We start from the raw sequence: 288,358 nt of genomic DNA, 5'->3' as shown, positions 1-288,358 counted from the left end.
TTCTGGGGGCATGTCTTCCTCTTCCCATATGCTGGTCAGCACTATATGGAATGCCTGGAGCACCTTTCCATTTAAGGCCTTGTACACCTCGGTTGGAATCCCGTCTTTACCGGGTGCCTTGCCTGCACTCATTTGTTTAATGGCTTTTTGGACTTCCTCTATTGAAGAAGGGACGTTAAGTTGTTCAATGGTGCGGTTTTGGGGGATCTGGTCAAGGGCGCTTTGGTCGACAGAAGAGGGTCGGTTGAGAAGCTGACTGAAGTGTTCTTTCCACCTGTTGCTGATGCCTTTTTTATCTTTTATGAGAGTGTCACCATCAGAGGATAGCAAGGGAGTGGTGGTGGGTTTTAATGGCCCATAGACAGTCTTGAGGGCACTGAAAAATTGTTTGTAGTTTTTCATATCAGCAAAGCACTGGATTTCTTCTGCCTTTTTTTCCCACCATCGGTCTTGCATCTTCCTGATCTCACGCTGCGCCGTGGCTTGGAGAGACTTGAATCTGTCCTTTTTAGGAGCAGAGTTTCGGTTATTTTGCCACTCCATAAAGGCTTTGTTCTTTTTGCTCAATAGATCTTCAATAGCAGTGTTGTTCTCGTCAAACCAGTCCTGGTGGTTGCATTGTTTGGGGCCTAGGACTGCATTTGATGTTTCCTTCACTGCGTCTCTGAACTGGTTCCATTTCTCCGAGCTTCCAGTGAGTGGTCCCTTGGCAGACAGCTTGTCATCCAGGCAGGACTAGAATGTTTGCAAATAAGATGGATCTCTAAGACGACTCACGTTGTAAAATGCTCGAACTGTCTGGCGCATTTTGGATGGCAAGGCGCAATGCGCATTTGAAGAGTCGCTCTAACCAATTGGTGGTCTGTCCAGCATTTAGCTCCTCTCATGGCTCTGGCGATCTGTATGTCCTGGATGTATCGCCAGCATACAATGATGTAGTCAATGAGGTGCCACTGTTTTGATCGTGGGAGCATCCACGTTGTTTTATATTTGTTCGCCATTATGAACACAGTGTTCGTGATGGTGAGTTCAAACTCTGAGCATTTGCTGAGTAGCAGTAGGCTGTTGTTGTTCATTTTGCCCACACCATGTTTGCCGAGCACTCCTTTCCATCTTTCATGGTCCTGGCCAACACGGGCGTTGAAGTCTCCCAGTAGTATCAGCTTGTTATTTGTGGGCACTGAATGCAGGATGGCACTCAGGTCAAAGTAAATCTGCTCGATGGTCTCCTCTGTGCTGGTCAGTGTTGGGGCATATGCGCTGATGATAGTGGCATACCAGTCTTTACTGAGAGGCAAACGGATCTTCATGAGCCTCTCGCTGATGCCCACAGGCAAGTCTGGCAGCTGTTTGAGCAAACTGGTCTTGATGGCCAGGCCAACACCATGGATTCTGTCTTCATTTGAGGCTCTACCTTTCCAGAAGGTGTATCCAGTGGTGGGTTCGCTGAGTGATCCCTCTTCTGGTAAGTGTGTTTCGCTTAGGGCTGCGATGTTGATGTTATAGTGAGCCAGTTCTTTACCGATTAGAGCTGTTCTTCTCTCAGGTCTTGGGGTATTCTCTCTGTCAAGTAATGTCCTGATGTTCCATGCTCCTAGTAGGAGTTTCTTTGTATTTTGTTTCTTTTGATTTCAACCTCTTAAAGGGATTACCCGCCAGCCGCAGTGTGCTGACCGGGTGTTTGTAGGGTAGGCAATGTTTGGGACACCTTTTCTAGTCCCGTCCCTTGATTAGGGTGAGCAGTGCTGTCCTAGAGAGGGCTGCTCAGTCACCCAGGATGCTGCCGAACATTCCTGTTGCCCACAGGGATGAGCGACCACTGGCCTGTGGGCCGCCTATGTGCAGGATCGTGACTACAAGTGCCAGTGGTCACCTCCACCTGTTGCATCTCCACTCCCCCATTGCCGCAGGTCTTGAAGAAGGTGGACGGGGTCAGGATAGATGAGTGTGCACAAAGATACTTGTGTGTGAAGGAGATTTAAGTAGAAAAGTCGATGCACAGAGACAGTCCCACTCTCTTGGCGTTGGAAGCCTGGGTCCAGTGGCACTAAAGGTCATTATACCTGGAGACTTCCTCAGCTGCATTGGATGGCCGTGTTGTCTTTGTGCTCCAACATGCCCTAAGCACTCCACAATGCTTTGCTGCATCGCCATCTCAGCCGTTGAAACTTCTTATTGGTTTCTTCCACCTGTTCCGCTGAAACAGTCTTCACATGCTGGGTGAGCAAAGCCCTGATTCACCAGGGGTCGATGACCCAATGGCTACCCTCACAAGGTTTAGCCAGCCTGTCGAAGCCGTTGCTGGGGGTGTAGCCACTGCCGCATGCTAGCAGCTACTGGGAGCCACAAGTAAGAGCTGGGTGTCAGGTGAGGGTCAGAGGCTGGGGAGCTGCCCTAGGAGGGCATGACAAGCCCCCCATACCAGAGATACTACCCCTCCCTGAACACCCCATACACCCCTCCCTGAAATTTACTCTATCTCTAGCTTACTTCCTACATAGCCTTTACAGTGCCTGGTATATAGTAGGTATTTAATAAATATTTATTGACTCTAATGAGGCATTAGAACAGAACTTTAATCAATGGAATAGCATTAGGACAGAGAATGTGTACTTAGTGCCTGTATATTCTCTGTGTAGTGTGAATTTTAAAACTATCCCACCCTAATCAGACCATTATTTAGAAGATTTGATTTAGCTATTTCCTGATCAATAACAATAGAGATACTTGTAATAACAGAATCAGGTCTTGGAAACTCTACATTTCTCCTCCCTTCTTAGTTTAACAAAATTTTGAAGGTCTGCATCAAACTCAAGATTTAATTATCTAAGGAATGGCCTTCAACAGACATGTGCAGTAAAAAGGACAGACCTCTGGGCTGTCCTAAGTCAAGCTAAGTCCTCATTGGTACAAATGAGATGCAGAAAAGTGATGTAAAAACGTCTATATAAGGCACGCCACTTCCTGTCTCTTCCTCTTTCTCTGGAGAGATGACTCTGACTGGCAGCATGCTAAGAGTTCCCACATCTTGCAGTGTTGGGTGGTAAGTTTTGTCCTGGAGCTGATTTCAGGTTCAGGCATCTTAGCTGAGCCCCTTTGGAGGTCAGGCTGATTCCTTCCTCCTTCATACTCCAAACCCTTACTCCCTTATCTCCTGATCTCTCCCCACCCAATACTAATCAGGTGGGAGGGGTGGGGGGAGAAAAAACCTACTCCTTCTTCCTTCTTCTTAATATTCTTCACTATATCAATTAAATCACCATAAAATTTGGCAGCTGACTTGGGTATTTTATTATTTTGGTTTTTCATTAGGATTTTTATAAATAAAATCCTTGACGACCTAAATTAATTATACATTCAGTCTCAGCCATAATTTTCACCCTTACAGTTGACATAATTTAAGACAGAGACAATGCAGGGAAATGGGTGTCATCATGTATCTCATCTATATGTCTGACTGCATCTCTTCTTTCATTCAGAATCTATACTCCAAGAAATCAAGGGGTATAGCACCAGGCTTTGAACCCAGGGTCAGTGACTCAGGGGAAATCAGCCCTCTCAGGGATTGGGAATCCTTGGTGATGTAACAGCATCAGTGAATGAAGAAGATGAGAGACAGTTAAAGTTTTCACCTGCAGCCAAGCATCACAAAACTGTTCCTCCCTGGCTCGGACTGATTTTTATTTTTATATCCTCAAATGATTACACATCTATTTGGCATACAGTTTCATTTTTCAACATATATGCTTCCTTGGAATAAGTCATACATTAACTTTTAACAAATTGTTTGAATGACATTCTATAATTATCCTATAGATTTTTGTTCCTATAGATTCTAACAACAAATGCAAAACTTAAAAGATATATGTGTTCTCATCACAAGTGTAGCTCAACTAGAGGTCAGTTTCTCATTAACCTGTGAAGTACCAGACATGCAGTTAAGCTAAGAATGATTATTCATTAAACTAACCAAATATATGATCAATCAGACTTCAAAAGTTACAATTAACACAACTTTGTTGCCTCGTCTTTGGGGTCTCAAAGAGTATAATCAACATAACCCAGTTTTGAGTATGATTCCAGTAATAATTTTTCATTCTCAAATGTTTTACTAAGGTATCCAAGACATATTGCCTTGCCTACAGAGTTAATACAATCCAGTGAGGTGTGGTGGAACATAACAGCCTTTCCATGAAAGGCAGGACAGTACAGTTTTGTTGGGGGTTTATTCCTAAAAGGGGTCCCACCTATAATCCCTTATCTAAATGGGCACATAGGAGTCCTTAGGTCTGATTTTATAAGTAGAATCTCTTGGCAATATTCTAAGGGGAATTTGTGTATCATTACATATAAAGGTAGAGTTTTCCTGGGGCTGAATGAGAATAGTATTTGTAATAATTCCAATAATAGGGGGTGTTAGTAAGAGAAGAGTCACTCAGGGGGGTCTAAGTGAGTATTTCCATCCTTCCTGGTGGCTGCCGTGCAGTCCCTGATTTCCACCTGTGACTGTGTCAGACTGCATGGATTTGATGATTCCAAGCAGGTAAGGCCTAGTGACATATACTAGATCACAAGTTCAAGAGTATAATTATTGCTGAGGGTGCATAATCTATCAATTTTCAAGGCTAAGGCTCAAAACTGAGGCCTCTACTAACAATAATTATCTATGCTAAAGCAGTTATTTACTTAATTCAAAACCTTAAAAACTTATACTAAAATAATCACAAAAGGCCTACTAAAATAATCACTTATGCTAACATTATTTAACTATCTTAGAATTACAATTATGATTATCTCAATACTACTGCTAACATTAAAATCTAATCCTCATATAAGAGGGTAGGAGATTTTTCACTCACAGAAGAGTCAGACATGACTAAAATAACTGAACAGCAATATGAACTATTAAACAGATACAGTATTGTACCAGTATTATACTGATAATTATTGTGCCAGTTTACATCAACTCAAATAAAAATATTAACTTTGTCTTGGCCAATTAGGGACATTAGTAAGATCTATGCATGTTATTTTTTTTTTATCTGAAGAAAATCACTATTTACTTAGATTCTTTATTTACTTTCAATTTCAGGCTGAGTGTTTTACAAAGAAAATACAAATCAATGAATTGGTAAGTGACACAGCCACCCAAAAAGTCAAGTTTCTAATTAGATCAGGAGGCTCTTTGTGATTAATTATAATCCTAATACATCAAATCTTACTCCATCTACTGATTGCTTTTTAGTTCATCCCCAAAAGCTATGAAATTCAAGGCCTTGGTTCCAGAAAACATCCATTAAATTTTCAGTCCATCATGTTTTGGTCTCTCTTCAGAAATTGGGTCAAAACATAAATGTCCTCAAATGTCTATTTGACCTGCATTTCATTAAATCAAACTGGGTTTTGTAGTAATTACATTTCTTTTTTAAAGTTCCTAATTTATTAAATTGAAAAAAGTCCTTGAGCCATAGGCATACTTTTTTCCTTGTCCCCCATTCCCCTCCCTGACTTTTCTCAGACACTGACCTCATACGTTACTTCTAAGTTCCTTCTAAGTACATCTTTCCAACAGTCAGTACCAGCAGGGCACCTTCACATGTTACAATTTAATGAGGCACAGGAACAAGTCATGAGTCCCTGAAGAAAAGTATTACCTGATCTGCTTCATTTATTCCTTCCAATAATCATACCAGTACCTACAGCTTCTGTTTTTAATTAGTGATATCTAATGATTAACACTGGCCAATTTGCATCCAATTATATCCCCTGAAAAATTAGAAGGGGATGAAAGACTGAGTGCCATTAATCACTCTGTAATGGGTCCGTGCCTAACTATCAGATAGGAACATGCTGTACCTTCTCAGATGAGTTCAATAGAAACATGTCTGGGTGGGTATTGAGCAAAAGTGTAATTGATATCAAGCAAGACTCCAAGAAAACTCCCTTTGGTAGCTAACCCCTCAAGTTCTTCAACCATGGACAAGGTAGCAGTTACTTTAGGTTCATCCTCTTCCCATCTTGTTCTACCTCTCTCTAACACCTGAGTTCTCTCCTTTAAAAGAAGGAGCTATCCCTTTATCAATTTGATAACAATCTAACACAATGCAAACAAATATAATTTACTTAAAACAGTGGCTATGACCCTCTCAAATTAACACTTAAAAATTGTGTCTCCCGGGGGCCTAACCCTTACCACTCTTCCACCTCAGAACCAATACACGGTATTGATTCTAAAATGGAAGGTAAGGGTTTAAAAAAAATAAACTGCCTCCTCTCAAATTCCTAGAAATGGAAAGTTGAGAATCTATCCCAATCCTGACTCTAAAGTCAATCTAGAGAAACTAGAAACATTGAATTAACAACCTGACCCATGGACCCATTGAAAGTCACTTTAATTTGATAAAATATTGCTTCTGACATGATGGTAATGAAGTCTTCCCTGAGATCTATAGGAATAGGAGTGGCATGCAGAACCCAAGTTAGATATTTCAGGAGTAATGCACCCTCCAAACATTGGCTCAGTATCAAACATCTCACCCTAGAAAAAAAGTATGTAAAACTTCAAAGGACCTCACACTCCCTGAAAGAACGTAGGGCATGCTGTTGGTCTTTTTTCTCTTTCCCAGCATTATTTTCCAAATTTGGGCATTCTCTCTAATCTCCCTGACTTTTTTTTATTGATTTTAAAATTTTATTTATTTAATATAATTTATTACTAGGTATCTCAGCTTCTTCCATCTCTGCACCATAGAAATCACACTGGAGAAGGTATCACCAATCAAAAGATATGTATAAATAGATTTTCTTTCATGTTTCTATTTATCAGTTCATTCTCTGGAGATGGACATTCACAAGTTATTCTTCAAATATTAATTCTAATAGCTGTATATAATATTCTCTTGGCTCTACTCTTCATTACTTCACATAGGTCTTTACAAGTTTTTTTAATTAATTAACCCAATCATCATTTTTTATACCATAGTAATATTCCATCACAAATATATGACACAATTTGTCTAGCCATTCCCCAAATAATGGACATCACCTCAATTTCCAGTTCTTTTCCATGACAGAAAGTTGCTATAAATATTTTGGAACATACACCTATATGTTCTACATTCTTCTCCTTTTTCCCTGATCTCCATGAGAAAGAGACCCAGCAATTATATTCCTGGACCTAACGATATACATATTTTTATAATTCTAAATTGCTTTCCAAAATAGCTGGATCAATTTGCAGTTCTACCACAGTGTATTAGTGTCTCCATTTTCCCACATCCTCTCCAAAATTTGTCATTTTGCCCTCTTATTATTTCAGCCAATCTGATAGGTGTTGAGATGTCTTAGAAATTTTTTGATTTGCATTTCTCTAATCAGTAGTTATTTAGAGCATTTTTTATATGCCACACATGACTTTGATTTCTTGACCACAAAACTGCCTATTTATGCCTTTTAACTATTTATCACTTGGAGGATAGTCTTATATTCTTTAACAAAGTTCTCCACATATTTTATAAATTATACCATTTTCCAAGGAACTATCTATAAAAATTCTCCCCCAATTTTCTGCTTTCCTTCTAATATTAACTTTATTTGTACAGAAATTTTTTAATTCAATGTAATTGAAACAACACAGTTTAATTCTTCATCGTTTACACATAAATTCCTCTCCTATCTATCCACAAATCTGATAGGTAGTGTTCCCTGTTCTAATATACTTATTAAATCTCCTTTTATGTATCCATATCATGTATCCATTTTGATCTTCTCTTAGTGAATCATGTAAGATATTGGTCTATATTGTAAATTTTGAAATCTCTTAGACTTGTGAATGTTAAAAATTTCCCCATCAGGGAATTCTTAATTGGAACAAATTCCCTACTGAGAAACATTCCCCATTTTGATGTGAGATCTTGCCAGGATCAGAAATGGGAGGACCTCTACTCCAACTGTACTTAAGACTGCTTTAGGGGAAAAAAACTCCTTGCTAAACAATGAAAGTACTTGGATCCATGCTTATGGTGGGGCAAGGAGTTCTTTAAGCCAGGCCTGTTTTTAGAATTGATACAATGAGATGCTAGGCACTTAAAAGGGTAGGGTAAGTTTTGTCTTAATGAGATTAGTTGACTCAGCTGTGTTTTCACTGGTTCAGACTTACTGAGGAGATGTGTCGACTTAGCAGGAATTCAGATGGGCAGTCCTTTGGAAAGTGTCTACAGTGATTGGTAGATGGAGGGACTTAGGGGAAGTGACATGGGAGAAAAACCCCTATATAAGAAAAAGCAGAATCTCTTGAGGAGATATCCTTTTGAAGAAATCCTTTTGGAGGATCTCTGATGAGGATAGCTTGGGAAGAATCTCTTGAGAGAGGCTCTGGAGAAGGGAAGCTCTTGGAGGACAATATCTAAGGAGGTCTCGCTGGAGCTCCTCTAAGGGGACTCTGTCCCTCTGGAGGCTCTGGAGAGAGGCCCTTTGGAACAGTCTCTGGCTGGAAGGCTCTCTGGTGAAGTCAGCTGAGATGGAGTTGGCCTGGTGTCACTAGAATCCTTGTTTAGGCAGACCTTGTGGTGAGTGTTAAAAGACTGACTGACTGATTCTCTCTCTTAAGACTCAGGTCTAGGCCATATTGGCTTGAGGCCCTTCATAATTATTCCTCTCCTACTCTTTCTCTCTTTCTCTAATTCCTCATTATATTGTTAATTTAAAATCTCTATAAAACCCAGTTGACTTGGGTATTTGAATAATTGGGAATATTTCCCTGGCAACCACCTTATATTTGATTTAAAAACCAAGATACTGTAGTGAAACATATTTTCTGTGGTCAAATTTACTCATCCTCTCTTATATCTATCACAATTTATATCTTCCACTATTTTAATCACTACAGTTTAAAACATCAGCCATTTTAAATCTCACAATATCTAGGGTCTGCCAAACTATTTTCCAATTGTCCTAGTTCCCAAATAAGGGGTGCTTATCCCCAAAACTTGGATCTATACTTTTGTCAAATGAAAGGTTACTATAATCTTTTATTGCTTTTGTGTGTCTATTCTATTCCACTGATTCTGTTTTTCTATTTCTTAGCCAAAATCAAATAGTTTTGATAATTACTACTTTATAATACAGTTTAAAATTTGGTATACTTAGACCTCCTTCCTTTTCATTTTTTTCCTGAATTGATTTTATATTCTTGAACTTTTAATCTTCTAAGTGAATTTTGATATTTTTCTAGCTCAACAAATTATATATTTTTTAGTAATTTAATTAGGATGGCATTGAATAAGTGGATTAGGTAGAATAGTCATTTTATTTATATTGGATCTACCCACCCATGAACAGATAATATTTCTCCAAATATTTGTATCTGAGTTTATTTATGTAAAAAGTGTTTTATAGTTATGTTCATGTAGTTCCTGGATATATTTTGGCAGATTTACTTACAGGTATTTTATTCCAGTTGTTATTTGAAAATGGGGCATGTCTTTTTATCTCTTCTTGCAGGACTTTGTTAGTGATATATAAAAATGCTAATGATTTATGTGGGTTTATTTTCTGTCCTACTATTTTACTAAAATTATTGATAGTTTTAATTACAAATTTTTCTGAATCTCTTGGATTTTCCACATATGCCATCATATCATCTGCAAAAGAGATAATTTTATAATCTCTTTGCTCATTCTGATTCCTTCAATTTCTTTTTCTTCTCTCATTGCTATTGCTAGCATTTTTAATACTATATTAAATAATATTGTGATAATGGACATTCTCACTTCACTCCTGATCTTACTGGGAAGGTTTCCAGTTAATCTTTATTACAAATAATACTTACTGGTGGTTTAGGTAGATTTTTCATTTCATTTTAAGAAGAAATCCACTTATACCTATATTTTCCAGTGTTTTTTAAATAAGAATGAGCATTGTATTTTGTCAAAGGCTTTTTTGTACCTATCGGTATAATTGTATAATTTTTGTTACTTTTGTTATTAATATAATAAACTATATTGATAGTTTTCCTTATATTTAATTATGTCTGTTTTCCTGATATGAATCCTGTTTCATCCCAATGTATAATCTTTGTAGTATTTTGTTGTAGTTTCTGAGCTAATATTTTATTTAGGATTTCTGCATCTATATTCATTAATTAAATTATCTTTTAATTTTCTTTCTCTGTTTAGGTATCTGCATCACATTTCTTTTATCTATCATTTCAAATAACTTAATAGTGAAAAAAATTGATCTTTAAATGTTTGATAAGATTCACTGGTAAATCCATCTGGTCCTAATGCTTATTTTTAGGAAGTTTCTTTATAGTCTGTTCAATTTCTTTTTTCTAAACTAGGCTTATTTAAATATTCTATTTCCTCCTCTGATAGTCTAGGCAGTTTGTATTTTGAGGTATTCTTCCATTTCATTTACATTGTTAAGTTTGGCATATAATTGAGTAAAATAATTCCTAGCAATTGTTTTAATTTTATCTTCATTGGTGGCATATTCATCCTTTTCATTTTTAATGCTAGATATTTTGTTTTCTTCTCTTTTTTTAATCAGAGTATCCAACGGTTTGCCTATTTTGATTATATTTTCTTAAAACCAACTCCTACTTTTATTTATTAATTCAATAATTCTCTTACATTCAATTATAGTAGTATTGCCCATGATTTTTAGAATTTGAAATTTGGTATTTAGTTGGAATTTTTAAGTTGTTCTTTTTCTAGTTCTTTTTAAAATCACATCCAAATCATTGATCTATTTTTCCTATATTTTATTGATAAAACATATTTAGAAGTACACATTTTCCTCTAATTACTGCTTTTTTTGTATCCCATAGGTTTTGGTATGTTGGAGAATATACTAAAATTCAAAGCACTATTTTGATGCTCCTCTAACTCAAAATGCTTCCTGCAAAGTCATCTTGAGATAATATACTTAATTTGATTAAACAAAAAAAAAATAGTACACCTTTCTTAGTTGATAAGTGCTGGGGGCCATCAGTCCATGACATCTTGACAGAGTCACATGTGGTAGCTGGGGAGACAACACAGTGGTCCTTGGCAAGATGTGACTGCCCACTCTATCCCCCTTTCATGATTTCTTTCATCAATGCCCCTTACCTATGAATTGATATGATTATTATTCCCCCTAGTCTCAAAAGAAATAATGCAATAATGCTACACATGTAGCCTTATTCCCCAAAACATCACCAAAAGATCAGACCCTCAAACCCAATCCCAAAAGACTATCAAGGGTTAACTTTTACTTAGGTGCATAATTCCCAGTGAAACCGCAGCCACAGGCCAAGCCCAAAACTTTCTCATGAAGCCAGCACATAAATCAATCATAGAGGCCCATACAATATGTACAGGTACAGTATAGGTACACTAAGCTTCAATATGCCTCAGTGACTCAATTACAAAAATCAGTAACTCAAACTCCCTAGTAAGCCACCTGTGACAAAATCATTTATCTTGTATTCTGTCTGTAATCACAATACAAAAATATAGAATGTTAATCAAATGATTTGTTAAAAGTTAATCTATCACTTTTCTAATCATCTCTCTTTGATTTGGTGTATCTTCATGTCAAGAAAATGGGTATAAAAATAAAGATCAGACATTGGGATACGGGAGCAGCTGAGATGCAAAGCAATCTCATGGCCATTATGATTAAGCTGTCTTCCATTTGTTATTTATTTTGACTGATCTTTCACCACCTGTCGGGAACCCTGGAGTGGCAAGTGAGACTGGACCCTGACTGCAGCAGATAAGTATTATACTATGGTCTAAAGGAGATTTTTAAAAAATGAATGCACTATCCTAGCCCCTGTCCATATAGGGCTTATAAGGGAGTTATGATGCAAATAATTATAATATGAGATAGAGTTTAGTACATTTTAAATACTCGTAGAGAAAAGTCAGAAATAGTAGAAGCAGTGAGAGACTATATATCATCTGCAATTCAGACAATTGCATTAGATTATTTTGACCCTTGCATTCCTTCAACTTTATCATTTATGTTGTTGTTTTTTTAAAAGGTTGGAGGGCCTTAGTTATCTTTAAATTATCCATGGAAAAGCCCACTGAGTTTATATTGTTTCTTGATGTAGATATTCCATTGAACTAGTCCAGATCATCACAAAACAATAACAATTGAAAGAGAAAGCCCTCTCTTACTTAATTATTCTGTACCAGGAAGTATACTAAGCAATGAGATATAAATGCAAAAGTATGAGTCTGCCAGCTCAAAGAGCAATAATCTCCTAACTTACTTTCTTTCCCTTACTTCCATTCTTACTTCCTTACTCCCTTACTTCTATTCTATCCCAATTCTAATCTATCTTGCAAATTATTATGAATATTCCCCAAACACATCCTTAAACATGTCACTTCCCTGTTCAGAAACTGTCAATGGCTTCTCTATTGCTTGCTGATTAAGGTTACAATTCTTTAATCTTATATTTGAGGACATTAATGATCTAGCTACAACCTATTTTTTGAGTTGCATTTCCTATTCATTCCTTCTTTACCTCTACTTTCTCCTGCAACAAAGCTAAACTCTATTCCTGAAACATTCTCTTCTTTCATATGAAATGGAATGAACATCTCACCACTACTTGCCCATACGTGAAGTCTTTTAGTCAACAAACATCTAGGTATTTACTATGTGCTATCCCAAATGCTCCCTCCATGAAAACTTTCCTGAGAAAACCAGAAAATTACTGTTTTATTTAAAATTTTATTTTACAAAGAGAAAGAAAACTATTAGATAGTTATAGACATGATTGCTTTGTTTTCTTTTTTTAAGTGACATGAAAAATAAATATAATATATAAATATATACATATGCTTACATTTATGTAAAATATGTGTATATACACATATAATTATATATATACATATATGTATTATGCTATAATATGTATATATAACACAATAGCCTTGAATTTATTCTACAAAGATTTCACTCCTTTATAGCATTATTGCTTATCCTTTCCAATAACTGTCTTAGCACCTCAGTCATGTCTTAATTTTGGCATTCACTGATCTATTTTTTACTATAGATATTTCTGTTAATGTCTCATTTTCCATATTACATTGCAAATTCTTTGAGGACTAGGCTCTAGGTCCTATTTAACATTTACTTATAACTTTTAGTTCACTTACTTCCAAAAGAATTGATAGAACCTTTCCAAAATGAGTGGAAGAGAACAGGGGTGGGGAGGACACAATAAAAGGGCAAAAGAAATGGGAAAATTCAAATTCAAAACGTAATAGGTCTAAGGGCCAGAATGTAAGGAGTCAATATAAAAGGTTGGACTAGACTATTTAAGAGTAGGGTCAACAGGAATATAATCAATTCCAAAATGATTTTTTAGCAATTTATTTATAAAATATAGAAAGAATGAAAGTAAGAAAATCAGAGAGAGTATAGGGTAAGATATCTAACCTAAACACACTAAGTATTTTGCTCTGACCCCTGGATCAGTCTAGGCAGAGCTAATTAGTCCTTAACCCGAGGGGCCTCAGACTTGAGCTAAGGACTTGGGAATGCACTCAAGAGGGGAGGCCTCTCCTGAGTCTAATCCTTTCAGAAAATCCAGGAAAAGAGTCAGCCTTTTCCACTCACCCATGTGGTAGTTCTAAAGGAAAAGTCCAAGAACAGTCTGAGGTCTCAAGCTGGAGCTCCTTCAAGAGCAAGTTCATGGTCAGTTTGGAAGAGGAAATGGATCTCATTTTTGGTGAGAAACCTTTGTATTTTACCTTTCCTTAGCTGACAAAGTGTATCAATGATTATAAGCTATATATTTTTATATCAAAAACTCTTTTATTTTTGTTTTTGCTTGCATGTGCAATATGCTATTTCAGTTTTATTTTTTCTCTTCTTTTTGTATTTGAAGCACATGTCACCAGTATTGAGATTTTCTTCAACTTTTTTGATTTTGCAGTAATATAAGTTTAAAATACATTTGCTCTGATGTCAATGCATATGCAAAAAGCTTTAGACTATAAAAATGAAGACATTTATTGTTTAAAAAAATTATGGGACTCTTATTAATGATTCTGTCTCATTCCAGGACAAGAGAATACAAAAAGAGCCATTGCACAGTGCCAAAGAAGTACAAAGCTAAACTGCAGAGTGCCAATTGAGCACAAGGTCGAGAGACCAACCAATCCTGATGATATTGATGAAAATTTTGAACCAAGAGCTCAAGGTCTTAATCATGTGTGAGCCTCAAGGTTGTGGCACTTGACTTAAGTTAAGACGCAGGACTCCTTGAACTACACCCTTTGTGAAAAATGCTTTTATGAAAGTACCTAAAAATTTGCTGTTTTGGCTCCCCTATCCCTGAGAGTGAAGGTAAAATCAGACCAGGGAGTGACACTTCCCTATCTGTCCTTTTTTCTTTCTTATAGCATGGCAGTTTCTTGTCATCTTGGCTGCAAATGGGTAAGTGAAATATTACTGCATTTTGTCCTATAGACTTGTGAGATAGAGATCACTTTAACTGGGTCCTGATTCAAGGACCTGTTATAGGTTTATTTTCTTTTACTTAGAATTTTTACACCTAAGACTTTGATAGTCTTTATTTCATTCACAAATTTTCTCTTTTGTTTGGATTTTTTGATGTTTTTTTTTCTCTTTTGCCAATTGAGTCATACACCTCATAACTCAGCCATGCATTCCTAAGTGATCCCTGTGTTTTTCAACACCCTTTTCAGGAGGGAATGTATAATTATTCTAAATCGCAAAGTTTAAATTCTTTTTGAGAGCAATTTTAGGTTAAGAAATATGATACCTCTCTGAATCCAGAAAGTGAACTGTTTGGAGAAGGCACCAGAGTGAACTTTAGGATGTGGTGATTTGAACTGTGTGGGGTTGAATGCATTTGTTTTATATGTATACTTATGCCCAAGGGGACTGCCCCCTAACTGGCTTTTTGTCAATGCACCTTGCAATGATTGTGTTTGTTCTCTTTCCTCTTATACTCAAATTATTGTAATTTCAAAGTTAGTATGTTTACAATACTCACTGAAGAGACTAGTCTTCCTTGGCTCTCAGAAGGGTATGTTGTAATAAACACTCCCTTTAAGATATTTATGGTAGTAGATATGAGTTGGAGCAAAGGCCAGGATCTGCACTCCTTCCCTCCCACCTCACTTCCTGTTCATCTCACAGTTGATCCTAACAGCTCTCCTCAAATGGTAAGTTATTAGCATTTTCAAAAGACTAATCTCACACTATAGTTCTTTTTTGAAAAAGGGATTTGTTCTTGAATAAGGGAATTTAGGGAGATGGGAGAAGAAAAGAGGAAATATCAGGTCTCCCTAATGTCCTATGAAGTTCAATACAGGGGGAATGAAATTAATTGTTTAAGAGGAGATATCAGTGATGAACTGAAAAGACTCTTCAGAGCTAAGCTGTTCTTCACAGCTAAGTTCCATTTGTTTCAATATTCAGGCAATGGAATCCAGAGCAAGCCTGTCTATCAGCCTTCTTCCCTAGTCTCCCAGGGCAGAAGTAATTTTTCTTCAACTGATGGCTTTCCAAGTGCCTTCTCCTTAGATTCTTTTTTAAAAAATTTCCTTCTCTCTCATTGATTGACAATTCATTTAACATTCCATTTCCTTGCATTTGTTTACCAATCTCACTGGTGTTATCTCAATCTCTATCTCACAATGTATAATTGAAAATCTGTTACCCTAAAGGGGAACTACATTTCCCAAGAGTCCGCTGACTTCCTGTCATTACTTACAGTAGACAGAGAATAAGCATTCAGGGGGAAGTCCTGTTCCTCCTCTTTGGCATGATGCATCAATCAATGGTGATGGTGGTAAGGTAGGGATTTTGAAAAATGGCTAACCAGCCACGGGCATGAGGTTTTTATTTTGTATCCTCTTTATTCCTTGATTTCTAATAATCATTTAATAAACCTCCTGAAACATAATATTCTTATTATTTGAGATTAAATTTTAATTTTTACATTACTGAGTACCTACAATGCATTTAATAATATGCTAAATACAAAGAGGGGACATGCAAAAGAATAAGACTTATTCCCCAGCCAACAAATTTAGCAATGAGAAGTTTCTGGATGGAGGAAATTCATCTTGACAATACAAGTTGGAACCTTCTCAGTAAAATGTTGTCTTCCAGAGTTGTCTTGAGCATTGAGATATATACATACAGACAAATATAATTAAAGTCAGAGTGTGACAGTACATAAATATATCCATGGATTGAGAGCTCATTGTGGAGTAGCAGGGAGAGTTATTCCTTCAAGGCATACAATCAAGGTGGGATAGCTAGTTGGATTAATTTATTAGAAAGCCAGCCTGAAGACAGGACATCTTGGATTCTAATCTGGTCTCAGACACTTCCAGGTTGGGTGACTCTGGACAAATCACTTAACTCCAATTACCAATTACCTAATCCTTTCTACTCTTCTACCTTGGAAACAATATTCAGTAGCAATTCCAATCCAGAAATGCTTAAAATTGAAAATAAATATTTTGAAAGGAATACTTTGACAGGAATTTGGTTAATACTACCTCTAATTTACCTTGTATTTCCCACAGTTAGTGCCTTGTACATATAGTCATCACTTAATAAATATTTGTTGAATGACATTGAACTATGATCATAGTAGAAAGTACAGCTAAGTAAAAAATTAAATGAAGGCACTTGGACATTCCAGCAGAGAAGGTAAGGATATAATTTTACATAAACACTCACCAATCCTGATACATTGAAGAGAAAGTTGTCATTAGAAATGTCTTTCTTTTGTTGCCTCTACAGACATTGTACCACATTAATCAAAATTAAAGTCAAAGAAACCAATCAAATCTCATCTCTAAAATGAATGGCCAAATGTGACAAGGAAAAGAGATTCTACATAGAGTGAGGTGTCATTTGTTTGTTTTTTTTCCTTTAGTACCCTGATCCATCATGCTTAGAATTTACTTCTCTGTGAAAATGCATGGTGGCCTCAGTACTTGCCATCCATTATATTATCTCATTGTCCCCTACTGCAATGTAATCTGTACTGTTTTCCCAAGTAAATAGCTTCCAGGATGATAATCAAGTAAAGCTCTACATTAGCAGTAAAATACCATATGCAAATTTCCCTTTCATGAAATAAATAAAGACAGCTGTGTATCAATAAAATATTGCCACCTGTTAGCAAAACAGATTAGACAAATATAGGGAGTTTAGATGTCTAATTATAAAAATGTACAAGTAACACTAAGCTGTTAATGTAAATTAAACACAGAAAATGCTATCAAGGACATAACCCATTCCTAACTCAACCTTTTGAGGAATAAAATACAAAACAGGACTTTAATGATAGCCACTGGAAAAACAAATGAAGGAAATTAATACTGATAGGATTGTCAGAAATTTTCAGGATTTCACTCAGGTTTCTTTGGCATTATATTTTCAGTTGCCTGTTTTTCCTAGGCTCCTAGTGTTTGAAGGAAATAATAGACCACCTAGTTCAGTGATGGCAAAACTTTTAGAGACCAAGTGCCCAAATTGCAACTCTCACATGGCATGTGAGCTGCCCCTTTACCCCCAGACACAGAAGGGAAGAAATGCTCCCAGTAGGCTGCTGGACTCAGGAGTGGGTGATGTAAAAAATGTCCTCAAGTGTGGTAGAAAGGGGGAGGGGAGCAACCCCCTCTAGTACTCATACCATAGGTCATCAAAACGAACCTAGTCCAATCACTTCTTCAAACATTCTCCATCCCCAACTCACCCCACAAAAAAATAAAAAAAAATAAAAATAAAAACAGTCTTGCTGTTTTAGTAGGCAGAAAGTAGTAAGCAAGTACTAGGGGCTAGGTTACGGAATGTTGTACATACTGCCTAAGCACTCTTTCTACTTTATTTAATGCCAGATGTTTTAATGAGAGATGATAATACTCCCCAGATTCACATTTTACACTCCAAAGAATAGAAATTCACATAAATGCTGTGTGATGAATGAGTGAATGCTTAGTGGTTCAGCTGTTCTGTTCAGCATGTTTCTCTAAGCTCTTTGGGACTAGGAAACAAGTGGGAAATGTTTTATTAATTAATACATTCTTTCTTTCAATAAATATAAGCTGAGCACCAAACAGATGTGTATAGCATTAGCCTGGGAAGTAAGCAATGTGAAATAAGAAAGGGCACAGGGCTTGGAGGGAGAAGACTCAGGCTCTGGAACTAACTGCATGGGCTTAAGTAAGTCTCTTACCTTATCTCTGCCTCATCTTTCTCATATGTAAAATAGTAGGAGTGAGACAGAGATACTTGAAATACCCATCTCTCAGATTTATTCTGAGTAGAGTACTTTGAGAAACCATCATTTATTATCTACTATATACACGTAATAAATATACACATAAAATTATATATGTTATCAGTATTAAATGTGGCTATCATTCACTTATTATGTGACTTTAGGCAAATCATTTCATAACTATTCTGAGCTTCAATTTCCAAATCTGGGTAATAAGACTTATACCACCAATTACATGAATTTGCTATGAGGATATCATTTTGTGAAACTTAAAGTACCACGTAACAGTGAGATATTGCTGTATTCCTAATCGGTAGCTCAATGATGCGGACAATTCATGTGACTCAGGTTTGTAATTCAGATGAGGGAAGGAAATGACTTTGGGGCAGGCTTTCCTTAGATCCTTACTAGCTATGTGATGTGACTGCAAAAGTCACATTTTCTGAGACTCAGTTTGTTCATTCGTAAAATGACATAATAGATAGTCAATATTATTGTTATAAAGGAACTGGCCATAGTAGAAGAGTGGGGGAGGTGAAAAGAATATGTGTGTGTTTTTTAAAAAAACTGTATGCTGGGGAACTACATCCCCCAGCATTCCCTGCTTGCCCCAGGGTTCCCTTCACTTTATCCTGGAGTGGGTTTGGTCTATAAATGGACCAATTACACACTGGGAGGGCCTTTTTTTTTTTTTTGTCCAGGGCTTTGGCAGGAGTGCAGGAGGTTGCCAGAGCTCAGGTTCTGGTCTTTCCTAGCACTTCTTTCTCTTCCCTTACCCTTTTTTCCTTTTTTTTTATACATACTACACAAAGTTGGTGGACCTGAGGGATACTGCATGGGGAAGGTCTGAAAAGGGAAGATGAGAGAGGGAGAGGGATTACCAACAACTTGTCTTCTGTGGTTTTGAGTAAAGAGATCTGTAGATTGCATAGATTGTATCATCAATCACCTCTTCAATATTGCTAGAAAACCACATAAACCTCCTTTGGAGATTCTCCTAGAACCTTCATGAATTTTGTATTAAACATACTTGGTAATTTTTCTACATATTGGGATATAATCAGCAGTATTAATAACTGTGTATGGATTTTATTCCTCTTACTGGCTTTGGTGCAAGGATGCCATATACCTGATACTACAGTGATTCTTAGATCAGAGGATTTTGGAATAAGTTTAAACTGAGAGAAATGTCTGATAGATCTGGAAGTTCAGTCACTATCATCAACAGAGCAAGTCAGAGAGATATCTGGACTATTGTCCTTCTTTTCTTCTGCCTTCAAGGTCACCAGGTCACCACTCCTTTCTGTCTCCAAGGTTAAAAGTGAAAAAACTCCTTCTTCCTTCCCTGATACAAGGCAACCAGGTAACCAGGGTCCAGCCAGCCACTGGCTTTGCCTCCAACTGTTTCTCCCAGTAACATTCAAAATAGAACCTTTATTTGACTGACAGGTTTTTTGACTGACAGACAGCCACTCCTTCTGCCTCTTTGCATGCTTCCCAATTTCTCTCTTCCACATTACCAAGCAAGAGATATAGGACATTGCAAGATGTAAAATAAATAATTTTGACTAGATAAATTTAAAAAGTTTTGTATAAACAAAACCAATGTAACCAAGATTGGAAGGGAAACAACAAATTGAGAGGGGGAGGGAATTTATAACAAAATTATCATAAAGGTCTCATTCCTCAACTATATTAAGATCTAAATGAAATGTATAAGAATATGAGTCATTCCCTATTTGGCAAATGGTCAAAGAACGTGAGCTGTTTTTAGATGAAGAAATCAAAGCTATCAATAATCATATGAAAAAAATTTGAAATTGCTCTTGATTAGAGATTTTTTAAGTTAAAACAACTTGGTGAATGGAAGGCTTAACCCCAACAAGGTTTGTTACCCTAAGGCCCACTATGAGTCATGCTATAACATCTAATTTCTGGGGATATGTTCTATTGCTGTCTGGAATAAAGATGATCTTCACAGTATTTCCTCTGGAAGATCTACTTTCCTGGTCCAGGTTACTGTAATCTATGGACCTTTAAGATAGTTTCACATTACTCCCCTTAGGAGGATGAAATCTGTCCAATATCTAACTCTCTATAAGACTGAAAAGGATAATTCCTTGAATTCAGAAGACCCATTTGGCCACAATTGCTAACAAACTTGTGCCCTGTGGCCATCCGATGTCACGTTGATCTGTTGCAATTTTATTCATAATTCTTTGAAGTTCATGAACATTTTAACAATTTCCCCTGACTTATTTATATAAGAACAATAAGAATGATAAGAGTGCAGGCATCCCCCAAAATAGATGTAAGTTTGTCAAGGGCTATCTGACTTTGTATGACTGTCTTTGCCAAGGAGTCAATCTCCTGAAGGAAGGAGATAGCTTTAGAACCTTGAAAGTTGGCTTGAACTATATCCTGAGCTAATTTCTCAATCTCAGTACAGATGTTCCTAATAGAATCTATAACTGCCATCATCCTGAAAGTGGGCATAGCAGCCCCAAAATATCTCTGTGCTGCAGAGGAAGTGGCTACTGAATTAGACTTATTTCTCTCCCCCATTTATGCTACCAAGTGTGAATCTTAAAACTACTCAGACTCTACTTTAGAAGATTTGGTTAAGCAACTTCCCCTATTGTAGCAATGGAGATACTTGATCAGGAATGTATTGGGAACCTTTAAAATTACTCCACTCTACTCAGACAGTGCCTTAGGGAAGATAAAGTTGTAAACTCCTGATTGAACAATGAAAAGTCCCCAACTCATACCTTATAGTAAAGCAAAAACCTTAAGCTAGGTGGTCTATTTTTAGATTTAATACAAAAAGGTGTTAAGTACCTGTAAAGATTAAATTAGTACCTAAAACGTCAAGAAACTTACAAAAGGCAAGCTTAACAAAGAGGTGTGAAGTACTCAGAGGATTTAATCTAACCAGAGAAGGTGAAAACCAAAGAAGATGAGAACTAAGGATGGGCAGTCCTAGAAAAAGCATCTACTGTGATTGGTAGATATGAAAATTTAGGGGAGGTGAAATAAGAGAAAAATCTCTTTAAAAGGAGGGGAAGGAACAAGGACAATTGAATTGAATTCAGTTACAATTGAATTCAGTTTGGAGGCTAATTCAGTTTGAAGTGGAATTGGATTCTGAACTCAGTTCAGGAGATTCAGTGGAGGACTGGAGCTTGCTTGGAGATGATCTTGTGAGTGATAAAGACTGACTCACTCTCCCTTAGGCTCAGGCCTAGGCCATTTTGACCTAGGCCTTTTCCTACTGCTTGGCTCAGCCTGAGCCAGAGCAATTTAAAATAATTCTCTCTCTCTCTCTTCTTCCCTTAATTCCTTCTTTCTTTATTTTATTTTTTTAAACCCTTACCTTCTGTCTTGGAGTCAATACTGTGTATTGGTTCTAAGTCAGAAGAGTGGTAAGGGCTAGGCAATGGGGGTCAAGTGACTTGCCCAGGGTCACACCACTGGGAAGTGTCTGAGGTCACATTTGAACCTAGGACCTCCCATCTCTAGGCCTGGCTCTCAATCCACTGAGCTACCCAGATTCCCCCACACACACTTTTTTCTTTATTAATTAAAAAATCTCCATAAATCCCAGCTGACCTGGGTATTTTCATATTTGGGAATTTCCCATGGTGACCACTTATTTTAAATTTTAAGTCAAAACACTAAAAACTATCCTTTATAGTTTTGGCTAAAACCCTTTACAGTTTTAGCATTTACAGTTAACATTCACACAAGTGACCAGATTCTTACTCATAGGCTTGCCTTCCCAGCCAATAAAATGATCATGTACCGACACTGATGGGGTTACACAGGTCAAATCACCTTTAGGGAAGGGAAGAGTAACTGTGACGTTGCAAACATGGGGGAAACCAAACCTTATGGGAAATCCGTCTTCCACTGTAATGAGGCAGTAACACTTGTGACCATATAACCTATCGTTTATTCTATTAGGACATGTCTTAGCACAGATAAATGTTGTGATAGAGAATGGAGTAGTGAGATTGCACTTCACATTGCCATTCACATATCTGCTACCCAATAGTCATTGAGTGTGGTCATTATTGAGAGAAGCACCAGCTCTATTGGAGCTTTTATTATTGTTGCAGTTTCTTTTTCTAAACTCCTGATTCTTTCTTCTACAATTCATTGCTACATTATCTGACCTTTCACCAAAATAAAAACAAAATGAAGCAAAACAAAACAAAACCCAATAATGTATTGATCCTTTAAGTTTTGGGAGCATTTTCAGTTATGAACATAGAACAATTGAAATGTGTAGCTATATATGTTTTTGAAGGGCATGAGAGAGATGAAAAAAATTGAAAAGGAGAAATGGGAAAGCATTTAAAAAGAGAGGAAAAAAAACATTTATCTTGGTTCCTTATTTTAACATCTGCATTTGAGGATCTCATAGCTCCCTTATGAGAACCCACTAAGACTCTGACTCAGGTTGGCTATTCTCTTAGATTTGATATTAAAGATCTATATAGGTAACCTTGGAAAAGTGCTAATTAGTCTGAGAATGTACTGTGATAAGTGGAATTTTATGGTAATGATTGTGTCTCAGTTAGAAGTGATATGTTAGCTAAATTCAAGCCAGAGGTCTCTTTATCAACACTAGGACCGATAAGAGAAAGTGATTGAAATAAGTTCAGAACTGGTTGAAGGTAATTAATAGAAAGCTTGATACCAAGAGGATTTTTTTCCTTTTTAAAAAGCAAAAAACCATACTGGTTGCTTAGTAAAACATAACATGTTTCTGTATAAAATTCAGTCAGACAACAGTTATAGTGGAGAACTTTTTCTAAGAATTAAATGTTGGATTTCAAAATGAGTGTCAATCAAAGACAGCAACAAGTGATTGCATGTTAGCATTGAGATTGTAGGAGTTCAGAATTGGTAATTAGCATAAGTGAATTTGCATAGTTGTTAAGTATGTGATTTATGGCTAAGGTTGGAAGTTTTGAACGATGTTATACTTGATTGGGAATATATATGCTATGAATAAGAATAAATATATCTATTCAAATATAATTTGTTATAATGTCATAATAGATGTACACAAAATATGTATAAAATTGTGCTGTGAAGAAATTAATTTTTATTCAGATTGTGTATAGTGCAATTGGCAAAGGAAATTTTACCAGTCCAGAAGTCAAATAAGATTCATTATTAGGCTATTAAATATAAGTAAAAGGTAGTCACCTTTCCCCTATCTATAGTAAGAAAAATAGAAACAAAAACTGAAGGTTTTATTTTGCTTGGAGCAAAAGTTTGAAAGGAAAAGTGGAATCTTAAGAAAATGTTAGGGAACTTTAAACAAAGTGAGTTTGGAAGTTGTAACATTTTTAATTAATATATTGGGAGTGATTTAATATCAAGGTTTTAAAAAACATGCAACTAAAGTATTAAAAAACTATTGGAAAGAAAGGAAAGATCTTCTCAGACTACAAGGGCAGTCAAGCATCTACTGTCTTGGAAAACATTTCAAAAGTAATTTATCCCCTTCTTTAGGTACAGGAAGGAGAACAAAAGTGCTTGTAATTATTTTACATTTATATTAAGGGACCAATATAACAAAATAATTTAAAAACATAAAAGTTTTCAGCTACCTTATCTAAATTTTAGAGATATAATTTGAAAAACCTGAGTGGTTAGCTGATAGCTGGAATAAATCTTGATCTGAGAATGACATTACAACTAAGGCTTAAAGAAGTAACAGGAATTCTAAGAGATTATTTGAGTATGCACAAATATTATAATTTCCATAAACTACTATTAAGTAAAAATATGAGCTTTTTCTAGAAGCAGACAGGAATAAAAGGTTTGTTTTTTTTTTAATTGAAACTGCACAATTTGGCTATGTGATACAACTGCAAAAGTATAAACTATAAATCCAGAATCCTAAAGAAGCTCAGGTTAGAGAACATGCCTTACTTTTAATAACAATGGATATATTACAGTTAGTTAAACAAAAATAAAAATGCAATGATTTATGAATAATTGGATTAACTGTTTAAGATGCTAATGTGAATACATTAAAACTGAAAGACATGGTTCAAGTGGTTAGGATAAATTTTTGAGAAAATATCTATAATATACCTTTTAAACATCAACATGTCAATTTTTTTCTATAAATGCTTCTGTGTGAAACATAATACATCATGATATAAATTTAAGATCACATTTTGAAAAGTTAAGTATATAAACCCCTCAAAGGAATTGTTTAGAATTGCTAGGATACAAATTTGATGACTCATTCTGAGTCCTTGCTACCCCTCCCTTCTTTCTCTCCACATATAGAGTTAAGTAATCATTCACTAGCTGGCAAACAGAAGCAGTTTTTGATTACAAATAATTTCATTGATTATTGGAAAAGAAATTCCATTATCCACCTTTAAGTATGGGAATCCACATATAATTTTGAAAACAATAATCCTATGACTTTAAAATAATACTATTAAAGATTTATTTTAATTATGGAGTAAACCTGTTTCATCACACTCCTCCTCCCCTTTCTCCTACTACAGCAAGTTACCTGTTACCCCTCCCTCTTCCTACTATAGTAAAGAGAATACTTAGAGCGAACACTAAAAAGTTCATACTAATCATACTAATTTTGAATAGACTTTTAAGATGATAGTTTCCCATCACTATAGTGACATGCATATAAATAAAGCTTCTATGTAGCAAAATTAGTGAGAACCTTACATTTATTTGAGGTAAATATTTTAACAATTGCTAGGTTATATAAACATGCAAGCAACCTGTTTCCAAATTATGACAATTGGCATATTATTGATAAAGGGTGGAGTTTTAGTTCCTTAAATAATAATAATAATAAATACATCCATTATATCTTGCTTTTAGTAATTTTACTGTTTAGTCTATGCATGTATATTTTTAAACAAAATCTTTTTCCCTTGCACTATTGAGATCCTAATTGTTCTACAATTAAATGTTACAAATATAATTTAGCTATTTATAAGGGAAAGATAATCAAAATTTTTAAATAAAAGGTTAAGACCTCAGGAATCTTTATATCTCCTGAAGTAAAAGAATTTATTTCACAATATGTTAGTTCCACCAAAATTTTTCTTAATAAAATGACATATCTAAAGCAACATGGACCACATAGATCAGTGAATCCAGACAAATAAGATCCATGAAGATGAAAAGAAAATTCAGCTAAAGTTTCATCAATATTACTAACTGCTATTTGGAATACATGTTAAATCCTGCCCATCTGTGTACCCTTGGATAACTTTTCTAATTAATTTTTACTTCTACCCATACTACTGAAGCAGAATGCTCTCTGCATCTCCCAAACCTTCAAAATAGATAATGGCCCAGGACATACATTCAAAGCTCTTGCTAATTTCAAATTAATAATAAAAAAAAAGACAAAAGGTCAATTGGAAAAGTATTATTATTAATCATTGGTAGTTCCAGCACTCTTGGGGGCAAGGATCTGTTTGCATTTTCCCCCCAGGCACACTCATACACACTTGGATTTCAGAAGGATTCACCCATTCCTACCATGACTCCCATCCCAACAACAAGTCTGGGAGGATCCAGATACAGAGACTGTGCTAAAACAACAAGATGTTCTACCAACTTGGGGACAAATTGGGACACTTGCAGCCCAAGCAAAACAAAGAATGGACAAGCAACAATTTACACCTCCTGATTGTACTAATGTCTTAATTCTTGCCAGGTTAGCCATTTTATCTGTACTGCTCGTATTTCTGCCATTGAAAGCCCCTTATCTCCTGTTACTCATTTTTCTTTGTGGAAATTCATTGCTTCGCTTCCCTTTCTGTATTACTGTGCTCTAATGACAAGGAAAGTTCCAAACCCATTCAAGCCTATGCATTGATTATACAATGTGTTTCCCCCACAACTTATAGAAAATCTTGCTATGTATTTTAACAAATTGCCCCATTCCTGCTATCATTGTATTTGTTGTTAAATAACCACCTTTTGTGATGCTTCCTGTTAATATGACTATTCATTGGTATGATGGTCCAAGCATTTATGCCCTAAAATTAATTTCCAACAATTTAAACCATTCTAAACCCCTTATCATTGCACCCCTTATATTGGATATCACTGCCATCATTGCATCACGAGCAGCCTTCCCTATAAGGAGTCCACACTACACAGACAAATCATGGATATCAGTCACTCTGGTACCTCCCTTTATTCAGCCCCATCCACTGCTAATTCATTTTATGACAGCATCTCTTCCCTTATCTCCAACAGTGATTTGAGCCATACCTTTATTGCTTTTGTCTTATTTGGATTTGCTCTTGTCTTACTTTTTCTTATTCCTTTTGCTTTCCAATTCTCATCCGATAGCTAGGGTCCACCATTCGGCAAGTCTGAATTGAACTTAAGTCTCTTCAGCTCAAAAAAATAAATAAATAAAAAGGATATGCTGGGGGCCATCAGTCCATGATGCCTTGACAGAATCATGCATGGTGGCTGGGGAGACCACAGAGTGGTCCTTGGTGAGATGTGACTGCCCACTCTATCCCCCTTGCATGATTTCTTTCATCAATGTCCCTTACCTATGAATTGACATGATTATTATTCCCCTTAGTTTCAAAAGAAATAATGCAAGAGCAAAACACCTGTATCCTAATTCTCCAAAACATCACCAAATGAGCAGACCCTCAAACTCAATCCCAAAAGACTATTGTGGGTTAACTTTTATTTAGGTGCATAATTCCCAGTGAAACCACAGCCACAGGCCAAGCCCAAAACTTTCTCATGAAGCCAGCACACAAATCAATCATTGAGGTACATACAATAGGTACAGGTACAATATAGGTGCACTAAGCTTCAATATGCCTCAGTGACTCAATTACAAAAATCAGTAACTCAAACTCCCTAGTAAGCCACCTGTGACAAAATCATTTATCTTGTATTCTGTCTGTAATCACAATACAAAAATATAGAATGTTAATCAAGTGATTTGTTAATAGTTAATCTATCACTTTTCTAATTATCTCTCTTTGATTTTGTATACCTGAAAGCCTAGAATATGGATATAAAAATAAATCCCAAGCCTGGGAATGTGGAACAGCTCGGAGATGCAAAGCAGTCCCATGGTTGTAATGATTAAGCTGTCTTCCGTTTGTTATTTATTTTATGTTATTTATTTTGACTGATCGTTCGCCACCTGTTGGGAACCCTGGAGTCGTGAGTGGGGCTGGACTCTGACCACGGCAGGTGTACCTGGAGTTCTCAAGTGTTTGAAGAATCGAGGGAAATGGATTCAAATGAAATGGAATTGAATGTGATGGAGTTAAGGTTAATGAATTTATAAATAATGTGATTGAAACAAAGGTTAATATAATTAGTGTTAATAATTGTGAGGAAAAATAATAGTGCAATGTGAAATTAGTGGAAAATTCTAATGATTGTGAAATAATGGAAAACAGTGAAGAATGTAAATTGGATAAAGATAATGTGATTATAAATGAGAACAATGATGACAAGGTAGAGATTATAAAGACCAATGAGAGTAGTGAAAAAGCAGATGATGGTATTAGAGATGTGAAATCCTGGGAATATCATGAAATTCAAGCAGATGTAAATTTGGATGGACAAGAAATGACTGACCTTCATTCTGATGTTACTATTTTAGCACTGGTGTTGGAAACATTCCAACCACCAAATAGTACAGAACCATATATGTCTGTACCTATTGGAGACCAGATTTATGATCTTCTGGTTGATACTAGAGCCAGTAAATCAGTTTTGCAAAGTCTCCCTAAGAATTGTAGAGCTGTTGGTCCAATGGAAGTAGTAGGTGCTACTGGTAAACCACAGAGGGTAGCAAAATTACAACCAAAAATAATTGCTTTAGGTATATTATCTGTAGAGCATGCATTTCTGTGTATGCCAGACTGACCAATGAAACCAATGAAGAGATTTATTATGTAAACTAAAGGTGACAATCCAATGTACTGATACTGGTGATATCTCATCATATCTTCCAGAAGAATCTCTGAAAGCTTTTCCATTGCTTTTCTTAGATTCAGTCAGTACAGAGGATGACTTAGATTTGATCTATCTAATACCTGAGGATATCCCTGAAGATCTTTGGTCAAAGTCTTCCACAGATGTAGATCTATTGAAATCAGCTACACCAGTCAAGGTGAGGAAAAGGACCAGTTCCTTATGTACCTCAATATCCCTTGACTAAAGAAGCAATTGAGGGTGTAAGACCAAACATTGAATCCCTAATCCAACAAGAGGTCATAATACCTTGCTTCTGTCAAAAATCCAAAGTTAGATCAAAATGGCAAAATTGTATATCATTTTATACAGGATTTAAGAGCAGTCAATGGTTATGTAATCAAGACTCATCCTGTTGTACCAAGTCCAGCTGCTATAATTTCTTCCATTCCAAGTCAGGTATGATATTTCACTGTGGTAGATTTATGCTCAGCTTTTTTCTCAATTCCAATTCATGAGGATTCTCAAAAGATCTTTACTTTTATCTGGGAAAAAACTTAGTGGACCTGGACTCATTTGCCCTAGGGTTTTACCGATTCACCAAGCCAATTTTCACAAATTCTGAATACAGATCTAAAAACTTTAATATTTGTAAACCTTAAAATTTCTTAGACTTATAAATGTTGGAAATTTCACCATTGGGAAATTTCATACTTGAAAAATTTCCTATTGATAGTGGGAACTCTATTGGAATGTGAACCCCATTGGCATGGGAGGTTCCTCCTCCTCCCTTCTTAAGATTACTTTAGGACAGAAACCTTTTGCTGAACAATGGAAAGGGCTTTGACCTATGCTTAAGCATAGAACAGGAATTTCTTTGAGTCATGATTGATTTTAGAATTGATACAATAGAGATACTTGGAATGACAGAACCAGGTCTTGGAAAATACAATTTCCACCCCACTCAGTCCTAACAGGATTTAGGAAGGGCTGCAGCAAGATCAAGATTTAATTATTTGAGAATATGACCTTCAACAGACATGTGCAAAGCCACAGACCTCTGGGCGGACCTGGGTTAAGCTAGAGCCACCATTGGCACAGAGAAGACATGGACAATGATTGGTAGATGTGAGAACTGAGGGTAGGGAACTTGGATGGTTTCCTTAAAGATAGAGGGGTCTGAGGACAGGGGGTGGTGGGTGGGAGAGGTTTTTGGTCTGAGAGGTGGTGCTTTGAAAGTTGGCTCTGAAGGAAGCTGGAGGTGGAGGCCCTTGAGACTGTTTCCCCATTTTGGTCACGTGAGTAATAGGGACTGATCTCCTTTCTTTGCCTCAGCTATCTAAGGGCTTGGGCCTTTTGGCCCAGCCTAAACAGAAGGGGTATTTAAGCCCTATTCCCTTCTCTCCCCTTTCTCCCTCTCTCTCTCTATCTCTAATTCCTTTCTTCCTCCTGTTTGTAATTAAACTCTATAAAAGGTTGACTGCTGACTTGAGTTTTCATTTAGGAATTACATAGCTGAATTCTTTGGTGACCTTAAATTAATATATATCAGTCTTTTAAAGTGATTTCCTTGTCACACATTCAAAGAAAGCAAATTGGTGCATTTTGTGGATGATATTCTTCTTGCACCCCCAAATGCTTAGGTGTGTCTGAGATAGCAAGATTCTTTTGATAGAATTATATAAGCCTGGGCATAAAATCTCCAGGGCAAAGTTACAATGGTTTTTGCCTCAAGTACAATATTTTGGTTTTGTGTTATCAGAGGGTTCAGAAAGTATTAGACAGAAAAGAATAGGAGATATCCAGAAACTGAGTGTTCCTAAGACCTAAAAGCAACTCAGAGCTGTTCTTGGACCAACTGGTTTCTGTATACAATGGATACCTGGATATAGTGAACTAACAAAATGTCTAATAGATTTAACCAGGAATACAGAACTAGAACTTCTAAAACTAAAGCCTGAACATCTGCAAGCCTTAAGGATGCTTAAAGAAGCCAATTTATCTGCTCCAGCTTTGGGTATCCCAGACTATACGAAACCATTCTAACTGTTTGTTAATGAAACTAAATGTATTGCCTCTCAGGTACTGAAACAGACTTTAGGACAACGTTATCGTCCAATTGTATATTATAGTTGTCAGCTTGATCCAATAGCTGCAGGTACAGTTCCTTGTCTAAGGGGTGTACCAGCTATAGCTGTGTTAGTACAGAAGTCAGCAGATTTGGTTTTGGGATGTGCATTGGTATACTGTTCACATCAAATAGAAGCACTAATGAGAAAATTTTGTACACAAGCTTATTCAGATCAATGAATTTCTAAGTATGAAATTATTATCCTGGGCAGTGAGAACATCCAGTTGAGGAGGTGTAGTATATTAAATCCAGCTATGCTTCTTCCTGATTTGCCAAAGAACAGTGAACCATTACATGAGTGTGTAGAAGTAGTAGATCTAGTGAATATGCCTAGGATCCGTTTGAAAGACACTCCTTTTGAAAATCCAAACTTGGCATTATTCCCTGATGGTTCTTCATATTTGTGTGCTAGAATTTGATGTACTGGTGCTGCAGTGGTCATAGAATTTGAGACACTGTGGTATGGCTCATTACCTAGTAAAGTTAGTGCTCAAGGAGCAGAGTTTTGAAGCATTGAAGCAAGAATGTCTTCTAGCTAATGGTAAAAGTCCTAATATTTTTACAGACTCATGTTATGCTTTTTCAGTATGTCATGCAACAGGGAAGATCTGGAAATAACCAGATTTTATTACTGCATCAGGAAAACCAATTTCATATGCAGAAATAATAACTGAGTTATTAGATGCTATTCAAAAACCTAAATAGCTAGTGGTGATCCATTGTAGAAGTCATACTTTATCTCAAAAGAAATTCTGATTGATTATCTATTTGATTAAAAGTAATGAATAATTATTCTTAGCTTATCCACAAGTCTGAGCACCTCACAGGTTAATGAATAACTGACCTCCAGCTATCCTGCCTATAACAAGAAAACATTTATCCTTTGTAAAAGCTTTGTATTTGTTGTCAGAATCTATAGAAACATAGTAGGTAGGATAATCATAAAATGTTAATCAAATGATTTGTCAAAAATTAATGTATGACTTATCCAATTATCTGTAAGGAAACATGTATTTTGAAAAATTAATCTTGGTTCCAAGTACCCGTGTAACCAGAGGGTATAAAAATACAAATCAAGCCAGCAAAGGTGGAGCAATTCCTTGTGATGCCTGGCTTCGGGCTGAAACTTTTAACTGTCTAACTATTAATGCAAACACCACTCCCCCCAGTCACCCGACACTGTGGTAAGGTCAGGACCAATACTCATGGCAGAAAAAGTCAAGCCATAATGAGGTTCAGCCTAGGTACCTACTCTGCATGTATGAACAGAAATTTCTGATGTACAACAAATTAGTCTTGGGTTGTCTAGAAAGAAGGGTCTAATGGGACATGGATACATGAAGTATATACTCAGTTCTATCTCTGGATCAGTATATAGTTAGACCCTGAGTATGATACAAAACTCTAGAAGAACACTACAAACCTCAAAGAAGTTTCATTACATCAAGGAACATAAGGCATTAAAAAAATTGCTTTAGTGAAAAGGTCTTTTAAGATCTATTGTTAGTCTGAGACTTCTGAAGTTAGAATTTCCTCCAGGAGAAACTCTCATATGATATAAAAATGGAGATTTGAACCCCAGACTTCAATTCCCAGAAGTCCTTGGCCACTTCCCAAAATGCCTTGTAACCTCACCTGAATTCCCACCTGGGCCAAGAACAGAAATTGTATTTAGGCTGACTCTCCACCTACTTCAGGCTCTCTCTCTCGGCTTCCGCTTCTAGGGACATGTTTGTCCCAAGATGTAGTGAGTGAAATTGAATGGGCCTTTCAGCCATCCTAGTCATGTGCTTTCTTATTTTGTATTTTCTTTATTTCTTAATCTTTAATAAACCCCTAAAATATAATACTTTTAGCAGAGAAACTAATTTTTAATTTAACAGTTGGTGAGCTACGTTGGTTGTGACAAAATACCTTCAATCTTCTGATTCTTTTCTCTAATGTTACTAAGTTCAGCTTTTAATAGCTTCTAGATTTTTTTTAAGCCACGTTTCACTGGCCAAGGTTTTTTACCCTCACAAAAGCTGTTGCTGATTCAGCTTGTTCCATCAGATAGCTCACCTGGTCCCGGCCCTGCCCACCCCAGCTCTGGTACCTGCTCCTGGCTATTGCTGTCCCGCCCTCCCAGCTGCTGCCTGCCTGTTTCTGTGAACCTGGCCCCAGAGGCTCCTGCTCCTGGTCTCTCTCTACCTCTCCTGGCCCAGCCCCTGCATGGCCTCTGACCCAGACAGCTCATTGCCCCAGGCCCAGCCCCAGGCCCAGGCTGCTGGTAGTAGACCCAATTTAATTTCTTCAGGATCAAACACCAGCTGGTAAAAAAAAAGGGGGGGGGGATGAAATTTTCCTTAGGCTACAATTAACCTCCATGTGGACTGGGGGCAGATGATCACAGGGAGGGAGAAAGAAAGAAAAGAAGGAAGAGGCTTTTCCAAGCAGGAACTTACAAGCATGGGGTATTTAAAAGGATATCTTTTGACTGCATTGATCCTTTAATTTATCTCACCTGAGTGCCAGGGGAAAAATTCAACTCCCTGCAACTCTTTAGCCAAATTTGAAATTCCTAAAATCCACTCTTTTTATGGGGAGGAAACTCAGCAGCTCAGTGAATTGGGAGCCAGGCCTAGAGATGGGAGGTCTTTGGTTGAAATCTGGCCTCAGATACATCCTGGCAGTGTGGCCCTGGACAGGACATTTAAACCCCATTGCCTAAACATTACTAATCTTCTGCCTTCTGACAAAAGGCATCTAAATTGATAATTAAAAAAAGAAACCCAAGGAACTTTAAAGAGACTGGAAGTTATATTTTTAAGGCTTTGCAGACTCCAATGTTTTATAAAAATCTCTGTATTCTATTGAATTTGCTGATTGTTTTGTTTAAGGTTTATCTTTGTGATTTTAAGTTCATATATTGCTGCATTCAATAATATTCTGTTACACTGAATCAGTTTAATGTACTGGGTTTTAACTACTGTTATATTCTGTTGCTTTTCTCCTATAACGATACTGAAAAAATATTATTGAATAAGTCCATATATAAAAACAGCCTTTCTATTTTTTACTTTGTAAATTGTCACATAGAGGATAGATGGACTCCATCAGAAAATTGCTACACCAACCTTTGGAAAATTTAATGAGCTACATATCTCAAATCGATTTTAATGGTTCTTTAGACACGATTTTTAGAATTTTTCTTAACAATCTCTGGTCATTTTTCCTGCCCCTAACACGAAGAAGGCCCATTCTAGTAGCTAAAGTGAAAAACAATTATAACCCCCAACATCCCGCATTTATACAAATGTGAATGGAAGCTGGGAAGTTAATCCCAGGGCATTTGTACCCCTAGAAGCCTCCAAAAAAGGAGCACCTCTCATTTATAACTCTTCAGCTCACTACTTAATTTCCACCAGAATGATATCTAGAATTCTTGATTATGTTCAAAACCCAAAATAAGTTTCACTTTGTTTAAAAATATGTTTACGAAGGTTGAAAGATTTGCTACGTTTGTGAAGATTGTGACAAATATCCATCAGTTCATAGGCTTTAAAAATGCCATACAGCAACTCATGTGAAATATGATAGTGGGTTTGTTTGTTATGGTAATTAATGGGGCTATTGAGAATTTTGGGGATATTGATTCCTACATATTTGTACTACTGTTCAATTAATTTGCTTGTACACACAGTGGATCACAGTGGATCATGGCCAGATATGAAGAGGAAATGGATCTCATTTTTGGTGAGAAAGCCTTTTATTCTATATTTTCTTAGCTGACTCAGTGTGTCCATGATTATAAGCTACATTTTTGAATTTTAAAAACTCTTTTATTATTATATTTTCTTGCATGTGTAATATACTATTTTAGTTTTTTTATTTTTTTCTCTCCTTTTTATATTTGAAGCACATGTCACCAGTATTAAGATTTTCTTTAACTTTTTTATTTTGCAGTAATATGTTTAAAATACATTGGCTATAATGCATCAATGCATGCCCCCAAAAGCTTGAGACTATAAAAATAATGCCATTAATTGTTTAAAAAGTTATAGGATTTTGCTTAATGATTCTGTCTGATTCCAGGACAAGATATACAAAAGAGCAATTTCACAGGGCCAATGAAGCACAAAGCTAAACTTGATTAGTGCCACAAAGAGCACACAGGTTATATTAGTGTGAAGACTCAAGGTTGCGATGTTTAATGTATGTTTAAGACATGGACCTTCCTTGTATCCACACTCACTCTGAAAATACTTACAGACGAGTATCCCAAACTTGGCTCCTATTTGGCTTCTATAATCTAGACCCTTTTCTGTCTTTTCATAGTGTGGCAAACTTTCTGTAGTCCTGGCTGCTAATTGGATAAATGCTTAATTGCTTAGATGATTTTAATTGGGCCCTGATTCAAGGACCCGTTATATATATAGTATAGATTTACTTTTCCTTTACTTGGAATTTTTACACATAAGACTTTGATAGTCTATATTTTCATCCAGAAATTTCTTTTTTTATTTGGATTTGTCTGATGTCTTTTTAATTTCTCTTCCCAATTGATTCATATACCTCATAACTTAGCCATGCATCCCTAAGTGATCCTGTGTTTTTCAATCACCCTCTTCACGAGGAAATGTAAAAATATTATTATTTTAAATTGCAAAGTTTAAATTCCTTTTGAGAAGAATTTTAGGTTTAAAAAGATGCTACCTCTCTGAATCCAGAAACTGAACTATTTGGAGATGTGTGGTTGATTGAACATTTATTTGTATCTATACTTTCATGCCAAAGGGGACTGCCCCCTAACTGGTTTTTTGTCAATGTGTCTAGCAATTATTGGTTTTGTTCTTTTTTCCTCTTATCCTCAAATTATTGTAATCTTTAAGTTGATTATGTTTCCATGATCCTTTTGGGGAAAATCTTTTCCCAAACGATCAAGCAGGGAAATGTAAAAATGGAGATTTGAACCCCAGACTTCAATTCCCAGAAGTTCTTGGCCACTTCCCAAAATGCCTTGTAACCTCACCTGAATTCCCACCTGGGCCAAGAACAGAAATTGTATTTAGGCTGACTCTCCACCTACTTCAGGCTCTCTCTCTCTCGGCTTCCACTTCTAGGGACACATGTGTCCCAAGATGTAGTGAGTGAAATTGAATGGGCCTTTCAGCCATCCTAGTCATGTGCTTTCTTATTTTGTATTTTCTTTATTTCTTAATCTTTAATAAACCTCTAAAATATAATACTTTTAGCAGAGAAACTAATTTTTAATTTAACAGTGACAAGGTCAAACTTGGGCCTTTCACCTTCAAGATAACTAAACTGGGGATCATCCAATATCACTAGGCTACAAGTTTGGGGGCTTCTGGATTCCATGTTGACACAAGGTTGACAACTGATAATAGTTTGGTCCTTCATTGTTGGTTATTGTACAGTATTTCATTTATTTTATACACTATTTTCTTGGTTCTGCTCACTTCCCTTTGCATCAGTTCATTTAAGCCTTTCCATGTTTTTTTCTGAACTCATTCTGTTCATCATTTATGATGGCTCAACAGTTTTCCATTAACACTATATACCACAGCTATTTTGGCCATTCCCCAATTGATGAACAATTTTTTTGCCACTACAAAAAGAAGTGATAAAAATATTTTTGTACAATTAGGTAGTTCCCTTTTCTCTGATATCTTTAGTATACAGATCCAGTAGTGGTATTGCTGGGTTAAAGAGTATGCATAGTTTTATTACCCTTTGAGCCCAGTTCCATATTGCTATGGATTGAGAAAATGACATTTCAACTCTACAATAATCAGGTAGCATATTTCTGCCAAGTATATCAGTGAGAAATTCTTATTGCTTCCCTACTGGGCAGGCAAACTGAGTATTAGTTCAGTTCCATATTCCCTGTCACTCTCTAGCAAGATCTCATCTCCTAACATGGCATAGTAATGGAACTGTTATAATGTTTTTCTAAATGTTGTTTGTGTCTCCATTATGTTCTTTTCCTGGAAGTTGCTGATGAGTCTTTGATCTTATTAAGATTTTCTCAAGTGATTCTGCTGACAAAGTATTCAGGTTTGTAAGTGTTTGACTTTGCTTGATATCCTCAGAGAAGACACAGAATTGGGGGCGGGGGGGGGGAGATTGGTCAAGGGAGAGGAGGAAGAGCTAGATGGAAAAGAATGGGGAAGAAAAAGTAAAAAGTTGAATGGTAAAGGGAAAAGTAGATAAGGAATTATAAAGGAGAACATGAATTCATACAAATAGAGAAGTAAAAAAATTAGATTGGCTGACAACTAGAAACATCAAAGGCATGAAACATTGAAGAAATTCCCTAATGTGATGGGTTTACTCTAACACCAAACTTATAGGATGCTGTATAGATAAGAATCATGGCTTGAATATGTTGTGGTCTCTGCCTTTAAAAGAAATGGCTATTTGAGTGAAACCAGAAATGAACAAATGCAAATTATTTTATGACCAACAATGTCTTCATAGACTCACTAATGAGTGCCCTTCAGGAAATAAAAGAATAATAGTGCTGGGAACTCACAAACTGCTACTATATTCAATTCAGTTTTGAGAAGGAAAGAGCTTATCTATCCCATTAGGAGAAGGGAGTAATTATATGATGCCGTATGCTAGGCTTGGAATTAGGAAGACCTCACTTGGAATTTGACCTGAGACACTGTCTTGTTGTATGGCCCTGAGAAAGTCACTTAAGTTCTGATTGTCTCAGTTGTCTTAACTGCAAAATCAGGATAGTAGCACTTACCTCTAAGAGCTGTTGTGGGAATCATGTAATATTTGAAAAGTGCTTAATTGCTGTGAGATTTAAAATAATTTTGAGTGTTAAATAGTTGTAGATAAGAGAGTGGGAGCCATAAACTGTGATAATTAAAATGTTTTGGGAGCAAGGGAAATATATAACAATTATGACCGCTGAAATATGTTTTCTACTGTGTCTTGGTTTTATATAAATGTAAGATGGTCGCCAGGGAATATATTCCCAATTTATGAATATGCCCAAGCCAACTGGGTTTTATAGAGAAATTTAATTTATAATACACTGATTAATCAATAGAAAAAGAAAGTAAGAAAGGAATAAGAATGAATAAATCAGTCAGTTGGTTTTATCACTCACCCAAGATCTCTCTAAGTAAGGCTTCTCATGCCAACCTCAGGCTCCACCTTCTCCTTCAGAGCCAGCCTTCTCTCCTGGTCCTCCAACAGAGCAACCTCCTCAGTCCTCCTTCAGAGCCACCTCGCTCAGAGCAAAAACCTCCTCAGAGCAAAAAATTCTCCAGAGGAGAAAACTCCCCTCCTCTGTCCTCAGACCCCACTATCTTTCAGGAAACCATCTAAGTTCCCTCCCCTCAGTTCTCACATCTACCAATCACTGTCCATGTCTCCCCTGTGCCAATGGTGGCTCTAGTTTAACCCAGGACCGCCCAGAGGTCTGTGGCTTTGCACATGTATGTTGAAGGTCATATTCTCAAATAATTAAATCTTGATCTTGCTGCAGCCCTTCCTAAATCCTGTTACTCTAAGTAGGGTGGAGATTGTATTTTCCAAGACCTGGTTCTGTCATTCCAAGTATCGCTATTGTATCAATTCTAAAATCAATCATGACTCAAAGAACTTCCTGTTCTATGCTTAAGCATAGGTCAAAGCCCTTTCCATTGTTTAGCAAAAGGTTTCTGTCCTAAAGTAGTCTTAAGTAGGGAGGAGAAGGATCCTCCCATGCCAAGGGGTTTCACATTCCAATAGAGTTCTTACTATCAGTAGGAAATTTTTTCCAAGTATGAAATTTCCCAATGGTGAAATTTCCAACATTCATAAGTCTAAGAAATTTTAAGGTTTACATTGCATAGTATCTGGCATATAGCAGACAATCAAGAAGGCTTATGCCCTTCTCCTTTCCTTCTCTGATAGTGACTTGGAAGATTTCCCCTTGCACAAAGTTGTTTGTGTAACCACATTATCTTCTGTGATAAATTAGGGTGTGTTATTCTATTTTAATTTTATTTGTCAGAATATCTGAATACCATTGAGTAACCCTTAATAAAAGAGATATCTCAAGACTAACACATCTGTTTCCATCATAACTGTTCTATACAGTCTTGAAAAAGGAAAATAAGGCATCAAAAAATTGCTTTAGTGAAAAGAATTTACTAACTGAGAAGTTTGCCAGCAAGGCAATAGAAAGTTCAAAGGAAAGAGAGAGATTTGATTGTAGTAAGATATTTCTCAAAATGAACTTTGGATGGGGTTGACTATGTATTACTTCTCCAATCCCTCTTTCCTGTCCAGAAACAATTTTTTTGCAAAGCCATGGTGAGCCTTAGTTTGTATTGCTCCAGGTCCCACCATGAAAGAGAATGCCTGCAGGTATGACCACAGATTCCAATAGATCAATATTTTTTTCCCTCAAGCTGTCTAGAAGGGTAAGCCTGATTAGGTCTGTTTCAGTACTTTTTCCAAAAAAATAAAAATAAATAAACATACAAACTCAAAAATAAATAAATACCATTGTGAACATTATGGTCCATTACTATGAAAAAGGGAAAGATGAGAACTTGGTCCCTTAGCATAAAATGAAAGTATTATCAGGACAATAATTCTTGCCATTTGTGGGGAGGAATAAAAAGAGGGCTTGTCCAAGGATAGCCATGAAAAAGTCCCTAGCAACTAAACTATATCCTTAGGCTTGGTAGAAATTAAGTATATCCAGAAATTATGAGTATAAAGGATTCACAAATAGTATATCTTGACAGAACCTTTGTGTGCTGCCAGTTTGCATAGGAATACTGTAAATTAAATGGTATTTGTACTTGGAATCATATGCATATACCTTTAGTATTCTGAATCTCCTATAGTGAGCCACAATTTCTCATGGCAAACTATAATATGATGATTTGAGAAAATAGGAGCATCAATAAAAAAAAAATTAATAAATTGAGAGCATTTATTAAGTACTGTGAATGAACAATTCTTACTTTAAAGGAGATTGAAATTTAATGGCAGAGATGACTAAAACATATATGCAAAATAAATTTAAAGGAAATAAAAATGAGTTTCTAGCCAATCTACAGTTCAGAATTTCCAGGGGTATCCATGTTTGCAATGGATTGATGGACTCAATATATGCTTCAGATATATACAAATGATCATTCTCTCAGTCTCTGCCTTGTTAAATATTGTTCATTTCTACTCCCACATGTCTACTGGGGTGCTTCTCTATTTTTCCTTTTCTACTTCAAGAAGCATTCATGTTCTTACTTTTGGCACTTATTAACAATGTTGTTTTCCTGTTTTCATGTGCCTTATGTCCCACTTTACCACCACCCCTGAATTTTTCTTTAACCATCTTTGACGATTTAAGTTTAAGTCTCTGCTTTAGGAGTATCAAATTAATGTCTAGTTATAAGTCATTGATTGTTTTTGTTATTGTTGTTAACTTGTTTTAATGATTCCTTTCTCATTGTGACCCAGTTTTTATAGTATTTTTGGCAAAGATACTAGAATAGTTTGCCATTTCCTTCTCTAAGGTTTCCATTTTATAGTTGAGGAAACTGAGGCAGAGAGAAGGTAAGGGATTTTCCCAAGGTCACACAATTAGTAAGCATCTGAGGATGAAGTTGAACTTAGATACTCCTGACTTTAGGCCCAGCAAACTATCCAATGCACTATCTAATTGCCTCCAAATCAGTTAGTTCTTTGGAATATTCATATTGATCCTAAATATCTCTCTATTCAGAATTATTTACTCATGCCATTTAATGGAGAATAATTCACTGTGAATTGTGGGAATCAGACTTCTGCTAGACTCCTGTTTCATTGCCTTTGAAAACCAGAGGTGTTTTTTTTTATGTTAAGAATTCTTTATTTTATTTTAGTTACTTTATGAGTTTTCCTGTGAGGGAGCATAGGAAGGTTCATCTCAAGACATCTTTTAATTCTTTTGTTTTCTTTGGTATCTTTTTTTCCTTCAAGTTCTTAGTTAGTCCAAGCAAACTCACCTTTGTCCTTATGGCTCACTCCTTTCTTATTCTATAAAGAATGAAGTTAAGAATGATTTTATGTCAAGGAGTCAATACAGAGGGTGAGACTGAATATTCATAAGAAAGATTGTGACAGTCTGACAGTGATAAAATAAACATCATTTGATAGAGAGTATATAGCAGGAAGGTTAACTTCAAGCCAAGAAAGTGGCGTGTTCTTCCTTTGAGAATGAAGGGTTAGAAGATATGATAAGGGGAGAAATGGGAATAGTCCAGTGGATATTGTTGTGGATTTGATACAATTGCTTCTCAACTCTAAATAGTTTATATGATGCTCATTAGTATTTCAGAGAGAAATATCTTATTGTTTCCCTTTTGTGTACACAGACTGAGTGCTGGGGCTAGCACCACTGGCCCTGTCTCCCTCCACCAATATCCTTTTCTCAGTCTTACATAACATAGTGACAGAACTACTAATAATGGCCTATTACATTTTCTCTTTGTCTCTAGTTTATCCCCATATTAGTCTATCCTTCCTAAGACTTGTTGATGTACCTTTGCTCTGATTCAGATTTCATCATATTCATTTACTGTGGAAAAATCTTTCCAAGGTGATCATCTCCTAGTTCATAAAGTACAAAAACTGTGAAAGCATCCAAAGTACCAAATGTGATCCTTTACTATCTCTCTTCCTCTTTCTATCAGCTTCTTTTTTTTTTCCTTTTTATTCCATCAATTAATTTCTTTCTGCCTTTCTTCCCTTCTTCCTTTCTTTACTCATTCCATATTCCTTCTTTATTTCTTTCTTCTCTTTTTTGCCTTCCTCATTTTTCCATTATGCTTTTTTCCTTTCTCTGCCTTTTTTCTTTTTTCTCTTCCTTTTTCTTTTTTTCTTTCTTCCTTAAGTCTCAGATTTTTCTCTCTTCTTGAAATGTACTTCATTTGCTCTTGCTCTCATCTAAATGTGTAATAATTTTTGGTTTTAATATTCAGTAATAGGTATACTACTTTTATTTAGCAGTGTATGTCTTAAGTCCCCTCTCTTATATTTGAAGCTCCATGGAGATATTGATCTGTTGGGGATAGCTGGGTGGCTCAGTGGATTGAGAGCCAGGACTAGAAACAGGAGGTCCTAGGTTCAAATCTGGTCTCAGACACTTCATAGCTGTGTGACCCTGGACAAGTCACTTTAACCCCATTGCCTAGCCCTTACCACTCTTCTGCCTTAGAAACAATACACAGTATTGATTAAAAAATGGAAAGTAAGGGTTAAAAAAATGAGGATTTGTTGAAAAATAGAATGAAGTGAATCCCTTTTGGGAAAATCCCTTGTGAAAAATGACTATCAAAAAAAGCTAGTTCCAACTGTAGTAGTTAAAATTACATTATGAGGCTATTAGTTGCTTTAGTAGCTTTATTACATCAAAGTAGTGATAGTAAAGAGAGGGAAATGAAGGAAAGAGGTAGAGAGTTTCTTAGCTAAATACCTTAATTGTCATTCTGATACATTGAAGCTCACCACTGACAAAGGCTCCTTCAGGTTCAATCTACAGTCAGAAGAGCATGAGAGTCTGTGTGTGCAGTCACTAGGTCTCATCTTATAAGCAATTTTCTCCACCCATGAGTTCTCTCACGTCACATCTCAGAAACCAAAGTTCCTTAATTTGCCTGACCTCCCCCCAGGGCGAAGGGGGGGACATTTCAACTCCCTTTCTCTGAGGGTCTGTCTATCCCTGCACATCTCAATGCTAAACACTGATGTATTCCATAACAGGTCACTGATTGACTACATCAAAACAAAGGGAGAGGAATTCTCCCTTACTCTCCTGGTTCCTCTCTTACCTATCTTCTCTATCTCTTTTGCTCTATGCCACATCCCCTACAATTGTGAGTGTTTTCCAAGTCTCTGCATTATTCCATACTCTCTTTTAATAATCTCATCAGCTACCTTGAGTTTAATTTCTGTTTCTATTCAAAGGACTCACAGATTTAGGTTTTCCTTCCTAATCTCTCTCCTGCGGTTCACTCCTAAAACACTAATTATCTTTTTGGATGTTTCTGACTGGATGTTCCTTAGATATCTCAAACAACATATTCCAAAGTTAACTCATTGATTTCCCCCTACTTTTTTTTTTTAACTTTACTATTTCTATCAGAGGGACCATCCATTATACTTCTAGTCTCCCAGGTATGTAACCTTAGCATTCATTCATCTCACCACACATACCAAATTTGTTAGGCAATTTTGCCATTTTAACATCTTCTCTTCCAAATGATATCTTGGCGGTTAAGATGGCGGCTTAGAGAAAGCTAAAGTTCAGATCTCCGGAAAACCCTTCCCGACCGATCTCAAACTATAAGCTCCTAAGGCGCCGAAATTCAAGACGATCAACAGCACAGACCCTGGGAACCCTCCTCCTGGACCTGGACCCGGATCAAAAGGTACGGCTCCCCTCAAAAGCCAGAACCCGAGATCACTCGGACCTAAGGGGTAGGAGCGCAGAGTCCAAGGCTCCGGGAAGCCGCAGCCCGGCCAGGCTCAGAGAGCAGGGTCCTCGGAACAACAACCCTCAGGGCCTTCTATCCGAGTCCCAGTGAAAGTCAAGAGCAGGGTCAAAACAACAGCAACCCTCAGGGCGGGCAAGATAGCCTCACGGGCTGGATCCTGCTATCCAAGTCTCAGTGAAAGTCCCTGCCCTCGGAGCTTGGGGAAGCTGCAGCCCATCCCCCCGCAGGCCGACGAAACAGCCTCACGGCCAGCGATTCTGAAGGCAACTTCCGGAAAGCGAGCCAGGGGGAGAGTGTGGCCTCATGGTCCGACCCTTCCATTCCAGTTCCAGTGAGGCATATTCAATTTAACCCAGGGAAAGCTCATAGAACCACCGACAATCTACCCAGGACTAAAGCCTCTGAACACCAGACAGAGATAAGAAAAGCTAATCCTCCACATTCAGAGATGGCAAACTCCACAGAAGCACAGAAGCCCCAAAATACCAAGAAAAATAAGAAGAAAGGGGCAACTTTGGACACATTCTATGGAGCCAAAATACAAAATACAGAGCAGATAGAAGAAGATATACAAGAAAATGCTCCAAAATCTTCCAAAGGAAATGGAAACTCTCCACAAACCCATGAAGAATTTGAATCAGAAATGACCAAAAAGATGGAAGCCCTCTGGGAGGAAAAGTGGGAAATAATGCAAAAGAAATTCACGCATCTACAAAACCAGTTTGACCAAACTGTAAAAGAAAACCAGGCTTTAAAGCAAGAACTAATAAAGCAAAGCCAAAACACCAAGAAATTAGAAGAGAACATAAAATATCTCACCGACAAGGTGATAGATCTGGAAAATAGAGGGAGAAGAGAGAATTTAAGAATAATTGGACTCCCAGAAAAGCCAGAAATAAACACCAAACTGGACATGGTGATACAAGATATAATCAAAGAAAATTGCCCAGAGATTCTAGAACAAGGGGGCAATACAGCCACTGACAGAGCTCACAGAACACCTTCTACACTAAACCCCCAAAAGACAACTCCCAGGAATGTAATTGCCAAATTCCAAAGCTATCAAACAAAAGAAAAAATCCTACAGGAAGCCAGAAAAAGACAATTTAGATATAAAGGAATGCCAATCAGGGTCACACAAGACCTTGCAAGTGCTACTCTGAATGATCTTAAGGCATGGAACATGATCTTCAGAAAGGCAAGAGAGCTGGGTCTGCAACCAAGAATCAGCTACCCAGCAAAACTGACTATATACTTCCAAGGGAAAGTATGGGCATTCAACAAAATAGAAGACTTCCAACTCTTTGCAAAGAAAAGACCAGAGCTCTGTGGAAAGTTTGATACGGAAAATCAAAGAGCAAGGAATACCTGAAAAGGTAAATATTAAGGAAAGGGGGAAAAATGTTATCTTCTTATTTTACTCAAACTCTCTTCTATAAGGACTACATTTATATCAATCTATGTATACTAATATGTGGGGAAAATGTAATGTGTAAATAGGGGGTAAAGAAAGACTAAATAGAATAATCGTTCTCACACAAAGATTCACATGGGAAGGGGAGGGGAAGAAAACTCCTATAAGAAGGAGAGGAAGAGAGGGGGGGTGTTTTACTTAAACCTCAATCTCAGGGAAATCAACTCTGAGAGGGAAAAACATCCAGATCCATTGGGATCTTGAATTCTATCTTACCCAACAAGGGTAAGGAGAAGGGAAAACCAAGGGGGCGAGGGGGAGAGGGAGAACAAAAAGGGAGGGAAAGAGAGGGGGGAGGGGGAGGGAAGAAAAAGGGAGGGACTAAAAAGGGAAACATCAAGGGAGGGGACAAAGGGGACTGATTCAAAGTAAATCACTGGACTAAAAGGTAGAGCCGAAGAAGAAAAGGTTAGAATTAGGGAAGGCAATCAAAATGCCAGGGAGTCCACAAATGACAATCATAACTTTGAACGTGAATGGGATGAACTCACCCATAAAACGTAGACGAATAGCAGAATGGATTAGAATCCAAAACCCTACCATATGTTGTCTTCAAGAAACACACATGAGGAGGGTTGACACCCACAAGGTCAGAATTAAAGGATGGAGTAAGACCTTCTGGGCCTCAACTGATAGAAAGAAGGCAGGAGTGGTAATCATGATATCTGATAAAGCCAATGCAAAAATAGACCTGATCAAAAGGGATAGGGAAGGTAATTATATTTTGTTAAAAGGGACTCTAGACAATGAGAAAATATCATTAATCAACATGTATGCACCAAATAATATAGCACCCAAATTTCTAATGGAGAAACTAGGAGAATTGAAGGAAGAAATAGACAATAAAACCATACTAGTGGGAGACTTAAACCAACCATTATCAAATTTAGATAAATCAAATCAAAAAATAAATAAAAAATAAATAAGAAAGAGGTAAAAGAAGTGAATGAAATCTTAGAAAAATTAGAATTAATAGACATATGGAGAAAAATAAATAGGTATAAAAAGGAATACACCTTCTTCTCAGCACCACATGGCACATTCACAAAAATTGACCATACATTAGGTTACAGAAACATAGCACACAAATGCAAAAAAGCAGAAATAATGAATGCAGCCTTCTCAGATCACAAGGCAATAAAAATAATGATTAGTAATGGTACATGGAAAACCAAATCTAAAACCAATTGGAAATTAAACAATATGACAGCACCTCCAATGAGGAGGAAATTAAGGCAATCATTAGAAATTACTTTGCCCAATTATATGGCAATAAATACACCAATTTAGGAGAAATGGATGAATATATACAAAAATACAAACTGCCTAGACTAACAGAAGAGGAAATAGAATTCTTAAATAATCCCATATCAGAAATTGAAATCCATCAAGCCATCAAAGAACTTCCTAAGAAAAAATCCCCAGGGCCTGATGGATTCACCTGTGAATTCTATCAAACATTCAGAGAACAGTTAATCCCAATACTATACAAACTATTTGACATAATAAGCAAAGAGGGAGTTCTACCAAACTCCTTTTACGACACAAACATGGTACTGATTCCAAAACCAGGCAGGTCAAAAACAGAGAAAGAAAACTATAGGCCAATCTCCCTAATGAATATAGATGCAAAAATCTTAAATAGGATACTAGCAAAAAGACTCCAGCAAGTGATCAGAAGGATCATTCACCATGATCAAGTAGGATTCATACCAGGGATGCAGGGCTGGTTCAATATTAGGAAAACCATCCACATAATTGACCACATCAACAAGCAAACTAGCAAGAACCACATGATTATCTCAATAGATGCAGAAAAAGCCTTTGATAAAATACAACACCCATTCCTATTAAAAACACTAGAAAGCATAGGAATAGAAGGGTCATTCCTAAAAATAATAAACAGTATATATCTAAAACCAACAGCTAATATCATCTGCAATGGGGATAAACTAGATGCATTCCCAATAAGATCAGGAGTGAAACAAGGATGCCCATTATCACCTCTACTGTTTGACATTGTACTAGAAACACTAGCAATAGCAATTAGAGAAGATAAAGGAATTGAAGGCATCAAAATAGGCAAGGAGGAGACCAAGTTATCACTCTTTGCGGATGACATGATGGTCTACTTAAAGAATCCTACAGATTCAACCAAAAAGCTAATTGAAATAATCAACAACATTAGCAAAGTTGCAGGATACAAAATAAACCCACATAAATCATCAGCTTTTCTATATATCTCCAACACAGCTCAGCAGCAAGAACTAGAAAGAGAAATCCCATTCAAAATCACCTTAGACAAAATAAAATACCTAGGAATCTACCTCCCAAGACAAACACAGGAACTATATGAACACAACTACAAAACACTCGCCACACAACTAAAACTAGACTTGAACAAATGGAAAAACATTAACTGCTCATGGATAGGATGAGCCAATATAATAAAAATGACCATCCTACCCAAACTTATTTATCTATTTAGTGCCATACCCATTGAACTACCAAAATACTTCTTCACTGATTTAGAAAAAACCATAACAAAGTTCATTTGGAAGAACAAAAGATCAAGGATATCCAGGGAAATAATGAAAAAAAAACACATATGATGGGGGCCTTGCAGTCCCTGACCTAAAACTATATTACAAAGCAGCAGTCATCAAAACAATTTGGTACTGGCTAAGAAACAGAAAGGAGGATCAGTGGAATTGACTGGGGGGCAAGTGACCTCAGCAAGACAGTATACGATAAACCCAAATGAAGTTCTTTCTGCTCTCAAATTGCCTGAAGCCCTAGCTGTAGTTCATTGCTCTGCCCATACAGGTGGCTCTGACCCTGTCTCTAGAGGAAATGACCGAGCAGATGCTGCTGCAAAGCTAGCAGCCAAAGAAGGACCTGGATTAATTTTAACATTAGCAACCACTGATGATTTAAATTTATCACTTGCCTATAATGAAAAGGAAGTGGAAAAATGGAAACAAAAATTTAAAGCAAAACAGATTAATGGAGTGTGGGTATCATCTGAAGGGAAACCCCTGCTCCCTAGAAGTTTCTATAACCAAATTTGCCAATCTGTGCATAAAAATGGTCACTTTGGTACCCAGGGCATCATGGACTCTGTTAAGAGAGTATGGATAGCTCCCGGTATAACTACCATAGCCTCTAAAGTGTGTTCAGCCTGCTCTACCTGCCAAGTATATAACCAACACGCCTTTCGTGGCAAAGCTTTCGGTGGGCGTCCTCTGGCTTACACACCTTTTGAGCACCTACAGATAGATTTCATAACAATGCCAAAGGCCGAACATTATAAATTTTGTCTAGTCATAGTAGATCAACTGACCAGATGGCTGGAAGCATTTCCTGCGACCTGAGCCACGGCGTTTTTTTTTGCTAAGGTGCTTTTAAAAGAAATTATTCCTCGTTTTGGCCTGCCAGTACTTATTGATTCCGATAGAGGAAGTCATTTTACTGATTCTGTCTTTAAATATATTCTTGCTTGGGGAAAACTCAAAAATTCCATGTTCCATATCACCCCCAGAGCTCAGGCCAAGTAGAAAGGATGAATAAAGAACCTAAAACTATGATTGGCAAATTATGCACTGAGACCCATTTAAAATGGCCTGAAATTCTCCCTCTGGCCTTATTTTATCTTATAAGCAGGCCTAGAGGAGACCTACACATCTCACCACTTGAGATGCTTTTTGGACATCCACCTATACAGGCTAAGCCTTTCTCCCCGGCATATACATCAGTATTAGGGGGAGATACTACTATTGCTTCCTATATACAGGAATTACAGCATAAACTGCGTGAACTTCATGAATCTGCAGCTGCAGTACAAGCCAGACCACTAGACTTTTCACTTCACGACCTGAACCCAGGAGACAAGGTGTATATTAAAAATTTCCAGCATACTGGAGCAACTCAGCCTTCGTGGGAAGGACCATTCCAAATATTGTTAACTACTCCAACATCTATAAAGGTTGGAGAAAAGGACTCTTGGATTCATTGCTTACATGTAAAGAGAGCATTTTCTGCTGAGACTGATTGACTGTATCCTATCACATACATTGAAGATAATAATCCATTGACAAGTGGATGCTGTTTTTTCAAAAACACATTGAATTCCTGATTTTTTTCCTTCTCTTTCCCTTATTTTTTTATTATTGCTTTTCTTTTGAATATTTGAATTTTTTTCCCTTTCCTCATTTCTTGTACAAAAGGTACATACAATTAAAATTTCTCTCTCTCTCTCTCTCTCTCTCTCTCTGCAGTAATATAAGTTTAAATATACATACCCAAACAGCCCTAGACTGTGGGAACCTGACATTTATTGATAAAATGTTATGGGACTATGATTAATGTTTGTGTCTGATTCCAGGAAATGGGATAAAAACAAGGAGCACAGACTTTACCTGAATAGTGCCAAAAGAGCACACAGGAAATACTAATGTGGACTCAAGGTTGCGATGCTTGACATACGTTAAGTCGTAGAACTTCCTTGTATCTACACTCTTTATGAAATACTCAAACAAGTACAAAAATTTGACTATCATTCTGGCTCCCTATATCCTTGAGAATGAAAAAAGTCAGACCAGGGAATGACTCTTCCCTATCAAAATAAAATTCTAGTTCCTTTTCTTCTTATAATATGACAACTTCCTGTAGTCTTGGCTGCAAATAGGTGAGTGAAATATTACTGCATTCTGTCCTACAGACTTGTGAGATAGAAATTACTGTAAATTGGACCTTTACAAGGGCCCATTATGAAGTTATTCTTGTTTACTTAACATTTTATACATAGATTTTGGTATTTTGATTCTGATTTTAAATTTTTTTTCTTCCCTTTCTCCCCAAAGTTTAATTTTCTTCCATATTTTTCCCTTTATATATTTTTGTTTTTTGTTTGTTTTGTTTTTGTTTTTGAATTCTTTTAATAACTGACTCATATACCCCCATAACTCAACAATGCATCCTGAGATGAACTGGATTTTTTAAACACCCACTTCATGTGGGATTGTATTTTCATAAAATTCCAAGATTTTGAAAAATTTTTTTTTGTTTGAGAAACATCTTCAAGGAAGAAGCTTGCTAACTCCTAAATCCAGAGAATGAACTGTTGCAGAAAGATGCCAGAAAACCTACATTACATCAAGATCAAGAATGAACCTTGGGGTGTGGTTGCTTGAACTGAAGATTGATTGAATTTATTTTGAATGTACACTCTTCTGCCAAAGGGGACTGCCCCCTAATTGGCTTTTGTCAATGTGCCCAGAAAAACATTGGTTTTTCTGTCTCTCTCTATCTCTCCTATTTTTCCCTTATCTCTAACTATTGTAATTTCATAGCTAGTGTGTTTACAAGACCTATCGGAGAGGTTGGCCTTCCTTGGGCCTCAGGAGGGTTTATGAATTTCAAAACTACTCAACCCTGTTCAAACTATTCTTTAGAGGATGGGATTTGGCTATTTCCTGATCAATAACAATGGAGATACTTGGAATGACAGAATCAGGTCTTGGAAACTACAATCTCCACCCTACTCAGGGTAAAAGGATTTAGGAAGGGCTGCAGCAAAGCTCAAGATTTAATTATTTGAGAATATGACCTTCAACAGACATGTGCAAAGGGGACAGACCTCTGGGCGGTCCTGGGATAAGCTGGAGCCACTTTGGCACAGGGGACACACAGGAAGTGAGGTAGAGGACAGCTGAGGAGTCTGGGGACTTCCTGTGTGGAGGAAAGGAGGTTGTTGGTGCCAGGTGTTGGAGTGAAGGCCCTGAGACTATTTCTCCATTTTGGTCACATGAGTGATAGGGACTGATCTCTTTTCTTTGCCTCGGCTACCCAAAGCCTTGGGCCTTTGACCCAGCCTAAGCAGAGGGGGTATTTAAGCCCTATTTCCTTCTCTCCCCTTTCTCTCTCTCTCTCTCTCTCTCTCTCTCTCTCTCTCTCTCTCTCTCTCTCTCTAATACGTTTCTTCCTCCTGTTAGTAATTAAAAAACTCCATAAAAAGTTGACTGCTGACTTGAGTTTTCATTTAGGAATTACATAGATGAATTCCTTGGCAACCTTAAATTAATATATATCAGTCTTTTAAAGTGATTTCCATATCACAAAAGAGAAATTCCATTTAAAGTCACCCAAGACAATATAAAATACTTAGGAATCTATCTGCCGAGACAAACACAGGAACTATATGAACACAACTACAAAACACTCTCCACACAAGTAAAACTAAATCTAAACAATTGGGAAAACATTGATTGCTCATGGGTGGGACGAGCTAACATAATAAAAATGATCATCCTACCCAAACTTATCTATCTATTTAGTGCCATACCCATTGAACTTCCATAAAACATTTTTACTGAATTAGAGAAAACCATAACAAAGTTCATTTGGAAGAACAAAGGATTAAGGATATCCAGGGAAATAATGAAAAAAAATACAAAGGAAGGTGGCCTTGCAGTCCCAGATCTCAAAATATATTAAAAAGCAGTGGTCATCAAAACAATTTGGTACTGTCTAAGAGACAGAAAGGAGGATCAGTGGAATAGACTTGGCATAAATGACCTCAGCAAGACAGTCCATGACAAACCCAAAGACCCCAGCTTTTGGTACAAAAATCCAGTATTTGATAAAAACTGCTGGGAAAATTAGAAGATAGTGTGGGAGAGATTAGGTTTGGATCAACACCTCACACCCTACACCAAGATAAACTCAGAATGGGTGAATGACCGGAACATAAAGAAGGAAACTATAAGTAAATTAGGTGAACACAGAATAGTATACCTGTCAGACCTTTGGGAAGGGAAAGATTTTAAAACCAAGAAAGATTTAGAAAGAGTCACAAAATGTAAAATAAATAATTTTGACTACATCAAATTAAAAAGTTTCTGTATAAACAAAACCAATGTAACTAAAATTAGAAGGGAGGCAACAAATTGGGAAACAATCTTAATAACAAAAACCTCTGTCAAAGGTCTAATTACTCAAATTTATAAAGAGTTAAACTAGTTGTACAAAAAATCAAGCCATTCTCCAATTGAAAAATGGGCAAGGATCATGAAAAGGCAGTTTTCAGTTAAAGAAATCAAGACTATTAATAAGCATATGAAAAAAATGTTCTAAATCTCTTATAATCAGAGAGATTCAAATCAAAACAACTCTGAGGTATCACCTCACACCTAGCAGATTGGCCAACATGACAGCAAAGGAAAGTAATGAATGCTGGAGGGCATGTGGCAAAGTTGGGACATTAATACATTGCTGGTGGGGTTGTGAATTGATCCAACCATTCTGGAGGGCAATTTGGAACTATGCCCAAAGGGTGCTAAAAGACTGTCTGCCCTTTGATCCAGCCATAGCACTGCTGGGTTTGTACCCCAAAGAGATCATAAGGAAAAAGACTTGTACAAAAATATTCATAGCTGCACTCTTTGTTGTGGCAAAAATTGGGAAATGAGGGGATGCCCCTCATTGGGGAATGGCTGAATAAACTATGGTATATGTTGGTGATGGAATACTATTGCACTAAAAGGAATAATAAAGTGGAGGGGTTCCATGGAGACTGGAACAACCTCCAGGAAGTGATGCAGAGCGAGAGGAGCAGAACCAGGAGAACATTGTACACAGAGACTGAGACACTGTGGTTCAATCGAACATAATGAACTACTCCATTAATTGCTTTACAATGTCCCTGAACAATCTGCAGGGATCTATGAGAAAAAAAACAAAAATAAAAAACTATCCTCAAGCAGAGGACAAACTGTGGGAGTAAAAACACTGAAGAAAAGCAACTATTTGACTACAAGTGTGGACGGGATATGATTGAGGAGAGACACTAAATGAGCACCCTAATGTAAATACCAACAACAAGGAAATGGGTTCAGAGCAAGGACACATGTGATACCCAGTGGAATAGCACCTTGCCTACAGGAAGGGTGATGAAAGGAGGGGGGGGAGGAAAAGAAAATGATCTATGTTTCCAATGAATAATGTATGAAAATGACCAAATAAAATAATGTTTAAAAATGTCAATTTTTTTGTTTACATGTAATTGAGAAAAAATAAAATTAAAAATTATTTTCTTCTAATATAATGTAAGTTCTTTAATGGCTTGGCCTTTTTTGTGTCCCCAGCACCTGGCACAGTGCCTCTCATTTAATACATGTCTACTGTATTCATCAATGAAATGAGACAATGCTTGAGTACAGAAAGTTCAGAGAAAGGCAAACAGTATACTAAACTCCTTCAACAACATGGTATATGTTGAGTTGTGGATGCTTAGCCTAGAGAGGAAGAGACTTAGGAATCTTTATGTATCCCTTTACTTTAAAAACCAGAATGCCTGAAGCCAGATTCCATTGTGTAACTTAAATTTAGGAATAGAACCAGTGGATGAAAGTAACATGGATATTTTAGCTCACATTTTCTGTTAGAATTATCCAGAAATGGAATAAGGTGCTGGTGAGCTTTTGCTGCTGGAGAAATTCCAGCACAAACTAGGGGAAATAAAGGGGAAAGCTCACCTTTATTTCATTCTTTCTACTGAAGGGAATTAATTCATAATTTCTTATGAACTTCATCACAATACTTTGGGGAAAGTCTTTAATTTTTCCATTCAACTCAATTCAACAGTCATAGAGTTGAGTTCATTTCAGGAATCCCTTACTAAATCCGGTGCAATAAATTTTACTGGGTGCTGGGGATACCAGAAGAGAAGTGAAAAGCATTCCCTACTTCTGAGGAGTTTCCATTTCACTAGTCATGTCTACAAATAAGCAAAAATGTAAACACAAAATGTATAGGCAGTTGTGGGCCAGCGGTTAAGAGCACTGGGCCTGGAGTCAGGAAGAGCTGCATTCAACAAGTCAAGCCTCATACATTTACTGTCTATTTCTTTTATGTTTTAAAAATTAAATGTAGAAAAATTTTTCAACAATTGTTTTCTGACATTTTGTGATCCAATTTCTCTCTCTTTCTCTCCTCCCCAAGACAGTAAATAATCTAATTTCGATTATACCAGTGCTCTTCATCAGTACTACATATTTCCATATTCCCTCTGTCTTGGAAAAAAAAAGAGATTTTGTACATTCAAGAAAAAACTCTTAAAGGAAATAAAGTAAAAAATGGGCACGTTTCTATCAGATTCTGACAATTCCTTCTGTGGCTGTGTAATAATGATAATAATAAATGTGTTAATAAGGAGGATGCTATTGTATATACTTTGCTAGATGTTTACTAAGTATTTCAGTTCTCCTCCTTGAAGGAAAGCCCATGAGTGAACCTCCCTTCACTGGGCTCATTACACAAACTGTCTTGGAGACTATTATATGTATATATAAAACATCTATTTATTTGTATTATATAGTTAAATACAAGGATTAATATAACAGGATGCCTTGCCTCTACGGGAATTAAATTCTCCACCCACTTCCTTTCACCTCAAGGTGAAGTCCTTCTTGGTCTTGGGAATTCACCCAAGCTACTCTTCCAAACCCCTCATTACTAACTAAACCCCCAAACGCTATCTAACATGGCCAACTAAATCCTTGTGTATAAGTAAAATTACATATATTAAAGTTGTCTCCAAGTATACAAAGACAGTGAAAATGTCCAAGGCTCACTGAGCAGAGTGTGGCTCTGAGGTAAGACTCAGAGTTCTAGCAAGCAGCTCTTCTGGTCCTTCTTCCTCCAAACAAAAGTTGTCATAAAAAGCAGCTATAAACCAGTCTTCTTCCTGATGTTTCCCACAGTGAGAAAAGGAAAAGCCCTCAAGATCTTTCAAGAGTTTCTCTTCCTTTCACCTCAGAAGTAGGACAAAGATCAGAGAGAGAGAGCAGAGCTGGCTAATCCCCACAGTCGTCAAGGATTAACTGACACAGAACTCATCCTGTCCTTCCAATTCCAAGCCTTGCCCAGAATTTCTTTTGTCTCAGTCACTCTTCAGCTTCTGAGACAACCTTACAAAATTCTTTAACTCATCAAAGCCTTATCAACATATTCCTAATACGTCTCTATAGCTGTGGATAACATTTTTCATTGTGAATCAACCTCTTCAGGCTACCTTGAATCCGTGTATTGCTGATATCAACATGCAATCTAGAAGCCCCCAAATTTATAGCCTAGTAAGAGTCAATGGGCCCCGGTTTACTTAGCTTGAAGGTGAAAGCCCCAGGTTTGACACCCTCACAGGAGAGTTACTCACTGAAGGGATGGACAACTCAGGTTGGATTTACCTGAATCTCAGACAAACAGACTTTAAAGGAATTTAGGTGGGGAGGGCTAATCCCATCAGATGTTAAGTATCTCTTTGTCCCAGTGGTTTCTCCTACTTGGGCCAAAATCCTTTATCAAGTAGCCCAGCCTTAAGCCCTATATTCCCCTTTTGTGTCCATTGCCCCTCACTGTTATTTCTGTCTGGGACTCCTCAGTTTTCTTTGTTACTATTGTAAAGTGAATCAACACTAACCCTAACCCTCTCATCCTAGGTCCCCAAGTTCCCCTAGAAAGGTATTTAAGCTTCCCACTTTAATGGCTCCTTGGAGTTGTCAATCTATCTAGTTTAGCTCTCCCAGGGATCAGTGACCAGAGCAACCAGAATTCCAATCCTTGAAGCTCTGAGTGGGTGTGTAGCATAGCTCTGTGGGGAAGACTAATTTTGCACTGAACCCCTTTCCTTAATTAGTCTTTTTTTCTAACTAATACTTCTGTGTTTTTCCCCAGTCAACAGTGATAATAGTTTAGTTTTTCACAGTTGATCATTGTACAATATTTCTGATTGTAGCATCATTTCTGGTACAATGTTAAATTTTGATTTCCAAATTCTCTCCTTCCTTCTCTTCCTCTCAGAGTAATTTTAATTTCATTTCTCTAATTAATAGTGGTTAGTGGTTAGAGCATTTTATATGACTATAGATAATTTTGATTTCCTTATTTGAGAATTGATTCTTTATATCCTTTAATCACTTATCATTTGGTGAATGACTTAAAGTCTTAATCAGTTTTCTTCAAAGATCTCTCATATGAAACTTTTCTAAAGTTTTATTTACCTCCTTAACTTTCCTTCCTTCCTCCCTTTCTCCCTCTGTCTCCCTCTTTCTCCCTTCCTCTCCCCCTCCTCTTCCCTTCCCTTCCTTCCTTCTTTCCTCTGTATTGATTCTATGGCTGAAGTTAAAAAAAAAGTTCTGTTGTAGAATAGAATAAAGTGATTCCCTTTTGGGAAAATCCCTTGTGAAAAGTGACTATCAAAAAAAAAAGCTAATTCCAATTTCAATAGTTAAAATTAAATTATGAGAGTATTAGCTTTAGTCGCTTTATTACATCAAAGTAGTGATAATAAAGAGAGGGAAATGTAGGAAAGAGGTAGAGAGTTGCCTAGCTAAATACTCTAATTGCTATTCTGATGGATTGAAGGTCATCACTGACAAAGGCTCCTTCAGGTTCATTCTAGTCAGAAGAGCATGAGAGTCTGTGTGTGCAGTCACTGGGTCTCAGCTTTGGGGGTGGGGAGAGGAGGGAGGGAATGCCTGTGTGATCAGTTTTCCATCTTGTTGGTTTCAACTTCATTTCTCTGAGGGTCTGTCTATCCCTACACATCTCAATGGTAAACACTGATTGATTATATCAAAGGTCACTGATTGATTACATCAGCACCAAGGGAGGGGAATTCCCCTTCTCACACAACAACAGTAGAATCTTTGCACCACCACCTATGTTAGTTTGCAGTGCAAATGCATTATACCAATATTGGCACCTTTCATACATACTACATACATAGCAATGTCAATGTATTTGTCAAGAACTAACATTCTGCTTGTCTGTGGGAGGATCTCCAAACAATAATTGTATATTATCTGATGTATGAATGAATGGATGCAGAGTTCATAGGGAATGCCTTAAAAAAAAGAAACCATGTTACAAATTGGGAGACCCCTCAGACATCATCTTGGCAGACATCATCTCTGTCACTGTACCTACAAGAAATTGTGCCAAAGGAAAGTAGGTCACTTATTCATGAGAATTTTACATCCAGGTTAGTCCCTTAGAGAGTTCTCATGTAATCCCAATTTGGACTGAAAAGAGTACCATGCCATGAGGTTCTCTCTTTTCTCTTTGATGTTAAACTCCAGGTTTTGGACCCTACATTTAATTGCCCCTCTTCCTTTTTCTATAGGTGATTTGCCTGGAATCTGCAATAATAAATCCCTATCTTACTGTGTCTGATGATTTGAAGAGTGCTAAGTCTGTTCCTGCCATGTAGGTCCTGCTTGGACGCCAAGAGAGATTTGCCTTTTCTCTCACAGTAGGTACCCAGAACTTCACCTCAGGAAAATGCTTCTGGGAAATGGAGGTGAAAGATGAGACAAGATGAGAAGGGATTTCTATACAAAACCAGTGAGCTCAAAGGGAAACCTCTCCAATTTACCTGAGGATGTATGTCCCCAATGGAGATTTCAAAGTTGGAAATTAGTTCTAATAGCCAAAGAAATTGATTGTCACATAGAAATTCCTTTCTCTGTTTGAGATGAAGACATGCCTATTTCTACATTTTAAAAGTTATTTTGAATCATGTGTGACTCTTCATGGTCCCTTCTTTGGGACTTTCTTGGCAAAGACATTGGAGTTGTTTGACAGTTCATTCCCCAATTCATTTTACAGATGACAAAAGTGACACAAACAGGGTTAGGTGACTTTCCCAGGATCACATGGCTAGCAAGTGCCTGAGTGTTGATTTTTAACTCAGATATTCTTAACTCCAAGCCAGGCACCCTATCTACTCTACCACCTAGGTGCTCTTGTATATACATATGTCCATGTAAATATTTAAGTGTATATACATGTGTTCATATTCATAAATATATACTACAAATGTAATGTAGAATAACACATTGATTCAAGACCTTTCTGATACAGAAAATCTTCACTGTCACTAAAGAGTAGAAGTCTTAGTCAGCTTGACACTGACCTGAAAACTATGACATTCCATTCCTTAGAGCCTGAGTCAAGACTTCTCTTTCTTTTCCTGAAAGGAACTCACTAGTCAGAGCTGAAAGAAGTATGATTAAGGCTTTCTTACAGCCCAATTCTTCACATTTCTTTATTTTTTGTTTCCCTGCTGTGGGCATTCCCTCCAAAGTTGCAGATGACAATCCATGACCTTTGTATGTGGTTCTTGTCTATATCCTCCCCTGAGTTCTAATGGAGTATTTCACCCACTATACTAGAAGGATTCTTCAGATTCTGTTGTACTTTGGAGGGTACTAATTTGACAGCTTATCTTCTTTTTCATACCTATACTTGCCTGAATCCAGGTATTCTTTCATAAATCACATTTTTTTTTAGATATTATGACCTGCTCACACAATGCAGAGGATGCGCCCTTTTATAGTCTCTAGGCCATATTCATTTTCAAGGTTATATGCATATTACCTATACATATCTTTGCCAAAGTGAAGCCTATGATGAAGATTCGGGGTAGAGTACATGGTGATAGACAATTCCTCCAAATGGTGTTGTCTCCTTGATGATTCAGGAGAGCAATGATGACTTATTTTACATCCTGAAATACTTCAGGACTGCTGGGGGCAGCTGGGTAGCTCAGTGGATTAGAGCCAGGCCTAGAGATGGGAGGTCCTAGGTTAAAATCTGGCCTCAGAATCTTCCCAGCTGTGTGATCCTGGGCAAGTCACTTAACCCCTACTGCCCAGCCCTTACCACTCTTCTGCCTTGGAACCAATACACAGTATTGACTCCAAGAAGGAAGGTAATATTTAAAAAAAGAAAAAGACTGATATAACAATATTCTTAACAACTGAAATTATTTTATTATAACAATCAACATGGGGGGTGGAAACATTGTGAATATAAAATTACATATTTGGGATAATATTTGTCCTTACCTATATCTATAGCTATCACTCTATCTACTATCACCTCCTGCCTCCTTTTCTTTACTCTGTCTCTCCCTTATACTCCTGGATCACTGACCTACATTCCCCCTCTTCTCCCTTATTCTCCATTAATCTCTCCTTTCCTTCCTTTTCCCCTTCATGTTCCCTTTTAGAAATTCCTCTTCACTCTACCTCAATGTTTTATTATTTCTCTTCCACACATTCTACATTTCCTCCTTACCCCCTTTTCCCCTTCTTCTCTGTTTCTGCTCTGGGACTCTTCAGGTAGCCTAAATTTCTATAGATTTGAATGTTCAACCTCTTTCATCAATCACATGAGATTAAAAATGAAATGCAAATGAATTTTTTCCAGGGAGTTCAGGTCTGATGGAATGGTCCTGACTGGCAGCAGGAATAAGGCTGGGCATTCGTGCTGCTTCCCTGGCTTCCACCTTCCGAGAGAAAAACATATGTTTCCCCAGGCCATAGTAAGCCCAAGACAGACAGACACATAGACAGACAAATAAAGGAGTGCTAGTTAGTAGAAAAGAGAGCCTAGAGACAATGAAAAGAAATGGTTCAGGCTGCTATTATTTAAAAGATATTTTATTTTCCCTATTACACCATGCATTTTTCAAAAACAGAAGATTCAAATCATCTCTCTCCCTCACTTTCTTCTTCCCTCTCACAGATGATGAGCAATTTGATCTGGGTTATACATGCATTATCATGCAGAGCATGCTCACATATTGGTCATTTTTGTTGAGGAGAATATCCATATAAAACAAAATGTGTGTGAAAAAGTGTGAAAAAATCGTGTTCTCTGATCTGTATTGTCAATCCCAGAGTTCTATCCCTGGAGGAGAATAGCTTTCTTTGTCATAAATCCTGCAGAATTCTCCTGGATCAGCATTTTGCTGAGAGTAGTCAGCTTTCACACTGGAGCTCCATGCAATATTGCTGTTCTAAGTTACTATGTTCCCATGTTTCTCCTTACTTCACTCTGCATCAGCTCATGTAAGTCTGTCCACTGGCTGCTGTTCTCACCCCCAGCTCCAGAGCAGCTGAGCTGGGGCCAGGACAGGACTGTGATGAACCAGAGAGCTGGCATTTCTCCCTCTAAATCACTGCAGCCCAAGCTGGGATTAATACTTTCCCTTTTCTTTCCCCAGAGTTGACTGGTCCCAGGACCAAGCCAGGAGCTGCCCATCACTAGACTAGTTCCTTCAGTTTAGAAAATGTTACCATTAGAAAAGCTGATCTGAGATCATCAGGCACTTAGACCACAGAATTCAGTTGACACTCTAATGGCTTCCACTCCAAAGGATGTCCTAAGATCCCTTTTAGATCAAAGTACTGCTGGGCCTGAAGTGAGATATTCACCTACAAGAGGACCACACTGGACACAAGGATGTTCCACTAAACCAGTTAAACATTTACCCAAAGTCACTGTGTTAATAAATAGGCTATATTAAATATGGGATGTGCAAGCAAGGAACCAGGAAAATGCCGAGGAAGGAGAGGTAGGAGACTGAGGCAAGACAGCTCCCAAGAGGAATTTTATTGACAACTTCTCTTTTTAGACTCCTGTTCTCCTTGTGTAGATCTTTTCTCTCCTTTCCAGGAAGACATTCAAACAAAGAAGGCAATTTAAAACAAGATTAATTTTCTCAATAATATTCAAAACAAAATTGAAGCATTTCTGCCAAGTTCCCAATGACCTGATGAACTTGGAGCCAAGACAGCTTTGGCCTTGGGTGCCTAAGTGTGAACACCATTGTGAATAATAGCTCATTACTCTAAAAATCAGGACAAAGGGGAGAACTCAGGCCCATGGCAGAAACTGGAAGCACTGTGAACACAGAGCACTTCTCACCTTTTTGGGGGGAGAGAAAAGGAAAACCCTTTCCCAGCAGATTTCCCAAAGATTCCCAGCAGCTCAGTCAAAAAAGTTTGTCTGATAGAGTTCCAGTGGAAAAGCAAATATTATCTCTCCCAAGAGGAATATCTGAGAAGGAAGAAATCAGAGGAAAGTTTCCATTTGAATTTAGAGTCCTGAGTTTGGAAGAGTCTAGATGTGAACACCACAGTTCTATGTCAAATACAAAGGTGAGAACTCACTCCTAGGGTAGAGAGGTGAAGTACTTACCAAAACACAGGAGTTGTCACCTTTTGAGGGTGGAGTCCAGGGAGGGGCTCATCAAAGGAACTCCTATAAAAAGACTCAGTTCTTCCAAAAGCTTAGTTCTAAAATCTTTTGGTGTTGGAGCTCAAGGGAAAGAACAAGCATAATTTATCCTGAGAGGCATTCTAGAGGACAGAAGCAGAGGTACGTTATTTTGGAAAAAATATCTTTGTTTCACTCTTTAAAAAAGGCTTTCTTACTCTAGTAAAAAATCAGAAATTGGAGAGACTGAAGGAAAAAAAATAGCTGAGTTTAAGTTCTGAGTTAGGGACAAAATACAGGGGTACAGAAATAATGATTTCAGATTTTCCTTGTTAGACAACCAAATACTGAATCTCTGAAATAAAATCAATTATTCTTGCATTATGGAATAAAATAAAAAGGTATTCCAAGGCAGGGACTTTTAGTAGTATTTAAGAGGAAGTAAAGATATTTTCTTCAAAAGATGATAACCTTAATTGTGGGAGAAGAGAAGAATAAGGTGAGAGTGAGAAGAGATGAAACAGAGCCCCCATCATCTGCTTCCCTGGAGGAGAGTGCTCAAGTTCAGTCCTGGGGACAAGTTCAGTCCTGGCCCTAGTCAAGAACACGTTTCTCTAGTCATTTCAAGAGCACTAGGGGGGACACCCTCTGGTAAGATAGGACACTCCCTTAGCTCACAAAGGATGAGTTCCTTTGTTTTATTTCCTGTCTCCATTTGAAGGCAGGCCTGACACTTGGGCTCCCCATTTCTTTATCAAGGACATGTGGTAGACATGGGACCATCTCTGTTGAAGTCTCTCCATTCCCTTTGAATCTATGGAATACACAAAAGTTCTGAGATGTCTCGGATGGCACAGGGATCCTCTGGTCTAACTTTTCACTGACTTTCTTACCAGGCTTAGGAACATGGAGGCTAGAAAATTGATTGAAAGTCTCAAGGCAGAACTCACTTGCTCCATCTGTTTGGGCTACTTCACAGACCCAGTAACTGCCCTCAAATGTGGGCATAATTTTTGCAAAGACTGTCTCCTCCAGTGCAATGAGCAAGCTGATGCTACACTAACTTGTCCTGAGTGCAGAGCTGTCATTAGGTACAGTGACATTGTGCCCAACGAGAATCTGCAGAATTTGTCCATCACTGGCAAAACTCTGAGACAGCATTTACTGCAGAGCCCAGCACTTCTGACCACCTGTGATCAACATGGAAAAAAAGAAAAACTCTTTTGTGAGCAAGACCAAAAACTAATTTGTGATTCCTGCTTATTAACCGAAGAGCACAAGGATCACCAAGTCCTTCCCTTGCAAATGGCTGTTGACAAGTGCAAGGTAAGATTGTACCAATCCTGGAGTCAAATGACTTCTGTTCATGACTTCTTTGTGACCACTTGGGGCCACTGGCATATGGACCCACAGCTTAACCTACAGGGCACAAGGATTATGTAGGGGCCTCACATCTAGGACTTCACTGACACTTACACAACCGATTTATTTTCACTGGTGTTTGCAGATCCTTCTTGGTCTCAGTGTTCTCATTTTTAAAAATGATATTAATAATAAGAGCCCCTGATTTTTACAGTTCCAATGGAAAACAGACAAATAACACTTTAATAGCTTCACAGGGTTATAGGAAGGCTACCTCTTATTGCCAATAATCATATAACATGTGGGCCTCTTGAGTCCAAAACAGGTTTGACCAACCTTTTTTTTTCTCTTGCAGAAGAAACTTCAGGAGACACGGAATATGTTACAGGAAAAGGAAGAGGAATATAAAAAGGCAATGGATGAATTGATAGAACTAGATGAAACCCTTAAGGTCAGTTTCTTCTTATCTTGTTAAATTAAAAGGTAAATTGTCACTTGAAGGTTCCTCTCAAAAGTAAAATTGGTGATGAAAAAACCAGGAAAAGTGTTTTTTTGCAAACGATCAGACTCAGATTATTGATCAAAGAACTAAATATATTTACACTCTTTAAGGAAAATAATTATAGGTCTGATAATGCTAGTAAAAAGAACTTATTTTGCATGTAAGTTGTTTAAAATATATGTATGAAGAAATACTTTCTACAAAGGAATTGGTTATTTTGGGGGGAGAAAATGATCTCTGTTGTATTTTTGAGGACATTTCCTTTATATATTATCTCTCTCTCTCTATTATTTCCACCATTAAGTACTTGTTTCAGAAAAAAAGACCTTCAAGATACCATATCTCATAAAGCCTTGAAAGAGAAGATTTGGGCCCAGTATTCATAAAAGCTATGTATGGCTTCAGAGTCCATGAATCTCCTTAGATGGCAAAAATAGTTTTAATAAGGAGCACAAATATTTGACATGTACTGTATTCTATTATAAACTTTTCTCTTCTTTCTTTTATTCTAATTTTTCCTGGGACAGAGGGACTCAGATTATTTCCAACAGTTAATTAGATCTGAATACAAAAAAATGCATGAGTTCTTATGTAATGAAGAAGAAATAAATATGGAAGAACTGACCCAAGAAATCACAGATAACCAGGAGAGATTTGCAAAGATGGAATACTCAAAACATGTCCAACATTTCCAAAGGATATTAGAAATAGAGGAGAGTTTGGATGAGGCACCCTTGGAAATCCTCCAGGTGAGTGTGTGAAACTGATGTGTACTATTGCTGTAGAAATGAGGAGCAGAAGGTTCTGGTCCTTTCCAAAGAACATGAAGAAAAGGGTTTCAGAAATATTTGCAAAAATGGACCAGTTCAGATTTTTCATCTGATTCCTGAAGTGCACTTGTTTGTTGAGGAGCAGGGCTGGGGAGTAGACATATGTAGCACAGCGATTCTCAAATGCTCTGTATTTCCATACTCAGGTTGGGTTGAATTTTTACTTCTGTAATCATATGAACATGCTTGAATCTACCAATTCTTCCAGAGTGATGACATACCTCATTCCTTGGTGAAAAGTGGGTGGGATACTTCATCCCTTGGAGGCTCTTTTCAGAAGTAATAGTTAATGGTTCTATAAAATGAGGATGTGCCTCTTCAGTCTCAGACCCACATGTCCCAGCACTAACCATCAAAAAGCTTGGCAACCAGTCTCCCAGACCACCTAATGTTTTCCAACTTCCTCATTTGCTTCCCTCCTTCAGAGAAAGCAAAATTTCACTCTGATAGATGAGTTTTCTGTGTAAAGGAAGGAGAGAAGGGCACAATGTCACTCCTCTCACAATTGAGTCATTTCTCCAGCTACAGGAGGGAACCAGAGGTATGAAGCCAATCAAAGAGCAACCAGAGATCACTTTCACCAATTCTGCACAAACTTGAATTGTGCCCATATGTTAATGTACCTGGAAAAAGGCTCAAAGGGAGTGATAGAACTGTGAGGAGGTGTGTTGGGGTTCTCTGAGAAAGATAATATTAAATAATCAGACCAAAGAGCAAAACACTAACTCTTTTTTCTCTTTATTTTCTTTTCCCAGGATATGAAAGCCATCCTGGAATGGTAAGGCTCCCTTCTTCGGTCTACTAAGAAAAATCTATGAAGGAGATTGGCTTTTTGAAGGGGGTAATTAGGGTATCTTCTGGAATATAATGTAGTATTTGATGCAGGAAGTATTTTTGAGATCTTCATAGAACTATATAACTGAAAGTATCATGTTTTTTTAGGAATGAAAAGGTGCTACATCAAGAAACACAGCAGTTTGACTTCATTTGGGAATCTCACCAGATGACTGGTTTAATAGAAATTCTCAGGAGCTATCAAAGTAAGTCAAAGTATACCTTTCTCAGTTGACATTCAGGGAACTCCCAGGAGCCCCCATATTGTTTCCAATGTATTTCCTAAGTGTCTGCTATGAGCCAGCCCAAATGACCCCTTCTGCTACACCATAAAGATAATTTCTACCTCCTTCCTATAAATGTTCTTTCCTTCCTCTCTCCTACGATCCAAATTTGTAACTTTTTAATGTGTTTAGTGCCCTATCTTGATTAGGTATCCATGTAAGTCTCAAGTAGCTTCCAATCATATCTTTGAGGACAGGGATCTCTGGAAGAACAGAAAAGAGTGAATCCCTCCTTTAGGTGGTCTTTGTAAAAATTGATTTGTACAAAAATATCCTTTTCACCAAGGACCCAATGCTTATATTTCCCTGACTTAGTACATCTGAGTTAGTGCATACTGTCAATGATCATCCCAATACAATAACTCCTTCATAGATATTACATGTATTCCAAGGCATGAATTTCTACTCAAACCTAGTAACTGCTTAATTAAAGTCATTTTCTGATATTCAACAGATATCTTAAGACATTGATAACTGTTTTTTTAAATGAATGTAATATTTATTTCTTTGTATTCCACCTTTATTTTAAATATTAGGAAACCAAATATTCGAAAACTAAGATACTTTCCCTGGTATATTTCAGAGGCAAAGGCAGGACTGTTCCCTCAAGAGTTCTTATATAATTTGACATGGATTTTAGTGTCCCAAAGTTTGAGATTGTTTAGGATGAGGGAAATTTGTTGTGGGGGAAGAAGGGGATATTTTAAACTCCAACATCTGACCCCCAAGACTAATTATTCTTTTTCTCCTTCCATAGTGAATATATCACTGGACCCTGAAATAGACAGTCTTCATCTTATTGTGCCTGAATATTTAAAGCATTTAAAGTATAAACGTGACCCACAAGACCAGTCTGACAAGGAAGAAAAACTTGACTATTTTGTTACTGTGTTGGGGACTGAGACCTTTACCAGTGGCAAACACTACTGGGAAGTAGATGTGGAAGGTCAGACAGAATGGGTACTTGGAATCTGTGAGGATTCAGTCAGCAAAAATGGGAATGTCTCCATATTATCCAAGGATGTAAGAGTCATGATAGGCTCAAAAGTTAACGATGGAATACTTTTTTGGAGTCCACAGCGTTGCTTTGTTTCGATACCTACACCTAAAGTAGGTGTTTTCCTTAACTATGAGGAGGGTGAGGTTTTATTTTATGATATCGAAGACAAGTCTAATCTCTTTAGTTTCCCAAAGTCAGCTTTTCAAGGGCCAGTTCGCCCTTTCTTCTCTACTTCGCTTGCAATAAAAGAAGTACCTCTTAATCACCCATTACCTACCCCAGCAACAGTCAGAAGACACATGCTACTTACTATTAGAAACTGAATGAGAAATAAATAAGATGACAATGAGCATGTCTTTCTATTAATTTGAACTTGTTGAAATGATGATTTTCAAACCCAATGAAAATAAAGTCTATTTTGTTCATATTTGGTATGCCTCCCTTCATATCAGTGCTCAGTGTGCTTCACCTCACTGTCATTTCACAGAGTATCAGCAATTCTCGACCAGACCAGTCAACACACACAAAGTTAGTATTTTCTTAAAACCAATGGAATTGCATATGCTATACAAACACTGTATATTTCTAAGATGGAAACATTTTATACATGTGAGTGGGTGTTTTACCCAGGTTATCTTCCATGCGGATTGCATGTTAAATTCTTTGAGTCATTATTGATCTCATCAAAGAAGTCCTGTTTTATACCAGTGCTTAAAACCTCTAGAACAATGCCATTAATTGCCTAATTTTCTGGGGTACAAATCATTGGGGAAAAATTTCATCTACATCTTGGACTCACAGCGGATCTCCATGTCAAGCCAATCTTTAGGAAGAATATGCCTCGAGTATAGGCCTATTGCCTTGAACATGACTATTTCCCAGAGGGCTACAGGAAAATGAATTGTGGGTATAAGTTGCAACACCTACATACAAGGATAGAAAGGAGAATATGTCTTCATGTAGTATAGGTGTGAAAAAAGTAGACTGGCTACCAGCAACATCAAAAATATGAAATGTTGAATTTTCCTATCATGATGAGTGGATCACCTCAGATTAAAATTATAGGAGAATATAGACAAGAATCACAGAAAATCATCATGCTTAAATCTGTAGTGATCTCCATTTTCAGAAAAAGTGCTCATGTGACTGAAAGCACAAATGAACAAATTATTTTATAGCCAATTATGCCTTCTTAGGTTCTCACCCCTGTCAGTACCCTTCAGAAAATAAAAAAATTGTGATGGAGTCTCATGAATCACTACTATCTTTAATCTGGTTCTAAAAAGGAAAGAGACCATATCCCATTAGGATAAGGGATCAGTTGTGTGGAGTGCTATTACTGGAATCAGGAAGACCTCACTTGGAATCTGGCCTGAAATATTAATTGTATGACTCTGAAAAACTCACTTCAACTCTCGTTGCCTTAGTTGACCCAACTGTAAAATTGGGATAGTAACACCTATTTCTAAGTGTTGGTTGAGATAATATGATAATATGAGATAATATCCCTATGAGATAATATATGTAAATTTCTTAGTAGCATAGTACCTGGCACAAAGTAAGCAATATATAATGCTTATGCCTTTCTCCTTCCCTTTTCCTTTAGTAACATAGATTTCCCCTCTTAGAAAGTTGTTAGTGTGAGCACAATGTCTTCTGTAATAAATCAAGACATGTTATTCTATTTCATTTTTATTTGTTAGAATATCTGAATACTATTAACTGCTATATTAACAAAAAGGTCATGGCAAAACTAATAGGTCTCTCTGTCTTCATCACTACTTTTCTACAAAATTGTTCCATGCTCTCTTCCTTATCACCCTCCTGCCTTCTTTCTTTACCCTTGCTACTCTTCTCTGCATTTCTTCTTGCTGCCCAACTTTCTACTTCCTCTTTCCCCTCCCTTTTCATCTTTCCACTCCTCTTCCCAACTTCTGCCCCTACTACTCCTGCTTCTACCCTGAAGTTACTAAGCAAAGTCAAACACACCAAAATCTGAATCCAGAATCCCCCTTTTCCTTCAAGATAAAAACATTATACAATTAGCTTTTTCTCAGACAATTACGGGTTTTGCTGGGGAAATACATGGGCTAAGCAGCTGGGGAGGAAATCCAACTTCCCTTTTTCAGGGCCAGAAATGTGTTCAATAAAGAATTAGTGAGCCTCTGGTTATGTTCCATCTCTGTGAACCAGTCATAAGAAAGTGGAGCAGAGTGCCTATGATGTTGGAACTCAAGTGCTTGGTAGTTTCAGAGCCAGACCTAGAGACAGAAGATCCTGGGTAAAAACCGGCAGAACACTGATGTTCCACAGAACCCCGCAGGGAGAAGAGCCCCTTACATGGATCCTGAGGGTAAGGGTACTCCCAGGCTGCCAGGGGGTGAGGGTGGGGGTCTGGGGGGGGGTAGAGTTAGGTGCTCCCTGCCCCTGAGACCCAGCACCCATAAATTTGAAAACATGTGGCCACCGGAATTTACCTCTGGGGATTGGAAAAAAGACTAAACCTTTACAAGGAAATTCTCTTTTGAATTTTCTTTCCTCTGTTCCCCCCATCAACCATTCTTTAGGATTGGGCTAAGAGGAAATGGTTTTTCGGAGGCTTCTCTCCTCTCTCTGCCCTCCCTCAAACTTTCCTTGAGTACTGGCTGCTTCCTCTATGACTTATCTGAAGTCACTTCCCCCCCCCCCTTCTCTTTTGTTCTCTCTCCCTATTTTATTTTTAAGTAAGACCTACCCACAAGTGTGTTACACTCTACATACTAATAGTGCCACCTACTGTCAAGAAAGTAAAACTGCAGAAAATTTAAAAGAAAATTACTTTCCTCCTACTGCTTAACAATAATTGAATTACATTTAAATAAAAGGATTATTAATAGATAATATTAATAATATTGAATTAAAATTAAAACCAAGTTTATAAATTTGAACAAAGCCAAAATTAAAGCAAATTAATTAAATGCAATATTGATAAATACATCTCAAACACAGTAATATCAATAATACTATCAATAACGATAATTATTAATTTTAATACCTATTAGTATTAACAATAATTGTTATAGGTACATATTATTAGTAACAATTATAATAAATACATATTCATTATTGATACTATTGTTGTGCAACAATTTAGTTTCTTATTTAGCTTATTTTTTAAACCTTCTCTCATTGCTTTCCACAATAACATTGAAGAATTTTTTGACTCTGTTTTTTAATTTTTTCAGAACTTTTCATTGTTTAATCTGACCATTTAGAAATACTGAGACTACCTTAAATAGGCAGATTAAGACAGACAGACTTGACAATATGGTAAATACTGCAACAAATCAAAGGAAATCAGGAAATATTCCTCCAGATTCACCACTACATGAACCTTTTAGTTTGGGGGGTGATCCTAATCTACCTAAGGAGAATTGGATGATGAAAAAGGAAGCTAAAATTTTTGCAGGCCCTGCATGGACATATCTTATATGTGGCCAAAATATGGCTCTTTTGACTTCAAGATCTTAAAAGACTTGAAGTTAGCCATTAAAAACTAAGATTCCAAAGATTATAAATACTGGCTTTTGTGGGCGTATTATGTTGATAAATCAGTAATTATCTGTAGTGAGTAAGCTATTCTTTCTTTGGAACCTTACCATTCCAGTTGAACTCCTTCAATTCCTCCTCCTGAACCCTTGATTAGATTATCCCACCTGGCCTGTGAGGTTTTTCCTCATACTAACCCAAATCAGGACTTGAACCCTTCAGATCCTCTCATTGTCAGACCTCACTCATACCCTACTCCTTCTATTCCCTTTCCTCCCAATCTATCTCTCACCTCTCACTTTCCATCCCACTACTCATACCCTCCTTCTTCTAACCGCCCAGTACTTGCCCATCTCCCCTATTCCCCACTGTACTGTTCCTACTTATCTTATTTTCTTTGCAATCATTTTTGCTAGCCTCCTTCTCTAAAAGGATCCCACCCACCTTACTATGACCCCTCTTCTGGACCACACCCATCCTACTCCTCTCCTCCCAGCCCCACCCAGGGTCCTATCCACCACACTCACTGCTCCACCTACATTCCATTCCATTCATGTACCTCACTCCCTTTCCCTTACTAGCCTCACTACAATCCACTCCATTTAACTCCAGAACATAGACCAAGCAGCAGTTACCTCAGATGATTCGAATAAAGGTCTTTTCCTTCTAAGAAATGTTCCAACTTATAACAGACATGAATATTTAGTAAACATTAAAACATCATATACCTTTCTCTCCACAGGACATTTAGAGATTCAAAGAAAAAAAATTACCTTCCTTCAAATGTGAGCCTATATTACTCATAAATAAGGTTGAGAGTATTTTTCACACATATAATCCCACATGACTTGATGTGGAAGATTTGTTCCAGGTCTTGTTAATGGAAAAGAAAAGAAATAAGATTTTGTCTCTTGTTAATCAAGCTCAGGGAGAGGAAACAACAAGTTGGCCAACTGAATATACTAAATGGAACCCAAATTCAGAGCAAGATTACTTACAAATATGCCACGCTAGAAATATATTGGTAAAAACTGAGACCTTGTTCTGATAGGCCTGGACTAAATTGGAAAATCTTAAACAAGAAGACAATGAAAACCCCTTGCAATTTGTGGATAGGATTACTGAGTTGTGTGGAAGATATATAGAATTGGATCTTGATAAGAAAATGGATGTTAGACAAATCAGAATACAATTTGTGAAAAACAGTTGTAAGATAGTTAAGAATTTTATGGCTAGCTGTCCAAATTGGCCTACTATGGACCTTGAAGAATTAAAAAGAATGGCAGTTTATGCTTTTGAGGGACAAAAGGAGGATGAGAACACTGATTTAGTGGAAACATTAAGGAAGGAAATAAAGGAATTAACTGCTAAACAGGGAGAGATGGATAAAGAGAACATTACTTTAGTAGAGACATTGAGGAAGGAAATGAAAGAATTGGCCGAAACAGTTGGAAAGGCAAAGCAAGGAGAGGTCATAGCTCCCGTACAAGAATCCACAAAACTAATAACATGTTATTTTTGTGGAAAAGTGGGTCATGTAATTATGAATTGTAATAAGAGAAATAAGGAAAATAGGAATAGAAGTTTCAGGAATAATGATATTGATAGGAGCAATAGTTATTCGAATGAGGCAAATCAAAACTCACACCCAAACATCCGTACTCAGTGAGGCTATCCCCCACAGTATTGGGGAACACAAAGGTGTGGACACAGGAATTTAGATGAATGATGCCACTTGGGAGGGGAAGTAACCTCAAAGAGTCTTGAGGTGAACTTTAAGCCTTTTCAGACCTCATTGCTTTATTGATATTAACTGTTTTAGTTTGTTCCCATCCCCAGAATGAAGAAGTATCTGTAACACAATTCTAAATACAAGATGTATGTAATTTATTGTTAACCACTTCATATGCTATCAAAATTGAAATATTTTCTTACATTTTCTTTATTTGTACCTTATGATAATACTGAAGAATTTCATTGTAAAAGCCCATAAACAGCATTTTGTTCCTTTTTTGCTTTTGTTAATTGTCACACAGAGATGATGGATGGACTCCTTCAAACTGATTTCAACCTGTATGAAAATTTTGGAAAACTTAATTATCTAATAATCAGTATATCAAATATCGGGTATTCAGACGTGGTTTTCAGATATCTGGAAGCATCCTTACCTCTGACTAATTATTTGCCTGCCTCTGAGTTGTTTGTAACAAGAGGTAAGGGTCCATTTGTAGTTAAATAAATAATAAGTAACGTGCAATGAAATAACTTCAAGAAAGAACTAATAGCTTCAAGAAGAAACTAACTCCATCTTCTACATGAAACCTTTCCTAATCCAACTGTTAGTGCCTTTCCTTTAAAATCATCTCATATTTAATTATTTTGCACATATATACATACACCCACATACGAATCTCTATATTTAGATGTGATGGTCAACTTGTCATTCTCCAAACTTTTCCATTCGCTCCCTACCTAGCAACCTTGTGTAAAGACATTTAAAAGATCTCAATAGTTTGTAATGAGAGGTGGAAATGAATTCAATTATACTGACAAAAATGCAGAGATTTACTTAGCAACAAAAACATCAGCTCTGTAATGATTAAAATTTATGGAATATGGGGAGACTGAGGTATGAGGTAGAAATTAGTTCTCTCTGCAAAGAGTATTATATTTTTAGAGGTTTATTAAAGGTTAAAGATTAAAGAAAATACAGGATAATAAACACATGTGTAGGCCATAGGGAGGTCTAGACACACAACCTCACCTACATTATGGAAAGCGCCATGTCTGCCCCAAAACGGAAGTCCAAGCCAGCCAAGAGAGACAAGAGAGAGCTTCAAAAGCCTTTGATTCAGCTTAAATACCTTCTCGATCTCGGCCCAGGTGAGATTACAAGGCATTCTGGGGAAGTGGAGCAAAGGCTCATGGGGATTGTAGTCCTGTATTCGAGTCTATTTTTTACAGCTGCACAATTACAAAGTGGTGGGGTAATCTTCCTTAAGAGCATTTTATATGAAAAAGACTTTGAAGTTTTATAGGACTACTAACTCAAAATGGCTAGAAGTGTGACAAGTTTTGTTTAAAAAGTTAAACTAAAATGATTTTAACCCCAGGTCATATTACTAGAAGTATAAGAGCCAGGAGAAGTATGTGATAGTTCTGTAGTAATTTCTGATTACTAGGATTATATCAGTAATATAAACTTTCATTCTAGGGAACAAATTATTGTCAAAAGTTGTTTCCCTCAGAAGAAATCAAAGTTATTTGTAGTCATTTGAAAAATACTCTAAATCACTACTGATTAGAGAAATGCAAATTAAAATGACTCTTAGGTACCAACTCTCACCTATCAGATTGGCTAATAGGACATAAAAGGAAAATTACAAATGTTACAGGGGATGTGGAAAAATTGGGATGGAATTTCAGTGGCATTATGAACCGATCTGACCATTCCAGAGAACAAATTGGGATAATGCCAAAGAGGTATCAAACTGCATATCCATTGAACCAAAATATGACTATTAAGTCTGTATCCTAAAGAAATTGAAGGAAAAGGAAAAGGAGTTGTATGTGCAAAAAATATTTCTAGTAGCTCTTTTTGTGTGGGCAAATAACTGGAAACTGAGAGGAAACCCATCAACTGGGGAATGACTGAACAAATTGTTTTATATGATTGTGATGAAATACTTTTGTTCTATAAGAAGTGACCAACAGGATACTTTCAGAAAAACATGGAAAGATTTACTTGAACTGATGGAAAGTAAATTTAGAAGAACCAGGAGATTATTGTCCACAGTAACAGCAGTAGTATCTGATCATCTGTGAATGTCATAGCAATTTTCAACAATACAAAGATCTAAGAGATTTCTGTGGAAGTTATGATGAAAAATGCTCTCTACTTCCAGAGAAAGAACTGAGGGATTCTGAATGCAGATTTAAGCATACATTAAAAAAAAATACAAAAATCGTTCTTCTTCTTTTGGTTGTTTTCTTTACATGGCTAATATGTAAATATTGTACATGACTGAACATGAATATCAAATTACTAGCCTTTTCAAGGAAAGGGGATGTAGAGAGCAAGGGAGGGAAGGAAAGAATTTGGAACTCAAAATTTCAAAAAAGTCAAATTTTTTGTTTACATGTAATTGAGATAAAATAAAATTAAAATTGTTTTCTTTTAATATAATATAAGTTCTTAAATGACTTGGGATTTTTTGTGTCTTTGTGTCCCCAGCACCTAGCATAGTGCCTCTCATTTAATACATGTCTATTATATTCGTCAAAGTAACAAGACATTGATTGAGTACAGAAAGTTCAGAGAAAGGCAAACAGTATACTAAACTACTTCAACAACATGGTATATGTTGAGTTGTGGATGCTTAGCCTAGAGAGTAAGAGACTTAGGAATCTTTATGTATCCCTTTACTTTAAAAACCAGAATGCCTGAAGCCAGATTCCATTGTGTAACTTAAATTTAGGAATAGAACCAGTGGATGAAAGTAACATGAAAATTTCAGCTCACATTTTCTGTTAGAAAATTATCCAGAAATGGAATAAGGTGCTGGTCAGCTTCTTGCTGCTGGAGAAATTCCAGCACAAACTAGGGGAAATAAAGGGGAAAGCTCACCTTTATTTCATTCTTTCTACTGAAGGGAATTAATTCATAATTTCTTATGAACTTCATCACAATACTTTTGGGAAAGTCTTTAATTTTTCTATTCAACTCAATTCAACAGTCATAGAGTTGAGTTCATTTCAGGAATCCTTTACTAAATCCGGTGCAATAAATTTTACTGGGTGCTGGGGATACCAAAAGAGAAGTGAAAACTATTCCCTAATTTTGTGGAGTTTCCATTTCACTAGTTATGTCTTCAACTAAGCAAAAATGTAATCATAAAATGTATAGGCAGTTGTGGGCCAGTGGTTAAGAGCACTGGGCCTGGAGTCAGGAAGATCTGCATTCAAGTCAATCCTCATACACTTACTATTTCTTTTATGTTTTAAAAATTAAATGTAGAAAATTTTTTCAACAATTGTTTTCTGACATTTTTATCCAATTTCTCTCTCTTTCTCTCCTCCCCAAGACAGTAAATAATCTAATTTGTATTATACCAGTGCTGTCCATCAGGTACTATATATTTCCATATTCCATGTGTCTTGGGAAAAAAAAGAGATTTTGTAAATTCAAGAAAAAAACTCTTGAAGGAAATAAAGTAAAAAATGGTCATGTTTCTATCATCATTCAGGTTCTGACAATTCCTTCTGTGGCTGTGTAAAAGTGATAATAATAAATGTGTTAATAAGGAGGATACTATTGTATATACTTTGCTAGATGTTTACAAAGTATTCCAGTTCTCCTCCTTGAAGGAAAGCCCATGAGTGAACCTCCCTTCACTGGGCTCAGTGCACAAACTGCCTTGGAGACTATTATATATATATATGTATATATATATATATATAACATCTATTTATTTGTATTATATAGTTAAATATAAGGATTAATATAACAGGATGCCTTACCTCTAAGGGAATTAAATTCTCCACCTACTTTCCTTTCACCTCAAGGTGAAGTCCTTCTTGGTCTTGGGAATTCACCCAAGCTACTCTTCCAAACTCCTTATCAATAACTAAACCCCCAAATGCTATCTAACTAGGACAACTAAATCTTTGTATATAAGTAAAATTACATATATTAGGGTTGTCTCCAAGTATAGGAAGACAGCGAAAATATCTAAGACTCACTGAGCAAAGTGTGGCTCTGAGTTAAGACTCAGAGTTCTGGCAAGCAGATCTTCTTCTTTCTTCTTCCAACCAAAGATTGTCACAGCAGCAGCTATAAACCAGTCTTCTTCCTGATGTTTCCCACAGTGAGAAAAGGAAAAACCCTCAAGATCTTTCAAGAGTTTCTCTTCCTTTCACCTCAGAAGTAGGACAAAGGTCAGAGAGAGAGAGCAGAGCTGGCTAATCCCCACAGTGTTGGTTGTCTCTCCAAGGGAGGATGATGATTGTCTTTGTGCATTTTTGTGCACAAAGACACCTGTGCATGAAGATTTAAGTGGAAAAGTTTTGGAGTAGTAGGGTACAGGTGTTTTGCTCTTGCATTATTTCTTTTGAGACTAGGGGGAATAAAAATCATGTCAATTCCTAGGTAAGAGGCATTGATGAAAGATGTCATGTAAAGGGGGATTGGGTGGGCAATCACATCTTGCCTAGGACAACTTTGTGGTCTCCTCAGCTACCACACGTGACTCTGCCAAGGCATCATGGCCTGATGGCTCCCAGCAGGTGGTTAGTGGATTAAAGCATTTCTATACGACTATAGATAATATTGATTTCCTAATTTGAGAATTGCTTCTTTATATCTTTTAATTGCTTATAATTTGGTGAATGACTTGAAATCTTAATCAGTTTTCTCCAAAGGTCTCTCATATGAAGCTTTTATAAAATTTTATTTACCTCCTTAACTTCCCTTCCTTCCTTCCTTCCTTTATCCCTCTGTCTCTTTCTCCCTTCCTCCCTTCCCTCCACTTTCCCTCTCTCCTATCCTTCCTTCTTTCCTTCCTCTGTTTAGATTCTAAGACAAAAGGTAAGGGTTAAAAAAAAAAGATAAGGATCTGTTGAAGAATAGAATAAAATTATTCCCTTTGGGGAAAATCCTATGTGAAATGTGACTATAAAAAAAAAATGCTAGTTCCAACTGTAATAGTAAAAATTAAATTATGAGACTCTTGGTAGCTTTAGGAGCTTTATTACATCAAAGAAGTGATGGTAAAAAGAGAGGGTAATGTAGGAAAGAGGTAGAGAGTTGCCTAGCTAAATACCCTAATTGCTATTCTGATGAATTGAAACTCATCACTGACAAAGGCTCCTTCAGGTTCAATCTAGTTAGAAGAGCATGAGAGTGTGTGTGCAGACACTGGGTCTTAGCTTGGGGGGGGGGGGTAGTGGGGGGAGTGCTGTGGGAACAATTTCCCATCTTGTAGGTTTCAACTTCCTTTCTCTGAGGGTCTATCTATCCCTGCACATTTCAAAGGATGTAGTACTTGATTGAAACAGAATTTCCAGAGATGGCAGGGTAAAGTTCCAAACAATTAGAGACAGTTTTGCCTCAACTGGATATCTACAGCTGTCAAGGAAGCTGGGAGGTTGCAGATCTGATTTCTCATGGAATTCATTTGTACAACATACAAACAGCCCTTCAAGCAAGAGTGAACAGGAGTTTCCCCAATACCCTTTGGCAGACAAAGGAGATTTGGAGGATTTCAGCCATTCTTGGGACATCTGAGGACTTACCATCTGGACACCTGCATCTACCTGCCAAGGACTCTATTTGTGAGACCTCTGGGTTTACTTTAGGATTTTATGTAGGTAGTTAAGCTCATTTGATAGTGGGTTAACTAGGGTTTAAGAAGTCAGATAACCCTCCCCCTACTTCATCCCCATTCATCCTTTCTATGTTAAATAAAATTCAAAATATTTATATGTGCTGTTTCCTTCAGTATTTCCTTCCCTAAACCCCTTCAAATCTATGTACTGTAATATTTAAAATGGTTGGATGTCTTAATTTGTAAGTGATTAAAATAGTGGAAGACTTAAATTGTAGTAGATATAAGAGAGGGTGAGTAAATTTGACCGCAGAAAATATGTTTTCCCTACAGTGTCTTGGTTTTAAATCAAATATAAGGTGGTTGCCAGGGAAATATTCCCAATTATGAATATACCCAAGTCAACTGGGTTTTATAGAGAATTTAATTAATAATACAATGAGGAATTAAAGAAAAGAGAGAAAGAGAGAAAAAGGAAATAAGTATGAAGGGTTTTAAGCCAACATGGCCTAGACCTGAGTCTTAAGAGAGAGAGATTAGTCAGTCAGTCTTTTATCACTCACCACAAGGTCTGTCTAAGCAAGGATTCTAGTGACACCAGGCCAGCTCCATCTCAGCTGACTTCACCAGAGAGAGTTCCAGCCAGAGTCCTCCTCAGAGATCCAGCCAGAGACTGTTTCAAAGGGCCTCTCTCCAGAGACTCCAGAGGGACAGAGTCCCCTCAGAGGAGCTCCAGCGAGACCTCCTTATAGATTGTCCTCCAAGAGCTTCCCTTCTCCAGAGCCTCTCAAGAGATTCTTCCCAAGTGATCCTCATAAGAGCTCTCTCCAAAAGGATTGACATCAGAGCCTCTTCTCAAGAGAATCTCTTTCTTATATAGGGGTTTTCTCCTATGTCACCTCTCCTAAGTTCTTCCATCTACCAATCACAGTAGACGTTTTCCAAAGGACAACCTGTTCTAAAACACTGCTGGGTCGACTAATCCCTTTAGGAGAAAACCTCTGAGTAAGTCTGAACCAGAGAAAACACAGCTGAGTTGACTAATCCCCTCAAAAGAAAAACCTCTGAGTAAGTTTTCACCTCTTTGCTCCTGGCCAGTTTACAAGTTGCCCGACCTTTATTAGGTACCTAGCATCCCATTGTATCAATTCTAAAAACAGGCATGGCTCAAAGAACTCCCTGCCTCATCATAAGCATGGGTCCAAGTACTTTCATTGTTTAGCAAGGAGTTTTCTCCCCTAAAGCAGTCTTAAGTACAGGTGGAGTAGAGGTCCTCCCATTTCTGATCCTGGCTAATTCTCACAGTCAAAATGGGGAATGTTCCTAGTAGGGAATTGTTCCAATTGAGAATTCCCCGATGAGGAAATTTTTAACATTCACAAGTCTGAGAAATTTCAAGATTTACAGTACTTTTAATAATTGGAAAAGCCAGGCTAAGTTAAAACCTTTAACTTTAGAAAATTAAATGTATTTATAGAAAAAACAATGTCTATATAGAAAAGTTAGTTGTTATGTTGAAACATTCCATCTCCACTCAGAGAGTGGTACAGCCCAAGGGTAGGGGCCAGAGGAATTCTAAGACTCCAGCTGAGCTGGCAGGGTTATTTAACTATTAAATACTTCTTGCCACATGCTATAGGTGGCCATCTTGGCGGCCCATATTGGAAAAAAATTTTTTTTTCTTTTCAAATTTTTCCTGTTTGAAAGTGTTTGTTAAGAAGCTGATCACAGTGGATTATAATAACACCAATTTACTTGCATGCATTGTATTATAAATGAATGCAAATATGTCTGGAGATGTAATAATGGGTGCTTTAATGATATTTCAGGAGTGCATTCTGTATATCCCTTACATTTTGTTTGTACTATTCCCTAATGTATGTTCATTAGGTTTGGAATATCAATGGATGAAACTGTTTATGGAAATTAAGATGAAAACTGTCCTGTCACATGTCCCCAAATGTTGTATCTGTCTGAATGTATTATATAAGTGTAGTCTGGCAATTTTTTTCACCAGCAAAAGGTTAAAAGCAATTGTGACTAGGGTAACAAAGGATTCAGATCCAAAATAATGGTGATATATATGAAATATCAACTTGATCAGATGGAACTATATATAAGTGATAACAAGGTTACAAACATGGAATATGGGTGTTGAAATAATGTAAACATTGGGGAAATGAAAAATCTAAATAGGTTAGAACAGGAAGAGGCTGGAGGAATGGTTACTCTATGTCCATTAAGAGATCTCCCTGTAGTCTCACATAATGAAATATTTCAGGTTAAGACCCATAAAAGAGATTCACCCCACAAGACCTGAAATTCATTAAGAAATATACCCCAGCTTTTGTGGACAAACCAAACCATATGATCAAAGAGATGAAGAGGACAATAGCTCTATTTGACCCAGATTACAGGAACTTTGCAATATTAATGAAGGAATTATTAACAAAGAAGTAACACAACAGATTTATTGAGAAGTCTAAGGAAGGTACCATTTTACCATCATGGCCTGAGGATTTTCTAGAGAATATGAATAGCAAAGCCCAATATGAAAGAATGAAGGAGTGTAGGCAAGCAATAATTGAGGTCATAGGACAGCATGCAAAAAGACCAAACACCTGGTCAAAATTTGACAACAGTAAGCAAAAACCCACTGAAATACCTATCTCCTTTTTAGATTGAATCACTCAGGCAGCCAAAATGTACCTTCATATGAATATATTTGAGAAAGAGATAATTTCCCATATAAAGAGAATTTTTTGTTAAGAATGCCATTCCCAAAATTAAGCTTTAAAAAAAAAATAATTACCCAGACTGGGAAGAAATGGAACTGGAGGACACTAGGTGAAAGGCAATGTACTTGATCACTGACTATGAAGATAAATATGAAGATAGAGATGCAACAATGGAAGATCATAAAAGAAGACTTAGGGAAGCAGAATTAAAAGCTAAAGAGAGTGAGACAAAAGAAGTCAAGGCTGTGGCTGCCTTAAGATCAATAAAGCCTAATGATAATTACTATAAGCCGAGGGATAGGAGATCTGGTCCCAAATGTTGTTTTCTCTGTAATCAGGTCAACCATTTTGTGAGAGAATGCAGGTTTAGAGGCCAGTTTGCCAGACAAATGAATAGATATGGAGGATATAATAGGAACAAGTGGAATAATAACAAAAATAATAATTACAATAACAATGGCTGGAATAATAATAATTATGCAAGGAGGAATAATGTAAATATGTGGCAAAATGCCTGTTGCCAAGGACCCCAAGTCCCAGATCTGCACACCATGCAAGATTGGGTTAAGTGTGGAGCAAGGCCTAAATATAGCCAGGTTATCAAGGGTTATCAGAGCAAGGATGCATGTTCTTTATGAAGGTTCCCCTAGTGTATATTTATAATTAAATCAAGGGATAATAAGTTGAGAGTAAATTAAAATGAGTATAGTGTTAATAAGGTTGATGAAGATATAAATGAATTAATTGACTCAAAATATAAAATAATTGGTGTTAATGATTGTAAGGTAAAAGAAAATTATATTATAAATTTAGTAGAAAATTCTAATGAAAGTAAAATAAGGAAAAACAGAAAAGACTAAAAACTGAATAATGATAATGAGATTGTAAATTAGAACAATGATACCAAGGTGGAGATTATAAGGACCAAGGAGAGTGGTGAAAAAGCTAATGATGCAAAATCCTGGGAATATCATGTAGTTCAAGCAGATATAACTTGGATGGACAAGAAATTACTGAGTTTTATACTGATGTTACTGTGCTAGCACGAGTATTGGAAACATTTCAGCCTCCAAACAGCACAGAACCATATGTATCTGTTAGAAAAGGTGAATAAAATTTATGATCTTTTGGTTGATACTGGAGCAAGTAAATCAGTTTTGCAAAGTCTTCCTAAGGATTGTAGAGCTATTGGTACAATGGAAGTAATAGGAACAACTGGAAAACCAAAGAGAGTAGCAAAATTACAACTTACAATGATCACTTTAGGTCCTTTATCTGTGGAGCATGCATTTATTTGTAAGCCAGACTGTCCCATAAATCTTCTTGGTAGGGATTTATTGTGTAAATTACGAGCAACAATCCAATGTGCTCATTCTGGTGATATATCATTACATCTATCAGAAGAATCTCTGAAAGCTTTTCCATGGCTATTTTTTATATTCAGTCAGTACAGAGGATGACTTGGATTCCATCTATCCTTTACCTGAGGATATCCCTAACAATTTATGGTCAAAGTCTTCCACACATGTAGGTCTATTGAAATCAGCTATTCTAGTAAGGGTAAGGACAAAGGAAGGATCAGTTCTTTGTGTACCTCAATATCCCAATACAATAAGTAAAGAAGCAATAGAGGGTATCAGACCAATCATTGAATGTCTAATCCAACAAAGGATAATAATACCTTGCTTCTCAGAATATAATACACCTATTCTTCCAATAAAAAAGCCAAAGCTAGATCAGAATGGCAAAGTCGTCTACAGATTCATTCAGGATTTAAGAACTGTAAGCGATCACATGATAAAAACACATCCAATTGTACCAATCCCAGCTGCTATAATCTCTTCCATTCCAAGACAGATAAGATATTTCACCTTGGTAGATTTATGCTCTGTTTTTCTCGATACCAATTCACAAGGATTCTCAAAAGAGTTTTGCTTTCACCTGGGAGAAAATCAAGTGGACCTGGACTCATTTGCCACAAGAATTCACCAATTCCCCTAATCAGTTTTTACAAGTTTTAATAGAGATCTGAAAACCATAACATTCAAGAAAAGTAAAATAATACATTTTATTGATGATATCCTCCTAGCATCATCAAGTGCTAAAGTATGTCTCAGAGATAGCAAGATTCTTTTTATTGAATTATATAAATGCGGGCATAAAATCTCCAAGGCAAAATTATAGTAGGTTTGCCTCCTGTGCAAAATCTTTGATATGTGTTGTCAGAGGGTTCCAGAAGTATCACACAGGAAAGAATAGCAGACATCCAGAAGCTGAGTGTACCTAATACCAAAAAGCAACTCAAAGCTGTTCTTGGAATAACTGGTTTCTGTATGTAATAAATTCCTGGGTATAGTGAAATTGCTAAATATTATTATAACACAAAAAAACATAACATATTCACACAAACATTCATAAATATATTTACTACCATGGAGTTGGAAAAGAAGAATTATTCAATCAAGATGAGAAGAGAAGGAAAGATATGAAGTAGTAGTAAGTATATTGCATGCAACAGTAACATAACACCAATATAACTAATATAACAGCAACACTGACATTACACTAGAAAAACAACATGACATAGCAAAAGTAACAACATAACAAAACATAAACACACAAACATAAACAGGGTGAGGTTACAATGAATCACTATTTGAATGAGTGAAACTGTATAGTGTGACAAGGAAATCACTTAAAAGACTGATATATATTAATTTAAGGTCGCCAAGGAATTCAGCTATGTAATTCCTAAATGAAAACTCAAGTCAGCAGTCAACCTTTTATGGAGTTTAATTACAAACAGGAGGAAGAAAGGTATTAGAGATAGAGAGAGAGAGAGGGAGAGAGAAAGGGGAGAGAAGGGAATAGGGCTTAAATACCCCTTCTGTTTAGGCTGGGCCAAAAGGCCCAAGCCCTTAGATAGCTGAGGCAAAGAAAGGAGATCAGTCCGTATTACTCACGTGACCAAAATGGAGAAACAGTCTCAGGGGCCTCCACCTCCAGCTTCCTTCAGAGCCAACCCTCAAAGCACCACCTCTCAGACCAAAAACCTCTCCAACCCACCCCCCTCAGTCCTCAGACCCCTCTATCTTTAAGGAAACCATCCAAGTTCCCTCCCCTCAGTTCTCACATCTACCAATCACTATCCATGTCTTCCCTGTGCCAATGGTGGCTCCAGCTTAACCCAGGACCGCCCAGAGGTCTGTGGCTTTGCACATGTCTGTTGAAGGTCATATTCTCAAATAATTAAATCTTGATCTTGCTGCAGCCCTTCCTAAATCCTGTTACCCTGAGCAGGGTGGAGATTGGAAGTTCCAAGACCTGGTTCTGTCATTCCAAGTATCTCTATTGTATCAATTCTAAAATCAATCATGACTCAAAGAACTTCCTGTTCTATGCTTAAGCATAGGTCAAAACCCTTTCCATTGTTCAGCAAAAGGTTTCTATCCTAAAGTAATCTTAAGTAGGGAGGAGAAAGACCCTCCCATGCCAAGGGGGTTCACATTCCAATAGACTATCAGTAGGAAATTTTTCAAGTATGAAATTTCCCAATGGTGAAATTTCCAACATTTATAAGTCTAAGAAATTTTAAGGTTTACAATAGTTAGGATACTAACATTGTTATAATTAGCTATAGATTAGTTAGTTACTAAGAAAATTTAGATAGCTACTTAGGTACTTGGTTTGGTATAGAAATTTAGTTAGATGAATTTTGAAGATAGGGATTTAGTTAGATAGGATTAAGTAGATAAGATAAGATTAGATTCTGACTTGTATTACAACATATATGACAACATACATTACATAATACAAATAACATATAACATCACATATCAAACAAAACTGTAAATGCATATGTAAATATATGCAAATACTGTGTATGAGATTTAGAATTATAAATTAATTGTCTTATAATGTATAATGTATATATGTAACATTGTATAAATATGAAGTGTATATGTGTATAGCATACATGTATATTTTATAGTATAATGTGTATATATGATGTGTATTTATGTGTGTATATGCTGGGAGCAATCAGGCCATGACGCCTTGACAGGGTCATGCATGGTAGCTGGGGAGAGCACAGAGTGGTCCTTGGCAAGATGTGACTGCCCACCCAATCCCCCTTTACATGACATCTTTCATCAATGCCTCTTACCTAGGAATTGACATGATTACTATTCCCCCTAGTCTCAAAAGAAATAATGCAAGAGTAGAACATCTGTACCCTCATTCTCTAAAACATCACCAAAAGATTAGACCCTTAAACTGTAAAAAATAGACTCGAATACTACCAGAATGATATATAGATTTCTTGATTATGTTCTAAACCCAAGATGAGTTTTACTTTGTTTAAAAAAAAATATGTTTAAATACCAAGGTTGAAAGATTGCTACGTTTGTAAAAATTGTGACAAATGTCCATCAATTCATAGGTTTTAAAAATGTCATACAGCAACTTATGTGAAATATGAAAGTGTGTTTGTTTGCTATTGTAATTAATTGGGCTATTGAGAATTTTGGGGATTTTGATATCTACATATTTGTACTACTATATTTTTAAAGATGAAAAAATTGTTAACCTTGTTCAATTCATTTGCCTTCTACTCACAGTGATCATGGCCAGATACAAAGAGGAAATGGATCTCATTTTTTGGTGAGAAAGCCTTGTATTTTATATTTTCTTAACTGACACAGAGTGTCAATGGTTATAAGCTATACTTTTGAATTTTTTAAAGCTCTTTTATTATTATATTTTTCTTGCATGTGCAATATACTTTTTCAGTTTTTTAAATTGTTTTTTCTTTCCTTTTTATATTTGAAGCACATGTCACCAGTATTAAGATTTTCTTTAACCTTTTGATTTTCAGTGCTACAAGTTTAAGATACATTTTCTAATGCATGCCCTAAAAAGCTTGTGACTATGAAACTGATGCCACTAATTATTTAAATAAATTATGGGACTTTGCTTAATGATTCTGTCTGATTCCAGGACAAGAGATACACACAAGAGCCATTTCATAGGGCCAAAGAAAGGCCAATCTAGGATGGATTGATGCACTTCTAGGCCAACACAAAGGTCTTGAACCTAGTGTGAAGACTCGAGGTTACTATGTTTAACATGTGTTAAGACATAGGCTTTCCTTGTATCTACACTCACTCTGAAAATACTCACAAATGAGTATCCCCGAAACCTTGGCTCCTACTTGGCTTCTATAATCTGGTCCCCTTTTCTGCCTCTCATAGTGTGGTAATTTTCTGTAGTCCTGGCTACTGACTGGATAAATGCATCATTGCTTAGATCATTTTAATTGGGCCCTGATTCAAGGACCTGTTATAGATTTATTTTTCTTTTACTTGGAATTTTTACATATAAGACTTTGATAGTCTATATTTTCATCCAGAAATTTTTCTTTTCTTTTTGATTTTCTGATGCCCTTTTAATATCTCTTGCCAATTGATTCATATACCTCATACCTCAGCCATGCATCCCTAACTGATTCTGAATCTTTCAATCACCCACAACATGGGGGAATGTAAAAAAAATCATTATTTAAATTGCAAGTTTAAATTCCTTTTCAGAAGAATTTTAGGTAAAGAAGATGCTCCCTCTCTGAATCCAGAACTGAACTGTTGGAGAAGCCACCATGAAGAAGCCTCCAGACCACAAGTTGCACAAAATTGAACTTTGGGTGTGGTTGATTGAACATTTATTTGTATGTATACTTTTATGCCAAAGGGGACTGCCCCCTAACGGCTTTTTGTCAATGTGTTCAGAAATTATTGGTTTTATTCTTTTTTCTCTTATCCTCACACTATTGTAATCTTTTAAGTTTATTATGTTTTTATGATCCTTTTGGGGGAAAATTAATTTTTCCACAAATGATCACACGGGGGGGATGTAAAAAATAGACTCGAATACAGGACTACAATCCCCATGAGCCTTTGCTCCACTTCCCCAGAATGCCTTGTAATCTCACCTGGGCCGAGATCGAGAAGATATTTAAGCAAAGGCTTTTGAAGGGCTCGGCCCTTTTGGACTTCCGTTTTTGGAGCAGAGGCGTCTCTTCCATGATGTGAGGTTATTTTGTCTAGGCCTCTGGCCTAGGCACATGTTTCTTACTTGTATATTCTTAATCTTTAACCTTTAATAAACCTCTAAAAATATATATATTCCTTGCAGAGAGAAACTAATTTCTACCTGCCTCAGTCTCCCCCTCTCCCCTAAATTTTAATCTTTACAAAACCCAATCCCAAAAGACTATCATGGGTTAACTTTTATTTAGGTGCATAATTCTCAGTGAAACTGCAGCTACAGGCCAAGCCCTAAATTTTCTCATGAAGCTGTTAGGGTCTGAGTGGGAGACCACCCAAAAGGAGCACACGGAGACAATGCAATTCAAGTAAAGGGAAGTTCTTTATTACTAGTGCTAGCGGAAGCTTTGCAAAAGCATTCCACCCTCGTATGGTTGGGGTAGAGATTATATATGTTCAAGGGCCCGGGTTTGGAACAGGGTGTTGCTCAGGACCTGCTCGGGGGTCTAGATCATTTGTCTGAAACGGAATTTTTGTGGTTAGTGGTTTCAGCCAATTCAATAGCAGGTGGGGTTGTTTAGCTTTGATTACAGTGAGTGTAGGTTGCAGTGCCCCACAAAGCCAGAAAACAAATCAATCATAGAGGAATATAATAATTACAGGTACAGTACAGGTACACTAAGCTTCAATATGCCTCAGTGACTCCATTACACAAATCAGTAACTCAGAAACTCCCTAGTAAGCCACCTGTGATGAAATCATTTATCTCGTGTGCAACCTTTATTCTGTCTTTAATCACAGTACAAAAATATATAATGTTAATCAAGTGATTTGTTAAAAGTTAATGTTTCACTTTTCAAATTATCTCTCTTTGAACATGTGTGTTAGGTAATTTAATCTGCATGCCAAGAAAATGGGTATAAAAATAAAAACCAAGCCCTGGGAATGGCAGAGCAGCTGTCAGATGCAAAGCAGTCCCATGGCCATAATGATTAAGCTGCCTTCCATTTGTTATTTATTTTGACTGATCATTCGCCACCTGTCAGGAACCCTGGAGTCGCCAGTGAAACTGGACCCTAACTGCAGCATCTTTTCCCCCTTCCTGTTTTCTTTTAGAAATTCCTCTTCACTCTACCTCATTCTTTTATTTATATAATCTCTCTTCCCTACAGCCTACATTTCCTCCTTACCCCCATTTCCCCTTCTGCTCTGTTTCTGCTCTGAGGCCCTTAAGGTCAGCTAAATGTCCATAGATTTGAATGCTCAAAATGTAACATCCCCAAATGTGAAAAATTGTGTTCTCTGATTGGTATTGTAACTCTAAGAGTTCTATCCCTGGAGAAGGATAGCTTTCTTTGTCATGAATCCTTCAGAATTCTCCTGGATCAGCATTTTGTTGAGAGTAGTCAGCTTTCACAGATGAGCACCATACAATATTGCTGTTCCTAGGTACAATGTTCCCATGTTTCTCCTTCCTTCACTCTTCATCAGCTCATGTAAGTCTTTCCACTGGCTGCTGTTCTCATCCCCAGCTCCAGATCATCTGAGCCAGGGCCAGGACAGAACTGTGATGAAAGAGAGAGCTGGCATTTCTCCCTCTAAATCACTGCAGCCCAAGCTGGGATTAATACTTTCCCTTTTCATTCCCCAGAGATTACTGATCCCAGGACCAAGCCAGGAGCTGCCCATCACTAGACTAGTTCCTTCAGTTTAGAAAATGTCACCATTAGAAAAGTTGATCTGAGATCATCAAGCACTTAGACCACAGAATTCAGTTAAGACTGTAATGGCTTCCACTCCAAAGGATGTCCTAAGTTCCCTTTTAGATCAAAGTACTGCTGGACCTGAAGTGAGATATTCAGCTACAAGAGGACCACACTGGACACAAGGATGTTCCACTAAACCAGTTAAACATTTACCCAAAGTCACTGTGTTAATAAATAGCCTATATTAAATATGGGATGTGCAAGCAAGGAAACAGGAAAATACTGAGGAAGGAGAGCTAAGAGACTGAGGTGAGATAGATCCCAAACTAAATTTTACTGATAACTTCTGTTTTTATACTCTTTTTATCTTTGTGTATCTCTTTCCTCTCCTTTCCAGGAAGCCATGAAAACTAAGAAGGCATCTAAAAACAAGATTAATTTTCTCAATAATATTCAAAACAAAATTGAACCATTTCTGCCAAGTTCCCAATGACCTGGTGAACTTGGAGCCAAGACAGCTTTGGCCTTGAGTGCCTAAGTGTGAACACCATTGTGAATAATAGCCATTACTCTAAAAATCAGGAGAAAGGGGAGAACTCAGGCCCATGGCAGAAACTGGAAGGACTGTGAACACAGAGTACTTCTCACCTTTTGTGGGGAGACTAAAGGAAAACCCTTTCCCAGCAGATTTCCCAAAGGTTTCCAACAACTCAGTCAAAAAAGTTTGTCTGATAGAGTTCCAGTGGAAAAGCAAATATTGTCTTTCCTAAGAAGAATATCTGAGAAGGAAGAAATCAGAGGAAAGTTTCCATTTGAACTTAGAGGCCTGAGTTTTTAAGGGTCTAGGTGTGAACACCACAGTTCTATGTCAAATACAAAGGTGAGAACTCACTCCTAGGGTAGAGAGGTGAAGTACTTACCAAAACACAGGAGTTGTCACCTTTTGTGGGTGGAGACCAGGGAGGGGCTCATCAAAAGAACTCCTATAAAAAGACTCAGTTTTTCCAACAGCTTAGTTCTAAAATCTTTTGGTATTGGAGCTCAAGGGAAAGAACAAGCATCATTTATCCTGAGAGGCATTCCAGAGGACAGAAGCAGAGGTAAGTTACTTTTGGAAAAAATATCTTTGTTTCACTCTTTAAAAAAGGCTTTCTTACTCTAGTAAAAAATCAGAAATTGGAGAGACTGAAGGAAAAAAAATAGCTGAGTTTAAGTTCTGAGTTAGGGACAAAATACAGGGGTACAGAAATAATGATTTCAGATTTTCCTTGTTAGACAACCAAATACTGAATCTCTGAAATAAAATCAATTATTCTTGCATTATGGAATAAAATAAAAAGGTATTCCAAGGCAGGGACTTTTAGTAGTATTTAAGAGGAAGTAAAGATATTTTCTTCAAAAGATGATAACCTTAATTGTGGGAGAAGAGAAGAATAAGGTGAGAGTGAGAAGAGATGAAACAGAGCCCCCATCATCTGCTTCCCTGGAGGAGAGTGCTCAAGTTCAGTCCTGGGGACAAGTTCAGTCCTGGCCCTAGTCAAGAACACATTTCTCTAGTCATTTCAAGAGCACTAGGGGGGACACCCTCTGGTAAGATAGGACACTCCCTTAGCTCACAAAGGATGAGTTCCTTTGTTTTATTTCCTGTCTCCATTTGAAGGCAGGCCTGACACTTGGGCTCCCCATTTCTTTATCAAGGACATGTGGTAGACATGGGACCATCTCTGTTGAAGTCTCTCCATTCCCTTTGAAACTCTGGAATGCACAAAAGTTCTGAGATGTCTCGGATGGCACAGGGATCCTCTGGTCTAACTTTTCACTGACTTTCTTACCAGGCTTAGGAACATGGAGGCCAAAGAATTGATTGAAAACCTCAAGGCAGAACTCACTTGCTCCATCTGTCTGGGCTACTTCACAGACCCAGTGACTGCCCTCAAATGTGGGCATAATTTTTGCAAAGACTGTCTCCTCCAGTGCAATGAGCAAGCTGATGCTACACTAACTTGTCCTGAGTGCAGAGCTGTCATTAGGTACAGTGACATTGTGCTCAATGAGAACCTGCAGAATTTGTCCATCACTGGCAAAACTCTGAGACAGCATTTACTGCTGAGCCCGGCACTTCTGACCACCTGTGATCAACATGGAGAAAAAGAAAAGGTCTTTTGTGAGCAAGACCAAAAACTAATCTGTGATTCCTGCTTATTAACCGAAGAGCACAAGGATCACCAAGAACTTCCTTTGCAAATGGCTGCTGACAAGTGCAAGGTAAGATTGTACCAATCCCTGGAGTCAAATGACTTCTGTTCATGGACTTCTTTGTGACTACTTGAGGCCACTGGCATATGGACCCACAGCTTAACCTACAGGGCACAAGGATTATGTAGGGGCCTCACATCTAGGACTTCACTGACACTTACACAACCGATTTATTTTCACTGGTGTTTGCAGATCCTTCTTGGTCTCAGTGTTCTCATTTTTAAAAATGATATTAATAATAAGAGCCCCTGATTTTTGTGATTATTGTGAAGTTCCAATGGAAACAGATATAGAACTTTAATAGCTTCACAGGGTTATAGGAAGGCTACCTCTTATTGCCAATAATCATATAACATGTGGGCCTCTTGAGTCCAAAACAGGTTTGACCAAGCCTTTTTTTTTTTTGCCTTGCAGAAGAAACTTCAGGAGACACGGAATATGTTACAGGAAAAGGAGGAGGAATTTAAAAAGGCAATGGATGAATTCATAGAACTAGACAAAGCTCTTAAGGTCAGTATCTTTTTATTTATTTTAAATTATAAGGTAAATTGTCACTTGAAAGTCCCTCTCAGGAGTAAAATTGGTGATGAAAACACCAGGAAGAGTGTTTTTTTGCAAATGATCAGACTCAGATTATTGATCAAAGAATGAAATATATTTACACTATTCCGGGGAATTATTTACAGGCCTGATGTTAGTAAAAAGAACTTTCTTTGCATGTAAGTTGTTTAAAATATATCTATGAAGAAATACTTTCTACAATGGAATTCATTATTTTGGGGGAGAAAATGATCTCTGTTGTATTTTTGAGGATATTTCCTTTATACATTCTCTCTCTCTCTCTCTCTCTCTCTCTCTCTCTCTCTCTCTCTCTCTCTGATTTCCACCATTAAGTACTTGTTTCAGAAAAAAGACCTTCAAGAGACAGTATATCTCATAAAGCCCTGAAAGAGAAGATTTGGGCCCAGCTGCCAGAAAACCTATGTCTGGCTTCAGAGTTCATGAATCTTCTTAGATGGCAAAAATAGTTTTAATAAGGAGCACAAATATTTGACATGTACCATATTCTATTGTAAATTTTTCTCTTCTTTCCTTTATTCTAATTTTTCCTGGGACAGAGGGACTCAGATTATTTCCAACAGTTAATTAGATCTGAATACAAAAAAATGCACAAGTTCTTATGTAATGAAGAAGAAAAACACATAGAACAACTGACCCGGGAAATCACAAATAACCAGGATAGACTTGTGGAGAAGAAGACCAAATTCTCAAAACAAATCCAATGTTTGCAACGAAAGATATTACAAATAGAGGAGGGTTTGTACAAGGCACCATTGAAAATGGTAGAGGTGAGTGTGTGAAACTGATGTATACTATTGCTGTAGAAATGAGGAGCAGGAGGTTCAGGCCCTTTCCAAAGAACATGAAGAACACGGTTTCAGAACTATTTGCAAGGATGGACCAGTTCAGATTTTCATCTGATTCCTGAAGTGCCCTTGTTTGTTGAGGAGCAGGGCTGGGGAGTAGTCATATGTAGCACAGAGATTCTCAAGTGCTCTCTATTTCCCTACCTGCCTCAGGTTGGGTTGAATTTATACTTGCTTGAATCTACCAATTCTCCCAGAGTGATGACATACCTCATTCCTTGGTGAAAAGTGGGTGGGATACTTCATCCCTTGGAGGCTCTTTTCAGAAGCAATAGTTAATGATTCTATAAAATGAGGATGTGCCTCTTCAGTCTCAGACCCACATGTCCCAGCACTAACCATCAAAAAGCTTGGCAACCAGTCTCCCAGACCACCAAATGTTTTCCAACTTCCTCATTTGCTTCTCTCCTTCAAAGAAAGCAAAATTTCACTCTGATAGATGAGTTTTCTGTGTAAATGTCACTCCTCTCATAATGGAGTCATTTCTCCAGCTTCAGGAGGGAACCAGAGGTATGAGACCAATCAAAGAGCAACCAGAGATCACTTTCACCAATTCTGCACAAACTTGAATTGTGCCCATATGTTAATGTACCTGGAAAAAGGCTCAAAGGGAGTGATAGAACTGTGAGGAGGTGTGTTGGGGTTCTCTGAGAAAGATAATATTAAAGAATCAGACCAAAATGCAAAACACTAACTCTTTCTCTTTATTTTCTTTCCCCAGGATATGAAAGGCATCCTGGAAAGGTAAGGTTCCCTTCTTTGGTCTACTAAGTCAGAAAAATCTGTGGAGACTGGCTTTTCAAAGGAGGTAACTAGGGTCTGCTGGAATATAATGAAGTATTTGATGCAGGAAGTATTTTGGAGATCATTATAGAAAAATATAACAGTGCATCCTGTTGTTTTGTTGTTGGTTTGTTTTTTTTTTTTTTAGGAATGAGGAGCTGCTACTTCAAGAAATGGAGAAGCCTGACTTTATTTGGAAATCTCACCGGATGACTGGTTTGATAGAAATTCTCAGGAGTTATGAAAGTGAGTCAAAGTATACCTTCCTCAGTTGACATTCAGGCAACTCCCAGGAGCTCCCATATTGTTTCCAATGAATCTCCTAAGTGTCTGCTATGAGTCAGCCCAAAAATGACCCCTTCTGCTACACCATAGAGATCATTTCTACACTCATGACTACTGAAGAAGTGCTTTCCATTTTCCCCTTTTGTTATTTCAACAGGCATGAGTGATTCTACTTTTTCACTTATTAGCTCAGTTATTTTCCATTTATACTAGATAATGTGCATTTCGGGTGACTTTTTAACTTCTTACTGGTGAAGGGTATTTTGGAAACCTGGAGTGCTTATTCTTTACTATGAGAATTCTTTAGTACAGTCTCTCTTCCATTGTATTAAATTTCCTGTTAGGTAGCTTGTGAACCTTTCTGGAAAAAAAAACAACTTTTGGATCGTGAGCTTTCTCTGATGTTTTATTCCAAGGTCTGAGACCGTTCAGGAAAGCTAGGCTTAGTCAAAATTTCACCTGCCTGAGTTATCTCTGCAGACTTTGGTGAGAAAATAAATGTGTAGGAAAAGGAACCAATATAGAGGACTATTCCTGAGAATAGGCATCTTTGCCTCTGAGAATCATTTAAAAAAATGTTCTTTGATAGAGAGGATTATATTAAAAAAAAAAAAACAGAAATCTCACTCCAGGCAAGGAAGAAATCCCAGCTTCCTCTGAGACTGAATAGATGCAAGAGATGACAGGGGAGAAAAGGGAAATATTTCACTGGGTATTCCTATGGAGTAATTCCATGACATTTCTTCAACACTAAGATGGTCAGGTAACATGCTTCTCACAAATATTTCAGTGAGATACATCCCATTGCTTTCCTATGGGTCAGCTTGTGGCTGAGTCTTGTTTCAGTTCCGGAAGCTCCATCACCTTGCACCAATACCCCATCTCCCAAACTGGCATAGTAATGGAACTTCTATATGTTCCTAAATGTGCTTTGTGTACCTACATTGTTCCTGTTCCAATCCATCCTTCCTGGGAATTGATGATGAACCTTGGATCTTATTCAGATGTCACAGGTCTTTCTAACATTCAAAATATACACAATGAAGTCTAAACACTGGCACCAAGTCTTGCTACCCAGATGCCATCCTTCTTTGTCAGCATTCTCTAATTTCTTGCTTCCAACTCCATTTCTGGGATTTTCAAGTAATCATCCAGTTCTTCATTGACTCCCTGCCTCCTTTTCTCCCTTTCTCTGTCTCATCCTCCCTCTCTCACTTTCTTCATTTGTTTCCTTCCATATCTATCTCCTTCCTATAAATGCTCCTTCCTTCCTCTCTCCTACGATCCAAATTTGTAACTTTTTAATGTGTTTAGTGCCCTATCTTGATTAGGTATCCATGTAAGTCTCAAGTAGCTTCCAATCATATCTTTGAGGACAGGGATCTCTGGAAGAACAGAAAAGAGTGAATCCCTCCTTTAGGTGGTCTTTGTAAAAAGTGATTTGTACAAAAATGTCTTTCCCATCTGAGTTAGTGCATACTGTCAATGATCATCCCAATACAATAACTTCTTCATAGATACTACATATCTTCCAAGGCATGACTTTCTACTCAAACCTAGTAAGTGCTTAATTAAAAAGTCATTTTCTGATATTCAACAGATATCTTAAGACATAGATACCTGTTTTTTTAAATGAATGTAATATTTCTTTGTATTCTACCTTCATTTTAAATATTAGGAAAACATAGTATTAGAAAACTAAGATACTTTCCCTGGTATTTTTCAGAGGCAAAGGAAGTTCCCTCAAGAGTTTTTATTTAATTTCAAATGGATCTTTGTGTCCCAAAGTTTGGAATTGTTCAGGATTAGGGAAAATTTGGGGGGGGGAGAGAAGGGGTGCTTTTAAACACTAACATCTGACATTCAAGAATAATTATTCTATTTTTGTTTCCTTAGTGGATATATTACTGGATCCTGAAAGAGACAGTCTTCATCTTATTGTACCTGAACGTTTTAAGCAATTAAAGTCTGAACTTGACCTACAAGACCAGCCTGACAAGGAAGAAAGACTTGACTATTTTGTTACTGTGTTGGGGGATCAGACCTTTAGCAGTGGCAAACACTACTGGGAAGTAGATGTGGAAGATCAGACAGAGTGGGTACTGGGAATCTGTGAGGATTCAGTCAGCAAAAATGGGAATGTCTCCATATTATCTGAGGATGTAAGATCCATGATAGGTTCAAAAGTTAACGATGAAATACTTTTTTGGAGTCCACAGCGTTGCTTTGTTTCGATACCTACACCTAAAGTGGGTGTTTTCCTTAACAATGAGGAGGGTGAGGTTTCATTTTATGATATTGAAGACAAGTCTATTCTCTTAAGATCCCCAAATTCAGCTTTTCGAGGGCCCATTCGCCCTTTCTTCTCTACTTCTCTTGTTAATAAGTAAGTATCTCTTAATTACCTATTACCTACCCCAACAACAGTCAGAAGACACATGCTACTTACTATTAGAAACTAAATGAGAAATAAATGAAATGACAATGAGCATGTCTTTCTATTAATTTGGACTTATTGAAATGATGATTTTCAAACCCAAAGCAAATAAAGTCTATTTTGTTCATATTTGGTATGCCTCCCTTCACATCAGTGCCCGGTGGGCTTCACCTCACTGTCATTTCCCAGAGTATCAGCAATTCTCGACCAAACCAGTTAACACACACAAAGTTAGTATTTTCTTAAAACCAATGGAATTGCATATGCTATACAAACACTGTATATTTTTAAGATGGAAACATTTTAGATATGTGAGTGTGGGTGTTTTACCCAGGTTATATTCCATGTGGATTTCATGTTAAATTCTTTGAGTCATTATTGATCTCATCAAAGAAGTCCTGTCTGATACCAGTGCTTAAAACCTCTAGAACAATGCCATTAATTGTCTAATTTTCTGGGGTACAAATCATTGGGGAAAAATTTCATCTACATCTTGGACTCACAGTGGACCTCCATGACAAGCCCATGTTTAGGAAGAATATGCCTTAGATATATGCATAGTGATTGCCCTGAACATGACTATTTCCCAGAGGGCTACAGGAAAATGAATTGTGAGTATAAGTTGCAACACCTAACCTATAAGGAATTACAAAGGAGAACATGTCTTTGTGTAGTAGAGGAGTAAAAAAAAGTAGGCTGGCAACTAGCAACATCAAAAACATGACAAGTTGAAGAATTTTCCTATCATGATGAGTGGATCACCTCAGACTATAATTATAGGAGAATATAGACAAGAATCACAGAAAATTATCATGCTTAAATGTGTAGTGATCCCCATCTTCAGAAAAGTGCTCATGTGACTGAAACCACAAATGAACAAATGTAAATTATTTTATATCCAACGATGCCTTCTTAGACTCTCACCCCAGTCACTACCCTTCAGGAAATAAAAGAATTGTGATGGGGTTTCAGGAATTGCTTCTATCTTCAATCCAGTTTTGAAAAGAGAAGAGACCTTCTCCCATTAGGATAAGGGATCAGTTGTGTGGAGTTCTATGACTAGAATCAGGAAGACCTCCCTTGGAATCTGACCTGAAATACTAATTGGGTGACTCTGGAAAAGTTAATTCAATGCTGATTGCCTTACTTGGCCGACTGTAAAATTGGAAAAGTAACACCTCCTTCTAAGAGTTGTTGAGAGTACCCTATGAGAAAATAGGTGTAATGTTCTTAGTAGCACAGTATGTGGCACAAAATAAGCAATATATATAATACTTATACCTTTCTCTTCCCTTCTCCATTAGGGACTTAGAAGATTTCCCCTCTTAGAAAGTTGTTAGTGTGAGCACAATGTCTTCTGTAATAAACCAAGATATGTTATTCTATTTTATTTTTACTTTTTAGAATATCTGAATACCATTAACTGCTCTATTAACAAAAAGGTCATGTCAAAACTGGTGTGTCTCTCTGTCTCCATCACTACTTTTCTATATGTACTTGAAGAAGCATCAAAATGGCTCCTTACTCTCTTCCTTATCACCCTCCTGTCTTCTCTGCATTTCTTCTTCCACCTAACTTTCTACTTCCTCTTTCCCCTCCCTTTTCATCTTTCCACTCCTCTTCCCAATTTCTGCTCCTACTACTCCTGCTTCTACCCTGACATTATTAAGCAAAGTCAAACACCTAAAAATCTGAATCCAGAATCCCCCTTCTCCTTCAAGATAAAAACAGAATACAATTATTTTTTTTTTCTCAGACAAGTACACGTTGTGGTGGAGAGATTCACAGGCTAAGCAGCTGGAGAGAAAATTCAACCTCTATTTTTCAGGGCCAGAAATGTGTTCAACAAAGAATTAGTGAGCCTCTTCTTATGTTCCATCTCTGTCCAACTTTGGAAGACAATACCTGCAGGTATGAACACAAATTCCTGATGGACAACAAGATAGTAGAAAGCTCTTCAGAAGGAAGGGTCTAATGGGGTATGGACACCAAAAGGATGGATTAAGTCCTGAAGACCATATAGGTTTTGAAGAATTTCACTAAATGAAAGCAGATATTTACAATGACAACCATTTTAGTGAATAGATCATACTAAGCCAGAAAATGTCCATGCAAGGTAATTTAGTACTCAGTTTCTCTATTATTCTATATTTTTTTCTGAGTGAGCATTGGGATGTTCATCTCATGACACCCTCTTCTAATTCTTTGATTTTCTATGGTTGCTTTTTTTTTTGTCTTAGCTAATGGAAGGAAGCTGGTGCAAAATAGTTCACTCCTTCCTTTACTCTTCAAAATAGTGGTGTTAAAATTGATTTTATAGGGCAAGGAGTTAATATAGAGGGTGAGATTGAATATTCATAAGAAAGTCTGTTTTTAAAAGAAAAAATTAATTAAAATGCCAATGATGAAACAAACAAATAATCTGATAGCAAGTCTAGCAGGAAAGTCAACTCCAGGCAAAGAAAGAAGCATCATCTTTCTTTGAGAATGAAGGATTAGAAGACATACTAGGGAAAGAATGGAGGATGTTTCAAAGAATATTGGGTTAGAATTGATAGAATTGCTTCTCAACTCTAAACAGACAGGTTACATGATGCTCCTTAGTATTAAAGTGAAAAAGACCTTATTGCTTTCCTATTTCTTAGGCAAACAATGCTTAGGCAAACGCTGGCCCTGTCTCCCTCTAGCAACATCTAATCTCTCACTTTGGCATAATGATAGCACTATTGTAATGTTCTCCTTGTCTCCAACCTATCCCTGTTTCAGTTGATCTTTCTTAAAATTTGCCTGATGTTCCTTTGTTTTAATTGAGATTTTATGATAATTATTTACTATCAGAAGAGCTTTCCCCAAGGATCATTTCTCTTACTAAATTAAGTACAAACACTGTGAAGCATCACAACCATTAATAAACTTGACATCTTCCTTCCTAACCAGTATTTTAAAACTACTTGGTTCTAATTTTGGGTCACTTTTTTGGATGTGTATTTCCCTTCCTCTTACCTCCCATCTATATCTGTCACTATCTAATGTTCTTAGCATGCTGGATTTTAAGGGGTTTTTTTTTTGTTTTTGTTTTTGTTTTTTAATCTGGCTGTGTATTTCTCCAGTCCCCTTTAATAGATTAGAATTTCCATGAAGGCAGGAATCTCTTGAAGGATAGATAGAAGTAAATCCTTTTCAGGGAAGTTCTTGGGAAAAGTAAGCATTTAATAAAACTAATTTAATCCAGGCAACTCTTTCTCTATTCATATAGAACGCAAAACTATTATTCCAATATTAGCACCTCTTGTACAAACTATATATCTGATGTCATCGATAACAATTTCTCTGTCTTTGTCAAGACCTAGTATTCTGCTGGTACATGTTGGGCCCTTAAACAATAGCTGTTAAGTATTCAATATATGAATGAAGGATTGAATGAATGAATGCAGAGTTTAGAAGGAATGCTTTAAAACATAGGAATGATATGCCACAAATTGGAAGATACTTCATAGATCATCTAGGCCAACACTACCTTAATCGTTTTATCTACAATGAAACAGTACCAAAGGAAAAATAGGTCATTTATTCAAGTGAATTCTACAGGCAGATTAATCCCATTGAGAGTTCTCAGGTGATCCCAGTTTGGAGTGAAAATAGTATCCCATGATGTGAAGTTCTCCCTCCTATCTTTGGTATATTATTCCTCAGACTTTGGACCCTACATTAATCACCCCTATTCCTTTTTCTAAAGGTGATATAACTCTGGAATATCCAATAGTCAATCCCTATCTAATTTCAACTAATGGTTTGAAGCTTGCTAAGTTTGTTTCTGTCCTGTGGGACCTGCTTGGCAGCCAAGAGTGATTTGCCTATGCTTTCACTATTAGGTCCCCAGAACTTCACCTCAGGGAAGTACTACTAGGAAATGGAGGTGAGATAAAAGGGGGGAAGTGAACATGTTCTATAAAGAAGCATTGAATAAGGAGAGGATCTAAACCAATGTACATGAGTATTTTCATATTCTAGTAGATTTCTAAGTTGGAAATCCTTTGCATTTGGAGCTCAAACAACATATTTTATTTGTGGCAGTACATACCCAAGATTGTCAAAATGGACAAAAAGTATATTACAATGCCAGGGAAAGGGCTTTTATATAATACCCCAGATATTACCTTCCAATTGTCTCTTTGCCCCCTGCTTCTTTTCTTGACTTCCAAATCAGGAAAATGCCCCTGAATATATCAATATCTCTTCCCGGAATAACCAGTTGATACAATGTCAATGATAATAATTATTGTGGGAGACTCTCCATTTCAGTCAACTAAAACCAATAACAAAATTACTCTGTATTTATTAAAAAAACAAGTGCAAATGTGTCAATAAATATATACATGTAAAATGAGAAACAAATGTTATTTGTTTTGCTTTTTATTATTATGGATTTGTTACCATGTGTTACTATTCTGTGAGCATCGAGTCATTGATACTTCATATAGAATATTGGCAATGCTCCAAGAAATTAATACATGTGAATCAAACTTTTGGTATGGCCAATAAAAATAAATGTCTCATATAAATACTTTTTTTCTGTCTGAGAAAATACATCTTTTTATACATTGTTGAATGGGAAAAACACAGAACAATTAAATAGTCAAAAACCATTCTTTAATCAAGAGAAAAGGGATTCAATACAATAGTAGGCTTTGAAACAGTGCTGCCTGTCACACAACTGCACAGAGTCTGAGTATTGAACTCTGGCAACTCTGGACACTGACCCCTGGGAAAGCCAACCATGATAGATTGGACAATTCCTAGGAGCCATTAAAGTTGGGAAGCTTAAATACCTTTCTATGTGGGCTGAGGATGAAAGAGATAGTTGACTGATTTTACAATAGTAAGAAAGGAAAATGAGGAGTTCCAGACAGGAATAACAGTGAAGGGCTGATGCTTTACAATGCACACGAAAGGGAAAGATCCAGCCCAGGGCTGTGCCAAAGGACAGCCTAGGGGGAGAAACCCTTGGGACAAAAGTGATATTTAACATTTGATGGGATTAGCTATTTCCACCCAAACCACCGGGATGTCTATTGTTAGCCTAAGAGGTAAAGTATGACCTCCCTCAGGGAAAAAACTCTCCTGTGACAAGGTCAAAACTGGAGTTTCTACCTCCCAACTAAATAAACTGGGGACTTCTAAATTTCCACCTTGACAACATCTTAAAGTCTATTGTTAACCTGAGATCAATGAAGTAGGACTTTCCCTAAGGGAGGAACTCTCAAGTGACAAGATCAAAACTGGGGTTTCTACCTCCAAACTAAATGAACTGGGGATCACTAAATCTTTCTAGACCACAAGTTTGGGGACTTCTAGATTACACGTTAACAACATTTTAAAAATAATTTTCAATCATGTCTGACCTTCCATGACCATTGTGGAGGTTTTCTTTTCTTTCTTTTTTTTTTTTGGCAGATAAAAGAGTGGTTTTGTTATTTCCTTATCCAGTTCACTTTATAGATGAGGAAACTGAGGCAAATGGGATTAAGTGACTTGTCCAAGTTCCTAGCATTAGGAAATTTCTTAGGGTAGGTTTGAATTCAGTTCTTCTTGATTCCAAATCAACTACTCTATATACAGGACTACCTAGCTGCCACCACCTATATATAGATACATGGATGTATATATGTCTATGTAAATATCTAGGTTTATTTGTATACTCATATGTGCATATACATAAATATATATTTACACATAATACAACATATCACAGAAGACTGTCCATAAAACACACAACTTTCCAATAGGGGAAATCACACAAGTCACCAAAGACCTGAAAGTTCAGCCAGACTGAGGTGGACCTTGTCAACATGGAATCTAGAAGCCCCCAAACTCATATCCTAATAAGAGTCAATGACCCCCAGTTTACTTAGCTTGAAGGTGAGAGCCCCAGGTTTGACCTTGTCACAGGAGAGTTTCTCACTGAGGGGAAAGTCCAACCTCAGAGTCTCAGACTAACAATAGACCTTAAAGGAGTTTAGGTGGGGAGGGAGGGCTAATTGTATCAGGTGTTAAGTATCTATTTTGTCCCAATGGTTTTTGCCTTTAGGCAAACCCCTGGGCTGGGTCTTTCCCTTTTGTGTCCATTGTGGAGCATCACTGTTATTCCTGTCTGAAACTCCTCATTTTCCTTTGTTACCATTGTAAATTCAATCAACTGTTTCTCTCATCTTCAATCCTCTTGTTCCCCTAGAAAGGTATTTAAGCTTCCCAACTTTAATGCCTCCTTGGAGATGTCAATCTAATGAGTTTGGCTCTCTCAGGGGTCAGGGTCCAGAGCAAACAGAATTTCAATCCTCAAGGAACTTTTGCACTGTACTGGTTTTTCTGACTACTTAATAGTCCTGTGTTTTTTCCAGTCAACAACCTGAAAACTATGACCTTCCAAAGATTAAAGCCTACATCAGAACTCCTTTCTTCTTTTCTAAAGGATACTGATTAGTCACAGTGAAGAAAGATGATTATGTTTTCTTTTAACAGTTCTTCACTTATTCTTCACTTGTTGCTTCACCAGTGTGGGCATTCCCTCCAAAGGTGCCTCTCATAATGCAGGACCATTGTATGTGGTTTTTGTCTCTATCCTTGAAAAGTTCCAATACAAGGTTTCACCAACCATGCTAGAGGAATTCTTCCCTTTCTCATGCATTTTTTGAGAGTGCTAGGTATCTGCTTATCTTTTTCACAACCAGAGTTATGTGATTCCAAGATTTCATTTATGAATCCTATAAAGTGTTACAGCCTGATAGCACACATAATTCACCTTTCTATGACTGTCTGGAACATTGATTTTCAAGACACCATGCAGCTTTCCTAGGAATATCTTTGCCAAGGGGAAGAATGTCATGGAAGTGCAGGACAGAGTCCATGTTGACAGACATTTCTAGCAAATGGTGATACTTCCTTGATGATTTGAATTTTTTTAAAATGATTTTGTGGTCTTTCAAGGACTAGTATCTGTTTGAAGTCTTAACTACATTAGGACTATTTTTGACAATAGACAACATTATATATTCCTCTGTTTCTGTTCTGAGGTTCTTAAAGTAGGTCAAATGTCCATAGAACTTAATGTTTACGCTTCCTCACCCTCGAAATAAAAAAGAAATACTAATGCAATTTTCCAGGAAATGCAGGACTTGTGTAGCAGCTTGACTGAGAACTAGGGTTGGATATATGTGCTACTTCCTTGTCTCTGTCCTTCCCAATAGGAAACACATGTTCGACCAGGCCATGGAGAATGTCAGACTAGATTCCTTCTAGGCCTCATACAGGGAGAGAATGCCTACACGTGAAAACTCAAGTACCTGGAGATCAACAGGTTATTCCTAGGTCCTCCAGAAGGGATGGTTTGAAGAAGATAGTAATCTCCTTCTACTCAATAAGCAATCTAACAGACAGATATAGAGGTGATTGATAGAAAAATAAATGTCGGGTGATAGGACAGAGAACCAAAATGAGAGACAGAGACAGAGAGAGAAGCTACTGTCTTTAACCCCAGATCCAGAGAGAGAGAGAGCTTATAGGACTTCTCCAAGCAATTGCAGCCTAAACTGTTTCTAATACTTTCTCTGCTATGGATGGGGAATAGGAAAGAATGAGAAATGGTGCTTTAAAATATTAGAAATGAAATCCTTTTTCAAATGGTGCTTCTAGACCTTATGCTTTTTACTAGTTATCAGGTATTACCAATTAGAATGTAGAGTTAAACTTAGTGCTTTCCCACATTCTCCAGGCTGGTCAAGGTTTGCCTGACATTCCAAGCCTGACAGAAAGGGGGAACATCTGAACAAACTTGAAGGATATTATGACTTAATTCCCTTTGATAAGAGTTTGAAAGACCAAGAAAGGACATGGAAGCATCCTTCAAAGTCTACCAAACAGGGCACAGGAGGGAACATCACAAAGGTACACTTGGGATCTTTGCACCCCTTTAAGACTCCTTTTGGAAGGAGAATGTTCCCTGGAACATCCATAGGAGTAATAAACTGAGGGAGTGTGAAAAATTCCCAAGGATGGAAGGAGGGTCTCTCACAGCCCCTTAATAAATCCAGAAACCTAAAATCCTGCTTAGCTTTTTTTTTTTTTAACCTTGGCCACACTATCTGTATCATCCTTGAGTAAGCACTTTCATATGCAAAGAAGAAGGGGTTTGAGCTGCAAATATTTGGGGAAGAACTGACATTCACTCTCCCACAACAAAAACTCACTCTCCCACATATTCACTTTCCAGTGAATTGATGACCAATTCCAAAGACCAAAATTCCACTGAATTAATGACCAGCAGCTTCCTGTCAGTCCTAATTCCTTCAAATTATATCATTTTCCTCATAAGAGCTGATCCTAGATCCCCTGGAACCTCTAGCAGAATTCAATTATTTCTGAAGTAGATTCCATTCAAAAGAATGAATCCCATCAGATCAAGTAGTTGCTAGGTTTTGAATGGGAAACAAAAGAACCACCTTGGCCACAGGGAAGTTCCACTAAAGCAGGGAAGATAAGACTTCTACAGAAAAACATTGTATAAATAAACATGACATATGCAAGCAAGGACACAGGAAAGTATAGAGGAAGAAGAGGTAGTAGATGAAGGCAAGAGATTTTTCAAAATCATGTTTTTTTTTTATACTTCTATTTACCTTGTGTAGACCTTCCTCTCCTTTTCTGAGAGCCATTACGTCAGAGTAGACATTTAAAAATAATACTATTTTCCACTGTGTCTATGATTAAATGTGATTTGCATAAAGATGATTTGCACTCAGTCTGAAATGACCTGACAAATTTAAAAGCAAGACAATTCTGACCCCAGGTACCTAAACATGAGCATCCTGGTGAACTGTAGACTTTTTCTCTAAAAAAGGAACAAAGGTGATAATTCAGTCCTAGGTCAGAGACTGTTAGCACTGTGGAGACACAGGTGTTCTCAGAAAAACCCTTTAAAACAACAAGTCATGGTAAAAACTTTTACTAGTTGTGTGCCATGGGCAGGGTCCAGCCTCATTTGTGACTCCAGGGTTCCTGACTGGTTGCAAACAATCAGTCAAAATAAATAACAAACGGAAGACAGCTTAATTATTAGGGTCATGGGACTGCTTTGCATCTTGACAGCTGCTCTGCCATTCCCAGGCTTGCTTTTTATTTTATACCCATTTTATTGGCATGCAGATTGCATTACCTAACACACATGTTCAAAGAGAGATAATTGGAAAAGTGATACATTAACTTTTAACAAATCACTTGATTAACATTCTATATTCTGTATTGTGATTATAGATATACAAGATAAATGATTTTGTCATAGGTGGCTTAATTTTCTCATTACGCTGTGAGAAGTTTTGAGCTTACAAATAATCAAGGAAAAATATCTATTGCTTTTAATAAAATGGAATAATTAATCAGCAGTTCTTAGAAGACAATTCAACAATCATATCATTGAGGCTGAGGGGTACTGTGAGCATAATTCAAATTTAGACTGGTCATTTCTCAGGGTTCTTACTAGGGAGTTCCCACTAGCAAGTTACTGGTTTGTGAAATCAAGCCACTGAGGCATATTGAAGCTTGAGGTTCTTGTACTTATTGTATGAGCCTCTATGATTGATTTGTGTGCTGGCATCATGAGAAAGTTTTGGATTTGGCCTGTAGCTGTGGTTTTACTGAGAATTATGTACCTAATTAAAAGTTAACCCATGATAGTCTTTTTGGGATTGGGTTTAAGGGTCTGATCTTTTGGTGATGTTTTCGAGAATTAGGGTACAGGTGTTTTGTTCTTGCATTATTTCTTTTGAGACCAGAGGAAGTAATGATAATGTCAATTTAGAGGTAAGGGGCATTGATGAAAGAGGTCATATAAAAGGTGGACTGGGTGGGCAATTACATCTCGCCAAGGACCACTCTGTGTTCTCCCCAGCTACCACACATTACTCTGTCAAGGCATCGTGGTCTGATGACCCCCAGCAAATATATACTCCTAGTATTTAAAAATATATAGGATTTTAAATAATAAATCAAAAGAGAGGGAAAAGAAAAAGAATTCTTTCAGTCAAGTGAGCAGAGCAAAGAGAGCCAGAGACTGACACCTGCAGCACTTTCCCAAAAGTAGAAGCTCCAAAAAAAGAGCCCCACCGGGTGGGTCTTAGCCAAGTTTATCTCCCAAGCATCCTTATGTAAAATGAGGACAATAGAAGGATTCTGGAAATGTAGCTCAGGTGTGGCAAATGTTCCACCTGCACAATTGCTATTTCATTTGCATAATATGGAGCTAAACCTATTCATTCTCAGAACTCACATTTTCCACCCACACCAACCATAAAATATGTGACTTAGTCTCTGAGACTGCAAAACCTTTTCTAACTCTTCTCTCATTCAGGGTAAGCAAAAGTTTGACCATGTTAGATGAATTTTATATTTAAGGAAGGAAGGAGAAGGGTAGGGCAGGATGACAAATTGAAAAAAAAAAATTCTCTCTCTTCAGGAAAAGGGCAGATCCTTGACACCAATCAAAGAACAAACAAGGATTATTCTTAATAATTAAGGATCATTCTAAGCAGACTTAAGTTGTACAAAGATAATATCTCTAGATAAGAGTTCTAAAGGAGTGACAGAATTATGATAAAATGTGTCTGGGCTCTCTAAGAAAGACAATAATAAAAGAAATAAACTAGGGAGCAAAAGATTAAATCTCTCCCTTCGTTTTCTCCCCTCAGGATATGAAAAGCCCCTTGGAAAGGTAAGTTTCCATATTTTCATCAATAAAATCAGAAATCCAGAAACTGTGAAGGAGTCTGATTGCTTGAAGGGAGTAATTGTGGTCTAATCTGCTAGAACATAATGCAGTAACTGATCCAGATATAGCTTTGAAAATAGTGCATAAAAATATAACTGTATCCTGTTTTCAAAAACCAGATGTATTTTCCCTAATTTTACTACCTGCTCCATCACTGGATTGAAAGTTACTGATATCAACTTCAGTTGAAATGCATGAAATTCCCAGGATTTTCCATATGGTTTACAATGCATTTCCTTAGTGTATGCTATTAACCTGCACAAGTGATCCTTTTCTTCATTCTCTGCCACCCCATATAGATCATTTTGACCCTTATATGACTACTGACTGAGTCTTGTTCTAGTTCCAGAAGCTCCATCACCCTCTGCCAATACTCCATCTCCCAAACTGGCACAGTAATGGAACTTCTATAATGTGTTCCTAAATGTCTTTTATGTATTTAATTTGTCCATGTTCCATTGGTCCTTCCTGGGAAATGATGATGAACCTTTGATTTTATTCAGATTTCATCAGGCCATTCTACTGTCCAAAGTCTATTCAAGATATCTTCTTTCCTTGTCAGCATTCTCTTACTATTTGCATACAATTCTTTTTCAGGGATTTTCAAAGAGTCATCCAGTTCTGCACTGATTCCCTGCCTCCTTTCCCCCTTTCCTATATTTCATCTTCCCTCTCTCACCTTCTTCTTTTCCTTCCTTCCTTCCTTCATCCTTTCATGTCTACCTCCTTCCTATAAATGTTCTTCCTTCCATCTCCTACCATCTCTGTTCTCTCCTACCATCCAAATGTAATTACTTTTTAATGTGCCTGGTGTACTAACTTTTGCACTATCTTGATTAGGTATCTATGTAAATTCCAAGTCTCTTTTGATAGATTATAATCTTTATAAAGACAGAGATCTCTGGAAGAATTCAAAAAAGTGTGAATCCCTCCTTTGACTGGTCTTTGTAAAAAAGTGATTTGTACAAAAATGCTCTTTTCATCAAGGACCCATTGCTTTCCTTGCCCACCTGAGTTAGTATATATTGTCAATTATTATGCCAATATAAAACCTCTTTCAAAGATACTACCCTTCTTCAAAGGCCTGACTTTCTACTTAAACATAGTAAGTGATTAATAAAAAATAATTGTCAAATATTTAATGAATGTCTTAAAACATAAATAATTGCTTTTTTAAATGGAATGTCCCTACTGTTTATTTCATTGTATTCCTTATTCATTTTATATATAAGGAAACCGAGGCACTGGAAAACTACAGTACTTTCTCAAGTAAAAGCCAGATGCAAAAGCAAGACAATTCCCTCGAGATTTCTTAAATGATTCTGAATCAGTTTTAATTAGTGGTCCCACGGTTTGAAATTGTCCAGAATTAGAGAATGTTTCTTTGACTTTGTTTTTAGCTTCCAAGGCTAGGCATTCAATGCTAATTATCCCATTTCTTTTTCTGTAGGGGTTATTACTATGGATTCTGAAACTACCATTCATCTCATCCTGACTGAAGATTTTAAGAGGGTCAAGGAAGAAGGACTTGACTATGTTGTTAATGTATTGGGGGCACAAACTTTTGCCTCAGGCAAATATTATTGGGAGGTAGATGTGGGAGATCAGATAGAGTGGTCAGTGGGAACCTGCAAAGATTCAGTCAGCAAGTATGGAAAACTCTCTGTATTATCTGAGGATGTAAAAGCCCTAATAGGCTTAAAAGCTGAAAATGATTTCCTTCTCTGGAATTCAGAAGAAGGCTTTCTTATGATTCCCACCTCTACATAAGGTGGGCATTTTTCTTGATTATGATAGGGGACATATTTAATTTTATGATGTCAGAGGCAGAACTCTACTCTTCAGTCCTCAAATTAAAGCATTTCAAGGGCCCGTTTGTCCTTATTTCTCTCCTTGCCTTCTTAATTAAGGAAGCACCCCTTAATCACACACACACACACACACACCTGCCCCAGGAGTAATCAGTAGACAGACATCAGTGATGCTAATTGATATCTAAGAATTAATGAAAATGGACTGAAATGTTAAAGTTACTTTTCTATAATTTGAACTCATTGAAAGGTCACTGAAATTATGTATATATGAAAGCCAATGAAAAGAAAGTATTTTGTTTATACTTGATATAAACATTGTTATTCTGTATATCAATGTCCAAAGTACATAACTTCACTGCCATTTCACTAACAGCTGTAATAATTAAAATTATGAGGCTGCTAGTAGCTTTATAACTTTATTAAATCAAAATAGCATTATTAATAGTAAAGAGAGGGAAAATAGGAGAGAGGTAGAGAGTTACTTAGCTTTCTACTCTATTGGCCACCATGATGGGCCTATGGCTAACTTTGACTAGCATCCATGCTCCAGCAAAAAGACTCCTACTTTCTGCTGAGTCTCCCCTTATAGGTAGTTTTCTCTACCCACTTGCTCTCACACATCACATCTCAAGAACAAATCATAGTTTCTTAATTTGCCTGGGCTACCCAGGAGGGGGAAGTGCCTGAGGAATCAGTTACCTGTCTAGTTGGTTCCTTGGTTCTTCAACTTCCTTTCTCTGAGGGCTTATCTATACCAGAATTTACTCAGTGGTTTTTGACTTCCAGGTCACTGAGGGATGATGTTAAAAAAAAAAAAAAGCTATATAATAAGAGAAAGATTCTCTTCCAACAAAGCTTCAGCAATACTCTAAAAAAAAACAACTTATCAACAATGGAAACAATATTTTCTTAGAGCTAATGGAATTGCCTATCATATATAAATTCAATTTTTTCTTTAATGGAAAATGTATGTACTATATGTACACATACATACATATAATTATATATGTCTATAGATATATGTATATATAGACATTTTTATAGATATTTTCTCTTTATATACCCACATACATATGTGTATACATTCTTATTACTCTTAATTCACTTGGACATATCCCATGCAGTTTGTATGCTAAACTTCTTGGAATCCTTACTGACTTTCCCCAAGAAGTCCTATACTTTACCAGTGCTTCAAAGATCTGGAACAATGCCATTCAGTTATTTCATTTTCTGTGAGACATAATATTTGGGAAAAATCATCTTTCTTGAACTATCTACAGTGACCCTCCATGACATGCTTATCTTTTACAAGAATATGCCTTGAATATAGGTGTGTAGCCTTAAACATAAGTATGTCACAGAGGTCATAGAAAAGCACCCTGTGAGTGTAAGTTAGTTGTAATACGTTATAAACAAAAAATTACAAACAAAAAATAACCTGGCTTATTGCAACCATAAGAGTGAAAAAAGAAGATAGGCTCTCAACTAGCATCATTAAAAACATGAAATATTGAGGAATACCCTTATAAGTTCATGCTAAACTTCTAGGAGGATACAGATAATATTGATAGAAATGGTCATGACTAAATGTGACTTGATGTCCATCTTCAGAAGCAATGCCAAAAATCATGTGATTTACACCATAAATACAGGGGTGGTTTAATAAAAGGAAAACTATAATTGATGATATTAATAGCCAAAGTAACAAAAATAATATGATTATATCAATAGATGCAGGAAAATTCTTTAAGAAAATACAATACTAATTTCTATTAAAAACACTAGAAAGCAGAAGTATAAATTGATTTTTTTCTCAAAATGATAAGCATCTACATAAAATCACCAAGCAATATTTATAATGGAGATAAGCTAGAATCCTCAATAAGATGAGGAGTGAAACAAGTATAACTTTTGTCACCAATATTATTCAATATGTTATTAGAAATGCCAGCAAAGGCAATAAGAAGAGAAAAAGCAACTGAAAGAGTAATAATGGGCAAAGGAATTATAAAAATATCTTTTTTTTTGCAAATGATGTAGTGGTATATGTGGAAAATCCCAGAGATGGCTAAAAAGATAGTTAAAACTATCAACAATTTTAGCAAAGTAGCAACATATAAAACAAAAACATAAATCATTAGCATTTTAAAATATGACTCTAACAAAGTCCTGTAAGATAAAAAAAAGAGACTCCATTTAAAATAACCACCCACTGAATAAAAATCCCTGGGAGTATACTTGTCAAAAGAAACCCAGGAACTACAAGCATAAGTATAAAATATTTACACTGTCAACCTGGAATCCAAAAGACCCCAAACTTGTAGCCTAGAAAGAATTAATGGCCCCACCCCAGTTTAGTTAGTTTAAAGGTGAAAAACTCCAAGTTTGACCTTGTCACAAGAGAGTTTCTCTCTGAGGAAAAGTCCAACTTTACTCATACAGACTAACAATAGGCCTTAAATTAGTTTAGGTGGGAAGGGCTAATCCTTTAAGTATCTCTTTTATCCCAGTGGTTTCTCCTCTTAGGTCAAAGTCCTTTACCTATTTGGACCAGCCCTTGGCTGGGTCTTTCCCTTTTGATTCCATTGTAAAATATCAGCCCCTCACTGTTATTTCTGCATGGGACTCCTCATTTTCATTTGTTACCATTGTAAAGTCAATCAACTATCCATCTCATCCTCAGTTCCCATGTTACCATGAAAAGTATTTAAGTTTCCCCACTTCAATGGCTCTTTGGAGTTGTCAATATATTGTGGTTGGCTCTCCTAGGGGTCAGTGACCAGAGCAACCAGAGTTTCAAATGGACCTCTGCATGGGAGTTAGTGCAGCTCTGCATGAAGGCCTAATTTTGCACTCAACACCTTTCCTTAATGAAAGAGTGATTTTTCTGACTATTTAATAGTTCCATGTTTTTTTTCTATGTCAACAATACAAATAAAGTCAGATTTAACTAATTGGAGAAACATTCATTATTCATTGGTGGGCAGAGCCAATATAATTAAAATTACCAAAAAAAATATTTTACTGAACTAGAAAAAATAATTTTAAAATTAATTTGGAAGAATTGATTAATTTGGAATAAATAAATTTGGAATTTATTTGGAAAATTGGAATAAAATTAATTTGGAAGAACTAAAAATCAAGAAAAGGTATGTCAGTGGAATAGAACAAACATACCACAAAGAATAGTAAAAGATTATAGTAATGTATTTGCCAAAAGTATTTCCATTATTTGGAAAAAATAAGTGGGACAACTGGAAACTGGTTTGGCAAAAACTACCTATAGAAGAGGTAACTATGTGACAGAGCCAAACTTAGAGACAGGAGGTCCTGAATTCAAAACTGCCCTCAGGCAGTATGTGCCTCTGAGCTGTGTGACTCTGGACTAGTCACTCAACTCCCATTGCCTAACCCTTATCACTCTTCTGTCTTATAACCAATACAAAGTATTAATTCTAAGATGTGTTAACTCAGGTAAAAAAACACAAAAGTATTAAATAGTCAGAAAAACTAAGTCTTTAATCAGGAGAGGTCTGAAAGCCCTGACATTTTGGCAAACAGTATCCCTGGGAGTATTACTATGCTAGGCAATACCTTCAGTGAACAATAGAACTTGGGGAACTAATATACTTCTTGGGGAACTGTGGACAGGGGAGTTAGGTTAATTGACTTTACAATGGCTACAAAGAAATGAGAAGTAAAAGACAGGATTAGGGAGAGGCTGATGTTTTACAATGGACACAAAAGGGAAAGATCCAGCCAAGGGCTGGGATACTTAGGAAAGGACTTTGATACAATGGGAAAAACTACCAGGACAAAAGGGTACTTAACATCTGATTGAGTCTGCTAGCCCCACCTAACTGGGACCACCAAGTACTTTAAGGTCTATTGTTAGTCTGAAATTCTTGAGTCTGGGATCTCCCTCCAGGTGAAACTTCTCATGTGACAAGGTCAAACTTGGAGTTTTTAGATTTCAAGTTGACAGATGGAAGATAAAGGTTTTTAAAAACTAGCTATACACCAATATCTTATAACATTCACTAAGATGAGATTAAAATGGATTCATGAGCTAGGCAAAAAGCAAGATAAGCAAATTGGAAGAATGGAGAACATAGTAACTATCAAATTTGCAGACAGGGGAGGAAATTATGAGTAGACAAGAGAAAGCATTGTGAGAGATAAAATGGATGATTTTGATTACATCAATTAAAAAGGTTGTATACAAATAAAACAAAGGTAATGAAGATTAGAAGAAAAGAAGAAAATTGAGAAAAAAATTTTATAAACATTTTCCTGAATAGAGGTCTCATATCTAAAATATACAGAGCTTTATCAAATCTATAAGAATAAGAACCATTCCCCATTTGATGTTATCAAAAGATATGAATTAGTTTTGAATGAAAAAAATCAAAGCCATATATGGACATTGTCAACTAGAAAAAAACACAGAACTATTAAATAGTCAAAAATCACTCTTTAATCAAGGGAAAAGGGGTTAGCGCTACTAATAGGACAACAGAGTTGCTTTCCAAGACTGCACAGAGTCAAGACACCCTGGTCACCAGCCCCTGGGAGTGCCACCGACTCAGGATGGGCTCCGAGGAACAAAAGAAATTGGGGAACCTATATACCACTCTAGGTGACCTGGGGGGTTTAGGATTAGAGGGACAGTTGATTGACTTTACAATGGTAAGAAAGGAAAATGAAGAGTTCCAGAAAGGAATAATAGAGAGGGGCTGGGGCCCTACAATGGATACAAAAGGGAAAGACTTAGCCCAGGGCTGGGTCACCTTGGTCATGGACCTTAGCCGAGGGGGAGAAACTGTTGGGACAAAAGGGATGCTTAATATTGGATGGGATTAGCTGTTCCCACCCAAACTACCAGGAAGTTCACTGTCTGGTGAAGAGGGACCTTCCCTCAGGGGGAAACCTTTCTTGTGACAAGGTCAAAACCTGGGGTTTCTACACTCAAACTAAATAAACTGGGGATCTCTAGATTTCCATGTTGACAACACATAAAAAAAAATCCTCTAAATCATAACTGATTAGAGAAATACAAATCAAAAGAAGTTTTAGATATCATCTCAAAATGATCAGATTGGCTAAAGTGATAAAAAGGCAAAATGACAAATGTTGGAGGGAATGTGTAAAAAGAGGGAAACTAATCTCCTATTGATGGAACTTTAAATTTATCCAACCATTTTGGAGAGCAATTTGGAATTGTGTCCAGAGAGTTATAAAACTGTGAATACTCTTAGACCCAACAATATTACTACTGGGTCTGTTTCCTAAGGAGATTAGGGGAAAAGAAAAAGAATCCATACATTCCAAAATATAGCAACTTTCTTTATGGTGGCAAAGAACTAGAAATTCAGGGGAAGTTTTTTCCATCTTTAATTTAGGTACATAATTCCCAATAAAACCACAGCTATAGGCTGACGCGGTCAGGGTCTAACTCCAGGGTTCCCAACTGGTGGCGATTGATCAGTCAAAAATAAATAACATAAATAACAGTCAGAAGACAGCTTAATCATTAAGGCCATGGGACTGCTTTGCATCTCCAAGCTGCTCCAACATTCCCAGGCTTGGGATTTATTTTTATATCCATATTATTAGCATGCAGATACATAAAATCAAAGAGAGATAATTGGAAAAGTGATACATTAACTTTTAAAAATCACTTGATTAAAATTCTATATTTTTGTATTGTGATTACAGACAGAATACAAGGTAAATGATTTCATCACAGGTGGCTTACTAGGGAGTTTGAGTTAATGATTTGTATAATTGAGTCACTGAGGCATATTGAAGCTCAGTGTACCTGTACGTATTGTATGGGCCTCTATGATTGATTTGTGGGCTGGCTTCATGAGAAAGTTTTGGGCCTGGCCTGTAGCTGCGGTTTCACTGGGAATTATGTGCCTAAATAAAAGTTATCCCATGATAGTCTTTTGGGATTGGGTTTGAGGATCTGATCTTTTGGTGATGTTTGGGGGAATAAGGGTACATGTGTTTTGCTCTTGCATTATTTCTTTTGAGATGAGGGGGAATAATAATCATGCCAATTCATAGGTAAGGGGCATTGATGAAAGAAGTCATGTAAAAGAGGGTTGGGTGGGCAATCGCATCTCGCCAAGGACAACTCTGTGGTCTCTCCAGCTACAATGCATGACTCTGTCAAAGTGTTGTGGTCTGATGGCTCCCAGCAACAGGCTAACCTCAGAACTTTCTCACTCACAGAAACTTATTCTCATGAAGCCAGCACACAAATCAATCATAAAGGCCCATACAAAACATACAGGTACACTGAGCTTCAATATGCCTCAGTGACTCAATTTCAAAAACCAGTAACTCAGAAACTCCCTAGAAAACCCTGAAAAGTGACCAGTCTCATATTAAATCTGAATTGTGTACCCAGTACCCTTCAACCTCAATGATATGACAGAGTTGTCTTTTAAGAACTTTTGATTTATTATGTCTTTTTATTAAAAGCAATAAGTAAATTTCCTTGATTGTTTGTAAGCTCAAAACTTCTCACAGGGTAATGAGAAAATTAAGCCACCTCTGACAATATCATTTTTCTTGTGTGAAACCTTTATACTGTCAAGAATCTGTAATCACAATACAAGAATATAGAATGGATTTTTTAAAAGATAATGTATCACTTTTCCACTTATCTCCATTTAGACATGTGTGTTAAGTAATATATCTGTGTGCCAAGAAAATGGGTATAAAAATAAACATCAAGCCTGGAGATGGCAGAGCAGCTATCAGATGCAAAGCAAGCCCATGGCCATAAAGATACAGCTGTCTTCCATTTGTTATTTTCTTGACTGATTGTTCACCACCTAGCAGGAACCCCTGGAGTTGTGAGTGAGGCTGGACCTTGCCCTTGACAGTCCAGGTTTTTTATACTGTCATGGTCTTCTGGTAGACCAATGATTCTTAAGTTGTCTCTCCTGGAACTATTTTCTAGATCTTCTGTTTTATGAATGTTTCATATTTTCCTTAATTTTTCATTCTTTTGGTTTTGTTTTATAGTTTCCTGCTGCTTTGTGAGGTCACTTGCTTCTAATTGTTGTATTTTGGTTTTTAAAGACTGAATTCCATCCCTGTCTATTTGGTCATCCTTCTCCTTCTTGTCTGGCTTTCTTTGGAGGTCTTCTTTCATCTTCTTTGCCTCATCTTTCATCTCCTTTGCCTCATTTTCAAACTGATTAATTTTGGCTTTCAAGACACTATTTTCTCGTTTTAGATCAAGTGCCTTTGTTTCCAGATGACGTATCTTGCTGTTTAAGTTCTTTTCCCAGTTGTCTGCAGCCTCTCCTTAATTGTGTTTTGAATTGTATTTTGAGTTCTTCTAAAGCCTCTGTCCAATTTGCTGGAGTTTCTGTGTTTTTGCTTGAAGTTCCTTGATCTTCCTCTGTTACATTTTCTCTTTGTTCATAGCCTGTATAGAACCTGTCGATTGTAATTTCTTTTTTTTCTGCCGTTTACTCATATTTGTCCCTTCTTTCCCCCCTGTAGTTGCCTGCACTCTTGCTCCTTTCATTGTGTGTGGATCTGAGGGTTTTGGCTTTTCTGTCAGCCTTCATCCTTGGAGCTTAGCAAGGAACTCAGAGCAGTCTGTGGGGGAGGGCTGTTGGAGCTTGAGCTTTCCAGCCCTCAGAAGGCTTGCTGATATTAAGCCCAGATGAACTGTACTTGCAAAGCTCAATGTGCCCGGAGGCCAAAACCTCGGGAAGGGGGGGGGGGATATGGAGTATTTCCACTGCTGCGACTAGGCTGCTTCCTCTGTGCTTCTCCTCGAGCTGCCTCCCAGCCACCCATATTTGGAGCCCTGAGTCTGCACAGCTTTGCCCGCAAGGTACTCCCTCCAGATTAGCGCCCTTGCCTGCCCAGAGATTCCAGTCACTACAGGAGGCTCAATACTGTGGGTGGGGGAGAGGTCCTGGGACCTTTCTTCTTCCTTCCCCTTAAACCCGAGTGTTCTTGAATTCAGGCTTTTTTTTTGGGGGGGGGGGGTACCGTTTAAGTTTAGTCCGGCAGGAGGGTTCCAAAGCTCTGTCATGTTGTTAGATTTGGTTTTCAGTCCCCTAGGAGCATTTTATTTTTAATTAGTAAGGAAGGGTTTTCAGAGGTCTGAACTTTCACTGCCTCTATGCCACTATCTTGACTCTGCCTCCTCTCATAATATATTTTTAAGGTATATTTGCCCTAATGTCAAAACATACTCAAAAAGCTTTATGCTATAAAAATTGTGCCATTGATTGTTTAAAAAAAATCATGGGACTTTTCTTAATGATTCTGTCTTATTCCAGGACAAGAGAATACAAAAAGAGCCATTGCACAGTGCCTAAGAAGCACAAAGCTAAACTGCATAATGCCAATTGAGCACAAGGTCAAGGAGACCAACCAATCTAAATAGGATTGAAGAAATTTTGAGCCAAGGCAAGAGGACTGGAACTTGTTTGGGGTTTAAGGTTGCGGCTGTTTTAACATATGTCAGAGATAGGTTTTCCTTGTCCCACATTCTACCAATTATCTCAAATTCGGCTTTTACCTGGCTCCTATCATCTAGTCTCTATTCTGTCTTTCACAGTGTGGCAACTTCCTGTAGCCTTGGCTACAAATGGGTAAGTGAAATATTAGTGCATTTTGTCCTACAGATTTGTGTGATAGAAATTACTTTAATTGGACCCTGATTCAAGGACCTGTTATAAATTTATTTTTCTTTTACTTAGAATTTTTACACATAAGACTTTGATAGTCTATATTTCATCCAGAAGTTATCTTTTCTCTTTTATTTGGATTTTTCTTAATGTTTTTTATTTCTCTTGCCAATTGGTTCATAAACCTCATAACTCAGCCATGCATTCCTAAGTGATCTCTGTGTTTTTCAACACCTTCTTTATAGGGGAATGTATTATTATTATTAATCTAAAATGCAAAGTTTAAATTTTTTTAGAGTAATTTTAGGTTAAAAAACATGCTACCTCTCTGAATCCAGAAAGTGAACTGTATGGAGAAGGCACCATGAAGATACCTTCACAGACCACACACTGCACCAGAAGATCCAGAGTGAACTTTGGGATGTGGTGATTTAAACTGTGTGGAGTTGAATGCATTTATTTTGTATGTATACTCTTATGCCAAAGGTGACTGCTCCCTAACTGGCTTTTTGTTAATGCATCTAGCAATCATTGCTTTTGTTATTTTTCCCTTTTATCCCCAAATTACTGTAACTTAAAAGTTGAATTTGTTAAATGATCAAATTGGGGAGACTAGATCCCCCCCAATCAATCATCAGGGGGCAATGTATAAGTGAAAATCTGTTACCCTAAAAAAGAACTTACATTTCCCGGGAGCCCACTGACTTCCTGTCATTACATACTTCTTGTAGACAGGGGATAAATATTGAGTGGTCAGTCCTGCTTTCTCTCTTGGGCATGCAGCAAGCGTGGTGACAGTGGTGACTGAGTGCTAAAATAACTTTTATTTAGGTGCATAATTCCCAGTGAAACAGCAGCTACAGGCTAAGCCCAAAACTTTCTCATGAAGCCAGCACACAAATCAATCACAGAGGCCCATACAATATGTACAGGTACAGTATAGGTACACTAAGCTTCATTATGCCTCAGTGACTCAATTACACAAATCATTAACTCAAACTCCCTAGTAAGCCACCTGTAACAAAATCATTTATCTTGTATTCCGTCTGTAATCACAATACAAAAATATAGAATGTTAATCAAGTGATTTGTTAAAAGTTAATGTATCACTTTTCCAATTATCTCTCTTTGATTTTGTATACCTGCATGCCAAGAATATGGATATAAAAATAAATCCCAATTCTGGGAATGTTGGAGCAACTCGGAGATGCAAAGCAGTCCCATGGTTGTAATGATTAAACTGTCTTCTATCTGTTATTTATTTTATGTTATTTATTTTTGACTGATCGTTCGCCACCAGTTGGGAACTCTGGAGTTGCGAGTGGAGCTAGACCCTGACCTCGGCAGCCTATAGCTGCGGTTTTGTTGGGAATTATGTACCTAAATACAAGTTAACCCATGATAATGTTTTTGGGTTGGGTTTGAGGGTCTGATCTTTTGGTGATGTTTTGGGGAATTAGGGTAGAGGTATTTTGCTCTTGCATTATTCCTTCTGAGACAAGGGGGAATAATAATCATGTCAAATCCATAGGTAAAGGATAATGATGAGAGAAGTCATGTAAGGGGGACTGAGTGGGCAATCGCATCTTGCCAAGGGCCACTCTGTGTCCTCCTTAGCTACCACGTGTGACTCTATCAAGATGTCATGGTCTGATGGCTCCCAGCACTGAACATTATCCTATAGGAAATTATCCAAAAAACTGCCCCAGCATTCTAGAACAAGATGGAAAAGTGGAGATTGAAAGAATCTACAGATCATTTCCTGTACTTAATCCCCAAATGAAAAATGTATTACTGCAAAATCAAAAAAGTTTTTAAAAATATCTTCTTAATACTGGTGACATGTGCTTCAAATACAAAAAAGAGAGAGAAAATGAAACTGAAATAGTATATTATACGTGCAAGCCAAAACAATAATAAAAAGTTTTTAAAAAGAAAAAATACATAGTTTATAATCATTGACACACTGTGTCAACTAAGGAAAGGTAGAATACAAAGGTTTCTCACTCAAAAATGAGATCCATTCCTCTTCAAATTTAGTCATGATCCACTCTGTGTGAATGCAAGTAATTTTCACAAAGTAATAGTTTTTTTAAAAATAAAGAACAGTAATACAAGGTAATGCACATTCAAAAAAATCCCCTAAGTTATAATAAACCAGTTAGTGACAATAGCCAACAAACCTACTATCATATTTTACATGAATCTGCTATATTACATTTAAAAAAAAAAACTTAGAAGCTAATGGATTCTTGTCACAAGTTTTTCAGTATAGCTGTGTTTCAACCTTGGCTGTGATATTTTAAAAAATCTATTACTGCCATCATTACAAAAATGTGCCAGAGGAGTCTAGAAAAAACCAAACCTCTATTATGCTTATGTTGGGTCTAAAAATGTCACCAAGACTCCATATCATTCTGTTGTAAGGTGAGCTGAAGAGTTACAATTGAGAGGTGCTTCCTCTTGGGAGCCATCTAGGTGTACCATGCCCTGGAATCAACTTCCTAGCACCTTTGGTATGAGATTGTTATGTCCCATCCATTCACATTTTTGCAAATGTGAGAGGTGGGGATTATAATTGTACTTTACTTCAGCTACTAAAATAGACCTTTTACCTCTTGTTACAAATAACTCAGAGGTAGGCAAAATGATCAGCCAGAGTTGTTGAAAAAAAATTTTTTTAAATCAACCCTAAAGACCCCTTAAAATCAATTAAAGATATTTAGCTCATTAAATTTACCAAAGGTTGTTAACCAGGTTGATAGGGTCCATCCATCATCTGTGTGACAATTTACAAAGCCAAAATGGAAGAAAAAGTGCATTTTTTATGGGTTTATTCAATTATATTTGTTCAGAATAGTTATAGGGGAAAGGTAACAGAATGTATAAGCAATTAAAACACAGTAGATTAAACTGATTCAGTGTAACAGAATAGTATTGAATCCATTAACATATGAACTTAAAACAACAAAATTAAATCTTAAACAAAACAATCAGCAAAATACAATAAGATACAAAGACTTTAATTTAAAAAAATGGAGTCTGAAAAAGCTTAAAATTTCACCTCCAGACTCTTTAAAGTTCCTTTTTCTTTACTTTCAGATTTATATTGCCAGCTCTCTTGGATCTCCCATAGTGAGGGAGAACTTGGGTTTTAGCAATCTCAAACTGGGCAGGCCCAAATAGCAAGAGTTGCAGGGAAATGAATTTCTTCCCTGAATCTCAGGTAAGAAAAGTAAAAGGATAAGTGCACTCACAAATAGTAGAAACTGTTTGAAATAGGCAAGGTACTGCTCTTTCTTAGAGTATGTCATGCTCGTAATCAACTTCCTAGTTGGAAGAGTAAAAACTTCTCCCCATCCCCCACCAAGTAAAATGCTAGTTTCCTCAGAGAGAGCTGAGGCTAATCTTGCCAAAGTAAAAAGACATCCTAGATTTTTTTTAAACCATTTGCCTTGAGAAGAGGCTACAAGGATTACTAGCTTCTCAGTGGCAGCAATCAGAAGCCCATCAGGTTCAGTAACAGTGGTCAGGGTAGAGGCATTTAAACATTTAGGAGTGGATCTGGAGTTCAGGAGGAGGAATGCTGAGGGCAGAGGACTGGAGAAAGCAGTGTCAGCAATGACAGAGGTAACAGCAAGGAACAAGGGACATGAACACGGGCTAAAGTAGAATGCCAGAGTCCTCAAACTGAAAATTAACAGGACTGTAGGGAGGGTGACTGGGCAAAAAGAAAAATAAAACAAACAAACAAAGAAATTGGCAGGAGCAGGGTAGCAGCTCAGGTAGAGAGTTTGGAGTCCTCTCAGAGCTCATGGGGGTGGTGGTGGGTGGGATAAAAAGCCTTGGCAACAGGAACATGACTTAAAAATTTATCTAGGCTATCTTAAAAAAAATTGAGAGTTTTTCTCATCCCTTTTGGTTACCTTCAACTCTAAAAATTAAAATTAATGTCAAAAATAAAAATGTTATATTTTGGGAGATTTATTAAATGATCATTAGAAATCAAGGAATAAAGAGAATACAAAATAAAGACCACGTGCCTATGGCTGATTAGTCATTTCATAATCCCTACTCACCACCATCACCATGCTTGCTGAATGCCCGAGAGAGAGCAGGACCATCCATTCAATATGTATCCCCTGTCTACAGGAAGTACATAATGATAGGAAGTCAGTGGGCTCCTGGGGAATTTAGTTCTTTTTTAGGGTAACAAATTTTCAATTATAGATGACCTTCAGGAAATATAAAAGTATGTCTGATGAGGTCTCCTGAAATGCTACTATTTTGAATTTAATTCTGAGAAGGCGATAACCTTCTCCCCATTAGGATGAGGGAGTAGCTAGCTGATGCATTAAGTAGAGGGTAATGTTTGAAGTTAGAAAAACCTTACTTGGAATCTAATCTGAGACAGTTACTAGTTTTCAAGCCATGGAGAGCCCTGGTATGTGTTCCTCTAGGTTGTATCATGGAAGTGACTGCCTATAGGTAGAAACACAAATTCTTATAAGTCAATTGGTTGCTATCAGGATTTCTAGTAGAATCAGCCTGATTAGGTATCAATCCTCTTGTCTCCAAAAATAAACATACAAACACACAAATTAATAAGCCCCATTATGAATACTATGACCCATTATTATGGGGAAAAAGTGGTTAGAACTCAGTACCTTGGCAGAAAATTTTTAGGACAGGGGTCCTACCATTTTGTGGAGAAGCAAATGAAGAAGCTAATTAAGAGAAGAAATTATATATATTATATATGTATAATATAGATATAAAGTTCCTAATCACTGTCTTAAATCTTTAAATTTAGTATAAAATAGCTGTACTCAGAAAATGTGAGCATAAGGGATTCATAAATAGTGTATCTTGACTGAGTGTTTGAATAAGTATGTCCCACTTTAAATGGCATTTATATTTGCATTGATATGCATATACTACTGAGTATCCTGAATCTTCTAGAGTTGATCATTATTTTTCATGTGCAATGATAGTACCATGGGAGTGAACATCAATATTAGCAGTGAAAATAATAAATATTTGTTTAGCACAAACTATGAATGGAATGATTCTTACTTTCAAGGATCTTGAAATCTAACAGAACAAATGACAAGAAGCCATATAATTATATGAAAAAAATAAACAGGAAAAATGAATATGAACTTCCATACTTAGTAACCCATCCAGAAATCAAATGACCTTTCAGAATACCTGGAATTTCCCATATTATTGAAATGGATTGATAACCTCATTTAACCTCATTCTGTGCTGTTAACATGGATAAATGACCTTTCCCTCAGTTTCTGTTGCTCATAATTTTCCTTTATGCTCCTGCACGACTGCTGAGGCATTTTCCTATTTTCACATTTAATACCTCTACAAGCATTGATGATCATACTTATGTCACTTGACTATGTTGTTTTCCTAAAAAGCTGGTTCATTTCACAGGAGCTCCGACAGTGAATTCATGTGCCTTTTGTTCCACTTCACTAACACTTTTGAATTCTTTCATCATCTTTAACCATTTACATATGAGGCTCTACTTCAGAGGCATAATAATCTAATTAGAAATTATTATTGCTTCTTTTGAATATTCTTATTGATTCTATATATCTTTGTATTTGGAATTATTCATTCATGCCATCTTAGGAGTATAATATTGTTGTGGGGGTCAAAGGTGAACTCCTGGGGTTCAGGAAGGATATACCTTTTGCAAGAATGCAAGACTCTGAAACTTAGATTAAAAATAAAAAGAGAAATATATTAATTTAGAAAGTAATGTTGAGAATGGCCAGGAGGATAGAACAGGTGGAACAGTAAGATAGAAGTTTGCTCCTTTGGAGGACAACTTGGATAGAAAAGCTGTCCCTTTAGGAGGACAGTATAGATGGAAAAGCTGTCCCCTCAGACAACATCAATTCTGGGGATTTTATTCTCTGTACAACAGATGTTGTGTCATGGTATGGAGGTGACTCTAGAGTGGTAACCACTCAGGCATTTGGTGGGGGGGATTGGTAATCTGACCAGAGTCTGCCTGGAGACATAGGGAATGATCCTCATAAAAGATTCTTTAGTTTAGGGAACAGATGGATGTCTAAGATGCAGTCCGATGGACTCAAGGTGAAGCATGGAAGTGCATCTCTCTGTTCATCTTAAATCTAAAGGATGATCAAAGGGGGTAGTCCTCTCAGGGTTTTATAGGGGTTATTAGATGTTTTCCATTAGGAGTCATGAGGATGTAAAGGAGCAAAGGAACGTTCCTGATAATAGTTTGCCTGAGTTTCTGGGGGTACAATGCCCATGCCAAGACTATGGATGATGGATATATTTCTATCAGACTTGTTAACAGACCATAGGTATTTCCTGTAATATTGTCATTGAAATCTGGAGGCAGTTCTTTTGTATTGGCAATTCTTCAGTACTCCATTTCTCTATTATTCCATTAATTTTCCTGTGAGAAAGCATAGGAAATTTCATCATTATTATTTTCTTTTAATTCTTTGGTTATCTTTGGTGCCTTGAGGAAACCATGATATAATTGGTCTTAGGCAAATGGCTCACCCTTTCCTTATCGAAATAATGGCTGCTAAGATTGATTTTATAGGTCAAAGAGTCAATATAGAGGATGAGATTATATATTTATAAGAAAGGGTTTTTTTTTTTAATATGGCAGTGATGGAGCAAACATCATCTCATAAAGAGTCTAACAGGGAGATCAATTCTAGGCAGAGAAGGAAGCTCCATCTTCCTTTGAGAATGAAGAGTTAGAAGACATAGGGGAAGAATAGTAGATATTGAGTTAGAGTTGAGAGTATTGCTCCTTGGGATTGCAGTGAACAATATCTTCTTGTTTAGGCAAAGAGGGTTTCTCTAGCCCCACTGGCCCTATCTTCCTCTATCAACCTCCAATCTCTCACTTTAGTATAGTGATAGCACTATTGTAATGGCCTGATAAATGTTCTTTTTGTTTCCAAACTATCCTTGTTTCACTTTATCATTATAACAACTTGCCTGATGGACCTTTGTTATTGAGATTTCATGATATTTACTATCAAAAGATCTTTCCCTAGTGATCATTTCTCTTCCTCAGTTAAGTATAAACATTGTGAAGGCATCATAAGCATTGATAAATATGATACCTTCCTTCCTAAATCATATTCTAAAACTACTTGGCTCTAACTTTGTGTCAGGGATTTTCATTCATTGATCTGTACATATGTCTAAGGCTTTATGATACCCTCTCTACTTTTTCTGTTTTTCCCTTTTTCTCTCTTCTTCTTTCCCTATACATATTTTCCCCTTTATTTAATTTTCTTCTTATGTTTTCTTTCCTTTCTTCATTGCTTCCCTTCTTTTTTTTTCTTCTATATGTCTCAGATGATTTCCCTCACTTCTTGGTTGTGTTTCCCTTTCTTGAGCCTCCCAACTATATCTATAACTATTTAATGTTTGTAGTGTGTAGCATTTTACATATTATTTTTATGAAGCTGTGTATTTCTTAGACCCTCTCTAAAGAAGTTTCATGATAACAGGAATTTCTTGAAGACTAGACAAGAGCAAATCCTTTTATGAGCAGTTCATGTGAAAATGAGACATTGAAAAAAAACTGATTCTACCAAAGCTTGTGTCAAAGTGGAATCTAGAAGCCCCCCAAACTTGTTGTCTAGTAAAATCAATGATCTCCAGTTTAGTTAGCTTAAAGGTGAAAAGCCCTAGGTTTGACCTTGTCACAAGAGAATTTCTCTCTGAAAGGAAAGTCCAACCTCAGAGTCTGAGACTAACAATAGACCTTAAAGGAGTGTAGATGGGGAGGGTTAATCCCATCATCTGTTAAGTATCTCTTTTGTCCCAATGGTTTCTTCCCTTAGGCCGAAGTCCTTTACCTAGGTGGACCAGCCTTTGCCTGGATATTCCCCTTTTGGGTCCATTGTAAAGCATCCCTCACTGTTATTTCAGTCTAGGATTCCTCATTTTTCTTTGTTACCATTGTAAAGCCAAGCAACTATCCCTCTCATCCTCAGTCTCCATGTTCTCCTAGATGGGTATTTAAGCTTTCCATTTTAATGGCTCTCAGAGTCTAGGATTCTGTGTGTGTTAATAGCTCATAGCTCTTTGAGGAGACCTAAATTTTAGCATAACTCCTTTCCTTAATTGAAGAGTGACTTTTTCTGACTATTTAATAGTTCTGTATTTTTTCCCAATTAACACCTGAATCTATGTGAATCTTCCTGTATTAGTATACAGTGAAAAAGCATTATGCCAATATTAGCAGTTCTTATTTTAGACTACAAAATATAATCTCTGTTTTTGGCAAGACCTAAGATCTGCTTGTTCATGCTAAGCCCCTATACAACAGCTGTTAAATATTCAATATAAGAATGAATGAATGCAAAGTTCAAAAAGAAAGCCTTAAAACATAGCAATCATATGTCACAAATTGAAAAATACCTCAGCAATCTAGGCCAACATTACCTTTGTCATTTTACCTACAATAAAACTGTATCAAAGGAAAAGGAGATCACTTATCCAAGTGAAGTTTATAGGTAGGTTAATCTCTTACAGAGTTCTTGTGTGATCACAATTTGGAGTGAAACTTGTGTCCCATTGAATGAAGTTCTCCTTATCTTTGATATTAAACCTCAGACTTTAAACTTTACATTTAATTATGGCTCTTCCCTTTTCTAAAAAATGGTATAACTCTGGAATATGAAATAGTCAATCCCCATATTATTTTATCTAATGATTTGAAGAGTGCTAAGTGTGTTGCTGCACAGCAAGACCTGCCTCACAACCAAGAGATACTTGCCTAGGCTCTCACTATTAGGTACCCAGAACTTCACCTCAGGTAAACACTTCTGAGAAATGGAGGTGGGAAGTCAACATATTCTATAAAGAAGCAATGAACCAAAAGAAAAGAGAAATCACATCATATCTCAATAGATTCAGAAAAAGCCTTTGAGAAAATACACCCCCATTCTTATTAACAACAAACAAACAAACAAATAACACAAAGCATAGGAATAAAAGGTCTTTCCTTAAAATAATAAGTAGGATAGGAGTAAAAGGTCTTTCCTTAAAATAATAAGTAGTATTTGTTTAAAACCATCAATACGTATCATTTGCAGTGGAGATGTTAGAAGCAATAAGATCACGAGTGAAGCAAGGTTGCTCATTACCATCACTATTATTTAATATTGTAGTAGAAATGGTAGCTTTAGCAATTAGAGAAGAAAAACAATTAAGTAAGTAAAGTAGGTACTGAGGATACTAAACCATAACTCTTTGCAGATGATATGATGGCATACTTAGAGAATCCTAGATAATTAGCTAAAAAATTAGTTGAAAAAACAACTTTAGCAAAGTCGCAGGATATAAAAAATACACACATAAATCAACAGCATTTCTATATTATTTCTAACAAATCCCAGCAGCAAGTTAGAAAGAGAAACTCCATTTAAAAATTACTCTAATCAATATGAAGTACTTTTGAATCAATTTACCAAGAGAAAAGCATGAATTATATGAACAAAATTACAAAACACTTCACACAAATAAAGTTAGATCTAAACAATTGGAAAACAGTAATTACTCATGGGTAGGCCAGGGTAATATAATTAAAATTAAAATCCTACCTAATTTACATAGAAAGACACAGAAAGTGACTTAAAGAACTGCCTTTATAATTCGTGTCACACTTCCTGTGAGAGAGACTTGATGGTGGAACTTCCCTGTGGAGGAGCTCAAGAGGAAGACCTCAGACTGCTTCCCTTAGACTATCACATGGTGAGTTCTGTGAACTTTAGATTACTCCACCCTACTTAGTCTAACAAAATCAGGAATGTCTACACCCATACTTAAGGATTAAGTATCTTGAAGAATGGCCTATGATAGACATGTGCTAGTAAATGACAAATCAGAAACAGCTGACAGACCCCGGGGCTGTCCTAAGTCATGTTTAAGCTACCATTTGTACACGTGAGATGCAGGAAAGTGATGTAAAACTGTCTATATATTTTGCGTCACTTTCTCTCTTCAGGCTCTTTTGTGGCGGAGAGATGGCTGGTGGCAACTGACTGAACGTCTTGGCATCTTGATGTGGTGGCAGCTATTGTCTGATTTAGCAGTTAGTTTCCCTTGATAACATACTGGAGGAAGCCTAGTAACCTAGTTCAGGTGAGGCATCTCTCTGAGCTCTCTCAGAATTTTGGTTGATTTTTCCTCCTTTGCCTTCCAAACACTATTCACTTAGAAGCCTCTAATCTCCTTCAGAAACCTTGTGGTGGAGGACTTTGAACTCCTCCTTGGCACAGGCCAGGTGGGTAAAATCCTATACCCATTCCCTCTCTCTTCTCCTTGATCTCTTTCCTCTATATTGATTAAACCACCATAGATTTCCAAACTGACTTGGGTATTTGATTTGGGATATCCCCTGGTGACCAAAAATCAAACTTAGATTAGGCCATGACCCTAAATTATCTTTACAGTCTGGCTAATCCAAAAAGGGTGTGACAAGGACCCTCAAATTTCTGTGAAATCTCTTTTCTTTCTCTCTTTATAACTTCCTCAAGTCAGTCAGTATTTTAAACAGCTAACTCTGCTCCAAAACACAGCTGCTAGAGCAGGTGAGTATAAAACATTTTTTTCTATATCTTTTCTCCTTAATTTGAATTGAACACAGATTTTTGTTTTGTTTTGTTTTGTTTTTAAACCTAAAAGCAGCAGGACAGGGGAAGCTGTTTACCTATGAATCCCCTTTCCCTCAGGGAACAAACAATCCAATTAGGCAACCCTCACTGACAATACTGCCTAGATTACTCTTAATTAGCACTGAGAGAAACCTGGAGGAAGTTTTGGCCTTGTCTGACTCCCTATGTGTTTTGTGAGGCCCACTAGGGAAATAATTACTATATATGTGTGTGTGTGTGTGTGTGTGTGTGTGTGTGTGTGTGTGTGTGTGTGTGTAAAATGAATACTATATTCTCTGACATTTATATTGTGGTTGAAGAATTAGGGGCATTAAGGATTTCAGGATACCTCCAATTTCTTATGTTATTAGGTTATTTCCTTTTTGTAGTCCTAAATACTGTGATAAGAAATGCTAACATAAAAAAAAAAATTGAAGCTGAAATGCAGAAAAACACACAAAAATATGAAGCTAAAGTACAGGCAACCATGCAAAAATCTGAAGCTAAAATAAAGGAAATTTTGCAAAAAATCTGAAGTTAAAGTACAGAAAAACATAAAAAATGAAGCTAAAATACAGGAAGATATAAAAAAGTTGAGGATATAAAAGTTGAGGGTTGCCTAGGAGAACATGCAAACCCAATTAGATAATTTAAAATGCTTCTTACAGGATCAATTGGCAAATATTGACCCCACCAAAAACAGGTCTGAACCTGACAAACCTGTTTCTGAACCTCTAAATTAGGAAATTCCTTCCCCCAAAATGGAGATGGGAAACATCTTTCTTATAGCTCAGCTAACAGACTTTTCTCTCATGGTCTGCAAATCTTGTCTGAATTTAATCCCCAAGACCCTTCTCCTGAAACCCAAATTTCTGAAATCCCAGTTTCTCCTGTTCCTTCTCCTACCCAAAAACCAATACCAGCCCCAAGGAAATGTCCTCCTACCCAAAAACAAATTCCAGCCCCAAGAAAATCTCATCCTTCTAAAGAAACTCAGTCTAGTCAAATTGACACACAGGTACAAAATTTAATTATAGGCCTTTTTCCTCTAAGAGAAGTACCTGAAATAGGACATAATGGAGATGTGGTGACTCTAAGGCATAATATACTGTTTACTCCCCAAGAAATAAATGAATTCATATGAAATGTTCCCACATGTGAACAAGATTCCTTTATGGTAACAAAAAAGATGACAGATGTATTTTTTTCAGTATAATCTGTCTTAAAAAGACGTTGAAAACTTGCTACAGGCTTTTTTAACTGAACATGAGAAAAATAAAATAATTTCTCACGTCAAAAAAATCTGGGGACACAATGCAGCACATTGGCCATCTCAGGATCCTGAATGGGACTATAACAACTCTGAGGATTATTTACAACTATCCGTTGTAGGGAGTGTGAATCTTAAAAACTACTCAGACTGTACTTTAGAAGATTTGATTTGGCTATTCCCTTATTGTAATAATGGAGATACTTGGTTTAACAGAATCAGGAATGTATTGGGAACTTTTAAAATTACTCCACCCTAATTAGACATACTTTAGGGGAAGATAAAGTTGTAAACTCCTGATTGAACAATGAAGTTACTTAACTCATACCTTATAGTGAAACTAGAACTTTAAGCTGTCTATTTTTAAATCTAATACAAAAAGATGTTAAGAACCTATAAAAGTTAAATTAATCACAAAAAGGTCAAATAACTTACAAAAGGTAAACTTAACAAATAAATGTGAAGTACCTCAGAAGATATAATCTAACCAGAGAAGGTAAGAACTAAAGAGTGGTGAGAACTAAGAATGGGCAGTCCTGGAAAAAAAGAGTCTACTGTGATTGGTAGACATGAAAATTTAGGGAAGGTGACATAAGAGAAAATTCTCTTTAAAAGGAGGCTAAAAAGTCAGTTGAGGAAATTCAGTTTGGAGTAGAATTGGGTTCAAAACTCAGTTCAGGAGATTTAGTTCAGTAGAGAACTGGAGCTTCCTTGGAGATGGTCTTGTGGTTAGTGATAAGACTGACTCCCTTTCCTTTAGTCTCAGGAAGGCCACTTTGGCCAAGGGCCTGACTCAGCCTGAGCCAGAGCAGTTTAAATTAATTCTCTCTCTCTCTCTCTCTCTCTCTCTCTCTCTCTCTCTCTCTCTCTCATTCACTTTTCCTTAATTCCTTCTCTCTATATTAATTAAGATCTCCATAATTCCCTGCTGACTTGGGTATTTTATTATTTGGGAATCATCCCTGGTGACCAATTATTTAGATTTTAAGTCAAAATACTAAAATTACCTTTACAGGGAGGCCATCTTAATGGCAATGAGAGAGTGTGAAGACATTACAGATAAGTGGACAGAATTTGAAAGAATTAAGCAAAATGAGGAAGAGATACCCTCCAGATTAATGGACAGAATAATTGAGTTTGGGGGTCAATATCTGAATTTTGACCTTTCTAAAGAAAATTGCATAAGACAAATTAGATGGCACTTTGTCAATAACTCTTGCAAAATGATTAGGTATTATTTTAGAATACATTGCCAAAGATGGCTGGAGATGGACCTTGAAGAATTGCAGAAAACAGCTCTATATATTTCAAAGGGAAACAAAGAAAAAGAGGAAGAGAATAATGATCTCATGGAGAAAATGGAGAAACAATTGACATATTTAACAGATATTATCCTTACAGTTCAAGGTTCACTACCCTTTCCTTGGCTTTTCTAGCAGCAACAGCCTTTGGAAGGGCCCATCTCTTGGGACCCCCTTTCTTTGGCCTTTCTGGAGGCTGTTGCCTCCAGAAAGGCCCCTTGGCTGAGGCCTCTGAACTCTTATCAGGTTCAGACCAGGCCCTGGCAGCTATCCTTCCCTTCCCCCCCACCCTCTCATTCTTAATTTCTTCATTCTATTGTAAATAAACCACTATAAAATTCCATTCTGACTTGAGTATTTCATTGGGATTTAGAATTTATATCCCTGGCGACCAACTAAAATATATATTCAGTCCAACCATAAAATTTACCCCTAACAATATCCTTTGATCCAGTAATACTTCTACTAGGTCTGTATCCCAAAGAGATAAAAAAAATAGGAAAGGACCTGTTTGTACAAAAAAAAAATTATAGCTGCCCTTTTTGTGGTAGCAAAGATTTGGAAACTATGGGGATATCCCTCAATTGAAAAATGACTGAAAAAATTGTGGTACATGATGTTGATGGGATATGATTGTGAGATAAAGAATCATGAACAGGATAATTTCAGAAATAACTGTAAAGACCTACAAGAACTGATGCAGAGTAAAATAAGGAAAACCAGGGAAATATTGTACACAATGGCAGCAATTTTAAGGAATGATCAAATATGATAGACTTTGCTACTAACAGCAATAAAATGATCATAACAACAAGGACATAGGATGATGAATGTTATCCATCTGTAGAGAAAGAACTGTTGGAATAGGAAAGCAGATGAAAGCATATTATTTATCACTTTTTTACTTGGGAGGGATCATACATATATAACCCAGATTGAATTGTTTTCCAGCTCTGGGAAGGGTGAGCAAAAAATGAAGGGAGACAATTTGAGTCATACAACTTTGGAAAACTTATGTAGAAATTTATTATTAAATTAAAAATAAATAATAAAATTTAATTTTTTTAGTTATATAACTGGATAATTCATCTAACCTCTGTCAGACACAGACTGTTCATTTGTAAAATGAGGATTATAATAGCATCTAATTCCCAGGGTTTTTGTTAAAATCAACTAATATAAAGCATGTTAAACTTTGAAAAATAAAAAAATAAAAATAAATATGATGTGTAAGCAGGGAAACAGAAAAGTTCAGAGGAAAGAAAGAGAGGTCAGAGATGAAGGCAAGATATTTTTCAAAATAAAATTTATAACTATATTTTGTTTTTATATTCTTGTTTCCTTATATAGATTTTCTCCTTTTCAGAGAACCATTACATTGGAAGCAATATTTTAATTTTAATTTTAATTTTATTATTTTATTTAATTGATTAGTTAAGAGTATTTTCCCAAGATTGCAAAAATCATGTTCTTTCCCTCCCCTACTCAAACCCCCTCCCATGTAAAACATGGGTTTTATATGTGTCATTGGTCAAGACCTATTTCCATATTACTGATATTTGCACTAGGGTGATCATTTAGAGTTTATCACCCCAGTCATATCTCCATTGACCTATGTGATCAAGCAGTTGTTTTTCTTCTGTGTTTCTACTCCCAAAGATCTTTATCTGAATGTGGATAGTGATATTTCTCATAAATCCCTCAAAATTGTTCTGGATCATTGAATTGCTGCTAGTAGAAAAGTTCATTACATTCCAATGTACCACAGTGTATCAGACTCTGTACAATGTTCTCCTGGTTCTGCTCCTTTCACTCTGCATCAATTCATGGAGGTCATTCCAGTTCACATGGAATTTTCCTCCACTTTATTATTCCTTTGAGCACAATAGTATTCCATCACCAATATATACCACAATTTGTTCAGCCATTCCCCAATTGAAAGGCATCCCCTCATTTTCCAATTTTTGGCCACCACAAAGAGTGAAGCTATGAATATTCTTGTACAAGTCTTTTTCCTTATAATCTCTTTGGGGTACAAACCCATCAGTGCTATGACTGGATCAAAGGGCAGACAGTCTTTTATTGCCCTTTGGGCATAGTTCCAAATTGTCCTCCAGAATGGTTGGATCAATTCACAATTCCACCAAATGCATTAATGTCCCTACTTTGCCACAGCCTCTCCAGCATTCATTACTTTCCTTTGCTGTCAGGTTAGCCAATCTGCTAGGTTTGAGGTGATACCTCAGAGTTTTTTTTGATTTGCATTTCTCTGATTATAAGAGATTTAGAACATTTTTCATGTTTTTATTGATAGTTTTAATTTCTTTATCTGAAAATTGAAGGCAATATTTTAAAATAATGCTAATATTTTCAACAAGGCCTATGACAAAACTTGATTCGTTTGCATCCAGTCCCAAATGACCTGATGAATTTAAAGGTAAGACAATCCTGGATCCAAGCTGAATAGTATTTATACTTGAAATCACATACATATACTGTTTAGCATACTGAATCTTCTATAAGTCAGCCCTGATTTCTTATGGCAAACTAATATAATAGTCTGAGAAAAAACCACATCACTACAAACACCAACAATAATAATTTTTGAGACATTTATTAAGCAAAAAGTACAAATGAACAATTCTTCTTTTAAAGGATCTTAAAATGTAGTGGCTGAGATGATGAGGATATGTGTAAATGCATGAAAAATAGATTTAGAGGAAATGAAAATGAGCTTCCAGCATGTCATACATTGTGGTCTCAACAGATATTTCAGAATTTCCAGGAATACCTATATTTCTTGCAGTAGGTTGATGACATTGGTGCTTTAAACACGTTCAAGTTACCCTTCTTTTAGCCTCTGCTGCTCAGTCTCAGGTGTTTTCCTATTTTTATCTTTTATATCTCAATAAGCATTAATGATCCTACTTGTGTCATTTATTGACTTTGTCGTAGGCAGTTAGATCATCCTCAGAAAAATTGACGGATATCATCAGGCAAGTGGATTGTACAATTCAATGAACACTGAAGTGGATTCCATTCCATTTCTTACATTCAGATTCTTGGTCAAGGTACTGTTAGTCCTGGAGTCTGATACTCAGCTAAAAGAGGACCACTCTGGCCACAAAGAAATTCCACAAAATCAGGGAAGATATTATTAATAAGTAGGTTATATTAAATATAAAAATAAAGGAATCAGGTCCAGGAAGAAAGGTAAAAGACTGAGACAAAACATTTCTCAAAATAAACTTTTATTGGTAACTTCTATTTTTATGTGAATGTTCTCCTTGTATAGACCTTCATATCCTACTTTCCAAGGAGCTATTACGGCAAAGAAGATCTTTTCATATAACATTCATATTTGTCAGCAATGTCTGCAACAACATTTGAAGCATTTTCACCCAGTCTCCATTGACTTCACAAAATTATTGCCAAGACAACTCTGATCAGAAGGGCCTGAGTATCAATTTGAATTATAGCACATTATTCTAAAAAAGAACAAAGGTGATAACTCAGTCCATGGTAGAAGCTAGAAGAAGTGTGAGGGCATGAAAGTTCTCACCTTTTGTGGGCAGAGTGAAGGAAAACACTTTTAAAGATTCCCAACAAACCAGTCCTTAAGACTCTTGCTGGTAGAATTTAAAGGAAAGAGGTAACATTATCTCTCCTAAGGAGAATATCTGAGGAGGAAGGAATCAGGGATAAATTTCACTTGGAATTGAGGGGCAAGACAACTGTGGCCTGAAAAGTCAAGATGTTAACACCTCCATGAACTGTGGCCCTTTACTAAACAAAAGGACAAAGGTGACAGCTCAGCACTGTCGGAGAAATGAGAAGCACTACCAAAACACAGGAGTTATTGCTTTTTGTAAGTAGAATAAAGAAAGGGGGATAACCAAAGGAATAAATAAAGACCCCAACACTTCAGTCCTAATATCTTTTTTTCAAAACCATTACTTTCTGTTTTAAAATCAATACTGTGTATTGGTTCCAAGGCAGAAGAGTGGTAAGGTCTAGGCAACAGGGGTTAAGTGACTTGCCCAAGGTCACATAGCTAGGGAATGTCTCAGGCCAGATTTGAGCCTAGAACCTCCCATCTCTAGGCCTGGTTCTCAGGTCCCTGAGCCACCCCACTGCCCCACCCCCAGTTCCTAATATCTTTGCTGATACAGTTCAAGGGGAATAGTTAGCATTATCTATATTGAGTGGAATATTAGAGAAGGAAGGAAACAGATGTAAGCTTATCTTAGGAAAACACTATTTTCTTTATACTGTGAACCTTAAAAAATTCTCAGAACCTACTTCATAAGATTTGGTTAAAACCATTCCCCATTTTAAACAATGAAGGAACTTAGATCAGGAATGTGAGACCTCTACTTAGATCAGGAATGTGTGATCTCTACTCCACCCCTACTTAAGCCTGCTTTAGGGGAATAAACTCCTTGCTGAACAATGAAAAATACTTAAACCCATACTTACAGTAAGGCAAAAGTTCTTAAGCTATGCCTATTTTTAGATCTAATACAAAAGAGTGCTAAGTACCTTTAAAGGTCAGGCAACTTGTGAACTTACAAGGAGCAAAGAGGTTTTCTGGTGTGGACTTAATAAAAAATTTAAGCCTTCTTAGGTGTGAATTAAGAATCATCTGTCCTTTGAAAAACGTCTACTATGATTGGTAGATGTGAGAACTTAGGGGAGGTGACATAGGAAAAAATTCCCTTTAAAAGGAGATGAAAAGCTCTCTTTCAGGAGTGTCAGCTGGGAAAGGCTGAATTGGAGGAGGCAGCTGGCCAAAGCTGCCTTGAAGGGTCTCTCTCAGGGCTCCCTCTCAGAGATCTTGTGGTGAGTTGATAAAAGACTGACTGATCCCTCTCTTAGGGTTTTCAGCCTAGGCAGGCTCATGCTGGCCTAGGCTGGTGTAGCCCTTTTCTCATTATTTCCTTTTTCTCTTTCTCTCTTTCTTTAATTCCTCATTTGTGTTAATTAAAATCTCTATAAAACCCAGCTGACTTGGGTATATTTAATAATTGGGAAGCTTTCCCTGGTGACCACCTTATATTTGATTTAAAAACAAGACACAGTCTTGAAACCATATTTTCTGCAGTCACAATTTAAGCAACCAGTCTTTTATCTACTACAATTTATTTCTTCCACTATTTTAATCATCACAGTTTATGACAAACACTATTTTAATCACTACAATACTCTTTACAAAAGTCTATCTCAGTTCAATAAATGAATCAGAAATTAGAAACAAAAATAAGAGATCAGAAAGAAAAAATATTTTAGTTTAATGTATGTGTTAGGGAGTAAATTTAGGAGGTACAGAGAAAATGAGTGAGGATTTTCTTTGCCTTATTGTCATATTAGGCAATCAGTAATGTGATTTTCCTCAGCCTTTGAAATGTGTTGAGTTATTCTTAAATTACACAGTAAAGTAATAAGGTAGGCTAAATTAGAGATTAAGTAATATTTCAGAAGTACAAATATTTTTTTCAGAAGATAGAGATACTGTATTTTCATAAATATCCAAGATTTGAAATTTTTGTTTGAGAAAAAAATCTTTAAGAAACTTGCTAACTTAAATCCAGAGAATAAACTGTTTGCAGAAAGATGCCTGAAAAACCTACACTACATCAAGAAGATCCAGAATGAAGTTTGGGTGTGGTTGATTGAACTGAAGATTGAACATTTATTTTGAATATATCCTCAAAGGGGGGAGGGGGACTGCCCCCTAATTGGTTTTTGTCAAAGCACCTAGCAAAATATTGGTTTTGCTTTCTCTCTCTTCTATTCCCTTATCTCTAACTATTGTAGTTTCCTCTTAAAAGGTGAAATTTTGTATGCACCTGTAGTTAGAAAATTTAGAGGTACAAGATGATTATGTTAAGTGATCAAATGGAGAGAGTAGTGCCCCAATCATCATCAGGTGGGGTTTGTGAATTTTAGATTTACTCCACCCTGCTTAGTCCTTAGAATTTTAGCAACCAGGAATGTAGACAACCTACTTAAGGATTAAGTGTGGGGAAGGAAGGTCTATGACCCGCATGTGCTAGCAAGTGACAAATCAGAAACATCTGACTCTCTAGGTTGTCTAAAGCCAAGTTTAAGCCACCATTAGTACACGTAAGACACAGGAAGTGACATAAAGAACTTTCTTTATATTTCATGTCACTTCCTGTGAGAGAAACTGGGCTGTGGAACTTCACTATGGAGGAGCTCGAGCATGAGACCTCAGGCTGCTTCCCTTAGACTGTCACATGGTGAGTGTAAGGCTTACTTCCCTTTCCTTGGCTTTTCTGGAGACACCAGCCTCCAAGGAAGCCCCTTATCTTGGAGGAGGCCTCATGACTGGAAGCCATGCTAGATTTAATCATCTTCACCTCCACCCTTGGCTGGGGCCCCTGAACTTCTGCCTGGTATCTATCTCTCTTTTTCCTCTCTTTCTTTCTTCCTTAATATCTTCACTCTATTGTAAATAAACCACCATAAAATTCCATTCTGACTTGAGTATTTCATTGGGATTAAAAATTTAAATACCTAGCAACCAACTAAATATATATTCAGTCCAACCATAAGTTTTAACTCTAACAACACTTGACTATGAGATAAGAGAAAGAGAATGTGAGAATAAGGAGTAATATAACAGAACTCCTATCTTCTAGCTTCCTTGGAGGAAAGAGCTCAGGTTCAGCACTGGGGACATCAGCTGCCATGATCCCTAGGGACAAAGTAGCCCTATAAAAGAAAAGAGTTCTTTATTCTCGTAAAGGAGAATAGGGAGGTGTCCCATATGTAAGATAAAATTCTATTTCATATTAACTCATAATCTTTGAGCCTTAGTCATCTTAGGTGCTCAGGTTCTATTTGAAAGCAGGATTGACATTTGGGATCCACAATGGATCAGGCCAGGATGTGTGATGAATATGGGACCACTTCTGTTGAAGGAACTGCATTGCCTCTGAATATTTTCAAAGCAATGCAATCTATACAAAAATTCTAAGATGTCTTTGATGGCATAGGAAGTTCCTGGTCAAAATTTTCACTATCTCTTTTTTTTTTCTATCTAAATTTTCACTATCTCTTTTTAACCAGGTTTAATTAGGAATATGGACACCAAAGGATTGATTTAAAAGGCAGATCTCACCTGCTCCTTCTGCCTGAGTGACTTCAGCAACCCAGTGAATATCAAATGTGGTCACAGCTTTTGTGTTGTCTTCTCAACTTCAGTGAGACAGTCAATGCAACCTTAACCAGTACAGAGTGCAGAGGGATCATCAAGTACACTGATTTGATACCCAACAGGTGCCCCCCACAAATCTGTCCAATACTGACAAAATGCTCAGACTTCATTTACTGAAAAATAGCTAGTGCACCCAGCTATCTGTGATCAACATGGAGAAAAAGAGAACCTCTTTGGTGAGGAAGACCAGATATCTCTTTGTGAGTCTTGTTTATTAACCTTAAAACACAAGGATCACCAAGAGCTTCCTTTAGAAATGGCCTCTGATTAGTCAGTATTCTTCAATAAGTAAGAAAGTAGTCCTACTGAATTATATAAACAATGAAATACCATGATTTCCCAAATATATTCTCTTTCTCATATTTCTAAATAAACAATATAAATCTTAAGTTATTTTCTTGATGTACCATTTTGTCCTAAAGTTTTATTTTCTATTCAACACTACTCATGATAGCCTGCCAATTAGCCATTCACTTCTTTTTTTTTTTTAACCCTTACCTTCTGTCTTGGAATCAATACGGTGTATTGGTTCTAAGGCAGAAGAGTGGTAATGGCTAGGCAATGGGGGTCAAGTGACTTTCCCAGGGTCACACAGCTGGGAAGTGTCTGAGGCTAGATTTGAACCTAGGACCTCCTGTCTCTAGGCCTGGCTCTCAATCCACTGAGCTACCCAGCTGCGCCACCCCCCCCCCCATTCATTTCTCCCATCCTATACTGATGCCAGCATTTTTTGACCTAACTCACAATCTTTCTGAGAAATATTCTATCAAATATCCTTGCTAAAATCAAGATAAATTATACCTTTTCATCTATTAACTTAGTTACTGTATCAAAACACTCTAGTTAGTCAGAAATAATTTATTTTTAGTGAATCAGAGATGGTACCCGCTCAGTCATTCTGATAATTGACTCCAATATGTAATGAGATGAAACCTTCAGTAACTCAACCATGTAGATAAGTACTAAAAATTTACCAGCCCAGAGAAAATTGACCAGTCTACTTTGTCCTCTTAAGGAATGAACAAAATAGAGCTGATTTTAACTATTGTCTAAGAACTTACCTGTAGGACTTTGGTCATTTTTCCCGAATTTCTTACTTCCTAACTTAGATAAGGCCTCAGTTTCTGAAGTCCAAAGATAATGTACTTATCAAATGTTAAATATTGAATAATAATCCCTTTTCATCTATTGCTTTACTTTAGGACTTACTTGAAAAAAATCTATGATTTCAACCATGGTGAATCATTTCTCCATAGGCACATGTTACTGGCCCATGGGCCTTAATGAAAAATTTTCATCATAAAATCTTTAGAACAGGAAGGGGGCTTGGAGGCCATCTTTGTTTTCTTTTTCATATAAATGTGGCAGCTGAGGTTTGAAAAGGGTAAAAGACTTGCCCAGATTCACATAGCCAAGAAATGTCTGTTGTGATCAGAAATATTCAGCATCAAAAATGTTAAATTTTTGTTTAATTTTTAAATTTTAATGTTTAAATAATAAAATAAATGTTCCAGTGTTCCTTTGTGAGGATTTCTTAGCATCATTAAAACAAAAAGAACAATTAAAATTATGTTAAATCATAATAATAAGAGGAAGGGGCAGAGGGAGGGAGGAAAGAAGGGAAAGGAAGTCATTAATATTTTACAAAGAAAATCAAGACTTAAAAGAGGTAAATAAAATTTTACCAGGCACATACAAAGCAGTCCAATCACTCTTGGACCCTACTCCCAGATAAAACAGGGGGAACGTGTATATAGAAACAACTAGAATAGCTGAAGAGCACACAAGTGCAACTGCTACAAGATAAATAAATTCTGCCAACCTATGTGCATGTCCTTATCTGATCTGCTCATGATTGGTATGTTCAAATGTTCCTTACCTCTACTTGTCCTACATTTGTGCATTTGAAAAAGGCTTCAATTCCTTCTTTCTTCTTTAGTGTAAAGCAGCAGAATCCTTAAATAGGAAGCACTCAGAACCCAGAATTAGTCTGAAATTCTGGAGTTCTAGATGAAATTGGTTCTTCACCTCTTAAACCCATAACCAATTTTATAACATGATATATATCTACTCTTTGTGTGTGTGTGTGTGTGTGTGTGTGTATAAAATTAAATGTCCCTTGTAAGCCTTTTTATTTGGGAAGACAACTGTCTAGCTTATAATTTCATTGATGTAGAGAACTTTTGATGACTGTAAAGATGAATTTAGAGTTGTGACTTTAAATTTAGATTTAAATGGTCACCAAATAAAATTCTCAAGTCAGTCTGGAAATTTATGGTAATTTAATTAATACAGAGGGAAGGAATTTAAGGAGAAGAGAGAGGGAGAGGAAAAAGAGTTAATTTAAACTGCTCAGGCTCAGGCTAAGTCAGGCAAGAGTTAAAGGCCTTGGCCAAAGGGGCCTCCCCGAGCCCAAGGGAAAAAAGAAGTCAGTTTTATCATTCACCACGAGGCCGTCTCAAGGAAGCTGTCTGAGTGAGCTCCTCCAGGCTGAGTTCCAGGATCGAATTGGCACCCAGGCTGCTCACAGGAAGTGATCAGCCAGATCTAACTTTCTGGGGAAAGAGATTTTGAGAGATGAAAAAAACTCCAAATATATAGACCTTTCACCCTTGTGTCTCCACTTCTAAATTAAACATCTACCAATCACATCAAAGGCTTTCTCCAGGACTGCCCATACTTTTAGTTCTCACCTTCTTTGATTAGTTTATATCTTTTGAGCCACTTCATACTTCCTTGTTAAGTTCACCTTTTGTTAGTTACTTGACTTTTTTGTGATTAATTTAACCTTTATAGTTACTTAACACCTTTTTATATTAAGGTCTAAAAATAGATTTAGCTTAAAGTTCTAGCTTCACTATAAGGTGAGAACTAAGTACCTTCATTGTTCAATTAGGAGATTACAACTTTATCTTCCCCTAAAGTATGTCTAATTAGGGTGGAGTAATGTAAAGTACTACAAGACATTCCTGATTCTGTTAAAGAGAGTGTCTTCACTGTTACAATCAGGAGATAGCTAAATCAAATCTTCTAAAGTATGGTCTGAGTAGGGTAGAGTAGTTTTAAAATTCACATGTGAAAACTCTCTCCACTAATGAATATCAACAAACCTTCTTCAATTTATCAGTTATCCCTATAATTAAATCATCTTTGTAGAAGGCTCTGTTTCTATTCTAGAAAATCACTGACTGGAGAGGCAGATAAAGTCAATAATTTCCCAAGGCAGGATTTAAATCTAGGTCCTCTGGCTCCAAATCTAGGACTCTTTTCATCATGCCACACTATTTTTGAAGGCTAAGATATCTGACTCCCCAATATTGATCTCCCCAATTCATAAGCTAATGAGGTAGTATGTACACATATTAGAAGATGGATATGCTACTTGAGTAATGATAACACAAGAACTCTAGTCCCTAAAACAGGGCATGGAAACCCCCATTTTGCAAAGGAGAAAATAGATAGGAGGACTGCATGTTGTTACTAGATAGAAAGCATGCCTCAATGAGGGTGATATAAGTACAAATTCCATTTCTGATACATGTTATCCCTAGGCAACTCTCTGAGTCTGTAAGTCAAAAAGACTTATGGATCAAAGATTTTTGGCTAGTGCTGGCATAGAGCTCTACACCTAGAATCAGTAATATCTGAGTTCAAAGTCAGTTTCAAACATTTATTAACTGCATGATCATGGGAAAGTCCCTTAACCTCTATTTGATTCAGTGTCTCCAATATAAAATGGGAAAAATAATAGCATTTACCTGTCAAGGATGTTGTGAGGATCAAATGAGATCATCTCTGTACACTGATTACTAAAGTTCCTGGCACATACTAGGTGTTCTATAAATGCTTATTCCTTTCCTTTCAAAAAAAAGGTGGCAATCATTTAGTCAATGGAAGTTCCTCAGCAAGGAGTCCTCTTTACTACTGGTCTTTTTTCTCCTTTAAAACATGAAATAAAATCATTTCTTCTTGTCTTCTACCCCTCTCCTCAACAGTTAAGAGTCTAAGTCTAGGATAATTCAAAACAAATTCTGGTAATGTTTAGCATTATTTCTTATACAGAAGTCTGAGAATTTTGAAAGATGCAGAAATTAGTCAGAATTTTTAATTTTGGGCTTTCAAGAAGAAAAAAATGCATATTTTTTTTTTGCTATTTTTATTATTGTTTGTGTTTACCTATCAGCATGTCTTCAAAAGATTTCATCCAACTTAGTAGACAATTATTATCTTCCTTCTTCAAATCAAATAATCTCATTTAAATGGGTAGGTAGATGAGGTCAAAATGGTACTTTATAAAAATGTTACCACAACCCTGAATATGGAAACAGAACAAAAAGTGGTTCACCTTGAATAGTAAAAAGATGGAGAAATTGTACTATAAAAGAGCTCCTACTGAAGCTACCCTATTTCTAGAGACAATGATATAGTGACAGAGAGATAGATCATATAGATATAAAGATAATGTAGAGGTATATAGATAAATGATATAGGTGTAGATATAGGTATATGAATAAGCATAGATATAGCTATAGATAAATAAGATAGATGAGAGATAGGAGAAAGAAAAGATGGCATTGGTATAAATGTTAGGTATAAGCATAAATAGATGAGAGAGATTTGAGAAAGAAAGCAGGAGAGAGGGAGAAAGGGAGAGAGAGAGAGAGAGAGAGAGAGAGAAAGAGAGAGAGAGAGAGAGACAGAGAGAGAGACAGAGAGAGAGAGAGAGAGAGAGAGAGAGAGAGAGAGAGAGAGAGAGAGAGAGAGAGAGAGAGAGAGAGAGAGGAGAGGGGGGAGACAGGAGGAGAGATTATATGAGAGACTTAGGGAGAAAAAGGGAGAGGGAGGGAGAGAGTGTGTGCAAGCACAGATATAGGCATAGGTATAGATAAGGCAGCTAGATGGTGCAGTGGATAGAGTGCTGGACCTGAAATCAGGGAGGCTTACCTTCCTGAGTTCAGATCTAGCACTGGACACTAAACTAGCTGTGTGACCCTCAGCAAGTTGCCAAAATTCCTTATCTGTAAAATGAACTGGAGAAGGAAGTGACAAATCGCTCCAGAATCTTTTCCAAGAAATCTTAAATGGGGTCACAAAGAGTCAGATATGAGTGAAATGACTGAATAAAAAAAACAGGTATAGATATAGATATATTAGATATTGTTGTAATGTAATGCTTAGTGCATAAGCATGATTGACAGGCAGAGAATCTTCAGAGCTAGCGGGGGAAAGATTCCAAATGGTTGAAGAGACTGTTCGACTCCTTTCTTGGGGGCTGGCAACTACCAAAGAAGCTGGGGATGGCTGATCTGTGCTCCTGGGACATTTTTGGATTATCTTACAAGCATCCCTCTGAAGTAGGAGTGGATAAGTTTTTCAATACCTTTAGGTGGACTAAGAGACAATAATGGGAGCTCCAGCCATTCTCTGGACCATTTAGGACTCCTCATCTGGACTCCAGCCTCTCCTTGCCAAAAGACTCTATGTAAGATCTCTGAACTTGCTATTGGACTGGCCCTTAGGAGTTTAGGATAAGAAAAGATAGGATTATTAGTGAGGAGTTTTAAATTAAAAAGTTAAATTGCAAGTTCTCTCCCTCCCTCATTTCCCAAACTTCTAATCTCTGTGGAATAAAAACAAAATGTTTATATGTTAATCCCTATGTGTTTTCCATCCTAAACCCCTCCAAATTAATATAGATATTTCAGTATAGAGATGAATGATAAATAGAAATAGGTATAGATGATGGATAAATAGAGAAAGTTACAGATTACTAAAGATCATTGTCAAGTCTTATACTGGGGTTATAAATAGATTTCATAATTCCAAGAAGAGTTATAAAAAGATAATAATAATAACAAGTGTGGAAGTGATAAATTGAGAATGGTTTGTAGCAGGAGCTAGGAATAGCTGGGACTGATGACCTGTCATTCAAACAAGAGTATTCTGATTTGGAATGTGACTGAAGAAGCAGTTGGAGGCAGACCAACTGAAGTCTGAACTTATTGGCTTTAAAGAGGGAAGAAAGTTGTTCTCTCTTGATTTTGGAGACTGAAGCCTGAAGGTTGTCTTTGGCTTTGAAGACTGTAAGGGGCAAATTTAGGGGTTTTTAACTAATATATTATACTCGTGGTCACTAGGGTTTAATCAAAGTCCCAATAAAAATACTCAAGTCAGTTTGGGGATTTTATGGTGGTTTAATTAATATAGATGGAAGGAATTAAGAAGAAGAAATAGGGAAAAAAGATATAAGATTTATCTGGCCTAGTCTGAGCCAGGGGGAGTTTGGAGCCCTCAGCCATGAGGCCTCCTCTGAGATGCGGGGCCTCCTAGGAGGATAGTGTTTTAGGAAAGGTAAAGGGAAAAAAAAGAATCAGCCTAAACTTGAGAGAGCTCAGGAAAGATGCCTCACCTGACCCACGTCAAGATGCCAAGATGCCAAAACGCTCCATGAGCCATACCACTAGTCAAACCCAACGTCTCTGAGAGAGAGACCCTGAGCTCAATGCCTCCACTGCCAAAGAGAGCCCGTTCAGAGGAAGTGATGTGAATATACATAGCCTTTTTTTTACATCACTTCCTGTGTCTCACATGGACCAATGGTAGTTTAAGCTTGACTTAGGACAGCCCAGGGGGTCTGTCAGTTGTTTCTGATTTGTCATTTGCTAGCACATATCTGTCATAGGCCATCCTTTTCAACATTTAATCCTTAAGTAGGGGTTTATACATTTCTGATTGCTAGACTAAGCAGGGTAGAGTAAGTCTAAAATTCACAAGACAGAAAAAAGAAGGACAAAGTCCAGCTTTCTCTGACTTGCTCTGTTGTGACAGTGACTGAACTTCCAGATCTATCAGCCATTTCTCCCAATATTCTACCATCCTTCAATCTAAGACTCATCCTGGTGATAGGGAAAACCCAAAACCCTCTTCCCCTGCATTTCTTATCCTTCCCTGTCTGCCCCCAATAAACTCTTTGCTTAAGATAAGAAGAGAAAGTATTTTATTTGAGACATCATAGAACTCCCCCTAAGTTGACTTAGAGAAGCCAGAAGAAGAATCAACAAGAAGAGGGCAGAATAAGGGAGGGAGAGAAAAAGGGGAGGCTTACAGGAGGAAAAAGGGGAGGAAGGGAGAAAAAGAAGATAACAGCCTGCCTGATCTGTTAGTTATCAATTATCAATCAAAATAGTTCCTTATTACCTAAATTAGCAACTAAAAATGTGCAATATAAATGTCAGCTAGGGTTATAGTAAACTATAAGTTTTTGAGAGTAACAATTATATTGATATATCTTCATGATCCCTAGGTCTAACTCAGTACCTGGCACATGGCAAGCATTTAATGACTGTGTACTGTGGTGAAACAAATTTACACTATCCAGATTTAGGTTCTACCATGGGAGGTTAGTGCTATCATTAGTCTTACTTTATTGATGAGGTCACCAAAGAAGACAGTAATTAAGTGGTTTGCCCAGAGTCACATGGCTAATAAATATCTGAGGTCAAATTTGAACTCTGGTCTTTCTGACTCCAGGCTCAGTTCTCTATGCTCTGTGCCACTTTCAGACTAAAAGTCAATTATGATTATAGTGAAATACAGGATCTGATTTGTTTTTGTCTTTATGTTTCCTGTGCCTAGTATAGTCTCTAGCATGTGACAAGCATTTAATAAATGTGTATTGAATTAAAACATAGTTGTGGCTATTTAGATTTAAATTCCATAGGAAAGAATTTACACTTAGAATGTTCTATAAATGGGATTGATAAAATCCCTGAAGCCATAGCTAGATGATCACTTCTTGGGGTTGCTGTAAAGAGAATTTTTGTGAAGTCTCAGGATGGACTAAAAGACTTCTAACAACTCTACTTGTGTAATTCTGTGGACCATAAGACATTGGACCAAAGGACTATAGACAATGCTTATAGAATGGATATCACAAAATTGGCATAGAAAGGACAGATGTTAGAGATAGGGGTATGGACTTTCATTACATACACATCTTTTGGAGGTCTATTCCTATTCAAATTCGTGCATCTAGGAGTATTAAGTTTTTCACTTATGAGAAGAGATTGTACTAGATGTCCCTTCCATTTCTAGGTCCTACTATGTATAATATATGACTAGAGAGAGAGAGAGAGGAAGAGAGAGAGAGAGACTTAAGGAAAAGATCTTAAAAGTTCAAGATTTTTTTTTATTTTTTTATTTTATTTTATTTTTTTAAAATATATTTTATTTGATCATTTCCAAGCATTATTCGTTAAAGACATAGATCATTTTCTTTTCCTCCCCCACCCCACCCCCCATAGCCGACGCGTAAGTCCACTGGGCATTAGATGTTTTCTTGATTTGAACCCATTGCTTTGTTGATAGTATTTGCATTAGAGTGTTCATTTAGAGTCTATCCTCTGTCATGTCCCCTCAACCTCTGTATTCAGGCAGTTGCTTTTTCTTGGTGTTTCCACTCCCATAGTTTATCCTTTGCTTATGAATGGTGTTTTTTTCTCCTGGATCCCTGCAAGTTGTTCAGGGACATTACACCGCCACTAATGGAGAAGTCCATTACGTTCGATTATACCACAGTGTATTAGTCTCTGTGTACAATGTTCTCCTGGTTCTGCTCCTCTCGCTCTGCATCACTTCCTGGAGGTTGTTCCAGTCTCCATGGAACTTCTCCACTTTATTATTCCTTTTAGCACAATAGTATTCCATCACCAACATATACCACAGTTTGTTCAGCCATTCCCCAATTGATGGGCATCCCCTCGTTTTCCAGTTTTGGGCCACCACAAAGAGCGCAGCTATGAATATTTTTGTACAAGTCTTTGTGTCCATTATCTCTTTGGGGTACAGACCCAGCAGTGCTATGGCTGGGTCAAAGGGTAGATATTCTTTTAGCACCCTTTGGGCATAGTTCCAAATTGCCCTCCAGAATGGTTGGATCAGTTCACAGCTCCACCAGCAATGAATTAATGTCCCTATTTTGCCACATCCCCTCCAGCATTCATTACTTTCCTTTGCTGTTATGTTAGCCAATCTGCTAGGTGTGAGGTGATACCTCAGAGTTGTTTTGATTTGCATCTCTCTGATTATAAGAGATGTAGAACACTTCTTCATGTGCTTGTTAATAGTTTTGATTTCTTTATCTGAGAACTGCCTATCCATTTCCCTTGCCCATTTATCAATTGGAGAATGGCTTGATTTTTTGTACAATTGATTTAGCTCATTATAAATATGAGTAATTAAACCTTTGTCAGAGGTTTCTATGAAGATTTTTCCCCAATTTGTTGTTTCCCTTCTGATTTTAGTTATATTGGTTTTGTTTGTACAAAAGCTTTTTAGTTTGATGTAGTCAAAATTATTTATTTTACATTTTGTGATTCTTTCTATATCTTGCTTGGTTTTAAAGCCTTTCCCCTCCCAAAGGTCTGACATGTATACTATTCTATGTTTACCCAATTTACTTATGGTTTCCTTCTTTATGTTTAAGTCACTCACCCATTTTGAATTTATCTTGGTGTAGGGTGTGAGGTGTTGATCGATTCCTAGTCTCTCCCACACTGTCTTCCAATTTTCCCAGCAGTTTTTATCGAATAGTGGATTTTTGTCCCAAAAGCTGGGATCTTTGGGTTTATCGTATACTGTCTTGCTGAGGTAAAAGTTCAAGATTTTTAAAAAATTGTGTTAGTTGAGTAACCAGACCCATCAGAGGTGAAGGTAACTCAAGCAAATAGTGTCTAACAAAAGAATTTGTTAATCCACATAGTACACATAAGAAACATTTTTAAATTTATTCCTACACAGAGAATTCTCTGAGAAATTCAGATTTTTAAAAGTGAATTGTGCAAAAAAATAAAAGGAGGTATACATAAAGTCTAATTCTTTGATTCATTCATTTCACAAATTGTTTCTTTAAGTACTATGGGATTTTGAAAAATCAGAGGGTAATTGTAGAGGAGAGGAAATTTGTAGATAAAGCTTATCTAAATTTTAGTGAGCTTTTGAAAAAAACAATTCATACTTTTTATGTGAAATAAAAAGATACAGACAAAAATAAAATTAGACCTACTTGTTGACCTTGTTAATAATAATAATGATCAAAAAATAGCTGACATTTATATAGTGTCTGATTTGCGCTAAGCATTTTATAAATAACTCATCATAGTGGGATAATTGAACTCAGGGTCACTGCAGTTGGTTCAATATCAATATGGTAGAAGGTTTGTAATCAAAAGATCCTAGAGTACTTAACCCAGTGCTGTATAACATTTATAACAATGAATTCTTTAAAGGCATGGATGGAAGACCATTAAATTTGCCAATGACCTTAAACTATTAGGAATAAATAATATACAGAACAATAGAGTCAGGATTTAAAAGAATCTCTATAGACTAGAGAATTGGTTTGAATCAAATAAGATAAAATTCAGTAGGGACAAATGTAGTCTTGCTTTGGGGTGCAAATATTTAGCTTGACAACATTAATTTATTGAAAGCATGGTTCATTCAGCTCTGTTTCTGGGGTGGAATGAATACTGATCCTGGGTTCTTCTTGGTGCTACATGTACTGCACTGATATGGATTCTAGTCCGGAACTGGCAATTCCCTCAGTGTTGCTGCTCCTCCCTCCATCAAGTCTCTAAGTGCTGAATGCACTAGACTGATCCTCATCTTGTGCTAGGCAGCTTCTCATGTTTCCAGCTACCCTGGGCAACAGGAATGCAGTACAGTTCTTCCTGCTTCCAAGGGCATTGTTTGCCTGCCCCACTGCACCACACTGGTCTCAGCCTCACTAAGCTCTGGACAGCTCCTCAGCAGGCAGTTACTACTCCTCATGCTGCCAGTTCCACCACTCTCCCTTCTTAGCCCAGAAAGACAAGTCCTTCCTATTATTCTTCTACATCTTCTTGGATGGAATCACCACTTTACCCTGTCTTTTATTGGTTCTGCTGCTCCAGAATTTGTTTTGAGGTTGGTTTGGGCAAGATCAGAATATTCTGTACTCCACCATCTTGGCTTCCCCAAAAGAATGGTTAGACAGCAACTCTTCCTGATAAAGAGGTGGGGGATTTAGTGAGCTATAAGCTCAATATGAGTCAACAATTTGATGAAGTTGCCAGAAAAGCTAATTCAGACTTCAATCAAATGAAGAACAGCATAGCTTCCAGGAATTCAGAGGTGATAGTCTCATCATATTTGGTCTTCATAAGACTTCATCTAGAAAACTGTTCAGTTCTGGCTGCCTAAATTTAAGAAGATTGATATGCTATAGAGTGCCCAAAGGATGGTAACCAGAATGGTGAAGGGTCTTCAGTAAATGCTATATGAGGAACTAGGTATGTTTAGCCTCGAGAGAAGGCTCAGGAAGTACATAATTAGTGTTCTTAAAAGTTTTAAAGACTGTCATCTGCTAGAAGGATTATACTTGTTCTATTTGGTTCCAAAGATCAGAAGTAGGAATGATGGACAGAATTTGCAAAAGAGGCAAATTTAAACTTACAGGTAAAAGTTCCTGACAATTAGAGGTGTTCAAAATTAGAAAAGGCTGCCATGAGAAATAATGGGCTCCCTTATTTGGTGATTTTCAAGAAGAAGGTGGATGACCATTTCCGGGCATTTTATAATAGGGGTGCCTTTCATGTATGGGTTGGATTAGATGGTCCCTGAGGCAATATTTAACCTACAAATTTTGTGGTTCTGTGATGGGTATTCATTGAACAGGCAGAGTTAGGGTTTGTGCAAGGGAAAGGAAAAGAGGATCTGAACAGGAATATTATGGGATTTAGAATTAAAAGAGTCTTCTGATCATGTGGTTCAACTTCTTTAGACAATAAGTGAGGAAACTTGGGCCTAGAAAGAGGAAATTACTTGTCCAAGGTGACACAAGTAATAAGTGCAGGAGTTAGGGCTTGAATTCAGGTCCTTTGACTCAAAATTCAATGGCATTCCCATGTTGCCATGGTACAGAGGGAATAGCATGTGCAAAAGTCTGGAACCAGAAAATTATAAAGCACTGTCAATGTAGAGCAAGTAGTCTATTTAAACTATAACGTAGGCATAGATTATAGATTGGAGTCTATGAAGAGCCTTGAATGCCAGGGAAAGAAATTTACACTTCCTGGTCAAAATTAAAACATTATAAATATCAGAAAACAATCAGAACTCTTTTAGAAACAGTAGTCTAAAAACAATATGTAGAGTTGGCTGAAAGGGGAAAACACTATGGGCACTGAAATAGAAGAATTAAACAGAAGGAAACTATTACTTGTTGAAAGAGAGAAGGTAAACTGAGGGGAACTATTTCTTCTACAATGACTGTTGTTCTCTGGATTTGACTAGAGAGAGTTGCTACAGGAACCTGAAACTGTTTGTTGTAATGGAGGTAGGAATGAGAAATGCTGAGGGATACCACACAGGAATACTGCCACACAGAGATGCTGCCTATAAGGGAATGCTCTAGGGTCTGCTCTGGGGTTTGCCTATTGATCCCTACTGATGGCTAGTGGATCAATCTATTTCCTAATCTCCTTCTTCCCTAACTCCCTCCCTTAACCAACCCTCTCCTTTTTGCCTTCCTTACCTCCCAATCTTCTTGAAGCTTTTTGCTTCTTCCCTCCCTCCTGAGTGAACTATAAAGATACTCTAGTTGCTTTCTCAGTCAAGGGGTTTATTGGGATAACAGGATGAGAAACTGAGGTAAGAGAGATGAGGATTTCCCTAATCTAAAGGAGGGTTTGAGAAAGTATTCCAGTCACAAACTGTGACTCTAAGACAGTTAGGGAGATGGAGGACATCAGCCTTTTCAAAAATCTTCTTTCTTCTTTACAAAATTCTGCAAGGTCTCTCATCTTCAACCCCAGAGAAAAACAAAGTTCAAAGTCTCTAAGTTTCTCCTGGCCAGCTCAACTCTCAAATAGACCACCAACTCAAAAGCCAAGTTTCTTTTTCTTATCAGCTTCAACTACCCAGAGTCAGAGAGACAGAGACCAAAGTCCAAAAGCCAAGTTTCTCTTCTCAGTGTGGCCAGCAAACCTCCCCCCAATTGCCACTCCTGGGAACATTCCATTGGAACCTTCTTTCAATTGACAGCTAGGTTTCCAGCCTTGGTCCTTGCATCTTGGCCCACAAGTCCTGCAAAACCTCTCTCTCTTCATGTCTCTATCACAGCACAAAGATCTGAAAGGAAAGTCTACTGAAGTCTTTTGAAGCAAGAATGAGAGACTGGGGGGCAGCTGGGTAGATCAGTGGATTGAGAGCTAGCCCTAGAGACGGGAGGTCCTAGGTTCAAATCTGGCCTCAGACACTTCCCATCTGTGTGACCCTGGGCAAGTCACTTGACCCCCATTGCCTAGCCCTTACCACTCTTCTGCCTTGGAGCCAATACACAGTATTGACTCCAAGATGGAAGGTAAGGGTTAAAAAAAAAGAATGAAAGACTACACTACAATGGTGGCTACTGGAACAGAGATAAAGGGATAAATCCAAGAAAAACCACATATAGAGAAAGGACAAGACTCAGTATATAACATTAGATAAAGGAAGAAGTCAAAGACAAAACTGAGCTTATACCTGAGTCTAATTGAGATAGCAATGGCACTAGTGATAGAAAAAAAGAAGGGAGGAAAAGGGCCTGAGAGAGTGGTACAGTTGATGAATTCAATTGAATATGTGTTGAACATGAGGTTCTGTGTAGACGTTCAAGTGGAAATGACTTCTAGGCAGCTGGAAAATCTGGTCTGGTGTTCAGGGACAGTCAGAGATGGCAATATGAATTTGGGAGTCATCCATATACAAGCAATGATTGAAGAAGTGAGAGAAGATTCAATCTCTAAAGAAGAAAAGGCCAACACACAAAAGGAGACAAGTTTTTGAAGAAAGAAGTTAAAAAAGTTCATAATTCATAATAATAATTCAAGTAGAGAATTTTGATATGAATATGAAAAAGCAAAACAGTGATATTAATCTGAAAGAATAATGTTGGGAAGGATAAAGGCTATAATTAAGGGAGATTCCTCCTCCCCACCCCCAAAAAAAGTTTGACAACAAAATCTCCATTTTATTACAGCATGATGTTATAAGTAGAATAACTCAGGAATATCTGGGTTTGGAGGCTTCCAATCTGCTCCTGACATTTACTGCTTATATTACCCTGGGCAAATCACTTAATCTGTCAGTGCCTCAGGCAATTCTCTAAGAATTATTTACTAAATCATAGATTGATTGCTTCTGTATTGGTGGAAAAAGTTCCCATGCAGTAAGTCTCTCACACTGAGAGAATCACAGGGAAAAGGGAGGAGGAGAAGAAGAAATTATTATGATGGTGGTAATTGACTTTTATAGGACACTTTAAGATCTGTAATGTGCTTCACATGAATTATTTCATTTGATCCTTACAACAACTCTGTGAGATAGGTGCTATTATTATTTCTATTTTACTCAGAGAAATGAAAGATTAAAGAGATTAAGTGACTAACCAATGATCATAAAGATGACATACTGGGTAAAAGTCTAAAGAGGGTTAGGAACCTAAGTCTTTCTGATTCTATGTTCATGGCTGTGTTGTAGTAGTAGGTGGAAGTGGTAGTAGTAGTAGTAGTAGTAGTAGTAGTAGTAGTAGTAGTAGCAGCAGCAGCAGCAGCAGCAGCAGCAGCAGCAGTAGCAGCAGCAGCAGCAGAGCAGCTCCATTAGTAAATGATTATGACACATCCAGATAGAACTAAGAATAGTGTCAAATGACCCTATATGGGAGAAATGGGCCTGAATTCAGTCTTGTAGATTTAAACAAGGAAACAGTGAATGACTGCCATGGAGATTTGTTTATGATTGCAATTCTTGACTCCTAATGTACTCTAAATGGAAAATGGGGTCCATAATGGAAGCAGTGCCCTTTTTCTTCTACCCTTTGCCCCAGATGCCTAAGTAAAACTATGTCCTTGTTGATACCTTATCTAAAGAAGTAAATTACATGGGAATTGGGGGCACCAAGACAAAAACCAATAAAGGAGACATATCAGACTATAAAATCTTGAAACTTCACCACAACCCTATCCATAACTTTAGTGATGATAGTAAGCTAGAGCTGAAATAAAGGCCTTAAAGATTATCTAGCCTAGTTTCATCTAGCTCAATTTCATCTATCCTGCTTCTACCATTTAAAGATAAGGAAATAATAAAGTACAAAGGAGCTGGATGGCATATCAAAAGCAGTAGAAATCCCTAAATCTTGAAATGCATTACCACTCAGAAAATATAATTGCAAATTCATTTTATTTTCTAATAGTTCTGATATATATCATTAGTAAGATATGTAATAGGGGTAATCAGCTATTTATCTACTGGACTGCAGCACCTATCATGACACTGAGCACATGCACACTGGTCATTCTCTGTTTCTGCCCCTGTCGCTATCTGTCTCTGTCTCTGTCTCTCTCTATCTCTGTCTCTGCCTCTCTCTCATAGACACACACACATTAGCATTACCTAATTCTGATTTCATTCATTATCTTCAATTCCTGACAAGCAAACCAGTGAATAAAGGAACCAAGTATGATCTATCACTTTGGATTTCTTTTGAGCACCTTTCATAGACCTCTATAGCCAGAAGATCATAGAATCAAAAGATGAGGGTGGATAGAAAGTATAATATTTATTGGGAAAGATGGGAATGATATGAAGAACAGGGGGATAATGGAAGGTTTGTAGCAGGGTATGGAGAAGTTGAGGGGAGAGAGGGAATATTGTTGCTGGTGAGGCAAAGGAGAGAGTTGCCTCTTGCCAGGATGAAGCAGCAGGGCTCTGACAAGGACTGTTTGTCACTGAATGACTGAACTGATGTTTAGCTCCCTCTATGCCCAAGAAAAGATAGTCCACTTACCTGACTGCAAATTCATATAAGATAAAGTTTAATAACAAGTTTGGTTTGGAGGGGTATTAGGGAAGAGGGACGAGGGATGTCCCAAATTAAGGTTGGATCCTTCCTCAGTTTTTTGGAGCTGAGGTCAGGCCTCACAGGTTGGGGGAGGGTTTCTCCCACTCCTGTACCTTCAGAGCTGGTTGGGCCTGTGTCTTTGGGCTGAACCAAGTAGAGGTACTCCACTCCAGGCTGGGCTGAATGAGCTCCTCCCACCTCCACACCAGGAAGGAAGAAAAGCCAGCAGGAGGGAAATACTAGTCACAACACCTAACTGCCACTCCTAGTTGCCCCTTCCCCCACCAACTGTCAGTCTTGTTTCCTTTCCACAATCATCCCCTTTTTTTGTTGTGAACTTCCCAAGGTTACTTATTTATATTATAGTTACCAATTTATTAAATCTACTCTAAGGAATTCTATGTAGGAAAGTTTGGGTAAGGGTAGTTTTAGGGTTTTACAATAAATTCAGTTCAATAAATGTTTGAACAAAACCATTAGAAGAAATTTGAATCTTAGTGCTAATACTACTTTCTAAGTTAACTAAAACAAATAGTGTTCCTATTATATATATATATCATTATTTGTAGACTATCTTATCTATATATATTTCCATTAAAAACAATTTCAGCATCAGCTTTACAATAAACAATTAAAAGTTTACTATCTGCAAATGCAACTTAAGTCTATTCCTCTGTTTAATTGTCTATGCTATGTTTAACTTAACTTACTCCTAAACTATTCCCTACTTATTATAACTATTATCTAAGTCTCTAGTCTAATATATAACCTAATCTTATGTACAACATATATACATGCTATGCTAAATATTTACAGACTCTATCACTGTTACTAACCTAATTATAGTACATATATTATTTATAGAGATTATTTATGTATAACACAATAATATACATTGTTTGACATTCTGACATCAGTCAAATAGAAATATATATTGATCTTTCTATTTGCCTAAGACCTTATGGAACTCACTATATACATATTTACATTTTGCAATAAATACAATTTCAGATATTTGTTTATTTAAACAAGGTCCCTCAATATGTCAGTTTGTGATTTTGTGTTTTGTGTCTAATAGTGTTGTGGTGAATTAATACTTATCACTTATCAAGTTTCTTCAGATTTCAGCTTCTCATATTGACTGATGGATCTCTTCTTTCTTCCAAGTTATGTAGTGATGCATGCTATTTCCCTAATATGTGAAATTATTTTTGTTTTATTATTTCAACACACTCAGTCTTACATATGTCTTGTTTTCCATCTGTCCTCTTCTTATATAAACAAATTACAAAGTTCAAAGTCTTAGCTGTCCATTTCAGTTTTCCCTCTTTATTTCTTCTCTCCAGCAGCTTTTTTTGTAAAATATATTTTATTTGATCATTTTCAAGCATTATTCGTTAAAGACATAGATCATTTTCTTTTCCTCCCCCCCACCCCCCATAGCCGACGCGTAAATCCACTGGGCATTACATGTTTTCTTGATTTGAACCCATTGCTTTGTTGATAATATTTGCATTAGAGTGTTCATTTAGAGTCTCTCCTCTGTCATGTCCCCTCAACCGCTGTATTCAGGCAGTTGCTTTTCCTCGGTGTTTCCACTCCCATAGTTTATCCTTTGCTTATGAATAGTGTTTTTTTCTCCTAGATCCCTGCAAACTGTTCAGGGACATTACACCGCCATTAATGGAGAAGTCCATTACGTTCGATTATACCACAGTGTATTAGTCTCTGTGTACAATGTTCTCCTGGTTCTGCTCCTCTCGCTCTGCATCACTTCCTGGAGGTTGTTCCAGTCTCCATGGAACTCCTCCACTTTATTATTCCTTTTAGCACAATAGTATTCCATCACCAACATATACCACAATTTGCTCAGCCATTCCCCAATTGATGGACATCCCCTCGTTTTCCAGTTTTTGGCCACCACAAAGAGCGCAGCTATGAATATTTTTGTACAAGTCTTTTTGTCCATTATCTCTTTGGGGTACAGACCCAGCAGTGCTATGGCTGGATCAAAGGGTAGATATTCTTTTGTCGCCCTTTGGGCATAGTTCCAAATTGCCCTCCAGAATAGTTGGATCAGTTCACAACTCCACCAGCAATGAATTAATGTCCCACCTTTGCCACATCCCCTCCAGCATTCATTACTTTCCTTTGCTGTTATGTTAGCCAATCTGCTAGGTTTGAGGTGATACCTCAGAGTTGTTTTTATTTGCATCTCTCTGATTATAAGAGATTTAGAACACTTCTTCATGTGCTTGTTAATAGTTTTGATTTCTTTATCTGAGAACTGCCTATCCATGTCCCTTGCCCATTTATCAATTGGAGAATGGCTTGATTTTTTGTACAATTGATTTAGCTCTTTATAAATATGAGTAATTAAACCTTTGTCAGAGGTTTCTATGAAGATTTTTTCCCAATTTGTTGTTTCCCTTCTCCAGCAGCTTTTCTTGATGCTTTTTCTCTGGGCTGGTTTAAAAATCTATTTCCTCTGGGCTGGTTTAAAACCTTTTCCTCTGGGATAATTTTCCTCTGGGATGATTTTCCTTTGGACTGGAAAGTTGTCTTGAACATTATGTGTTACTATTATGTCTTTGTGGTGTATGTTTTTATGTTAATCAGTTTTATTTTCATTTCTCAGCACCATTTTTTTGTCTAATTATCTTCTATGTCTGTTACCATGATGTTGAATTTTTTCTGGTTTTACACGGGAACAGTGGTACCATGAGTCTTTCCCTGTAACTTTTATAGCTTTTGGAGTAGTAAGCAATACTTCATGTGGTCCAGTCCATTTTATGTCTGTAGCCAATTTTCTATTGAAATTTTTTAAGTATACTATATCTCTTGGTTTGATGTTGTGCAAATTGTAATCCAGGGGTACTGTTTGTTATAATCAAGCCCATTTCATGAAACTCTACTATTCTTGTTTGTAAAGCTTGTATATATTTTGTTAATTGACAGTCTCCACCTATTATTGCAATATAAGCTGGTTTACAAGAGCTTCCTTGCCAAATTGTGTGTCCATATATAGCATCTCAAATGGAGAGATGTGCAAATCTCTACTGGGTCATGTTCTAAAATGGAACAGAACTAATGGCAGAATGTCTGTCCATTTTTGGTGTGTTTCTGCACAAAATTTTCCTATCAATGTTTTGATGTCTTTATTTAATCTCTCCTCTTGCCCTGAACTTTGGGGATGATACAGTGTGTGGTATGTTGCTTATATTCCTAGATTTTTATAAATGTCATTTAATATTGTAAAAAATAGACTCGAATACAGGACTACAATCCTCACAAGCCTTTGCTCCACTTCCCCAAAATGCTTTGTAATCTCACGGGAATTCTGAGGTGGGCCGAGATCGAGGAAGGATTTAAGCTGGTGGCAAAGGTTTTTGGATCTTCTTTTGGACTTCCATTTTGGAGCAGATGCATCTCTTCCGTGATGTGAGGTTATCTGGCCTAGGCCTCTGGCCTAGGCACATGTTTTTTCTTATTCTGTATTTTCTTTAATCTTTAACCTTTAATAAACCTCTAAAAAATATAATACTCCTTGCAGAGAGAAACTAATTTCTACCTGCCTCAGTCTCCCCATATTCCTAAATTTTAACTGTTACAGATGGCAACCACTAGATTGGATGAGAACTTCTCAAATTTTTTAGCCTAGAGAATTTTTTTTAAGCCACGTATCTCCAAGATGCCTTTTAGAAAACCATCTTGATCAGCTCCTGCCTGAAGCCCTCTCCGGCTCCTGCTTCTGCTCCTGGCCTCTCACCTGGTGCCCAAGCTCCCAGCCCTGTTTGTCTGCACTCCGGCTCCCAGCCCTACCCACCCCGGTGGTCTGTCTCTCACCCATCTGGCCTCTAACTCAGACAGCTCATAGCCCAGATCCTTGGAGCAGATCTCTCAGGACACATTTCGACCAGCTGGTAACAGTATTGGCCACGTGGGCTGAGGGGAGAGACGAGAGTTAGGCTAAGCCTCCGAATGGATGGGGGTATTGACTCCACGTGGGCGGCCTGGGCTCCATGTGGACTGGGACAGGAGAAGGTATCAGAGCAGAGGAGAGAGAAAAGGGAGAGGAGAAGAAACAGATTTTTTCAAACACAAACTTAAAAAGCAATGGGCTGTTTAAAAGGATACCTTTTGACTCTTCTCGTAATTTCATTGATTTTACCTGCCTGTCAGGGAGCAGATTCAGCCCAAAGATTCAACTTTAACTTTGAAGGGGCATATGGGTGGCTCAATGAACTGGGAGCCAGACCTGAGGACATTTGGTCCTGGGTTAAAATCTGGCCTCAGATACTCCCCAGCTGTGGGGCCCTGAGCAGACCCCTTAGACCCCATTGTTTAGCCCTTACCACTCTGCCTTCTGACAATAGACATTTAAATGGATAAGAACCCAAGGAACCTTGAAGAGACTAAAGGCTATATTCTAAGGCATTTCAGACTCCAATGGTTTATAAAAATCTCTGTATTCTATTGCATTTTTTGTTATGGTTTAACTTTGTGATTTTAAGTTCATATATTACTGGATTCAATATTATTCTGCTTGAACTGAAGTTTGATTGAATTTATTTTGAATGTACTTAGTTTTAAAAATTCTGTTGTTTTTCCCCTATAACTATTGAACAAATATTATTGTGAATAAGCCCATATATGAAAAAACAGCTTTTTTCTATTTTGCCGAGGATAGATGGACTTCAGAACTGGTTATAATTGTATTAACAACCTTGGAAAAATTTAATGTGCTAAATACCTCAAATGATTTGATTTTAAGGGTTTTTTAAATATGATTTTTGGAATTTTTTTTTTAACAATCTGGTTATTTTTGCCTGCCCCTACCACGAGGTAAGGCCCATTCTAGTAGCTGAAGTGAAATACATTTTATAAACCCCAACCTTCCCACATGTGAATGGAAGTTGGGCAGTTAATCTCAGGGCATTTGTATCCCTAAAAGCCTCCAAAAGGAGCACCCCTTTATTTATACTCTTCAGATCACTACTTTACTTGCACCAGAATGATATCTAGATTTCTTGATTATGTTCTTAACCCAAGATGAGTTTTACTTTGTATAAAAAAATATGTTTAAATACCAAGGTTGAAAGATTGCTATGTTTGTAAAAATTGTGACAAATGTCCATCAATTCATAGGTTTTAAAAATGTCATACAGCAACTTATGTGAAATATGAAAGTGTGTTTGTTTGCTATTGTAATTAATTGGGCTATTGAGAATTTTGGGGATTTTGGTAACTACATATTTGTACTATTGTATTTTTAAAAATGAAAAAAATTGTTAATCTTGTTCAATTCATTTGCCTTCTACTCACAGTGATCATGGCCAGATATTAAGAGGAAATGGATCTCATTTTTGGTGAGAAAGCCTTTCATTTTATATTTTCTTAGCTGACACAGAGTGTCAATGATTATAAGCTATATTTTTGAATTTTTAAAGCTCTTTTATTACTATATTTTTCTTGCATGTGCAATATACTTTTTCAGATTTTTTTTATTTTTTCTCTCCTTTTTATATTTGAAGCACATGTCACCAGCATTAAGATTTTCTTTAACTTTTTGACTTTTCAGTGCTACAAGTTTGAAATACATTTGCTAATGCATGCCCTAAAAGCTTGTGACTATAAAAATGGTGCCACTAATTATTTAAATAAATTATGGGACTTTGCTTAATGATTCTGTCTGATTCCAGGACAAGATATACACACAAGAGCCATTGCACAGAGCCAAAGAAAGGCCAATCCAGGATGGTTTGATGCACGTCTAGGCCAATACAAAGGTCTTGAACCTGGTGTGAAGACTCAAGGTTACTATGTTTATCATTGCTCGACATAGGCTTTCCTTGTATCCACACTCACTCTGAAAATACTCACAGATGAGTATCCCTGAAACCTTGGCTCCTATAATCTGGTCCCCTTTCCTGCCTTCCATAGTGTGGTACCTTCTGTAGTCCTGGCTATTGACTGGGTAAATACATCATTGCTTAGATCATTTTGATTGGGCCCTGATTCAAGGACCTGTTATAGATTTATTTTTCTTTTTACTTGGAATTTTTACATATAAGACTTTGATAGTCTATGTTTTCATCCAGAAATTTTTTCTTTTCTTTTGGATTTTTCTGATATCTTTTTAATATCCCTTGCCAATTGATTCATATACCTCAGCCATGCATCCCTAAGTGATCCCGGTTTTTTAATCACCCTCTTATTGGGGGGAATGTGAAAAATATTATTATTTAAATTGCAAAGTTTAAATTCCTTTTGAGAAGAATTTTAGGTAAAGAAGATGCTACCTCTCTGAATCCAGAACTGAACTGTTGAAGAAGCCATCATGAAGAAGCCTCCAGACCACAAGTTGCACAAAATTGAACTTTGGGTATGGTTGATTGAACATTTATCTGTATGTAAACTTTTATGCCAAAGGGGACTGCCCCCTAACTGGTTTTCTGTCAATGTGTCCAGTAATTATTGGTTTTGTTCTTTTTTTTCTTATCCTCAAATTATTGTAATCTTTAAATTGATTATGTTTTTATGATCCTTTGGGGAAGGACTTCTTCCCAGATGATCAAACAGGGCAATGTAAAAAATAGACTCGAATACAGGACTACAATCTGTGACAAGGAAATCACTTTAAAAGACTGATATATATTAATTTAAGGTCGCCAAGGAATTCAGCTATGTAATTCCTAAATGAAAACTCAAGTCAGCAGTCAACCTTTTATGGAGTTTAATTACAAACAGGAGGAAGAAAGGTATTAGAGAGAGAGAGAGAGAGAGAGAGAGAGAGAGAGAGAGAGAGAGAGAGAAAGGGGAGAGAAGGGAATGGGTTTAAATACCCCCTCTGTTTAGGCTGGGCCAAAAGGCCCAAGCCCTTAGATAGCTGGGGCAAAGAAAAGAGATCAGTCCCTATCACTCACATGACCAAAATGGAGAAACAGTCTCAGGGGCCTCCACCTCCAGCTTCCTTCAGAGCAAGCTTCTCAGAGCACAACCTCTCAGAGCAAAACCTCTCCAACCCCTCAGTCCTCAGACCCCCCTGATCTTTAAGGAAACCATCCAAGTTCCCTCCCCTCAGTTCTTACATCTACCAATCACTGTCCATGTCTTCCCTGTGCCAATGGTGGCTCCTGCTTAACCCAGGACCGCCCAGAGGTCTGTGGCTTTGCAATGTCTGTTGAAGGTCATATTCTCAAATAATTAAATCTTGATCCTTTGCTGTAGCCCTTCCTAAATCCTGTTACCCTGAGCAGGGTGGAGATTGGAAGTCCCAAGGCCTGGTTCTGTCATTCCAAGTATCTCTATTGTATCAATTCTAAAATCAATCATGACTCAAAGAACTTCCTGTTCTATGCTTAAGCATAGGTCAAAGCCCTTTCCTTTGTTCAGCAAAAGGTTTCTGTCCTAAAGTAATCTTAAGTAGGGAGGAGAAGGAACCTCCCATGCCAATGGGGTTCACATTGCAATAGAGTTCCCACTATCAGTAGGAAATTCCCTATAAGCATGAAACCTTCCAATGGTGAAATTTCCAACATTCACAAGTCTAAGAAATTTTTAGGTTTACAAATCCCCACAAGCCTTTGTTCCACTTCCCCAAAATGCTTTGTAATCTCACAGGAATTCTGAGGTGGGCCGAGATCGAGGAAGTATTTAAGCTGGTGGCAAAGGTTTTTGGGTCTTCTTTTGGATTTCCATTTTGGAGCAGATATGTCTCTTCCATAATGTGAGGTTATCTGGCCTAGGCCTCTGGCCTAGGCATGTGTTTTTTCTTATTCTGTATTTTCTTTAATCTTTAACCTTTAATAAACCTCTAAAAAATATAATACTCCTTGCAGAGAGAAACTAATTTCTACCTGCCTCAGCCTCCCCATATTCCTAAATTTTAACTGTTACAATATTGAGTAAAGTGACTTCCACAGTCTGAGTCCAATTTTGAGGGAATCCCAAATCTAGGTATGATTTCTTTTAATAGGATTTTGACTACAAATGCCGCATTGTTCTTTTTGGCAGGAAAAACTTCTGGCCATCTAGTCAGTCTGTCTATGATGACCAGGCAATACTTAAACCCTTTGTGTTTTGGCATATTGATAAAATCTATCTGTATGCATTCAAATGGAGTATATGCTAAGGGACAACCTCCTAACCCTTTGGTCTTCTAAACTCCCTGATTGAACTGCATACAAATTTTACATTTTTGACAAACTCTTATGGCATATGAGGATATTCCTGGTGTAATCCAAAATCACCTCACTGAATCGATCATGGCTTGGGTTCCATAATGTCCTTGTGCATATATTGCATTGCACACATGATAAAATAATGTTCCAGGCAGGATGGGCTTGCCTAGTTGCAAAAACCACATTCCTCTTATTTGTTTTTCTCCTAAGTTCTTTATCCATGATTGAATTTCCTTTTCAATGTAGACATTAGTTAGATAGTCCTGTTCAACTATTGAGAAATTCAATACATGCAGAGGTCCTTCTCTAGCTCCAAATTTTGCTATAATGTCAGCTCTATGGTTTCCTAAGGACACATGATCATTAGTCCCTGTATGTGATCTACAGTGAATCATTGCAACTTCCTTGGGCAGTTGCATGGCCTCAAGAAGTTGCATTATTACTTTGGCATATGTGATCTCTTTGCCTGCACTTGTCAAAAATCCTCTATGTTTCCAAATTTCTGCTGTGGCATGAATTACTGAAAATGCATACTGGGAATCTGGGTAAATATTGACCTGTTTATCTTTCCTGATTTGCAAAGCATTTAATAAAGCAACTAGCTCTACCCCTTGAGTGCTCACATGCTTTGGTAAGGACAAATACCATAATTCCTCTGTTTGTGTTACTACTGCTGCTCCAGGATACCTTTCTCCTTTAACTAGCATGCTTGAACCATCAGTATACATTTCAATGTTGGGTTGTTCCAGGGGAGTGTCTTTTAAATAATTTCTTGGCTTTTCTACTAATGACATGGCATTATCCTGGCAAATATGTATGGCTTCCCCTTCAAATGGCAGATCTGGAATCAAAGATGTCAGATTCAATGTTTGGCAACATTTTAAAGTGATGTTTTCAATGCTTAGTAACACAATTTGATATTGAGAAAGTCTTTGCTGTGTACAAGCTTGTAAATGACATTTCTTCAATATGGATTCTAGTTGGTGTGAAGAGTCGACATTAAGTTTCGATCCTAAAACCAAATCAGATGACTTTTGAATCATGGTTGCTGTGGCTGCAATTGCTCTCAAACAAGGAATCATTCCTTTTCAATTATATCCAGCTGTGCACTATAATATGCTACTGGCCGAAAATTGGGTCCTAAAGTTTGGACTAACACTCCAGAAGCTATGCCTCTTGCTTCATGTACAAAGAAATGGAATTTATTTTGTAGTCTGGAATACCTAAGGCTGGAGCTGTTCTGATTGCTTCTTTGAGCTGTGCTAAGGCTTAGAGATGCTCTTTTATTAGTTTCAAAGATTCTGTGACTGTGTAAAAATGGAGACTTGAATCCAGGACTCCATTCCCCAGAAGTCCTTTCTCACTTCCCAAAATGCCTTGTAACCTCACCTGGGCTGAGAGTAAGATGGGGTATTTAACCTGGTTGTAAATGCTACATGCCTTCTTTTCTACTTCCACTTCAGAACAGACGCGTCTCTCATCATGTGAGTGAAATTGAATTGGGCCTCTCGGCCCACCTAGCTCATAAACCTCTAAAAATATAATACTCCTTGCAGAGAGAAACTAATTTCTACCTTCCTCGGTTTCCCCAAATTTTAATCTTTACAACTGTGTTTTTGGTTAAATCCGTAAGGCATTTTGTTATTTAGCTATAGGCTGGCATCCATTATCTACAGAAACCTGTCAATCCTAAAAAGGCTCTCAGTTGTTTCTTAGTCTTTGGCACACTGAGCTTCTGTATGTACTTTACTCTTTTCTTAGAAATCTTTCTCATCCCCTTTTCCAATAACACAAGGAAAAGAAAATAGCTCAAGTAACCATAAAGAAATTGAAGAAATAAAAAATCTAGCCACTCTGCAATCATAAAAACTCACAAGAAATTACACACAAAGCAATCAAAGGAGAAATGTACCTAAATGTTTCGTCTGTGGAAAAATAGGTCACATGGTTTGAGACTGTTATTTAAAGGCACAATTAGTCCAAGCTAATAACAAACAGAGGTCCTGGAAAAGCAATGTAAAGTATAGCAGCAATAATACACAAACAAATACAAAATGTTGTTATTATAATTGCAAGAATTCATTTCAAGCACCAAATTTAGAAACCATGGAGAAATACATACATCAAGGAACAAAGCCATGTTATTCACAAGTAGTCTCAGGTGCTGCCAAACAAAGTCAGTTATGAAGCCAGGGGCAGGGGGTAACATCAAAAAGGAAAAATGGGAAAGGAAATGGGAGAAATGAAAAGGAAGGAGACTGTATGCAAATAGAACTTGGGACTGCAAAAGCACAAAATAAAACTAAAGAACAGATAGAAGAAGAAATCCAATTAGATAATGATGTAACAGAGATTAAAGAGAAAAATTTTGGAATGGTGGAACAAGCTACAAAGCAAGTGGAAGGAACAGAACTGGGAACAGTCTGTAATAAAGAAACTACAAATGAATTAATTGAAACACATGAGCTAACAACAGAAGGGTCCAATGAGGAGAAAAGTGCAATAACAGAGAACATTGAAATTAGCAGACGTTCTGGAGACAATGACACTGAAAGCAGGGATGATATTACAAAAGAAAATACCAATGACATAATAGAAAAGTCAACCTTAAATCCTTATGCAGAAGAATTCCAACCAATAGTAATTGTACTCCTGGCTGGCTCACCAAAAACTGTAATACTTATTGGGAAAGATGGTAATGCTATGAGGAACAGGGGGATAATGGAAGGTTTGTAGCAGGGTATGGAGAAGTTGAGGGGAAAGAGGGAATATTGTTGCTAGTGAGGCAAAGGAGAGAGTTGCCTCTTGCCAGGAGGAAGCAACAGGGTTCTGACAAGGACTGTTTGTCACTGAATGACTGAACTGATGTTTAGCTCCCTCTATGCCCAAGAAAAGATAGTCCACTTATCTGACTGCAAATTCATATAAGATAAAGTTTAATAACAAGTTTGGTTTGGAGGGGTATTAGGGAAGAGGGACAAGGGATGTCCCAAATTAAGGTTGGATCCTTCCTCAGTTTTTTGGAGCTGAGGCCAGGCCTCACAGGTTGGTGGAGGGTTTCTCCCACTCCTGTACCTTCAGAGCTGGTTGGGCCTGTGTCTTTGGGCTGAACCAAGTAGAGGTACTCCACTCCAGGCTGGGCTGAATGAGCTCCTCCCACCTCCACACCAGGAAGGAAGAAAAGCCAGCAGGAGGGAAATACTAGTCACAACACCTAACTGCCACTCCTAGTTGCCCCTTCCCCCACCAACTGTCAGTCTTGTTTCCTTTCCACAAAAGGGATATCAGCAACTATTTAATAGAAGTCCTTCGCCTTAAAGTTAAGGAAACTAAGACCCAGAGAAGTTGAGTGAGTTGGCTAAGTTAACATGGATAGTAAATTTTTAAATAAGACTTGAATCCAGGTCCTCTGACCATAGAGTTAATATTCTTACCACCATATCTTAATCTTACTAAATATTCCTTCAAGTGGATTGTATTGAAATAGTAACCTGATTAATTCATTTTCATTGAAAGGAAGAAATTGGGAGAGAAAGGAATACTATGAAATTTAAAAAGAAAAATATCTTTTGAGTTGCTACTTATTCACCTTCATATAGCTTAGGGATCCTGGGGATTTACATTCTTTAGAATTAAAATAAAAAACAAAAGACCTTAGGATACTGACCTAGTGAATATATAGTTCCTCTTTGATAGAAAAATAAAAGAATATTTTATCATTGGAATTTTCATTTCTTGCTTTCTTTTTCATGATGTGAACAGGGGAATATGGAAGGGGAGAAACAGGATATCCATCCATGGAACAGAGTGAAAATATGATTTTAGATCTGTTCACAAAAACTCTAAAAGCTATAGAGATGAAAAATTCTGTCATTCAATGAGCAGTAAAAAGAAAAGCATAGAATTTAGGTTGGGGGAAATGGTGATTGAGGAGGAATAAATGGCTTTATTTCTTTACTTTTTACATTGCTGTGACCTTGGAGGTGACACATATTCCTCTTTATATGTAGAGAATATACACAGGATGGGTGAGCCAGAGCAACACTTTTTTCTCCCACAAATGGATACTTCAGCCTTCAAAAGTGGGAAAGAATTGGGCTATGATGAATGGTCATGTAGATTTAACTTGCTGTATACCTAAAATAATTAAAGCTGTTTTGGTAACCCTAAAGACATTTTTAGCTTTCTGCTGTATAATCAGAAAATATTAATAGGACTTTGAACAAAAAGTTATAGAACAAAAGTTCTGAAGAAAGAGGAAATGTATTGATACAAATTTAATGAAGTAATAGCTTCTTAACAGCAAATGTTACATGAGTTATTTAAAATATAATATTTCTTTTGAAAATCATATGGCATTACAAAATTTTATTTTCCAGAGGTTGAGTGAACATTTTGAAGATATTTGCTCAAAAATAATTATCAAATTATAAAATACCAGAGGACAAAGACTGGAGTACACCACACCAGTAAAGGATTATATAATTCTATATTCTTTAAAGTTCTATAATTACAGGATAAAAATTGTACATTGAAAGTGTATTAACTGAATTGGAAAGTATCAACAGTTTAAAGCACTGATCATTCTTCAAAAAATAAAGAAGTCTGGAAAGATTTAAAATGTGTTCATTCTTAAAGCCTTGAAACCAGTCTGGAAGGGAATATGACCTGAGGGTGGGATACATATGAGGGTCACCTCCATTGGAGAGGATCTGAAAAAGGTTGAAGATGGCCTTTTCTTATAACACAAGACATGAGAGTACTAAAGGATGGAGAGAAGAGAGAGAAGACTGTGGTTAGAACTATGATGATACCTAGAATGCCCTTTGTACTCTGAAATACCTTTTCCTTGAAGAAAATTGTAGTCATTATCACCTCTAAGTTCATGATTTTTAGATCTCTGACATTTCCTCCCCACTTTTTGACTTGCATATAATTAGTGTATACAAAAGAATTTTACAAGAATTGGCATTCCTAGGCAGTTTCCTCTTTTCACTTTCTCATCTTGCCTTCAGATCACACTATTTATTCATTCATTCTAGTCTCTAATGAAGAGGTGACCCTTCTGCTAGCCAAGGACAACTACTTTGCATTGTCTTTATCTCATTTTATCTTCCCTAATAGATTATTCCATCCAACATTATTACTTTTCTTTCTGTCAGTCTCTCTATATCTATTGGTTCTTTGCCTGATGTCTACAAACACATCCATTTCAACAGTCTTAAAAAAAAAAAAGTCACTGGATTCTTTTATTCTCAATAGTTATTAAAGATTTCTCTTCTTCCGAGTTTAACACTTAGAAAGCATATTGATACTTGTTGCCTCTATTTACTCTTCTCTCACTATCTTTTTTAAATTTTTATTTTTATTTAATTAATTAATTTAGAATTCCCCCTCAAGATTACATGATTCATTTTCTTTCCTTCCCCTCTTTATCCTCCCTCCCAAAGCGAACAAGCAATTCCACTGGGTTTTGCATGTATCATTATTCAAAACCTATTTCCATATTATTACTATCTGCAATAGAGAGATCATTTAAAGTCAACTTCTCTAATCATATCCCCATCGACCTATGTGATCAAGTAGTTGTTTTTCTTCTGTGTTTCTACTCCCAAAGTTCTTTCTCTAGATGTGGATAACATTCTTTCGCATAAGTTCCTCTGGATTGTCCTGGGTAATTGCATTGCTGCTAATAGAGAAGTCCATTACATTCAATTCTCTCACTGTCTTTAAAGCTTCAGTAATATTGTTCCAACCTCATTATTTACTCACAATTGTTCTTTTCAAAGTTATCATTGATCTCTTAGTTGTTTAATATAATGGGATAGATATGATGAAAACCTCCTAACTCTTTTTCCTGACTCAAAACTCTCTATTCTCCAAGATATCATTTCTATCAAAACAATATTCCTAAACCACATTATCTTCCTGCTCAAGAAGGTCTAGTGGCTCCACGTTGCCTCTAATACAAAATACTAACACTCCTATTTAGCGCAGTCTGTCTCTAGTCAACATTTCTGAGATTATTATATCTTACTACCATTCACACACTGGGCATTCCAGCCCATTTGGTCAACTTGATGTTTCCTATATATGAATTTTTTGTGTTCTAGTCTCTGAACATTTGCTTTCACTGCCCTCCATGTATACAACACACCCTTTGTCTTCTCTGCCTCTAAACATCTCTGTTGTTATCCAGTCACTTGGTCATGTCTGACTCTTTGTGATTCCATGGACCACACTATCCATGGGGATTTTTGGGTAAGGATACTAGAGTTGTAGAAACTCCACAGGTAGAAAGAAAGTATTAGAATTTGAACCCATGTCTGATTAGAAATCCAGCATTCTTTTCCATATGTTTATCCTTTTATTGTCTCATGTCTTCACAGGCAATGTCGAATATTAACCATAAAACTGACTAAAATATGTTGGTTTATGCTGTATTGACTATTTCATTATTTTCATTATTGATGGACCACAATCAGACCCTCTTTATCTTTCTTTTTTTTAATCAAATTAAATGCTTTTATTTCTTCCACTCTCATGATTTTTTTTTGTAATATTTTTTCCACTTAAATTCTCTCTGTACAAAGAAAAGTTTAAATGTCTTTTCAATTTCATTTTACCTAACTGATTGGTTAAAAAAGTAAGAAGTATCAGACAATGAATAAATACAATGTTAATGGCAGAGGTAAGGTAATTGAATAAAAAGTTATCTTTTTCACTTTGAAAAATGTGTCATTTGATCCATTTTTACCAATTAACTCACTTTTCTTTCCCCACTATTGTTCTATGTCTAGAGCAATAACATTTACCATCTTTCCAAGTCATAATAAGTAATTTGCTTGTGTATGTTTGGACAGGGGTGGAGGGTAGGAACCATATAAACAAACAGCTCAAAGAAAAATGTTAGGGGCAACTGGCTGGCTATGTAGACTGAGAGCCAGGTCCAGAGACAGGAGGTCCTAGGTTCAAATCTGACCTGAGAAACTTCCTACCTGTGTGACCCTGGACAAGTAACTTAACCCCTATTTTCACAGCCCTTACTACTCTTCTGCCTTGGAACAAATACACAATAATGTTTCTAAGGTAAAAAGGAAGGTTTAAAAAAAAGGAAGAAAAAGAAAATAAAAAATGTTCATCTCCCCAATATGTTGAAATTAACTATTTGTCTTTTCCCTTTTGTATCTTTGACATTTTCTAATTAATCAATAATCTATCTCTTTTTTTAAAGAGCTACTACTTAGAAATGCTTTCAACTTTTTCTAATGTTGGTTAGTGATTATCTTTAATTAAATTGATTATATGCTAATAAAAATGGAATTAATGAGAGGATTCAATTGGGAACTTTGGCCTGAAAACTCAAAGAAAGAAAATGTTACTCTTGAAAACATACATTCAATGTGTCTTATTATATTTGGATTGTTATATCAAGGGTGCTCCAATCATATCTTATGAAGCTATCTCAGACAGATGTAGTAGCTATACTAGACTGTCTCAGAAAGATCTTAGGCTATCTAAAATAATGTACATAAACCACATACATAAGCCAGTATAACTGTAGAGAATAATCTTTTTTTTTTAAACCCTTACCTTCTATCTTGGAGTCAATACTGTGTATTGGCTCCAAGGCAGAAGAGTGGTAAGGGCTAGGCAATGGGGGTCAAGTGACTTGCCCAGGGTCACACAGCTGAGAAGTGTCTGAGGCCAGATTTGAACTTAGGACCTCACATCTCTAGGCCTGGCTCTCAATCCACTGAGCTACCCAGCTGTCCTCTAGAATCTTGGTTCCCCTAGAAGTTGATAAAATCCATCTACCTCTTTTCTTTGGAGAAAATAAGGAATATTGGTGTGTAAGGATAATTTTAGTGTTTTGACTTAAAATCTAAATAAGTGGTCACCATGGGAAATTCCCAAATATAAAAATACCCAAGTCAGCTGGGGATTTATGGAGATTTTAATTAATAAAGAGAGAAGGAATTAAGGGAAGGAGAGAGAGAGACAGAGAAAGAGAGAGAATTAATTTAAACTGCTCTGGCTCAGGCTGAGCCAAAAAGTAGTTAAAGGTCTTGGCCAAAGTGGCCTCCCTGAACCTAAGAGAAAAAGGAGTCAGTCTTATCACTCACAATGAGATCATCTCCAAGGAAGCTTCAGTCCTCCACTCAATTCAACCTCCTGAACTGAGTTCAGAACCCAATTTACCTCCGAACTGAATTTTAGCCTCCTTTTAAAGAGAATTTTCTCTTATGTCACCCCCCCCCTCTAGATTTTCACATCTACCTATCACAGTAGACACTTTTTTCCAGGACTGCCCATTCTTAGTTCTCACCTTCTTTGCTTATTACCTTCTCTTCTTATATCTTCTGAGGTACTTCACACTTCTTTGTTAAGCTTGCCTTTGGTGAGTTACTTGATCTTTTTGTGATTAATTTAACCTTTACAGGTACTTAACACCTTTTTTTGTATAAGATCTAAAAATAGACCTGTTTTTAAGGTTCTAGCTTCACTATAAGGTATGAGTAAGTACCTTCATTGTTTAATCAGGAGTTTACAACTTTATCTTCCCCTAAAGTATGTCTAATTAGGGTGGAGTAATTTTAAAGTTCCCAATACATTCCTGACTCTGTTAAACCAAGTATCTCCATTATTACAATAAGGGAATAGCTAAATCAAATCTTCTAACGTACAGTCTGAGTAGTTTTTAATATTCACAGGTAGAAAATGCAGCATCCATTTAACAGATTGGAATTCTATATTGATTAATTTTTTCCAACTATTTTTCTTTTTCATTAGGAAGGCTTCATTATAGGAAGAATTAGGAATAGAGTCTTTACAGATATGACTAAGATGTGAAAAGAAAACCCACTGATAAAACTAATTTTAACATATGTCAACCAATGGAAAGGAAACATAAATACATGGCTTCTATATAAATCTTCTTAGTTTTCAATGTCTAGACCCTATGAAATGTACAATGTTATACCCATTGCAGGAAAGTCTTCTAAGGCTACCTTTCCCCAAAAACTGAGGCAAAAGAGATAAGAATGGGGTCTGATAAAGATAGGAGGGGAAAGATAGGAAAGGAATAAAAAGCTTGGGGAAATGACCTTCTTATTTTTATTTTTTAGTGAAGTAGCAGGAAAGATCCTCTGGAGATGGAGGAATAAAGAGATATTTTTCAAAGGCTAAAGGCAAAGAGTAGAATGTAGGGTAGTGTTGCAATAGAAAATATGTCAGAAAGTCAATTACACTATAGAACCTAAGCTCCTTGATGTTATTTTTGTCTTTGTATCCCCAGCACTAAGCAAAGTACCTGCCACATAGTAGGGACTTAATAAATGTTTGTTGAATGAATCAGTGAAGAACAAGGAGGTCACTATCCAACAGAGAGCCTAATTGAGAAAGAAAACATAAATATGTACTGGTATGGTTGCACGACGTTTCCTATTAACATTGAGTAGTCCATGAGTAGGAGCAGAAAGTATTTTGGTAGAGGTTAGAAATGCAGAAAGTATAATTAGAGTCTTTCTGATAAGATCAGAAGTAAAGGGTGCTGATTATCACCATTATTATATACCATAGGCACAGAAATGGCATTGATTATAGCATGACCAACTATAGTAATGACACGGAAAAAGGGGAATGTGATAGGACTAGTATTTTTCTTGACTCACTACCCCTGAGTTCCCTGACTTCCTTGATTTTCTCCCTGCTCTGCTCAAGCAATCTAATTGGCCTACCTTCTCTGATATAGTCCCTTGGCCTGAGGGTGTAAAAGGTCCAAGTTTCATGTATCTATAATTGGAATTTCTCAGACTTGGTGGTTGCCTAACCACCATGAGAGTCACTGTTCCTTGAAGACTTACTGACCAAATCAATTTCCAGATGGAGTCAAGGGGGTCACATCCAGAGATACTAAATGTCACTGCATCTTTGTCATATATCCTTACTTGCTTTAAAAAAAATCTCCATTTTTCAATGACACATAAATGACTACCCCAATATTGTATCTGAACTAAGAAGGCACTGGTTTAAGAGAGTCTACCACAGGGGAATAAGCATAGGCAAGGGGAAAATAAAAATATCACTTTTGCAGATGATATGATGGTTTATTTTTTAAAATCCTAGTAAAAAATTACCCAAAATAATAAACTCAGTAAAGTTGCAAGATAGAAGATAAATCCACATAAGTCTTCAATATTTCATTATATTGCAAACAAAATCCATCAGGAAGAAACAAAAAGAGAAATTCCACTCAGAATAACTACAAAAATGATAAAATATTAGAGAATGGATCTATTAAGATACACCCAAGAACTTTATAATATCATATAAAATGTTTTTTACAGAAATAGAGACAGAATGAAATAATTGGAGAACTATTAATTGCTCAGCATTAGGTCAAATCAACATAATAAAAATGACAATACAACCCAAATTAACTTCTCCCTTCAAATCCTGGGTGCCTCCTCAGACTTGCATTCCCCCTTATAATGGAGATTAGTCCTGGTAGAGGTATCAGAGGTGGAATTTGATCCCAGGATTTCCTAATTCCTAGTTCAGTACCCCATCTACTATGTCAAATTGCCTATCTTCTTCCTTAGATCCCCTATGACATATGTCTCCTAAATGTCTCAAATGATGATTGAATGTAGCTCACCAACATTGAAGACACAGTATCCCAGTATATGTTAATTTAATTTGGAGTGTCTTAGTGAATTCTTTATAGAATTCATTGTAGGTTTTGAAAGTGCTGTGGAGGGGGGTGCCCCAGGGGTCCCTCCCACTTACTTCATGGCATAAGATTGGTCTTGAATTGGACCAATCCCATGCTAGGGGGGGGCCATGCTCCCCCTACTTCCAGTCCTGGGATTGGTCTATATAAGGACCAATCCCATGCCAAGGAGGGAACTTTGAATCTGAGAGGTTTCAGGGATGGGGGGGGGGGGAGGTTACTCTATTTCAGGCAGGAGAAACTCTGGGGTTTGTGTTTTTTTTTTAATTATTAAAATTTGTCAGATCTAAGACAAAGAACTTAAGTTTTCCTTTATTTCTCATCCAACAATTTGTCCCCTACAGTGGGGATAGTTACATAAACCATTTGTTTTCCTGGCAGTCTCTTTGAAAACATTCAACTGGAGCACTGCAATATGAGATAACCAAACATTCTGTGTACGTATATTTCTTGTTTCTTTTGAATGCATGATAAAACCAACTTTCTTCTTTGCTTTTCCTGGTCAAAGCCAAAAGTCATCATTCCTCAAAACTGCTACTTTTTTTTCTATTGGATAATTTCTATTATTCAGTTTCATTTATATTAAGATGATCACGATTTTGATTTCCTCCAGTAGCATGTCCACTCACTCATTGATCATCACACAAAGGTTTACTACTCAGAGAAGTAATAGCTAATTTAATGTTTATAGACAGCCTAAAACTGTGAATATTAACCTTCTTTTCTGCCATCATTCTACCAGCACTGCAAAAGCAAAGGGAGTTTCAAAGAACTGAATCATTTTGTATTTTCTTTGATCCATGGGTTGCCATGACCATCTGACTATTCTTCTAGTAATGAGCCTCTCCATATGTAATATGCTTCTCATGGGAGGAGAGGTGCCATCTGTTGCCAGGTATATATGAGAAATCTTTCCAGCATGGTGGAAACTGCCAGAGCTTGTCCTCCACTGACAAAGTCTTTGAGAACCCAGGGTTGTCACTCTTATGCTTTGATAAAATATCATGGAAGGATGCAGAGAATTGTACACATAGCAAATACTTAATATATATTGGTGAAAAGAATTGAACCACATATAATAATATATATTTTTTAAACCCTTACCTTCCATCTTAGAATCAATACTGTGTTTTGATTCCAAGAGGTAGGAGGTTGGCAATGAGGGAAGGCATGATATTCACCACAGTCAAAATCAAACAGAGTTGCTGATAGAAAACAGAATTTAAGAAATGGTGTTTTATAATTGAAATGAAGATAAATGGGTTTTGTAAGATTTAAATTAATGTCCAATACATCAAGTATTATTTTTATAAGGTTTATTATCTAATAAAACAGAATCACATGTCTAAGTTTTTTATCTGCTCAAAAATCCCGCTCCACTAAAGCCAAGACAAGCAGGAAAGAGACCACGAGATGGACTTCCACCCAATTTATATCCTTTCTATGTCTGCATGTAATGACAGGAAGTGAGTGGGGTGCTGGTAATCATAGTTTTGCTGGGGATCATAGCTTTTAGGGTAACAGGTTCTAATTACACAGTTCCACAAAAGTCATGCATTGCCAGAGAGCTCTTTTTATTTGTTTTTAAATATACATGTGGTTTTATATAGGGAATATAATGTTCATTTATATAATTTATATATTAAGTATATATTAAATATCCATACATTTTAAATTATCATAGATCAAGGGTGTTAAAAGATGAGCTATGGTGGGAGGGAATCAGATACATTGGTAATCTCTCAGGGAACTTGAATTTTTTTATTTAACTTGCACAACTCACTAAAAGCTTTTTGGTCCAAAAAATCTTCTGTTAAATGTTACAAATATTTTGATGGAGGAAAGATCTATTTCAGATAAAATACGCACATGTTGAGTGAAGTAAGATAGATCCAAAAAGTTTGTTTTGCTAAAAGGTAAGCATTAGGGTTGTTTTTTTTTAATGGGTATTAAGAAGTTTTCTTCCCCAGTAATGATGCCATTAAAGTTGCCAGCCAAATGGAATTGCCAAACCACAGACATGATTCAAGATTTGAGGGGACTAACCAGCTATACCTTAGGCTAGATCATACATTCTGCACTGAGCTTAAAGGAATCTATCTCAGAAAAGAAATGCCTGTAATTTATATTGCTTCCGACCTTGCAAAATACACAGGCAGCAGTACTGACCATTTGGTCTATTCTTAAATGTGATCAATAAATACTGCCTGTATGCCCATAAAGTGGAGCTTTGATTCCCTGTGTTTGTTTCATGATTGCTCTTTGACAGAAAAATACTCTTAAACACTCAAGACATCTGTTCTTTGACATTGTCTAGAACACAAATTTATGACCTTTGCTAGAATGCCTATGGAGCATTCTATATTGAAGAGTCTCAACTTCAAAGAGGGAGGTTAGGGAAAAGAGTTTTTAATCAGGAAAAAATGAGTTTTTCCTTATTTTTAATTAGTGTCAGATTCAGTTGATAGACATCACATATATTGAGAAATCAACATCTCAAATACGTTTTTGCATATATCTCTGAGGGACTTATCATGTAATACTGTACCTATAAGTAATTATTGTTGCTCAGTCATTTTCAGTCATGTTCCATTCTTTGTGACCTCATTTGTGGCTTTCTTTTCTTTTTTCTTTTCTTCTCTTCTCTTCTCTTTTCTTTTCTTTTCTTTTCTTTTCTTTTCTTTTCTTTTCTTTTCTTTTCTTTTCTTTTCTTCTTAAACCCTTACCTTCTGTCTTAGAAGCAATACTGTATATTGGTTCCAAGTCAGAAGAACGGTAAGGGCAAGGCAATGGGGATTAAGTGACTTGCCCAGGGTCACACAGCTAGGAAGTGTCTGTGGTCACATTTGAACCCAGGATCTCCTGTCTCTGGGTATGATTCTCAATCCACTGAGATACCCAGCTGCCCCCATTTGTGGTTCTCTTGGCAGAGATACTGGAATGGTTTGCATTTCCATTTCTAGCTCATTTTACAAATAAGGAAACTGAGGTAAACAGTGTTAAATGAGTTACCTGGGGCCACAACTAGCAAGTATCTGAGACCATATTTGAGCTTGGAAAGATGACTCTTCTTAACTTTGAATCCAGTATTTTATCCACTGTGGCACTTAGCTTTCCTTTCTTGTGCCTATGTAATATAATGTAATATGTTATATAATGTATAATAATATGATGCCTAACTATACATATCTTATCTACCACTAGTGGGCTATACATTTCATAAAGTATGAAGAGACTCTCCGGATAGGGAAATATTATATATTTATTTTCACTATCATCTAACAGAAATTTAACATTTTTAAAATAACAAATATAAACAAATAAGAGCATGTTTCTGAGGAGCGGTCCATAGACTTCTCCAGAGTGCCAAAAGGATTCATAACATCAACAAGGATAAGAATTCCTTCTCTGATGTAGTTGTGATCTCATTTCCTTTGGGTAACTAGTGAATAATATGTTGGTCTTGAAATAAGGAAGAACTAAGTTTGAATCCTGCATCAGGCACTTACTATGTGATACTGAGCAAATCATTTCATCTCTCTCAGCCTTAGTTCTATCATCTGTAAGACTGAGGAGTAATAGTCCCTACTTCACAGGATTGTTGTAAGGACCAAAGGAGGTGACATATGAAAAGGTCTCTGCAAACTTTAAGATGCTATGCTTTAAAAGTGCTTGATACTAGCTCTCATAATTATTCAACTTCATATTTCCCTTAAGATGCAAGTTGCCACCCATTCTTGCTTATCTATCCTGGGTGAATCTTAACCATGCCTTCCCAGAAGTTATTGATGGAGCTTCACTTAATGTGATGGACTAAGAGGAGTGTATTCTTGCATACCATGAAATGATGAGAATGATATCTCTCACTCACCACATAATCAATCAATATTCTTAATCACACTTTATTTCATATTTCCTTTTCTATAGTGTTTCAAACTGCCAAAATTGCCACCCATCTCTCCACTGCCCTGTGAGGGATCATCAACATCAATTCTTCAGAGATTATCATATTCTGTAACTCATACCCATATAATACAGCTAGAAGAAAATCAGTTTTGTAAAGATGAGTCGTTGATTCAGAGGGAAGTTTAGGGTCAATGGAAGATCTTTGCAATCTCCCAGAAGTTCCCTTTCAGTTCGTATGAAAGAAATTTTTACAAAAGCTTACAAGCTGTGGACTTTTACTTAGTCAATCAATTTTGGGGACTTTTTAGATCTTGTCCTTTTTTATTCAATTTTTTAAAAAATATCAAAATATTTATGGTAGAATATAAATGCTCAATATAAGCCTAATATTTTTACTGATAAACATAACCCCCTCAAAGAAAGAATAGAAATATATCCAGTAGTTTAATACTACCTGTATCAGTTAGAGAACTTGGATACCAGATGTCATTTAATTTCTACTACTCCCTGTATAGCTTTCAGCAAGAATCCTTGCCAGGGCAAACTGTCATATCAAAGCTATTGAGTTTCTCACTGAATAATATGAAATTGGTATCAATCAATGTAATATCAACTGTCAGAGTAGCAAGAACTCAGAAAATAATTCTACTTAGAGTTTATTCTTTAAAATAATTCTATACTCTCTTTTGTCTCTAGATAGATAAAAATCATGTTGCATTGGAAAAAAATAATAAATTTTGTGACTTTATGTGTTTCACCATAATATGAACCAGGGTCATTTTTATTTCTTAGTACATTTAAAATCAGCAGGGGATTTATATACTCGGAACTGAATAAGAAGTTAGAGAGAAATGGATACATGTCTACAAAGATGTAAAAGTACATTTTTAAAAAGTTTTAAAATTTTGCTACTTTGTTACTTAGTTATTACTATCTCAGAGATAGTAATAAAAGTTATTGGTGTCTCAACTTTCTCAAAATATAATATTTGCAATTTTTCTTCTTCTAGAATAGATAGGCAACAGCATGGTACAGTGAGAACATTGGTTCAGAGTTCCTAGGTTCAACTCCCAAGTTGATCTATAAACATCTGCAACAGGAATGTGTTGAACTGGACAGGCTCTGAAGTCCTTTCCAGCTCTTGATCTATAAATACATTCACAATTCCATGAATAGGCTGCCTTGATGTTTGGGTTCGTGTTTTAACAGAGTATTTGCTTGGGTATTACTCTGATGATTCATTGCAATGGGGAAGTGACCCTTGAGTCTTTCAAAATAATATCAATAGAACAGAAAGTATGAAAGTTCCTACAACACTGCAGAATGTGGGCTCAGTGATTGTGGACTCTGTGTATGTTATTTAAAGGCCAATATAGTCAAATAAAAAGTGGTCTATCACCAGAAGCTTCACCACAAGGTGACATATTCTTGTTTGTCACAATCACCCTAAAAAAAAGACCACCTACAAATGTGTGGAGATTTGGGGGTCTGAATCAGCCTAGGGAGCACCTACACCAGTTAAATCTTGGATATTTAAAACTGTGCTATTTCACTTTTCCTGACATGTAGGAAATTTGCATATGAGAAAAACAGCAGATGTAATGAAATTATTTTTAAAGGGCAAGAGGACTACTTTGTCTGATAACACTTATACTGTCTTTAATTTTTCAGTATCCAAATTTCAAAATAAACCTGATGCACAGGTTTGGTTATGTGGAACTAAAAAGTGTTTTAAGAGGCAGAAATGTATAGCAGTTAGAGCTGGCCAGAGAATCAGGACCCTAAGGAAATCCTTTAATTTCTCCATGCCTCAGGCAACTCTCTAAAACTCCAAGTTGCAGAATAGAGGTTAATTTGCAATTATAGAAAGGGAATTTCTTCCCCAAGAGCTCCCCACACCATGAAATCACAGGCCAATGATAGGTAGTTGGAAACATTAAACAACAAATCATCATGATTAGTATAAGTAAGCAGCGAGGAGCATGACCAGATTTGCCCTTGGGTTATATAAAAATAGAATATGAGTGGATGTTGCCTGCTGGCTCCAGTCCCTTATGTGGAACTAGTGGATCCTGCTTCTGGCCCTGACTTACTAACATGCTTGTTAACTTATGATGATACGCAGATCTTTAATCAACTACTGAGCTCAAAGAACTCAGATGCTGCTGGCTAGAGTTCAGTATTTCCTAAGATCATGATAGAACAGCATGTAGAGCCAAAGAAAGCCATGTGCTCATCACTGGTGATGGGAGACAAGGCAACAGCCTTCCCCACCCTTCCCCAATCTGGTTCTTGGGAAGGAATTTAATGTAATCTAATCTCACTCAGAGTCACAAAGGAAAGACAGAAAAATTGAGGGAGGAGTTGCTCCTTCTATATATACCTTCTGAGCTGCCTCTTAGCCACCCCTGGGCATCAGCTGTTCTATGAAAGCAATTAAAAGAATTCCTTTTCTGAGTCATGGAACTCTATCAGGCTGGTGAAGTCTACAAATCCTATCTCAAAACAATGCTTTGAATGCATACAATGAAATACAAAGGATTACAAGGGGAAATAACTACATCGACATGCAATCATCAAATTTTTAACTATCATTTCTTTTTTTGAATTTAATTTAATGGATTAGTTAAGAAAAATTTTCCATGGTTAATTGATTCATGTTCTTTCCCTCCCCTTCTTTCTCCCCCCTGTAAAGGATAATTTTAGCATTGTGATTGCTATGGGATATCCCAAATAAAATACCCAAGTCAGCTGGAAATTTATGGTGATTTTAATTAATATAGAGGAAAGAAATTAAGGAGAAGGGATAGGGAAAAGGTGTAGGATTTCTCCTGCCTGGTCTGTGCCAGGAGGAAGATTAGAAGCTTCTAGGAAGATAAAGTTTGGAGAGTAAAGGAGGAAGGAATCAGCCTGAATTCCAAGAGGGCTAAGCTAAGATGCCTGAACCTGAATTAGTTAAAGGGCAAACTCACCACCAAAACCCAGACAAATATCTGCCACCACGCCAAGATGTTGGAATGCTTAGCATGCTGCCAGCCAGAGCCACATCTCCGGGGGAAAAGAGTGATGAGAGGGAGTGAAGTGAAATATATAGATGATTTTACATCACTTTCCTGCATCTTGTCTGTACCAATGGTAGCTTAAGCTTGACTTAGGACAGCCCAGGGTTCTGTCAGCTGTTTCTGATTTGTCATTTTTCTCTATCAAAGGCCATCCTCCTAAATACTTAATCCTTAAATATGGTTATAGACATTCCTGTTTTTGTTAGACTAAGTATCTTCATTGTTACAATCAGGAGATAGCTAAATCCAATCTTCACACCCCTCCCATAGCCAATGCACAATTTCACTGTGTTTTACATGTGTTATTGATCAAGACCTATTTCCATATTATTGATATTTGTACTAGGGTGATCATTTAGAGTCTATATTCCCAATTACAGATATGATATCATCAAACTATTTTTAATAAGTTCAAAGATCTTAGGTTAAGAACTTCTGCTGGTTTTCAGTCATGCATGGCCAGTAGCAAGCTCCCAAAGTTCCACATGGTAGACTGGAACTGAGCAAGGAATATCTAAATATATTCTGTATGAACTACCAGGAAAGGCAAATCTAAATCTCTTCATGCCTACTACATTAGAATAAAAAGAAAAATAGTCATTTGGGGAAAAAATTCTCACATCAAATAACTAGAACAGATATCACATGATAGTCAAGGTCTGCTATCCAAGATATATAGAAAATTAATATAAATTTAAAATATATAATATCAATTAAAATAGATATGTAAAATATAATAAATAGCACTGTCACTATTATGTACAGAACTGAGTGTGTATATGTGTATGTGTGTATACATTATATTCTAGAACCATTTCTAATAGAAAAATCCTGAAGAAAAAATTTTCAGATAAAATACAAATGAACAATAATCATATGAAAAATTTTCAAACTCATTGGTGATGAAAGAGATATATATTAAAACAAACTCTCAAGTGTCCTCTCTTACTCAGAAAATGTGTAAAAATGATGTAAGACAGAAATAATCAATGTTGGAGAATCTATAAAAAAGTTGGCACATCAATATGTTATTAATGGAGCTATGAATTAGTCTTACTATTCTGGACAAAAATTTGGGACTACTTGAGAAGCAGAAATAACATATGTAAGGATCAGAAAAAAAGGCCAGTTTGGTTATCTATTTATTGTGTTCATCCTTTATTTTCAAAGAAGACCAATGACATCAGGATGGGTGATATTTTGACTTGCATATGGATTGGATTTTTAGTGTCAGAATTTCATAAAATCATCAGCTTCACTCTCTCTTTCAGAGTTATCAAAGTCCAATGGCAAGAAAAGTCAGGACAACTAATAACAGCCTGGGATACAGTGGGTGATTTTGGTATCTTTGATGTCTGACCAATTTCAAAGCAGTCTACAATGCTTGCTTCAATTGCCTCCATGACAATTGGAACAAAGTGTTCCGGTCCACTCATTTTGCAGGGAAGTCCTCATATGCTTGCGGTAAATATCTCCCTAGAGCACCAACAAGTTTAAATTCTGTCAGCTACCTTCAATATGGCTTAGTCCATCAGCAAAGAGGATTTCACCAGGGTGTGTCTGCTATGCATGCTACAGTTTCTTAGAGCCACAAGTAAAAATTGGGTGTCAGGTAGACACCAAAGGTGGATGAGCAGCCTTGAAAAGAACTCTTTCCAGAGGTAGTAGTCCTCCCTGATCACCCCATACAAATCTATGTGGCTATACAATAGAATGTGAGTGAGTTATGTACTCATCTATAAGAGTTCAATTCCGTATTAGCAACTTTTGTTTGATACTTCCAAATCTGAATAATATTCCCCTTAGGGGAAAACAAAATACAAATTCTGTATTTCTGGATTTTCTCAATTTTCAAATATCATTAGTTCATCAACATCTAACACTGATCTGGATTCTTTGCCACAAGTTGAATAATAAAATTTCATTATTGTCAAATGAAAGAGAATAACAATCTGGTGGAAACTGTTTCTTTTGCAATGACTGTTGTCCTCTGGCTTGTGACTAGAGAGAACTGCTAAGGGAACCTGAAACTGCTTGGTTGTAATGGAGGTAGGAATGAGAAATGTTGAGGGATTCTAGTACACAGAGATGCTCGTACACAGGGGAACTGCTACACAAGTGAATTGCTCTGGGGAATGCTCTGGGGTCTGCCTACTAATCCCTACTGAAGGCTGATGGATCAGTATATCTTTCTAATCTCCTTCCTTCCCTCACTCCTTCCCTTAACCACCCTCTTCTGGAAGCCTTTGGCTTCCTCCTTCCCCCCTGAGTGGACTATAAAATACTCCAGTTTTCTTTCTCAGACAAGGGGTTTATTGTAATCACAGGATGGGAAACTGAGGTAAGAGGAATGAGGATTTCCCTAAACTACAAGGAGAATTTAAGAGGATTATGAAAATTAGTCTTGTCACAAACTGTGACAGACAGTCAGAGATGGTGGACAACAGCTGTTTAAAATCTTCTTTCTTCTTCCTCACAAAATCAGCAAGGTCTCTCAGCTTAATTTCTGAAGCTCCCCTGCCCCCCAAAGGTCCTTCAGTCTGAGACAACTCCTCAAGAGAGAAAACAAAGTCCAAAATCTCTCCTTCAGCCTGGCTTTCCTCCAACTCCTGATCAGTCAAAATCTCCAGAAAGAACAGAGGTTTCTCCCCTGGTCAGAGAGCTCCCCAAAACCAAGTCAGCCTCACAAGGGTCCTTAAGCTAGGTTCAACCTCCAGATAGAGTGACTCCAAGTCCCCTCCCCCTGGTCAGCCCAACTCTCAAATAGACCACCACCTCAAAAGCCAAGTTTCTGCCCTGGTCAGTTTCAATGGCCCAGAGCTAGAGAGACAGAGACAAAGTCCAAAAGCCCAGTTTCTTCTCCTCAGTTTGGCCAGCAAACCCCAACTGCCACTCCTGGGAACATTCTATTGGAACCTTCTCTTGATTGACAGCTAGGTCTCTAGCCTTGGTTCTTGCATCTTGGCTTACAAGTCCTCTCTCTTTCTCTCTCTCTCTCTCTCTCTCTCTCTCTCTCTCTCTCTCTCTCTCTCTCTCTCTCTCTCTCTCTCTCTCTCTCTCTCTTCTGCCTCTACCACACAAATCAAGAGTTTATAATATAATTTTTTATCATAAAGACTTTTAATAATGTCCAAATAATTATTTCTTCCACAATAACTATTCCTATTACTCTTGCCATCTTTATCTGCTCATATAAATGATTCCCCATTTTTCACTTTTAGCTAGACAGTCTCCTTGTGGATCCTCAATCAAATGCTCTCTGCCATTTTTCTACTCCAGTTCACGGATTTGCTCACAGATATATTTTTATGTACATAAAAGACCAGATGAATTTTGTTTTTATTTTTCTTCCTCTATAAAATCATTTGGGGGCAGTTTGATTGGTATGGCACTGAAAATTTGGTTAGTTTAGGTAAAATTCTTGTTTTTATTATATTTGCACAGCCTATCCATGAGCAATTAATATTTTTTCTAGTTGTTTAGATTTGATTTTATTTGTGTGAAAAATGTTTTGTAATTAAGTCCATACAGTTCTTTGTACCCCAAAGAGATAATAAGAAAAAATACTTGTACAAAAATATTTATAGCCACACTCTTTGTGGTGGCAAAAAATTGGAAAATGAGGGGATGCCCTTTGATTGGGGAATGGTTAAACAAATTGGGGTATATGTTGGTAATGGAATACTATTGAGCTGAAAGGAATAATGAACTGGAGGAATCCCATGTGAACTGGAATGATCTCCAGGAACTGATGCAAAGTGAAATGAGAAGAACCAGGAGAACATAATACACAGAGACTGATACACTGTGGTACAATCAAATATAATGGACTTCTCTACTAGCATCAATGATCGAGGACAATTCTGAGGGACTTGTGAGAAAGAATGCCATCCATATCCAGAGGAAGAACTGTGGGAATAGAAATGCAGAAGAAAAACACCTGCTTGATCACATGGTTCGATGGGGATATGATTGGGGATGTAGACTCTAGATGATCACCCTAGTGCAAATATTAATAATATGGAAATAAGTCTTGAGTACATGTAAAACACATATAAAAGCCAGTGGAATTGCTCATTGGCTATGGCAGAGGTGTAGGAGGAGGAGAGGGAAAGAACATGAATCATGTAACCATGGAAAAATATTCTTTTTTTAAAAAAATTATTTATTTATTTATTTTTTACTTTTAAACAATATTTTATTTAGTTATTTTCAAACATTATTCATTGGAAACAAAGATCATTTTCTTTTCCTCCCCCACCTCCTGCCACCTCTCCGATAGCCGATGCGCGACTACACTGGGAATCACATGTGTCCTTGATTCAAACCCATTTCCATGTTGTTGGTATTTGCATTAGGGTGTTCATTTAGAGTCTCTCCTCAATCATACCCCCTCAACCCTTGTAGTCAGGCAGTTGCTTTTCCTTGGTGTTTTTACTCTCACAGTTTGTCCTCTGCTTGTGGATAGTGTTTTTTTCTCCTAGATCCCTGCAGATTGTTCAGGGACATTGCATTTACACTAATGGAGAAGTCCATTACATTCGATTGTAACACAGTGTATCAGTCTCTGTGTACAATGTTTTCCTGGTTCTGTAAAAGTAGAGATTTGAACCCCAGACTTCAATTCTCAGAAGTCCTTTGAAGTTCCCAGAATGCCCTATAATCTCCCTGAGTCCTCACCTGAGTGCAAGAACACAATGGGTATTTAAACTGACTGTCCCACCTACTTGCTCTCTCTCCCTGCTTCAGCTTCTACACACAGGCCGCTCTCTACCTAGCAGGCAGGATGTAGAGTAAGTGGTTGTGAATGGACTCTGGGACTAGACTCATGCTTTCCTATTTCTTTATTTCTTAATCTTTAATAAACCTCATAAAAATATAATACTTTTAGCAGGGAAACTAATTTTAACTACTACAGTTCTGTTCCTTTCACTCTGCATCACTTCCTGGACGTTGTTCCAGTCTCCATGGAATTCCTCCACTTTATTACATGGAAAAATATTCTAAATAAAATAAATAAATAAACTTAATTAAAAATAAAAAATAAAACAAATAAAACAAAACAAACAAAATAAATAAATAAATAAATGAAATTATACATTTCTTAGGTTTATGTTGGCAGGTAGACTCCCAAATATTTTGTATTATACACTATTAATTTAAGTGGATATTTCTTGCTATTGTGCTTTATTTGTAATATATGGAAATGCTGATGACATGTGGTATTTAGAAGTTTAAAAAAATATTAAAAATTATTTTTCCCAGGAAAATCCAGAAGAATTTATGAGAAAGAACATTATCTACTTATAGAAAAAGAAGTGTGGGAACAGAAACACAGAAGAAAAACATATGATTGATCATGTGGTTCAAAGGTGATGCAATTGGGGTTTTGATGTTAAAAGTTCACTCTATTGCAAATATGAATAACATGGAAATAGGTTTTGAACAATGACAGATGTATAACCCAATGTAATTGCTTGTCAGTTCTGGGATGGTGGAGGGAAGAGGAGCAAGGGAAAATTGTGAAGATTAAATTTAACTTTTCCCTGATTGTGAAGATTAAATTGTAACCCCTGCCCCTTTTTAGATTTAATCACCAAAAGTGTAAACACCCTACCTAAAGTTGAGTGGAGAGATCTGCCCATTTTTGAGATCTAATCACCAAAAGTCTAAACATCCCACTTAATCATTTAGTGGGAAGTCTGTGATCCACATGTGCAATAATGGGTGATGAATCAGAATCAACTGTCTTCCCTCCCCCTCCCCCCTCCAGGCAGTCCTAAGGAAAGCTTTAGACTGATTTGTCCATGTAAAATTAGGGGAAGGCACAGGAAGTGATGCAAAAGAAAATGTCTTTAAAAGGGAGTTACAACTTCCTGAAGGAGTGCTACTTGAAGTTCTTCATTCTTTGGAGTGGAGGCTGGTGAAGAATCTGCTGACTGGACCTGAGACTTGGCATGACTGATCTTAAATCTCTCCCTTTGGACTGACACGTGGTGAGTGCAAAGAACTGACTCCCTTCCTGGATTCTCTGAAGATGCTAGCCTCAGGAGAGACCTACCTCTTGAGAGAGTTTTTCCCAGGTTCTCAGCTTTGCTGAGGCTGACTGAAACTAAGTCTCCCAGCCCTGGTTGAGCCAGGAACCGGAAGTAAATTACTTAGTGCTTAGGATAGATATCTTACCCTATCCTCTCTCTGGTTTTTTACTTCACTCTTGGTGACCCTATTTTAAATATAATCCAGTCCAACCTTTTTATATAATTAATCCCTTCCCCCCCTTACAAAATCATGAATCATGTAACCATGGAAAAATATTTTAAATTTTAAAAATTTATTATACCTGTGATGGGGGGGGAAATAAAATATTATTTAAAAAAAACAATGTAAGTGAAGAAAACAATAACCATGTGAATCTTAATATGTGCAACTGTAATGACTAAACTTATCTTTCCAAAATGTAAAAATGCATCTCCTTCCCCAAAAAAATATAAATGAAAAATGAAACATCTCACTCCTTTTATATGTTCTTTATTTTTTAAATAAATTTCATTTTAAGCCTATTTTCTTATTAAGATATATCCTTCCAACACCTTAGTCTAATCACATACCATTAAGATTCCAGGATTCAATGTTAGAGGTCAATTTTACATATTTATCTTAAGATTATAGGTTCACTTTGTAAATGTTTTTATTTTGGGTCTTCCTGGACATTTTTTGCAGTAAATTATTGAGTTGCCTCTCAAGTGTTATTTTTACTGTTTCATACCTGACTCTCTCTGGAGAATCTGACTTGGTAGATAGATATGAGTAGTTTTCTATTTCCTTCCCATTTTCAGTTTAAAGTTCTCTTGTTCAGATGTCTAAGTCTCCAGGCAACAACATATCATTCCCAGCCCTCATTATATGCACTCCATCCCTAGGCAAGAGGGTATCATCCATATCCAGAAATAAATATCTTCTTGGAAAGATTCTCTGCTATGTACTTATATTCTGTACAATTAAGTCTGTATGTAAGTTAAATGTAAACTATATCAACTGAAGTGATAGTTATGATTCTGTTAGAACTTTAAACTAACACCATTCTCTCATTTATTAACAGAGATAGCACTGGGTTCTTCTTTGTTTTAGCAAAATAATAACTAAATGTAAACAATATCTTCCATTTATGCATACATTTCGAACTCATAAGTATTTTTTCTCCTGAATATATTCAGTCCTACATATGAGCATAAATGTTTCTTAAAATAAAAAAAATCCTCTAATGATATTGTTATGAAACCACAATAAATATATTATCAGAAGAAGTAATAAAATGTACAAAATATGAGAACAATTATAGTCATCCAATGGTGATTTTAAAAAATGAAATAAACTACTAGGGAGAACTTCCTAACCAAAGATTAATAGGAATGAGAAAATACACTACTAAAATTGCAGGAATGTGCACTACATTCAGAAAAGGATGTCAAGTTATATATGGAGGATTATACAGAAGTATGGCACTGTAACTGACCATTAAAGTAGACCCTAGAATGTTTCAATGATTTCCTAATGTCAACAAACCGGTAATAGAAGCATGTGAAATGACATCCCATTAACACACAGTTAATAGCCTGAGTCAACAGCAATAAATTCATCTTCATCTTTGTATCAAATAATTAGTGCTAATTATAAGATCTATAACAAGCTTCATATTAAGGTTGGCTTAAAATTAGCTCTCATTATGTTTAAAGTGATGAGGGAGGGAGCTAATTCATCTACACAGCTGGCCTGCTAGATGAGAAACTGGTGCAACCACCCTGATATCGAAGCTATGGTTCCATTTTATTGCTTATTAACCAGTTACAACACATATTTCCAAGATCTTCCTCTGTAAAATTATGATCATATTTAGAAGACCTGTGTTCAACCTTCCATTATTAGATGTGGTGCCAGGATTTGAAGAGGATTCAGCTGTTCCCCTTGTACAATCAAGGGAACTTTGAAAGCTGATCAGGATAAAGAGTGCTGAAAATCATTGACATGCTGTATGGCATCTGAATCAGGAAACTGAACTGTCTGCCATTCCCTTTGGGAGACAAAATGATGCAGACCTAATTTCTTTCCATGAGCAAAAGAATTCCTCTGATATATTTTTAACACATATTGCCACTGTGCCATTTATCTATGGAATGTTAATATAAATGTCAAGGACTAGAGATTGTTAGTCCATTTCAAGATTCTTCCTTATGTTCCTCTCTCTCTGATAGGGTAAACATTCATTCAGGAAGTAGTAGTAGTAGTAGTAGTAGTAGTAGTAGTAGTCTTGAGGTCTATAAAGTGCTTGACACATTTACTCTCATTTGGTTGGTTTCAAAAGGATGGAATTTTTCTCTGCATGCCTTTAGGAAACTATGATCTTGAAATATCTCTGAAAATGGAACTCCAAACAGGGTAAAGAGTTCAAAATGTTTCCAAACTACCAAAGCAATCTAAGTCATTTATAATAATTATCATGAAGTTATTTTTTTAAGCCTACTTTAAGGCCATCAGCTAAGTCATGAAAGGCATTGATGACTATACATGAGGGAATATCAAGTAGAAAGACATCATGACAGCATTGAAGTATCAGGGGAAAAAAACTCCAATACAATGGGAAGGAAGAGGAGGAAATTTAGCTTACTGCTCCTCATACTCTCTATAACTATGTAAGAATAATAATTTTAATGTTAGTAGCTAGGTACAACATTTGAGGACACAAAAAGAAATGTTAGTGGATCATAGAACAAGAGGTCATAAGATCACAGGTTTGCAATTGGACAGGGATTTACATCACAATTACACCTGAATTGGTATTTAAAAGTTCTGGGAATTTTAAACAGAGGGAGAGAATTCTTTTATTATCATTGTGAAGGCAAAAAGAGAGAAAGAAAATTATTGGCCAATTCCATTAATGAATATAGATACAAAAATTTTAAATAAAATACTAACAAGGAGACTACAGCAATATATCACAAAGATCATTCACTATGACCAATGAGAGGAGGATTATACCAAGAATGCAGGACTGGTTTAATATTAGGAAAACTATCAGCATAATTGACCACATAAATAACCAAATTAACAGAAATCACATGATTATCTTTATAGATGAAGAAAAAGCCTTTGAGAAAATAAAACATTCATTCCTGTTAACACTAGAAAGCATAGGGGAAAAAAATGAACCATTTCTTAAAATGTTAAATAGTATCTACCTAAACCATCAGTACATATCATCTACAATGGGCATAAGTTAGAGGCCTTCTCAGTAAGTTCAAACAAGGATGCCCATTATCACTATTTAATATTGTAATAGGAATTGCTATCTTTAACAATAAGAGAAGAGAAAGAAATCGAAGGAATTAAAGTAGACAATGAGGAACCTAAGCTAGCATTCTTTGTGGATGATAGGATCATATATTTATAGAATCGTAGAGAATCAACTAAAAAACTAGTTGAAATAATTTTAGGGAAGTTGTAGAATCCAAAGTAAACTCCCATAAATCATCAACATTTGTATTACCAACAAAGTCCAACAGCCAGAGATAGATAAACGCCATTTAAAATAAGTCCAGACAATATAAAATACTTGGGAATCTTCTTGCCAAGACAAACAAAGGAATATATGAACACAATTACAAAACATTTTTCACCCAAATAAAGTCAGATCTAAACAATTGGAAAAAATATTAATTGTCCATGGATAGGTCAAACTAATATAATAAAAGTGAAAATTCTTCCTAAATTAACTTACTTATTCAGTGTCATACCAATCAAACAACCAAATAATTATTTTATAGAACTAGAAAAATAATAAAATTAATCTGGAAAAACAAAAAATCAAAAATACCAAGGGAATTGTTGAAAAAAAATGTGAAGGAAAGTGGTCTATCAGTACCAGATCTCAAACTGTACTATAAAGCAGTAATCATCAAAACAGTGTGGTACTGGCTAAGAAATAGAATGGTCAATCAATGAACTAGACTAGATACACAATGACCTTTGCATTGATAAATCCAAAGATTCCATCTTTTATTTAACAAAATTTTATTTAACAAAAACTGCTGGGAAGTTGGAAAACAGTATCACAGAAACTAGATATAAATGATATAAATATAAATGAATATCTCATACCCTATACCAAGATAAGATCAAAATGGGTATATAATTTAGATATAGCAGATGATTAAAAATAAATTAGGGGAACATAGAATAGTTTATCTATCATACCTGGAGAAGGAAAGAATCTATGACTAAACAAGAGATAGGAAAATTACAAGATGTAAAATAAATAATTTTAGATTATATTAAATTTTAAAGTTTTTGTACAAACAAAACCAATTTAACCAAGATTAGAAGAGAAATAAGAAACTGGGAAATTATATAGCAAGTTTCTCTGATAAAGGACTAATTTCTCAAAGTTTTTGAGAACCTTGTTGAATTTATAAGAATATAATTCATTCCCCAACAGATATGGACAATAAATTTTTAGATAAAGAAATCAAAGCTATCAAGAATCACATGAAAAAATGTTCTAAATCACTCTTGACTAGAGAAATGCAAATTAAAACAACTCTGAGGTACTGCCACATACCTATCAGACTGGCCTATAGGACAGTAAAGGAAAGTGGTAAATGTTGGAGGGCATGTGGCAAAATTGAGACACCAATGCATTGTTAGTGGAGTTGTAAATTAATCCAACTATTCTGGGGGCAATTTAGAACTATACTGAAAGGACTATAAACTGTATATATATTTTGATCCTGTAATACCACTATTATATCTGGATCCTGAGGAGGTCATAAAAAAGGGGAAAGGATCTACTAGTACAAAAATATTAATAGCAACTCTTTTGTGGTGGCAAAGAATTGTGGGGATGTCCAATACTTGGGGAGTGACTGAACAAGTTGTACTATATGATAGTGATGGACTACTATTGTGCTATAAGAAACACTAAGCAGGATGATTTCAGAAAAAGTTGGGCAGACCTACATGAATTGATACAGAGCAAAATAAGCAGAACTGGAAGAACATCATAAACAGTAATAGCAATGTTGTATGATGATCAACTGTGAATGACTTAGCTACTCTTGGCAATACAATGATCTGGTACAATTCTGAGGGACTTATGTCAAAGAATGCTATCTAGTTCCAGATAAAGAAATGTTAAAATCAGATGCAGATAAAAGTATATTATCATTCATGTTAATGCCACACCTCACCAACATGGCTATAGGAAAATTGGAGACATTTCAAACCATTTTATGAGAGCCAGTGGTTACATTTTTCTATTTGTATGTCAAAACAACACTTATTTTTGTGCATCTATCTGCTTTATTTATTTGATGTTAGGAGTTTCTTGAAGGCAAAATATTGTAATCAGAAGTAAAGAAATAGATGTTCAAGAAATTCATCTTCTGACACACTGGAGAGCAGTAAATATTAATTGGGTGAATAAATAATTGCTATGGATTTTTCAATTCTTTGATAATTATGTAAAAAAGAAACATAAAATGAGATTGCCATTATGTTTAAGACATAGATATTATCTTCTCCCTTCTGGTATTATCATAATTCCACGTTAAAAAGCAAGTTCAGTGGTAAAGGGTCCTTTCTGGATCTAATCTGAGTTGGATGTTGAAAAGTACTATGACAGAGAATAAGTAATTATCAGGAAATCAATTGGGTTTAATTAACAGTATTATGTAATCATTTGAGATACTAATGGTAAATCATCAGCTGCACCATTCATAATGCAGTTGTCATTTAATTTTGCATTTTATTTCTCCATGTGGTAGTTTAAAAGAAAAAGAACTAACCTTCAAAAAATATTTCATCCATGAGAATAGTAGATTTGTTAGATACTTATGGTTTGAATTAACTGACTATAATTGTTACAATGTACATCTAAGAAGAGTTGGGAGATTACTAATAGATGACTGAAATTTAAAATAAGTGACAAAATTAGGATAATTGTGGTTTTATATTATCTCATATCGTTCCATATTCTTCACATCTACAAGTGTCATTAAAATAGGACTTAAATATTTATAGCATCTATAGTAATATGTAGTTGGCTGCAAACATTTCTTTGAACACAAAACAATTTTTTAAAATACATACAAAAATAACACTTACAAGGAAATTAAGTAAGAATGACTTGTAGAATTAGAATGTGTATTTCTAAATATAATGCTTCTGTTATTTTTAATTATTTGCTATTTAACTAACAGGTGCTAAATCATTTTACCTGTAGTAAAAGTTAATGAAATAATATGTCTGTGAAGTAAAGGATAGTTGGGAGTAGTATAGGAATAGAATAATTGAAATCCTATAAAGCACTAATTTATATTGAATCCATTGATTTCAACTTCTCTTCCTCTCAACAAACATCCTCAAGCACCTTTAACAAGTAGTGAAACTGATGAATAAGAGCATTGCCTATGATCATCCTCTGGAGATGATAACATGCATTGAAACAGACAAGTGCCAGCAGCCAAAAGAAGGAAGTAGAGGGATAGCAAAATGCCAAAACAAAATAAAAATAGATAAGCAATATGTGACTTTTGTTGGAAAAATCAATTAAATATAGTTATTGTTCTCATTTTGGCAGACCAAATCTGATATTTCACTCACATGGGGAATCCCTGATGAGGAAACTTCCCCCCTGCCAGTAGCAGATTAAGGTACGCTCCAAAATTTATTCAAAGTTTATTTAAATATTCAAATAGGATATAGGACAATCCTGGGGCACTGAGAGCTAAGCAATTTGGCAAAGTTCACACAGTTTTTATTTGTCGGAGACAAAATTAGAATTCAGATTTTACAGGTTCTAGGAAAATCTCTTCTCCATTGAGATGCCACATTCCATCCTAAGAGCGATATACTTGCTATATAGATAAGTAGAAATGATAAATCACTGGACTTGGAGTCAGGACCTCCAATATTTCTTCAGACAATTAATAGCTGTGTGGCCCTAAGTAAGTCACTTACCTCTTCCTAGTCTCAGTTTCCTTATCTACAAAATGGGGATAATAACAGCACTATAAGAATAAGACCTATGGCTATAACTCCAAGTCTCAGAAGAGAAATTAATGAAATAAAGATTTATGTTATATTGCAGTTCTTCTTTTGGGCTTAGAAAAATCAAAGATGAATCAAATGAACATAAAATGCATATTCAAAGTTGACAATCTAAAGTTTCTCACTATTTTTTTCTATTCTTTCTTTTCCTTCCTTCCATTTTCTTCTTCATTCAACAGTTTCTAGGATTTGTTTCATTTCTATTCTGCCTGATTATATATCAACCCTTTTTTTCCTTTTAATATGTCTGGATAAACATTGAAGTGAATTGAATGCCCATTTACAGAAGCCACACAAATTTTCACAAGTTTCCAGATAGAAGCAATGCAACATTGGTTAGCCACAAAAGGCTGAGTGAAGGTTAGAGGTCTGAAGAAAAAAGTATAATCTATCACTGAAAATTCTTTCAATTTTTCAAGGGTCTTTGATTTCTTCAATATGAGTATAGCTTCCACTGCTAAATATCATAAAACATCCATTACTTCAGAAGGTTTTCATGGATTGCTGTGGCTGAAAAGAAATTCATTTCTTTTACAGACAACTCAGAAAAGTATTCACATATGATTTTCATATGTATTATTTGCATGTATATAAACATATACAAATATTTTAATAATATTTACATGGTGTTTTAATGTTTACAAAGCAATTCACAAATATCTCACTTAAGCTTTAGAACAATTCTGAAAGGTAGATGCTAAACATTGTTCTTATTTTTACAAATGAAGAAACTGAGGCAGAGAAAGAGCTTAAATGACAACAGGGGTCACATAGCTTGTAAGTTTATAAGAGCAAACTTGAACTCAGGTCTCCCTGACTCCATTTCAAGTCAATCAAACCATGTAGATGCTTGATCATACAAACTGACTATACAACTACCACCTTTAGAAATACTATGACCAGAAAATCAAATATCATTTTTCCTTCCCAGATTTCAAAAAAAGAAACAATAGGGAGGGAAAGAGGAGCAGAAGAGTGGGAGTTTGAGGAGAATTTCCTCTATTCATTATGAATTCTATTTTGTATTTTTTAAATGAAATTTCCCAGAGTTAATTTTATATGATTTAGTTTCACTCATATGCGTTATGTTTCTTGGATGGTAAGATCATAGAACTAGAGCTGGGTGGGACCTGGGAGGCCATTTTGTAAAATATTTTCATTTTACATAGGAGGGAACTATGGTTCAGGGAGCTCAAGAAACTTATTCAAAGTCACACAAATAGTGTAATTAGATATGAATTTGTGGGATTATACAAAATCTGCTATACTTTGTTTACTCTAGCTTCAAAACTCAGTGTTTAAATCTATATAGAGATACAAGACAGGAGTAGTCTTCAGAGAATTTCCCAATGGGCAATATATTTGCCATTTATCAGGAAATTTAAAGAAAGTTTTTTGTCCTTCTAAAAGAAAACTATTGCACTCCTGTAAGGAAGAGGGAAAAAGAAAACTATGGTCTTCTCAAAATCAAAGATAGATAGTAAGAAGAAAGAGGCTCATTTTGAGAGGAGAAGTTTGTCTTCTGCAATTCCTCTGGCCCAGCCTCTGGGTGGAAAAGGAGGTCTAGCCCTGAATTAGTGAGTCAGTCTCCTTGATGGCAAAAGCACTGACCATTGAGGGACCACCTCAGGACATACCTTAAGCAGCTCAGAAATCTGTGGCAAATGCCCATCCCCCATCCCTACCCATGGTCTGCACTGTTACTGTTCAACTGAAGAAGTAAATCAAACAAGAAGAAAACACTTCTTCTTGAAGGTCATGCCTTTCTAGGGACAACTTTTCTTCCTCAATAATGTCTTGCTTCCTATATTATTGAAAAAAAAATCAGCATTATTCATTCTAAACTCTTTAGTCACTCCTTATTACTTCATTCCTTAAAACTCTTTGATTTATTTGTCCAATATCTCCTTTTTTCTCTACTGGTTAAGGAAAACATAGTCCTTTGCTTATTCAAGGTTATCTATATCCTTGGCCCTATCTCTTCTGAAGACTTGATTCAATGACCATTGCCTCCCACTCCCATATTTGATCTAACACTGTCTTTTGACTCTTTATTGATTGTCTATCAAGAAAGTGATGGTTTTTCCATTATTACAACAAAATAACAACAGAAACAAAATATTTCACTTTACCCTATTGCTCCCTCAAGCCATTATGCTACACTTTTCTCCCTGCTAAGCTCCTAAGAAGAATTGTCTGTTCTCTCTACTTCCACATCTTAATGCCCATCACCTTCTCAATGGGTAAAAGTAAAAAATTCTCATCCCTTAACTGACTATTCTACTGACTGTAACTTCTCCAAAGTCTTCAATCATCTCTTAAGTGCTAAATCAAATGGCTTTTCTTTTCTCCTGTATATTCTCTCTTTTGTTTCTCGTCCCATGATTATTTTGGTTCTTGATTGTCCAATATGATCACTTCTTTTCAATCAGCTTTACAGCACCATCATCCATCTGCAACCCACAAATTATAGATGTCTTCCAATGAGCTTTTCTGGGATTTTTGCTCATCTTATTTTACACTCTCTATCTTGGTGGTTCTACTTGCTCCTATGTACTTGCTTATAATTTTAACTATTTTAACTTCCAAATTTCAATGTGCAATCTCTGAATCTAGTTCAAAATATTCTTTCTCTAATCTCTCTCCTGGATTCTAATCTCATATCCACAATCGCCTGATATACATCTCTACCTGCATACCTTGCTACATCTCTAATTTAAAATGTCTGAACAGGGGGTAGCTGGGTAGTTCAGTGGATTGAGAGCCAGGCCTAGAGATGGGAGTTCATAGGTTCAAATCTGGTTTCAGACACTTCCTAGCTGTGTGACTTAACCCAAGGCAGAAGGTAAGGATTTTTTAAAAAATGTCTGAACTAAAACTCATCTTCTCCCTCTAAAAATACCTGTCCATTATTTAAACCTCCAAAACTTTCAAATTACCTGGTTTTAAAACTTTATAGTTATCTGAGATATTTTTTCTTTTTATAACATATTGTCCCATTTGATCAGTTATAAAGTCTTGGTAATTCTATCACCATAGAATCTCTCACTTTTGTCCTCTCTGTTTGCATTTTAAAACACTTCATAAGTTAACTCCACTCCTTTTTAGGAAGCCTGGTGATTCTGAATGGTTTCCAGAATCTCACCATATTACTGTCAGATTTAGAGAAGATATCCATTCAACTTTACCCCTATTGCAACTCAGAGCTGCAGAACTCAAGTGAAACACTATCTTAACCTTCTCAAAGTACCAGAGATAATAGATATTCCCCATCATTCTTAGATGGGATAGCCAGATATCTCTACCTGTATATCTTACAATATGTCTAATTTAAAATTTCTGGGCCAGAACTCATCACTTCCCCCACCCACCCCCATCAGCTCACCAAAAAAAATAAATCTAACCATCCTCCAAACTTCACAATTTCTCTCTAAAGCAATATTTTATTCCCAGATTACCTGATAATAATCAGATTCCATGTTTTCAGTCTCTTCTTTTTCTGATCTATTCTCCATATAGCTACCAAAATAATATACCTCAAACTTGGGTGTGACCATGCCATTTCCTTCCAAAATCAAATCCAACTTGATCTGGCTGGTGGTTAAGTCCCCTCATAAGTTGGTTTTAAACAGCCTTTTCAGCCATGTTGTACAGGAGCTCTGCTTCTATCAAGACTGAGCTTCTTGATGTTCACTGAATTAGCATTCTACATCAAATTTTGCATTTACACACTTAAACAAACAACCACCAAGAGTGAAGAATATGATCTCCTCATTTCTACCTCAGAATCCTCATCACTTTCAAAATGGGCATTGTAAACCTCAAAATTCCTTAGACTTATAAATGTTGGAAATTTCACCATTGGGATATTTCATACTTGGAAAATTTCTTACTGATAGTCTATTGGAATGGGAACCCCATTGGCATGGGAGGTTCCTTCTCTTCCCTTCTTAAGATTACTTTAGGACAGAAACCTTTTGCTGAACAATGGAAAGGACTTTGACCTATGCTTAAGCATAGAACAGGAATTTCTTTGAGTCATGATTGATTTTAGAATTGATACAATGGAGATACTTGGAATCAATCTCCACCCTATTCAGTCCTAACAGGATTGAGTAAGGGCTGCAGCCTAGATCAAAATTTAATTATTCCAATCTCTACCCTACTCAGGTTAACAGGATTTAGAAAGGGCTGTAGCAAAGGAGCAAAGATTTAATCATTTGAAAATATGACCTTCAACAGACATGTGCAAAGCCTCTGGGCGGTCCTGGGTTAAGCTAGAGCCTCCATTGGCACAGGGAAATTGATGGACAGTGATTGGTAGATGTGAGAACTGAGGGGAGGCAACTTGGATGGTTTCCTTAAAGATCAGGGGGGTCTGAATACTCGAGGTGGTTGAGGAGTTGGCTGGAGTGGTTGCGGTGTACTCTGAGAAGCTTGCTCTGAAGGAAGCTGAAGGTGGGGGCCTCTGAGACTATTTCTCCATTTTGGTCACGTGAGTAATAGGGACTGATCTCTTTTCTTTGCCCCAGCTATCTAAGGGCTTGGGCCTTTTGGCCCACCCTAAACAGAAGGGGTATTTAAGCCCTATTCCCTTCTCTCCCTTTTTCTCTCTCTCTCTCTCTAATTCCTTTCTTACTCCTATTGTAATTAAACTCCATAAAAGATTTACTGCTGACTTGAGTTTTTCATTTAGGAATTACATAGCTGAATTCCTTGGCGACCTTAAATTAATATATATCAGTCTTTTAAAGTGATTCCCTTGTAACAGCATTTAGGAACTTTTTCTTGTGAAATCTTCCTTGATCCTCCCAATTGTGAACTCTCCTTCCTGCTATTTAATTTTTATATATTTGTCTATACACTATAATTTTACAGTTAAGTTGAGCTCCTTTAGGAATAAGTCTATTTTATTTTTGCCCTTATAACTATGGAAAACTAGCACAGTATTTTGCATATAGTAGATGCTTAATAACTACTTATTAAAATCAATTAACAGTCCAATATTCCCTAAGGTTAAAACAGTGAGCACAATTAAATAGGAAATAGCATTTTATAAATGATTTATTGTTATCTGAGTTTGAATCACTGACCAGATTAAGTACATTCTTCAAATTTTCAGGTTGGAATGTTTGAGACAAATATTTCTAGAATAATCTATTTCTAGTTCTTGCAACCTATTTAAATTCTTCATGTTTATCTAAACATTTTTTCCCCCAGGGAGAACTTTTCAAAATATGTTCTAGCTACTAGTACACTAAAAATCAAGATGAGATCATTAACAATATTCTCTTAAAGTAATACCACTAATAATAATAATAATTACAATAATAACCATACATAGCACTTGCTATGTGCCAGGTATTGAAATAAGCTATATAACTGAATTTCCAAAACATGTTGGAAGAAAGTTGCAGTTAAACAAAATATTGACCATATCCCTACAAATTGTAATCACTAGAGACTGTCTTTATGTGTCTAAAGCAGTTCCATCAAAGAAAAAAATACTCTAATAGTTTGAAATTCATATAAAATATGATACCACATGGATACATATATATATATAACTTTCACCAAATATAATTATATTTATTTTCATCTTATGAAAAATAAAAACAAGTGATGGGGAGATAAAAATTCAAGTTAAGATATAAAAGTCTCTATTTCACAAGTCCCAGACAACTCCTAGAAGGATAATTCAAAATAATGAACAACAACAAAATAAATAAAAAGAACAAAAAATGAACCTAGCATGGACTTGTTCTTGAAATGGAGTAAAAACTGCTCATTAGAGTACTTTATGTGTCATTTGATAAGTTAATAAATACCACTACAAAATTCACAATTCAAAGAAATTTGACATTAACAAAAGATTTTCAAAACATTGAAAATACAGTTTAACTATATGACTACCACCAAAAGGGAACATATTCTAATTTCACTTTATACCTTATGAAAATGAAGAGAATATTATATTGTGTTAACATTGAGGATTGATTTTTTCTTTTAAAAAATCCTTATTAAACAATCAATAATTTGTCAACCTGGAAAGATACAACAGATCTCTTCAAATTATTCAGTGAATTTTGTCACCATTAAAAAAAAAAAACAGGCAAATAAATAAATAACTCTAAAGATACTTACCAACTAATCCATCTGATCATTTCAGTAAAGCCACTGGTAAATTCAGGAAGCTGAGATGAGGGAGTGAGAAGGGGTTGGCATTTAAAAAAATGCATCTAGGTTCCCCAGAGTTAACTTGACTTATGTAGTGAACTGCATAGTTATTTCTGAATTAACAGAGTTGGGGTTCTGTCCATGGTACTAATATTGTAGAAAGGACAGCTAGGTGGTGCAGTGGCTAGAGTGCCAGACCTGGAGTCAGGAAGACCTGAATTCAAATTCAACATCAGACATTTACTAGCTAGCTCTCTGACCCTAGGCAAGTGTTAAGGGTAAAATTTAGGGTTGAGATTGAATATATTATTTAGTAGTCGCCAGGGATTTAAATTATAAATCCCAATGAAATACTCAAGTCAGAATGGAATTTTATGGTGGTTTATTTACAAAAGAAGGAAGAAATTAAGAAGGAGAAAGAGGGAAAGGGGTAAAGATTTACTTGGGCCTGGTCTGAGCTTGGGGGAGTTCAGAGGCCTCTCAGCCAAGGGGCTTTTCCAGAAGATTAAATCTAGCTTGACTTCCAGCTGGGAGGCCTCCTCCAAGATGAGAGGCCTCCTTGGAGGCTGGAACCTTTAGAAGGGTCAAGGGAAAGGGAAATCAGCCTTAACACTCACCATGTGGTCACCTAAGGGAAGCAGTCTCAGGACCCACACTTCAGAGCTCCTTCAAGTCAAGTTTTTTCACCCAAATCCGCAAAAGCCTCAAAAAGCCCCTCTCACACAAAATATAAAGGCAGTTCTTTACATCACTTCCTGTGTCTCACATGTACCAATAGTGGCTTAAGCTTAGCTTAGGACAGCCCAGGGGGTCAGTCAGTTGTTCCTGATTTGTCACTTGCTAGCACATGCCGGTCACAGGCCTTCCTCCCCCACACTCAATCCTTAAGTGGGGGCGTATACATTTCTGGATGCTAGAATTCTAAACACTAAGCAGGGTGGAGTAAAACTGAAATTCATACAAGTCACTTATCCCTATTTGCTTCAGTTTTCTCAACTGTAAAATAAACTGGAGGAGAAAATGGAAAACTACTCCAGTATGTTTGCCAAGAAAATCCAAATTGAGTCATAAAGAGTCATAAATATAAACATGACTGAAATGACCAAATAGCAACAGATAATTAGTATTCAGTGATGCCACATGATAGTGAAATACTCTCATTTCTTGAAATCTTTAGCTCTTCTAGCTAAAGGTAATCAGAACCAGTCTTGCTCTTTCAGTATGTCCATGCTGTGAATTAAAGAATACAAAATAATACAAGCCTTGATGACTATATTTTTACCAGCTGGTCTTCTAGGAGAATTTTCTCATAGTATTATTCTGAGCACCATCAAGACAAAGAAATCCTAAACAATCCTTTAGTGACCACCCATTTTCCATTATTCTGAATAAGAGCATTTTATTCCTTTGTAAACCTACAATTTTTCTAAAATTCTCAAATTATTTCACAACTTCACTACCTCTTTCCAAAAATTTCTCCATTCTAGGGTTCTATTCCTTATCTCTCGATAACCATATTCCCTTCATGGAGTCACTTCTTTCAAACACTAATTACATAAATTACTATTGCTTCTAAATATTGGTATTTCTAAATCCCAGTTACATTTTGGTTACTCTGATGAAACTTGCCCAAACCAGATGGACTGATACTCTCAATTTCACATATTATTTAATAGTTTTAATTTAGTCTAATTTTTTATCCATAGCCTTTTCTCTTTTCTCTGTCAAGTCAAATCATGTACATCCTCATTCACATCAGTTCAGTCTTCCACTCTCATCTTTTAAGTCTTTCTTGCCAATTCTATCCCACAACAATCCTTCCCTTCTGTAGATTTGTATAGCCCTAGATTATAGAACATTGTCTGGTCTTTGGCCATTTGCCTGATAAATTGCCTGCTGTCTTGCATAGATCTCTAGTTTTTTCTCCACCTGCCTTATTTCAGTCATTTTCTTTTTATTACAACTGGAAGAAATTTAAGTAGGGCTAGGATAATCTTCTACAACCAATACACATAGACAGTATGAACAAAAAATATGCTTTGCAATCTATTTAAGAATCCATGATTTTTCCAAGTGAAAATTTTTCCACCAGTGAAAATAGTCCATTTACAACTTATGAGATGGTTTTATATAATTTCTGTGACCAAAATCAATCAATGAACATCTACTAAATATTTAATCTGTGCCAACAACTATGCTAGGCATTAGGAATTCATATAAAATAGCAAGACAGTCGCTAACATTCTATGGGAACATATAGCAAGTTGACAGAGAAATAAGTATATATAAAAATACATCAGAGGAGATGTGGCAAAATTAGGACAAAATTGGATTGTTCGTGGAGTTGTAAACTGATCCAACCATTCAGGAGGGGAATTTGGGACTATGCTCAAAGAACTATAAAACAATACATACCCTTTGATCCTGTAATGCCATTCAAGTCTGTAACCCAGAGAGATATTTTTAAAGGGAAAGGGTCTACTTGCACAAAAATGTTCATAGCAGCTCTTTTTGTGGTGGCAAAGAATTGGAAATTTATGGGTTGTCCATCAATTGGGGAATGGCTGAACAAATTGTGGTATATGTTGGTGATGGAATACTATTGTACTATAATAAAAGATAAACAGAATGATTTTAGAAAAAAGTTGAAAAGATCTACATGAACTAATGCAGAGCAAATAAGCAGAATAAGCAGAATTGAGAGAACACTGTATACAGTAATAGCAATATTGTATGATGATCAACTGTGAAAGACTTAAAGACTTAGATACTATCAGCAATACAATGATCTAGGACAATTCTGCAGGACTTATGACAAAGAATACTATACACCTCCAGAGAAATAACTGTGGGAGACAGATGTAGATCAAAGCATACTATCTTTCACATTAATTTGTTTATGGTTTTATTTTGGGTTTTGGTTTTATATGAGTATTCTCATACAACAGTGACCAATATGGAAATATGTTTTGTGTGATAATACATGTATAACCCAGATCAAATTGCTTATTATCTGTGAGAGGGGGAGGGAAGGGAGGGAGAAAAACAATTTGGATCATATAATTTCAGAATACATATGTTGAAAATTATTACATGTAATTTGGAAAATAAAATATCTGAATTTAAAAATACAAAGTAATTTGTGGGAAATAACACCAAATTGATGAAAATCAAGAAAGATCTTTTGAAAGAGGTAGCAATTGAGCTAAACTTTGAAGGGACCTAGAGAATCTAAAAGGAATAGGCGAGTAGAAAAAGCATTCTAAGAATTAGGGACAACTCTGAAAAGATATGAAGATGGGAAATGGAATGTTGTGTATGGAGAATAGCAAGTAGATGTTTGGATAAACTGGAAATCAGGCAAGGCAGAGTAATGTGTAATCAGCCAAAAAAGACATATCAAAGAAAGTTTATAGTTTTGAATGAAAAGCAGAATAATTAAAATCTTACCCTAGAGATTATAAAATCTCCCAAACTTCCTAAGCAAGGGAATGCCATGATCATATCCATGCTTTAGGAATATTAATTTTCCAAATATTAGGAGAACAGATCAGAGAAGGAAAAGTCTAGGTACAGGTAGACCAATTCTAAAAATTTGTAGTGTTTCAAGTAGGAGGTGATGAGAGCCTGCATTATTGTGGGTGTAGTGCGGATAGAGAAAAGAGGATAGGTATAAGAAGTGTTGTGTAGGGAGAATAGATTAGGTTTGGGAACTAAGAAGCCAATATCTTAATGAGAAGCATTGTTTAATTTATATAGACTAGTTCTCAGATAATGAAAACAACTAGTTGCTCATTTGACTGGTACTTGAAGCTTTCCTATGTTACAGGACTTTAAAATTCCAGGATTCTCAATCGTTTTTTGGTGATACCGACCTCTTTGGCAGCCAGGATGGATCTCTTCTTAGAATAATGCTTTTAAAGCAATTAAACAAAATACAGAGATTTACAAAAGGAACCAAAGGTTAATAAAATTAAAGAAATAATTTTTTACATCCAAGTTCACAGACCTTCAGAAATTTATTTCAGAATCCCTCTATCAGTAGATCCCAAGTTAAGAATTTGGTCTAGAATTTATATGGCCTTTGAGAATCCATGTTTATGCCACAACAAGGAACTATAGTAACATATGATTGTAGAATAATAAAAGGAATTTATGCAAAAAATTATTATATCCAATTTCTCTGACATTTTGTCCTATAACACAACATAGTTGTTTCTATGTGATACCATAACAGTTAAGAAATTAATTTAAAAAATAAAGGCTCAGTCAAACCAGATGTTCTACTTCCCAGGTATAAAAAAACACACGATGGCTTTTTTAAAATAAAAAAGCAATTACCTATTTTTGCCTGGTATAGACTTAGTCATTTTTTTTCCTTAGGGAATACTGGGGGAAATGGACTACCAGAGGCAGTAATATTGTCAATGTCTTTATATATGGTATCAGTCAGAAGAAAAAATTTTAGGTTAGACATGCTAAATAGTTCCAGACCCAGAATCAAAGCTCTGACTGTAAGTTGGATAGTGGGCTACTCAAGGAAGATCCTTTATTCAAGCTCTACATTGAACAGGGGTGATGTTCGGGAAGCATTCAAAATTTTGAAATTATACTTTAAATTATGCACTATGTTGTGCACTTTCTGATTAAATATACCAATCTTCAATGATTAAACTTTAGCAGAATGGGTTTCTTAAGTCACCAGTCTTAGATTCTGTCAAAATCACATATTTAAATCTTTATGGATTTTTGCAACTCATTTTTCACCCTATTTGTTTATATCCAATCAGTTGCCAAGCTCTGTAGGTCCTACTTCTAGAAAAGTCATCATACTTCTTCACTCCCACTACAACTACAGCTAGAATTTGTTCTCATTATCACCCACTTGCACAATTTATAATAACCTCATAACAGGTCTCTCACCTTACTAATTTATGAGGGGTTTTTTTCTGTTTCCAGGAGACAAATGTATTCATCAAACAAGGATATTCACTATGATTTTATGCTCTGTACTTTCCTATATCTATACCTTTGGTTGCATTGTTCCTACCTGAAATGTCTGGAATTTCTTCTCCCAACACACACACACACACACACACACACACACACACACACACACACACACACACACACACATCCTGTTTTAGTGCTGAATTACAATTTATTCTTAAAAACCCAATTCAAATTCCATTTCCAGCACTGAAGTCTTCCTTGATCTCTTAAGCTCATAATTGGTGTTTCCCAACTCGGACCTCCCATAGCATATTTATAACTCCTTTTGCACTTAAGAGATTATCCTTTTGTATTGTGGTTATTTGTGTTTGTACCTCTCTCTCTTCTCAACTAGAAGTTCCATGAGATCAGGGACTATAGCTCCTTCCCATTATCTAACACAGTTCTCTTCATACAGCAGGTACTTTTTTAGTTGTTTGTTAAAATGTAATGAGAAATACAAATGAGGCTAAGAAGAGGACCTTTGAAACATTTGAACTCGCCAATCACTTCATGGAATTAAACTAAAACAAAAGTCTTTTAATGCAGACAACTTTACAGATATGCTATCCTCTCCTTAAATGGGGAATGGGACTTTCCCCCAATAGATTCTCTTTCATTTGTAGGATGGGATAGATAAGGACCTCTTGATATTGTTCTCATTCTCTGGGTGGTTAGGTTGTCATTTTTTATATCAAATTCTACCTTCTTTACTAGCTCCCTTAACAGCATCTTTCCAATAAGTTTTCCCTCCTAAACAATAGTGCCTACCATGGTACATTGCATGAATTGCAAATATTCAGTAAGTTCTGGTTGAATATCAAATGGATGCCATACTTATAATTCTAGAACCACAGATGTGTCAGGTTTCAGAGTTGGAAGGTTTTCAGTGGCCATCCATTCTAAACCCTATCTGAGTCTCCTGCCCCCATAATCAACCCTTCAGCCATTGCCTAAATAACTGCAATGAAGTAGAATGTCCTATTTCCAAATCAGTCTAACCCTTTTGGATGTCTCTCATTCCAAAGCTGTGTTGTTTCCCTCTTTCATCTAGATGTAAATTTTCTTCTTTACAACTTCAACCTATCGTATCTATTTTTGTACTCTGGGGCCAAAGAGAATAAATCTAATCCACCTTCAATATGTAAGACAGCTTCCACATCCCTCCTGAGTTTTGTCTTTCCCAGGCCAGACATTCCAGTTTCTTTAAAGCTATCCCCATAAGGTATGATTAGAGACCCTTTACCAACCTGGTTGCTCTGTTCTGGGCTATCAAGTTTTCTTAAGGGAGATAAAGAGGAAGAAAAAAAAATAATCAGGAACTCCCCAAAACAGGATCTGTGTTTTCAGGATACTCCTGATAGTCCTAGTCATGAGTGAGATTAATGTGTGACCTTTTCTTGGTGCATCTTTCATTTATTTGCTCTTCATTTCAGTATCTATAATCATGGGTGTTTTACAGTATACTTTGAGCTCAGTATTAAATAAAGGGAGGAAAAAACCCTATCCTGACAGCTGCACAAGATGCTTAATTAGGAACTTCTTTAACTTTACTTTAAAATGTGTAATTGATGCAGAAATGTGGAAATCAGAGAGCATTCCCCTAACATCCTCCCAATGTTTTCTAAGTTACTGATTGTCACATTTGTTTCAGATCATTCAGGAGATATCATTTACTGACTACTTTTTATCTATTTCTAGGCCCACATTTCAGTTTAATAATTCATTAGCAGCTCCTTGGAACTTATTGCCTGCTGAGTTTTCTGTTGACTGATTAGCAATTTTGTCATTTCTAAGTTTTTTTGTATACATTTTCACAAGTGTTGTGTCCTACTGATTCCATGACTTTCTTGCTCAAAACAACTTGGTTTTGCTTGTTTTCTTCTTTGCTGCATAGCACTTGTCCAATATCATTGCCTGACAGAGTATGTTATGAATGCCCACGGTCCAGTTGGTCACACTGCACCATGAAGTATTGAATGCCAAGATTATTTTTTCTTTATTTTCCATGCCATGTATTGCTTTTCAGAGACTTTTATTTTTTACCTTTCTGGACTATTTTCTATATTCCTGACTCCACTTACTTCTTCAGGCCTCTCCTTGTCCATATACCACTCAGAGACATCAGCAAAATCAGAGTAAAATGAAAGACATCAGATTTCTTCTCTTTTTCCCCTATTCCAGCCAAATGTATGCACCCAAATCTTCCAGCAAACCAACTTAAAAAGCTGTTGATTTGTGTAATGGACAAACTTTGTTATTCCATGTGCTAAAGGTATATTGATATGAGGACCTGCAGGTCAGAAGGGAGATGGAGTTGGATATGCAGATTTAGAGTCTTCTCTGTAAAAGAGAAAAGTACAATCGTTTTGAAATACATTGGAAACCTTCTCAGAGGGAGAGAGGCTATATCCAATCACCTTTTGAAACTTGGAATTTCCTATTTCCTCAATTATCATGTCAATGGCACTGCCACAGAAATAAATGTCAGTTCTATCCTCCTTGAACTTAGTTAGCTAAAACTTGGCAGTCCAGGCCCCTTTAGTGGGGGCAATTTATGGTCTTTCAAGATCATTCAATCTATGGGAAAGGGAAATTGAAAAGAAGTTAACCAAAAAGCACAGCTTAATCATAGTCTGTGGCTAGAAGGAGTGAAATTAGATCAAGGTGAGCTTGAAAAATAAAGACATTGACTAGAAAGCAATTTGAGGGGAAATTACACCAGAGGGATAGGATGAATAGTATTGCTAAGAAACAAGAATGGTGTTGGGTCAGTTTCCAAAATGGGTGTGTTTCAGGGGTGAACTGGATAAAGGGAAAGTTTCTTTAGGAACTTTGAGTGGCAAGAAAACTTTGAGATGAGTTCTTTCCATTGACAGAGAGCAAGAATGATTAAGATTCTTCTGGAAATAATGTAATAATACCTGTTTCAGGAAATTCCATCTCCTTAGTCCAGGTATTTTCACTGTCTCCTGTACCTGGAATTCTCTCCCTCCTCATCTCTGGTTTTTTGTTTTTGTTTTTTGTTTTCAGCTTCTTTGTCTTCCTTCAAGTCCCAGAAAAAATCTCACCTTCTTCAAGAAAGCTTTCATGATCTTCCTTAATGTCAATGCCTTCCTTCTGTTGACTATCTCTTATTCATCCAATATAAATCCTGTTTATAAAAAGTTATTTATATGTTGTCTCTCCCATTACAGTCTCATGAAACCAGAGGTTGTTGTTTTGTTTTGTCTTGGGAGGGATGGCCTTTTTTGTATCACCATCATTTAGCACAGTGCCTGGCACATAATATATGCTTATTAATTGCTTATTTACTTGGCTTTTCTCCAACTCCATTGAGGTTCACAGCTTTAAGCTAGAGAGGAAAAGAAAGTGGTAGAGAGGCAGGTTATCTCTTTTGTATATCCACTGCATTCTGGATCTGTATAACTCTCCATGAAGGGAAAATCTGAGCATCCACCATGCTTTGATTTTAGGAAAGTTTATTAACAGTTGACAAAGTCAGAAGAGACTAAATCCAGAAACCCTAACAAAAGATATTAAAGCTTATGCCTTTCAACCCAAATCTCAGGAAGAAGAGGAAATGCATACCTAAAAAGGGAAATTATTCAGAACAAAATTAGTCTGAATAGACACCCAGCCAATTATAAGAGAAGTTGGACAACTTGCTTCTTGCAAAACCAAACTGTTCTTCATCATATGCAGCAATAGCACTAAGGCGAAATGATCAACTGCAAATGACTTAACTATTATCAACAAAGCAAGGATCTAGGATAACTCCAAGAGAATCATGATGAAAAAGGCTATCCAATGTTGCAGAAGGAACTAATGGAATCTGAATACAAACTGAAGCATGCCATTCTTTGCTTTATTCTTCCATGAATTTTTCTCTAGTGTAAGTGATATGTGTCTTCTTTCATGATAAGAGAAACATGGAAATATGTATTCTATGATAACACATGTACAACCTATATTATATGGCCTGCCATCTTGGGGAGAGGAAGGAAGGAAATGAACATGGATCACAAAATATCAGAAAATAGTTATTAAAAAAAAAAACTATACTGACATAAAAAAGTTGCCTGGAAAAAAACCCCTCTAATTCTATAATTTGCCCAAATATGCCAGTTCATAGTTTATTAATAGATTACTTTAATTCTTTATGTAGTTTATTGATCATTTAACTATTAACCATTTTCCCAAAGGTAACATAGCCTGTTTTCTTCCTATTTAATTCTGAGAACCGGTCACTATGTGCAGTGTTTGTCCAAGAAACATGTACTAACAGACTAGTTCTATGGGTGGTATATTCAATTCCCTCCAAAATGGGGACTAGAGTATGGCTTCAAGGGAAATATGGCCTGACTCCAAGACACATTATTAAAATAATCAGAGGATAAGGAAATACAAATTGTAGGGCTTATCTTCTATACAACTACTGTAAAAATGGAGATTTTTAACCCTAGACTTCAATTCCCAGAAGTCCTTGGTATTTCCCAGAATTCCCTATAATCTCACCTGAGTCTCCACCTGGGTGAGATCACAATTAGTATTTAAACTGGCAGTAACACCTACCTCTCCCGCTTCTGTGCTCTCATTCTCTCTGCTCCACCATTGCAATGATGTAGTAAGTAAACTAATCACAGGGATTATAAATGGGCTAATCAGCCATGGGCACAAACATGGTTATTATTTTGTATCCTTGATTTCTAATAATCCTTAATAAACCTCTTTTAAAATATAATACTTTTATTAGTAGAAATATAATTTTAAATTTAACACTACCCTGCCATTTCCTCCCAAGAACTCCTCTATTGTGTTCCCTTTCTATGTTGTATAAGCTCCCAATTTCTCCCTTTCTGAGCCCTTATGGGGAGTTATAACCAACTTGGTCAGCTTTGTGAATACTACTGGAAAAACTCTCTGAACCCTGATAGAAATCCTGTATAACACTAGCAAAACACTGTAGACATATTATGGACTTATGACTAGAAAATTAGGCAGAGTCAGGGACACTGGTTCAAATCATGCCAGAAATGCTATGTAACCTTGGCCAAGTAATTTTTTTTTAATTTTATAGTATTTTATTTGATCATTTCCATGCATTATTCATTAAAGACAAAGATCATTTTCTTTTCCTCCCCCCACCCCCCGTAGCCGAGCGTGATTCCACTGGGTATCACATGTGTTCTTGATTCGAACCCATTGCCATGTTGTTAATATTTTTGGCCAAGTAATTTAACATCTATGTGATTTAACTACTAGTCATGAATGGGATATTATCTGTATTAGAGTTCTCCACACAGAATCTTAGATCTTTTATATATTCCTTTTATGAACAACAAAAAGAAATTGTTTCAAATATTACTGCAAACCTGCAGTTTTATTTGCCAATTTGAAACCCTGACTTTGGTGTAGGAAGACCTGAACACAAGTCCTGCTTCTCACACATGGCTGTGTGACTACACAATTCACAACTTCTTAGCCCTCTAGGCAACTCTAAATTAGGGAGAAGGTGCTGGCCTATGTTGATGGAGGGAATTTCTTTAGCTGGGAGTTTCCCATCTGAATGAAACCATAGATCCAATCACAACCCAAATAGATTCGACCCCTAACTCATATATGTTTTGTGAAGATTTTCTTTTGTGTCCCTCTCTTAAGTTTGTTGTTGTTTTTTGTTTTTTACAAAGAAATTCAGGATCATTTGTCTTTTGATGTTTGTCTCCTATCTCCTTCTCCAAACATATAAAATCGGGCTTACAGTTAGGATTCTATTATGGAACTAAAAAATCTGGAATGATCAATAATTAATTAGGTGCTTCAGAATTTACTATAATACTCCCTGTTATCCTCCCCATAAAATGGCAAGTCATTTAGATATAAACTACAAATGGAGATTCTCTGAAGTCATTTGTTATGCTTTCAACACTGCTAATGTCAAAGCCACACTCCTAAGAAACTAGTACAGAGATCTGCTGAATGGGTTTTTTAACAAAATAGCTGTTGGGGTTTTTTATAACATTGGCCCAAGATCTTTCTGTGGCATCATGCTATGGGTTTCATTAAGTCAGAATAAAACACTACCTGAGAGCTATCTCCAACAAACCTTGTGGTTTATTTGTGCGTGTGTTCTGTTTAGTTTATTAAATGTGAAGGCATTCAGCGGCTGAGAGAAATTGCTAGCAAGCTCTATTTCACATTGAAGATCAGCGGGGGCCTTTTGGAGGGCTTCAATTTTTCTCTGAGTGTCAGGAAATCAGATTACTGTATCCAGCTGCAAGCTGTTTTGATTGAACTCAAAGTCTGATTTAATTTGGTACAAATGGCAAATTACTCCTCTATTTATCCTTGAACTACATGTACCCACCAAGCACTGTATTTCAGGATGTTCTCAAAAGTTTAGGGTAAAAACAAATGATTTCCCAAAAGGTGTGGGTTTTTCCCCCTCTCACTATGTATAAAACCAATAGGGAAAATGGTGATGTGTCTATAGCTATAGACTGAATAAGATCTAACCATTCCCATACATCTTGCCCCAAACAACTTCCTGACAAATTCTAAAGATTTGGTGCTCCAATGAAGATTCCAAAACATTTGCAAATGTTCTTAATGAAAAAAAAATTTTATTGATGTCTTCTCACTATAGCTCTACTTAGTTGCCTCTTCACGGTAGTACATATGCTGTATTCTCTGATTAAAGCATAAATTCCTTGAAGGAAGGAGCTGTTATCTTTTTATCCCTAGTAGCTAATGCATAGTCCTGTTCTCATGCCAGAACAGTGATTCCATAAATAAGGAATTCCTGACACAAAAACATGTTTGTGCTTAATAAATGTAAAACAGAGTTTCTAACCAAGTTCAGGGCATTTTTCACCCCCACTGTGTTTTGCAGAAGTAGATGAGACTCCTGATTGAAGGAGGAAATGTTTTGGGGGGTTTTGTTTTTTAGTTATCAAAGTCTCTTTTATTTATTTACTTTTAAAGATATTTTTCCATGTTTACATGATTCATTCTCTTTCCCTTCCCTCTTCCCTCCCTGCTTCCCAGAGTCAACAAGCAATTCCACTGGGTTGTATAAATGTTGTCACTTGATACCTATTTCCATATTATTCATTTTTGCTATAGAGCGATTTTTTGAGGCCTAAATCACAAATCACATACCCACATATACATGTGACAAGTGATGTCATATGTTTTGTTTTTGCATATCTACTCCCAAAGTTCTCTCTCCCAATGTGGACAGCATTCTTTTACATACATCCTTCAGGAATGTCCTGGCTTGTTGCATTGCTACTCGAAGCAAAGTTCATTACATTGAATTGTTCCACAGTGTTTACTTTCTGTGTGCAATGTTCTTCTGGTTCTGCTCATTTCACTCTGTATCAGTTGATTGAAGCTCTCCCAGCTTATTTGGAAAGATTCCCAGATCATCAATCCTAATAGCACAATAGCATTCCATCACCATCATACCACAATTTGTTCAGCCATTCCTCAATTGAGGGACACCCCCTCATTTTCCATTTTTTTTTGCCAGTATGAAGATTTTTTACAAGTGTTTTTCCTTATTATCTCTTTGGGGTACAAATCCAGCACTGCTATGGCTGGATCAAAGGGCAGGTAGTCTTTTAAACCCTTTGTGCATAACTCCAAATTGCCCTCCAGAATGGCTGGACTAATTCACAACTCCACTAGCAATGCATTAGTGTCCCAATTTTGCCACATCCCCTTCAACATTTATTATTTTCCTTTATTGTCATATTGGTCAAGCTGCTAGGTGTGAGGTGGTACCTCAGCATTGTTTTGATGTGCATTTCTTTAATTATGGAAGATTTAGAACATTTCTTCAAGTGCTTATTGATAGTTTTGATTTGTTTATCTGAAAACTTCCTATTCATACCATCTTTCAACTGGGGAATGGCTTTTTTTTTTTGGTTTGTTTGTTTGTTTTTTTATAATTAACTTAGCTCAAGGATGAGACCTTTGTCAGAGGTTTTTGTTTATAAAATTTTTTCCCCTATTTATTGTTTCCCTTCTGATTTTGGTTGCATCGGTTTTGTTTATACAGAAGCATTTTAATTTAATATTATCAAAATTATTCATTTTACATTTTGTAGTATTCCCTATCTCCTACTTGGCCTTAAATTCTTTCATTTCCCATAGATCTGACACATATACTATTCTATGGTAATCTAATTTGTTTATGATTTCCTGTTATATTTAAGTCATTTTTCCACTCTGAGTTAAAATCTTGGTATTGTGAATCTTGAAATTTCTCAGACTTGTGAATGTTAAAAAAATTCCCCATTGGGGAATTCTCCATTGGAAAAATTCCCTATTGGGACCATTCCCCATTCGGAAAGTGAGAACTCTACTTAGATCAGAAATGGGAAGACCTCTACTCCACCCATACTTAAGCCTGCTTTAGGGGAGAAAACTCCTTGCTGAACAATGAAAAGTACTTAAACCCATACTTAAGCCATGCCTATTTTTAGAATTAATACAAAGGGGTGCTAAGTACCTATAAAGGTCAGGCAACTTGTAAACTTACATGGGACAAAGAGGTGAGAAACTTACTCAGAGATTCTAGCCTACTCAGGTGTGAATTACTAAAAGGATTAGTCTACTCAGGTGTGAATTCAGAATGGGCTGTCCTTTGGAAAACGTCTACTGTGATTGGTATATGGGTATAAGATGTTGATCTAAGACTAATTTCTCCCATACTGTTTTCCAATTCTCCCAGCAGTTTTTGTCAAATAGTGGGTTTTTGTCCCCAAATCTGGGATCTTTGGGTTTATTGAACCTATCTCACTATAATAATTTACTACAAGTCTATTCCATTGATCCACTCTTCTATCTTTAAGCCAGTACCATATAGTTTTGAAGATCACTGCTTTATAGTATAATCTGAGATCAGGTAAAGCTAGGCCTCCATCCTTCACATTTTTTCCTTATTTCCCTTGATATTCTTGATCTTTTGTTCTTCCAGATGAACTTTGTAATAATTTTTTTCTAATTTCATAAAAAAAATGTTTTGGTAGTTTGATAGGTATAGCCCTGAATAAGTTCACATTCAGAGTTATGACTACCAGCTGTGTATTTCTCATCATTTTGACTTCCTCTTTTTATCCTGTCCTTTCTTCTTTCACTATTTACTTCTACACCAGTGTTTTGCTTTTAATCAGTCCCCTTTCCCTCTCTTCTTTTACTTTTCTTCCTACCTCATCCCTTCTTATTCCCCTTATTTCTCTTTAAGGTCTATTAATCACCCCCTCCAACCTTTTTCTCTCTTTTAATACTCCTTGCCCCACTCCCTCCTTTTATTATTCCCTCTCAACTTCATTGAAGGGTAAGATAGAATTCTATAGCCCAGTATATCTGGCTGTTCTTCCCTCTCATAACTGATTCCACTGAGAGTAAGGTTTAAATATTATCTATTACCACTCTCTTCCTCCCCTTCTCATAATAATATTCTCTCCACTACCACCATGCACCTTTTTATGTGGTATAATTTATTCTATTTTTCTTCTTCCTTCATGTTTCTCTTAGTACCAAACTCTTTTTTGTCCCCCCACCCAATTTTTTTATCATCTTGAACAATTTAATACCACAACCTCTGCCTATGAATAATTCTTCTATCTACTATAATAAAACAATTTAAGAGTTATAAATATCATTTTCCATATAGAATTATACACAATTTGACCTTATTGAAACCTTAAAAAAAATTTTCCCCCTCTTTCTTGTTTACCTTTTCACTTTCCTCTTGAATTTTGTATTTAGACATCAAATTTTCTATTTAGTTCTGGTCTTTTCTTTAGGAATGCTTGGAAATCTATTTTGTTAAATGTCCATACTTTCCCCTGAACATATATAGTCAGTTTTGATGAGTAGGTGATTCTTGGTTGTAGGCCCAATTCTCTTGCCTTTCTGAATATTATATTCCAAGCTTTACAGTCCTTTAGTGTGGAGGCTGCCAGATCCTGTGTAATCCTGACTGGTTATATCTGAATTGTCTCTTTCTGGCAGTTTATAATATTTTCTCCTTGTCCTATAAACTCTTGAATTTGGCTTCAACGTTCCTAGGAGTTGTCTTTTGAAGATTTAATGTAAAGGGTGATCCATGGATTCTTTCAATGTCTATTTTGCTCTCTTGTTCAAGATTATCAGGGCAGTTTTCCTGTATAATTTCTTTTAATGTGATGTCAAAGCTTTTATTTTGTTCCAGGCTTTCTAGTACACCAATAAGTCTCAAATTGTCTCTCTTAGATCTGTTTTCCAGGTCAATCATCTTTCCAATGAGATATTTCATGTTTCCTTCTATTTTTTTTCTTCTTTCTATTTTGCTTTATTAATCCTTGCTGCCTTGTGAGATCATTAGCTTCTACTTGCCCAATTCTAGTCTTTAAAGACTGATTTTTCAGCTATGATCTTTTGATTTTTCTTTTCATTTTCATCTATCATGCTTTTCATGGCTTCCAGCAGGTCAATTCTGGTCTCCAATTTGCTTATTACTTCATTTGATTTCTGTCCCTTTTTTTCCATGTGGACAATGTTGTCTTTTAAGCTATTGTTTTTTTTTTGTATTACTTTCATTTCTTTTCCCCACTTTTCTTCCCATTTTCCTTCTATCTTTCTTACTTGGTTCTTGAATTCCTTTTTGAGTTGCTCAAGAGCTTGTGACCAACTTCAATTTTGGAGGGGGGGAGTTTGCATGTGTTTGTTTCTCACTCTCTTCTGTTGCTTCTGTATTTTGCTCTTTTTCTCCATAGAAATTTTCCAGGGTCAAGAGTTTTCTTTGCTGTTGATTATTCCTTTTCCCACTGGAGGTCTGGGATTCCTGCATGTTGATTACCTTCATAACTTCTGTCTTGTAGGATTTTGCCTTGGTAGTATGTTTCCTTCCCAGTCAGAAGCCTGAGTGAGCACAGGTAATGTGATGTTCTTTGTGTAGCATGTTTTAGTTTTGCTCTGAGGCTATCTTTCCAGCACCTGCTGCATCCCAGCTCTGTCTCTGCCCAAGCTCTGCACTCCACTGCCCAAGTTCCATGGTCTTCAGCCTCAAGTCTCAAGTCTTGATGTCAAGGCCTTTCACTGCCTTCAGGGTAAATCTGTGGTGCTTTCATCCAGCCCTGGAGAGTTTAGAGATTATCCCAGCCCTCTCTCTGACTCTGGTGTGATAGGTGGTATGAGGGAAAGATGATCAGCTTTCACTCTGATAAGTTTGCCCCCTTATAGCATAGGAATTTCCAAACACTGCCTACTTTTATGGCTGCATCCCTTGGGAGACCCCCTTTACTCCTCTGATTTTTATTTCTGTACTTTTGAGACACTTTGTAATGATCAGTTCCAAAGAGATTCAGAAGGCTACCACCACTAAGCTGCCATTTTAGCTCTGCCCCCAAAGGTTTCTCTTTTTTATTCTAAAGGAGAATATGTTGAGGTGACACTGTGCATCTGCATATGATATAGAGATGGAGCCAGAGCAGAACTTCCTAGGAGAGAGACATGTGGTTTGAGGGATTTCTTTGTGAGACAATATTCTAGGAGGGAGAGAAGGACTTTGGAAGGTGAAGGCATGCAGGGGAAATCAATTCTTCAACATATTCCTGACTTCATATGTGTATGCTCAGAACCTTTGGAGACCTTCCTTTTGGTAATATCAGGCTTCCTCTCTTAGTATAAACTGAGATCCCATCTAGCTCCCAGCTTAAAGAACTAAGTCACTATTTTGTTTTCTTGTATATTCTTTTCTGTATATCTTCTCTGATTTCTGTTAGCTATTTTCTTAAATAGATGGATTTACTCACTATTTTGCTATTTTGGGAGAGTTTTTTGTGTAACCAACATTTGTTAGGAAGGAGTTAAACTTGCTAGAGAAGGCTAAATGAATACCCTCCACCAGCAAAGCTTCCTTTGTTCTGAATCTATAAATCTCCTAGACCAGCAATATTTAAGAGGGACAGATAGGTATAAATCTATACCAGTAACCCTTTTGGAGATTAGCAGTGGAAAGAGCCAACCATTGTCCCTCTTATATTCCCCTCAAAGTAAAAATCTCTTGGAGTGGGATGGTCTAGAGACCAATTTATATTAATCCATACCATACCTGAACTACTTGACTATACATTTGGTTCACCCATGTGGTTATATAGGGCATCTAAGTGGCACAGTAGATAAAGTGCCAGGACTGGCATCAGAAAGACTAGTTTTTCTGAGTTTAAATCTGACCTCAGACACTTACTAACAGCTGTGTAACCCTGAGCAAGTCATTTAACCTTGTTTGCCTCAGTTTTCTCATCTATAAAATGAGCTAGAGAAAGAAATGGCAAACCATGAACACAAGTGAAAAAAGACTGGACAATAAGTTGGTCATACATATATCTTAAATAGGCACCTATATCTTATAATTTAAAAAAATTAATCCAATTTTCCTTTCTGTCTGACATTACATAGGCTCAGCTGTTGCCATGGTGAACAATGAGAATGTCAGGAACTCTCTAGCTGGAAAGAATTTCAGAAGAAATAGGAGAGGAAGTTTGCTTCACAGTAGGCAGAAGTATATGTTGAAGAACTCAAATCAATTAAGTATAGAAAAATGAGATGATGTTTTTGTCTAGCTCTTTGTCCTTTTGCTTTTAGAATACTGAATTCAGACTGACTCTAAAGAGTCTGGTGTTACTGTGATTAATGCTATTAGTTTGGATGCTACTTCCCCTTCAGACCTCACTATTCTGGCTCTTTCGTTATCAGGACCCATTTAGAATGTAAACTTCTTGAGGACAAAGACTATCCCATTTTTCTTTGTAGTCTAATCACCAATCATGGTGCTTGGCATGTGGTAGGTGCTTCATGAATGCTTATTGATTGATAGATTGATCTACAGTTCAATTTTGACCCCTATTTCTCCTCCTATACTTCTTGACTATTACTTCCTGAGCAATAGCCCCCAGACAATGGGGAAGAGAGATATTCACATTAGCAATGTGGGTTCTGTATGATCAAAACCCTTTATGGAAAACCCAGACAAACACACACGTGTGCACGTACACACACACACACACACACACACACACACACACACACACACACACACACTGCTCTGTTGTTGGGTCAGAGGAGTCATACAATGTCTACTACCCCATATATATTTGTGTAGGTGAACATTTAAGACAGACAAGAGACAGAAAATGTAAGATCATTTAAATAGTACATTTTCCACTGAACAGCTATAATTTCTGTGATTTTCCACTCAAAGTACATCCTACAACTATCTATAATACTGGTTCTCATGCCTCATGCTGGGTCAAAACAGATGTTTGTTGGGAAACAATGATATTCATCATGATGGGTTAACCTTACAAAATGAGCTGCCCAAATGGGATGCTTTAGGAATACTGAAAAATAAAGGACAATTCTTTTGATTCCATCAAAAGGGCTGCAATACTGTTTATTTTTCTGGCAGCTTTTTAATTATATAACATTAATGTTTTCCTTCATGTAATATGATGTTTGGACTGATCTGAAATTTTTCTTGGGTCAAGCAGTGGCCCTTGAGAAAACCATTTCTTTCAGAAACAGAAATCTGAAGACAAATTCAGCAGTCCATGATTCAGACAAGTTGTACAAGAACAACCTGATCTCTCAGATTTTTTTTTTTGTCATTGCTCACTCTGCACTGTATATTTTGCAAGGGTTGGGAACAGCGTGGGGGAGGAAGAAAGGAATAACAAGTGGGCCAGATCCTCTACCCTCAAACCTAATGTTCTTACCCATGAAGCTATCTGCCAAACCCTATTGTGCCAAGCACTCCCGACCTCTGTACTCACCCAACTCACTTTCCCTGTTAGGCTGAATCCAAAACATATTCTCATTATAATGACCACCTTTGCTTTGAAAGGGTCATGCTCACAGATGGACTGAGGTGCCACATATGACAGAATTTGGATTATTTCTAGCTGTGTGCTAGAAATGTTTAACAGTGGGGTCCCTTGGGGAAAAAATGTACAGTCAACAAACTTTTAAGTTTGATCTGCATTCTTGTCATACTCTCCATCATTTTCTTAGGTGTAGAATAGGAAAAAGAATAAATTGAACCCTGATTTGTATCATTTGTCTATTTCTAGGGTATAAAGGATCATAATGAAAATTTTAAAGTTGGATCTGAGAGCAGGTTTGACCTGACTCTGGTGCAACCTTGACCATTCCTTTTCATTCTAAGTCCTTCTGCTGAATTACAATTATTTGCTTCTTATGGCCACCTAATAGGAAAATGGACCTCTGAAAGAGAAATGTCCAGTGTTTGCTCCTATTAACCCTCCCAAGCTCCAGGCAATCATAAGGAAAAGATGAGCAACTAATACTAATTAGAGATAAAGAAGAGGCTAGTTATTTCATTAGTATTGGCAATTCCTGGATGCAAAAAGTCCCTTCTCTGCAACTTATGTTCTTAGATAGCTGCTTAGAATATGGCGAGGTTTAAATTGACATGCCCAAGATCTTGGAAGCAATAGGTTTCATGGGTGGGAGGTGACCTGGCCACCCAAAGAAAACAGTAAAAGACTGAATTGTATTTTCCCTACTTTTGTTCGAGAAAAAGTGACTTCCATTGAAGTACAGACTATAGAAGCTCTGAAGAACTTTTTAGAACTCTTAATTTCCTTTTTGAGGTGCACAGTGGATAAAGAAGTGAACCTGGAATTGAGAAGCCCTGAGTTCAAATCTTGCCTCAAGTACAAGCTAGCTGTATGACCCACTGTAAGTCACTTAACCACTCCCTGCCTCAATTTCCTCATCTGCAAAATGGTGATAATGTTAGCAACCCGACTCTCAGAGTTGTTGTGTGTAAAAAATAAGATCAGATTGGTAATTCGTTTTGCAAGTGTACTTAAAAGTCTATATAATTGCTACCTATTATTATAAATTCTCTAATTGTACAGCTGAAGAGATTGAGCTCAAAGAAGTGAAGAACTGAATCTTCTTGTCTTGGGTAAGGAGATTGAGTGAAAGACTCAGGATCTGAATCTGTCTCAAAAGCCCCAAGCCTACATTCTGTCTACCACAACATAATACCTTTCCTATTTTCCTCTGCTGTTAGTCCATCTCCTTTATTTTTTTTAAACTTACTTAATGTTAATTTGACCAGCTGCCAACAAAAAAAAATAGGCAAATAACTATGCAAATAGAGAATAATAACATATTCAGCATTTAATAAAGCAGAAATCAATGAAATTAAAAACAATGAACCGGAAAAAAAGATTTGGCTTTGTCTATCCAGGTTAGCCTAAATTTTACAAATTTTGACATTTGTTTTCTTCCTTTCTTGCTACCTATAGGGTTGCAATGACTGAGAACACAGTTCTAGTTTTCCTGATTTTGTCTTGCACCATTCATATGGATCTTTTGATTTTCCCCATATGCTTCATATTTAGCTTTATCATTGTACTATATCATCATATTTCAGTACATAAATATTCCATAATTTATTGGACCAGTTTCCATTTGTAGAATAAACTACTTTCAATTTGGGGTACTGCAAATAGAGCAGTTATAAATCTTTTTTTTCTATAGATAGTCTTACAGGGAATATATTATCTATCAGATTTGTGAATAGGAGAAGAATTTGTAAACAAGAGATAAAAAGCATTGAGATATAAAATTAATAATTTTGACTATTAAATTTTTTAAAAAGTTTGTACAAAAACTAATGTAAGCAAGATTAGAAGACAACCAGAAAACTGGAGGAGAGAATTTTATAGATGATTTCTTAGATAATGGTCATATCTAAAACATATAGAGGAATTTGTCAAGTTTATAAGAATTAGAGCCATTCCTCAACTAATAAATGGTCAAAAGATATAAATAGATAGTATTTTGATTAAGAAATCAAAGTTAAATATAGCATATGAAAAAATATTCTAAAGCATTTTTGATCAGAAAAATACAAATCAAAACTACTGTAAGATATCTCAAATTTAACTCTAAGATATGTCAGATTTGCTAAAATAATAAATGGGCAAAATGGCAAATGTTGGAAGGGATGTAGAAAAATGGGGACACTAAAACACTGTTGGTAGAGCTCTAAATTGGTCCAAATATTTTGGAGAACAATCTGGAATTATGCCCAAAGAGTTATAAAACTATATATACCCATTGACCCAATAATACCACTCAGATTTCTTTTCTAATGTCATCAAGGGAAAAGGAAAAGAACCTATATATGCCTTAATATATTTCTAATAGCTCACTTTGAGGTGGGAAATAATTGGCCATTAAGGGGATGCTCAACAATTGGGGAATGGCTAAACACATTACGGAATATGATTGTGATGCAATACTACTCTGCCATCAGAAATGATGAATAGGGGCAGTAAGGTGGCTCAGTGGCTAGAGAGCCAGGCCTAGAGACAGGAGGTCCTTGGTTCATATCTAGCCTCTGATACTTCCTAGTTGTGTGACCAAGAGCAAGTCACTTAAACCTAATTGCCTAACCCTTACCACTCTTCTGACTTAAAACTGATACTTGGTATCAATTCTAAGACAAAAAGTAAGGGTTTAATAAAAGAAAGAAATGATAAATAGATTAACTTTTTTAAAAGGGCAAGACCTGCATTATATTATGAAGAGCAAAACAAGAAGAACCTAGAGAACATTATATACAGCTGTAGAAATATTGTTTGAAGAGTAACTTGTGTATTTCCACCTCCAGAGAAAATATTGATAAATAGAAACAGGCAAGTCATAGATTTATATATACATTTTTATGTGTCAAATAATGTAAGAATGGAAGGAAGGAGATACCTGAGAACTTTAATGTAACAAACAAAATAATTTTAAATAGATTTTTATGACTTCTTTAGATAGATTTCTACCAATGGAATTGTTAATATAAAATATATAATCAGTTTTGTAACTCACCAATATTGCCATTTTGCCTTATTATCCTCCAAATGGACTGTACTAGTCCACAGTCCTAACAATAATGGATGGAAATGCCTGTTTCTTCATGACCAAATCAAAATGGAATTTTGTCTTTTTTTCCCAATTTTTTTTCATTCTATTAACTATGAGGTGCTTTGTTAAGTTTGTCTTGATATAAATTTCTCTGATTTTATAGCTATTAACAATTTGTATTTCCTTCTTCCTATGTTGTTTGTTTTTTCCATTTGGCCATGGCTCCATTGGAGAGTGTATATTAATAGTCTTAAATTGTATTTGTGTGTCTGTAATCCAGTCTCTCCTTAACTGAAACATTTCTAACATTACCCTAAAGCACCTAAAGTAGTTGGTAGAAACTCAGAGAAGTATTTTTTTTAACATTAAATGCCAGCCACATCACTTCTAGCATCTCTCACTTGGATTATCACAGTAGTTTCTCAGTTGGGCACCCTGCTCCAGCCTCTCTTTTCTCCAATACTTCCTTCAAACAGCTGAAAAAATGATAGACCTAAACACAGATCGGGTTCTGGCTCTCCCTTACCCCCTTACAAATTTTCAGTATCTCTGCATTACCCACAGGAGAAAATAAACACTTTTCATCCTGGCATTTAGAATCCTTCTCCCAAATGACTGCCATCTAATTGTCATTCTTATTTCATGTTACTCCCCTTTATCCATTCCCATCACTAGCTGTTCCCCATCGACATAGCATTCCATGTCCCACATCCACAACTTTGTATAGTTTGTGGTCTTCTAGGTCTCTCCTTGACATCTTGGAATTCCTTTCTTCCTTCAAAGTATAACTCAGCTTCCTTCTCCCATGAGGCTTTTCCTGATCCACTTCCAGTAGACTAGTAATTTCTACTTTTAAACATTTCATACTTCTTTGTATCAAAGTTATTAACATATTGATATAGCATATGATTAATAACTGTACTTTATATATAAATAACAGTAATGTAAATTGAGGATATAATTAAAATAATAAATTCTAGCTTGTTATTAAATTCCATTACAAAATCATAATTTCTATATAAGCACATTTTATCTTCATAGTAAAATGTAAAATGAGGGAAGATACTGATTCATTTTTGCTTAGATCACTTTAGTTTCTTGGGTTCTAACACTGTGCCTTGCAATGTACACTTTATAAGCATTTGATATATTTGTGGAGTTGAGCGGAAAAAATTGTATTTATACTGCACTTCACAATCAGGGGTTTTCCAATGAATGAAGAGATTAGATGATTTACCAGTAGTCACCCAGCGAGTATCAGAGGATGAGTTAGGGCTCAAATACAGGCTTTCAGACCACAAACCAGTGCTTTTGCCTTTAAAGGGGGCTCTGTGGACATTGAGTGAGCTTTCATCTGACCTCACAAATTCTAGTAGGAAAGATGGAAATCTCATGCCACGTAGCAAATACATATTCCCTTCAATTTGTGGATGATGCCTTTTTCCTTGGATTTTCTATGAAGTAGAAGGGGTAGTAGGATAGAATTTGATGAAAAATTTATAAAATAATACAGATTAGAGAAATGAAATAGTTAGGTGGTACAGTACAGAGTGTAATGTATAATAATTGTACTAAATCAGTAATGAATTCAAATCCTGATTCAGGTACCTACTGGATGCATGGACCTGGATACATCACATAGCTTCTCTTAGCTTTAATTTTCTCATCTGTAAAATGGAATAATAGCACCTACCAAACACAGTTGCTATTAGGAGCAATGAAAAAATAAATATAAATTACTTTACAAACCTTAAATTTCATATAGTTTTATATTGACTATCACAGGAAGCATTCAGTCCAATCTTCTAAATTTGCAGATGAGATACCTAAGATGTGAAATATTATGTCCTAAAATCACACAGAAATGAAGTGGCAGAACCATGACTAAGTCTAGATCTTCTGACCACAAAATTAATGTTTTCCTCTCAAAAAGCTGGAAAGGATTCTTTCATGAAGTAAGATGTATAGTTATGAAATATTCATGGTGATTAGAGAACTGGAAGTTAATGGATTGTTTTCTGAATAAACCCACTAAAAATGATACCAAACTCTATCTATGTTGTGAATCAGAAATGTACACTAAACCTTGTTCCTTTCCATTTTTTTTGGCAATTACATCAAATAATAAGCCCAGATGGCAGATAAAAGGATTGCCTATATTTTTACTGCATTCTAAGTAACAAGTAAGGTTTTTTAAAATGACATTAATAATTCATATATTTATATTATTTTAGTTTTTTAAAAATACTTCCCTTGAGGTAGACACTAAATCATTATTGCCTCCTTTTGGCAAATGACAATATTAAGACTGAAAGGGTAACATTATGTGACTTCCCCATAATAACACAGCTTGTTATTATATATAAAATATATATAGAATCCAGGTCTCCTGACTTCAATCCAATAGGTTTTTTTATTATGGTCCCACTGCTGCTCAAAAGAGAACATGAGGATAGCCAAAAACACTGTCATCTAGACCCTTCTGCCTCATCCCTTCTTATGATATTGATGCATTTGTTGCATTTAAATAATGTACTTGTTCTGAAGATGTCACTCTGGCCTTTATTCTTAGAATTCTATTCTTCCTATTGCTATTTCCATGCACATTGCTTTATCAGAAGCCAATTCAAGTATAAAAGAATTTGGATCAGCTTTCTGCTGAAGCTCAAAACTCTATTAAGGAATAAATGAAAAGAATTGAAGGTAGATGTTAGTTTCTTACTGTGGTTCAGTGTACAATGGCCCCACTTTGATAGATAAATGACCAATATTTCACAAAGTCGTCTAGGTACATTTTCTCAATAGAGCAAGAAATCTCTTCTTACTATGTGGAGCATAAACCATACATCTGGTCTGATTGCTGGTAATGTTACAGACCGTATGATTAAAAGAATATTTGAATGATCTTGCTTGCATTGTAGACAACCTGAAAGAAAGGTCTGGAAGAAAAATTACATTCACAAAGGAGTCACTGAATAGCTTTTCCCCCCCAACAATGAGGGCAGTTGCCTTTCTGAGACACAATAACACCAGGAAACAAGATGCTGAACTTAATTAGTAGAGTCACAAATGGGTTTTAAATGAAAGGCTGAACTGACAGAGGGAGCCATCTGGAACTTTAGAAGATTCCAGACAATTCAATCATTCTCCCTAACTTCTACCCATGGGATCTAGGTTACTGCTTCTGCCTTAGCTTTTCCGAATGTCTTAAATACTTTTTTTACAAGGAAAAAAAGGATTCCAAAGGCACTCTTAAATAGAAATGAAACACATTCAAAGTGTCATACATCTAAGAGAAGGGTCAGTAATGGATAGTGGAGAAATATCATAGAAACAGATGGGTATCTTTCCAGATAGAAATATCAGAGTATTTAAGAAATCATTCAATAAGCAACAAGTATTTATTAAATGCTTGCTATGTGCCAGACACTGTGCTAGAGATACAAAGAAAGACTAACACAATTCTTGCCTTCAAGAAGCTTACATTCCAATATGTGTAAGGAATAGAAACATCTTTAATTCTTCAAACAATCATTTATTCGGTGCCTACCACCTGCCAGACACTGTGTTGGGCTCAGGGGATAGAAAGAAAAAACGAAACCATTTGTCATGGAGCTTATGATCTCTATCTGGGAAAGAGTATATGTACATGGAACAACTAGATGGCTCAGTGGACAGAAAGTCAAAGCCTAGAGATGGGAGGTCCTGGTTTCAAAACTGATCTCAGGCACTTCCTAGCTGTGTGACCCTAGGCAAGTCACTTAACCCCATTTCCTAGCCCTTCTGGCTTATCAATTCTGAGACATAAGGGTAGGAATTGGGGTGGGAGTGGTAGGGAAAAAGTATACATACATATATAATTGCTTACAAAAGAAATACAAGGAAATAGAGTGAAAGGAAGCATAGCAGTAGAGTCCGCATGAACAAATGATGCTTATGCCAAACCTTCAGGGAAATTCAGAATTCTACTGTGGGAGATGAAGGTGTTCCAGGTATAGAAGAGAACCAATAAAAAGGCATAAGGATAGAAGATGGAATACCATGTATAATGAAGAGTAAGAAAGCCAGTTTCCCAGGGTTGTAGTGTAAAGCGAAAAATGTATAAGTCTGTAATAGTGCATAATAAACCCACTAAGTTAGATCCAGGTTATAAAGTCTTAAATAGAGGAGTTTCTATTTGGTCCTAGAGGGAACAGGGAATGACTAAAGCTTACTGAGTAAGAGAGGGATGTCTTCAGATCTGAGCTTTCAGAAAATTGCTTTGGCAGGGGGATGGAGAATAGACTGTAGTGGTGAGACACTTAAAGCAGAGGAATCAATTAGGAGACTTTTAAAATAGAGCAGGTGTGAGCCAATGAGGACCTAAACTAGGATGCTGATAGTGTGAGTGGGAAAAAAGGGGACAGATGCAAGAGATGCTTTTGAAGTGGAAACAAGGTCTGTGTGGAAAGGTGAGGATGATGACACTGTAAAGATTAAAATTTAGGGGAGATGGGGAGACTGAGGCAGGTAGAAATTAGTTTCTCTCTGCAAGGAGTATTATATTTTTTAGAGGTTTATTAAAGGTTAAAGATTAAAGAATATACAAGTAAGAAACATGTGCCTAGGCCAGAGGCCTAGACAAAATAACTTCACATCACACAAGGGACCGCCTGCTCCAAAACGGAAGTCCAAAAAGAGCCAAGAGAGAGAGAGAGAGAGAGAGACCTCAAAAGCCTTTGAATCAGCTTAAATACCTTCTCGATCTCGGCCCAGGTAAGATTACAAGGCATTCTGGGGAAGTGGAGCAAAGGCTCATGGGGATTGTAGTCCTATATTCGAGTCTATTTTTTACAACACCAAGGTTGTGAATCTGGGTGACTAGAAGTTTGATAATACCCTTGACAAAAATAAGGAAGTCAAGGTGTGGGCAAAAACTAAATCACTATAGGGATAGGGTTGACCTAGAGCATTCCAACAGATGTTAAAACTTGTCATATTTAGGGATCTCCAAAGATGAAAAATTCTTGAAGTCTTTGGATTGGTACTATATATTTTGAGATCAATTACTATACATCTTTGTTTAGTGCCTGGGAAAATGCCAATATTCCCTGAATATATAATATATATGTGTATATATATTATATATAAATATAAAGACATTCTTCTTTAGTCAACACCCAAGTAATTTTGATAGAAAAGAGAAGATGGAGACTTCTTTTGTTCTCTAAGCTCTGTCTCCACATTTATCCTTGAGCTTGAGGTATATAGGATGTTCAAGGATGCCTAGAATCTCTAGTGTGAGGGCTTGCTGAAAACTTTTAGGGTTGCTCATCCACTTACTGTCAACCAACTCTCACTTGGGGCTCTAAGAAACTGTAGACTGCTTAGCATCTACACCCCCAAAAGCAAGCTAAACCAGGGTGAGGGTAACTGAGAGGTCTCAAACCCATCATAAGTTTGAGGAATATCTACTCCAAGTTTGTGAAGACTTCCCCAGAAAAATGAGGATGAGGACAATTTATTCCAATAGTCTGGAAGGCAGCTCAAGCAAACATGGCGGAGTGCTTAGAGCATGGTCAGACACTGAAGACACCAAGTTCATCCACCATCCTGGGTCATTGCCAGCCATCCTGACTTAAGCCTTACCACTGGACTTAGATGGCTCTGATGACTTTGCACAGCTCTGCCTCATTTAAATCTTGCACAAGTCAAGGCATCACCCTTCAGTGGTATTGATCCTCTTCAGAAATGAAGGATGAACCACAACTCCTGGGCGTCAAGTTCAGTGGCATCTAAAACCTACAGCACTGCCAATTTTACTTGAGAAAGGGAGCCATTTACTTCTGTTTTCATGTTCACCAGCAATAAAGATGGAGGCAATTGTTTTCTACAGTTTTACAGTGGCTAATATTATATTAATAGAATTGCTTTATATGCACTTTGTAAATTAAATTGAAAGCAATTTTTCACTTAAATATTTCCCTGTGGTGTTTTTTAGCCTAGTGTGTGAAAGGCAGTTAGTAAAACTGATTATAAACAGACAAATCTAGTTTCACTGCCTGGACTGGCAAATTTTAAAAAATATATATTATTATCCTGAAAGCATGCCTTTAATTTTGATTGTCTTTCTGACCTATATAATGTGAGTGGAGGACTAGAGAGCTGATTCTTTACAAAATGTTGAACATTTCTCTAATCTATAAATAGTTTCCTTGGCAACAGCCCCGGCCCCCAATCTAGTTGAAGGAACTAACTTTGCCACATTTTTTTAAATCCTTAACAACTCTGATCTTACAGGGTGAGTGGTGTACATTCAATGCAACTGGTCTTAATTATTGGGTTGAGGGAAAAGTGCACATCCTTCTTGCCCCAGTGTTTAAGGGTTGTTACCTTCCACTCCTTGTTGGCAGAGGGGAGGTTTTTGCTCTCTTGGTGGTACCAGAAACCTACACACTCCACAAAAAGAAGCGGATCCTAGCTTTTGGTCTCTTTCTCCCTCTTCCACCTCAGTCTCTTTTTTTTTCCTTCTGGAGCCCTTTTATTTTTCTAAATATGGTCATAGGTATCAGGATAGCTAGGGCCTTTGGGGACCTTTCAAATATTTTTGGGTAACTACTGAACACAACTCCTGGATACATTTTCTGCTCCATGCTCTTTTCTCTTATTAACCCTTTAAAAAACAAGTGAATTTTTATATTTAAAAATTTCAAATGGTTTAAGAAAAAAATTAAGTAAAACCTACAATAATAGGAATAGGGACTGGACCTGAGATTTCATCACTATAGGATGTTCCCATCTAAGGAAGCCCCCACAACCAATGCAGCACCTCCGCAATTGATAGTTTTAGAGCATTACCAAATGACAGAGAGGTTAAGTGACTTACTCAGGATCATATTGTCTTTGTTAGAATAATATTAGATCCAAGAGTTCCTAGCTTCATGGGAAGCTCTCTATCAATCACATCAGTGACATCACATTCAAACAGAAATGGAGCCACTAAAACATACATAAGTTTACTTCTGGCCACATGGTGCCTTAGGAAACTACATATTAACATTATCTATGCTCTAGTATATTTGTATTTATTCTATTAAATATTCTCCAGTTATATTTTAATCTGGTTCTGGCTACCCTCCTGAGCATTGCTACTGTAATCCTCACCCACAAGCCTAATGTTCATTATCTCTGTGCTGTATTACATATGAATGATTCAAACACAAACACAAATTCCACCAATTATTTTCAATTCAAATCAGACCATCAAGTATTCTCACATTCTCAATTTATGCTAGGCTAGCATAGAGACTGCAAAGATAATAAACAGCATTATGAGTGACTCTGAGGAGCTACCAATCTAATTATCACATGCATTCTCAATGGAGAAAAGGGGGACATCTTGACAATTATTTTCTGAGTCTTTAATCAACAAGAAATATTATATACATGCTCCATATATAAAGGGCAAAGACCAAAAGTTTCTTGGTTGTTTAAAGACCTAGACTAGACCAAAGAACCAGCAGGCTTTTTTCTTTCTAAAGAAATAGACTTCCAAAATATCTAAGATTCCTGGGAAAGATACACCTTCTGGAAATCAACTTTGTCACATCTATTATAGCAGATAGATGAAAGAAGATGTTCCTACAAGCAGAAGAAATTTGATTTTGGCTAATTCTTGGGTTTCAAGGCCAGTCACAGGTAATAAGTATATATTTTGTATAAAGGGATAGAGAAAAGTTTGTGAACGGAGAGTAGGGAGGAAAAAATGTAATTTAAAAAATCATCTAGAAGCAATAAAGCTAATATTTTAAAGCAGCAAGCCACTGGAGACATAAAGGAGAAAAAAATGTCCCTGCCCTCAAAGGGCTTATTTTCAACTCCAAAAATACAGCAGGTACCTAAGAATAGAAATGCAAAATATACAACAAAAATATCTCATTAATGAAAGGGGGGAAATAGTAACCAGTGAGAGGCTGAGTAATGACCTATTCAGGAGGTAGGTCTAGAGCAATGTTGGGGATACTGGGAGATGGAAGTAAGCAGAAAGTGCACTCTCTAGACTTGGTAGACCCCTGGTACAAAGGCATGAGGGCAAAATGGTGCAGTGGAAAGGGCTAGATGTGGAGCCAAGTACCAAGGTTAAAATTCTGTTTCTGCTACTCATTATTTAAGTGATATTGGGCAAGTCAACTAACCTCTCTGGGACTCTATAAAATAAAGAAGTTGAGTTAGATGATCTCTCAGATCCATTCCAATTCTAAATCTGTGATTCTGCTGTTTAATAGATTAGAGAATGAGTGAAGAATAAGCTTGGAAAGGCAGGTGCCCATTAGATTACAAAGTACTTTAAATGCCAAATTGCTAAGATTTTGTATTTTATCCTAGAACCTTTACTCTAGGATCCACAGGCTTGCTTATTTTTAATATTTTGATAACTATATTTCAATATAATTGTTTTTCATTAAAATTCTAGGTTTTCTTAATGCATTTAAAAGGCATCATTCTGGAAAGGGGTCCAGAGATTTCACCAGACTGCCAAATATCTAAGAAACAAATAGGTTAATTAATAATCTATATTTTAGAGGAAATAAGGAGATAGTAAAAGTGTTCAAATAGGGAGGGATATTATAGTCAGAACTATATTTTAGCAATACTAATTTGGTAGCTGTATGGTAGGTAGATTAGAAAGGGGAAAATTACTAAGAGATTACTTCAATAAGTGATAGAGATCAGTACACATATGCCTCTATATAGTTCATTATTGCTCTTTTCTTGACACATAAGCAAATATTTATACATACTCAGTCATGCAATAATAACTTGGACTTAAGATCATATCAATTAGGGAAAGTGACAAAGGGAATACACAGTCCTATGTCTTATACCTCTCTAATATATCTTATAATTTAACTGTGAGAGACAGTGGCACAATAGAGAAAGCCTTTTTTTTTTTTTTAAGATAAGAAGACCTGAGTTCAAGCCCCTCCTCTGTCACATATTAGCATACTGGGGAAGTCACTTAAATTCTCAATACCCCCAAAATTGAGGTTATAAATTGCCAAGTATTTGATACTCTCCGGTAATAGAAGGAGTTTCCCTATGGGTTCTTCTTTATGCCAATAAAGTCACATCTCCAGCTCTATTTATTTATTATTTGCATGGTTGGCTAATTCCACTACTAGGCTCTAAGCCCCACAAGGTCAGGGACATTGTCATCTAAATGTTAATCTCTGTGTACATCTCTGCTGTACAATACATGCTCAATACTTGTTGATTGAATTGAACTAAAGGAACAACTGATTCCTGAAAATTTTCCCATATTCTAGAAGTTCCAAATGAATAAAGCAAAGGAGTATTTACCTTCCAAAGTAGATCTTTCTCTCTTTCTGTCTCTCTGTCTGTGTCTGTGTCTGTGTCTGTGTCTGTGTCTGTGTCTGTGTCTGTGTGTGTCTCTCTCTCCCCCTTATTTTAATCAGGAACAATCATAAATAAATAATCCATTCATTATTTGCTTGAAACTAAATTGAGAAGAGGTGGTCAGAGTAGACCCTTGTGAAAACTCAAGTTTTGGAAGTGAGAAAGTAAAGTTGGCCCTTTAGTGAGTAAGTGTGCTTTAAAATTGGGTTTAAGTTTTAATTCTAATCATCTCTGAAAGTAATGGTCCCTTAGAAGTCAGCTAATCCATTCCTTTGACTTTTCCTGGCAAGAATGTTTCTAAACCAGCCCTGAAATATGGTTGCTCATGCTTGTGGAAATGGGTATCTTCAAAAGGGTTGCAGCTTGTTAGTTACTGTCAAGTAATATCATTATTTTCCTTCTTACTATTCTCAGAAGAAATCACACAGAAGCAAAGTTGAAATTCAGGCATGTTCAAAATGCTTCTTAATAGAGCAATCATTTTGGAACATATTCATATTTTTGAAACATGCATTATAGCAGAACTAACTGCATTTTGAACTTCTATTATTCAAAAGAAATTTTTAAGCCAAAATAGAGACTGCTATCTGTATAGCAAAACAATGATACTATGATTTAATCTCATCATTGTGACCAGGGAAGCATCTAATTAGGCAACCTAATCCAATGAAGTATCTGAAATAATTAATAAAAATAATAATTATTAATAATAATAACTCATTGGGAAGTAAGTTTTGCCTCCAGAATGGCAGGGAGAAACAATGAATTTTTTTTGCTTTCCTTAATAAGTATCTAGAGTAGCTCTATTCTGTAGTGACAATCATGCAAAAGAAGACCATGGAAGAAGAATCTGCTACTTTTTCCAACTCTGATCAATTGAGAACTGGAAGGGATATCAGAGGTTATCTAGTCTAATTCCTCCCCACTGAAGCTAAAGGAAATGAAAGCTGATTTCTCAGAGGCAAATAAAATCTACATTTATTTCCAAGGGTTAGGCTTATGGTCATCAATCATTTTCTTGTAAAAGTCTGTTGAAAAAATTAAAATTGAGCTGTTATATGGAGGTGAGATAAGATGACTTGGGGCTTGCCCACAACTAGGAAGGGTACTACTTTCTGATATAATAGTAACTAGGGACTAAATTCTGCAAAAGGTCCCATTTACTTCCTTTTGGGGGGATCAGCACCTTTTGGCCCATCCCTTTTTAAAGGTAATCTCTCCAAATATACGGAAGCAAAACCTCCTAAAATGCCCTAGAGTTCCATATAGAGGAAATTAGTATTGTTCCAGGTGACTTCCTTGTAAACAAATTAATTCAATATTCCCAGAATTACAATCATCTGGCCACGAGTAATAGAAGGATCTAATTCAAATTTATAAGAAGAAAGCCATTCCTCAAATGATAAAAGGTCTAAGGATGTAAAAGATGGTTCTCAAGAGAAGGAATCTAGGCTATTTATTGCATATGAAAAAATGCTCCAAATCATAACCAATAAGGGAAAAGCATATTAAAGTAATTCTTAGTTCTGGTTCATACCCATCAGTTTGGAAACAATGACAAAAATGGGAAGGACAAATGTTGAAGTCACTGTGGGAATAGAGACCTGTTGAGACACTGTTGGCAGACTTATGAATAAGGACTATTGTTCTAGAAAACAATTTGGAATTATGCACTCTAAGTTACTAAAATTTGTGTGTCCTTTGACCCATAAGTATCTCTGTTAGATCTATGCCCAAAAGGGATTAAAGAAAGCTAAAAAGCTCTCATATTAACAAAAATATTTACAGTCGCTCTTTTTGTGGCAACAAAGAAATGGAAACTAAAAGGATGTCCATCAGTGGAGGAATAGCTGAAGAAATTGTGCTATAAGAATAAAAATATTTTGAATATGAAGAATGTGAATATAAAAGAATATGAATATTATTGTACTTTATGAAATGAAGACAGATGATTTCGAAGAGATATGGAAAGACATATAAGAGAAGGGTAAACAAAACCAGAACAATTTATACCATGACAGGAATTATAAAAATAAATACTGATATTCATAAGCTTCCAAAAAATGAACAGTACCAGGAGAGCAATTTATACAATTACAATTCTGTAAAGACAAACATCTTTGAAAGCTTTAAGGATTCCAGAAGACCAATGATAACCGTATTTGACACATCTTGACAGAGGTGTAATACACAAAGTCCTAAATGAGATATGAACATAACCACACATGTACATACATACAAATAACCAATGAGGGCATTTGTTTGCCTATGCATATGTGGAAAAACTAAAACAAAAGATGTTCTGTAGTCAACAAGGACCATCTGGTTTTGGGGGGTTTATTTTGGTTTTTGTTTGTTTTATTTGCTACTTCCAGAAAAATGTAGATTTGCTCACAAAATAGAACTAATTAAGTAGGGAGAAGTTGTGGGAGGTAGTGTACAGAAGGCAAACCCAAGTCGGAATGACATGGGTTCAAGTCCCACTACTGAAACAGGCTGGCTACCTTGCCAGTGGGCAAATCACTTAACTTCTCAATGCTCCAAGCATGTCCCTAAGATGTTAAATTGTAGACACATTTCCAGAATGAAATAATACAGGAAGTTTCTTTACAGGGAATTTTGTTGCAACATAGTAGTGGACAGTTGACGGATCTGAATTCTCTTGCAATTCCTGAATTTGAATCCTAGGTCTGCCAATGTCCAACCAGAGGCAAGTCACTTGACCTCATGTCCTCAGTTTCTTCACCTACACCTGGACAGAATTTAAGGTAGTCTGGCATAGTGTAAAAAGCATGGCACTAACCATGAATCCCAAGTCATAATCCTGCCTCTGTTGTTTTTTGAGACCTTAAGCAAAATCATTTCATTTGTCTGGAGCTCAGTTTTCTCATCTGCTAAATGAGAGGACTGAACAAGACCTCTGAGGGACCTTCTAGAACTAGATCTTTAGCTCAGTTTCCTCATCTGTAAAAGGAAGAGCTTGGTCCTCTAAGGTCTTTTCTAGCTCTAAATCTAAAATGCAAAGATTTTATAATTTCATGTAGTCAAAGATTGGGGAATTTCTACAGAAAAATTTGCAAGCAAGGAATCAAGTTTTCTAAGAGTATTCATTACCCATGTTCAACTGTGCAATTGCGTTAAGAAGCTAGATTAAGTTGTACAAGATAGGCCCTCAAGACCCAGTGCTATATTCTGTATATTTGATTTAATTGAACAATTCTCTATGAGCAGGGGGACCACTGCTTCTTTACTACATTGTATTCTTCTCCTTGAAATGGAATATTTATGTCCCCATTAATTGAATAACTGCAATGTGGGCCACAGATGTCTACATTCAAGTCTGGCTCAGAGATAAAACTATTATCAGAGGTAAGTCCTTTGGGGTCCTGGTCATAAGAAAATGGAATGAGATCTTGAAGCTATTAAAACAGATAGCTGTGCCATCAAAAATAAAATAAGAAACTAATATTCCCCTGCTTTTTTTTTTAACTACAGGAAGCCTAGCAAGATGTGGATGGACAAAAAATTGTTGAGTACTCAATGTGGTCTATTATTTTTGATTCATTGTTTTGAATGACTCTATATTGTTGGCAGGGTGCTAAAGGATTCTCAGATTGCACCACAGAATAGTTCTCCATACTTACCCGCACTCCAGCATATGCATACGCTACTCCCCCAGGATCATCCTGAAAATGAAATAGCATTCTCAGGAGGCCATCCAGAGAGGAAAACATCTTAAATATACACTGTAAGCTAAAGCTCAGTGGGATGTGAAGTGGCTAAAGCATTAAAACCCCAAAGTAAACCACTATGAAACTCTAACAACCTGCAGAAAACACAACACATCTCTAAACCTAGTTAATTTAAGCTATAAGGAGAAAAAACTGTCTAGGGGGTAGGGAGAGACAAAATAAAATTCCAATAAACTAGTTTCAAATTATTCACTATTTTATCATTTTGCAATATAATGTCCAGTCACCTGAAAAATAGAGAGTACTTCGCATTCAGGACTATTTTAATGAAATGATGACTATTCAGGGCTATGACGATACTGGGCCATTTGGAGGGCATTGCCCACTTGGGAACACTTGGACCCTACCATATACCCTCCTACCTCACCTCCTAGTCACTTATAAGGTGGTAATTGAGATGATTATTCCCTAATGTCTAAGTGTCTACTGCTGTACTTGAAGATTGTAAACTCTTCAGGCTGGAGCTGGAAGGAACCTAGGAAATGTTCTAGTTCTCCCTCCCTTATTTGATATAAAAGAGAATTTGGTCTTTAAGAGAGTAAATGAATTGTCCAAAGTCACCCAAGGAGAAAGTAATATAAGTAAGATTTGAGCCCAGGTCTCCTAATTCCAGAGGGAGTCCTCTTTCCATTGTACCAAATGGATCAACAACAGATGTTTTGCATCCTCCAAATCATCCCTGGGACCATATTGAATCAATGAAGTGGAAGGATGATTCCCATCTAGCATCTTTCTGAAATCTTATATCCCTTCCAAGGCTGTCAGCTATTGGTGATCACCATTTTATTAATAATAATATATAGAGTACATCAAGACTTATTGGCAAAGTAATAATAATAATATATGATGATGAACTGTGAATGACTTAACTATTTTCAACAAGGCAAGGATCCAGAACCACTCCAAGGGACTCATGACAGAAAAGGATATTCACTGTCATAGAAGGAACTGATGGAGTTGGAATGCAGAGTGAAGCATACCATTCTTCACTTTATTTCCTCCATGAATTTTTCTCCCACATAAGCAATATGTGTCTTATTTCACAACACAAAGAACAGAGAAATGTGTATTATATGCTAATATCTGTACAGCCTATATCATATTTCCTGTCTTCTGGGGGAGAGGGGAGAGGTATAAAGGAAGTGGGAAAAGAATGAGACATGGATTTTTTAGACATAGACAATGTGAGAATTTGTTTCTCTTATGTAAGTATATTTATTATAACACATATTTATAACAAATCATATATATTATTTTATTATATTGTATATTGTTATGTTATATATAAAATAAAATAAATATGCTTTCACAATAAAAAGAATTATTGATAAAATGTTTTGTATACATTGTCTTATTGATTGATCTTTGCAATAATTCTATAGGATTAGTATTGTTATCATCCCCATTTTACAGAGGAGAAAAATAAGCCTAGCTGAGAGAAGCTAAGATTTACATAGCATCTAAGAATTAAAATATATTCCATACTCTGTCTAATATTCTAGTCTAATATTCTAGTCTGTCTAATATTCTTTGAAATACTGCCTTTGTAGGATGACATAAACAATGAGTCAACACACATTTATTACTTATTTACTTTTTTCTATGCCCTGTGATAAACACTGGATTAGGAATTTAAACTGTCAACTCACTGCCCTGCTGCTGATTGGCAGTCTCCTCAACCAGGGTATGTACAGAATTTAAAGATTTCTAGATCTCCATTACTCTAGATTCTTTCTTTCAACTTTGTGTGAACTGGAAACAATAGGCAAGAGTTGCAAAGCAGGGGGCAGCTGGGTAGCTCAGTGGATTGAGAGCTAGCCCTAGAGACGGGAGGTCCTAGGTTCAAATCTGGCCTCAGACACTTCCCAGCTGTGTGACCCTGGGCAAGTCACTTGACCCCCATTGCCTAGCCCTTACCACTCTTCTGCCTTGGAGCCAATACACAGTATTGACTCCAAGACGGAAGGTAAGGGTTTAAAAAAAAAAAAAAGAGTTGCAAAGCAGCACATTTCAGCTTTATGGCAAAGAGAACACTCTAACCCTTAGAGCTATTGCAAAGTGGAGTGAGATGTCTCAGGGGCCATGGAGTCTCCCCCTTCTAGAGGCCCTCATGCAAAGGACAAATGATCAGTTGCCAGTTTATTAAGTTTATTGTGCTGGTGATTAGAAGGGGAATTATAGTTTGGACTTCATAACCACTAAGATCCCTTTTGACCATGAAATTCTGAAAAGGTTACTTTGATTTTTTGTTTGTTTTGTTTTTCAGATTGACCCTGTGATTTTATTGGAATAAGGAACATCTGGTGAAGAAATCATAGCTATCAGATCAAGTTGGGACATGCTCTGTAATTTAGAAATCGAGTCTTGAATGGGATACTGAGATGTGCTTCTAGCACAGCCCCTTCTCCCTGACAGGCACCACTGAGGGCAGAAATCATTACATATTGGGAACTCACCTTCCTCATCATCACCAACAATGATTGCTAACCAATATGGAAGAGGCATGAAGAAAGAAAGGACTTACAAGACAAAACAAGCATGCAAGAAACAAAGCTGGGGACTTGATCTACAAATCAAGGTGAAGATTCCAAATGGCATGTTCCCTGGAGAGTCAGTTGGAGCTAGCCAGAGTAAATGAACTGAGGAGATTTGGGCTCTTTGGGTTTTCTGATAAACATGGAGAGACTGGCTTTTCCTGACCTAGGCAGAGAGAGAGAGAGAGACCTTTGGGGCTTTGACAGAGTCTGGACTTGAATTATTCAAGCAGAGATTATCTGACTAAAGAAAGAAGAAAGGAAGAAAGATACTTGTCCTCCAAGCTCTTTGATAGTCTCTGAGTCACAGCTGTGACTGGACTAACATTTCCCAAACCCTCCTAATTCTCCTTGTAGACTAGGGACACCCCTATCCCTCTCACCTTCAATTTCCATCCTGTCCTATCTTTCCCAATAAACCTCCTTACCTGAGAAATAGAACAAGAGTATCATCTCTAAATCTCACAGTTCACCTTTGAGTTATATAGAATGGTGACTGACTAAGACCAGGGGGAGGGGAAAGGGTGGCAGGAGGGTTTGGGGTTGAAAACTGGGAGGTGAAGGGTGGAAGGTAGGAAATAATCTTGATCTATTAACCATCTGTGATCTATAGGCAACCGCAGAGTAACCCCTCTAGCAGCATCTATCTCTCTGAAGAAATACTTCTATCTCCATTTACAACTAGGCACCTTGAGGTTTCCCCTGGTAGTAGAATCTCCATTATAACTATGCATCCCTCAGGTTCCCCTACCCATTTACCACAACCAGAAATAGTTCAACACAGATTATCCACTTTATTACACCAACTTCCAAAAGGCAAAATGGTGGCACCTTCATATCACTAGTTCTCCTGAAGAGTATTTGTGATGTATTCCTAGGTTGTATTTGGAAGAACTATAGCTCTGGAATGAAAGTGAGCCTATATTTACTTCCCACTCATTTGTATACAAAAGTGCTGAAAAGCACACTCTAATTATGTTTCATTTCACCTGGTGGTTCTGACCAGAGAAGCATTCCATACAGCCAGTACAGAGACCTCTTCCTTGGGCAATTTATTTCCCTTGCGGATACTTTGTTTCAGACCATTCAAGATAAGAATCCAAAAGACAGCCCAGAGAGAATCTACTTATGATGGATTAGTGATGCTTGCAGCCTGCCTACAAATCAATGGACATTCTTAAAGAGCCCTCACGGATTCATCTAGGAGGCTGGCAGCTGGTAGGCTACAAGGGATGCTCTGGTTGAGCACTCCTTGTGATGGCTGCTCGCCTATCACTGCACAAACAACATGCTTAGAATGTTTTTTTTTTCCTTTCTGCTCTATATTCTCATAAAAAGTACTTCCCATAGAAAGACTCCATAGACTCATTTACAAAAGTATTATCACTTTATTGACGCCTTAGAGCCAAGCTTCCCATTTTAGCAACTCTCACTACTTATTAAACTGAAATTCATGTGAGAAGATGTTTGGTGAACCTGGAGGAATAGGATTTCTTCCATACCAAGATTTGACTGATTCTCAATATTAGGTCATGTTTCTTACTTACGTTGACCAATGCAGAGCTCTCAAGGTGGGCTGATAGAAATATCCATCTTCCTTAAAGGACAATTTCCTTGCAGAAACACTAAAATATAACATGGAAGTTGACACTGTAATTTTAAACACTTGTCATTGCACAGAGGGATTGTAGGAATTTGTATTAGTGGGATCAGAGCCATAACCATGACAGGACAAATGAGGATTTGCTTTAGGGTGCTGAATTCAGATGGATACTGTCAGTACTTGCAGTCCTTTGGCAGCAACAAAACAAAAAGTTTGGTATATATTTAGCAAGAAAAAATTGTTAATATAGGGAGCTACTATATGGTAGACTAGGATGAATTTCTTCACCAATCTGCCCTTGTCCTCCCTTCTTTCCTCATCCCTATCCCATATTCCACAAGGTATCCCAGGATCTCTGACTTTCCATCAAAGGGAAATGTGAGAATTAAAATTAATATGCAATAATTCAAGTAATATATTTATAAGATTTATTAATAGCAACTTGAGGGGACAGCTGGGTAGCTCAGTGGATTAAGAGCCAGTTCTAGAGATAGGAGGTCCTGGGTTCACATCTGACCACAGACAATTCCCATTTGTGTGACCCTGGGCAAGTCACTTAACCCCCATTTCCTAGCCCTTACCACTCTTCTGCCTTGGAACCAATACACAGTATTGATTCTAAGACGGAAGGTAGGGGTTTTAAAAAATAAACAAATCACAACTTGAAATAAAAAAACTAGAGTAAAATCTGCCTAACTTGACCGTGATCTTGATAAAAAAAGAAAGAGAGAGAGGGAAGAGACAATGAACTATATATAAACATGACCAAGCAAAGTGGTGGAGAGAGAGAGGAATTCTGGGAAATACAGAAGGACTTCTGGTGGATGAAGTTCAAGGGTTCAAAATTCTAATTAATACAGAAATAAAGACACTGCTGAGGCTTGTGCTTCTTGCCCCAATGGCAAAACTTCTTAGTTGTGGTCCTGATAGGTTAAACATAGAACCCTGCAGTTTCTTGCTATCTCTACATGAGTTTTACTATCTTGAAGAATACAATTTAGAAATTAGAATATATGCCTAAAACAGAAGAGCCCTGAAATTTGTGGCTCAGATTTCTAATACCCTCTTATTTTCCAAAGGCATTGGGAGCAGTAAATATACCCATGCCTCATACTGGTTGGTTTTATGCCACCAAAGCAAGCCTAAATGGCCAAGCTATCAAATGAAAATGACAGCATTTGAACATCACAAATATCCAGAATGTTTGAAAAATTAAGCAATCTGATTAAATTTAAGGTCTAGCCTACTTATTTAAAATTAAATTTGAACTGCCATTTGCATCACACAAACACAAATACATATATACACACAGGCATACACATACTTTGTCAACTTTCAAAGATACAGAAGGTAATTGCCTTGCCTTTGCCGCTTTGTATCTTCTGCACTGCCTGGTTTCAACTCCATGGAACAAGATGCCTCTCCCCCAGGATAAATTCATCACCTCTAAAATCATCTACTCAGGCTTTGATTGACTCCAACTCCCCAGCCTCCTCTCCCCTCTAATTGGAGTGCTGGAGAGTAGAGTACCAAACTCCACCTAATGCCATCATTTCTAAAGGATGGAAACTGGATTTTCAGGTCACTCTCCTTTTCATCTGTTGCCCCCACATAGTTTCAGCTTCATAGAATAAGATGCCTCTGTTCCAGAAACACCCTGATTTCTCTTCCTCTCCACTTTCCTGCTTCCTCTTGTCTATTTGTTTCCCCCTTTAGAATATAAATTTCTTAAAGGCAAGAACTTTTATAACATATTTCTTATTCTTTTATTATTCTCTTTATTATTCTCTTTTATTCATTGTATCCCCACTGTGTAGTATAATCCCTGGCATGTCACAGGTGCTTAATAAATGTTTACTGTATTCACATTTAATACTCGGTACTAAAACTATAATGAACGTAGTTCAGTATTTTTAAAAATTCAATAAATATTTATTAAACATCTCTAATGTGCAAGGGTACTAGGTTCTGGCAATACAAAGACAGATCTTACAGAGAAACATGGGAGGAATTTATAACATAAGGAAAAGAAAGATAGATATCTAAGTTAAGGTATAAGGTCAAGTAAGATAAATGCAAAGTCTAGGCAGTGCTATGAGAAATTTGAGGCTGGGTACAAAACTTTAGACTGAGGATGGAAGAGGTCAGTCAGTAAAGGCTTCATAGAAAAAGTGGAACTGAGGTAGTGCTGGAAGGGCGGCATTTCAATAGATAGAGATTGGGGTAAAGAAGGAGAGGAGTCTGTTCCAGGACCAAAGAAAAGAATGAAGAGAGATGGAGAGGAAAAAAACAAGATAAAAACAGAAAATGGATAAAAGTCCTTTATGAATGCAATGTAGAGTTCATATGGGCAGGGTAGGGGATGGGAGTGGGTACCAGGCAAAGTAGGATATGAATTAGGGCTAGAAGAGAACTTATTGGCCATTCATTCTAATGGGCTCTGTGACTTGTCCGATCTCATTCACACTTCTATTGGTAGAGAGCCAAAATTTGACTTTAGCTTCCCTGACTCTTGAGTCTCAACTGAGACCATTGTAAAAACCACCTAACTAATCCTCTTGCCTCCAGTCTTTCTCCCTCTCCAACCTTCATCCTGATGCCTAAGTATCTTTATGTACCATTCTGATCTTATCACTTCCCTCCTTAAAACATTTCAGTGATTTACTATTGTGTGTTGAATGAATTTCTCAGCATCCAAGGCTCTCCACCATTGAACTCGAACACAGAGATTCTGAATTTGGAGTCAGGGAACCTAGAGTCAAATCTTGATTCATTTTCTTTTTTTTACTTAATGTAAAAATCCCTCTCTCTTTTTCCTTTCTTTTCTCTTCTCTGTTCTCGGTTAGTAAGCAAAAATTTGGAGAAATAAAAAAAAATGGATGTAGATTTCCAATAATATCTGTCTCCAGGGAAAAGGTCACTGAGCTCATGAGCAAGAAACAAACTGCCTTATAAAGCTAGTCATTAAACTCAGTTTACTTAGACCAACTGCACTATTTATGACAAGTCACTAAAATGTCACCCAACTCCGCTGTGGAATGAGTCATTCTGTTTTACAGAGAAGCTTTCCCTCAGAGTGCTTGGCAGGGTAATGTAGGCAGGACAAACAATCACTTTATTTCCTCCAAACCTGAGGCATTTATGGAAACCCTGGATCATGCAAATTACAGGTGCCTGGGAATTATTTTTAAGGAACTCTTCATGGTTCTGATTTTTAAACATTTCTCAAGAAAGATAATGGGAAGAAAGCATCATGCACACTCTCTGAACAATTACTGGAGGGTTTATTGGATAATGGTAGTGTTGAGTTAATGAGCCACAAGACCTCCCATGGAAACCAGACAAGATGACTTAACCTGATGCATTCTCAGCACAGTTGAAAAAAAAAAACCCTCCTCGGAAATAAACATCAATAATAATGTCTAAGGGAAAGAACAGCAATTCCAAGTAATAAATTCTGAAGACATTTGCAAAAGTCAGATGCCCTTGTCTAATGTGCTGCTATCACCTCTCCCTGGAAGGCTTAACCCTTTGGCCACAGGTGAAGATTTCATTCTTGGCATTTGTTTGGGCCATTAAAAGGACAAAAAATGGCAACATTTGGAGCTTGTGTGAATCACGTCATTTGAAATTCTAAATCAGGAAAATTCCCCCATCTGAGCTTATCTCAGGAAAATGGCTTGAGTGTAAGACAGGCAGCCATCTGCTCCAGTTAATAAAGAGGCTAATCAGAAAGCTAACCATTGTGTTTCCATTTCCTGAAAATGAGTAACCTCTACTTTGATGGCATAACTTTAATTTTAACACACACTGCTGGGACTTGATCAGTTAACCTGATGTTGCCACAGACTCAAGCCAGTCATTCCATTGGCAGATCAGGAAGACACGCTGAGTCTAGGCTGAAGTGAAAGATGGGGTTTTTATGTCACCAGGGAACTCATTATAAGGACAAACATCTCCCAGCTAAAGTTACTGCTTTAATTAGAGACAGAAAAACCCAATTTAGAGGGGGAAAAGAAGTTGGGGGAAGGGCAAATAACATGATGACATCGAGCTTTTTTGTCCAGCAGCTCATAAATAAGTCTAATTATTCAAACAACGGAGTGTTTGTGGGGGTGACAGACAGCATGAAGTAGGGCAAAGTATTGCAGCAAACTGCTAACAAGGGCTGAGACAGCTGGAATCCTGTCATCAGGAGGTGAAGAGCAAAAAATCCGATACTGACTCAATCTCATAGTTTTCTTGAAAATTAAAAAAAATCATGTCTTCGTGAGTCTACTTAAAGAAGATACTTCTTAGGAATGAAATCGCCATAGTAAGTATATGTATTAATTTGAATTGTTCTTAGGTCTAAGAGAATGATAAATTCCCTCTCAGCTCACTGCTTAATTTATTCTTCTAAAAAACCCATTTTCTACTTTCTCCTTCCCAATACCTTTGATTCACAATGTGGATTATCAACGATAATAACAATTAATATTCATTTAGAACTTTAAGGTTTGTAATGTACTTTCACATAGGGTTATCTCATTTGGCTCTCACAATAACTCCCGAGAGATTGCTGATATTATCCCCCTTTTACAAATGGGCTATAACTAAAGCTGAAAGACTTGCCCTTACAGCTAGTACAATTATAACTAGTAACTGTCTAAGGTGGGATTTGAACTTAGATCTTCCCAACTCTAGATCCTATACTCTAACAACTGTGCCATCTTGCTGTTGTACAGTCTAATTGCATGATTAAACCCCATCTATGGCTTAGCAGTTAAATCCTAGAGAGCTTCCTGAAAGAGATGAAGGTAAGTAACTTGTCCTGACTCACACAACTAGTTTTATTTTTTTAAACATTATTTTATTTGGTTATTTACAAACATTATTCATTGGAAATAATGATCATTATCTTTTCCTCCCCCCGACCCCCTCCCACCACTTCTCCCATTCACACAACTAGTTGTTTTTTTTAATATATTTTATTTGATCATTTCCAAGCATTATTCGTTAAAGACATAGATCATTTTCTTTTCCTCCCCCCCACCCCCCATAGCCGACGCGCAATTCCACTGGGCATTAGATGTTTTCTTGATTTGAACCCATTGCTTTGTTGATAGTATTTGCATTAGAGTGTTCATTTAGAGTCTCTCCTCTGTCATGTCCCCTCAACCTCTGTATTCAGGCAGTTGCTTTTCCTCGGTGTTTCCACTCCCATAGTTTATCCTTTGCTTATGAATGGTGTTTTTTTCTCCTGGATCCCTGCAAGTTGTTCAGGGACATTACACCACCACTAATGGAGAAGTCCATTAAGTTCGATTATACCACAGTGTATTAGTCTCTGTGTACAATGTTCTCCTGGTTCTGCTCCTCTCGCTCTGCATCACTTCCTGGAGGTTGTTCCATTCTCCATGGAACTCCTCCACTTTATTATTCCTTTTAGCACAATAGTATTCCATTACCAACATATAGCACAGTTTGTTCAGCCATTCCCCAATTGATGGGCATCCCCTCGTTTTCCAGTTTTTGGCCACCACAAAGAGTGTAGCTATGAATATTCTTGTACAAGTCTTTTTCTCCATTATCTCTTTGGGGTACAGACCCAGCAGTGCTATGGCTGGATCAAAGGGTAGATATTCTTTTGTCACCCTTTGGGCATAGTTCCAGATTGCCCTCCAGAATGGTTGGATCAGTTCACAACTCCACCAGCAATGAATTAATGTCACACAACTAGTTTTAAAGGTGGGATTTCTGTGGGTAATCAAATACATGTTCAAATTCATGCAAATACATCAGAAGCCACACATACACTATGATAATGGTACCACACGAATTTCCATCATCCTCCTTCCTTCCTTTCTCTGGCAGAGGCATTTATTAGTCAAAGTTCCTAACACTACACTACCCTCCTTTTAAGACTGCTAAATGTATCCACTGCTAAATGTAGATACTCTGGAAAAATAAATGTGAAAAAATGACTAGGAAAAAAGATTTTTAAGGAAAGGTAGAAAATATTTTCATCAGAAATCACATAATATGAAGGGGAAGGAACTACAGATGTCATCAAGTCCAGTCTCTTTAGATCACAACTAAAAAACTTAGGGCTCAAAGAGGTTAATTGACCAGATTGAGGTTCTAAAGTTAATTAATAATACAACTGATGCTCAGTCTCAAGGCTCCTAATTCCAATTCCAGTACTCTTTCCATTATATATTACTATTAGTCGACATGGTGGCATATAGATTTTTTTTGAGCTTTAGACTTTATAAGAGGCTATTCCTCTCTCAGAGACAAACCTTAAATCTGATAGCTAGGGACTCTGCTGCTGTGTGCTGGTAATATATTAGTATTGCAGTCCAAACCTTAAGGCAGATTAAATTGTTTTAAGATTCAGATGGACCTTTGTGCACCCCTCTCACAGTTTTGTAATCACAAATTTTCTAGCTTTTTATATGTAAAAAAAAAAAATTAATAGCTTAACATTATTATTGAGGGCAGCTGGTGGTGCTGTGAATAGAGTGTCAAGCCTGGAATCAAGAAGATGCCTTTTTCTGAGTTCCCATCTGGCATAGCTGTGTGGGACCCCGGGCAGGCCACTTAACCCTGTTTGTCTCAGTTCCTCATTTGTTGGGGTTTTTTCATTTTTTATTATTTTTCTGGGTTACACATTTATTATCATGCAAAAATATTTTCGCATTGTTCATTTTTGTAAGTGAACAATCTTATGAAACCAAAACCCCAAAACATACACCCAAACAAATGAAAAATTGCATGCTTTGATCTATATTTTGACTCCAACAGTTCTTTCTCTGGAAGTGGATAGCATTCTTTGTCCTAAGTCCCTCCAAATTGTCTGGGATCATTGTACTGCTAATAGTAGCTACAGTTGATCATCATACTATATTGCTGTTACGGTGTATAATGTTTTTGTGGTTCTGCTTATTTCACTATGCATCCCTTCATGCAGGTCTTTCCAGCTCTTTCTGAAATTATCCTGTTCATCATTCCCAACAATATAATAATAGTCCATTATTCCACCATATATCACAATTTGTCCAGTCATTCCTCAGTTGATGGAATTTTTTCAATTCTTTGCCACCACAAAAAGAGCTGCTATAAATATTGCCATTTTATAGTCCTTTGGGGATAATTTAAATTGTCTCCAGAATGGTTGGATCAGATCATAACTTAAGCAGCAAAGCATGTGTCCCAATTTTGCCTCATCCCCTCCAATATTTATCATTCTCCTTTACTTTCATCCTGGTAAATTTGATAGGTTTGAGGTGATACTTTAGAGATGTTTTTATTTGCATTTTTCTAATTAAGATGGATTTAGAATATTTTTTCATATGATTATTGATAGCTTTGATTTTTTCATCTGAAAACTGATTATTCAAATCCTTTGACCATTTGTCAATTGAAGAATGACTTGGTTTCTTATAAATTTCACTTAGTTCTTTATACGGATGAGAAATTGGACCTTTATCAGAGAAATTTGTCATAAAAAGATTTTTGCAAGTTTGTTGTTCCCCTTCTAATCTTGGTTGCATTGGTTTTGTTTGTACAAAACCTTTTTAATTTAATATGATCAAAATTATTCATTTTGTATCTTATAATGTTCTCTCTTGTTTGGTCATGAATTCTTCCATTCTCCATAGATCTGACAGGCAAACACACTATTCTATGTCCTCCTAATTTATCTTTAATATCACCTTTTATATCTAAATCGTATACCCACTTTGATCTTATCTTGGTACAGGGTGTGAGATATTGATCTATGCCTAAATTCTGCCATACTGTTTTTCAATTTTCCCAGGTTTTTGCCAAAGAGTGAGTTCTTATCCCAAAAGCTAGGATCTTTGAGTTTATTAAATACTAGATGACTGAAGTAATTTACCCCAATCTATTCAATTGATCTACCCTTTTATTTCTTAACCAGTACCAGATTGTTTTGATGATCACTGTTTTACAGTATAGTTTAAGATATGACACTGCTAGGCCACCATCCTTCAAGTTTAGTTTTGTTAGTTCCCTTGATATTCTTTTGTACTTACAGAATTTTATCATTTTTTTTCAATTCAATAAAATAGGTTTTTGGTAGTTTTATAGGTATGGCACTGAATAAGTAAATTAATTTAGTAGGATTGTCATTTTTATTATATCAGCTCAGCTTACCCATGAGCAATTAATGTTTGTCCAGTTGTTTAAATCTAATTTTATTTGTGTGTTCATATAATTTCTGTATTTGTCTTGGCAAATAGACTCCCAAGTATTATATTTTGTTTAAAGTGATGTTAAATGGAATTTCTCCTTCTAACTCTTGCTGCTGGACTTTATTGGAAATATATAGAAATGCTGATGGTTTGTGTGGGTTTATTTTGTATCCTTCAATTTTACTAAAGTTATTATTTCAATTATTTTTAATGATTTTCTAAGTATACCATCATATCCACATAGTGATAATTTAGACTCCTCATTGCCTACTTTATATACTTCAATTTCTTTTTCTTCTTTTATTGCTAAAGATAAGATTTCTAGTATGTTATTGAATAATAGTAGTGATGATCTGCATCCTTGCTTCACTCCTGATTTTACTGAGAAGATTTCTAACTTATCCCCATTACAAATGATACTTGCTCATGGTTTTAGATAGATACTATTTATTAGTTTAAGTAAAGGCTCTTTTATTCCTATACTTTCTAGTATTTTTTTAAAACACTTACCTTCCATCTTGAAATCAATACTATGTATTGGTTCCAAGGCACAAGAGTGCTAAAGGCTAGGCAATGGGGGTTAATTGACTTGCCCAGGATCACACAGCTGGGAAGTGTCTGAGGCCAGATTTGAACCTAGGACCTCCCATCTCTAGGCCTGGCTCTCAATTGATTTCTAGCATTTTTCATAGGAATTGGTGATATATTTTGTCAAAGGTTTTTTCTGCATTTATTGACATAACTATGTGATTTCTACTAGTTTGGTTATTGATATGGTCAATTATGCTGATAGTTTCCCTAATATTAAACCATCCTTGCATTCTTGTTATAAATCCCAGTCATAGTGAATAATCTTTATGATATATTGTGGTAGTCTCTTTGCTAGTTATTATTTTAAGATTTTTGATTCTATGTTAATTAAGGAAATTGGCTTGTATTTTTTCTTTCTCTGTTTTTGGTCTTCCTGGCTTAAGTATCAGCATCATATTTTTGTCATAAAAAGAATTTGGTAGGATTCCTCTTTTCCTATGTTGCCAAATAGTTTGTATAGTACTGGAATAAATTATTTCCTTAAATGTTTGCTAGAATTTACTTTTGAATCCATCTGACCCTGGAGATTTTTTCTTGGGGAGTTCATTGATGACTTGTATGTACAAGGGGATGACCAGAAGAAAAGAAAATTTGAAATTTGAAGAAATGCATCAGAAGAGGAGCAGATGGAAGCTCACAAGACTTGGGGGAATGGGATGGAATTCCAGCCAGGCTCAAAAGCAGTTGGAGGAGAAAACCCAAGGTTCTTCTTATCTTGGGCTCTTTGGAGTTGGGAGGGAGAACTACCTTGGCTGTTAAAATACCCAAATCTCTCAATCCTGTTATCTGAGCAGAAGAAAGAAGATCTCATTTCTCAACAGACAATCTAAGATCAAATTCTTTTTCTGAGATGGGATCATTTAAGTATTCTATTTCCTCTTTTGTTAATCTGGAAATTTTATATTTTTATAAATATTCATCTGTTTCACTTAGTTGTCAGATTTAGTGTCACATAATTGGGCAAAATAGCTCCTAATGATTATTTTAATTTCCTCTTCATGACAGGTACATTTGTGCTTTTCATTTTTGATATAGATAATTTCATTCTTTTCTTTCCTTTTTTATCAAATTAATCAATGCTCTATCTATATTTTTTTCTTAGAACCAACTCCTCATCTTATTCTTTAGTTCAATAATTCTTTCACTTTCAATTTTATTAATTTCTCCTTTGATTTTTAGGTTTTCTAATTTAATCTGGGGATTTTTACTTTGTTCTTTTTCCATTTTTTTAATTGCATGGCCAATTCATTGATGTGCTTTTTTGCTATCTTCCTGGGAAAAATAGGAAAAATTTAATGATAGAGTTGGTAACTGAAGTGGTCCTTCAAAGGGAGTATTTCAATAGGCAGAGATGACCCAAGAGTCTAGTTGGAAATTGCTAAAAGTTAACCTTATACTCTACTTTTTGTTGCTTTTCTTATCATCAAGTATTTCAATCAATAGATAAACAAGTTCTTATTAAGTATTTACTCTTTTCCAGCACTATGCTAGGCTCTGAAGATATAAGGGGGGAAAAGGGAAATCATTCCTACTCACAATGACTTTTCAGTCCAGCTAAATGTATATTCAGCCAAGGTATTTGCCCAAGGTCACACCTTCTAATAATAATGGTAACAGAGCCAAGATTTAAACCAACATCCTCTGGCTTCAAAACCAGATTTCTCTCCACTACCCTTAATGTAACTTTGGTTTAAAAAGATTTCCAAAAGTTATCATAGAGGTTTACCAAAGAAAAACTGGTGCTCAAAGACTGCCTCATATATAGTCATTCCCATGTCCATTTTATGAAAATATTTCTATTCCTTCATGGAACATAGCTTTTGTTTTTGCTGTTTAAAAGCATCTAAATGGGGTTTCTTGACAGATATTTACAAAGATTCCATTAAAAGATTTCATACCTATTGGTTGGTGCCAAGGATGATTGAAAAACCTGTTATTTCCATGACAGGATAAAAAATTATAGCAAAGAACTAATTTTTTTTTTACGTTACAAAAAAATTCTTTGTCATAAGAGAGTGCTCCATGGGTAGAGGAGAAAGAAAAAAATAACAATAGCCAGTATTTATAATAGCTAGAACTTACATAGCTCTCTGAACTTTGCAAAGTACCTTATTAATTCTTCTTATCCCCACAACAATCCTGAGAGTTAGATATTATTATTCCCATTTTACAGATGAGGAAACTGAGCCAGACAGAATTAAAGTGACTTTTCTAGAGTCACATAGCTAGTGTCTATGGCTAGATTTGAACTATGATCTTCCTGACTCCAGACCTGTCATTCTGTCTTGTGTCACCTTGCTCATTATATTCTGAAATGACGTTTATAGCAAAACAAAATACAGCAATAAAAATGTAAATGAAAACATTATAGCAAAATAATGAAGTAGACAGAGACTATTTGGGACAGGGCTTTTGGGTTTGTTTGTTTGTTTAAATTCTCCTCATCCCTTTTATGTACACTTGTCCACTTCCTAGCCTTCTGAGTCTCTCTTCACAATATTCCCAACCATGACCTCCTGGGCAGGGCCCAAGGCTCTTCTCCTTTTTCTCCAATAAAAAAAAAAAATGTACTTAATCCTTAGTGCCCTGCTAAGCAAATAATAGATCACTAATGCTTTGCCCTTTACAGGCCACATTCATGCATTTTAACAGAAGCTTTTAATGTCTTGACACAAAGGAATTACTAAGTGATGAAAATCACAGGTATCTTGGCAGAGAGGAGTAGAGGGAATGTTTGCAGACAAGAAGACTTTTTATCATTTATATCAAATGATACCCTTATATCATTTCCTAAATGTAGCTGCCTAGTCTGCCTACATCCCAGATGTCACAATAATCCTCTCTTTCATTCATTCATTCATTCATTCATTCATTCATTCATGCAATATTATTAAGGACCTGCTATGTGAATGTGATGACATACCTTTTACACGTCTATAATCTAAAACAATATTTAACTTCCCCGGCCTCAATTTTCTCATCTGTAAAATGAGATCATGCTAAATCATCTCTAAAGGTCCTCAAATACTGAGAGCTGGAAGGGGCCACAATGGTCATCTAATTCAACTATCTCATTTTATACCGGGAGACTGGTTCAGAGAAATAAAGTGGGTCACTCTAAGTCACCCAGGTAGCAAATGACACCCAAGTCCTCTGACTTTAGATGCATTGTACTACTCCACCTTGAATGAGGCAGAAAGAATCCCAAACTATTCTCCAACATATCAGAACTAAAACTAACTTCCTTTCAGCAATTGGAAAGAAACTTTCTTCCATTTATACTGAGTGAACTCTTGTAGGAAACGAAGGGGGAAGGGGACAGGAATGTGCTTGGTTCTGAGATCCACTTTTCTCATAAATACTATTTTGAGAGAACAGCTTTCATTCCAAAATTCTCTACTATCCTTCTCTCTCTCTCTCTCTCTCTCTCTCTCTCTCTCTCTCTCTCTCTGTCTCTGTGTGTGTGTGTGTGTGTGTGTGTGTGTGTCTTTCTGTGTCTCTCTCTTTCTGTCTCTATCTCTCTGTCTCTCTCTCTGTCTCTCTTTCTGTCTCTGTCTGTCTGTCTGTCTCTCTCTTACTTCCCTTCAAGGATTTATGGTACAGGGCAAGAACTCAGCACTTTTATCCTCAATAATCCAGGTAGTGATTGAAATTTATTTTCTTTAGCTTAACATGAGAATATCTGGTCGGAGGATTACATCAGCAAGAAGGAAGGAAAAATGGTGACAACTTCTGGATCATTAAAACCAAAGCCTGCAGTTAAGGAGGATGTAGTTTCAGTTTGGGATTTCACATAGCAGCAAAATTTTCATGCCAAACCAATGCCTGGAAAAGCTAAAATTGAGTTGTCCTAAATTTAGGAATCGAGATTTGAATACAAAAGACCTGTTTAGATTAAAAGGAGATCATAATATGCTTCTAAGTATGACACAAGTAGGGGACATAGTGGATAGAGCACAGACTTGCAGCCAGTAAGACCTGAGTTCCAAATCGGCTGCAAACATTTCATAGCTGTGTGACCCTGAGCAACTCATTGAATCTCTTTCTGCCTTAGATCTCATATCTGTAAAATGGAGAGAATAATCGTACCTACCTCACAGAGTTGGTGCTAAGAATCAAATGAGGCATTTATGTAGGAGAGAAGACAAGCAAGAAAGATAAAAAGAATGAATTTAATTCAACACAGTTATTAAGTAATTACAATATATAAGTTTCTCTCATAGGTTCCAGGTGTACTATGGGAAAAGCCCACACAAATCTTTGCCTTCAAGGAACTTATAGTTAGTTCAGCAGGATGCTGAGATATAGGCACTAATATAAATAAGGATGAGAAAATGCATGGGAGAGAAGCCAAAGAGGTGTGAGATTAGGGGGAAGAAGAAAGGATCTTCCTCTGCCTGGGAGAGTCAGAGAAGAACTGGGAACAAACATAGAGCTTCAAGGAGAGGATTTCAACAAATAGAGATGACAAGAAAGTCCAGATGGGTAGTGCTAAAAGCCAACCTTTCACCATACATTTTTGTTTCCTCTAGTCCCATCCAGTATTTCAATCAATCATCACTCAATCCCCGGGAGTAGTATAGTAGAAAGTGTGATCGATTTGGAGTCAAAGGGCTGAATTAATATCCCAGCTCTCTCACTAACTACCAGTGTAACTTTGGGCAAATTACTTAACCTCCTTTTCCTCAACTGTAAAATGAAGAGGTAATATTAGAGATGACCTCTAAGCTTCCCTTCCACCTCTAAATCTATGATCCGATAAACTCAAAGTACTCTTTGGGAGGAGGAGAGATTACTGATGGAGCAGAGCTTCTAAAGGCAATCACACTGCATTTCTCTGAGAATCCCTGCTGTTTGGCTTTAAGTCTCAGAGAAAGTCTCAATACTAATTATAGAATTCTGACAGAGGGTCTTAAAGAAGCAATGCCTTTACCTACTACAGAATCCTCTTTAGCAGTTACATATCAGCTACATTCTGCCCTCCCACCATATTTCTAAGCTCATTCATGGGCGTGGAATTGTAACAGACTTTAGAAATCAACAATTCTTAAAGATTTAAGAACTCTGGTCAATGCAATGAACAACTATGACTCCAGAGAACTAATCAAAGATATGAAGAGCTGATACATTTTTTGGATATGTCCAACATGGGAATTTATGATACTGGGGCTCTTTTTTCTATTTTCTTATTTTCCCTCCTTTCCTTCATTTTTTTCTTTCTTCTTCCTTTGTTAAATGTTCAGTGCCTCAATATCCTTCATATCAAACCAATATCTACTGAGCTAGAACCACACCTATATGACAAAAGTCCTATGATTTTTATGGGCATAGAAAACTGCCATTGAAGAAACCACCTTTACCAATGCAGATCTCCCCAACTTCTACCATGGTCTTTGATAGTTGCCAGGAGATGACACTTGCCTAGGATATCATAGCCACTATGTTTCAGTGGCACAACTTGAACCTAGATCTTCCAAAGTGCAAGGCTGGCTCTGTATCCATTATACTAACCTGTCTCTCTCAATCATAAATGTGTCATTATTATATTATAGGTAATATATGATGATTACAAATTTATTCTCAATCCAGTTATTCTTCATAGGTCCATATTCCCATATGGAGCTATCTAGTTCTTAGCACTCTCTGCCCCCTTTTCTATCACTTTCCCACTATCACCCAGTGGCCAGACTGCTAAATCTGAGTTTCTCCATATTTAGCTTGGATGGTTGATCACTCAAAAGCAAACTTAACCTTTGCTGGAATCATACTCAGTGGTCTCCCCAGTATGGTAGAACCTTTAAGAATTGTATTTTAGGAGCATAGCATTCAAGAACCTATGGTCATCTTCCATTTGTGAAAGTAAAATTGAATAAGCTCACTTAGATGCCATTCAGTTTATTCGATTCTTCAAAACATCTAGTTGAGATGTGAAATCTTTCTATTCTATAATTTCTTAGTTAAAAGGCAGAATACTACAATAAAAAGGACACTAACTTTTAATATTGATTCTCAATACCCCTTTCCTAACCCCAGTTTCTTCATCTATAAAATGAAAGATTGGACTAGAGAAAGTCTGAGATAGCTTCCATCTGCTCCTGAAACAAGAAAATAAGGAAGGAAGGAAGGAAGGAAGGAAGGAAGGAAGGAAGGAAGGAAGGAAGGAAGGAAGGAAGGAAGAAACAAAGAAACAAAGAAACAAAGAAAGGATGGAAGGAACAAAGAAACGAAGAAAGAAATTTTTTTAAACCCTTACCTTCCGTCTTGGAGTCAATACTGTGTATTGGCTCCAAGGCAGAAGAGTGGTAAGGGTTAGGCAATGGGGGTCAAGTGATTTGCCCAGGGTCACACAGCTGGGAAGTGTCTGAGGCCAGATTTGAACCCAGGACCTCCCGTCTCTAGGCCTGGGTCTCAATCCACTAAGCCACCCAGCTGCCAACAGAAAGAAATTTTTTAACAGATATGCATAGTTAAGCAAAACAAATTCTTATGTTGACCAGTGTTACTACTTTATGGATGAGAAAATTGTGGACCAGGCCCAGATTTTGAAACCAAGTCTTTTTTTCTCATATAAATAATTGAAAGGGAGCTTATCTATCAGACCTTTTTTAATGTGTTTTTGAAAGGCTTATTTACTTTTACATATTTCATTCATACATGAAAATATGGACCTTATTGCTCTTCTCATAGGCAATAGTAGGATGTGAAATGTAAATGGAAAATCAATCATTAATAGCTTAATCAATGCTTGGTATATGGTTTTTAGAAATGTAATTGTGTGGTTTCACAATAAGAATTTAGTGCCAGGCAAAAGTCTGTGTGTATAACCAGATTAATAATATAGTCCCAGGATAATACCTGAATTATAATTAGTGTATATTGTTATAATAACTTTAAGTGTGTTATATTATTCATGTTTTTTACCTACCCTACATAGTTTACTTATTTTTTGTTCACTTATTACTTATATAAAGATCTTAAGTGAGTTATTATTTAATCAGAAATGTGTCAATCCATTTGACAATGTACTCTGGGCAAGATAGCTCACACAGGAAGATGGGGTCACCCAGAGGCCACTGAGCTCTAGATGTCACTCTGGAAATCCTGTACCAGAAACCCCAGCTTTGGATATTGCTGTAGACTATAAAAGTGAGTATTTTGCAAAACAAGATCTGAGGTTTTAAACTGGGAGAAAACCTGCAAACCTCTAGCCATGTAATTTCTCTTTTGCAATAAACAGATCTTTACTCAGAAGGGTCTCCCAGCATCTTATTTTTATAGAAATATTTTTTGTATGTGAAAAGCAGATTAGTCATCATCAGAGCCATGGATAAATGAGATGGACCAATCTTATAGTAAAATTGAGGGCTAACATGAACAGGCTGAGGTCTGAACTTGCACTCACAAAATAAAAATAGACAGAAATTAACATATCTCAATTTTTTTGATGGATGCTTTGTAAAGGATTGATGGAGAGAGATAAGAACAAGAATCAGACTAAGAAGAGATGGAAAGACAGATATCTGTTCTAGTGAAAGAAGAACCCACACCAAGAAGGTCCTAAATCTGAAGTAAGATCTCATTAAATCAAATAAATTCTAAGCTGTTGAAGCTTCAGAAGAGTTGGTAATTGCTGGAGTAAAATTCTGTACCTTATAGCTACTTAATAAATGCTTGTTGTTGACAAGATTTCTTTATCAGAAATATCTTAGCCAGAAGTAGAAATAGCAAGAAGCAATGGCATGTATAAGAAAAAAAAATCATAGATTTGGAGTCCAATTAGACCTTAGAGTTCATCCTTTTTATAGGTGAGAAACTAGAGTCCAGGGAAGAACAATTTAGCCTAAGGTCACACAGGTAGTAAATACCAAAGATGAGATTAGAATTTAGATCTTCTAACTCCTAAATCATGGGTTTATTCTACTCTACTATACCTTTTGATACTGGAAGGGTCTTTAAAGGCTTTTGAATCCAACCCCTTCATTGTATAGATTAGACTAGGATCAAACTGATAGTAAGTAGTAGAGGTAGAATATGAATTCAAGTCTTCTGGCTTTATTATTTGTCATTAGGCAAAGATCTCTTATTTAAGGGGAATACCCAGAAGTTGGTTTTTTTGGGGTTTTTTTTTGTTTTTTTTGCCATACAAAAATGATCCAGAAAATATGGGTCTTGAAGCGTTGGGACAAAAAAAAAATCATCGACATAAGGGGCAAAGAAGTGAGGAAGAGGTGCTCAGTCAAGGAGAGGAACAATATTTTTATATGTGGATGAAAGGTTAAAATATTAGACCAATGTGAGGGCAAGACAAGTTCCCAGTCCTAGCAAAAATATCTATGATAGAGTCACAGGCTCCTTCACTTTGATCAACTTCTACAGCTGTTCTTTAAAAGACATATATAGTAAATCCCTGTCTTGTCTTCATTTTAGCAGATGAGAGCAAGCATATCTTCCAGTCTGATTTTCTTCTCTTTTTCTTTCTACTCCTCAGCTTACCTTAAAAGTCTTCCCTGGAAGAAGAGGGTGATGAGAACAATCTGTTCCAATGGCCATGAAAGTGGCAGCAGCAGGTCCTGTAGAGTACTTAAGCTTGGTTAGACATTGAAGAAGCCAAGTCATTCATTTCATCACTAGTTGTCCTGACTTTTGTCTTGACGCTGTTCTTTGATGACAATGAAAGACGGAAGCCAATGACTTTGTGCAAGTCTGCCTCACTTAAATCCAATTTATGCAAGAGTCAAAAGACATCACCAGTGATGACATTTTGGTCCCCTTCAAGTATGAGGGACAACAATCAACCAACCTTAAAAGTATTGAGTCAATTTTACTTTCAATGCCAAATGAGGTGGCTTCATGTAATTTTAGAGATTCATCTCCATCCAACTATAATCCGTTTCCTTTGGATGTTTCAAATAAAATTTTGGTGAGCCTATGCATTGGTATAGGCGACTCACAATAAGGAAACTCCCTCTACCCGTGTAGAGTGCTCTGCTTTTGTCATAAATTGCTGCTGAGAGGTTAGGTGACTTGCTAGAATCATGTAGCTACTATGTGTCAGAACCAGGAACTGAACTTAAGGAAATGGCTTCTAATGGGGGAAGATGAGGAAAGGAGGGGTCCAAGAATTTGAAAACAAATTTCAAAAACTATACAATTCCGCTTATGGTTGGTTCTACCTTCATTTGGGCAGAGACAAATGGAAAGTGAATAGTTGTATATTTGTCATGCAAGTATGAAGTCAGGCAGCTTTACTTTGCATAATTTACTAAGAATTCATTTATTTAATTCCTTAACATAGCTGACTTTGTATAAAGGGGTGTCATTCATCAAGGTACCATTGCACTTCTCATTTTCTATTAAAATCCATATCTTCTTTAAGACAGATTATTTCTTATATAGCAAATTTATGGGAAGGAAAGTTTTAAAAGGTATCATTTATGATATAATAATTAACTTATAAGCCAGAAAAGATAGGCCCTTTAAAAAATAAAAGCACTTTTTAAAAAGTACATACAGTGGTAAGGCATCTGTCTTCTAGCTCTTGTCATCACAAAAATATTGTATAATTTCTGTTTTTAAAAGGGAAAAATCCCCTCCATGAAAGCTTAGCACAATTTAATCCTACTATCAGGTAGTTCCACAACTTCTAAAAAACTGATTACTATCAAATACATGAGAGATGTGTCATTTCCTCCATGCAGACCTTGGTAGATGCATCCTAAGAGGTCACCCAACACATATAGTGGTTAAATGAGCTTCCAGAGTTTTACAGATAACAAGTATTGACGATGGGGTTTATGCCTGTGTCTTCCTGAATCCAACCTCAGCACTTTACCCACTCCACAATACTAACTATATAGTATTATATAAAAAGGCTGAGAAAGGAAAGGAGAAATACAGAGGGAAAATACAAATAAAAACACACAAAAAGAATAAAATTAAACCTATAGTCCAACCAGTAGTATATGGATGCCATTTTAGATGTTTTGATTAGAGTCAATTTTTAAATTTTCAGTTTGAAAATTTATACCTCATAAATTGGCAAATTCTACAAATCAAGGCATGATTTCTTGTTTTGTTGGTTGCCTAGAATTAATAAAGAAAACAAGTAAAGAAAATAACTGCACAGATTAAATCTAAAAGTGTGTTGGTATTTTTCCCCTAGAGAATCTGTTTTTATTTCATTTATTTATTTACTTGTTTGTAAAAAAAAAAATCCCTGACCTTGGAATCAATACTGTGTATTGGTAACAAGGCAGAAGAGTGGTAAGGGCTAGGCAATGGGGGTTAAGTGACTTGCCCAGGGTCACACAGCTGGGAAGTGCCTGAGGCCAGATTTGAACCTAGGACCTAGGACCTTCCATCTCTTGGTCTGACTTTCAATCTACTAAGCTACCCAGCTGCCCCCTAGAGAGAATCAGTTTTTAGACATATTTACTAGCATATCTCTTAATTCAACAGGTTCCTCATTAATTTGGGTTCAAATTCTAGGGAGATTATCAGTGTTATCTGCTCTCCTTGCCTCATTCTTCTCTCCATCGAGGGTTTTTTAAGCAGTTACAACTTCAAAAGTTAACTAGAATTAATATATTTGGTTGCTTTCAATGATAATAGACCCAGAGAAGTAATACTATTGAAACAATAAAGCACTTAATTGGAACATTTAAAAAGTGCTAAGGAAAGAGAAAACAACCTCAACCATATTTTCCTTGGAATGTGTTTGTTTGGAACTCTCCCTCAGAGGAGCTCAAGCTCCACCTTGCACAAACTCACACATCTGTTCAAAACTTGACATAAAATTTCAGTAGCCTGTGTTGAACTCAGCAAGGGGCCAAATCTTTGTCTAATCAATTATCTATTCCTTTTCAACTGCCAACTTGGCTTGTCTCAGGCACTACTACTTAAACCCAGTTACATCTGTAATTTATAAGCTTTCTACAATCAGAACAGGGCTCTCTGTGTCAAATCCAATAACAAACAAAAAGAATTATTTCTGCTGATTATTCTCAAAAGCATCCCCTGCTCCACGGTATCACAAACCTAGTGGCAACTTCCATTTTCACCATATAATTACTAATTCCGCAGGAGGAGTTCACATATTTCCTGGGAACTGGAGTTCTTGTTCTACTAGGGGATTCAAACTCTGGAATTCAGTAGGCATCCTAAAAACTATAGCCAAGCTTTTCAACAATCCATCAGGAAAATGGAAACAAAGTATTCCAAAGAAGGTTAGCCACATCCTTTGGTCAGCAGTTTGCAGTGCTACGTAGCTAGCTGGCTGCCCCTCTTTGATCTTATTAATGAAGAAGTTCTCTCATTTGAAGCAGATTTCAATCCATCCATGCCATGATCCTGTGTGACTCATTCATGTCCACATAGATTCATCACAAGAGCATGCTAGCTGCTTTCCCCAATTTCTTCTGGCATCATAAGGACTGCAATGGAGGATACAAGATCACAGAATCATGGATTTCGAGTTGCAAGAGTCCTGATAAGACCACTCATTGAACCTGTTATTTTACAGGTAAGGAAACTAAATTCTAGAGAGAGTAAGTAGTACCTAAGGTCACAAAGCTAATAGGTGACATAGTCAGGAACTGAACCAGGATTCTCTTACTCCAACCTCAACAATCTTTCCACTGTACCATGATTTCAATCTAGAGCTTCCATTTTAGGATTTGAGGTTTAGAGTTTTGTTTAGTGATATTTTAAAGGACAAAGTCACATTCAGTATTTTCAGGACTTATTGACTTTCAGAGAACTCATTAAACAGAAACCAAACAACTAAGCGCATAGCACAGATTCAAACTGTTTCATGAAAATATAGCAAATTCAGATGCCATCTAAATTGTGGTATAGTCGATAGGCAGTTGGACTTAGAGTTTGGAAAAGAGCAGATTTGAATATGTATCCTCTCAGATACTTACTAGTTAGGTGACCTTGGGCAAGTCACTTAACCTTTCTAAGCCTCAGCTTCTTCATTTAAAAAAAGGGTGTTGGATTCAATGACCTGTAAGTCCCCTTCCATTTAATGTTATTTTAATAGAAGCTGTTAGGTATACAGTCATTATAAGTGAAGTAAATGTTTTTAAAACAGAATGTTTCCATTTAGAATTGCTTTCTGTCAAGAGATATACCTTAAATATTTAATACTATCCATTCTGTTGATCCAATTACTTGCTGTCCTCATTTAAAAAAAATAGGTCCTTTCTGAAGAGAAGATTGAAAGTTAAGAATTTATTAATCCTCAATTAATAATTCAATTTTGCCCTAGAAAAAGATATTTGACTCGATGTAAAGCTGAATTTGTCATACTATATTTCTCTCATTATACATAGTCATTGTTTATTCAGTTCAGAGGCTGACTGCTGAAATAATGGATTAGATGCAATGGCTGCTATTTCTAAATGCCTTTCCTCATTAAATGCCCTAGGTACAGTATATACATCACTGCCCAAGAAGCTTTTTAATACATCAGAGTCCTTCATTGCTTTTACATATTCTTGTCAATGCTTGACAGTTTTATAAACTAAGTTGAGATTAGCATCTTTCTCTGGGTGCCTCCAAGCTGCAGTACCAATAGGAATGCACCAGCTAATAATGTCGGCTAGCTGATTAGCAAATGTGACAACTTCAGCATATGGGGATGTTCACATTTCTCCCCTCTCCTCAGCAGCTGTTTTCCAAATTCTTGCCTCAAAAATTTAAACCATAGAGACAGTAGCTTAGTAACATATATCCCAATACTCGACATATATATAATGAGAGTGTCTAAATGTCTTATTGATTTTTATTTCTGGGACCAACAGAGTTCAAAGACATCTATGCGATTTTTGGTATACTAGTTTACCTAAGGCTGCACAGAGCCATCTGTCAAGACGTTATATTTTTCTACTGGAGAAGGAGTGCCTGGCTTTGCAATTATAGATTTTTGTCTATTTGGTTTCGTTCATGGATGGCAGGGCACTGCAGTGAACTGAAGAGAAAGAAGATGGCACTTATGACAATGCTCATTTGTATCTATACTTGAGTCATAAACATTCATAAATCACAGGAATACCATAAGCACCAAATTGATTAATTTAGCCTTAAAGCACCAATCTCCCCTATAGCTGCCGGAGGGTGATTAACTATTAAGAACATATCATTTCTGAAAAGAAGAAAACAAGTTGGAAATGAAATGGATGGTCAGGGCTATGCAGAATTGGAAGGAAAGAGAAGAACAGAGAGAGGAAGGAAAGAGAAATTAAGGAAGAAATTGGAGAGCATAGTGCTTGTAACACCATTTTTCATACATGGGGCTCCCAGAATGCCTCCCATATGTTAAAGGTACTCTCTGGATCCAAATCCACTAGAATGATAACACACAAGCTCCAATAGAGATATACACTTTTCTGCAGTCAACCAGGTGATACCACTACTTACTTCAAAGCAAAGACATTGAATGAAATAGCACTGAAAGAAGACATGTGATGTGACATTTCCTAACTAAGGCATATTCTCTTACAAAGACATGCACCATCAGTGAAGTTAGTATGCATAGTACGAATATGTGGGGGGAATAGATGTATAGAAACAACTCATACCCTGACACTACAGGCTTCTTAGGAGCTTCTTCTTAATGATCTTCGTCTCATCTTCTCATCCTCTTCTCTTCTCTTCTCTTCTCTTCTCTTCTCTTCTCTTCTCTTCTCTTCTCTTCTCTTCTCTTCTCTTCTCTTCTCTTCTCTTCTCATCTCTTCTCTTCTCTTCTCTTCTCTTCTCTTCTCTTCTCTTCTCTTCTCTTCTCTTCTCTTCTCTTCTCTTCTCTTCTCTTCATATTGGTTCCACTCTTGCCTTATAGGAATCATCTCTTCAAGATAGCTAAACCATTTCAGCTTCAGTCAGCTAGGGGAGAAGTACAAAGAAATCTCTACCTCTTTTGTAGAAGAAATTAAAGTCTTCTGTTTCAGATGAGTTGCCCAAGAGGGTAGGAAACTCTGAAATCTTCCCAGATCTTCTCTGACCTAGTTTCCAATGGTTTCATCTAATGAGATATAGTCAATAAGGGCACTTCACCCATGGAGATTGTCTTTATTATTCTTTTGCATATCTTTAGAGCCTGGTTGCTTTTAGTACATTTTGGTCTAAAAAAAAATTGGTTTTTTTTCTAGAATGATTGAGGAAGTAGCTAGATGGCTCAGTGGATTAGAAAACTGGGCCTGGAATTAGGAAGATCTGACTTCAACTCTAATCTCAAACACTAGCTCAGTGATCTTAGACAAGTCAATCTTTGCCTTAATCCACTAAAGAATGAAATTCCAAACCATCCCTGTATCTTTGCCCAGAAAATTTTATGGATAGTGTTGGAGTGTTGTGATCCAGATTCAACTGAATAACAAATAGTGATTCCTGGTTTTGTTTATTTTTAAGTGATAGAGCAGGGAGAAGCTCTAGTTTCATTGGTGTAAAGGTGTAAAGGACCCCCAGTAAGCAAATTCCTTCTATCAAAGCATATCGTCACTTGCTCTGTTATAGTCTTCAGAAAGTTCACTGGTGCACTGGGGTATTAAGTGACTTGTCTATGGTCATTTAGTGTGTGCCAGAAGAGAGACTTAAATCTACATTTTTGTTACTTTGATGCCTATTTTTTATTCACCAAGATAACTCTGCCTTTCCTGATTTTACTAGCTACCTATAACATTGGGGAAAATATGACATTCATAGTTATATGGTCCCAAACCCAGAACTAATTTAACCATATATAAAATATTAGAGGAATAATCCCTATTCTCAGGGAGTATCTCTATACGGAAACACCATAAACATACATTAATTTTGTTTCTTTAATAAAATTTGTTTCTAGTGTTTTCTAGAGTTTCTAATTAATCCATTCAGCAAATACTTATTGAGCATTTACTAGATATGACACATTGTGCCAGGTACTTTGAGCACATAACCAAAGGATAAAAAGAAAAAATGGCCCTTGCCTTCTAAGTTTATAGTCTAGATGAGAAACTAGAAAATTCATGTACCTAATATCTATAATACAAAATAGTACATGAACTCATCTCATGTAAATGATAGAAATAGTATCTATTTCGGATTTCCTTGAGAGTCATTCAAAACTCGAAGCTCATTTCTGATTAGGTAGGGTTGAAATTAAGAAAAGTCTCAATCTTAAGAATGGGATTTAAGCTGAGTTTTAAAGGATGGGTAGAATATTGATAGATGTAAATTATTCCTACCCCTTTTTTAAGAGGATGTTATCTAAACAAAGGAAATGACATGAACATAAGCACATAGACAAGATAATGAAAGCTATGTTTGACGTAGTAGAGTCGAAACAATGCTTGATCCTTTAGAGAGGGCTCAGAACTTTTCAGGGAACTTGCCATTTTCCATCAGTGGTCCTTGACTCCACTGACTATCAAAACTCCTCAAGAGTAAGCTTATCACCTGAAATCTTATCACTATCCAGACTGACTCAGCTGTTGCTTCTCAATGTCTTCTAAGCACTCTCTGTTGCCTCTCCCCTCTGGATGGAGGACTGGTAGTATTGTGGAATTTTCAATTTAGCCATGCAGGAAACCCCAATTGTCAGAAGAAAGGAAGGAAGGAAGGAAGGAAGGAAGGAAGGAAGGAAGGAAGGAAGGAAGGAAGGAAGGAAGGAAGGAAGGAAGGAAGGAAGGAAGGAAGGAAGGAAGGAAGGAAGGAAGGAAGGAAGGAAGGAAGGAAGGAAGGAAGGAAGATAAAAGAGTTCATGAAGGGGCATAGTTTGGGCTCTGCTTGTGCACTTTGTATGAAAGGAAAACTCTTAATTCTTGGTGAAAATAATGGCCATGATTATTTTAAGTGGAATGTGCTGGTAAATGTTTAATAAGCAGCTCTCCAAATACATACAAACACAACACACAACCTACTTTAATATTTAATTGCCATTATTAACATTTATTCCATCAATTTCTTCAGCCCAGACAATCAACAAACTATAAACCAAGTCAAGAGTTGTAGCATTTGCCTATTTCTGAGTTGTAAAAGCCTACACAGAAAATAACAATTGGTTCTCATGAGCCTCTAGGAACATACTCCAGCATACTTTCGATTATAGGTGAAAACTTTTACTCCTTGCTAAAATTGTGTAAAAAATAGACTCGAATATTTGTGATAATGGGTGATGAGGCAATGCTCCTGGATTCTGGTGCAAGGGAAGTGTGGCTATGAGGAGTAAGTCAGAGGGGGGCTAGACCCCAGAAACACAACTAGGAGTGACTTTTGAGGCCCTGATTTTACATATGAGGAAACAGTGATTTTCCCCAAGTCACAAAGAAAGTAAGAGGCAGTGGCAGAATTTTATTCTAGGTCCTTTGATCCCAAATCCAAGCCTCTTTTCAGCAGAGATGGTACCAGTGCTTGGAAAGTGAGGGTCATGTTTTTAGATCCATCACCTTAGATTCACAAAGGAGATGAGAGCTAGAGAAAGAAGTAGGTGTTTAGTGAACAGGAAACAAGGACTTAGTGGGAGGTTTGAAAAGGGCAGAAAGATTTAAAATAGAAAAAAAAAAAGACAACTTTTTCCTAGTGGTTTGGAGGGAGCTATTAGAATATGCAAGTCTATTCTAGGGCGTAGTGACATCAGACAGATGGGCCTAGAACAAAAGGGGAAAGAATTGAGTTTTACCATTGGAACTACCTTTAGCTGGTTAGTGAATTTGCTAAGAGAGAAAGGGAAGACGGGTAGGATTGAATTTACATGGATCAAAGCTATCACACCTCTAAGAAGAGCAAGGGAAATAGCTGAGAAACTCGTCTGGAATTTGAGGATGCACAAGGGAAGGACCACTGAGGGATAGAGAGGGAAGTGAATGTTTTCATCAAATAGGACTTCCCACACTTGAAGCTACAAGTGCCAGGACTATCAAGGACTGAGATTCCTCATAGTCTTGAGACCATGACAAGACTGATTTAGATAACAATACAGAGATCTAAAAGAATGTCCAGAAAAAAAAGAAAGCCAAGAACTGTCCTAAATAAATTCATGGACCCCAGGATAAAACTAAAAAGAACTTCAGAGGCCATTTAGTACAACTCTTCATTTTACAGCTGAGAAAACTGAGGCCCAGAGAGGCTAAATACCTTGCTGCAAGTCACACAGGTAGTTTGCATAAGAGGCAGGAGTGGAATGGGAAGGGACTTGAGGCAGGCAGACATCTGCACATTTAATAGGCTGAAGCCAGATTATTAAGGGCCTGAGGTGCCAGGCAATGGATTACCATCAGAAGTAAATGATCAGACTTCTAGAAAGACATATCAGTTTTTTTTTTTTATTATTTTCACAGGTGGTAGAAAGCTAATATTAATCTGAATGCTTTTTTTGACCCCCTAAAATAAACTTTTGATTTTGAAGCAAAAAAACTTAAGTCTAAAGCTCTGAATCCCGTCTATGTCTCAGTTTTCTCTTCTATTAAATGATGCTAATAGCACTGCACTACCATCACAGGAAAGCAAAGGGGTGCCCTGGATACAGACTCCTCATCCTGAGTTCAAATCTGTACTCAAACACTTGCTACCTGGGTGAACCTGGGCAAGTCATTTAACCCTGTTTGCCTCAGTTCACTGCTCTGTAAAATGAGGTGGAGAAGGAACCTGCAAACCACTCCAATATCTTTGCCAAGAAAACCCCCAAGGGGTCACAAAGAGTCAGAACTGGATAACAATAGCATCATAGGATGGAAAGGAAAGTGCTCTGTTAACTTGAAAGTGTTGTATAAACTTTTTCTTTCAATATAAACAATATTAAAAAGATAGGAAGGAGATAAAATTTTAAAATCTATGTATTCATCAATCCAAATTGTCTTTCCACCTTTAAAAAAATACAACCTATGTTGAAATGATGAAAAGTACTCTAAAAATTAGTGTTCAGAATTAGCTTCAAAGGAGATTGCAATGACATTGATTTTTAGTTTACATAGTCCAATTAGAAAATAAAATCTTTTCAGATCAATAGATAAGGCACACATTTAGAACATTTTTGGTTTGTTCACTTATTTAGGTTTTCTTAAAGTGTCTGTGAACCTTGGCATCCACTTTCACTTAGACAAAGGGGAAAAATACAAGAATAACACAAACAGATGTTGGAGAACATAAAGCAGACTCCCCAGATCTCACAGATATCCAACAATTTCCTGTTGCCATAGTTACTAAAATGTTTCATTCAAAGCAAAACTTAAAAATCAATTGTTTTGCAAACAATAGAAGTTTCTTTCAAACTATAGAGATATTGAAATAGGTGCTTTATATTCATTTTTAAAGCAAAACAGATACCCAAATGTGTTTATTGTTATAATCAAACTGCACAAAGAACAGTGAATGAGGTCATAATAGGTTTTGAAGAATTGTGCTAATCATTATTCTAAAGAAATATGGAAAAGAGTGTATGTTTAGTATAAACAGAATGACTTGTGTCTAATAGAACCTTTCCTCTGAGACAGTGCTTTTTGAACTGAAGGATCACATTCTCCATGCTATTGTTGGAAAATATCTTTTGACAAAATTGTACTTCTCTGAAACATTAACTCTCTCTTTCCTGCCTTGTTGGCAAAGCCATGGCATGGGTACACAGCTGGCACTCTGTGAGCTGCTCCTCCCCCTATTCCCAGCTCCCAAGGGCATTTTTTGCATGCCGTGCCCCTCTGTACAGCTGCCTAAAGCAAGCATTTTCTCCCTCAATTCTCTCCCATAATGGGAGAAGTGGGGAGGGGTGTCTCACAGATAGCTTGAATTTGCCCTCTAGGCACTCAAACTGGGAAAAGGTTTGCCAACTCTGTCTAGGGTATTTTCTTTTTTGCTTCTATGGTACTGTAGTTAAGGGATAAAGAATGGAGCATCTCACCTCACACTGAAATGTGTGAATTCCAGGGTGTTCACATGTTTAGGTGTGCTAGATAGACAGACAGACAGACAGACAGACAGACAGACAGACAGATAGATAGATAGATAGATAGATAGATAGATAGATAGATAGATAGATAGATAGATAGAGTGAAAGTGAAAGGAATATGAAGAGAAAAACATAGACAAGGTTCTCATTAAAAAACAGATCGGGCATTTGAGGATGAACTAAAGTTAGAATAAAATAATTGTGAAGTTGGGACTGACTCTCCCCTTGCCTACTTTTAAATTTATTCAACCAAAAGTATAGACACTCCTACTTACCATTAAGTAGGGGAGGTTCATAAACCACTTATTAAAGTGAGATATACCTCCAGAAGCGACTGCAACTGGTTCCTGGAAAGTGGAAGAAGGAAAAGGAAGTGACATAAAAAGCACTATAAAATACAATGAACTTCCTGTCCAAGAGGTCTTCGGCCTGAATCTTGGGCTTGAAGGATCTTGGACTAAGATTGTGGCTCAGAGCTACAAGTTGGGTCTTCATTCTGAATTTTCAGATTGCAGGATCTTCTCCTTTGGGATTCTGCCTTGGGACTGTTGTCTTCAGCTTCACCTGGACCTGGGACTCTGGCACTTGAACTGCTTCTGGTAAGACTGATCTTGGATCTTCTCCCTTTGGACTTTGTATTGGGTGAGTGAAAAAAAAGCTGACTCTCCTTTCCTGGCTTCTGGAGAGTTTAGTTCTTGAGAAGCCTCCCCTTCTTGGAGGAGGTCTCATGGGTTGAACCCTTGCTTAATTCAACATTAAGCCCTCCAGATAAGGGCCCTGTGTGGGGTGAGCCAGAGACTGGAACAATATTTAGCATGATAAACTAGATTTCTAACTCTACCCTCTATCACATTTTTCTACTTTCACTCATTCATTCTTTTTGTAAATAAAGCTGCTAAAAAGTCATTTTGACTTGAGCTGTATTAATTTTTAAATTAATGATCACATTCTCTTATATTTATTCCAACCATAAATTTAATCCCTACATAATGAAACTATAATAATAGTTCACATTTATAGACTACTTTACAGTTTGCAAAATGCTTGAAATATATTATCTTATTTGATCTTCAAACTTGGTGCCATTATTATTCTGATTTTACAGGTGGGGAAACAGGCTCAAAGAAATTAATTTGCCCTGGATCATACAACTAGCAACTAACTATCTGAGGCAAGATTTTGATTTTTTTTTTTTAACTATTAGATCAGTGACCCAAACACTATCCCAAGTTGTCTTTCAAAAATAACAAAATTCATATACATAGAAAGAAAACTTAAGGTAATAGGGCTAAACCATGTAGTACCTGGGGACACCCTTTTCCTACCCAAAAAATATGTATCCCAGGCAAATTACCTCAAGTTCAGAATAGTTCATAACCTCAAATTTAAAGAAAAACCAACTTAGGAGCCCCCATCAATGCATTAACTTTTTTTTTTTTTTGTAAATCCTTACCTTCCATCTTAGCATCAATACTGTATATTAGTTCCAAGGCAGAAAAGAGGGAAGGGTTTAAGTGGAGTGTTTCACACAACTAAGAAGTGTTTGAGGTCAAATTTGAACCCAGGACCTCCTTTTTCTAGGCTGGCTCCCAATCCATTGAGATACCTACTAGCCCCAAAATGCATTTACTTTTACTAGTCACCCAGAGTATACAATTAATGTGAAATCAAGGCATTTAATGAAATAGTATAGTAAGAAAAGTAGCAATAGAATATTTCTCCATAAACCTGGTAGCACTCTCTCACATTATAATACTTATGAATTGAAAGACTAGAAACATATTGAGAAAATATATGAACAGGCACCAGTTTGGGGTAACATCCATTAAGAGAACAGAGAGTGCCAAGGTATATACATGAATGGGTACATACAGAGACCATAGAACCAGATCGATTGTTTGTAAGGGCAATTCACACTTCTAAGGTTGTAGGGTCCTAGGCATATTCTGTTAATGCGATCACAACACTCATTCTTGGACTGCTATCTACTGGTCTAGTACAGGAATACAATCTTTGCCTGCCATATGTGGTCTCTGCATGGTGGGAAGACACAGCACATGGTCTCTGTTGGGCATTTCACCCTGTCGGTTTGATTTGGCTGCTGCTCTACTCATGATGGGTACAACATTGTAGAGTTTCTCTCTGTCCCCAGAGTCTGACTTCAGCTGGAGCTGTTGGCCAAAGTTCTATTTGCCTCCATAAGAAAGGAGGGAGCTCTGTCATTTCTTAAAACCCAGAAATCAGAGATGTGAGATCTAATTGTCTCCAAAAGTGCTTCCCTTTTGATGAATCTCCAGGGGGTAGTATGGGTATGAGCCTGAGGCTCCCTCGTGCCCCTTATCTCCATTGCTGGATTCCCAAAGTTCTTTTCCTAACACACAGTTCTGATCATATTACTCTTCTCAAGAAACTCCTGCTATGACTCTCTTTTGCATTTCAGGCCAAATATAAACTCCTCTGTTCTACTTTAAAACCTTCCCTGTCTGGCCCCTTCCTCCCTTTCTCATCTCCTTACAAACTACCCTCTTCCTTCTTTTGCAGATTACTTGAACTGCTGCATATATCTCCCATGTATATAATTATTTACATCATTTCCTACCTAAGAGTGTGCTTCTTGAGGGTAAGGACTGTTTTTGTCTTGCTTTGTATGCCCAGGACTTAACACAGTGTAGTAAGCCCTTACTCTGTGTTGATGGACCTCCTGACTCCTAGCATTCCACAATATATCCAGACTGGCCTGTTTATTACTCTACCCAGAGCCCTACGTCTCCCATCTCTAGGACTTTGCGCTGCCTGTTCTCTATCCCTAGAAGGTATTATATCCTCAGCTCTAAATCTGGAAACACCTAATTCCTTTCAAAGCTCAATTCAAGAATTTCCTTCTCCATGAAGTTATTTCCTGCTACCCCGCCCAACCTTTGCACTGACATCCAAAACTACTTTATATGCATTTTGTGCCTGTTGTATAGTTACTTACATACAGTCAAGTCATCTGCCCCCAACTAGAATGTAAATTCCTTGAGGCAGGGACTATTTAACTTTGGTTTTTGTAGTCCCAGTGCCTAGCACCAGCAGGCAAATAATAGATTCATGTCAGTTGACTGATGCAAAAAAAAATTGCAAAAGAACAAAATCTTTAAACATTAGGAATCCTTAACTTGGGCTCCATGAAAATAAATTTCATGGGGATCTGTAAACTTGGATAGGAAAAACATAATGGACTGGCCATCTAATTCTTTCACTTTATGCCTCTGAGTTGTCATATTAGCCCAAATATAATGGGACATTTTTCCCCTAATATGTACCTTTGAAAGTCGCATCTGCACTATATTTGAGCACTTCCAGCTTTGAAACCATAAGTTGTATATTGTGAGACTCAGCATATGTAAAAAGCATGGCTATCTCCTGGGGCAGATGGGAAATGCCAACCAAACTTCTGTTTGTTTTGATATTCTGTCAAATGTCACCATTACTATTAAAGACGCCAAATCAGTGTTGATTAAAACTACTGGAAATGAGAAAACTAGAATGACCGTTTTGCTTGCAGTCACAACTGACTCCTTCTGTAATTTTAAGGCATAAAACATTGCGTAAGGAAAAGTTACCATCAGGAGTGATCTTTTGTGTGCAAGAAATGGGATGGATGAATGAAGAACTTGTGTTAGATTGGTTGACTGTGTTCTGGGGTAGGCATCCCACTGTGTTGCTGATTCAGAAAGGAATGCTCATACTTGACAAGTTCAAAAATCACTGGACTGAAAATGTGAAGAAAAGAATTGCTGCAGTGCACAGGGACCTCAGTTGTTATTTCAGGACGAATGATGTCACAGTTACAAGTGTTAGATGTAGTCATTAATAACCCATTCAGACAACATTTGAGGAAAGAATATGACGAGTGGATGTTGGCCAGAAATCATGACTTTACTCCAGCTGGGAAAAATAAAGAAACCTTCAGTCCCTGTATTAGGGAACTGGATCAAAACCTCTTGGGACAAAATCTCCACTGAGTCCATTGTGCTTGGATTTTAAAAATGTTGTATATCAAGCAGTATGGATGGTAGTGAAGATGGTGGTTTGTGGGAATAAGAGGGTGATGGTGATGGTGATGACTGGAATGATGCTCCACTTGGGAGATCAGGAGATAGAAGAGGAAGGAGAACATGATTAAATATTGGAAGGTAGTTTCTCACAAGTATTTATAAAAGTAATACATATTTAATAAAGTGTTGCCATTAAAACTTCTTTAACTTGTTTTCAGAACCTTGAAAAAAAAAACTCTCGAATGTAAAGTGCTGGCATTATTCATGTGTTAAGAAAAAGTTCTAATTTAAAAGGAGAAAATAAAGTGATAAAGTAGGTTTTCCTCTTTCTGAGTTATCCTTCAAAATACTGGGATCGTACTATATTTGGAGTCATATTATATTCGGGCTAATATAGTGGTTTCACCAGACTATCAAAGGGGTTTTGTTAAAAAAAGGTTAAGAATCTATGCAAAAGGGGCAGCTAGGTGACTCAGTAGATAGGCCTAGAGACAGGAGGTCCTGAGTTTAAATCTAACTTCATACCTGTGAGACCCTTACTGCTCTTCTGCTTTGGAACCAAAACTTAGTATTGATTCTAAGAAAGAAGGTAAGGGTTTTAAAAAAAAAAAAACAATCCATGCAAAAAATCAGTGGTTCTCACACTTGTTTTTTCTCTAGACATCTTTACAACCATTAAAGTTACTAAAGAGTTTCTATTTATATGAGTTATATATGAGAGTGGGCTACCAACTCTAACTTGTGAGAGCTAATTGTTCATTTTCAGTATAAGCTTTATACCTAATGTATTACAATTGTATTGGAGAGGGGAACTTGTGAGAGATGATAAGGGGAATCAAAAGATGTTACTCCAGGAAGTAATTGAATGAAGGAAGCTGATTTCTAAGCCCCTCCTTTACTTCTTGTTCTTCCTCACTAAGTAACCTAATGAAGAATTTCTCACAGATGGTAAGTCAGCTCCTCCCTCTAATAACAAAATTCTTCAGACCAATTTCTGTAGTTAAAGGATCTATTTATTCCCTTGAAGGAAGGAATAAGGAGAAGACTGGGAGGAGGGAAGGGGTTTCCCTATTTCTAAATTGTACTACTTGTTAAAGGCTATGAAGTAAGTCTCTTCAAAGTGAAAGGAAATTTCTTCCCCTGAGGGAAGATGGCAGTAACCCTGCTGGGGTCTTTTCTGGGCAAGACTCTATTTTTTCAGCTTAAAATAGAAGTAGAAAAATAATGGCCAGAGAGAAGATGAAGTGGTCTGTCTTCAAACCACCTTCAAGCAGAAGTGAATTCTAGGCAGCTGGGGGGTCCAACTGTCCCTTCTTCAAACTTCCATGGAACGCTCCCTCTCTCCTCCCTCAATAGTCTGGGTTCCATGTGTTCTTGAGCTCTTCCTGCTTTGCATATCATTTCTTTGGTTTATACCTAATTTCTCCATCACACTAAGAAATATGCAAATGATACAAATCTTGTATCAAAGCTTGATTTACTGATTTGTTTATTTCTAGATTTAATAAAATGGTAAAGAAAATGTTCTTAATGCAGACTAAACTTAAAGTGTTTTCTGGGTACTATCCCCCCACAAAGAACCATTTATTAAACATCTACCAACACAATATCCATTGATATTTACCATATTTGACATTAAAATATCTTCATATTATCATAAAAAAGTTTTGACCTCTCAGACCTCTAAGAACAACCTTGAAGACTCTTATAAGTCCCTAGACTACTCTTTCAGAACAATTTAGGTTGGACACTTGGTTTCTATTCCTTGCTTCAGTTTCCTGTTCTTTTTATGTACATAGAAAAAAACTCCCTATATAAGAAAAGGAATCTCTTGAGCGAGAGAGGCTTGGAGATAAGTCCTTTGGAGAGGTCCCTTGGATTCACTGCTCACATGTGAAGAAAGCATCTTCTGCTGAGACTGATTGACTGCATCCTATCATATGCATTGGAGATAATAATCCATTGACAAATGGAAGCTGTTTTTTCAAAGAACACATTCAATTACTGATTTTCCCTTAATTTTTTATTATTGCTTTTCTTTATTTTGATTAGAATATTTGATTTTTTCTCATTTACTGTACTAAGGGTACACATAAATAATATTTTCTGCAGTAATAGAAGTTTAATATATATATTCTTACTAAAATGTCAATGCAAAAGCTTTAAACTATGGGAACCTGCCATTTATTGATAAAATATTATAGGACTGTGATTAATGTTTGTATCTGATTCCAAGAAAAAAATGGGATAAAAACAAGGAGCACAGACTTAACCTGAATAGTGCCAAAAAGAGCACACAAGAAATACTAATGTGAGACTCGAGGTTGCGACACTTGACATATGTTAAGTTGTAGGACTTCCTTGTATCTACACTCTATGAAATACTCATACAAGTACAAAGTTTGACTATCATGCTGGCTCCCTATATCCCTGAGAATGACAAAAAAATCAGACGAGGGAATGAAGCTTCCCTATCAAAATAGAATTCTAATTCTTTTCTTCTTATATTATGGCAACTTCCTGCAGTCTTGGCTACAAATGGCTAAGTGAAATATTACTGCATTCTGTCCTACATACTTGTGGGATAGAAATTACTTTAAATTGGAGCTATACAAGGACCTATTTTGATTTTTTTCTTATGTTTTTGATTATTTTTCTTTTCTTTTGATAATTGACTCATACACCCCCATAACTGAACATTGCATTCTGAGCTAAACTTGATGTTTTTTAACACCTACTTCAGGAGGGATTGTATTTTAATTTAAAATCTAAGAATTTTTGAATTTCTTTTTTGAGATTGTATTTTTATAAAAATCCAAGAATTTTGATTTTTTGTTTAAGATTGTACTTTTATAAAAATTCAAGATTTTTATTTTTTTTGAGAAAAGATCTTCAGGAAAGAAGCTTGAAACTTTTATATCCAGAGAATGAACTGTTGCAGAAAGATGCTGGAAAACCTATACTTCATCAAGAAGATCAAGAAGGAACTTTGGATATGATTGATTGAACTGAACTTTGATTGAGCATTTATTATAAATGTATACATTTATGCCAAAAGGGACTGCCCCTAATTTGGCTTTCTGTCAATGCGCCTAGCAAAATATTGGTTTTGCTTTCTTTTCTCTTCTATTTCCTCCCTCACTATTCTAATTCCTCTTAGAAATTTGAATATCGTGTATATATATAATTAGAAGAGCATTTAGGATTACAAATTGATTATGTTAAATGATCAATGGGGAGACTAGTCTCCCAATGATCATCAGGGGGGATTGTAAATCTTGAAATTTCTCAGACTTGTGAATGTTAAAAATTTCCCCTTTGGACTGGGAACATTCCCCATTTGGACAGTGAGAACTAATGGGAAGACCTCTACTCCACCTGTACTTAAGACTGCTTTAGGGGAGAAAACTCCTTGCTAAACAATGAAAGTACTTAAAACCATACTTATAATGAGGCAAGGAGTTCTTTGAGCCATGCCTGTTTTTAGAATTGATACAATGGGATGCTAGGTACCTATAAAGGTCGGGCAGGTTTTCTCTTAATGGGATTAGTCGACTCAGCTGTGTTTTCTCTGGTTCTGACTTACTGAGGGGATTAGTCAACTTAGCCGGAATTCAGATGGGCTGTCTTTTAGAAAACATCTACGGTGATTGGTAGATGGAAGAACTTAGGGGAGGTGACATAGGAAAAAAAAACCTATATAAGAAAAGGAATCTCTTGAGCGAGAGAGGCTTGGAGATAAGTCCTTTTGGAGAGATCCCTTGGAGATAGATTCCTTGGAGATAGATCCTTTTGGAAGAGGCCCTTTTGAAGATCTCTTGAGAAGAAGTCCCTTGGGAGGCTGACTCTGGCTGGAACTCCCTCTGGGGAGACTCTATTCCCCAGACATCCTTGCTTAAGACAAATCTTGTGGTGAGTGATAAAAAACTGACTGATTCTCTCTCTCTTAAGACTCAGTTCTAGGCCGTGTTGACTTAAGGCCCTTCATACTTATACCTTTCTCTCTCTCTCTCTCTCTCTCTCTCTCTCTCTCTCTCTCTCTCTCTGATTCCTCATTGTATTATTAATTAAAATTCTCTATAAAACCCAGTTGACTTGGGCATATTTATAATTGGGAATATATTCCCTGGAGACCACTTTATATTTGATTTAAAAACCAAGACACTGTAGTGAAATATATTTCCTGTGGTCAAATTTACTCACCACTCTTATATCTATCATAATTTGTATCTTCCACTATTTAAATCACTACAGTTTACAACCTCAACTCTTTTAACTGCCACAGTTTATTATATTTTAACTATAACAGTTTATGTCTCTCCACACTTTTAAATATAACAAAACTGGGCTTACAGAAAGAGCTACAGTTTACATGATGGGAAGTACCCCCACCAGCTTAATCATATGTCTTTGAAATACTCAATTTAATACAAGAAATATTCCCCCCTCAACCCAGGCAGAGCTAAAAAGGTAAAGGGATAAAAAGACAAAGGCAGCAAGGCAGATGAACTCTCCTACCATTCCCCTCCAAATAAAAACTTTGAAATATCAAGTCGAATCAAATTCTGACATGGTACAACCAAATCTCTCCCTATATAAAGGCACTTTGGAAGCCCTGAACTTTTTCAGACTCCCAGAAATAACTCTGAAAACAGAATAATGAAAATTCCCAAAGCCTAGGACAGTGCATCTTGATGTCAAAGTGAGCAGAGTCTGACTATGTTCAAAGTAAAAAAATAGGATATAAAAATGAAGAAACAAGAAAAAAAAGAATCTGACCATAAAAAGCTACTCTGTTGGCAGAAAAGATCAAGACACAAACTCAGAAGGCAACAACATGAAAACTATAAGTAAAGCCTCAAAAGAAAAATGCAAATTGGACATAAGTCCAACAAGAATTAAGAAACTTAAAGAAAGAAAAGAGTAGTAGAGGAGGAATTGGGAAAAGAAATGAAATTGATGCAAGAAAATTATGAAAGGAGAATTACTAGAGAGAATTGGTAAAGGAGACAGACAGACAGACAGACAGACACACACATACACACACACACACACACACACACACCATGAAGAAAATAACATCTTAAAAACAGAATAAGCTAAATAATAAAAAAGGCATAAAAATTCACTGAATAAAATGCTTTCTTAAAAATTAGTCAGGTAAGTGAAAGCTAATGACTATGAGACAGCAAGAAACAATAAAACAGAGTCAAAAGACTGAAAAAACTAGAAGAAAATATGAAATAGTTCATCAGAAAACAACTGAAATGGAGAAACTCATGAAGGAGAAACAATTTAAGAATTATTAGACTACATGAAAACAATGATCAAAGAAGCCTAGACATCATAGTTCAAGAAATTATCAAGGAAAACTGCCCTATTATCTAAAATCTGGAGGGTAAATAAAAATGGAAAGAATCCACAAATCACCTCCTGAAAGAGATCCCAAACATATCAAAAAGAAAATATTGCAAGCAGCCAGAAAGAATCATTCAAATATAATGGAGACATAAGCAAGATCATATATAATTTAGCAACAGTTTAACAGCAGACCAAGGATTACCAAGAAAAATCTATCCAGAAAAACTGAATATAATCCTTTTAGGAGAGAAATAGATGTTTAATGAAGTAGATGGCTTTCAAGCATTTTTGATGAAAAGACAAGATCTGGAAAATTTGATATTCAAACAGAAGACTCAAAAGAAATGTGGAAAGGTAAACATAAAAGAGAAATGATTTGGAGCTTAATAAGATTAGACTGATTACATTCCTGTATAGGAAGATGGTATATAAAATTTCTAATAAGTTTATCATTATTGATTAGGGCAGTTAGAAGGAATTCATATAGAGATAAGGCATGAGTATAAATCAGTTGTGTGGGGATGATCTAAAAAAATGAAGGAGTAAGATAGAAGGAGGTACTGGAAGAAGGGGGAATGGAGAAAAAGAATGGAGCAAATTATCACAAATAAAAGAAATATACAAGCAAGAGATTTTACAATAAAGTAGGAAAATGAAAAAGGTGATGTGCAAAACTTGAATTTCACTCTCATCTAAACTGGCTCAAAGAGGAAAGAATATATATGCACATTCAGTTCGGTATAGAAATCCATCCCTTAGAAAAGAGAAGGAGTTGAGGAAGGGAGTAAGAAAGAAGGGGGAGAGAAAAAGGGAGAGAAAAATTAAAGGAGGCAGTGGTCAAAAACAAAGCAGATTTTTGAAGTGGCAGAAGATTAAAAAAGAGATAAGGATTCTTGAGGGAAGAGAGGGATTCTATGCACCAGAAATGAAGAAGAAATACATTCCAGGAATTCAGGACAACCAGAGTAAAGGGACAGAAGGGGGAGATGGAGTGTTATATGTGAGAAATAGAAAGAAGACTGACTGGTTTGCAGAGTCCAGGTGAAAATATCAGAAATAGCTAGACATAAAAGTTGGATTCTGGAGGGCAATTTGGAACTATGCCCAAAGGGGTACAAAACTGTGCAATACCCTTTGATCCTATAACACTACTATTGGGTCTGTATCCCAAAGAGTTAATAAAAAAGGGGAAAGGATATACTTGTACAAAAATATTTTTAGTAGCTCCTTTTGTGGTGGCAAAAATTGGAAATTGAAGGGATGTCCATCAGTTGTGGAATGGCTGAACAAATTGTGGTAAATGTTGGTGATGGGAAACATGCTATAAGAACTGATAAGCAAAATAATTTCAGAAAAAGCTGGAAAGATTTGCTTGAACTGATGCTGAGCAAAATAAGCAGAACCAAGAGAACATTGTACACAGTAACAGCAATATTATATAATGATTGACCATAAAAACTTGGCTACTCTCAGCAGTGCAAGGATGTGAGACAACCCTGAAAGATTTATGAGAAGGAATGCTATCCACCTCCAAAGAAAGAACTGTTGTAGTCAGATAGATGCAGATCCAAACATACTATCTTTCATTTCAGTGTATTTATGGATTTGTTGGTGGGGGGAGGAGAGGGAAATTGATTTTATATGAGCATGCTCTTACAACAATGACCAATATGGAAATGGATTTTGCATGATAAGAAAAAAAATAATTTAATTTAAAAAGAAAATTAAAGAAGGTTTGGAATCATGTTGTGAAGGGCTTTAAAAGCTAAACAGAGGGCCCTATATTTTATCTAAGAAGCAACAGGGAACCATTGGAATCAAGAAGGAAGAGTCAAGAAGCTAAATCTTCACTTAGGAAAATCCCTTTATCAACAATGTGGATTGGAATAGGAGTAGACTGAAGCACTGAAGACTTAGGATCCCAATGCAGGAATCTAGGTGAGAAAATGAGAACCCAAGTGAAGGTGGTAGTTATGTGAATAGAGAGAAGGGGTTGTTTGTATAGATGTTATGAAAAAAAAAAAGCAAGATCTGGCAGCTGATTAGAAATGTGAAGAGAAAAAAAAGTGAGCACTCAGGGAGAAGGCTGAAGTTATGAGGTTATACTGTCAAATCAAAGACCACTCTGTTTTGTAACTTTCCCTATCCTATTACCTCAATGGGAATCACTCCTTCTATAGCAATTAGTCTTTGCTAAGAATTGTCTTTCAGGGATTGCTTCACATTTTGATGCCAAGATAGAATTAAACTAAAAGTGGATTCCAACTTGTAACAGAAAATCAGGTCTATTTGATTTTCCCTTTATACCTTAACCTACACTAGCAGTTGTTATGGGGAATTTAAGGAAGGGGAAAGGGTGTAGGAAAAGGAAAACACAGTTAAATAAAATATGTTTATTAACAAAGAGGGAATGATGGGGGAGGAAAGAGGATAATGGACCAGCTTACTAATTAACCCAGATACTTAACCCACTAAAGTTACTTTCTAAGCTGGTCTAAACTGAACTAAATCTAACTCTAGCTAAGGATAAGTCCATGCAAAAGCCCAGATGCTCAGAGTCCTTAGTGGGTCAGGCAGCAGAGATCCAGTTGCAGAGTCCTTAGAAGCTCCAGAGAGAGAGAAATCCTCTTCCAAACCACTCTGCCCACCAGAATGAATGGGGAACTTCCTCTTCACCTTTGCTTGATGTTATTATAAGGCAGGCAGCTTGATAGATGGGTTTGTCCAGGGAGAGTCTCAGATCCACCCCTTCAGGCTCGAACTCCCGCTCCAGACAGCCTGGGAGTCAGTTGAAAAACTGCTTTCTCTAGCCCCTTAGAAGTCTGACCCAGCCAGCTCTTGTAGAATCCTTGGCTTGAGGGCTGTCAATCAATCCTTAGCAACTTCCTTTGCTACACAGTCACAGATAAGATGCTTCGAGAGAAGTAAAGCTTGCAGCAAGCTATCTTTCTTTCACTGATCTGAGTCATAAAAATGCGATTTAAACCTTCTGACTGAGTTTAATGTTCCCTCCATTTTCTCCACTTATGTCTAATACTGAAGAAAAACAACGAAAGCATACACAGAGGATTTGTGTGACATTATCAAGCAGTTAATTAAATGCTTATGTTTTCTCCTTGCTTTGATCCCCACCCAGAGGCAATGATCCTAGCGTGGACCTCCTACTGACTTTAAGATAGGTATAGATTTGGCTCTGCTTTGTTTTCTTAATGATAGGCACACTTAGGCTTTAGTTTAGTAAAATACCCAAAGTATTGTTAAAAGGGCATGAGCTACTTTTAAAAAAAAAAATGGTAGATGAGATTTAAAATGCTAGCTTCTCTCATTATTAGCTACAATTCAATATGAAATTTCCTTGATAATTTATATTTGGCTAGGATTTTAGAAAGGCAGCATTAATTGCATGCTAAAAGGGCAGCCTTTGGCTTAGAAATCACAGGCTTTACTCTTACTACCCATGAGCTTGAACAGGTTGCTTAGCATCTTGCCAATTTTTTTTTTTATTTAAACCCTTACCTTCTGTCTTGGAATCAATACTGTGTAAGGGCTAGGCAACGGGTGTTAAGTGACTTGCCCATGGTCACCCAGCTGGTAAGTGTCTGAGGTCAAATTTGAACCCAGGACCTCCCATCTCTAGGCCTGGCTCTCAATCCACTTAGCCACCCAGCTGCAAGTCACTTAACCCCCATTGCCTAGCTCTTCATTACCGCTCTTCTGCCTTGGAACTGATACACAATATTGATTCTAAAACAGAAGGTAAGGGTTTTTTAAAAAATGCATAGAATGCCCCAAAAGTTTAGAAGGAGGCACACATGGAACAATTTCTTCAATACTATTTCAAATTTAATACGCACTTTAAAAAACAATTGTACTTAATAGATGTTCATTATTTCCTATAAATCCTATTTTTTATTCTTTGAATATTGACATGATCAGGTTTTCTGAGGATTGTTAAATTCATAATGAAATAAAAAATTTAAAAATAAGTATAAATAAAGTGAATGACCAATCTAGAAGACACAAAATGAAGTTTTAAAAAATGGATTAGAAGCCAATATAGATTCAAAGCTATAAAAGATATTGAAAGACATCTAGTCCAAAACCCTTATTTTATAAGTAAGGAAACTGAGACTTCAAAGTTATATAATTTGCCACACAAGTATTACATGTAAGATTTAAGACTGTTAACCAAATTAATTTTTATTTTTTAATTTTTTTCCATGTTTACATGATTCATTTTCTTTCCCTGCCCTCCCCCCTCCCAGAGCCAACAAGCAATTCCACTGGGTTATACAAATATTATCACTTGATACCTATTTCCTTATTTCAGATTTAAGACTGGAACCAGAGTCTTCTGCCTCTGAATCCAACAGACATTTTACTTCATAGGAAGTTGATTTTAAGGTCAAAAAGTACAGTAAACTTTTTATAGATTAAAAAAAAAAGTCCAGATGACTGCAATGGTTTGGTTTGGAGGAAATTCAGGGAAAGTCATGTTGATTTGAACATGATTGAGGATTTCTCTTCTTTTTCAGTATTTGATATGAACTAGCAACAACTTATAGTCTTTTGTCCCCCCATTCCCAAAAAAGTTTTGATGCTTTCTTTCTCATCAGATTTGTTAGCTCTATTTAGAGCCCTACTCCTATGCATTAATAACCCCTACATTTTTCCCCAGTGTAATAAATGGTGTGTGATATCCTCATGGGTTATGTGTGTCCATATGAGTCTGTCCAAATAAGATTAACAAGGAGAGACAAATACATATCTCTAGAGCCTCCACAATTCATACTTCTCCAAGGGAAGCTACATGCAAAACAATACAGTATAAATGAATTCTCTTCTTGGGAGCAATATATCTTAGCTTGACCTAGAGAGAGTCCCAGATCTCACCCTAGAAAAAATTCTCTGAAGTCTCTAGCACAGTAAGTTGAGAATAGGTGCTGCTTCACATCCATGGCCCCTTCTTTCCTGAGTCTTTTTTCTTTTCAGAGACCTAAGAAGAATGTGGGACTATTTGTCTTCTTTCTCAAAGTTGGAAACCAGAAGACCAAGATCTCTCTTCTCATAACCTTTTGCCAACTCTACCACTTTTATAGACACTAAGCAATGGGGGGAATCCCATGAAAATGGAATCTGAGCCATAGGTTACACTAACACCCACATCCATCCCCAGCATGATCTAATTGCTAGATAATTATTAGCTTAAATGAGCATTTTGACAAGCTATTCTGTCAAAATGCAGGGAAACAAATACTTAACTCCTGTTGGGCAGACGGTGCTGAGACAAGGAAAGAATGAGGACACAGAGCTCAATTTACTTAGAACTGAGGATTGCTGACAGTAAAAGTTAAAAACCAATGTACATTTATCAGCTTTAGGAAAGACAGAAAGAAAATTTCTGGTCCAAAAACCATCTTGCTGGTCTACAGGAAATCATAGCTGCATGGTATGTTTTCAGAAATGAAAAAAAGGTAAAAGTTCCTTGAGGATTTTCCATGTCCTATTCTATGTGCTGGCTTAGACTATGCCAGAAAATCAAGATGGCATTGATTGCCAAGATAAATTTTTATTTGTTGTATTAATGCTATCTTTTACATACATAGATATCACATAAAACCCACACCAGTTTTAGTTTTCCAGAACTGGATTTGTTTTCATGCTCAACACTATCACCTGGCCTATGTGAATTGATAGAATGTTTGTGAGACAAAAAAAAAAAAAGCTACAGTTAGAAATACAGTCTTGGAAAGAGGTAAGCATTTATTAAGCACCATGTGTCCTTATGTACTAAATACTTTAAAAATATTAGCTTACTTAGGTGTATTGGGGTCCTCACCAGTTAGGTGCATGCCTCTTGGTGCATTGCCATTCTTCTTCTTGTCCTTGACCCCAAGCCTCTGAAGCAGCTGATATGGGCAGGCCAGCAACCCTTCCATGCCTCACAGTGAGAATACCAAGTCCTCTCTATCTCAGAGGTACCCTTGAATTTGATCAGATACAGGAATAGAGAGATAAGGGATAAAGGAAAATGCAAAATTGTCTCTAAAAAGGAAGAGAGGAAAATTTAGCCATGCACCCTGGACAAGATTCTAGAAGGAGAAGAACTGCAGAGAAGAGGCTTGGGAGTTAACTGTCACTTCAGGGGTATTCCTGTTCCTGAGTTGGAAAGGAAAACAGCTACTCCATCAGTTCCTATGACCTGACCAGTTTGTGGAAAAACTTGGAGGTTCTTGGGCTTTGGAAGATACTTTTGGAGGTGATCTGGTTTTCCCTGCAGTGCTGTGTCAATTTGGCTGAGGTGATCCAAAGATTTTAACTTCTGGGACTTTAGGGTTTTTACCTAAGAAGCCAATCCCAGGCTTGGGGAAGGACTCAGTCCACCTGAGAGTTCATTCTCAATAGCCTATTTAGAGACAATTAAGGTTAGTTGATTAATAATCTGGGATATTTAGTCAGATGGTTTTGGGGTTTAGATAAGAACAGGGAGCTGGTAAGAAGGTTTTAGAAGATTAGAAGAGCTCTCTCATGACAGAGGTTGTAAGGATAATTTTAGTGTTTTGACTTAAAAATCTAAATAAGTGGTCACCATGGGAAATTCCCAAATATGAAAATACCCAAGTCACCTGGGATTTCTGGAGATTTTAATTAATAAAGAGAGAAGGAATTAAGGGAAGGAGAGAGAGGGAGAAAGAGAGAAACAGAGAGAGAGAGAGAGAGAGAGAGAGAGAGAGAGAGAGAGAGAGAGAGAAAGAGAGAGAGAGAGAATTAATTTAAACTGCTCTGGCTCAGGCTGAGCCAAGCAGTAGTTAAAGGCCTAGGCCAAAGTGGCCTCCCTGAGCCTAAGGGAGAGGGAGTCAGTCTTATCACTCACCACAAGACCATCTCCTGGCTGGGTTCCAATCCTCCACTCAACTCAATTTCCTGAACTGAGTTCAGAATCTAACTAAATTCCGAACTTAATTGCTCAACTGACTTTTTACCCCATCCTTTTAAAGAAATTTTCTCTTATGTCACCTCCCCTAAATTTTCATGTCTACCAATCATAGTAGACGCTTTTTTCCAGGACTACCCATTCTTAGTTCTCACCTTCTTTGGTTCTCACCTTCTCTAGTTAAATTATATCTTCTGAGTACTTCACACTTCTTTTGTTAAGCTTGCCTTTTGTAAGTTACTTGGCCTTTTTGTGATTAATTTAACCTTTACAGGTACTTAACACTTTTTTGTATTAGATCTAAAAATAGACCTATCTTAAGGTTCTAGATTCACTATAAAGTATGAGTTAAGTACTTTCATTGTTCAAACAGGGGTTTACAACTGTTATCTTCCCTTAAAGTATGTCTAATTAGGGTGGAGTAATTTTAAAAGTTCCTAATACATTCCTGATTCTTGTTAGACCAAGTATCTTCGTTGTTACAATAAGGGAATAGCCAAACCAAATCTTCTTTTTTTTTTTTTTTAACAATATTTTATTTGGTCATTTCAAAACATTATTCATTAGAGACAAAGATCATTTTCTTTTCCTCCCCCCCCCCCCCAATAGCCGATGCACGATTCCACTGGGTTTCACACGTGTTCTTGATTCGAACCCATTTCATGTTGTTGGTATTTGCATTAGAGTGTTCATTTAGAGTCTCTCCTCAGACATGTCCCCTTAACCACTGTAGTCAAGCAGTTGCTTTTCCTCAGTTTTTTTACTCCCACAATTTGTCCTCTGCTTGTGGATAGTGTTTTTTCTCCTAGATCCCTGCAGATTATTCAGGGACATTGCATTGACACTAATGGAGAAGTCCATTACATTCGATTGTACCACAGTGTATCAGTCTCTGTGTACAATGTTCTCCTGGTTCAGCTCCTTTCGCTCTGCATCACTTCCTGGAGGTTGTTCCAGTCTCCATGGAATTCCTCCACTTTATTATTCCTCTTAGCACAATAGTAATCCATCACCAACATATACCACAATTTGTTCAGCCATTCTCCAATTGAAGGGCATCTCCTCATTTTCCAATTTTTGGCCACCACAAAGAGCGCAGCTATGAATATTCTTGTACAAGTCTTTTTCCTTATTATCTCTTTGGGGTACAAACCCAGCAGTGCTATGGCTGGATCAAAGGGCAGACAGTCTTTTATCACCCTTTGGGCATAGTTCCAAATTGCCCTCCAGAATGGTTGGATCAATTCACAACCCCACCAGCAATGAATTAAGGTCCCTACTTTGCCACATCCCCTCCAGCATTCATTACTTTCCTTTGCTGTCATGGTTGCCAATCTGCTACGTGTGAGGTGATACCTCAGAGTTGTTTTGATTTGCATCTCTCTGATTATAAGAGATTTAGAGTACTTTTTCATGTGCTTATTAATAGTTTTGATTTCTTTATCTGAAAACTGCCTATTCATGTCCCTTGCCCATTTATCAATTGGAGAATGGCTTGATTTTTTGTACAATTGATTTAGCTCTTTGTAAATTTGAGTAATTAAACCTTTGTCAGAGGTTTTTATGAAGATTGTTTCCCAATTTGTTGCTTCCCTTCTGATTTTAGTTACATTGGTTTTGTTTGTACAAAAGCTTTTTAATTTGATGTAGTCGAAATTATTTATTTTACATTTTGTGACTCTTTCTAAGTCTTGCTTGGTTTTAAAGTCTTTCCCTTCCCAAAGGTCTGACATGTATACTATTCTGTGTTTGCTTAATTTACTTATAGTTTCCTTCTTTATGTTCAAGTCATTCACCCATTTTGAATTTATCTTGGTGTAGGGTGTGAGGTGTTGATCCAAACCTAATCTCTCCCACACTGCCTTCCAATTTTCCCAGCAGTTTTTATCGAATAGTGGATTTTTGTCCCAAAAGCTGGGATCTTTGGGTTTATCGTATACTGTCTTGCTGAGGTCGCTTTCCCCCAGTCTATTCCACTGATCCTCCTTTCTGTCTCTTAGCCAGTACCAAATTGTTTTGATGACTGCTGCTTTGTAATATAGTTTGAGATCTGGGACTGCAAGGCCCCCATCATTTGTGTTTTTTTTTTCATGATTTCCCTGGATATCCTTGATCATTTGTTCTTCCAAATGAACTTTGTTGTGTTTTTTTCTAAATCAGTAAAGAAATTTTTTGGAAGTTCAATGGGTATGGCACTAAAAAGATAAATAAGTTTGGGTAGGATGTTCATTTTTATTATATTGGCTCGTCCTAACCATGAGCAGTTAATGTTTTTCCAATTGCTCAAGTCTAGTTTTAGTTGTGTGGAGAGTGTTTTGTAGTAGTGTTCATATAGTTCCTGTGTTTGTCTCGGGAGATAGATTCCTAGGTATTTTATTTTGTCTAAGGTGATTTTGAATGGCATTTCTCTTTCTAGTTTTTGTTGCTGAGCTGTGTTGGAGATATATAGAAATGCTGATGACTTATGTGGGTTTATTTTGTATCCTGCAACTTTGCTAAAGTTGTTGATTATTTCAATTAGCTTTTTGGTTGAATCTCTAGGATTCTTTAAGTAGACCATCATGTCATCTGCAAAGAGCGATAATTTGGTCTCCTCCTTGGCTATTTTAATGCCTTCAATTTCTTTTTCTTCTCTAATTGCTACTGCTAGTGTTTCTAATACAATGTCAAATAATAGAGGTGATAATGGGCATCCTTGTTTCACTCCTGATCTTATTGGGAATGCATCTAGTTTATCCCCATTGCAGATGAGATTAGCTGATGGTTTTAGATATATACAGTTTATTATTTTTAGGAACGACCCTTCTATTCCTATGCTTTCTAGTGTTTTTAATAGGAATGGGTGTTGTATTTTATTAAAGGCTTTTTCTGTGTCTATTGAAATAATCATGTCAAACCAAATCTTCTAAAGAACAGTCTGAGTAGTTTTTAAAATTCACAAGGTGTAGAAGTTGGGTGGAGATATAGCTCTGTAGAATCAGGGACCTTTTGGTTCTTAACTATCTGTTCCCTAACCTTAAGTTGCAAAATAAATTTAACTCTAGTGTTTTAATACAGTCTCAAGGGTTTTTGCACTTCACTGGCCCTGGGAAGGTCCTTAGGTAGGTTTTTTACCACCAATCCATCTGGGTCCTTCTCTATATACACATCTCCTTTTGGAGGACCATTTCTTTTTCACAGAGTTCCCCTCTGATATATGGTACACCCAGGTCACTAGTAGAAGGAACTCCAAGGAGTGGTATTTGAGAAACACCAGTGAGGCAGATCTTGGATTGCTCATAAGGGTCAAGTAGATCTTCACTCTGAGGGGCCAGTCACAGAAGATACAGTAGCAAGTGAACAGTCTCTTGGCCAAAAGTTATGACCTAGCTAACTGATGTAAATTTACCTAGCTTTCTGCAAAGAAACTTTTTGGCAATTGTTTCAGTGTTTTGTTATTTACCCCTTGGCCAAAGAAGAAAAGAATGTAGACACAAATTAGAATGTCATAGGCAAGTACAACCATTCAATGCACTGAAGATTAAGAATATGAAAAACCTAAACCCAGAAGATATTGATCCACTCATTTCAATCTGTGGCATGGTAATCAGTTAATTCCAGGGATATTGGAAGCATTTTTCTAGCATTGGGCTTTAGACTTTACCTCTAGAGTTGAAATTGCCTGTGGCCAGATTGTTGAACCATTCATATGCAAACACTATAATACAAAACAGTATGTCTCTGATTCTCAATTGTTCCATGTTTTTTGATGAACAGATGATCAAACTGCAGGAGTCTCCTGAGGATATGCCAGCAGGACAGACTCCTCACACTGTCATTCTCTTTGCTCACAATGACCTAGTTAAAAAGGTTCAGATGGGTGATAGACTGAATGTCACAGGAATGAATAGAACTGTTTCTGTTCAAGTAAATTCAAGGATAAGCAATGTTAAATAGGTCTATAAGACCCACATTGACATCATTCTCAGTTTTAAGACTGATGTAAAAGTCTGCATGGGCTTGATGAAGAAAATGACTCAGACTTTTCAGAAAATGCTGGAGCTTGCCAGGAAACCAGACATTTATGAAAGGCTTCCTTTAGCCTTGATTCCAAATATTTGTAAATGTAAATATATTTTCAAAAAGGTATTTTGCTTTATCTGATTGGAAGAACAAGTAAGGATTGTAATCATACTGAAAGGGGAAAATTATAAGCGGAGACCAACACCCTTCTGTGTGAAATTCCTGGGAACAATAACTCCAAGCTGCCACAATATATTTACAACCTTATTGCCTGTGGGCAGAATATATCTAGGAAAGGATTTAGTGCAATTGTTCTTACTATATGTAATAAAAGATTCAAAAATAAAACAATTTCTTATAATGTTTTACAGACAGATTCTCTAGTCATTAGTGAAAATGGTATTTGCTGTATTGATGAATTTATGAGATGAATAAAAGCACAAAATCAGTATTTCATGAAGTAATGAAACAATAGACTCAATTACCACCACTGGAATTATTTGTCATCTGAATGCTCAAACTTGTATCTTAGCATCAGCTAATCCTATGGAGTTCCAATGGAATCCAAAGAAAACTACCATTAAAAATATCGTTTCCCATACATTATTATTATAATCTGATTTTACTTTCCTCATGCTGGACCCTCAAAATGAAGCCTATGACAGATATCTTGTCTGCCATTTGGTTGCCCTTTTCTACCAGAGTGAAGAACAAATAGGAGTTCATGGATATAGAAGTCTTAAGGGACTACATTGTATATGCCCACAGCTCTTTGAACAAGTGAAGAAGCAATCTAGGCTTTAATTGAGACCCTATATCAACATAAGGAAGATTGAAAATGGCAGAGGAATGATTTATACATATCCTCAACAGCTGGAATCATTGAGAACATTTGTCAGAAACTTATGCCAAAGTACAATTTTAAAACAAAATTGATGCAATTGGTATTGAAGAAGCAAAATGCCGTCCTAGTGAGGCACTCAAACAGTCTGCATCTGACCCAAGGACTGGAATTCTGGCTATAGCTATTCTCACTACAGGAATGAGCGCCACAGCTCACAAAAGAAACGAAGAATTAGCTGAGGCTTGGAAGAAACTTATTCAATCAAAGGGCAAAACACTAGCTCGTAAATACCAGCAACTCTTTGAAGATATTCAGGGACAATCTGACATAGCTATTACTAAAGCTATATTTGAAGAAGCGATACGTGCTTTGGATGATGATGGCTTCCTGACAGTGACTGGAAAGACTGCTCAGTCACTCTGAAGAAATAAGGTAGGAGCAATAATGAACAATTTTATGTTCTGCTTTTCTGCAAACATGTCTCACTTGATTGCTTAACTACTGGTTTTCCTTCATTATTTGCCAATCAGCTTACAGCATTGCTATCAGCATAAATAACTCTATTTCTAAAAGGATACTAAGCTCTAATTTTATTCTTTTTAAAAAAATATTAATTATCAATTTTGTAATGAGATATACTCATTATAATGTTTTAATTAAAAGTTTTCCTTTTTAAAAATACATATACATACATATATATTTTTTTTTAATTTACATGTGCCAGACACCATGCTAAGTACTTAAAAACATTATCTCATTTAATCCTTACAAGAACACTGGGAGATAGGGCTATTATTATACCCACATTGCATTTAGGGAAACCAAGGCTTAAGAGGTTAAGTGACTTATTCAGGATCACATAGTTAGGAAGTGTCCAAAGCCATATTAAAACATAGATCTTCCATTAAAAAAAAAAACTAGCAATAGGTAGAATAATGCATTGAATGCTTAACCTGAGATCAAATTTCACTTAATCTTTTAAGATTCAGTTTACTCAGTGATAAAATGGGTATAACAATTTCAATAATAGTTTAATGGTTTCTTGAGAGAGAAAAAGAGAGAAGGAGGAGGGGAGAGAGAGAGATGGGGACAGGAAGAAAAGAGATACTGGAGGTTTTTGTCATACAAGAAAAGGGTATAATTGGTGCTTCTCCATGTTGGTGCCATGTCTGGAAAGTAGACTAAGATGAAATTGACAGGAAAGATTCAAAAAGAAAATATTCTCTTCTCCCAAGTAGTAACTATAATAAATAGAGAATTATTAAAATAAGAGAGGTAGAAACTCCATAAGAATTAAGTGTGTATATTTTAAAGTCGTATCTCTGTGGGTATGATCTTTGTTTAGCTTCAGTTTATACTCTTTATTTAAAAGTAGGATAAAGGGAAGATTCCTTTTAGACCTGGGAACTAATTTGTTTTGTATCTCAAAAGAAACTGTGATGGGACCTTTTATTTCTGATCCCCCACATAAAAGGCAAGTCTAATCCAACTGAGAAATAATCAAGCAGGTTTTTTTCTTCTGTGTTTCTACTCCCACAGTTCTTTCTCTGGATATGGATAGTATTCTTTCTCATAAGTCCTTCAGAATTGTCCTGGGTCATTGCATTGCTGCTAGTAGAGAAGTCCATTACATTTGATTCTCTGTGTACAATGTTCTCCTGGTTCTGCTCCTCTCACTCTGCGTCACTTCCTGGAGGTTGTCCCAGTCTCCATGGACTTCCTCCACTTTATTATTCCTTTTATCACAATAGTATTCCATCACCAACAAATACCACAATTTGTTCAGCCATCCCCCAAAGGAAGGGCATCCCCTCATTTTCCAATTTTTTGCCACCACAAAGCACAGCTATGAATATTCTTGTACCAGTCCTTTTCCTTATTATCTCTTTACTCCTTGGAATCTTGACCCAGGGCTCTCATGTGGTTCTGAGTCACATGCTCCTGTCAATCATTTTTCAGTCTTTCTTTGCTTACTACAGGTAGTATTTATTTAAAATTTTCATATCTATATCCATTAGTGAAAATGGCCTATAGTTTTCTTTCCCTGTTTTTGTTCTTCCAGACTTGGGAATCAGCACCATATTTGAGTTGAAAAAAGAATTTGGTAGGACTCCTTCTTTGCCCATTTTCCCAAATATAGTATTTATATAGTATTGGGATTAATTGTTCTTTAAATGTTTGATAGAATTCATTTGTGAATCCATCTGACCCTGGGGATTTTTTATTAAGGATGTTAAATTTATGGTTGGACTTGAATATATTAATTGGTGGTTGCCAGGGATTTAATAACTAAATCTCAAAATGAATTGCTAAAGTAAAATGTAATTTATGATAGTTTGTTTACAATAGAGTGTAAGATATTAAGGAAGAGAGAAAGGGGAGAGAGGGAGAGAGCTCTGGCTTCCTCTGATACTAGTTAGAAATTCTAAGCCCAGGCAGGGGAAAAGAGTCTTAAGATGATGGGCCTTTCTCGGAGGATCACACCTCCAGAAAGGCAAGGAAATTAAATCAACTTTTCACTCACCATGGTGACCATCTAAAAGAAAAGCAGTCTGAGGTCTCCTGCAGGAGCTCCTCCAGGGTCGAGTTCACAGTCAAGTCCGAGTGTCTGTCTTCCAGATCTCTCCTCAAGTGTCTGTCTTCCCTCCCGCTCTGAGTGACTGATCCTTCACTCCAAGCCTGGGATGACTGATCCTCCAGTCCAACTCCAAGTCAGAGGATCTCAGATCTATATCTTGTGTGCATGTTTCCTCTATTTAAGGATCTTTTTTCTCTTGTGTCACCTCCCCTAAATTTCACATCTACAAATTACAGCAGACGATCCTCTCCAGGACTGCCCACTCTTTAGTTCACACCTTTTTTGGTTAGATTATGCCTTTTTTGGTTATATCACACCTTTAGTAGTTAGTTCCCACCTTTTTGTAGTTAAAAAAGGTAGATCTACTTTAAATACTTTTAGGGATTAAAATCTAAAAATAGGCTCGGGATTACAATTCAATCTTCCCAATACCTTCATTGTTACAATCAGGGGATTACAATTTAATCTTCACAAGGATTTCATTGATGGCTCATTCATTTTTTTTTTTCTGAAATGAAATTACTTAAGTATTCTATTTCCTCTTTTGTTAATCTGGGCAATTTATGTTTTTTGTAAATATTTGTCCATTTCACTTAGATTGTCAGTTTGGTTTGAGGTTTCCCTGCCTCTGCTCTACCATCCCTCCTGTTTTATTCTTGTTTTATTCCCAAATTCCATTTCTGTTCATCATGATTGTTGTTGGGTTTTGTTTGGGGTTCATTTTTGGTTTGCTACTTGTGAGGTATTGAATAAATGACCTTTTTGGACTTTTTTTCTCATATGCAAAGTGAAAGGGCAGGACCCTTTATTCCCTTGGGTCCCTTAGGACTATATATACCTTTCTGATCTTGTGATCTTTTATAGTATATACAGAAAAGAAATATCTTTTCAGAGAAACTGCTCCACCATTATAATTCTGTAGTCCTTAATGGTCTGATTTTTTTTTGTCCCCTTTATATGCCAAATATCTATAGAAAGTGGAAGATATTTGGGATTTGTTTTAGTTGAGGG

General features: G+C 36.6%; 1 pseudogene; it reads left to right on the top strand.

Annotated features, from left to right (window-relative positions):
- The first annotated feature begins 88,423 nt into the window (after positions 1 to 88,423).
- LOC100617708 (DNA replication licensing factor MCM4-like) lies at positions 88,424 to 285,192 on the top strand (annotated as a pseudogene).
- Positions 285,193 to 288,358: the final 3,166 nt, after the last annotated feature.

This window comes from Monodelphis domestica, chromosome 6, assembly GCF_027887165.1.
Source record: "Monodelphis domestica isolate mMonDom1 chromosome 6, mMonDom1.pri, whole genome shotgun sequence".
Classification (NCBI taxonomy): Eukaryota; Metazoa; Chordata; class Mammalia; order Didelphimorphia; family Didelphidae; genus Monodelphis; species Monodelphis domestica.
This window is presented reverse-complemented; position numbering and strand designations above follow the sequence as displayed.